Source organism: Cydia pomonella, chromosome 5, assembly GCF_033807575.1.
Source record: "Cydia pomonella isolate Wapato2018A chromosome 5, ilCydPomo1, whole genome shotgun sequence".
NCBI lineage: Eukaryota > Metazoa > Arthropoda > Insecta > Lepidoptera > Tortricidae > Cydia > Cydia pomonella.
In genome coordinates, this window is record NC_084707.1 from 21675503 (window position 1) to 21919295 (window position 243793).

A 243793-nucleotide genomic window follows, 5' to 3' on the forward strand; every position below is an offset into this window, starting at 1 on the left:
ATTTTTCAACAACAAAAATCCTTTTTTGGGTACAGTAAAAGTGATTACCGCCAACATTAAATAATGTCGATTCTTGTTTAAAAATTCGTTGTTTTTTTTTTGTGACTAGGTTTCCTAAAGTATTATACCATTTTGGAATCTTGGTTAGTTGCGCAACTTTTGAAAATAATTGCCATAGTAGTGTCGATACTATTTTTTTACACCATGATGATTGAAAGTGGACTGTAAGAAAAAATCTTTCAAAATTGTAGGGACAAAATGAATTTTGATTATTTTTTGTGTAAAAACTACATGTATTATGGTATTTTTAAGAACTGTGTTAGATAGCAGGGCTACTTAAGTTTCCAAAAACAAAAAAAAAACAGTAATATTTGAATATTTGTGACATGGTCGTTAAAAATACCATTAGGGATGTCGATTTTCGATGAATTTCATTTTTTTTCTGTAATTTCTAAAATAATTGAGATATATTTTTTTCCTTATTTTTTCTCGACTAATCATAAGCAGCTCCATCCTCTGGTGCTGGCTTATCGTTGAGTTTTGGGACACGTTGTATAAAGAGAAGAAAACGATCCTAGAGGGCGATTTTTGATTTGTAATTTCGAAGCGCTTGATTTCGTCACTCGGAAATATGTGGAAACGGCGATATTGCGATTTGCGATTTGAAATACAAGCGATAGAAATTGAGAATCTAGTGGTATTGATCACTCGTATTTAAATCTATTAGATCTCAAATGCCTAGTAAATAGTCGATATATTATTCAAAATTCAAAAATCGGCTTCCTGACCGAATAGTCATTGTTTTGCATTTTTATCGGGAACAAATAATTCGTGCTCTATATAGCACAACCGTATTTTGAACTCACAAGTTTTGACCACCACACATATAAAAGGTTAAGGTCATATCAAAATAAGGTGAAAGCTAAATAAATTCTTAAAACAGGATCGTACTCTAGAATGTAGGAGAAGCTTCGATGAATTCCGTATAACTAATTCGAGAGGATTTAGACTAGATTGAATTGTGTGAGAGACGAATGAGAAGGAAATAGCTGACGAGATTGCTGAAACAAAGGTTGATAATGAACAAATGTGACTTTCTATCAGAGAAGGATCCCTATGCTTCATGTGCAATAAGAACTTTTTTATCGGAATTTCTGTTGGAATTTGAAATAATTGCACTGTTCTGTGGAGACCTTGCCTATGAAGCCGATGATTCTAGGTTCGAATCCCGGTAAGGGAATTTTTGTTTGATTAGCACAGATATTTGTTCCTGCCACAACACAGGCCTACTTTAGTTTTTTTGTGGGCAAACACAAAAAATCGATTTGATAACCTCTTCCTTTTCCGAAGTCAGTTCAAAATAAATAAAGCTAGGTTTCTAATAAAACAGATTATGAGAAAAATTGTGAACTAATCCGATTCCAATATTATTTTACAGTTTTCAAACAGTACAAACTATCAATAAACTAAAACGTAAAAATAAAACTAAAACTCTAAGAGGTAACACGACACAGATAGAGGTGATTCTAAAGTTCAAAAACTTAAACATACGCTCAAATCTATTCCCAGTCCACTATAATTTGGATCTTTTTAAATCAAGAGTGAATAGACATCTTTTAGGTAAGCTTGTTCCATCTTAGACTGCATCGGCACTTCGGCGGGCGAGATTATAGTCAAATGCTTACCTTTAAAAAAATCCTATTGTTGACAGTTTTACCAAAGCTAAAGTTACTCTTAGGTTTCTCTGCTCCTAATACATGGGGTACTAAGATTAAGAGAATTGCAACTAGTATCTGTTGTTAGAGTCAGACCAAGCTAACTCTGCATTGTATTTCCAATAATAAAATGTGGTAGCGTCATCATTCATGTCAATTTGACTCTCCCACACTTCGTTCTTTTCAAGTTGGTAGTAACGGACTCTATTATTATTTAGAGAACATTCACCTTCATTGGGACTAAATTTCTTACTTACATGTACACTTACATTTTCCAGAGAATGAATACAAAACGAAACAAAGGCCCTTGTAACATTTAAATTAATCATTTGTTACAAATGCCAAATTGGACGTATTCATTCTCAAATTGTATGATGCAGTTAAAAAAATATATACTGTCTTCCTATAACAAGGCGTGTTCCTATTATTACTGGAATACAGAAAGACATATAGGAATATTCGTAAGTGTACATATAAGTAAGTGTACATATATACAGCTGAAACCGCTTCGTCTAGAGTTTTACCAAAGCTAAACTTTGTACATCTAGTCGTCTCTAATCCGCGACGGACTGACAACAGGAAATCGTGAGGACGCTTTGTGCGCTCAGCGCAGCTGTGTTTGATTGCAAGATTTCATTGTTGTGAGAAACGAAGCGATTTTGCATTTGTAAATGTAAACCTGTAGATATATTATGGTCAATGGTCATATTATGGTCAATGGTCATATTATGGTCAATGGTCATATTTTGACAGCGCGCATTAGATGAAGCCGCGCGCAATATGTGAATATGCTTAGGCCTTCTAAAATATGTAGATAAATTTTGCTAGCCGACTAAACAAACTCTTGAGACAAACATGTGCAAACTCAAAGACGGATAGTTTATATTATAACACTTTATATCGATAAGTGTGACCATAATATATAAGTCGTTCGGTTTGAAGCTGGCCCCGAGCGGCTAATCTTTTGTCTGTTGTTAACTAAAACCGCGCGTGCCACTACCTGCAAAAAAGGGTCGTATAATTCTAATAGCCACCTGAGTCCTAGTCCTAGTCCAACGCTCAAAAAACCAGTTTAGGTAGTTAGTCTTCGATAGCACGCCTTTGTTCCGCATATCGGGGACACATTTTAGACTGGTTCTTTTGCATTTGACTCGCCCGCACTCAGTAACCGTATAGGGACCACACAAGAAATCGCAAATTATTTTTCCATTTGTTCATTGTGAATCTTATTTCAATTACCATAGGAGTTATAATTAAATAACAGGTTAAAGTGACCAGACCCCTTTTTTGCAGGTAGTGGCACGCGCAGTTTTAGTTAACAATAGACAAAGGATTAGCCTCTCGGGGCCAGCAACAAATATAACGATTAAACAGTATGTATCTGAAGTATGTAACAATTACTTAAACCGGTTAATGATTTACTAAACTAAACGTTACTGGTTTAGAGTAATTGCTTTACGTTCACGTTCCGATACATACTAAATTATTATTTTTACGCTAAATTTTCATTAGTGAAAAACAATTGTGAAATACATGTTTCAATCACTTAAAACAACTTAATGCATTTGGAATTTAATATTGTACATAGATAATTTAGCAAAATATTAAGTGCAGCTGATTCTCTTGGATTGAAAGATATCCATGTAGTGTAAGACAGAAAAGCACCCAGTTATACCATATCACTACATATAGGTACTTTAATAGGTAGTTCATGTATGTGTTATACAAATGTTTACTCTAAAGCCGGTTTCAGACTGGCATATTTTTCTGCGCGTATACGGTCTTTCGGCGGTACGAGCATACACGCGCGTTACATATCCCTACAGTTGGTTTTTATGAGTTTACACGCGCGTACGCGTAGTATAGAAAATGTTGAAAATCAGAAAGGCAACTAGTTAAATAGCAATCTACCTGAACATTAATACATATAATATATGTTTGCAATTCATCTGTCAGTGTGATATTATTGTTTTATCAAATTAGTTTACTGAATAATGAAAGAAAACTATTGAATCAGTTTATGGTCTTAGTTCTCCAGAAAAATAATGTTTTTCAAACAATTGTCGACAATCGTCGATTAATTTCAAAAATATAAATGGACGACTCAAACTAATTTCTATGGGGGGGGGGGGGAGTTCTCCTCCCTGCAGCTGGCTGTACAAAAAAAATAGGTGCTTATAAATCCTTTCGATAACCATTACTTATAGCTATTAAGCTTCGTTATGAACTCGAACCTTAATGGTGTCACGAAATTTCGCTTTTATATTTCCTCATGACTGGACTTCAAGAATACTTTAAGGAAAATTGGCACGACTTAGCAATATATTTACCAAAACGTGTCTACTAATGTATTCCAAGAGCTGCCTTTGTAAAACGTTTAGAAGCCATTTTTTTTTACGTCAGACCTAACCTTAATGCGTTTAACTTACTGGATCTGATTTTCTCGTCGCTCCAACGTATAAGCGGGTTGTCCTTACAATATGCGCATAGCGTTGTCTCACTCAAACATCGGAGCGACGTGCGAATCGGATCCAGTGTACTAAGCGCCTAAGTAACGATTGCCACTGAATCCCACCCAATCTAAGTTCAATACTTCAAGCTGAACCCACCCTAATTCATTTTAACCTACGAACTAAAATCGCAAATTAAAGTTCTATAATCCTGGATGCTTATGTCGGGATAAATTTTAATCTCCCAGTTTCTAAAACCGAACTCGCTTTAAGATATCAAGTCACGTGCTTTGTTTAAGTGTGAAATAAATTGCGACATGTTCCATTTTGGTTCTACAAGTCTTAGATATAACAATTAGGTTTTGAAATAAATGTGCCTTTGATACCTTGTCAATGCTAAATAAATCATAGGACAGGTTATAATCAGGACAGGTCAGGTGAATAAGCCCAAATGTTTTTTTTTTTTTTTTTAATATACCTAGATAGATTTTAGAGTGGACCCTGGCGCTAGACCGGGAAAACGCTAGGTTGAAGAAGAATATACCTAGATAGATTTTAACTAGGTAGTTTTAAGTTTTATTTTCTTCGAATTCTAGTTTATTATTAAACTTAATATAGATTTTTCTCATTTTGATTCAGATTGATGATGATCCTCGTGACCGAATTCAGCCACAGCGACTGTGTCCTCTGGAGTACGCAGTATTAATTAATGTTATAAAAATGTTGGTGTTCCATTCTCTGGTGCGCCTTTAGATTATATTATTATAATATTTTCCAAGATTTGACAGAAAAAAGGTTACTTTTTTCAGCAAGAGATGGACGAGTATTTATAGACCAAAAATTTACTTTATATTTTTAGCTTCTTTTGAAGCATTTTTACTATGATATCGAGACAAAGGCAAAGACGGACAGGGACTACTCAGCTATTGTTAAGAGATTTTCTCTTGAGTATGTTTATTTACGTTCCCTCCACATCCCTCGGGATCGGTGCACTTTTCTATGATAAAAATAACCTACATCGAACACACCGGCCCAACTGTCAAAACTTAAATCAAGATTTTAGGCACGGAGGTCGAATCGAATTTAACATTTTGTAATGGGTTTAAACTGGCTTTGATACGCCCTTCACGATCGTCTTGGTGATCGACGTGCATCTAATGCACGACTTTCCCTTCTCATTTCGCATGCACCAATAAGAGAAATCGGTAATAAGTTGTGAAATAAACGACGTCCAAAAGAGAGGTATGGGCACTGTGAATGTCATTGTGCTTTCTATCGTAGGGCACAGCTCAGCGGATTTAGAGCAGAGCCCAACTGTGTAAGTGTAGTAGCCTTACTGAAAACTACAACCAAATAACACTAGACTCATAGTGTTGTGTTCCTGCCGGTGCGTAAAGTTGCCAGAGCTCAACGAGGGTGCGGAGTATTAAGGTCGACAACGCGCATGTAACACTTCTGGAGTTGCAGGCGTCCATAGGCTACGGAGACTGCTTACTATCAGGCAAGCTGTATGCTTGTTTACCGCCGACTTAGTATTTTAAAAAAAGTTTTCATCTTATTTTGATACGACCTTCAGTCGTGACATCACTGGATCACTCATGCACCAATAATTACGTGCGAGCCGTGTTTAGCGGCTTACGCTGACTGGTCCTCACGACATGCAATCAAGCATTCAAAAGGCATTTCACTCGCACGCATTAGTGCTCTTGAGATGCTTGATCAGTGATCACACAACTCAAGGTCATGTCAAAATAATACGGAAACCATATCAAATTGTAAAAGTACAATAGGCCTCCTGTTTGATTAGCGTAAAAGGAGAATAAACCATCAAACAAAGTTTGGCGTTAACTCCGTAAAATAATGATGGACTTTGCATTCTGAGATTAGATTTCACATAACTAATTTTACTGTACATAATCAGTCACTCTAAGCAGAACTGTCACTCTAAAACTTTTGACGACCAGTCCGGCCTAGTGGATAGTGAACCTGCCTATGAAGGCGATGGTCCCGGGTTCAAATCCTGCTAAGGGCATTTATTTGTGTGATTAGCACGGATATTTGTACCTGGGTCATGGATTTTTCTATGTATTTAAGTATTTATATTATATATTATATATGTCGTTGTCTAAGTACCTACAACACAAGCCTTATTGAGCTTACTGTGGGACTGGTCAATTTGTGTAATAATGCAATATATTGTTTAAAAAAATCTGATAATATTAAAATATTAATAACATGTAATAAAAACTGGTGATTGCGCGTGTAAGCCTAGGTTTTTCGAGAATACAAATGGTAATTTATTTTCACTAAAGGCAAACCTGGCAAACATTAAAAATCTGTATACATCTGCGAGGTTATTGAATGATGAATGTAAGAGACTTGCTTGCCCAAACCACAAGCGGCCTCCAGGTTATAGTGTGGAGCCTAGATTGTATAATAGACGGGTAATCTAGAAGAATTGAATTGATATTTATGACTATACTACTCTCTGTCAGATGAAAAAAGTAACCAACTTTGTGCCGCTTGAATGTTCCAAAATGGTTAGCGGACTGAAAAATATGAAAAACTATATTCAGGCTTTACGGTGGATGGTTATATCTTGGAATATACTGGCACAAAAACAAATAATTTAGACAACCAAAAACGGAATGATGTTAAGTGCCAAATATCAAAAGTGCGACCAAAATCGGAATGATGTTCAGTGGAGTGATGGTCTGGCCTAGTAAGTGACCTTGTGAAGCCGGTGGTCCTGGGTGCCAATCTCGGTAAGGGCATTTATTTGTTACTGAGTCATGGGCGTTTTATATGTATTTAACAAGCCTTCTTAAGCTTACCGTGAGACTTACCCAATTGTGTAAGAATGCCCCTATAATATTTATATATTTTAATTTACCAGGCAATCTCGTTTATATTCTAGACCAGTGGTTGAGTTACTGTTTTATCTTATGTGCGGCCGAGGCTCGCTGTCCGGGCACGAACTCACTCCTGCGACTCCTACCAGCTGTCTCAAGGGACGGTCGCAAACTCGGACAAGTTTAGTATAGAAACTTGTTCTTTAATCTCAAACAAACGGTTTCTATGTTATATTTATGTATTTAATACACATTCAACATTATTATTTACGAACTTTAGAAGCTCGTTTTGTTTAAGACTGATTTTCGAACAACATTTGTTTTCTTTAGACGTTGTCGTTAGCTGATTTACAAATAAACCCCCTTACTCATAAAACTTAGAAAACCTCTGTTAAATTTTGTCCCATTCTAAGATACACAAATGTCAAAATGACAGATAAAGAAAAACGATTATCAAAGGCTGTTGTGATAAATCAAAGTACTTGGTACCATCGATTACTTTTATTTTACTCAAAGTTCTTACTTCAACACAAATTAAATTAAAAAAATGCTTTTAAAATTGCTCGCCCGGGCAAACAATTTCCAGACAACCCAAAATCACAAAGCAGCTGGGATAATATTTACTATGATTTAACTTACAATACTCTTCTAAGCAACTGTACCTAGAGGTCCAGATCACGCGAGGCTTTTGGCGGTCGGAGCCCGGGAAGCCGGCTACTGGCTACATGCCCATCCTTCACCTAATACTGGTACTTTCTTGGATCCAATCTCCCCAAGACTGGCGACTGATTTGCGACTCGGGGTTTCGGTATGTACGCCACATATATGCTCTTGTGGCACGGACGTGGACCGACTGGGACACCATGGATAATCTTGTCAAAAAAGTGTAGTTCGTTTTTCAAGACATGCGTCGCTTAATGACATAATCCGTCGATCTCTTGCCACCATCAATGTGCCTGCTCTTCTTGAGCCGACTGGCATTGTCAGGGATGATGACAAGAGGCCTGATGGGGTGTCCTTAGTTCCTTGGAGCTTGGGACGGATGTTAGTGTGGGATGCTACCTGCGTAGACACACTGGCACCGTCCCACCTCCAACGGACTAATGAAATTTTGAAACGTAATAAATATACGGTAGAGAGCGGCCTCGGTAGAGAGTACCAAAAAAAAAGTTTTTTGGAGAAATCGCGAAACGTTTGGTTGACGTAACTGGCGACCGAAGAGCTGGCGGCTTCCTCGCACAACCTATCAGTATTGCGATACAACGAGGAAATACCAGCATCCTTGGTACAATGCCTCAAGGGCCTATTTTAGATATAAGCTAGTTATAGTAATCATCTGTATATGTCCATTCTGTATATTGTTACTGTAAATAAAGAGGTTTTTCCACACAAACAATCAGTTAAATCTTAACAAGCAGTAGCCTTCGTAAAAAATGTTACTGGTTCAAGCGCCATAGCGATAATGCCCTTCAACCCCATGGTACGTTATACTTATACCTTTTCATGATTATCATTGGCGGGTAGGAAAGAAGGGTCATTATTGCGAGATCAATTAACAAATATTCGGATTCAGGTAAACACAAACCACATTTTTAATCACTACTCACTGAATGCCATTACTTTAACATATCTCAACACGAAACAATTATAATCTACACTCGTTAGACTTAACAATTAACATGTGTTCATGAATAACACCAAAATTTTCAACCAAGGTAGCGGATGTAACAATCTAACTCAAAATACTCTGAAAAGGACCTCTGCTTATTTTAATCGGTTCTAGTACAGTCAAGGTATTAAACATCGACACGGACAAAGTTCCAAAAATATGTATACACGACCTTATTGCCAATGCATTAAAGTAGTGTGTACATGTTTTTGGCACTTTGTCCGTGTGGATATTTAATACCTCGACTGTACATTACTATATAGAGGCCGGGAAACGAAGGGTTGTAGGCCAAGTAGATAAGTATAGACCGGATAGGGATACGCGGCCGGCAACCCCGTTTCTCGCCGAGATTTGTATAGAGCTTTTCTCAAAGTTGCAAAGAAAAAAAACTGTAGTCAACTCCGTTTTATTCGCAGGTTTACACAGCTAAAAACAAATTACGACTACTATTTGATGTTTAAATGTCTTAACATTTGACAATTTGACGTTTAAAAACAAAAGAAGGTTGCTCTACAGGCCTAGGTGTGTAAGGTTCTATAAAATTCCTGTACATCATGTCATCTTCACTCATTGCACCGAATACGTAGTATTTCTTAAAGCATGTCAACATTTCGTTGCAAGTTTGAGAAAAAAATATTTATCGGCGCCTAAATTAAATGGGTAACGAAAAAAATAACAAGATAATTTCCGTAGGTACATTACTTAAGTTTCAATTGGCGTTTTCTATCAACAATTGTTATCTTGGCTAGGCCCCCAATTTAGATAAAGAAAAATCTCCAATGATTTACGGAACCAAATACGATACTTATCAATGAATAATCTGCGGTGGCAGCATGGCTGCATTTTTATCGCCTGTCACTTTCGCACTTACATACTTGTTAGAACGTGACAGGCATGGTGACAGGGGATAGAAATGCGAGCGTGCTACCTCCGCTGGAACTCAGTAAAGATGAGAAAGCAGTGCGAGTCAACTGGAACTGCTTTCCTCTAACAGAATAGGCCTTAATGTTATGTGTGAATTAAATAATAAACTTATAGGTTATTTATACTATACCCAGGGCCCTAGAGTTACTACAGTGGCGAGACGGCCTACAGCGAACAACGAAAATCGAAAGTTGAGTCCGGACTTATGCAAGTTTAAAGTTTAGTTGTTCTATAAATGCTACAGAATTTTCCATCTCCCGCACTTAGACTATGACACATTATCTACAAAGTAACATTATTGTCGTACTCGAAGGAACCTGCCAATAACAGTCCACGGGTTGGACGAACCGAATCCAATTTTAAAGTCTCTTTGAACGAATCAGGCGCACCGACTGCTACAAACTTATTTAATTAAAACGATTTATCTTCAATTCGTATGTATTTAAAGTAAATTGTATCCCGCTCTGTGTGCGTAAGGTCACGTTTCAATGGTGGCGATTGTTTGAGCGATTCATGATTATGGGAGGGTTTTATTATATAATGTTTCTACGTTTATGCATTTATACATGTAAGACATTACTTAATAATATGCAAACAGTATTAGAAGAACTTGAATCGCCACTCGTTGCGAATTTCCTACTTTTCGCTCTTGTATCATAATGTTCTAATGTAATGTATATATCCATTATGTATATTATTATTGTCAATAAATATGTTTTTTCATGTAATGTTATCCTTATTACGCATATGGATTAAAATACAGGTGTCTGATACATATCTCCGCAATCCGTATAAATTGACTCTAAAGCTTTACTGTCTAGTAAACATAGCAATATTAACTAGAAGAAAATCGTGTCATTTCCTGCTCGGGCTGTGGGTTCGAACCTCGACTTTCCGAAATACAATTTGTAAATATGTATCCGTAAACGTGATCAAAATATAGGTACAGTAGGCGTATTTTAAATGTAATAACAAGTTATTAATACGGTATGGATTTGTTATGGATATGATCTATCAGTGTCAAAATTGGTGCTTCTGGTTGAAAAAATGTCAACTTTTGACACTGACATCACATCTTTGTAGATGTAGAATCTAGATCAAATTCATAATATGATATAATCAAAATACGCCTCCTATGCCTTATTGCTCTCCGATACAAAAAGACAGCGCAATTCGGACTAATAGCAATAGCTTTCGTAAAAATAAGTGCCTGTGCAAGTTTTTCAAATCGGTTGTGGATCCACGAATTTTTTGATCGCTAATATTGGGTAGCTAGGCCCGTACCACTAGACCGTCGCCGCCACTGTCATCATTAACAGATTCATTCAAATTATTTAATTCTATCATACATTTTGATCGAGTCGCTCGGAGCCGTGCGTCGCAAGCGGTGGTTCGTATGACTCGGTCAAAATGTATAATGTGAATGAATCTGTTTGGAAAACAGCAGCGGGGATAGCGGTCGCCGTCAGCCGCCCCGCTTGCCGCGACGCCGGGCGCGTGCGTCCAGTCCCCGGCCTAACACATAGAAAACGAAGCCTTTGCAAGTAATCCGACTAAGCACTTAATTCTTAGTGAATACGTAATCCGAATCAGAATGTAAAGAATACAAATTGAATGAGTTAATTAAAATCGTCCCGACTTTATACTATCTGACGTAATAAGGGTTACATTAACTAACGTTATGATTTTTTTTTTGTACAGCTTTCACTCGTTTAAGCACAGGTACGGTTAAAAGCCTCCTTGTCATTTAGAAAAAGAATCAGTTACTTTTAGTAGCAGTAGTAAACTCTTTATTGTTCAAAAACACATAATAAAAGGAACTTGCAATTAGGAAAAGCTAAGTACAAAGGCAAACTTATCCCTTCAAGGGATCTCTTCCAGTTAACCTTTGAGTAGATGAGAGGAGAGAGTGAGAAGAGGGTGACAAATGCAGCAACATGTACAACAAGGTACCAGAAAGTAGAGGATACAAATACATACAAAATTTATAGGATAAACATACATAATATATATTACACAAAAAAGTAATAGGGAAATTAAACTAAAAAAAGAGGAATTAAAAAAGTAGAAAATAATTAGTAATTATACACTAGGAAATGAAAATTATTTAGCAGGCAGATAACCACAGCTTCTACTTTACTTACTTTTTTTAAATTAAAATATAACAATTTATTTATTTGCTAACATGTCCCCTCATTAGTTTAATTAAATTGTACTCGTAATTAGTTCGAAAGTTTTCTAAAACAATATTTTATTGTTAAATAAATCAATAAATGAAATTAATGAATGAAATTGACGGAGATTAGGTTATTGACGGAGCGAGGACTTTTATTTAGGGATAATATTTATTTCGCAAATTAAACTTAATATTGAGTCATTACATAAAAAACTTAAATAAAACACTACTATTACAAAAAAAAAACAAGCACCGCTATATAAACACAAACTTACAATTATTAATTGGTTTAGGAATTTAATTTTGTAATTTTATTATTGTTAAGTCATACATTTTATCAGTCTTAAGCTATGCAAAGACAGACTTGAAACGTCTACAGAGCTTACGAAGCCGTTAATTACACGTAGTTATTAATATAAATTTAAAAATCACCAAAAAAATTCAAGAATTTTATACAAGTCTACTGTCACAATAGGCTGCGTAGATGTGTATTAGGTATAAATGATTATTCCCCTCAAATGTGTAAGCTATGACAGGATACCTACGGTTTTCACGTTTTATTTAGTATTCTTCGGTAGAAAACACCAAAAATGATTATTACAAAAAAAAGGAAAATGACACTTTGTCTGTTACACCTATTGAAAGTCAAGAAGACTATCCCGTTCCGCCTTGGTATTATTATTACATTGTCCTGCCAATGCTATGCTTAGTGCGAGGAATAAATTGTTCCATTCATTTAAATTGTTCGTAGTACTATAATCCTTACAGATTACGATGTTCGTTATGATTTTGTATGAAATCAGAAATTTGAGTACAGCAGTTTAATTACACACACCTACATCTTTTTTATTTCAAATCTATTTTATAAATGTTCGAGTCACTTTGATAGCCACCTGGTATTTTTATTTCATGAATACAACATCGCTATATGCAAAGAAAATTTGTTTAAAATTTAAACGAAAAATCTTAGCGCCAAAAGGCCAACGGCATTCTTGTGACCTTGTGACGTCACAATAGCAGTGCAGTAACAAAGAAACGTCAAAGAAGTCCAATTTCAACACTTGTTTTTGCTATAGTGACGTATAACTCACGAGAAAAAAATGGTGGTCGGCGTATATGGTCACGTTATACGGATAATAATATTACGATTTAAATTTTGAAATAAAAAATAAATCTTATGATTTTATAACAAAATATTATTCAACTCGTACTTACTTATTGTGTTAAAACTATAAAAATAACATACTTTCATCATTTCATGTTGATATTCTTGATAGATGAAACTCCCCTATTGTAAGCTGTCACAAAATTTTTGTTATGTTCAATTTAGTACGAAATCGAAGATTATATCCTTATATTTCATACTAAAAAAAAGGCTTCTTTTCAACAAATTTCACATTGCAAAAAATTGTTGCATCAGCCTATTATTTTAATACCCTGTCCGTCCCAACTCCGACATGACGCAGCTCGTTTCGTACGAGTAATAAGGTACGTTGGGATAAATCGGGTCGAGTCAAAACCAGATATTTCAAATTACTATATTAGGCATTATTTTCTATTGTTAGAGACAGACGAAGAGAAGTTGGCAGCGATTTTGATAGCCCAGACTGTGCAAGTGTTAAGTAAACGTCATAATTTCATAGAAATTTAACGTTTAAGTTAACACTCAGAAGTCAAAATCGCTTTATTTGTCTTGGTGTGACTCTAGCAACATAATATTATGTTGACGTTATTTTTCGTGTCTCATTTCCCCAAGTAAAACAGCGACAGTTTAAGAGTAGTTGTCTGATAGCGTTTTTGATTAAATTGAGGTAGCCAGTACCGAATTTCCACAAAATCGATTGAACAGTAAAATTTGTGGAAACGAAAACTAAACTACGATATTTTAGTTAGGTTTACAAAAAAGCGGATGAAGATTCAGTGAAGTTGATTTTTAATCATACATATAAATCAATGTTACCCCACCTCTAGTACATACATATCATTAAGCATATGTTTAAAAACATATACATAATTATACATTTGCTAATTAATTTTTTTGTAACACAGTTACACGCCAATTCGAAAGTTGGTACACTAACATCATTTAGATATCATCTAGAGGTCAGTATACGTTCGTTGGCCGGTTAGTTACAAGAATTTTGCAAATAAAACACTCACCAACTTTTCGAAAAACAAGCCGCTGTTTTCCAACATGCCCTTTTAAAATTAAATTTTATAGGATAGCGAATAAATCTCTTAAATGCTTGAATGCGACATCAGTGAAATGCTTTGAAGATCCGGAGTTCTGGAAAATGATACTCAAACAAAAGGAGCACCAGGAAATGACCTTTAGAATTCTGATCAAGATAATCAATCGAATAATATGTAATATAATTGAAACAGTCCGTAAATGTAATCAAAAAATACACGCGCCATATTATACTATAACTACATAACTAAATACAACTATTTCATGAGAGCTCGTAACATTCATTAATGGCCAGTACCATATAGGGACCATAGATACGCGTTTGATTGATATTCTGTCACCCTTGAGACATAATAAATTGTAAAATTTACAACTTGATAATGTGACTTCACGCCAATACGAGGGCGCTCCCTTGTGCGTTATAGGGCTTGTAATCGTGTGACCTAAAACTTAAACTTGACCTTCACACTCCTGTGCTGCCCCCTACAGTTCAAACAGAAATAAAACGAAATCCTCCGCTGTCTGTCTGTCTGTCTATCTGTCCACAATTGTTATTACAAATCGTATTGTTTCAGTTAACCCTTATATTAGCAACATGCCTCTTGTGACTTAAACCTATATTCTGTGCCCAAGCTAGAGAACAGCGGTTTACATTATGGATCCATTGTATACCACTGTTCATGTACGAGAAATGCTCTCTAATTGGCTGATTTCAAGGTACTCTGTTATCGCTTACAAACTGCAGGCAAGCAAATTGGCCTGTTCAGACCTACATAATGAGCATTGCATTCGCCGCTCATATTTTCCGCTTGAGAAGTAAATCTAGAATTCAACGGGGATCCGATTGCGACGGAAGCTAGATACAGATTGGATTTTAGTGGCGAATTGTAGCAACAATTAGAAGTAGTGTGGTCAGCAACACGAGCAAATAACTTAACACGTTGAACGCCATGGGCCCCCCATGGCGTCAGCAACACGAGCAAATAACTTAAACATAGATTATACTCCTCAAAAGATCACACTTTTATTCAATAACTTTTGAAAATTATGAAGTCTTTATTCTTACTACGTTTCATACAAACTTAATATTACCTTCAATGTACGCTGCCATTTGTATAATTGATGTTGATTGTTACGCTTTCAACATAACAAAATTTGCAATACATTTCACCCTCCATTTTTTTTAAAAGTGTGCTCAAAATCAAAACAAGTTATTTTTAAAAGTCGCTGAACAAATGTTGGTCAGTTTGCGGAGTATAAGCCTACAGTTAAATTTTTTGCTCGTGTTACAGGCCACATCCGGTAGATAGGTAGGTATGTAGAATATGAGATTGATAATTGCTTGTAATTGAACGGAACGCTAAGAGCGATGGATTAGAAAAAGGTAGATGGAATCTAATGCTATAATGAATTTAAATAGTCTTAGGAGTTTTTTTTATTTCATGTTATAGGAAATAATAAAGAGCAGACGAGCCGCCTGATGGGAAGCAGTCATTGCCGCCCATGGACATAAGCAGCATCGGAGGAGCCACTTATGCGTTGCCAACCTTTGAGAACCCTAAATACCTGACTCTTGAAGAACCCCATGTCATAGCGCAAGGGAAACATCTCAGAAGGTAACTCATTCCACAGTTTGCACGTTCTGGGCAAAAACAAGCGATACGTCCGCTTGTTCTTGGTGAAATGAGAATGAACAGGGGAGATTGATTAGTTTCATACTTGAAGGAGATGTGTACACATCTGCGAAGCCAAAAACGCAGTTGTTTCAGGTTATTTCGATTTATTTTAAATAAATACATGAATTTAATGAAGACGTTCTTCTGATTTCTGCTCCCGCAATCCCACATATATTTTTACAATTTACAACTAAACGCCGACTGCACTGTTTTCATTAAACTTGCAGTTTATTCCACCATTACCTACCATGTCTACCATTTTTCGTGGATTTATACAAGTTTGAAAAGGCATAGGTGTTGTTGATAGGAGTACACTTATTATTGAATTAAATGGATCAGTATAAAGGGCGCCTCACTTTAGACCGGGCCGAGTCTGGGCCCGAGCTTCCAGCGTTTCGTTTTCTATGGAAAACATCACGTGATCACCGGAAAAAAAAGAAAAAAGAAAAAAGAAGAAGAATAAAGAAAAAAGAAAGAAGAAGAATGAAAAAGTAACCGCCGGAAGCTCCGGCTCGGACCCGGACCTGGCCTGTCTAACGTGACTAACGTGAGTCATCCTTTAGAATACATGATAGAATTTATTTTATACCTTCTAAACCAAGACTGACCCGATATGAAGGTAAGTGATAATCTGATAATACGATAACAAGCGTATATAAGGCTTCACGTGAACATGAACTAATTTAAATGGATATTGGAGCAGCGGCAAACCAAATAAGTGACTATGGGGATTTTGAAGATTTGAAAACATCCAATTTTAAACAGTACCTGGAACGTGTTTAACTTTATATCTCGCTATCTACGCTACAGAACAGTGTTGGCCGAACGTGATTTTGAATTGACCATGAACCATTACAAATTGAACCGTAAAATATAGCCGTCCGTAACGGATTACGGTTCAATTTTTAATGGTTAATGATCAATTCTAATTGTTCGGCTACAGAACAATCCAGAGGGCCTAGCCAAGATGACAACCGTACATCGGCAAACAGAAACTAAAAGAAAAAAATGCATCGGGATAACCGATGCTACGAAAAGATACGCCACTATTTCCATACATTTAAATTTTGATTGGCGTTTTCTATCAACGATTTTCATCTTGGCTAGGCCCCCAGAAGTCCCTGTAGCTAAATAAATTAATAAATGCAATATTAAACAAATTGACTAAATCCCACAGTAAGCTCAATAAGGCTTGTGTTGTAAGTACTTAGGCAAATATATATAAATACTAACCCCCTTATTCATAAACATGTACTAAAGTTACGATGCCGCTAATAATCGTTTGTCCCTTTCCATCATATCAATACGTCGGAAAGGGACAAACGATTATTAGCGGCATCGTAACTTTAGTACACGTTTATGAATAAGGGGGTTAGTAAACACCCATGACTCAGGAACCAATATCCGAGTTCATCACACAAATGCCCTTACCTGGATTAGAACCCGGGACGCCGAGGCTTCAAAGGCAGGGTCACTACCCGCTAGGCCAGACCGGTCGTCGACTGGTGCATTAACGCAGATTTTTAAGCAAGCAGGAGTGTCTTCTTTGACACACACTCTTAAACCTATGCGAGGTTTAAGAGTGTGTTACTTCCATAAATTTTGCGATCATCTATAAAATATCGTACTTGAAACCCTACATTAAATTACTAGGGTAGGTAAGTACCTAAACTTAAGTAAGTTTATGTGAAATAATATGTATCTGTCTCTAGATAGTGTTAAGTATCTAAATACGTAATCTTAACCTACGATAGTCACCTACTATTCAAGACCAAAGGGCAGGCAAGAGGGAAGGTTTTAGCCTAGAATTGCTACAGGCTACAAATACTGTAACAGACTTTGAAGAATGATCGATTATTTATCATCGGTTCAATTATCTTAAACGTGTAAATCCAACCCATCAGACGGGACACCTGATTCGACCCCAGAGGCAAGAGAAGGGATATTGTTAATCTTAAATAACCCCGATTTGTTCTTCTCATTGATTAATAAGCCGAAACCTCAAATAACCAGTTTAAGTTTGAACTAGATATCCAAAATATTTGTTCGCAGCCGGAGATCAGACGTATTGGTTGGCTAAAGGTTATGTGCGTTGTAACTTATTATAGAATGGCGCTGATAAAGGGTATTAATCCATAGACGTGCTTTGATTTAATTGACGGTCAGATTTACACTTGCTATGATAGCTAGAAATATTTCCCGTTCACTTTAAGTTCTATGGAACTTAAGTTCAAATCGAAAAGCCAACTTTAATATTTTTGGATTACTGCCGTGGCGTTGGAAAGTTCCTAAAACAGCGAATTTCCACATAGAATTTTGGAACCTCCTCATATTTTTATAAGAAATTAAAATGTTCATTTCCAAAACGAAAAATTTTCTTTTCTTTCGAATTTTTCCGCTGATTTCCAACGCAATGCGCAACAAGCGCTTATGTATTTTGGATGATATTTCGAATTGGTGCTTTTACAGAATTTGGCAGTCGACGACGCGAAGGCTAGCTCTCCAACGGCAATCGTCTGTGTAAACACGCCCTAAACCATCAGCAAAATACTTCAATGTTACATTTAAACGAGGCCACCAACCAAGGCGTCATAGAAAGAAAAACCCGCCGCCGGAGCCGCCATAATAATAAAAATATTTAAGAGAGCCCGGAGTAATGAGCTTGGCCAACACTTAGGAATTTAGTGCCGAGCATTAAGTGCGTTCTTTATGTTCTGGACAGATTGACGCTCTGTTCGGAATGGAAAAGGCACTAGCTTCTCCCTGCAACACTGTCTTGGTAAATATTACCCTAAATCGTACCACTTTATTGGATGATTTTTTTTGGATAAAAAGATATGTTGTGAGTTTATCCAACCTGGAAGTTGTTTAAATTAATATATAGTACCTGGGCGACCGAGCTTTGCTCGGATATAACTATTTATTGTAATATGGTGGTGTATAGGTGATAATCTTAACTACATTTTTTACTAAATTAAACTTGTCAAAAACAATAAAAATTAAAAAATTATATATAAAACTTGAACATATAAAAAAAACAAAAGCTAGTTACCGGGCGAGATTCGAACCCGTAACCAAAGAGCATATAATCACTACGTTTTAAGAGACGGGACTTCCATACTAGCGAGTGGACTCGGTTAGTTTCGCAAATCATTACCAAAATCTACGACAAAGAACTGTCAAGGAACATAATACCAACATAACCGATTTAAATAGTGTAGTACGCTACACGCTTGCGATTCTTATCGATATCGATAAAATGGGGAGGGTTGAAACATAGGCTCCAGTCTACAAATTTTGTACTCGAAATCAGGTTAGCATCGAGTCCACATTTAAGTTGTATGTTATATAGTGGATAGTTCTTTGAGTGGACTAATATCTGGTCGGGCTTAATGTGGACCCGAATTATTTTAATACAGTTTTTAAGTCGTGTTTTATTTTTTATTTAAAGCTTTATTTTCAAAATGTTCTGCACATACATGTTTCAATAAATGTTACTTTTCTATGGAAAGATGTATCGTCAGGTCTTCGTTCGCAACAAATTTGACCCACTGCCTGCATCTGAAAACATACAGCCTTGGACAAACATGACTTTATCTACAGTATATATTCCAAGTATTTGCTAATGAGATGATCAACTGATTATTTAGCGCTAATATGCATCTATAAATCATGTTTTTCAGCATCCAGTTATCAACAACCCATATGTCAAGATATGTCAAATAATGACCATTAATGCTTAGATGATAGATAATTTTCCACTGAAAATCTTCGACGAATTAATTTTGTGTCATATTGCATGCAAGTTCTCAGGAAATTTCACATATTTTATTCAATTACTTACACTGATATACAAATAAACATACAATTATCGATAGTTTTAGTACATCCCTAGTTCACAACTAAAAATAATATCAAATATCAAATTTTCGATGTGTTTAAAGCCTGCTGCACCAAAATAAGGTCAAAAGTATCTAAAGCAATACGTACCGGTCTTTATCCAAGGGAAATTTCGCCATAAAATCCCTTTTTTCGTGATTTTCTCGAGTGGCTCGCTTGCCACATATTTCACACTTAGTAAACCATTTTCTCGGTGGCATTATAACAAAGTCGCTCTTTACTCTGATCACGGTTCACTATTTTCGATATTTTCACTAAATAATAAAGAAATTGCACGAAATACCGGAACAAAACATTGAAGCCTTCATAACAAACAAAACAATTAGGCTGACAGTTGACTTGATGTAAACTTGACAGAACAAATAGCACTGACGTTTTATTTTTCTTCGTTGGCAAAGATTTGCGAAACAAGTTCCATACAAAACTGATTTTGTTCCTAGTTGCGTCAGCCTGCCCGTAACACTCGTTTAGCAGTCCGCGTCTTAACCCGCTGGACCAGAAGGACAGTGACCGGCAACACGAAATTAGTGACCATATTCTGCGTCGAAAGAAAAACGCATGAAAACTCGAAAACACGCGTTTTCCCAAACATAAGACTAATCTAGATAGATTGTATACACCCAAAAACCCCCATATACCAAATTTCAGCGAAATCGTTAGAGCCGTTTCCGAGATCACAGAAATATATTTATATATAAATATATATACAAGAATTGCTTGTTTAAAGGTATAAGATATCACCTACAATTTAGAAGGGATTTAAATCTCCTTGGATCATAGGTGTAGGGTTAGAGCCGGCGTAGGTTTATTTGACGTTCCTAAGCGCATTGTAAGATGCCTACTTGAATAATAAACTATATTTATCTTTATCTTTATAAACTTGTAAAAGGGACTTCCTCACTTGAACATTAAAGTAAAGTGCTTAAGTGCGGATTTGGAACAGCCAAACGCAAACACATTCGCTCCATAAATTTCATGTCAAATATTTTTTTCAACGCCACTTACATACAGTACGCTGTTGTTTAATGCGACAAACGCAGCGTCAAATGCGATTCGTTTGCCTCACACCCATTTTAAATTAGATAATCTAATGATCTTATATTGTTTTACAGTCCATATGGTGCTACTTTACCACACTAGTGCCAAAATTAGCATATTACGTTATTGTGTCGAACATTTAAAGGGCCATATGTACTGTAAAACGTTGTACGATACATGTGCGAATAGGTAATTCGCAACTCGTGTCAATTTAATTTATCGCCACTCGTTTGGGATTTCCTATTTTTCGCACTTGTATCGTAATGTACTATTGTGCGGAACCTATACGCATTTTTATTTTGCTTACATTCCGTGGTCGCAATGCGGTCAACGCTGCGTCTATCGCTTAAGTAAAAAAACCTCGCGCTAGATAAATTGCATTGTAAGTCGTTTAGAATACTATAGTACAAGTTTTTGTTGTATTTAGTCACCTGCAATAATTTGCGGACTGAATATTTAGGTTATAATGAGCAACTTTTACTATAGGGTCAAACCCGAAATCGCGATAAAAAAACTTTTATCTACACACATAATTATCATAAACCCTCTATGATGCCTTCAAAATCTGTAAATAATGGCCAACATTACGATAAACTGTTTTGTTACAACAAATGTCTTATCTGTGATGATGTTTTAATTGTTTCATAATTACATTAAAATCGATTTGGTTATGAGTTCAAATTTGGAACATCTCTGAGAAAAAAAAATCCATTTGACCTCTATTCTAATATCAGTCGAGATGCCTTTTTATTCAAAATGAAATGTCAGTTGCATACAATTTTGACATATCTCGCATGTTAGTTTATATAGAATGATACGAAAATAGGTCCCCGACTCTAGTTTGTCTCTGAATTTAAAAAAAACTACGAATGCGTGAAATGCGTGAAGAAAGTTGTCATTTGCCGCCATTTGATGTACAGTTTATCTTTAATTCGTTTTAAGTATTTAATGAAAATGTTCTTAAAGTAACTATAGCAAAAGTTTCGTGTAAAATGAGCCACAAAAATATTTCGTTGACGCCACCACATATCCGCGAGTTCCGCCAAGAGAGAAACGATGCCCTTTAATTTGGATTAGTGAATATATCATAGAAAGTTTATAATATGTGTGTAGATAAAATAGTGTATGTAACTGTAAATAATTAGGCATTAAAACACTCGTGTGATCCTATTACGAAACGAACGAACTCCCATAGAAAATGTCAAGGTCAGACAAATGTATGAAACAGCAATTTTTTTTGTGATTTGGGCCTTGGTCGCATAGTAAAAGTTACTCGGTATGACCTGTATATTCACCCCGTAAATTATTGCAGGTGCCTTAATAAACACCCTGCATACCATTGTTATCTGAATCCAAAAGCTCATCGATTAGCATTAGCACTAATTCATACCTACCGACAACTAACATCATAATCTTAGTTAGATCATTTTAAATCAATGAAACTGATTATATATCTACAAAGCTCTCATTGTTATACTATCACACTTTACAACATATTGATAGCACATTCTGCTCCTCAAGCCAGATAGAATGCAGTCGTAACAAAAGCCGTAAACATAAACATAGTACGCCAATGTTCTTGAATACTTTGTATCGTTACGATCTAATGTTGGTATCAGCTGGAGACTTTTCAGACTTTTGAAGAAATTCATTTTTACGATATTATAGGTACTTAAAATACTTTTTTACTAAAACGAAAAATCTCGAGTCGTTGAACAAAATATCCTATTTCAGTTTCGAAGTTTTGAATTAATTAAACGTCAAGAACTTTATGTAAGTTGAATTGTCAAGGCGTTAGAGTGTGTGTTTAGATATTTGTGAGCACCTTGGCTGCTCTGATCGATAGTACCTATATGCTAATAACTCTCTACACGTTTCTGTGGAAATTACGTAGAAAATTGAGACGAGTATCAAAACAAGTTTTAAATAACCACAGCTAATAACTCAATGATTAGCCTAACAAACTTAAGTAAGTCAGTCGGCCCAAAGACTTGAGTCCCTCGACTCGATTTAGGAGCCAGTCAAGTCTTAAAGAATGAAGGAAATGTTCTCGAAAAGAAGATAAGTAGGTTTAGTACTAATCTGACATTTAAGTAACTGGCTTGCGTCAGCCTTATTTTGTCGATTCTAAGACGATCTCTAACAATACTTCATACTACGATCAACAGTTACACACCCTTGAAGAAGTTTGACACAATATATACAAGAAAATGTGTTTGGTGCTATATGTTTTATAGTTTACTACCAACCATGTAATTGGTGAAGATATAAATAAAACTGTTTTCACTTAAAGCGATAGCGGAAAGAAGCGGCAGGAGGGGTTAATCGGATCGAATTTTTTTATGAAACAGTTACCAGAAGATTGTCTTAACTAACCTTTCAAGACCTTTCCTTGCATTGCTAACCACGGTAACCACCATTTAAGCATTCAATTGTACTCTAACATACTATATACAAAAGATACGTATGCTTAAAACCCTTATACCCACATTTATGTATATAAAATTATCTCATAAATAACATAAAACCTCGAAGCTATGAAATTATAAATCCCTTTTCCGATATCAAATAAAACACGCAACGGGTCTTCATTCAGCAATAACAAATCTAATATCAATCCAATCAACATAATTGTTATTGGCCAGAACATCTTGACATATGATTGTTGGAATGGAGACTTAGTTAAGGATGACTCACGCTAGAACTAACCGAACACTTACGACCTTATTCCTTATTCCAATACGTCAGAAAGGGACAAACGATCATTAGCGGCATCGTAACTTTAGTACACGTTTATGAATAAGGGGGTTAACTTTTTTTATACGCGGTGATCACGTGATTATTTCTATAGAAAGTGAAGTGTCGATCGCCTCGGTCCAGACTCCAGACCCGAACCATTGTAGCGTGAGTCTTTTTTTAATTTATAGTACCGGTACACCATCTTCGGTGGCTTAGTAATCTGATGGCAGCACATCTTTCGCCACATCTCAGGTCAAGGACAGATGTGGCAAAAGCTGCTGCGAGTGAGGAGGAGAAGCGCTGCATCGAACAATCCAATCAAACTCAGTCTATCAGTTCTTTAAGTGCGCACTTTAAAGCTGCCTCATTACGTATAACTGTTTTTACATTTAATTTGTTTTTATTGTCGATATGGTGCTACTTTACCGCACTAGTGCGGAAATGAGCACTTTCTGTGTATAATGTTATAAGAACAAATGTGAAGAAATATAAAAAAAAGATACTCACGAAGCTATACGATTCCAATTTAATAGTAAATCATTAGAGTTTCATGCGAGAATTAACTCCACAAACCATTACAACCGACATAAGAAGATACTCATTGGTAACTTTACAAACGTCATATCTAATTACATATTGTATCGAAAAACGGACTCATTACCAACGGACCACGGTCGTTTTTACAATCCAATGTTTCGGTAAAGTACAGTGATATGAAATTCAGCACCCTTTTCCGATTTGAAATATTTTTCTGAAATTGTTTTACTTAACCCTAATAACAGGTCGACCTTTAGGAGGCTTAAAGTAAATGTAGAGAATGTTATACGTATGATTAGGGTTCTGACATTCTTCAATACATAAGGTAAGGCTCCTATTGATTAATATTTATTTCGTTTTAATATTTTTGCTTTTAATTGCTGAATAAATTAACCTACTTAGATAAAATGCTTTAGTCTTAAGTAGCCTTAGTGATCCACAAGCTTTTGTATATCGAATGTCACAATGTTCCGGCGCTTTGTGTAAGCAAAGACTAGAATAACAAGGTATCGCGCCATTATTGTAGACCTGAAATCTTCCAGGTTAATATAGTTAATACATGACGCTGCCTGGCTACGGAGCAAAAAGAAAAAAAAACTTACTCCATTGGCTCAGCGACCCAAAGTGAGACTTCGCCTCCGACACAAGACAGCGCCACTTTTCCCGGTCCTGTGCGACTTCTCGCCAATTGTTGACACGAAGTTCGTGCAGATGCGCCTCCACCACGTTGATCCAACGATAGGACTAGCTAGGCGGCCCAGGTACGCGCTTTTCACGTTCCGATCTTCATCCATTCTCTCAAGATGGCCCAACCAACGGAGTCTGTGAGCTTTACTTTCTCCCATGATGTTAGCTTCAGCCACTAGGTTTTCAATCTCACGGTGCCTAAGGACTGTCCAGCTTCAATCAGGTCTTCGTTTGGGGCCCAGTATCTTACGGAGGATCTTTTTTAGAGAAAAAAGCAATCTAAGAATAAAAATATTTTCATTTACGGCCAATTATTTAACCTAAAAACAAGTAAATACAAACTATAAATTATTTAAACGAAGTGTCCGGAAAAAAGCTCCTCCTCAACATTGTGACAAAAACTGCCAAAAAGCCGTACGACACGAATACCTTCAAACCTATTTCTCAATATGCACTAGTATACTTACAAATGCATATCTCCACATAACTGCATACTTACTTACTTTCCCTTCGTAAAAGCTAGAGATGGATATTTACCTACTTTGCAATCTAGCAATCCGATTATAGGTTGATCCGGGCGGACAGAAACTTCGAGAGAAGTTCGCATCAAACCGTCGGAGCGATAAATCTTGTTAAAATCTACTGCATCCTGCAGTTGCTTGAGACTGACAGATTATGGCACAAACGGAACAATTTGTTATGTTATGAACTGGTTTATACACACCCTCACGATCGTCTTGGTCGCATCTTCATTAATTTTCATTCATTCATTCATTACACATCAACGATAGCGATCCTCAAGGTCGTATCGAAATTAGATCAAAACCGTAACAAGCTGTTAAATCAGAATCAGTCTCTCTGATTCGCGCTCCGAGCACTCCATACCATTATACACACAATTTTTACTCAGTATTTTCACGCTACTGTGATGGAACAAACGACACAAACATACCCACATACAAAAAGCATAAATATCATAATGCTTTCTGTAGTCGGGTGAAAATTGGGTTGGTGGAAAACGATGCATACAATTATTGAATCTTATAAGCAGGTAGAATAAGTATATAGATATAATATGTATATGTGAGCCAGCCTCAGCTTTGACAAAGCATGTGGTGGATTATTCTCGTACATTTTTGACGATGTCTATGGTTGAATTTTACTTTTGTGAAATATTGGACGAAGTTGTTAAGGATGCTCTTTGCACACTGGACGAAATCTGCATTGTGGATTTTGCTCCGGCCATTCATTGACCAAAATAGTTCGGGATTGTTTTAGTTTAAAAAGTAGTTATACTATTTTTAAACCTCTGTTTATCGACATTTTCACTCAAGTATATATCAATTCTTGTATCACTCTGTGATTACACCTACTTTAATCCTACAGAAAATCAGAAGAAAGTTCGCTAAAAGGTTGCAACCGTTTGAAATTAGGGTAAGATATCCACCTGAAAAAAAACGAAAAAAAAATCAAACTTTTAACTTTTTGTCTGCCAATGCTACGTGCATGCTTGGAAATAAAAACAAAGCGGGAAAAATTCACTATCTCGGACAAGACTCGAACTGAGATGTTTCTGTTTGATACACAATTAATTTAGAATGCATGCTAGCGCTTGTCCGACTTTCAATCCGAAGACCGCGGTTCAAACCCTGCTCGTACCAATGATTTGATATTTACCAGTCGCTTTTCGGTGAAGGAAAACATCGTAAGGAAACCGGACTAACAGGGCTAATTTACCCTCTAGGTTGTAGGTCGGATGACTGTCACTTTCGTAAAAACTAGTGCCTACGCCAGTTCTGGGGATTAGTTGGCAAGTGGATCCCAGGCTCCCATTAGCCGTGGCAAAAATACCGGGACAACGCGAGGAAGATGATGCATGCTGTTGCTGGGAAAGTATCAGTCAGCTGAATAGCAATAAGTCAAAATCGAGAAAAAAAAAATTACACAACAAAAACAAAAATTTGGATGTATGTGTATGTGACCGTACACATACATTGATCACCATACATACCACGATCATTTCCTTTGGCTGCATGTAGACGGTATAAAAAAGCGAGTTTTTAATTTTCATCTAATGCACTTCATGTTTCTCGCAACGCTCAATATTTTAAATTAAAATCAAGAGCGTAGCTAGGAGCTATTGTGTTGCTTTTCTTGTTGCTCAGGACTCAAAAGTAACACTAACAGCAAACCCAATTTTGCCGTCTTTTTTAAACATTTATTTATCGTGAATCTTATCCGACTGACGATAAGATATACACAATTTATTTATCATAACCAAATTTCCTTCAAAATACACTCAGTTATTTTAATGATATTTTTGGATACCTACACGCCAATTCGCACGTACACTGACATCATATCAAAATTATATCCGAATGATCTTATTTAGTTATCGTGCATCTCGCTCGCGCCTATACATATACGGACAAGTACTTACGGATATTTAGATGTCATTCTGATATCAGTATACTTTCGTATTGGCCTGTTAGTTGTTATACGATAATATTCTCTTTCCATTCCACTTATTTTCTAAGATATTTCTTTTGCAGTTATTTTTCCGCAAGAACAACTTTAAGATAGGTATAATATAATTTTTCACAAAATTTTATAAGACAGAGTATTACGCTGACAGGCTTTTAAGTGTAGCTAAGACTGGTATCGAGTTACCGGTTCAGGAAGATGTCAAAATAAAGTATCGAATTTCTCGATACCGTGAGATGGTATTTGGCGTGACAAGGTGACATTCAATTTATTCTTAAGATATGAGTTACCATAAACACTTGCTCATGCAGATTAGGGGTTGTAATTCGAGCACAAATTTAAATAGTAAATATGATCCAATTAGTAACTAGTGGCTCTGTAGTGTGACTCTTGTAAGGAAATAGCCTTGTAATAATGCATTACTGTTTTGTAGCTATAAAATACGTGTTTATTGAATAAAACCTTGGTCTTTAATCAGCATTCACTTGTTTAATTGCTCCTCCAACTTCCCTCTCCAAATGGCGACCCTGCCAATAAACACGTAATTTATAGCTACAAAACAGCAAGGTTACAGTATTACTTACATATGAACCAACTCCTTACACCCCATAGATCCACTATTTTGAAAAAAAATCAATGAAATGGAACGACTAAAAAAATATGTACTATAAGGTATATGTATCATTATCGAACCTGCTCACAACATCTCACGAGAAATACGACTCGGCTTTAGTCGAACAAATACTTTCAAGTGGTTTACCTAAACGTGGCGATGCTCAACAGACGCTAGTGAGGCCCTTAGGTTTTCAATTCTTTATCTATCAACATAATATCAAAAAAGTGTTCCGCTGAACTTCACACACTTCTTCTTTCATCGACCAAAAAAGTTGGTGCTACATAGATCGCATCCATGGATTCCTAGCGACCATTATGATATCGTCCATTCAACTTGTCGAGAGCCATCCTGCGCAGCGCATTTCGGTTTTAGGGACATTTTAATCCCTGACAAGTTTTATTTTTCACAACATTATAATTATGTTTTTTTATTAGATATAAGATATTATTTGTTCTTTTCTTTAAACTCCCCATCGGCGCACAAACCTCCTCACGGTTTTGCCTACGATGGGTCTTGTATTAAATTATAGACAGTAGCTTGTTTGTTTATCCACCAGTCGTATCGTTTTGGTCGACCAGTCTAGTGGCCTCTATATAGTGGGTAGTGACCCTGCCTATGAAGCCGATGGTCCCGGGTTCAAATGCTGGTAAGGGCATTTATTTGTGTGATGAGCACGGATATTTGTTCCTGAGTCTTGGGTGTTTTCTATGTATTTAAGTATTTATACATATTTATATATTATATATATCGCTGTCTGAGAACTCACAACACAAGCCTTCTTGAGCTTACTGTGGGGCTTAGTCAATTTGTGTAATAATGTCTTATACTTAATATTTAATATTAATCCAATAAATAAAACAAATAATGTTGCAAAAGTTATTCTTAAAATAGAAGTGCAACCAGAATAAAGCTAGCTCAAAGGGCATTTTAAGGTTAACAGACAGTAGGTAACAGGTAATAAATCCAATACCCGTCTTGGAGTCTCTAGCGATACGATCGAGCTCTAAGTCTAAACGCGCCTAGGGAGTTTGTATCGATTAGCTACAGTTAATTGTTTACACTTAGTTATAATTACAGATATTAATTACCATTCGTATTCTTGTACTATCACTGTAACTCAACTCGAGTCATTCCAACCAGCGTAATTATCTTACAGCCTTATCTGAAATCGTGGAGGCTCAGTGGATCTGATGTCCGACATTCGTCGCGGGTTCAAATCTTAGCTGGTACCAATGAGTTTTTTGGAACTTATGTATTCAAAATTTGTCGAACATCTCAGTGGGTCAAGCCTTGTTTCAATTTTTCTTATAGGTATGTAGCAACTTTCATGTTAATTCTGATATTGATATAATTTATTTTTTTAATTATGATCACATTTTTAAATTTAATTTTTTATTTTAATGTGTATTTTGATCTTGATTTTAATTTCTGATCTCAATTTTAATTTATTATATAACTGGCTTTGTTTTTAATTCTTATTTTTATTCTAAGTTAGATTTTAACCTTAATTTAGTAGTACTATCCACTGCTGGGCACAGGCCTTCTCTCATGCGCGAGAGGGCTTGGGCTCTAGTCCCCACGCTAGCCCAATGCGGGTTGAGGACTACACATACGCCTTTGAATTTCTTCGCAGATGTATGCAGGTTTTTCCCTTCACCGAAATGCTTGTGCTTGTGGTTTCACCGAAATGCATTTTGATATTTACCACAAATATTTCGGTGGGCGGTTTCATCCCCTAAATAATGGCCATGTGTATTTTAAAGAAATAAACATTTATTTATTTATATATTGTCAATCATACTGTCCAGGCCGGTTTCGACCACGGCGACTGTTGTAGTACTGATTAATGAGAGCGACGTTCGTGAGCTCTCAGGTGGCTGACATAAACGATTTCAGCAGCAAATCTTCGAACACATTCACTGCAGGTCAACACCCCTCCGACAACATTGTAATTGATGACCGCAGATGGTCGGGCCTTTAACTCGTCACGTTTCGCATAGAGTTCCACTCGCCTCTGCTCTTCGAAGGCTTGCACTTTAGTCCTCACTATATGCCTCCACTTTAGCCGATCTTGTACCAAAGTCTCCCAGTGCAGCGGTTCAATATCACATCTCTGCATGAGGCATTGACAGAGTAGCTAAGCGCATCTTTTGTATATTGTATTTTGTATATTTATATCGTCTCAATAAGAGTCATGAAAATTAAACCATCTTTAATTCATAAACTGTATAAGATTTATTCCATAACACTGTAATCATATGAAATTCTGAAAACTGGCAGTTATCTTTAATTTAATTATATGGTGCAGATTTCTAACGGGGTAACAACACAACTTATTCATAATTAATTCTGTCATTAAATGGTAAAAATTACTTCAAAATAACGACGTAGAAACCGCTCCGGTTTCAACTTTCGAGTCACGTGCGAACTTATCAAGACAAATTTCGGTCGTACGTCTAACTTTTATTTATTTCGCTGACACAACTCGGTGTTTTGGAAAACCGTTTATTTGTAGAACTCCACACAACTTAATTCTTATTCCGACATTTCCGACGTCTGGTGATAGACTTCGTACCTACTTGAGAAACAAAGTAAGTAGTAGTATAAGAAAATATTGCCACTTCCTACAGTAAAAATGCAGTGCTAGAAATACAAGGGCGTCGAAGAAGTATCAATAGCGAGAGACAGCTCCTTTATACCCACTTGGATCACCTTATTGAATCACCCAGGTCCAGGTTGTGTCGTGGGAAAAATCCCTTTTGTTATTCGATTGGCGTTGGATAAGACCGAGCATTGTAAATTTTGGCGACAGGCATCTTGATTTATCTCAACAATTACAAAACTTATGAAAGTATTGTTTGTTGAGCTGATTATTCATGCCATCGACTTCATTTCTGTAGTTGCCGTTAACTTTCTAGCAGAGAAAATCATATCAAAGATATCTCTTTTTTAACAAACATTTTTATTTTACTACCAAATGGGACTGCCTCTAAATATTCCACGTAGATTAGTCTAAATACACACTTTAATGCCTACTGTAGTTGTGATTTTTCGATTGATTCTTGTTTTTGTTTTTTTTTTTTACTTTAAACGGTAATAACCCGTTTTTCCGCATACGCCTTATAGACAAAAGCAAATTCACTATGCCCGAAGTATAAGCATGAGCGTGGGTTTCGGGAAGTAAGCAAGCAAGCGCCGCTTTTTAGATTTTATTGTTTAACGATGCGTCAACTTTAATACGATTCCTTGGTTATTCTGATCTCTGATCTGATCACAGCGGAATCGAAATAATCGTCAATTTTGACGTTTAGTTATCAATCTTTTAAAGATATTTCCAAGATCTTACACGTGTCTTAATCATTCTTCGAATCGGGCCGTGTGGTTAAATTAATATAAAATAGAAATAATAAGTTGGTTAGAGCAGCGGTAGGATAAGTCAAGTTTCGTTTGAATGGTACATTTCAACTATTTAAGCGACGATAAGCACTCGATTATAGGACATAAATTAAATAGTCAAAGTGACATTGGTTGCCCGAATCGAGCTGGTTCTGTCAATTATACGACATACAAACGATATCTAAATGAGAACGTATCGTTATCGTATCTCATTCTTCGAATCGGACCGACAGTCAAAGCTCATTTCATTTCATTTATATATTTCCTTGCTTTGTGTGTACAGTAGGTCTTAATTAATAATTAATAAATTATGTATCAACACAACTCTGAGAGGGCACTACAATTCACTTATAGATAGAATATATATAATACAGTCGTCATCAATTTATAATCCATTAACAAAGTATATACGTCACATATTAAATAGTTGTTGCATTACAATATTATAATTTTTATATGTCAAATTTACATCTACATAATATAAAAACGAATCAAAGGAAATAAAAGAATAGGAGTAGGAACGAAAGATAGAGAGATGAGAGAAGCTAGAAACGTAATGCGTCGAGATTGATTCTTAAGCAACATAGACGGCGCCCAGCTGCACTACGGTGTTGCATCGTAAATATACAATACCCGTATTCGTATTTTATTTTATCTCAATGTCTAGACTGAGAAATAATACTCATAAATTATTTGAACAGAACAATCTGCTTTAACCTTTTGACCGCCTAAGACGTCATATGACGCTCGCGGCTACAGCCCAATATCAACCTTCATGCCTTCAGTACCAACAAGGTTCACGATTACGCGCCGCGTACGGTAGGCTTGGCGTTCAAAAGGTTAACAAATGCACAAGGTAGAAAAAATATTCAAAGTTTGTTTCTTTTATCAGCCAATTTTGGACATTTTAACGAAGAAAACGAGAGGTTAGAGTTCACCTATTTAAACCAAATGGTTAACAGTACCCCTAGTGTAAATATTTTCGACAGCGAAACGTGACGTACGCGTTTGCGTTAAGTGTCATTTTGTATGAGATTTTTGACTTTCCAAAACGTCCCGCTTGGCGCGCTGTTTAAAAACCCATACAAAATGAGACTTAACGCAAACGCGTACGTCACGTTTAGCTATCGACTAAATTTACACTAGGGGTACTGATCTAATAGATATAAATACTAATTGGTGTTCAGTCGCGTCAAAATAACCTATTTTTTAATTTAAGCATTTCAATCAAAATTCTCAAGCACTTAGCAAATAACCTCTAAAATTAATAACTAGTTCCAACAAACAACCAGGCTTCATCTTTGTCCTAGAACAATATTGTCTCGACTATTGTCGTTACTGAGCCTGAGTTCATTACTGTTCGTAATTGTTTGTTTCATCCATCATACTGCCGAGACTTGGGATGTAATTGCAAAATTACATTGGCCCTAATTCACAGTCTAATTTCAAATTGATATAATTATTTACAGTACCTAAGGTGCTACTTTACCGCACTAGTGCGATAATTAGCACATTATGTGACTATGTCGAAAATTTAAAGAGCCACATGTACTGAAAAACGTTGAACGATACAGGTGCGAATAGGTAAGGACTCGTGTCGATTCAAAACTCTCCCTTCGATGGTGTTTTAATTTATCGCCACTAGTTGCGAATTTCCTATTTTTCGCACTTGTATCGTAATGTACTATTTCATTACACTTGCTCGTAAAATGTATTACACGTGTCTACGTGTGATGAGAGATCCGTAAATCCCAACTTTTGACCGAGGGCTGTAAGGTATTTTTTTCACACTTGCTAGGCAATGCGGTACCTAAATCCAAAGTTTTGAGACTGTGTGATTCCTAGGGCTGTAATGTACGTATGAAATTAGGCAGAAGTTTTATTTATTTCCCTTTTTTGCTCACAAGTGTTATGAAGATCAATGTGTGTGCCACGGGAGGTACAGTAATTTTTGAAGCTCTATTCACACTCGTTCGTAAGTTCTTGTTTACTGCCCTTAATACACCATGTACAGTAAGCTGCAGAGGGTAACTGATCCCTTCCATAAAAACTTGTTTGCAGGAGAGCCGTGATGGTGAGAGAGCCAGGCTTAACATGTAACGAACTGCTAAAACGGCCTATAACATTGCTACAATATCATTACTTTAATATTTACTTTTATGGATTATTTAAATTTTGAATCGTTATGTTTAATTTTTTCATGTCATTTATGACATAATCTCTAACACATGTTCGTTTATTTATATTTTTTAAAATTTATTTTCAGGTCATTGTTTTATTAGGTTATTCATGTATTAGTAAATGTACCTTATAAACACTTAGCATATCGTCAGAATACTGAATCTAAATCAACTTTAAACCTAATTGTAACGTATTCCGGCAAATAAATATTTATATTGCTATTTCTATTTCGGTGGGTTTCAGTCTTACCTTGAAAAGACCTGAATAGTATTTATTTAGGAATACACGAGAGAGAATTGGAAGATGATGAGAGTTAATTTCACAACACATTGGTCGCATGATTCGTTTGCCTGTCATTAATAATTTAAATTACGTTTGAAGTAACTAATAAATACTTGATGGTTCGCGAAATACATTATATAGATCTCCCAAGATTCGAAATAAATAAATAATTGAATTGAATAATTGAAATCTCCATTGTAGTACAATAGGCAAGTTTTCCTATGGATAAATTAATGCAACATATCAATGAAATGAAAATAATTATTAACAAGTACAATCAGATATATCGGAGCGGCGGAGATGCTCAAAAATATCTGAAAACGCACTCTAACGCCTTAACAATAAAGGCGTGTTTAGATATTTGTGAGTGCCTATGAAGCTCCGATATATTTGATGGCGACTGTATAACGCTATCCCGCTAAGATGGTGGCGAAATTGAATTGAAGGCATAAACCTTAAATACAATTAATACCTATTGCACCTTCCTGTCGAGTTACCCAACTTTCTTTCATACTATATAATATATTAGGTTCGTTGTTAGCTCTCGTTAAATAAATAAATAAACATTACAGGACAATTTTACACATATCGACGTAGTCCTACAGCAAAGATAATTTGAAATAGAGGTGGATTGTCAAAGAAAACTTCGTAGCCACAGTAAATTTACTGCCATCTTTCGACACATGATTTAAACTTTTAGAACATTTGACTTTGATCCTTATTCTTTCACTGATATGTGTTAAATATGTTAAATATCAAAAATTGGCGCCATAGTTTCGAGCGAGGCATAGGTTGTGACCGGTAAGATGGCGGAATTTACGTGGCTACAAAGTTTTCTTTCACAATACACCTCTATTTCAAATGTTCTTTGTCAGACAGTAAGCTCGATAAGTAGACGACGACCATACGATTATAATGTAATACACATAGGGTATATAGCTATATATGTATTGGTATAATATATTAAACATAGAAAACATACATAACTCAGGAACAAATGTTTGTCATAAACACACAAATAAATGCCTTCACTAGGATTCGAACCCGTGACCTGCTTTGAAGGCAGGGTCACTACCGACAAAGCAAGGAGGCCGTCAATAAATAATTACCTAAATATATTTAATATTTTACTCTTCTTGCAATTGAAAACACAGCCATAACTCTCCCATTTCCTCTCCGCAAACACAGTTTTATCTAGGCCATATTGACACAACATTTCGTATACTGTGTACTTGTTTTCGTAGCCCGCACTGAATACGAACCGGCTCGTTACTACTTATTCGTATTTACGGAGCTCTTCCAGGTGCATTTAGTGGCCGCAAAAAGGTGGAGGGCAAAAGGTGGAAAAGGGTAAGTTTCCGTGGGGTGTTAAACGAGATATTATAACTATGCTCGCACAGAATATTAAACGGGACAGCGTCAGACATTGTATCGAATAGACATCGCATGTCATTTATTATCACTATTTGAAAACTTAACATGAAAATTGAAGCATGTAAATTAGTTATGAAGTCCTAAATCACAAGAAAAATATGTTATTTATATTGAAATTGAAATTAAGTTTACCCGACATTTAGTAAATATTTTATTTTGATCCAATTTAATAACAATAACAAATCAATCTTGAAATTGAATATTAAATAGAATTGGTATTATTCATAAACGAGCTACAGAATTTATTTAGCCATTAATCTTTTATTTCGACATGTGAATTAAGAAAGGCATTTTTATATGCTGGTCTTACAAACAACCACATATTTGCGGCGTTCGCGGTAGAAACCCTGGGCCCGTGGAGCCATGGCGCCCATAAACTTTTCCAGAGCCTTAAATAAAGGCTGATACGGGTGACCCTAGGGCTGGCCTAGGAATAGGCCAAAAAATTGCCATAGCTATTCAGCGTGGGAAAGTGGCCAGCCTTATGGGCACCCTTCCGCAGGGGTCAGATCCAGGGGACTTAAGGTGAGTATAAGTTTTATTATTATTTTTGTTTTTATTCATACTTTTTCTAGTAGTAGTTTATAAGTTGTGTTATTGTACTTGTTTTTGTTTATAAATAAGTTAAATAACAATTTTATACATAAATTAACTATCTGAAGCTTGTATAGTTGTATGAAATTATGAATAAGGAGGTATGTAAGTAAGTACTATTCAGTCTCGATAATATTTCTATGAAGGACAACCAACTTTCAAAGCAAGACCATTCTTAGATTGCTAAAGTTACAATTTCATATAAATGCCAATGTTATGATATCTAGTCGGTCCACTTCCTCAATCATTAAGGAAAAAACTGAATTATGATTAGGTATCACCGGATACAAGAATTTACTGGGCCCTTTAGCAGAAGTACTTCAAAATTTTGAAATAATTCTTGGGAATTTCTTGTAAAAAATAAAAGAATTTATCCTCTTAGTAATTTGAGCTATTACTAAGATTTAATTCCTCATTATACACTGTATAAAGGTTAATAAAATATCAAAAATATGATTCTAATTACAAAACAATTAGTAAAGAAAAATTAATAGCCACGGAAGCAGGACTCGTCCAGCAATTTAATCTCCTAATCTGGCGCCCAATCCCCCAGGAATTTGTTTTTAATTTCCTCATCAAAGTTTTCACTTCACGGACCTCGTAACGAATCATTGTTGAAGACTTTCAACAATTTTTGGAATTGTTTTCATTAGGTAATTGAAAAATTTGCAAAGTATTTATGCAATGCACGTGTAAGAAAATACTTTAGGTAATGGAAGGTACCTTTTTACCTACTTGTATTTGAAAACCGGTTAGCCTGTAAGGTTAGCGGGTAAGTGAAAGAATGAAGAAGAATTATGGTATACAAGTAAGGAAGTAGACAAGGAAAAGCAGTACCTTAGTTACTAATGCTTAGTTGGTCAATATCCCATCTCTTTCTTACAAGGTACATCCTTACGGCCCATGTATTTAATATTGTCCCCGTTTTTTATAATCACCTTATTGTGACAACGGCAATAATTATTATTGAATATGATTATTAAACTATTTTTAGAATTATTCAGAATTTCTAGAAGTAGTATTTAGAAAGATATACCCTTACCAGGTACAGTCAAAACATTTAATTTGTGATCCATTTCGTACCTTGTCACAGTGACAAACAACGTCAAAGTCGCTAGAGACCTCATACTTGTCACTTTTACAAGGTATGAAATGGGTCACAAATTAATTCTTTTGACTGTACATATTCACAATATTTCTATGTCACGTCACTTCCTGTCTCTCCTTGCGCTGCTTTTCTCACATCGTCGATAAATGATGTGTCACTTATGCGCGCCTCTCTTAATCACGTGTCACCTGAAGGGTCACGACCGGTGCCAGCCGAACCGTTCCGTGCCGAGCCGTGGATTCGAGTACTACCAATGGATTAGTTATTCGGAACGTATTACCTATATCTACATGATGACCACATATAACTTTTCAGGGCAAAAACAAGTGCTAAACGATATATCGATAAATTTGTTATCGATAAGTATTAAAATTTTAGATTATCTAATAAATGAAAAAGCATATAATGTCCAACTTTCAAGTTCCGATAATGTAGATGAAAAATAAATATATACATATATACAAATCGATACATATTCTCCTTATCATATAATATTGAACAAAGTGCCAAAATCATAGAAGCATAGTACTAGACTTGTATATTGTGGTAGTTAGAATTTCTCTATACTTAACGTCAAGTTGCCTTACTATGAGTCACTCAGTGTCAAAACTCACTAACATATAGGCTAAAGGTATGGCGGCATTGCTTCGAGTGATGGCGCCAGCGCCATAACCTTTGGCCTATGCCCTATTACACGGCTCCACTTTTATATATTTAACAAATTTAACACATATCAGAGAAATAATAAGGATCAAAGTCAGGTGGCGTTCTAAAAGTTTTAATTATGTGTCGAAAGATGGCAATAATTTACTGTTGCTACAAAGTTTTATTTGACAATCCACCTCTATTTCAAATTCTCTTTGCGTTCTATACATTTCGCTCGCACTAGTATGTGTACAGAAAGTAAGTTGCGCACACGCTAATGAATATATCATTATTCATTATTGACACTGTCAGTGACTCGTGGTAAGGGTACACGTAACATCGATAACAGACATGTCGATATTTCATTTTGTCAATCACTCGTAGGTATTTTCCTGGAACAGTATCCTTCCCACGAGTTTGAAACGGGCATATTCGCCAGCAAATGCGTAAACTGAAAAATAAAAAATATATTTCTATTTTCATGTTCCGAAAGTGCGTCGTTGTTGTTTTTAAAAGTGTGCAGAAAATGATACGTTTATGGTTTCTGCTCTAGATAATTGTACTTTCTAAGTACGTTTTTTTCTCTTTTTTACGATAGGTAAGCAATTAAAATTTTGGTTTTTAATAGATTTGTTGCATAATACCCATTTAATCATCAGAAGTTATTCCATAACTAACGATACTTTACCTAAATTGTTAATTGAAAGTACCCTCAAGAAATACTACTGAAGTTTATACATGGTGGGCAAGTAAGAAGTATACATTTTGTTTTTAAATTTTAGCTAGTACCCGTATCATATAGGTATATTCAATTAAAAGATTATTAAGTATTTTTTTAAATACTATATTATTCAGGGTTGGCAAATACATGTGGAACATTAATTTCTGACATAAGTCCACCGCTAACAGCAGGCAAATGTGAGCCATTATTATCGAAATTGTCAGCATATTTTCGCACATTTTCAGCGTTATCTTACTAAATTTGTGTCGGATGGTCGGGTTTAACTGTTTAAATTTCATCAGCTTGTTAGCATAGACACCTAATTTTAGACAGCCTCACATAAATAAGCCAGGAGCTGCAAAATTTGGGGAATTTGGGTGCCAATCACTGTTACTGTTTCTGGAAATTAATCGAGCAAACAACGTGTTCTAAACAACACAAACATGTGAGAAAAAAATTCTTACTGCTAGAGGTAGACATTCGGCTGAAATTATTTTCCGTATACAATTGCCAACCCTGAATAAATATTAAATAATAATTTAATATTTATGAGAAAAATATGTAATGAATTTTGCACTTTAATAATATAATATCAATCTTATTTGCCCATCCTGTACTTAGCAGCGTTTTTTTAATGTACATGTATTTTACTTTCCTCTTCAAGCTCAGAGATAAACACTCTTTTTTCAATTCGAAATGAAAAGTAGAGTGTTTATAGCGGTTGGAAGGCATAATTTCAGTCTCGGGCCATTGGCTAAACTACCTCGCCAGGAATTTTATTTATTTATTTTATTTGTTTAAATTACATTTGCAACTTACGGCTAACACCATAGCGTCACAAACTCAGTTACTATCTAATAATGTGTGCCTTTCATCCCCTGGTTAATAATCTACTATAGCTACCAATCTACTATAATATTAATACATATTTCATAACATCATGTTTTATTGCATTCATGTTACGTCAGGGGTTGCGGAACATTTCATCACTGCACCGCTATCTATGCCAATTAAATGGAAATGGAATGGTCATTATTTTAATTGGCATAACTAGTGGCACAATGTGATTGGCATAGTTCAGTGACGTTTAAACGACAAATTTAGAGCTTATATGTGCGACTAATCGGCTTAATGTAATAAAAAAAGAGAAATACTAGGTATAATGAGAGAGGCTGGCTGACAGCTGACAAAAGTTAAACCAGCTAAATATAGCTCCAGACATAAGATTATTCACTTTTATATATATCTGAAGAATCTTAAATTTATTTGTATCTACAAACCAGAATTTTAACCTTTAGCCTCCGGATTAAAAGTCGGACGTCAAATCCACTCGGCCGCCACTGCTTCATCTTTCGTCCCGATTCGAACTTTAGAATACCTACGTCAAATATTAGGTCTAGATATGATTTGGATCGGACACGTCAGTGTCAAAAGTGACGTTTCTTCAAACAAAAACGTCACGTTTGACGCTGATATATCCGATCAAAATTGTATCTAGACCTAATATTTGAGGCATCTTAAAGTTCGAATTCTAATCGAGCCGTTATAAGAATAATTAAAATGTAATATACATTTCAAGGGGCGATTTTATGAAACTTTACAATTTGATGAAAGTTCGTCACTTGCCAACATCTGATATTGTCAGATATATAATTAAGGGATATGAATTCTATCTGGATTACATATTTATCGGTGACCTTTTTTTTAAGGAATATCACTTTTTACACTTACAGATCCGATCCACATCTAATCCAGATCGAATCATAATCTATAATTAAAATTAAAATACGCCTGTATGCGGTCCTGTGCTTCCCTTTCTCCATTAAAAAAAAATCCGTAACTCGTATAAGTATTATAAATTCTAAAGAACTTATTGGAAAGAGCCAGGATTCGAAGCTACGATCTGTCAGTTTAAAGCTTTGCCACAATCGCTCATAACTTAGCTTTATTGAATTCATGGATGTCGTCTGACGTCAGAGGCTGCGGCACGTTACCACTGCACCATTTCATTTTCATATAATTGGCATAACGGGCAAATGGCTGGACAACACGTTTGGCATACTTGAGACGGCGTTGCAACGAGTAATGACGGATAATAAGCTTTAGGCCGGCGCCCCACTGCTGCGCACGCTACATCCACGGCCCACGTTTTAATACAAACCGTGGGCAAGCCCACGAAATTTTGTATAGGAACGTGGGTCGTGTACATAGCGTGCGCTGCAGTGGGGCGCCGGCCTTAATGGAAATGGGACGCATTGCTTACTTATAGTTATATGACAAAAAATGAAAGAAGGACCATAATGTTCATATTCTGACTTTGATTGTTATTTGACCGAGCGTTAGCGAAGGTCTTAGTTTCAACTTGTGCAGAAAATGCTTTCATATTCTGGCTGTTCTCCTCTACAGGTCTCTTTTCCCAACTGATTAAAGGACTTAAGTGCCAGTAGGGTCAATGGCACTTAAGACCATTTTGAGTTCGATATAATAATAATAGTTCAACACTATAACCGGCCCTCTTCTCCACTTTATTTACAATAGCCCCTACACCAGCTGGGACCGATTTACGGGTATCTATTTGTACCCGTGAATGGGTTCTAGCTGGTGTATTACATAACATCAAATTTGTCTAAAAGGGCCTCTGTGCTGTTGGCTTCGGCCCCACGCATGCCTCCCAAAGGTCCGGGACCCCATGGTCCCGAGATATGGAAAGACATAATAATAATATTCTTTATTGTGCACAACGAAAACATGATTAATAAACATGATTGATTTGATATATATAGTTAATTAGTTTTACCGGGCATTTTCAGCAAATCGACGACCTTTTTTGCGGCAAAAACGAGGTAGCGCTACTCTAACCACCCCAGCTCCTCCACGAAACCTAGCAAGGTTTTCAGGTCGCTGTCTCCTTCAGTGTGCATGGAGACCTTCCCTCCGTCGGGTTTTGTTGTATTCTCTGTTTTTATGCACGCTCTGCACATGGGGCTGTTTTACCCTTTGTGTTTTAGAGTTTGATTATGTAAGCTGATGTTTATACTGTTATATTTCATGAGAATACCATTTTTTTTTCTGATTAAAAGATACTTTAATTTTCATGGTTTTACTCCAAGGGGAAAAGTATATTTTTACTAGGCTGTCTTATATTTTATCCGTCGTACATAAAGATTTATTACTATACTCTTTTCCATTGGGACCTTAATAGTTGTAAGTAAGTAAGTAAATATTATTTATTGCACCAACAATTATACATTTTACATACATGATAGTTGTTTGATTTACCAGGGGATCATGTTGTTGTTTAACCGCTCTTGCCAATATTGATACCCGAGCAAGCGAAAGACTCCAAAATTCAACCACGAGCATATCGAGCGTTTAGGCGGGCCCAGTCATATTCAGATTTCGCCAGTTAAGCCATAGGTCAAAATCTGATTAAGTACGATTCTAGGGTAGCCTGTTCTTATTTAATTCATATTCTAAATACGTATAATTCGGAATGAGGCATTTTCTAAGTTTTCCGAGTTCCTATAATGTTAGATTATCCATATAACAAATTCCTAGCACTTCAGATTCTCTCAATGCCGGATTCTGAGTAGGTCAGAAAATTACATTTCCAGAATCTCAGCATGTCGAAATGGGAGTACGACCGATTCTATGTTGCTTAAATTATGTTTAGGGTATATTCTTAGAAGGTCAGATAATATGGTAATCAATTTCTGGCCACGTTAGGCGACTGTACAGTCAAGACCAAGAAAAATGTTTTCAAAAATATACACTCATATAAGAACATACTACAAATAAGTAAGTACTTTTATGCCTTAATTTTATATTACCGTAAACCGGGGTTACTTTGATTCATGGGGTAACCTTGATCACCCATTTTGTTTCACTTTAAATTTAATCTCGAGTGACATGACAGTAGAGGTTCTATCTCAGAATACTTATTGATATGTGTGTTCCCAAATGAATGGGAGAAGGGAAAGCGAATGATGATGTGTGTTTGACGACGCGGTTGGCGTAGTTGGTAGTTACCCTGCCTACTAAGCGAGCGTCCTGGGTTCGATTACCGGTAAGTGCAAATATTTGTATGATGAGCACGAATATTTGTTTCCGAGTCTTGGTTGTTTTCTATGTATTTAAGTATTGATCTATTATGTATTTATGTATAAACTCACTCGCTAGTTTCATAAAACACACACTCGTATTTTAAGGTCCTTCATTATGCACCGGTTGAATAAACTACTATTACATAATTCTTAAAGAAATACTTACATTATTAAATCGACTACCGTAGGCTTAAAGGGCGGGCGTAAGGGACCAAATGGCGAAAAAGACTTATGAATGCAGAACTTAGAATGTATACTATCGTAATATTCGTAATGTAAAAGACTTATGAATGCAGAACTTAGAATGTATACTATCGTAATATTCGTAATGTAAAAGACTTATGAATGCAGAACTTAGAATGTATACTATCGTAATATTCGTAATGTAAAAGACTTATGAATGCAGAACTTAGAATGTATACTATCGTAATATTCGTAATGTAAAAGACTTATGAATGCAGAACTTAGAATGTATACTATCGTAATATTCGTAATGTAAAAGACTTATGAATGCAGAACTTAGAATGTATACTATCGTAATATTCGTAATGTAAAAGACTTATGAATGCAGAACTTAGAATGTATACTATCGTAATATTCGTAATGTAAAAGACTTATGAATGCAGAACTTAGAATATATACTATCGTAATATTCGTAATGTAAAAGACTTATGAATGCAGAACTTAGAATGTATACTATCGTAATATTCGTAATGTAAAATCGTGTTCTGTCTCTTACGCCCTTTGAGCCTATGGTAGTCGAAATACTAAAGCATAAATGTTTATAAGCAATTTTTATGTCATTTTATTAGGAGATGTGTCTCTAATACCTACATATGACGTAAAAATAGCTAATCAGTTTACCTCAAGAAACAAAGTAACCTCGGTTTACCATACTTTTGACAGTCTTATTGAAATACATAACATAAAAAGTATAATTTTATTGAGCTTGCTTATCTGCCATAACCACATGACGTTTATAATAAAACACAACATAAAAATTACACTTATTTCGCAAATAAAATAAAACTTAACATTATATATCTCATCCAACTCTATCACACTTATATACTTTTATTGCAGTTCGTCTATTGCTTTCAATATGTCGTTTGTTGTTGTTATCATTTCCGAGTCACTAGAAGAATCGCTCGAGGAATCACTGCAAGAACTATTTTCAGAACTCGAGTTGTCAGATTCTGGCTCATCATCATGGCTGCCAAATAACTGATTTTTGATATGTCTCTCAAAACTTAAGTAAGAAGCTTTTTCCAAAAATTCCATGACTTGTATAGTTTTGTTCTTCACGTCCGTTATTAAGTTTTTTACGTGCTGTTCACATGTCGACGACGACCGGTCTGGCCTAGTGGGTAGTGACCCTGCCTATGAAGCTGATGGTCCCGGGTTCAAATCCTGGTAAGAGCATATATTTGTGTGATGAACACGGATATTTGTTTCTGAGTCATGGGTGTTTTCTATGTATTTAAGTATTTATAATTATATATATCGTTGTCTAGGTACCTACAACACAAGCCTTATTGAGCTTACTGTGGGACTTAGTCAATTTGTGTAATAATGTCCTATACTATTTATTTATTTATTTATTATTTATGTGAAAATTGTGTAATCAGAATAAGCCACGCTTCTTCGATATACTCAACCGGGAGTAGAGGCACATACGTCAGAAACCTCACAAATTGTTTCCCATCATCCCTATAAATATCATTTTTTTTGGATTTTTTCCAAATTCCCTTGATGAAATGCAGGTAACAACCAGTTTTCTTCACTGCTGGGAAAACATGAGATACCGCATTTAAAGCAGCGAATTCAAAATCAGCTTTATAATGATGGATTTGTATATTAAGAACTGTTTTTAATTTTTGAAATAGTCTAATATATGTTGATTCTTGCTTGTCAGGTAATAGGGCGTAAATCACCGGCACGATCACGCGACTACTGTCCGATTCATAATTTATCATTGCATGAATCGTGTAAAGCTGATGAAAAGGTTTAGGGACTACTTTAAACGTACCGTCCCCTAGAAATCTGTACGTTTTTTTAAATATCTTCCTTGACGTATCGCTACAGAAAATAAACAGTTTATCATCATTATCACCATCTTCAGCGATCAGGAAGTTGTCACTTATTATTTTGGGTAATTTTACGTCTTTTGTACTGTCATATGATAAAGCGTCGATGCCTAAAGCTCGTTTTCTCCATGAATATATTGAGTCTTTTTTTGATGAAAATGTCGGCAGTAGTATTGAATAATGCAGATCTGGCGGCAGCTCCTGTATGCTCTCTTCAAAAATAGGCTGTATTGGTTCAAAACTTTCTGCTGCCTTTTCTTTACAGGAGAACATTGCCCATTCAATACTGTTTCGTTCATGATCCGGCAAGCATGTGTGTTCACTCACTCGACACACGCTAGTCATCTCTGAATTCGTTGTTAGGGACGCACTGCACATATTACGGTTGGCACATCTAAAATTCACTGTACCCGACTTATTTTTTAACTGATAGCAATATTTAAAGCCATTTAAAAGTATGCAAGGTCGATCTTTTGCAGTTTTTATTAATTTAAAGCTATCCGCTTCCATTTTACGAAAGTCTTCTTAGAACAAAACAATTAATATATATATGACATTGTCATTAAGAATAATATGATTTGTGCTTATCGTGTTTCTTTAGTGTATAAGTGGCCAGTATCTATTACATTTACTATTGAGTCATACTAAGTGAATATTCTCCATGGTCTTTTTTCTAGTGAATTATACCTTTTCTTTTCAGAATTAGACTTGTACATAAACTGACCTAATAAGAAATTGAATGCCTCAGAATTAGTTAATGTACGATTCGAATTAATTAAGAAAACTACGCGACACGAATCCGTCATAATAAGAAAATGCAATTTGCAGAAACAATCTTTTCGCTAATACGCCGTAATACTATTATGACAGCGATCTACCCAGAATCTGACCTAGTCAGAAATCAACTTAATTAGAAAGTGACTTCCACCTTATTAGTCGTATCCTGAAAGTATCTAATTCAGAAACAGACCTATAATGAATCTGGTATAACCAGAATCGTACTCAATCAGATTTTCACCTAAACCTAAACTGGCGGATCCTGAATATGACCGGGCCCGCCTAAACGATATCGAGTCTAGTGGTTCTATAAGTGTAATCTTGAGAATTGCGAGGGTTTCAAGGTTTCGAGAAACAAATTTTGTCACCGAGTGAAACCATCATACCAACGCGAGCAAAATACTAACTGTTAAATATCAAACAAAATCAAATCCAAATGAACGTTATTAAATATTCATCATTGATGATTTTGATGATTTTAAAAGGTAATTGTACCAGCTAGCACAAGGAAACAACTCAAAATTTGCATCACATTACTTTGCCCCACATGTGGATAAAATGCAACTTTCTCATCCCTTTTTGAACAATCAAGAGTGCCTTTACCAGCTGGTGTGGTGGAATAGTTATTTACGATACAAGTGCAGAAAATAGGAAATTCGCAACGAGTGGTAATGAATTCAAACACGACGAAAGGAGTGTTTTAAATCGACACGAGTTGCGAATTACCTATTCGCACGTGTATTGTACAACGTTTTACAGTACATATGGCTCTTTAAAGTTTCGACATATGCACAGAAAGTGCTTATTCCCGTACGCGTGCGGGAAAATAGCACCATATTTACTGTAAAATAATATAAACAAACAATATCGTGTCGTACGGTAGCTGAGGAAATTATATAATTTACAGATACATAAAATTGTATCTCATTAGCGGATTGATTGAGTCACGTGGTTTGGTTTGTTTACATTTTTTTTATAGTATTAAGGATTATTTGAATAACTGACTTTGCTATTATTTTTCATTGACATTTTCATATTTTTCACTAATTATTATATTATTCTTTATTCATGTTTGTATTGATTTATGATTTGATGCTAGAATAATATGTGCTCCTCTATAATCTTTGCATGTCTGCACGCAGACTGAATACACTGGAACTTTGTTTTTTTTTTGTACCAATATGATCTGCATGTATATACGTGTATTCTGTGTAAATAAATTCTTTGAATCTTTGAACGTGTTAATGGAATATACTATAAATACCCTCAAGCTTGAAAAATCACAGTGTAATTTAATATCCAATGACACGCCGAGCGCAAGATGCATCCATTACTTACCAGACAGTGTACTCAATAATATGAGACAATCTTGAGCTCCGAAGTGATTAAACGGATATCGAGAAATTTCCGTTGTTTTATTTATAGAACTCGCGAAACGCCAACGAAAACTTATCATTTCTTCACGATACTATTGTCGCTAGAAAGTCTTAAGTCGCACTTTAACTTGTGTTAGATGTGACCTTTTGGTTTTGGAATGAGCGTGGAGGAGCGTTAAGATTTTCCTAAGCAAGCGAGAATGAGTTAGATTACGGACAACAGACTCCGTTCTGTAAAGGTGCCTTCTGAATTCAGACTGCGTCAGCATTACTGCTGCAGTATTGTGGCGCGATGTTGCTGCCGGCTGCATTGCTCTCGCAAAAGTCAAAATCGTATTTCTTCGGCAGTAACTTTGCACTGCAATACTGCGTCAGTAATGCTGCCAACTGCATTAATACAAAACACGTCAAGAAGGTCAATATATAGTCATTTCGTTTCCTGCAGTATTGCAGTCAAAACTGAACTGATTTAACATTCAAATTCAAAAATTTAAATTGTAAGTTGGCCTCGAATGTTTTTTTACAACATTTATCATCTTTTGTTGTCAAGAAAATATATACTGCTTGTAAAATACTAGGCCGCTAGTAGCGCCACTAAAATTTTATTGTAGGATTGCTATAAAAGCCAATGTTTACTTACCTGATAGAGTAAACGCGAACGCAACTAATGTGGGCCAATACAATTAGAGAAAGACATTAGTATAAGCCATAAAGTGACTGGAATGAAACAAGATTATATGAAAATTAGAATAGAATAAATTAATGAAAACATGTTAAATGCATTATGACTGGTCTAGAACGCAAAAATTAGCGGTCGCGTTACTAGTACGACAGTGCCAATGAGCCTATGTGGTGACCTATAGCCGTCTTTTTTTAATTATATAGGAGACAAATTAGCAGAAGATCGCCTGATGGTTTTTTACCGTCACTCATGGACACCTGCAACACCAGAGGGGTTACAAGGGCAGCCAAAGGGTTAAAATGGGAGTTCGATCTTTTCTTAAAGGTTTATTGTCGTATCGGTCCGAAAATACCTAGGCTTGTCTTACTTGCTTCATCTAGTGAAGTGATCTGTGGATGATGGTTGACTTGACAAATGTGTCAGCAGCAGACGCGAGGCAAGAATGTCTTTTGTTTTTTAAGAGGCGGATAAACATTACTCAGTTTCAGGAGGCTCGGGTTTTGAAATGATAATTTTTGGTTGTATATTTGAATATTTGGGGGATCCACTGTATACGTGTCTATATATATACAATAAACATAGAATATATGTTGTTATATATGTATGCGTTTTTTAGGGTTCCGTAGCCAAATGGAAAAAAACGGAACCCTTATAGATTCGTCATGTCCGTCTGTCTGTCCGATTATGTCACAGCCACTTTTTTCCGAAACTATAAGAGCTATACTGTTCAAACTTGGTAAGTAGATGTATTCTATGAACCGCATTAATATGTTTACACAAAAATAGAAAAAAAAACAATAAATTTTGGGGGTTTCCCATACTTAGAACTGAAACTCAAAAAATCTTTTTTCATCAAACCCATACGTGTGGGGTATCTATGGATAGGTCTGTAAAAATGATATTGAGGTTTCTAATATAATTTTTTTCTAAACTGAATAGTTTGCGCGAGAGACACTTCCAAAGTGGAAAAATGTGTGTCACCCCCAACCCCCCCCCCCCCCCCGTAACTTCTAAAATAACAGAATGAAAAATCTAAAAAAAATATATGATATACATTGCCATGCAAACTTCCACCGAAAATTGGTTTGAACGAGATCCAGCAAGTAGTTTTTTTTAATACGTCATAAAATTTAAAAAAAAAAAAATTTTCATTAGAACCATACGTGTGGAGTATCTAGGGATAGGTCTTCAAAAATGATATTTAGGTTTCTAATATCATTTTTTTCTAAACTGAATAGTTTGCGCGAGAGATACTTCCAAAGTGAAAAAAAGTGTGTCCCCCCCCCCCCCCCTGCAACTTCTAAAATAACAGAATGAAAAATCTAAAAAAAATATATGATATACATTACTATGCAGACTTCTCGCACTTGGCCGCTTTTTATTCCTCTTTTCGTGAATATACAAGTAAAACGAATATTTCCAAGAATGTAACGTAGTTTGGGTTTTTTTTTTTTTTACTGATAGTATCGATTGGGAGAGCTCAATTACACAGTAATATATTTGGATTCCTTTAAATATTCGTCCATTTATACATATATAATAGGAACTCGTAGACATTATTTTTATTTTTATTTTCTTATTCTCTTTTTCTTTGTGTCTTAAAGATCTACAATTTCATTTATATTTACAATTCTTTTACAGCACAAGTCACAAGTCAACCCACAGATGATATTTTATTTTGTGTAAATTCCAGGGAGTTCTGTTATTGGCTATGCTTATAAGTACTCATGTTTTTTGTATATTATTCATTGTAAACGCTGTAGAACTTCTCAATAAATTAATTAAAATTAAAATTACACATTCAAAGCTATTTGTTAAGTATGTACAAATAATTAAATATGTATTTTTTTTGTGTAAGACCCTAGAACCGAGACTTTGATCTAGCTAGGTTTCTTTCTCGATAGAATTAATTTGTAGACACTTTTAATTAGCTTTACTGTGTATATTTGTATACTAACTACGCAAATAACCTAAATTTTAACCACTATCTGGTATCTATTTCAGTTGAAATTTCAAAATTACTTCAGTAATTCCGATACCAATTGTGTCAATTGTACCATTAATTGTGTCAAAATTATTTTCGTTGTCTTGTTTCTGACCACTCTGTTACGCTTGTACTTGTATATTTTATCAAATAAATAATAAAGTCAAGTGCTATATGATATCTATCTAGCTGTAAATTATAATTTACATGAGACAAATTAATAAAATTTCATCTCATACAAAAAGCTCCACTCCGCCACATTTTTTGGTGACAAAAAACAACACAACGAAAAGAATTTTCACTCAATTGCCTCCTCGTTAGCGCATTATTGCATTGTTTTCGGAATTCCAGAAATACTCAAAATTTCAACTGAATCATGGAGCTGATCTGATGATGCATTCGGAAGGTAGCCAATGGAATCTAACTTCATAAACTCAACCTTAGGCAAAATGTATATCGTGTCATTCACGAAGACGCGGCCTTGATTCGTATTGTCATGTTATTAATAGCTAAATTTGACAAATCTGCGCATTATCGTAGTTGACACGAACTATATCGATGGAAAAACACAAAAGGTTCTCTGCCTTTTCGCCGAAAATTACGAGTATATTGCCGAATTTCACTTGCCAACCAACTTTTCGCCGAAATTTAATTTGGGCGAATTTCATTTCCCAACTTTACATAATCTAACCTAACCTAACCCAACCTAGTAAGCAATTAAATGAAATGGTTGTGAAATAATTATTTGGTAAAAGTTATTATGCCAACTAAAACATCTGCGAAAAATTTGGTTGGTAAATAAGTGAAATTCGGCATTACAATTTTCGGCGAAAAGGCAGGATACCAACAAAAACACATCGAGTTTAAGATCATTAGAAAGGTCACGCAAAGCACACACACACGTATGGAATTTATAAGACAGTCTTAAAAAATAAAAATTCTGCACAATGGAAAATAACACAGTTATATAGGTATCAAAGTTATTTTAAATTCATTCAGATAGAAATCCAGAGACTGAGTAAATAGCAGGCCTTTTGTAACAGGAGTGATTTTAGTTACATACGACCTTATTGCCCCTAAAGGTAGTGTGTAAATATTATTGGCACTTTGTAAGTGTCGATATTTAAAAGGAAAGAGGACGATCGATTCTCCATACAAACGTAGTCCTCATTTTCCTCCCTGGATATTGACATTATTTATGGTAAATATTTTTACAGAATTTTATGTATTTTAGTCGGTCATAGCGACAGGAGCAAAAAACAGGTTTCATACAAATTTTTAAATGCGCCTAACTCTTATAATATTGAAACAATCGAAAAAATCAAACGGTCAGGCACGGCTATGATTAAAACACATCAAATTGTGTAAAAATATAGAGGAAAATGAGGACTATCGTTTGTATAGAAAGGCGGTTTCGGGGCGGTCGTCCCCTTTCGTTTTAATACCTTATTTGTACACTAGTTATCATGCACTGGAACAGAAAAAACGCCTGTAGTGTTCTAAAAGCAATTTCGATTTCACTGGTATTTGTCGGTCTATCACGTATTTTAAGCTTAAGCTAAGGAACCACTTGTCTATTCTAAGCCGATTTTGAAGTCAACGCTAAGCCGAGATTAAGCTGTTATAAACGTGTTCTACACCCACCTTATACCTGTATGAGTGTATGATATCGGTAACTCAATAAAAACACTGTGATAAAAGTAAGGTTTAGAAAAAAAAATTGATACAAGCTTTTATCGCACTATACTTTTCTTTCAACAGGCAGATAATACTATTCCACACTATTTAGGCGCCGTTTTGTCGCCTAAATAGTGTTTAGTTTTTATTTCATAAAATGTACGTATATTGGTATATGTAAGGTATTTGTAATATGGCCCTTGTTACATGATTCAAATGTAATAAGTTTTTGGCAAAAATTGCATTTTTGGTACAAGTTTTTATCGCTGACTGTACTTTTCTTTCCACAAGCAACTAATACTCATCGAGACAATTCTAACAACCCTAAATACAATTAGGGTGCTTTGTTTTATCACCGAGTTCCTATGGCTACCTCCTGTCTTCATCATCAGATAAGCTCGATGGCACCATAATATTGCATTGTCACCGTGCTTACATATGTATGTAAATTTTCGGCTTCATCGGAAACCAGGAAGTGGGTCAAATTTAAGTTGCAAGATTTGCATACATTGCAAGATAAAAAAACACAGGTACTCATCGAGACAATTCTTAAACACAAATTAGTTTACGTTGTTTTGAATATCACACAGTTTCTATAGCTTTAGCTACCTCCTGTGTCCATCATCAGATCGTCAAAAGTGACGTTTCTGGTTGAAGATCTAGATCAAATTCATAACATTTTGTTACAGTCAGAATACGCCTCAAGATATATTACAGTTTGTTTAACTTATACTTAGGTATTACATTCTTCAAGAGTTTATTACAAAAGTTTGGCGTGCGAGAAAAAGCTAAGATATATTTAACTCAATACTAACACTAGTCTGGAGGAATATCCCACTATAGTTCATTCGCGTTAAGAATTAGTAAAATCAGTATTGTACGCTAACCTAGTAACCCCTGTAACCAATCAAACCGTTCGTAATTAGAAAGTCAAGTTCAAAGTGACCAGTTGAAGGCATACTTTCTAATTAGGAAGGAAGTCCCCAATCCGCATTCGGCTAGCGTGGGGACTATAGCCCGAGCCCTCTCGCACATGAGAGGAGGCCTGTGCCCAGCAGTGGGACGTATATAGGCTGAATTATTATTATTATCGCAAACGAACTATATTTCTGTTTCGTTTCCTTGACCTATAAGAAATGAATGAAAACATACAGTGCATGCAGAAAGTATGTCACATGCATTGCAAATGGAGAATCATATGAAAAATATTAGAGAGGGAGCGTAAAGCCTGCAGAAAAAGACAAAAAATATGGCACACCGCGTGAAAGAAATGTCCATCACTTCAATTTTGAGACGCCTATAATCTGTCTGTAGTTTTAATATCATTGTTACTGTCAACAAGTAGTATTTCGCAGAAATAAAAAAATATAAATATTTTGACAATTAAGTTGAAACTGGATTTTTTTTAGTATTATTTAAATTTGTAAAAATACATCCTCGAATTTCATGTTTTTTTATAATTTTGTTTAACTCAGGTACTAACTTTATAATTATAAATAAGATAACATTAAGATCTATGACAAATTTCAATAAGAACCCAATCCATTACAATTTTAATCTCCAGAAGAGCTTCGTCTAAACTCTCCGTTTTCTGGAGTCGCGGGTTTTATAAAAAGGCCTGTTACTTTTAGAGATGGCAGACATTTTAGGCGGCCTAGGAGTATTGTACCCTGATTGAAAGTAACGTTTCAGTTAGGTGCAGTAGGATAACTTTGAATGCGAGGTTTAAAACATTTATAAGCATCTTAGCGATACCAAACTCAGAAGAGGCAAGGGAGATATATTTATTTGTATATATTATTCAATTTACTGTCAGGCCGTAAATAATTGTAATTTAGTATACGGTATGAGACTGACGTCATCTTTAGATTAAAAATCCCTGAATAAGGGCCGATTCACACCGGAATGGAAGCGGCCGGCAGCGACGCGGCGAGCACTTTTAGTGTGAAATAATTTTAAACTTTATCTACATAGTTAAAAAGACCAGTATCACTTGAATACCTCAAACAGGTCGCGCGGCTGCCCGCGGCGACGCGAGCGGCCGCGCGGCGCCGCGTTTCTTGGCGGCGGCGAAACTAGCTACGCCGCGCGGCCGTGCGGGGTGCCGCGAGGTTGCTCGCGTCGCCGCGGGCGGCCACGCGACCTGTTCGAGGTATTCAAGTGATACTGGTCTTTTTAAATATGTTGATAAAGTTTAAATTATTTAATAGGAGGTGGCGCGCGGCCGCCAGCGGCCGCCGGCGGCGACGAGAGCCCGCCGCTGCCATTCCGGTGTGAACCGGCCCTTAATAAATGAATTTAAGAAAAGTTAATATTTATCTACTCGTCAATAGGTAAATCATCCCTTAAGGTTGTGAAAAGAGAGGTGAAAGTTTGCATAGGGAATCAATAACCGCTGAACCGATTAGATCTACGTCTTCATCTTTAATTTTTTTTTTAATGATACCAATATTGACTTAAAACCTAAACTTAAACAGTAGGGATACTGACCCGTGTTGAATTTGACAACAAAGTCTAGTAAAATAGATAGCAAATGAGCAATTTATGATTATAATGTGAATACTAACATAATATACGGTGTTAACAAAGATAATTTGAAATAGAGGCGGATTGTCAAAGAAAACTATGTAGCCACAGTAAATTTACTGCCATCTTTCGACACATGATTAAAAGTTTTAGAACGCCATTTGACTTTGATCCTTATTTTTTTAACTGATATGTGTTAAATATGTTAAATATAAAAAAGTTGCGCTATCTAATAGTTCAAAGGCCAAAGGTATGGAAGCATCGTTTCGAGCGATGGCGCCACTTTTTGATATTTAACAAATTTAACACATATCAATGAAAGTATAAGAATCAAAGTCAAATAACGCTCTAAAAGTTTGAATCATGTGTCGAAAGATGGCAGTAAATTAACGTTACTACAAAGTTTTACCTACAGGACATGAACGTTTCAAAATTTAAGTTTTTTGTTTACTTTTAAAAAAGGAAATAAGTAATTGTAATATTCCATCCATCCTTAAATTTTATCAAAAAAAGATTTTACAACAATTATATACATGAACGCAATAATTTCAAAATCGCAATTTCACTAAAATGGGTTCTCAGTTGATCCGTGGCGTCACAATCACTTATCGTTTTGTTAGGAGCGTTTCACGAGTGAAGTACGACGACTGCCGGACTTTAATTATCATTTCTGACTTTTGTATTGCTTTTGTATTTTGTATTGTGAAAGGCACTTTTTAAAATGTTATACAATGAGAAATAGAGACAGATGATGGATGGTGGTGGTAGTGACATTTATCCAAAATATGCTGTGTACCTACTAGTATTAGTTGAATATGTACCTAACTCAAAATGACCTGTAAAACATTGACTTTTAGCAATAAATTTCTTGTATCATGTATCTTGGTACAGAAACCATATAACTATGTATGGATAGAATGATTACTGTATAATAATATCAAGATGTTTTAGGTCAAAAGAGACAGTAATTGTACAGTCAAATGTAAAAATATGGGTGTACACATCTTATTTAAAAATATACATCTTACCCAACTTATTCCAGTGTAATAAGAGCGTAGTACTATATTTATGAGATGACTCTCTCGATACATATTTTTGCAGCTGACTGTAACAGACGTTTACTTATAACTCAAAGAAATTTATGAAAAATATTGTACCTAATTCCAATACAAGTATTAAAACGCTAATTATCGGATTTCTAATTCATTGAAACGTACGTTTTAACTATCAGTCCTACTATAACGTAAGCATCTATTAGTTCCTATTTCGTCAATACCAGCCCTTGAGGTATCGTTAATATTAACTACATTATCGTTGTCTGAGTACCCACAACACAAGCCTTCCTGAGCTTACTGATTTATTCTAACTAACTCCGTTTCGGAGGGGACTCCCTCTGGTCGCATAACTATTGTCACATTTTTAATTGTCATAACATTTTATGCGTAAAATTGTAAGTCATAAAAAAATTTAGTCAGAATTATTCCTGAGCGTAACTGAGTTTTTGTGATAAATGAGTTATGTCATAATTGTTATCTTCATAAATTTAATTCGCATAAAATTTTAGGTTAGGTTCGTTAGGTATGCACAAAAAATGTATGACAACTACTATGTATGTCATCAAATATTATGGCTAAAAATGTATGACACGATATAATATGACTTTTCATTTGTATGCGCAATGATGATTATGACACAAGTTGTTATGCGTATCAAAGATATGACTTAAACTTTTATGCATTCCCTAGCCCCTACAAACGTGTACACTTGCTTTAAGGCCTGTTTACATATTGCATAGTGTTTAGTACTAGTTTATGCATTTTGCTGCTTAACGCAGGTTCTATCTAGAACGTACGAGGTTCGAAATGTCATTGATTTCTCATAGTATTCAATTGTTTGGTTGAGTTAAATAATAATGCCCGTATCAGAACAACGCTAATATCATTGAATTACTTTTCATGAAATATAAAAAATAAGTTATAAAAAATTCAAATTTTCGAAAACTAACTTCTTATTCCATTGAGTTTCCATAAACGTAACATAACGGTAAATATATAAAAGACAGGAAAATGGTCATAAAAAAATCCGATCTCGAAATTTCTTGCCGAACTTTTTTATAAATTGAAACCCATATGCCACTCGCTGTCAGCTATCATTTATTATTACTGTATCGTTTAAGGCGTTGTGAACATAAAGCTATATAGGAAAACTGTTTGATTTATACGGAAAACATCTAAATCTAAATGTAAAAAAAATACTTAAAGTAAGTAACAAAGTTCGCATGTGGAGTTTACCTTACACACCTCAATAAGGATACATGCATGCAATATATTATGTTAAGCATTGGTGTAAATACTAAATTAAATAATAATAATAAAAACATAAGAAAAACTTTGTTTAAGTAGCTCGTGATAACCTTGTTGTAGGTAAAGGTTGATTGATAAGAGCTAGCTCGAGATTTGCACTGAACTATCTATATACTTTTAATTGAACAACCTTTAAACATTTAATTCAGTTAATCGCAAACCAAGCGTAGGTTAAAAATACTTAAAAGTGCCTCTCTTGTACGCAGTTGGATTGAAAAAAAAAAAACAAAAATGGAACTTCAAAATCGAAATAAGTAAAACTTTTAAGTTCTCGATGTTTTTTTTTTTTTTTTAACGTAAATAGTTGAGTTATATACTGTTATACACTTCTAACATACTTAAAAATAGTTAATAGTACATATGGTGCTACTTTCCCGCAGTAGTGCGGGAATGAGCACTTTCCGTGCCTATGTATGTATACATACACGTGCGAATATCCTAATTTCTGCACTTGTATCATTAATAATTAATCTATAGCTGCATAGATGTCTTTGCCGCGCTGAGTGTACAAGACATCTAAAAGTTAATGGCTCCAAAAAAAAAAACACTTTACACTTTTTGCAGGAACCGCCTCCTAATGAGTTCTTTGAACAAGGCTCTCACAGAAGGAAAACTTTCTTATTTATCCACAACCAAGAGAAAACATTTTTACGTCGTTATTTTTTTATAATTGGTTAGTATGTTCTAACAAATAAAATATCCTACAGTTTTTTATATCACTTACCTGGAACGGTTACTTGGCGTCTCATTTTGAGGGTCGGCTGCAGAAGACTCAGGATCTGAAGATCATCAGCAAACCACCAGGACCTGAGGCACACACTTAACTCACTAAAACTTACACCAAACAAATATTAAAACCTGCAAAAACAAACTTTGTTAAAATTTAAAACAGACAAAGTGTAGGTAGATTTAAAGAGGAATATTTTAAAAACTAAACTTAAAACACTTTTTTTTTATACGTCGGGTTTTTAAAAGCCGTGCGTAACTTTGCACGTCCACGGTCGCGAATCTGAAGTTGAGCGGACCGTATCGCTAGCGGCCTTACTTGCTTCTGGGCGGGCGGAGGTTAGGGCGGCTGCGGCGCTGGGCGGCGGCGCGAAGCGGCCGCCCTAGGCGCGCCCGAGACCAGGGCGACATACCTCGCCAGGAGTTATACCGACACGTGCGTCGCGACGCTCTGCGCATGCCCGAGAAAAGCCCAAGAAAACTCATAAGTGCGAGCGGGAGCGAGCACGGGTTAAAAATAGGGGTGCGAGTGCAACGGAGCGAGCTATATCGGGAGCGTCAAGCAGTCTGAAAAGTTGGCGGGGTTCTGGACTGTTATTCTTGTTGACTATAAAATACTCACCTCAGACAAAACTAAATTAAGTATGAGCTGTTATAAACTACGAGTATCGTTATATCACGCTTAGATTGGTTGGTTTTAGATGATAGCTCGCTTGCGCTTTGGCAATCAATGGTTTTGATTTCCAGCGTATTTTGTTAGCGACCAGAATAATTTACTTAGTTCGTTAATTTGTTTAACTTCGGCGGTTACGTATGATCTTCATTCGGCCTGTTACCCCGAGGGCGCTTTGACGATGTTTTTATTTCACCTTAAGTGGGTACACACTCGTAAAAAATTAACATTAATACGGTTTCAAAGTGAAACGCCGGCTGATGAAAGTAAAATTCTTAATTAACATGTAAATGTGGAAATTCTTACAGATGGGCGTTCCAATTCCAACGTGATCAAAAATATCTAAAATTAATGAGAGAGTTTTCAGAAAATTGTTGTAGCCAATTAGCGTGAGTTGTTAAGTAAAGTTAATCACTGTCAGTATTGTAACGATAATTAAGCATTGAGTTTCAATAAAAAAATGGTTTTAGTGTTCATTTCATAAACTATAAGCGATATTCCAGTGTCAAAAAGGCATAAACTTGATTCCCATAAAGATTTAATTAAAAATAATAATTAATTACTTTTTTTTTTTTTGGTTAATTGTCGTTACAGAACTGTTGTTGTTGTTGTGTAGTTTATTCTAGGACGTAATGTATTGCAAATTTTCTTAAGTTTAAAGCATGACAAGCAACGTCTATTACACTGATAACGGCGTACATTGAAGATAATATTTAATTTGTATGAAAAATAGGAAGTCTAAAATCTTCATATTTTTTTAAAGTCACTGAACAAATGTTGGTCAGTTTGAGAAGTACAGTCCACAGTTTAATTTTTTGCTCATGTTACAGGCCACACCTCGGTATATTCATGCCAAATTGCAGCACTGCCGATTGCGGAGTAGAGCAGCAGATAGACAGGCAGACAGACAGACAGAGGGACATGGCGAAACTATAAATGTTCTTAGTTTATTGTTTATTTGTTGATTGCAGTCATGTACAATGTCTAGGACATATTACTATGGTACATGAACCGGGATAGGGCAAAGCAATTTATTACTTATATCTAACACGTAATTAACAATAAAAATAATCAAATCATAATACATTATTAAAATTACACAGTTCTTACATGCAACATAAAAGTAATTTTTATTTGCAATGTCAATATTTTTATTAATTTATTCATTTTTGTCAATATTTATGTCAAAATTAAGTAATATAGAGTACAATACATTTTATATAGAAATCATATTGGGTGTCGTTTAGGAATTCATTAACAGTATAGTAGCATTTTTCAATGAGCAGTTTCTTGATATTGTTTTTAAAGGCGATGGGATTTACCTCGGATTTAATTCGTTCGATAGTTGACTACGGAACCTTAAACATGCTAAAATATTCGGGTCAGGCATCATAAAGTTAATGGACTTAAGAAACCTACTTTTCTTGCTGGACCCTTATAGGCATATACAAATCAGAAGGCCTATTCAGATATTTATTTCTTGTCATGGTTGACGAAATGCCAATGTTGAAAGCTGACAGATCATATCCATAACCGTTTCATAACAAGATTATAAAGTTCGATTTACCTTCCTTCGGCCCGATTCGAACTTTACGATACGTTTAAAATTTCCTACAGATACAATATGGATTGGATACGAGTATGTGTCAAAAGTGTTTTTTTTTTCAAGAAACGTATCTTTAGCAAATGTTTGACGTATCTTAAAATTCGAATCGGGCCGCTATTTCTTACAAGCTCTTTGTATGATGAAAACAGGACCAAAATCATTTATATAAGTTAATGACCCGAACCATTACCTGCTATATTGTCCACGGGAAAGACGCCCGTTTTCCGGGTCGTTTTGACCCATTTATGTTAACGGCACCAATCATGTAACATTTAAGAGAAAATTTGGAGTATTTTTGATATCTCACCGACACCTGTAAAATTTCTACCGCTTTATGCATTCAAAAGTTGAAAGTCCTATTCGCCCTTTATGTTTTCTATGTATGTATTTCATCAAAGCTACTGCAGTTGGTTTCAATATTATTAACAAATTAAAACTATGTTTTTTTGGTCCAGTCCAATTTTGGTCCAATCAAACCTGCTTAAGTAACATCAAAGTATTTCAACGAAATTGGGTGTTGTCAGCCTCTTAATATTCAAACTATTAAATATCAATGAAAAAATCAACTTAAGCAGCTCTATTAGTCTTGTTCATGGTAAAATGTTGCCAAAGTTTAAATAGTGATGGTAACAGGATTTCACAGGATCATAGGATTACTCTATTTACAGGATTTCTCTACTGGTGCTAGTCCCATAATAGGGGTGTTTACTATAAGTATTAATTTATTTAAAATTTCTCACCGGATAAGCCCAAGATTCAATGCAATTTATTCTGATGCCAAAGAAATGTTTCGTTTTATTATTCATAGAGTTTACTTCCTTCATGGATTCAATTTCGCCTCGTCCCGGGATAATCATTTCCGCTAGAAGCGAGGATCTAAATTAGAATTGAAATACTCATTTGAAAATGTTTATGTGCTTAGCATGTTTTTGCAGTAATAATTACTTAAAATAGCTGCTGATGCATTTCGCTATAGAATTTAGTTAAACAATAGAAATATGACAGTCTGGCGATTCCATGGCGTATTCGATGTTGCCGTTTAGTTGTACAAAAAGAAAGAAAGAATAAGTTTTTATCAAAAAATATATTTTTGGTACAAGCTTTTGTCGCTAACTATACTTTTCCTACCACACAACTTTACTAATACTCATCGAGACAATTCTTAAAAACCCCATACACAATTAGGTTGCGTTGTTTCATCACAGAGTTCCTATGGCCACCTCCTGTCTCCATCATCAGATCAGCTCGATGGTACCATAATATTACATTGTCATCAGACTTACACATGTATGTAAATTTTCAGCTTAATCGGAAATCGGAAATTTAGTCAAATTCAGCTTCGAAGATGTGACACTAACATAATAACATACATACTTACAGGGAAAATTAAATAAAAGCTTGTAAAAATACTATTAAATTCTGTAAATTGGCCTTATTACTTTCACCTATTTTGTTTTTTAATGGTACCTATATAAATTGACTTTTAACATCATTTCAACTCCAGCACGCATAAAAGCCGTAATAGTAATTGGAAAACTTATCAAATCGTTAACCGTTATTTCTAGTAATAAATAATTATTCGATTCGGTCCGATTCGAATAATGATTAAGACGCGTTTAGGATCTTGGAAAGTTCGTACTACTACGACAAATAACTATTTCCATTTTCTACTTATTCTTGCTAAGCCATCACTTATCAAAGGATGGAAACATCGACAATTTACCCTATTTCCGTGCAACAGGTTACCCGGTTTTCATAGTCTTCATCATCATATCAACCGAAAAATGTCCATTGAACATACAATAGTGCTCAATATAATAGCAGTTTATTTATATTAGTCTTCTTTCTCCTCGCCACTTTACGCGGCTCGGCTTTCTTAATCTTGAGAGCCATTTTCTCCGCTGGTAAATGTCGTCGGGAGTTAGGCCGAGCTCCTTCATGTCTCTCTGGACATTCGTCATCCAGGTAGTCAGCGGCCTACCTCTCCCTCTTTCATGCGCAGCCGTGGAAAGACACTTTTTTTACGGCATGATATTCGGATCTTCGCATTACATGGCCGTACCGCCTTCGCCGTATTAATTTAGCTTAGCTTTGTTTATACTAGAGTAAGATGCGTAAATATTTTTTTATAAATAGGTATAGGTAGGTCAAATATAATAAGTCTACAATAGGTAGATAGGATCGAGAGTCACGGTTTGTGGGCGGTAAAACAAACCAAGTAGTCGTTAAAAAATCACCAACAATAATCCGAATTATGGACCATTAAGTACACCCTGCGAGGAAGTTGGTCTTGTAAAAAAGTTTCATTATTTCTGGATGCGATGGGTGTAGATGCGATAGGGAGTGCTCCCGGTACTGGTTTTCTAAACAAATTCAGTACCGGAACCGGGAATTCCCGGTTCTCGCCATACTCAGTACCGCATTCTCTAATGTATGTCTTTCCCATCACGGAACAATGGTGTTCCGGACCTTTGAGAGGCGTGCGCGGAGCCGAAGCCAACACGTAGATGCCCTTTTGACACTTTAATGAAATGTAAGGGGTACACCTAGCGGATGTTGCCCTTGCCCGTGACATGGGACGCACGCAGAGGCAGCACCCGCCAGGGAGTAAGGACTATTTGAGGGTTGATGGAATCTTGAATACATATTGCAAGTTAAATAAAAGCTTCTAAAAATGAACTGGGCTATTGGGTGAAAGCGATGGACTAAATACTGGGCTATGGGATAAAAAAACCGGACGCCTGCCTAATAAAACGGTATTCAATTTTATTTCCGGCAGACGGTGACTCGCCCCCACTAATGTATTATTATTAACATTCCCGCTTTAGTATCTTTTTAAATATTGATCCTAGCGAAAAGAGTTCTGGATGTTTCTTATAGAAAACTTTACGGTAATTATTTATGTGTCAGACATTTTTTTGATATCGGTCATACTTAACCAATTATTTACGAAAAACTAAAGAAAAGGAACCTTAGAATTGATGTTAATTAACTTTAACTTTTCGTTTTTTTAAAGCATTAAAAAAGTAATGGGCACTACATTGAATATATGTACACAATTTTTTATCAGGTGTTCCAGGCTTATAAAAATTTCTGATAATAAGTAAAAAAGTCTGATTTCATGATTATTATTTTTTTACTTCCAATATTATTTACGTAAAGTTTACAATTTATATTGAATTATTGTAAAGTAATGCAGAAAATACTAAAAAAGTTAAAATTTGATTGATTTAAATTTATGGTTTACCCTTAATTTTCTTATTGTTGACTGATATTACATTTCGGCTTCGAGGTTAAAATGAACATCACGTGTTTGTAAATTATTGTTTACCGCCTTTAATACCTATACACAATGTGCTATTTATCGTTTGTGTTTAAAAATATTTCATTTGATTAATTTAGTAGCCGTTTAAAATATTTTTAAAGAATTTTCAATCGTGGCTGAATAGGTCCGTGCCTTCGATGCCTAACCTGTCAAAGAATGACAATATGGCAGCCGAATGTTTTTTCTTCGCAAGTGTGATGAAAATCGTTGTGTGTAACTCCGGGGGTAATAATATTAACTCGAGTCTCTAATACACTCCAGCCTGCCTATCGTGCTTCTAAAGACCTCGTTTACAAAATTTCACTTACCCCCCTCGTTGCACAATGTACTATTAAAAACTACGTCTAAACAAAGTCGACAACATGTAAGTACCAAACTACAAAAGAATTACCCGAAACTTTATCTATTTCGCTTCAAACCATCGAAGTGTGATAGATAATAACAGGTGGATACACGCACACTGCCGAATTTCGACGGTTGCCATGGCAACCACGCACTTGTACCACCGATTTCTACTCCCCTGGTACTCCTAACCTTATTACTGAATTTCAAGGAAATTCGACGATCCGTTGCCAGGTTACGACAAATCAGCTTATTTTTTATTATTAATTTGAGTTAAAATTAGACGGTTTTTTAATCAACTTTTTATTGGTTAGGTTTTATATTAGAATAAAAATTAAGCTTGAATGAATGAATATACTCAGGATTAATCGATTCAGTAAATAACGCAATCTTGTATATTGATTATTGATACCATTAATAACATTGCTAATGGAATTTGCACAAAACTAAATTCAATTTAATTTACTTTTTCATGAAATTATATATTTTAATTATACAAAAAAGTATGAATTTCAGGTTATGAATATGTTTATATGTATTATAAAATTAGTAATTATAACTAAACATTTATTCAATTAAGTAATTAAATTACTCGTATGACTTATTTTTAAATTGTAACTTCAATGTCAAGACTGTACGATACAAAAACGCGAGTTCATCAGCATCACAATTAGCAACACCAATAAAATCACCTAAAATGAAAAATTAAAAAAAAATCGAACTCCTTCAAGTATTTCAGGCAGGTCAGACTGACACGTCAACGTCACGCGGTATTGACGGGCACCCGTCTACGTCACGGCAGTCACTTCCCGCCCCCGAAACACCAGGGCGACAGAACCAACCAGGAGTTCTCTCATAGAAAGTCAGGTGCGAAAATAGAATGTTCCCGTGATGTACGAGAATAGCGCCGGGACGCCCGGCGCATGTGCGAGGTAAGTTTTAATTTCAGCGCCATCTGTGTTATCGAGGGTGTACTAACTATGGGGGAATGAGCTTTTCTTGTAATAAGCGTGCAATCGGTTAGGTTAAGTAAGATTAAATGTATGTTACGACATCATAGATGGAGACATTTTCGATAGGTTAGGTAGGATAGTTTAGATTACATTCGAATTCTTTTCTAACACATAATTTATCAAAGAACTTAAAACGGTGTCTCTTTTTGTAATCGGTTAATGTAATAAGAATCTTGTCTCATATGTATTTAAAAAAGGAATAATAAGACATAAAATAGTGCAAAATATTGTAACTTGAATTTCGACCGCTGAAAATGATGGCGCTGTACATTAAGAGCAAAGAGAATTTGAATTTGAATTTCAAGAATTTGAATATCAAATTCTCTTTCATTAAGGGTAAATTTAAGCGCTTAAGAGATAATGTTTGTCATATTTTTAGTTAACTATTTCATATAATTTGGTATTTGACAAACACAATATGCAAACAATATGTATATTTTTAACTATAAAATACATGTTTGTTCTACAATATTCTAATACAATATATATATATATATATATATATATATATATATATATATATATATTGTATTTTTCGTACTTTATTTATATGTTGTATTGAAGAAATATGTTTTACTGTATTTATATTAAAAGCTTTGATACTTAGACTAACATAATATTTTCCTTGACATTTCCATAGACGATTTCAAAGTAATTAAATATTACAGACAGTATAAAATTTCATGAGATTAATTAGTAAGTAGGTATGTACTTGATAACATAAAAGATTTTTTAGTATCTGTTTTGCGATGTATGTTTAAAGTAATGGCGCTAATTAGGTACTGGTAGTGTTTTGCCCACAGTGGTTGAAATAAACATTGAAACTTTTAAAATTAAGGTCAATACGGAAAAGTCTGGACGTGGGATAAGAGCAGCTGGCCATCACATTGGGACCTGTTTACACATTGATTATTGTTTATTACAAGTTTATACATTTGCATTTGCCACCAAATGCAAGTAGCGGCAAACTTATGAAGTCGCAATAGACACTTATCAATGTGAAAACTGGCCTCAATGGAAAGGATAGCTACTCTTACCCGTATGCCACATTTATCAGAATTGGTCTTTTCTAAACTTAACCCAGTGAATACACCATTTTATTCTCTCGCTTCCTAGATAACTTCATAAATTCACTTTACACTAAAAATATTCATTCACTTAACTTTTTGCAGTATTTTTAAGATTATTGTACTCGTACAGACATTGATTAGTTTCTATTTTTGCTAGATGAAAAACTATTTTAATACGGTGAACCGGAAAAACTGAACTCTACAAGGTCAAATAATGAATAAAGATCAATATGAATCATTGAGCCTAGAATAGCTATTTATTAAGAAGTACTCAGTACATTTATTAAGTCTTTGTACGGTCACAGATTTTAATTGTTGAGCCATCTATGGTTTAAGCTAATTTGGTTGTCAATGCAATCCTTTGACGACCGGTTTGGCCTAGTGGGTAGTGACCCTACCTACGAAGCTGATGGTCCCGGGTTCAAATCCTGCTAAGGGCATTTATTCGTATGATGAGCATGGATATTTGTTCCTGAGTCATGGGTGTTTTCTATGTATTTAAGTATTTATAAATATTTATATATTATATATATATCGTTGTCTAAGTACCCTCAACACAAGCCTTATTGAGCTTACTGTGGGACCTAGTCAATTTGTGTAATAATGTCCTATAATATTTATTTATTATTTATTTATTTATCCTAATTATTTCACTGATATGTGTTAAATTTGTTGAATATCAAACTGACGCTATCTAATAGGTCAAAGGCCAAAGGTATAGCGACATCGTTTCGAGCGATGGCGCCATAACCTTTGGGTTATGCCCGGTAAGATGGCGCCACTTTTTGATATTTAACAAATTTAACACTGTCAGTGAAAGAATAAGGATCAAAGTCAAATAGCGTTCTTAAAGTTTTCTTTGACAATACACCTCTATTTCAAATTCTCTTTGATATTACTGTACATAGTTGTTTGTTGACTGAGAATTACTGTCGTCGATGACAGGCAACGAGAGCACGTATTTATTATAGTAACGTACGCGACGAAATGCCCTTTCTCTCGCGGAAGCTGGCAAGGTCGAGTCGCGGAGCGGTACACCTGCGTGTACGAACGTATTACTCGGTACAAGAACGAGAGCTTTGTCTTTAATACACATAAATAATTCCATGGAGAAATTATGAATGAATTCATTGCTAAGTCGCCATGCACTTTTACGGCTGATCGTACTGTGCCGTCGGCATGTGTTATAATTTTGTATGGGAATTATCCAAATTTAAAATTAAAGTTTATTTCCTGCGAACGATTCCTGATATTTATGAAAACTTTTCCTAGTTTTTGGAAACTTTCCGTAACTTGCACCTTTAAGTTCATAAGTAGGTACATAAAACATTTTATGAGACTGTTTCGTCTAAAATTTAATAAAAAAACTCTTTAGACTCTAGAATACAAATGAGCATTTGTAGAAATGATGTGTGTTTTTTCATGTTTTATGTTTCGTCTTATACAATAAAGTGTTTTACTAGGTACTACTACTACTAGAGTCTAAAGAGTAATTTGTGAGAAGAATTTTTAATTTTTAAGAGTCTCTCGTGACTCTTGAACCACATTCTTACTTCTTAGTGTTTTTTTTTGTAAAAAACGGGAATAGTACAAGTCATATACCGATGATAACTACCTCAATAGAATTAAGAAGTTTGCATGGTAGTAAAATTACCGCTTATAAATATTTGCATCTTATCATGCAAACATTCTTGATCGATGATGTTTTCAACTAGAATTAGTATTAGCCGTCAATATCTATGTAACGTTTATTTATATGTTGTGTTTAATTATTTAAATTGCCTGCAAATAGAAGTCTATATAGTAGGTACTTGCACAGATTCCACACATTATTTATTTCTCGTTCCATTTTGTCTTCAAAATTTATTTGCGATTTGTTTACCCACTTGTTATTTTATTTATTTATTTAAATATGAAACAAACGGTCATACAAAAAATATTGCTACTTTCTTATCTTAATCTAGACCTATAGTGTCCATTTTGATTAAAAATATCTTTATATATACACCGTGGACCATAACACCCAACAGATTTTAACCATCCCGCTTATGGGACATGCGCTCGCATCGACGGCCGGACGCAACTGAGGCGCGTGCAGGCGGCGCGCACGTATTTATGCAGCGGTTGGAGCGAGATGGAAGACAGGGCGTTCTACTCTCGCAAGCGACATTCTCTGCGGTAGTCCTGAATTGCTGTATTTTCTACTACCCACTTCATGCAACCGGCGATTGTGAGCGGGATAGAAGATATGCCATCGCACTCTAGAGAGGTGCGATTTACGTCAAAGGGTAGATTAGATTCTGTAGTTCTAAGATACCTATCTTTCTATTTTTTCGTACGTTTAGGAATTGTATATAAGACGACGATACGTTTCAATAAATGTTCATTATTTAACTGACTATACCGCTGTTTACACTTGACTCCTCCTACATGGACCCCCATATTTGGTGACCCCGACGTGATGTACAAGTACGCACAGTTCTTTCTGTCAACAACGAGTCATCGCTAGATATTCTCGCCGCCATGGCCGACAAGATGTTAGAGCACGCCGAGCCAGTCACCGTTGCTGCAGTCACACGAGCCCCAGATTTTCAAGCCCCGCAAAGCAGCGAAAACACATTTTTTGAGAAGTTATCCCAGAAGCTCGACAATTTAACACTCGAAATTGCAGTCCTTCGGTCCGGCGGCCGGCAACGCTATCGCCGTCCCTTTCGCTCTCGAAGCCGTTCCCGTTCGAGATCTATGTCGGCGCATGGAACTTCACGCAAGCCCGGTGATCCTGGATGGCTGTGCAGATATCACTTCAGATTCGGAGACAAAACACGAAGATGTGAATCGCCGTGTAGCAAGAAGACTAGCTCATCGGAAAACTAATGCCTACCTACACCGACTCTGGCGGGCCTCGGTGTACCTCCAGTCAGCAACCGCCTTTGTGTCATCGATCGCAACTCTCGAGAACGTTACCTCGTCGACACTGGCGCCGAAATATCAGTACTATCGTCGCATCACAAGAAGAACCAGTTATCAAGCACCTACAAGCTTTACGCCGCAAACGACACGCCGATTAAGACCTATAGAGAGAAAACAATCACTCTTAACTTGGGGCTACGGCGCGACTACCGTTGGACCTTTATCGTGGCTGCCATCAAGACCTCAATCCTCGGAGCTGATTTCCTTCGGCACTACAAGCTGCTACCTGACCTAGATCAAAAGAAGCTCATCGACAAAACCACTAAACTCCAAGTCAACGCATTAACAGTTCGAAGTACTCAAGAAACCGTCTATTTGATCAGCAGCAATCAAGCCTACTACGAGATTCTCAAACAGTATCCTAATGTACTACGACCAATGTCTTTGAAAACGCCGGCCAAGCATAACGTGCAGCATTTCATCGAGACTACGGGCCCCCCACTCTTCGCCAGGCCACGCCCACTGCCGCCCGACAAATATGCAGCGGCGAAGGCCGAATTCGAACGCTTGATGGAAATGGGCATCTGTCAACCCTCAAACAGCCCCTGGGCAAGTCCGCTGCACGTTGTCAAGAAAAAAGATGGTTCTCTACGTGTCTGCGGCGATTATAGACGTCTGAACGCCGTAACACAACCCGATCGCTATCCTTTACCTCGAATTCAAGATTTTACGTACCAGTTGCACAACAAGAAGATTTTTTCAAAATTAGACCTGAAGATGGCGTATTTTTGGATCCCCATGAACAAAGAAGACGCGCAGAAAACTTCAATAATCACACCGTTCGGGTTGTTCCAGTTTAACTCAATGACGTTCGGGCTCCGCAACTCAAGCCAAACATTCCAACGATTCATGCACGACGTTCTACGAGGCATAGATGGCTGTTTCTGTTACGTCGATGATCTTCTCCTGTCCTCTGAAAATGAAGAAGAACACAAAACACTGCTTCGACAAGTCCTGGAACACCTAGATAAATACGGCGTAACTCTCAATGTCGATAAATGCGAGTTCGGACGAAGAAAAATCAACTTCCTTGGCTATGAAGTATCACCCGACGGCATCAGTCCCACTCAAGAGCGGATCGAAGCAATATCGAATTACCCAAAGCCGAAGACAGTCTGTGAGCTGAGAAGATTTCTAGGCATGTTAAATTTTTACCGTGACTGCCTACCACATCAAGCGGAACTTCAGTCTCAACTCAACAAGTATCTGCACAACTCCAAGAAAAATGACAAGACTCCTATCGAATGGAACACCGAGTCAGATGAAGCTTTCAAGAAATGCCGCCAAAGCATATTGGAAGCAACTACGCTATCGTATCCAGTTCACGGCGCTCCTCTATGTATCATGAGTGATGCATCAGACCACAGCGTAGGAGGATTGGTCCAACAGAAAGTTGATAATGTTTGGAAACCGCTGGCATTTTTCTCGAAGGCACTGAGTCCGACGCAACGCCGCTACAGTGTGTATGATCGCGAACTCCTAGCGATTTACATGGCTGTAAAGCACTTCAGACGACTTATAGAAGGCAATGACGTCATCGTCTACACGGACCACAGACCACTTACGCACGCACTTACGCGAGCACCGAGCAGCAGCGACACTCCGAGACGCGGCCGCCAACTGCACTTCATTAGCCAATTTTGTTCGAGCATCCAGTATGTCCCAGGCGACAAAAACAACATCGCTGACGCCTTATCAAGAATCGAAGAAATACAATGTCCGTCCGCAATAGATTTCGACAAATTAGCCACCGACCAGCGCACCGATGAAGAACTAACAAAATTGAAAACTCAAGAAAATCTGAAGTTCACTGAAGTCACACTACCAGCCATCAATCGACCAATCACGTGTGAGCTCTCAACTGGCACACCGCGACCGTACCTACCTATCGCTTATCGTTATGCGGCCTACAAAGCGCAACACGATATAAGCCACTCAGGTGTACGCGCAACGAGGAGACTTATGGCATCTAAGTTCTTTTGGCCAGCAATGAACAGAGACGTCGCACTTTGGACTCGAGCATGCATTGGATGTCAACGAGCTAAAATACATCGTCACGTGATTCCACCTATCGGAGAGTTCCCGCCATCTCAGCGTTTCGAGCATCTGCATATCGATATCGTGGGACCCCTAAGAATATCAAATGATTATCGATATTGCGTCACAATGATCGACCGCTGCACGAAGTGGCCCGAGGCAATACCAGTACGCGACATAACAGCTGAAGTTGTCGCTAAAGTCCTGTACGAGCACTGGATTACGAGATTTGGATACCCGCTACGCATCACGTCAGATCAAGGTCGTACCTTCGAGTCAAACCTTTTCAACGCTCTCCTGAAGAAGCTTGGGACCACAAGAATACGTACCACTGCCTACCACCCTCAGGCGAATTCTCAAGTGGAGAGGCTACACCGCACTTTGAAAGCCGCTCTTATGGCAAGGGGCGAAAGTTCAAGATGGTCCGAAGAGCTGCCTACAGTTTTATTTGGATTACGAGTCGCATTACGCTGCGATAACAACCTAAGTCCTGCATTGATGACGTATGGATCCCCACTACGCATGCCAGCTGATTTCTTCGTACCTACAAAGTCGACGATTGAAGATGCAGAGTTTGTACGACGTTTGTCAGAGATAATGTCATCACTTGTTCCTGTAACCCGGACGCACGCCACGCAATGGAGACCTTTCGTGCATAAGGACCTTGCGTCGTTCACTCACGTATTCGTGCGTAATGACACCGTGCGACCCCCGCTCACACCACCATATGATGGCCCGTTCGAAGTCCTCAAACGCTACGACAAGTATTTCAAGATACAAATGCCACAACGAACTACTGTCGTCACTATAGAGCGTCTGAAGCCAGCCTACATCTACAATGAAGACGTCACAAGCGACAGCCAGACTCCTGCATCTAGCCCAAACACTCAGACGTATGTGACGAGATCGGGCAGAGTCACGAAACGTATTCGCTTCGCTTGAGAGGGAGTGCTATGGGACATGCGCTCGCATCGACGGCCGGACGCAACTGAGGCGCGTGCAGGCGGCGCGCGAGATGGAAGACAGGGCGTTCTACTCTCGCAAGCGACATTCTCTGCGGTAGTCCTGAATTGCTGTATTTTCTACTACCCACTTCATGCAACCGGCTATTGTGAGCGGGATAGAAGATATGCCATCGCACTCTAGAGAGGTGCGATTTACGTCAAAGGGTAGATTAGATTCTGTAGTTCTAAGATACCTATCTTTCTATTTTTTCGTACGTTTAGGAATTGTATATAAGACGACGATACGTTTCAATAAATGTTCATTATTTAACTGACTATACCGCTGTTTACACTTGACTCCTCCTACATGGACCCCCATACGCTCATCTCTGGTCTCATTATAATATGGGTTGTCACAATAATTATGTATTTTTTCATCACACGAAATTGTATCAAATTAAAATTGCATGGTTCTTTGTTATTCTACATCTAGTGTTTTTCACTATTTTTGTACCGCACAGCACCACATTAGCGGATAAATTACGTAGGTAGCAATGAAACCGGTAGGTAATTCAATAAAATTTGTTCTTAATATATTCTTAAACCTACCTGTCAATTCGATGTAGATTCGTCACTACATATATTATATACATCCCTCTTCAATGTAATGTATCGATTACCTACATTTATATTTCCGTAATTGTAAACGAAAGGTAAAATATATTTGATTCGCATATTGGACGGCTCACAAAACGAACACTATGACGATTCCATAGTGGTATTTTTGCCCCAGTGTTTATCTTACTCAATATCACTTTATGTGTGATGTAGTTGTTACATTCAATAATACTTAAACATCAATAACTTTAACAAGTCCTAATTTAAAAATAATGCGATTTTAATAGCGTACTTATGTACTTCCATTAGTTCGCTCTTCATCACCAGATCAGCTCTATGGGATTTAAATATTACCATCGGCATCGGACTTACATGAGTCATTATCATCATATCAACCGAAAGACGTTCTATATCCCCAAGAATCTTCACTAAGTTCTCCGTCCTTATCCAATGATTTTTAGATATATTCCAGTGTAACCTGTGTTTCCCCCATAAAATACGTCAATTCACGTGAATTTTCATTCAAGTTCTATTGCCGTGACTCCCATAATTTTTTTCCGATACGATACGGCAGTATCCTTAAGATTATCTTTATAAGTAGGTAGTTACGCCAATTTAAGACTCTGTAGGTACACGGTAACCACAAAATTCGACACTGACATTATTCTCTTAATGCGCCCGCCGCTTTGTGTAACACAGGAATCAAGAATCTTGGTATCCTAAAATTGTCCACAGCGGCAGCATGGTTGCATTTTTTATCACCTGTCTCTTTCGCACTTACATACTTGTTAGAACGTGACACGCATGGTGACAGGCGATAAAATGCGACCGTGCTTAGCCTGCTGCGGCTCTTACAGCTGTTGTTATATCTAATTTATAGTTAAAAGGGATAATAATCAAGTAGTAAAAATGGTTTAAAAAATTTCCATTAACTAGATACCGACTTACAAAACATTGTAAGGAATTATTTTCAATTAACAAAATGGCAGATCCGCTTTGCGATAAGTACCTAAACAATACGTCATGATACAATCATAAAACAGTGATTCAGGGAATAATTGTAAGGCAATGAATGGCGTGATAAATACATATTATAGGCTAAAGAATAATTTCACTATAAAGTCACACTATGCATAGTGAACAATTATGTGTTTATGACAAATATCATACTTGTCATATATTTATGTTAATAGTGACCTTTATGTTCACATATCCAAGTATTCAGTAGATTAATTGGTTTTGGTACCTACTATACATTATCGCCGTTATTAGTACCTATTGTGTACGAGTAAATATGAACTTATTAAATAAAGTAAATAGGTACGTACGTATTTCATGTCATCAGGTAATAATAGCGTTATTAAGTTTGCGCTGTCCTATTTTCTTTACATCTTTGATTTTAATGACTCATTTAATAATTAAAAGTAGAAGTACCTTCTTTTTATAAGACGTTTTCTGCCACTTTTGTGTTATATCTATAGTTATAGGTATAGAAAAAAAGGGTCCCAAAATTTCCATACATTTTTCAAGCTTTCCTTTTTGTTACCGCCTTACAAAGTATATAGAGAAATGGTTACACAATTGAAAAATACTCTGGGACATTTTTTTATCCCATTAGGATCGAAAGAGCTCGTGATTCTGAGGAGGCAAAACACAAAATTTATAAAACAATACAAAATTAATGAAAAAGGCATTTTTTTAACAAACGCTCACCCCAAGATACCTTTTTGGAATATGCCGAATCTCAACTTAAATTCATCTTTACGGCAAAAACAATTCACCAACGACAAGAATAATAAAATTTAAAGTTTTTTGTCTGTCCGCCGAGATCAAACGATATTAGATCAACTACGTTATTCGATAAGTCATGACAAGTAATTTACTGCTATAGTCATAGTCATGCCATTCCTTAATTTAACTATTGCTTAAATGTCACTTGTCCCATATAATTAACTTGTTTTATATGGTATAAAGCAAAAAGTAATGGAAAAATAACAAATTAAGTATACCATATTGATAAATGATTCAGACAAGTAGAATAAGAACAAGAAGAATAAACGTAGATAACGAAAGTAGTCATCATAAAATATTGTTTTCTGCCCTCCGGGCGGAAAGCGTAACTTTGCTCCCGCTGCGCTAAACGAAGTTGCCGCTTTCCGCCTCCGTCGAGCAGAAAAATAGTTAGCGCACCACGGAAGGAATCGTAGGATATTCCATCCCGCGTGTTTGCCGCCTTCGGCTCGGTTGACAATTTTACACGCGGCACGCACTTTCCTGTCCTACTTTTCCTCCCATGCGACACTCGGTAGTTTCGTGTACTTAGTACTAAACCTAAAATACGGAATGTGAGCAAAAAACGAACAAATGACAACCTAACACTCCCACACAAGACTCATCTAACATTGACTTTGAAAAGTTCTAAGTCGAACGTAAACAATAAACAAGTCACGACCGCGCCGTGTCACTGCGCATCTTTACTACGTCGTGACGTCACTTCATTCATCTCCGCCGAGTCAATGACCGGCAGATGATACGTGCTGATGATTGCATTAGGATGATGGACAACTTAATTGTGGAAGTAATTGTAAGTCACGTGTGAAATTACAATAAATAAATGGTGTTATGTAATGTAATACCGCATGCGTTTTAACTTGTGCACGTATAATTGAATTGTGTTTCTAGACTGGTATTTAGGACTTGTTTACGAGTTGATTGTCATCTTTGGAGTCTAAAAATTGTCAAGCATTTTGTCTGATGACAAAATAGTTAGGGCTGATGCCCTATCTGTCTGGCAGTAGCCAGCGGCTGTGGCACGATCGTATTTTTATCTCTTGTGTCTTATACTGTATGTATTTTATGCCTGTCACGTTCTAACAAGTATGTAAGTGCAAAAGGAACAGGCGTAGTGACAAGTGATAAAAATGTGACCGTGCTACCGCCCCTGTAGGGCTAAGATGGTCGGCTCTTTATCATTTGTCACCATGCCTGTCACGTTTTAACAAGTATGTAAGCGCGAAAATGACGGGTATAGTGACAAGTGATAAAAATGCAACAATGCTGCCACTGCTGGTCTTAGTCAATTGTTTAGTCCTGAATTAAATTGAATTAATTGACAGTTTTCAATCCAAAAGTCTGTCATGCCAGATATGTAAGTCAGTCGGCTCGACAAAAACAAGCTATGGGAACGTCGTTCGTTCGTTCTATTGTAACTGGCTTCAAAAATTACAAATTGCCAGAACATATCTGATTTGATACGGGAAATTTTTTGCGCTTTGCGGGAGACTTTTCGCAGTGTCCGAGTTAGTAACAAAACGACATCAGGAAATAGACACGAAATGCAAAAAAAATTGCTATTTTAAATATCTCATTACCTAATATCTCATTTTAAATACCTACCCAAAATAAAATGAGATGGCCGCTTAATGTGAGCTCAAGTTTTTTTTTGTATATCTCTAAATGTTTTACGCTCATCGCAAAACCCGCTTGATCGTCATAAAGGCGGTTACATAATGACGGTGATCGATGCGTCGGGGTCATTGTCAGAATTCGGCTCGGTTCAATGCCACGGCCGCTTGTGCAACTGCCTTAATGCGTATTGTGGCTACAGCTTAATAAGCCCGGTACAACAATAAATTTAGAATAACGGCCAAATAATAAATAAATAGATAACTAAACGAAATGTCAAAATTGACAGTTATTTCGATTCCGCTGTGATCCCAATAAGATCTATCTACTATGGAGTGTGGAATTAAGAGGAGTGAGGAGTGGCATCTCTTATGGTAGAACAGTTGCAAAAGTGTCCAGCTATCAGCTATAAATAATAGTTCCAAATCTCTCCAGAGTAGCGCTAGAGTAGCTAAGAACCTAGGCGGTATTGACGGAGTGAATTGCGCTGTCTATGATTTGATTTTTTTGTTCAAGTACTCTAGGTATTGTAGCGCCACCTATTTAAAGTTTTTGATAACACTTTTTGGTACATGGAGATTTCGTTCCTTATCTCCACCTTCCGTACCTACTATCTACGATATTTCTAACGATAAAGTGACATTGGATGCTCAAATCGAGCTGCTTCTGTCAATTATTTATTTATTTATTTATTTAATCTTTATTGCACAAAAGAAAACAATCTTATAGTACAAAAGGCGGACTCGAATCGGGCCGTAAGTCAGAGTAAAGTGGAGGTTTTTTTTTGTTTGACATATTTTTTCGTGAAAACATAAATACCGAGGTTTTCCCGAGGGTCTATAGCATGGGGATCTTCAAAAACGTAGTGTACAGGTTTTTAAAGGGTCGGCAAGGCGCATGTAACACCTCTGGAGTTGCAGGTGTCCATTTTTAGTTAGGTAGTTTTGGTATAAAAATAAGATAAAAAAAGAACGTTGGAGCCGTGAAAATAAAAGTAGATGCTAAGATAAGAGTATTCTACTCGACAGAATGACGGGCCGCTACCATAATGCCTCTACTTACAATAGGTACATAGTTATGACCACTATTCACTCTCGATACAGCCACGAGGGAAATTCTGGCGGGATCACGTTGGGGTCACTCGCCCTATGCGTTTAAGTCTCATTTTAAAATGTACCTTTTAAATAAACAAATTGCAGGAATACCGCACGGGTACTTGGTTGCAGATTACCGAATCTAGTCTGTATGTGTACAAACTCTTTATATTATGGTAGGCCATTTTATACTCGACATCTGTTATAATAAGGTACTATACACCAACACGCACCACACTTTTACATAATCCATACTACGACACTTATTATTATTTTATAGGCATGCTACTAAATATTTATGTATATATATATGTTTTTTTTGTTACATCGTGAATCGTTCGTGATCTGGGTTCTAGCAGAATTATCAGTGCTTCACCCGAAAGAGTGGAGCGTATTACTGAGCCAGAACCCTTTTGTTTTGCTGCAACGCACACAGCACACATTACCTTTTATTGATGCTTTTTGTTCTTTATTTAATTTTTATTTTGGTGTTGCTATTGTTTGTATTATTTTTTTGTTTAGTTGTGTGTATTGTGGCAAGCGAATAAATGGTTTATCTATCTATCTATCTATCTATCTATGCAAACAAAACTTTAAACATTTATTTATTTATGAACATTCTATGGTAATTCTATAAGTATGACAATTAAATTAGTAGATCACAAAAAACATGGTACATTCTGATCCAATTTTTTTTTTCTAACAAACTGTATCCTATTTTTTATGGCTAGCTGAAAATAAAAACCGAACAAGAAATGGTTGCTCAACCCAGCAAAGCGCTAGTGAACTGACTGTTTTGTTCTGTGCTGAGTGCATTACATTACAGTACCATAATTTCCTCCAAACTTGACCATTTGCATTGTGCAACATATAATTGGATTATGACTACGCTGTAATTAAATGTTTACGATCTTCCTGATTCTGACTGACGGGCTATTAGAGATGGAGGAGGAGGTTCAAAGTTTAAGTTAGCTAACTTAATATGAAAACTAAATCGAATTACTTCTTTAATTGCATAATCAATGTGGCCTTAACTTATCTACACTGCATTTGGAGTGTCGAAGGAATACACATAATTGAAATGACTATTTAAAGCAATGATTCTGAAAAACTAAACAATTTTTGACGACAGGAAAACCTACAATAGAAGGTCATCTTGCTCAAATTTGGAGAGGTCTAACTGAGAAAGCAGATGCCTTCTTATAGAAAACCACAGTTACAATAACACTGCTATACTCTGTAGCACACCATTTTCCAACCACTTCCTGATATCCGATTGAGCTCAAAATTTTCATATATATGTAAGTCGGGTGATAATGCAATATTATGGTACCGTCGAGCTGATCTGATGATGACAGGAGGTGGCTATCGGAAATCTGTGATGAAACCACGCAACCTAATTGTGTTTGAGGTTTTTAGTATTGTCTCTATAAGTATTAGTTGCCCGTGGTAAGGAAAGTACAGTCAGCGACAAAAGTTTTGCCAAAAACTCATTGCATGCACCAATCTAAAAAAACGGAAACACAGATACAATGAAAAGTCACCTGATATTTTTTTACGTGTTATTTCACTTTCCATTGGCGTTTTTTATCAACGATTTTTCATTTATAGATCGTCTCATTCACGAAGACGCGTGCCTTGCCTCCTAATGTCATGTTATTAAAGGTTAGGTTTGACAAATCTGCGCGTCATCGTGGATGACACGAACTACAATTAGGCTCTCAAAGGATATTCGTTGTGAGGCCTAACCTAAATACAGAGAATTCTATAAGCGATCGGCGACGCCTTCATACCACCGTTGGAGTCCCAAGCGTCGATAGATTGTATCGTCCTGTTTACGTCACATGGGCTGCTCGCTTATTAGCCACTGCCATAGTATCAATAAAGGCCTACAAAAGTGTTTTTCTTTAGGAACTAATTAAAATGCGAACGGAAACGGAACACCTGCAACCACAGGGCTCAAATCTCCGCCACCCGAGACTCTTGCGCAAGCAGGATTGTTTTTCACATCCTTCGGTATAAATCGAGACATAATTGAGCACTAATCATAGTTCACAGGACAGTCATCAAGCCAGCGCCATGATTCAAAAGGTACCTATTTAAATACCTAATTATTAAGTAAAGTAGATTATAGGTACTTTATGAAGTACAGTAGAGCTAAGTGGGATAATTTCAATCTCAATAATATTGAAGCACTTTAGGCAATAATAACATTATTTTATCAATTGCCCCGTTTTACACCTCATCAAGATTTATTGTGGAAATTAATATTTTTTAACTAGCTATTTTTATAAGTAAAATTAAACATTGACTAAGTCTTATGAAGCTCCAATTAAATTGTGTCTATGAAATTTTTCACCTGGTAAAAATTAAAGTTACGCGTCTTTTCTGTAGATATCCTAAAGTAAACGTATTTTAAATCGTAATTTTCTTAATTTTATCCTTATAGGCATGTTAAATTAAACCTTTTACTTCTTAAGAAGATAGGCCATGGCCACTTCTCCATATAAACGTAGTCTCCATTTTCCTCTCTGTATATTGTCATTATGGAAAGTGTTTTTACGTATTTAAAAGTACATTGAGCATAGTAATAAAACAAAGGGGTTGTTTGACTATTTTCGAATTTTTTATTTGTGTAAAAATTAGGAGCGAAATACATATTTCATACAAATTTAAAGCATCGTCCAGGAAAGCATCCATATTCTTTTAAAATTTGTTTGATAAAAGTCTTAGTAAAAACTGAATCTAAATCATTAACTTTTGTAATGACGATACGAAAGACACCGATATTCCCGAATGTTTCTGACCAATAAAGTATCAAAGAATTACAAAAATTTCTTAACCTTTATTACAGATTGTCATTAAAACTAAGATTAGCCGCTAAACTGTAGATTATGCATAAGAATTTGCTGCCACTTAAGTCGACAGTAATTAAGCTCAATATATCATCACATTTACTGGTGTCAGCTATAAATAGCGTTTGCTATTTCCTTGCCAAACTTGTCGCAGACAGAGTAATTATTTGTAATAAATCTGTACCTACTGACGATTCTGATATGCAAATAAAAAACATAGAATTCGAATAATTATAGGTACTAGTTGCTCTTTTTGTATGTCTACAAAACTAATCTAGGTATGTCTATGTCAAGATATTACTCAGGCTCTAAATTTTTGGGTACAGTCTTGATAGCTCAAATAGCAGAGCACTGTACTAGTTTTCCACTTTTAATTTATTTCTAAGCTTAATAGCATCGTCCGCTGACGTTTCTACTTGATACAAAATTAATTTATAGACTTTTATTTCTATAATGCTTTATTGTTTATTTACCCGTTTCAGTTGTAAGTTACTTAAATTATTTCTCTTTATTGTTACAGGTCGCAGTACTTTCAGCTTTAATCATCTCAGCCAGCTGCATGTACATCCACCAGTCTCCCTTACCTCTTACCATCGGTATCCAACACTCATACCCATCCCATGACTCTCCATCTTACGACTACTCCTACGCCGTCAACGACAGACACACGGGTGATGTAAAAAGCCAACATGAAAGCAGGAGAGCTGACACTGTCGTCGGACAGTACTCCCTCATCCAACCTGATGGGCTGAGAAGGACTGTTGACTATAGAGCTGATGATCATACCGGGTTTAACGCTGATGTTAGGACTGAAGTTGGCCATATTGGAAATCTAGCTACTGAGTTGCCAGCTGTTTCGAGGAGTTCTTTGGTGCTGCATGTTCCTAATCAGAACCACGGTCCTTCGTGGATGTAAATTGCTGAAGTGATCTGAACGAATACTGTATAGAAAGGGTCATCAAATGGCGGACTCCGGTCCGGATCCGATCACCGACCTATTTAATTTTTTTGCTCATTTATAAAACTCAAGTAGATCGGACCACGATGACCATTTTATTTTTAAAACCAGATCCCTGAAGACACTAATTGGTGACCCCCTGCTCTATAGCGACTACACTCATGATTAATGATTCGAAGGTTAGCACTGAAGCCTGAGATATGTATTTGTATCACTTTTTTGTACTTTTTTTTTCATGTATATGTTGCTACAAATAATGTATAGAAAACTTTCTTCGATTTTTTTTTATCATGCGAATGTACAGATGTATTTGTATGTAAAATCTAGACTATTTTATTTGCATTTAACGTAATACTGCCTTGAAAACAGACTTGTATTTAGTATGTAGATAGAATAACTAGAGATAATTGGTGACCGGTCCAGCTAACCTTGGTATCTAGGTACGAATAGTACGAGGGAAATTGCCTGAGTAATGCTTAAGAAATGCAATACCGGTACCATGACATAACTAAGGTTTTATAAGTCCTGTAATCAGTCATCACAATGTGTTAAGTAAATTATTGCAATTATTTCTGCGTTTTTCTGACCTGTTATTTCTATTGCGGATATTATTTATCACGTCTTAGCTCTATAATAACAAACACATGATAATAACCCAAATATTGATACCCTAGTCGACACTGGTACTAATTATGCGGAAAATTGGGTTGTAATTAAGACTTTTTGTTTGTGCACTACGGTACTAACTACAACATAATTGGCCCCGTAATTAGTACAAGTGTGAACTAGGGTATCGATATGGAACACATAATAGAACAACAATGTGAGCATCGGTTTATTTATCTTGACATCAGGATTTATAGGTAAGTACAACAGGATCCGGATATAATTAACGTACGGATCACGTACGTATCATATATTGAGCTCCGGACTTTATATAATTTGTTTATTAGGAGGCAAGCATAAACTTAGGTATAAGTAATAAACTTGATTAATTGGGACAACTTGTTTGAATGTTTATATTGGTAAGTAGATGATTACCTGTAATGTGGTAACCAAAATGTAAAAGCGGGCAACATTAGATAATTTTTAGGTCGTGGGTAGGATTATGGGTTTATAAAATTTTTACAACTTATAGAGAGGACGCCGTTAGCTGTCAATCGTGAGGTCTTATTAGAGCATTTGAGAATCGCTAAGACAAGAAGTAGGAGGATATCAAAGATCTAGATTAATTTTCAGACTAATAATTGTAATAGTGCTTAACTACCTACTTACCTATTAGATGTTATGTTTGAATCAATCAGTGTCACGTCGATTACGAATAAAATACTTGCCACATTCGAATATAATACAGTAAAAATAAATATTTGATCATTAAAACAGCAAAGGGCAAAATATTTGGATCCGTGAGAATACCTTTTACATTTCGCCACCATGAACCGGTCTTAAAATCGTATGGTGAAGAAAACAACCCATGATTCATGTACAAAGGGAAATTAAGATCGAAACATTTCATTAAACTTGTCTGAGACCTTTCCCGAACGTCGCCCCGTCGCTCTTGACTTTTAGGCGTTTCCTGATTGTTCGATACCAAAACAAGATCTCGAGCAAGTGGGATTTGAGTTGGATGATATAAAAAGCCGGTAAATCTTCGACAGAAGCATCAGATCTTCTGGACTTACCGACGTAGTCACAACTACCTATCCTCATTCAACATGGTTGCGAAGGTAAATATTAAAAATATATTACTCATTTTTCTAATTACTCATCTACGTTTAAATCTACTTTATAATAGATTTTTAGTGATGTTAGCAACAAAATGCTAACATTAGTTATCAATACAACTTTGACTAATTTTTTTTATAAAAAGTATCAAGTTACATCTGGATTCCTACTTTAGATACCTTAAAATTTAGCTTTAGTTATCAACATGCTCATATCTTGATATTAATTAGATCTTTAAATATTTTAATAGTAGTAAAATATGCCCTTTAATTAACCCATAAAACGCAGCCCTTGATAAAATCTTAGCCTTCACCAACTTCACCTTGTCTAATTACGAAACCCTTCATTCCAGTTCGTCGTCGTCCTCGCCTTCGTGGCAGTGGCCTCCGCCAGTTCCCTGTCCAGCTTCTCCTACGGCGTGGCTGACCCCTACACCGGCGACTTCAAGAACCAGGTCGAGACCCGCGCCGGAGACAACGTCCAGGGACAGTACTCCCTCCTCGAGTCGGATGGAACCCGCAGGACCGTCGACTATGCTGCCGGCGCTGGTGGCTTCAACGCCATTGTCAGGAAGGACCCTGCTCTGATCGCTGCCGCTCCCATCTCTTACGCTGCCCCCATCTCTTACGCCGCCCCCATCTCTTACGCCACTCCTTACGCCTATGGCGCGTATCCTTACGCCAGATTCGGATACCCCTACGGACGATTCTACTAAACTGTACTAGGCATCTCTAATTGGCACCGATTTTGTAAATAAACAGATTCTATTTCAATTTTCTTTGTTTCTTTGACCTGATGTAATCACTTATAATGTTGCAAACGTGGTAAACTCGACACGATTAGCTTCAATGCAAATGGGCTAATTAACACAGTTATTGGAGTACGCAACGTCTTGATACAAAACTTAATATTATCTAGCATCTGAAGGTCACCGCCTAATTTCTATGCATAATAAATATAATTGTTTCCTTTACGTCCAAGCGGACTAAGTACCTACAACTAAATGGTTGGTCGCGTGGTCCGAGCCGAGTTCCGCATACCGTAGACGAAAAGTGACGCTTAAAAAACCCTACTTCGGCCTAGAGCGTATACGTGTCTTTTACTTCCTATTATTAGCTGTCAGTGATTGTACAGGAGTGATATAAAAAGGCGGAGCAAAAACCAGGATTAATCATTCGCAATTCACTGTGCAACAAATAAACTTATCGAAATGGCAGCTAAGGTAATTATTCAAGCGTTTAAAGATTTGGTCTCCATCAATGAACCGAAATTATTTTAATTTAGTTACCAGTGAAAATCGAATATAAATTAAATATTGTTTTATTAATAATTACTTCGTACAAATGAAATTCTTCATCTAGTTCATTTTAAATTAATCGTAATCTATTCTTTTTTGAATATCATGTTATAGATTATCATAATAATAATTAAAATGCTAATGATAGAAATATAAAGTGAAAAGTACCTACCTAAAATATTTTTTTGTTACAAAGATAGCAATGAAATTCTACTCATCAAATATTTATAGCTCAACAGTTAATAGTGAAATAATGGAACTTATTTCTTTTGCAGTTCGTCGTTGTAGCTCTTTTGGTGGCAGCTGCCCAGGGCAGCGCCATCCATGGCGGTAACTACAACAGCTTCTCCTATGGAGTGTCGGACCCCCACACCGGCGATGTGAAGAGCCAGCACGAGACCCGCGTGGGCGACAGCGTGGTCGGTCAGTACTCGCTGCTGGACTCCGACGGCACAAAGCGCACCGTCGATTACGCCGCTGATGCCCACTCCGGATTCAACGCTGTCGTGCGCAAGGACCCTCTGCTGCACGCCGCTCCCGTCGCCATCGCCCACGCCGCTCCTCTGGCCGTCGCTGCTCACGCTGCTCCCCTGGCGTACGCCGCCCACGCCGCTCCTCTGGCCCATGCCGCTCCCCTAGCGTACGCTGCTCACGCAGCTCCTCTCGCTCACGTCGCCCACGCTGCCCCTCTCGCGTACTCCACCAGCGTCGCCCACGGTGCTCCTCTTGCCCACGCCGCGTACGCCGCTCCCCTGGCGCACACTGCATACGCTCACGGTGCCATCGCCGCTCCCCTCGCTCATGTCGCCCATGGCGCTCATGGACTCGGATATGCCGGCCATTTGGGATACTCCCACTATTAGAAACTAAATTATACTAGACAATAAATAATACTCAAATAAGCTATGGGTTTTTACCATGGCCACGAAACTGCTGTGATTACGTCAAATAAATTTTTTTTTTTTAATTTATTTCTTTATTTCAGGCTAATTTGCCCATAGATTGTTAGTTATATACAGACTTACAATACTAGTGTTAGTACATCTTAACCTAGGTCTCACGGCTTCATTTGGGGTCTTGGTACACAGGACATTAAATTAAAAGTTTTATTGTTTTTTTCCAACCCTTTAAATTACTTTCACTAAATGGGTATTACAATTATATACTCGATCGATGACAGATCGATGACCGTATTCAATATCTATCTAAAATCTCGTCTCACAGCATCATTTCAGTACTAAGATACGAGGTTTTTAAAAGTGACCGATTTTCAAAGTGTGAAACATGTAAACCATTTGATAAATTTCAATGCAATGATTAACTATTACCTACTGTATTGAAAATCCGAAACTGTAAATGACCAACAATTAAAAAAATTAGACAACAAAGCTGACCTCCAAAATAAAGGTGTGACTAGACACAAGTAATCAATGAAAATAATTAATGTAACATTTGACTAAATTGCAGCAATCGGCAGCTAGTTTTACCACGGATCTCAATGTACTCAATGACTCAACCAGGTACTCAATGACTTAATAACAGTGCGTGATATTCACAAAGTCCATTTTAATAAAACGACCTCCACTGACATCAATAAGCAATGTGTAAAATTAAAACGTTGGTAATTATATAACAACCATGAAATGCACGTTTTTAATTTAAAGTGCAGCTTCGATATTTATTGTATGCCCAAATTCATGCAGCTGTTGAGTGGTATTTCTGGTACCTATCTAAAAGGCTGCCCGAAATGACACAAATAATAATGACTACATTACGTACGAAGGTTTATCCCTCTGTAATGAGCACCACTAGATCCAGCACAATTAAATTAAATGGCGGGTCATGACATGTCGACAACATTATACTAGAGGCCGTTTTTCTGAAAAGATTCACCATTTATAGTATAAGTCATCGAATTTTATTAGCGGACATGGTTTTTTAATTCTGCTCCATAACGCATAACAGCTGTAACTGTCATTGAAAAATTCACTGAAAAATATTTATAACCAGAATTTATATCGTAATAAATCATGCTTATCCTCTCCTAGTGTCATTTTTGCAGTTTTGAATTTGGAACCTTCTTTTATTTCATAATAGTTAAAACTCGATTTGAATTTGTCCTTTTTGAAGTAACTCGGAACTTAGGAGGATATATTTATAGCATATAAATAGAATTTGCGTAGAATCAGATCATGATAAACACATTTATAGATAGTTGATTTGACTGTCTTAATAATTTAACTCTATTATCTTTATAAACATAGAGGAAGAAAAAGTTAGAAGAATATTTTAGAATGCCATCTGTGACATAATTCGGCAATATTTTCTAATAAGACTGTAGTATTTAAGCAGTTTCCCATTGAGCTTAAATTTAGCATACCTATAATCCTTCGGCAACCATTCAATGTTATGATAAAATCAAGCAACGGTCTTCTTCTTCGTCGCGTTGTCCCGGCATTTTACCACGGCTCATGGGAGCCTGGGGTCCGCTTGACAACTAATCCGAAGATGTGGCGTAGGCACTAGTTTTTACGAAAGCGACTGCCATCCAGGGATCGGAACCGGTTTTTTTGGAAAAACTTTGAAATAAACATATATTTCGGTTTATTTTATACTCCAAATATAGGACTCGGTTGTTTTTAGATAACGACTTCGTATTATTAGATTGTCCAATTAGAAATGAAATAATTAACAAAGAACGAAAAAATATCGTTTTCGTTCCCATACAAAAAATACCGGTTTCTGATCCCTGCTGCCATCTGACCTGTCAACGCAGAGGGTAAACTAGGCCTTGTTGGGATTAGTCGGGTTTCCTCACTATGTTTTCCTTCACCGAAAAGCGACTGGTAAATATCAATCGATATTTCGTACATAAGTTCCGAAAACCTCATTGGTACGAGCTGGACATTTGAACACGTGACCTCCGGATTGCAAGTCGCACGCTCTTACCGCTAGGCCACCAGCGCCAAAAAAAAAAAACAAAATCAAGCAACGGGATCTACACAATATCGGTGGTTTAGAATAATAATTGATGACTATACAGAACACAAGCTAGCACTACTTATGAAATGAAAGGGAGATAAACTTTTCTACATTTATGAATATGCCTTTTATAAAATATCTGTGACTATACAAAATATCCCTCCTGTCCCTTTTTCTCTTCGTATTTAAATACCATGGCATTCCTACGAGGGCTACGAGTATATAGACAATTAAATACTTAACCAGCATGTCAACAGTATCCGTGTGTATTATTAAACAAAAAACACATAGCGCCTAATCACTACACCTTACTAATAGCTGACCTTCAATTGGTCAAAGACAAATAGTTACCACCGAAGGTTCCGCTTTGACACGCACGAACCATAATTAATTGATGCGTTTTAGGTAATTTTTGCACATGGTTTCGTAACGATACCGAACAAACAAAACTAAACCTTATAACAATAGGTGGTGGTTCTACAAGTGAAGCGATAATTAAATCTAAAAATTTTATCTTTTTATACAAATTTTGACTGGCTGCTTTCGTTTCCCCAATGATGTTCGGCTCAGATACCAGATCTTCAATCTCCGGAGTTCTGCGGAATCTGCAGGTTCCATCCTCTCCACGTGTGGGTCGACGAGTGGGTGGCTCCGATGGCTCGGGCACGTAGTCCGAATGGGAGAAGATCGTGCAGTCTGGAGGACGTACTCTGGAGTCCCAAATGGCCGAAGATCGTCTGGATGGAAGAGGTACCGCTGGAGAGACGAAGTCCTAAAAGACCTTAGCGAACTCGGCGCTGCCGACGGGACAGAAACGGTTTTGGACAGAGAAGCATGGTGGTCTTTGGTGTCGGAGGCCAAGATCCACTTCGGGTCGCTGCACCACAGCAGTAAGTAAGTAAGTATACCACTTTTGAATTGAAATTAAATTAGTGTCGGTTGCACTACATCGTCTGTCATCGTTAAAACATTCGCAAAATGTTATTATATTTTATTTTTTCCCATAGTTGAAGTTTCATAGTTCATTGCTGAGTGTCGTAGATCAGTCCACTAATTGTAATTTGTACAATTGGTCGTCAGTCCAGGTTTCATTGATCACATTTATCAGACCAACCAAAGTTAAACATGAGGCTCGAACCGCTCGAAAACCAAAAGGTCGTTCAAATATTAATGATCAAAACAAGTTACTTAGGTAACTATTTATAAGACAAAACAAAGCCTAGATGTAATTTCCAACTTCGCATAATAAGTTAGTGAAATATATAGATATTATAGTGTCTGGAGGCTAATTGACTTAAAAATTATAAATTAAGCTGGGGTTAAAAATGACAAGTTTTGTCCCTTTGGGACCTTAAACTAAATGACTGCCATGCATTTATCGCCAAATACCAATCGAAAAGTGAAATTATATTGCGATGAGGGTGACAGATGTGCACGAAAAGTCACATGATCTGAACCCCTAGTGTAAATTTATTCGATAGCGAAACGTGACGTACGCGTTTGCGTTAAGTGTCATTTTGTATGGGATTTTGAGTTTCCAAAATGTCCCGCTTGGCGCGCTGTTTCTAAATCCCATACAAAATGACACTTAAGGCAAACTCGTACGTCACGTTTCGCTATCAAATAAATTTACACTAGAGTTACTGTACATACATTCGTTTCAATTGGAGTTTTGCGAGTGTAAATCTATAACTTATGTAATATTATTATAATATTTAACAAAAAAAAATAGCAAATAGTTTTTAAAATGTATTAAATTTATTCTCTAATCATCACAGTCTACTTTCAGTTTGGAGTTGTGTTATTGTTTAATATCCGTAATGCGCACCGTAGCCGAGACCATGTCCGTAACCAAGACCATGGCCGTAACCGAGACCGACTCCATGAGCGCCGTAAGCGATGGCGCCATGGGCGATGGGAGCGGCGTAGGCGGTGTGGGCCAGGGGAGCGGCGTACGCGGTGTGAGCCAGAGGAGCGGCGATCGCGGCATGGGCCAAGGGAGCGGCGTGAGCGACGTGGGAGGCGTACGCTACGGGAGCAGCGTGGGCGATCGGGGCAGCGTACGCGAGGGGAGCGGCGTGTGCGGCGATGGCGACGGGAGCGGCGTGCAGCAGAGGGTCCTTGCGCACGACAGCGTTGAATCCGGAGTGGGCATCAGCAGCGTAGTCGACGGTGCGCTTTGTGCCGTCGGAGTCCAACAGCGAGTACTGGCCGACCACGCTGTCGCCCACGCGGGTCTCGTGCTGGCTCTTCACGTCGCCGGTGTGGGGATCCGACACTCCATAGGAGAAGCTGTTGTAATTTCCACCGTGGATAGCGCTGCCCTGAGCAGCCGCCACCAAGAGAGCTACAACGACGAACTGAAACAAAAAGAAACATTCATTGTTAAACACGTCCGTTCGCTTAGTTTTTATTTATAAACCCATATAATGACGTATATACTTATACATATGTCTTTGTTTAAGACCAGCTGTATTTGAGATTAGCATTTCCTATATCTTGCATTAAATATCTCGCTAATTACAGAAAATTATTGATTGTCTTTTGTAGATTTTTTCTGGAATATTTTCTGCATAAATGTAAATTTTTATATAGCATAGCAATTTACCTTCGCAGCCATTGTGATAGGTGTGTATTGCTCGACTTCGACTTGCAACTGATTAAGTTCGGTCTGTAACAACTATTTATATCGTTGTCTGCACCATATTATTTCGGAGGTCAAGATCTGTCGTTGTCCGTATAGTTACGTCGATATTGTTTCTCAGGTGGATCGGAGACCTTGCCAAGTGATAGTAAAGCGGGCGTAACATTCCAATCACGTAATGATTAAGGGCAAGTTAACGACTCATGGTAGCCAGTGTAAGCACGTTCTCCAACGAAGTATGCATTGTTTTGGATCTCGGGGTCACGTTTACATTGGTCTGATTGTAAGCCGGTTTAGAGTACCTACACTCGTGTAGCCATTGAGAATTATAAGGCTTTGTATGAATTAAAAGTGACCAGGAGTTTGGTCGGTCGTTGACATCATAATTGCATTCGAATTACGAGTAAAGCGAACTCGGAAATTGAAACAGATCAGTCGTATTAGCATAGCTTCAATTGTATAAAATTACTAAGAAAAAGTAAGTTAAGTCAAAGCTACTTTAATATTAGAGACCATTAGAGAGTTTAAAGAGGTATATAATAGGTACCTATACATTTTTTGACAAAAAAAAATGACAACCTTTTATCGCTGACTGTACTTTTCTTTCAACAGGCAACTTATACACTAATCGAAACTATTCTAACAAACCCAAAAATAAGTAAATAGGTTGCGTTGTTTTTATCACAGAGTTCCTATCGCCAACTCCTGGGTTCACCAAAAGATCAGCTATGGTAACATATTTGAAGTTTCAACCCAATCGAATAACGGGAAATGGACCTAATTTTGCATGCAAGATTTGACCTGAACAAATGTATTTGATATTACAAATATAAACATTGCAAGTTAAATATAAGCTTGTAAAGGACCTATACCTCTTTAGACTTATTCTTCTTCTTCCTCCTGCCCTTATCCCACGTTATGTGGGGTTGACACAACATGTTCTTCTCTTCCATTCTCCTCTATCTTTCGTCACCTCACTCACTCCTTTCTTTCTCATATCCTCTTTCACACAATCCATCCATCGTTTTTTGGGTCTACCATCCGCTCTCCGTCCATCAACATTCATTCCTAACATTCTTTTTCCTATTTTTCTTTAGACTTATTATGTTAATTGAATTTATATGGGAGTTTGGAATTATCTCTTCACAGTTTTTTTTTCCTTAGTACTAGATTTATAAAACCATAGTACGTAAATGTTCTTGCACTGCCAAGTTTCAGGCGGCAGTGACGCGCCAAAAGTATGCTCCCCTGGGTTCATGGTATATTTTCGTCCCTTTTGCGGTGGAGACGGCGGACTGCTGCGATGCCAAACAACTGATTAACATTCCGCCGGACGGGATCGGCCTGTCAGTTGTTCGGAGCTGTCGAGTCGTTTCTGGTGCAAAGGCTGTCTATAGCCACCGTGCGTCGTAATTTTATGAGCATTATGGGCACTTTTGAACCGTAAGCGACAAGAAACAGGTTTGACTAGTTACAGTGTGTTAATAATTATTAGTAATCTATGAACTATGTCACATTAAATTATTCATTATGTTTAAATAAAAAAACATTTGGATCTACTTTCGAGAACAGATTAGATTATTAGGTACAATTTTACGTATCCGTGGTGTAACTCATTCGAACCGAATACGGAACATTCATATGTGACTCGCATACTCGTGACCACTTTTGTTTTGTCAACAATTGTATCTATTCAATCACAAATCAATCACTGTCATATTTATGCAAATAAATAAGAAAAGGTTCCGAGCATGTTCCGAGTCTATATTTTTGACAATTATTTCAAATGTGAACGAATTAAGTAGTCAAGACTTTCTTTAATAATTGTAAAAACGTAAGTAGTAATCATTGGATCGCTAATACAGAAAAATACACTTCAGAAAGACGTGTCCCGTGTCTGTGAAAGACCCATTCCCGCATCATAAAATGTACATACATGTATTTACAGGCCAATTCTTTTTTTTACATAATAGATATATTATATACAGAGGTATTATATAGACCTTAGAGGTTTACTATATATAAGGTTACCGGAGCTCAACGAGGGAGGGGGGGGGGGGGTTAGGGTATGTAACTCCTCTAGAGTTGCAGGCGTACATAGGCTACGGAGACTGCTTACCATCAGGCGGGCCGTATGATTGTTTTTTTTTGCCAAAACACAATTTATTTGCGTTGTTTGCACACGACCCGTTATTACTTTCTACATTTTGGCTAAAAAAAACAACACAACGAATAGGTAAAGAGTCTTTTTTTACAGACTACAATTACGAGTTTCCTTTAAAACTTAAATATCCTGTATGTGTATAAGGTATGTCTAAACCAAGTCAAAGACAAAGGCGTTTTTCACAAAGTTTTTACAGATTGTTTTTCACAAGTATTGTCATTATCTCTAAAAAAATGATTCCAAAAAACTTTGTAAGTATGACATTTTACTCTCTAAATGCGGTCAAGACCTTTAAAATCTATCGGGTTTTAACAACCCGCGGTGTAATATATTGTAGTAATTATTTATCTTAAGATTATTATAATGTAATGCATACTTGGTATTGGCTGTTCAACAGCCATCATTGTCACTGTAAATGTTTGAGGCCTACTTACTGGCAGAATTTTTTTTTGAATTTTAAATTATTATTCATGCTCACGTTCGTATTTCCCGAATGCAACTAACAAGGAAAGGTACCCAACTGTCCGGTTCCGATTTAATTTATATTTATATATGTTATAGAGTAGTCTAAAATAATGGCCACGTATTTTTTTTAGCTGCCCAAACTCAACCTATTGGGAGAAATTGTCCTCCAAAGTACTAAAAAGTTACTAAATCTTCTAACTCCTATAGAAAGTGATGCTCAAGCAACTTGCTAGTTAATGGCTTGTTTGAGTATATGTTTGAGAACAGGAAAAAATAATGTACACGTGTTTTGTTATATCTGCTTAAACTCAAGTTTTCCTAAAAAAACACCCGTCTTTATGTGTAACTTTAGCGATAAGATATTATAAAACTTCGAATGTCGATTTTTTTAGGAAAAAATGAGTTTTAGCCGATATAACAAAACACGTGCTCATTATTTTTTGCTGCTTTCAAACATATACTCAAACCAGCCATTAACTAGCAAGTTGCTTGAGCATCAATTTCTATAGGAGTTAGAAGATTTAGTAATTTTTTAGGACTTTGGAGGACAATTTCTCCCAATAGGTTGAGTTTGGGCAGCTAAAAAAAAATACGTGTCTGTTATTTTAGACTACTCTATAACATATAAAAATATAAATCAAATCAAAACCGGACAGTTGGGTATCTTTCCTTGTAAGTATTTAAACATCCTTTACTAAAATACTTTAACGAAACTGACATGAATAATAAGAACCCGCAAATACTGTAGCCGTATTACGAGCTGACAGTTGACGTTTACGTTAGCGAGTGCGTAAACTCTCGTAAATCCCGCTTGCACTTATGGATTGGTGCAATAGAGAGGGAATGTGATAGAGATCACACAATCGCTAACGTAAAAAATATCAAATGGCAAATCATGGTAGTTATGCTGAAGTACTCAGTAAGTCCTCAATCACGTGATTAAGTAATTAGAATACCACCACCGAAAAAGTAAATCTGAAAGAATGCCAAGTTCGTTAACAGTTTCGTTAATAAGAAGTGAAATCTGTAATTGAGGGGAAAGAAGATTATGTTTTGGGTTGGAGTCAAAAATCGTCCAAAATGGTTCGTCTAATATACTCACGGCCGTGTGTCGTCTTTTTTGCTTTGTAAACATGGCTGACACACTGCCAATAAGAGTAGAAAAAGCATTTGTGTAAAAAAAATACATACTGCGTATATTTTTTCATACGCAGACAACCGAGGTTAGTAATAGGTTTCCTTTTGTCACTTCTTAGGTATGGAACCCTAAAAAATTATATTTCATATCATCATCATATTTTCGAGTGGCATTCAAATTTTATTTTTATTAGTTCTCAAAGCATTCTTATTGCTCTAGGAATCAGGATCACAACAAAAGTCAGATTGATCCGAAACAAAACATAAAATATTCTATGTATGTAGAGCAACAACACCTAGGTTAATCATTGAGATTGTTAACGGGGTACCTAGGTAAAATTTTTCATATGGTATAAAATACACTTTTTTGTAATTTAATTTTTTTCGTTTATTTAACAACACAGCCGTTCTTCATTACCTAACCACATATTCTACATTTACCAGGCGAGTCCATGACCGTATCCAAGACCATGGCCGAGACCGAGTCCATGACCGGCGTAACCAAGACCGAGACCATGGGCACCGTAGCCGATGGCGCCATGGGCGATGGGAGCGGCGTAGGCGGTGTGGGCAATGGGGGCAGCGTGGGCGATGTGGGCCAGGGGAGCGGCATGGGCGATATGGGTAGAATAGGCAGAGTGAGCGAGAGGAGCGGCGTGGGCGGCATACGCCAGGGGAGCGCCGTGAGCAGCGACGGCCAGAGGAGCGGCGTGGGCGATGGCGACGGGAGCGGCGTGCAGCAGATGGTCCTTGCGCACGACAGCGTTGAATCCGGAGTGGGCATCAGCGGCGTAGTCGACGGTGCGCTTTGTGCCATCGGAGTCCAGCAGCGAGTACTGGCCGACCACGCTGTCACCCACGCGGGTCTCATGCTGACTCTTCACGTCGCCGGTGTGGGGGTCCGACACTCCGTAGGAGAAGCTGTTGTAGTTACCGCCGTGGATCGCGCTGCCATGGGCGGCCGCCACCAAGAGAGCTACAACGACGAACTGAAAAATAAAAACATACACGATTACAAAACTGATTTTTGTAATTTACATGCTCGGTATTGACCATGTATAAAAGACATAAGGTAAACATATTGTTACAAATGCAAATAGAAATCAAGACAGTTTTTACCTTCGCAGCCATTATGATAGGTGTGTATTGCTCGACTTCGAGTTGCAACTGATTAACTACGGTTTGTATCGACTATTTATATTGCTGTCGGTACTACGATAATATTTCGGAGGTCAAATTCTCAGGCATTATCCGTATATAACTTACGTATTAAATGACCAGGAATTGGGTTGGCAAGCCCGTTGACATCATAATAGTAAGTATATAAATATATTTCAACTAAACTCAGAAATCGAAACGGATTATTCGTATTATTTGCATATTCGTATACAGATACTTTGATGTATTTTTGTATACGTATTTTTATAAAAGTGACATATGTGGAAGCTGCACTGTGATTGTCAAATAGATAGTGACGGCCAATGTGGCCAAATATGTCATACAACTTTGTTACTCTAAAAATAAGGATGTTTATTTGTGTGCTCATAATATATTTAGCCACTTTGGCAATGATTTACCTTTTGAACGCTAAGAACACCTAAAGTCGTCGTTACTTATCGTACCCACAGCATCTGAGGTTCCCACGTAAGGTTTACATTAGCTTTCTTGCGACCGGGAGCTTGGCGTTTGAGTGATGTTTGTGTTTATTACATAATGCGTTCAAAAGGCTAAAGAAGGTCAGACCAAGTTAAGTTGGCACCGATTTTGATAGTCCAGCCTGTGCAAGTGTTAAGTAAACGTCATAATTTCATAGAATTTTTACGTTTAAAATAACACTTGCACTGTCTGGGCTATCAAAATCGTTGCCAACTTATCTTGGTCTGGCTCTATCTATTCGATATTGTTTTTATAAATAGTGTCCGACCGAAGTTTCGGTTTCGGTTTCGGCAGGTTTTGGCAAAAAAATCATGTTTCGGCCGAAGGTTCGGTTTCGGCACAAAAACTGCCGAACCTCTCGATCGCATCGAAACTTATGATCTTGTATAGAATAGAATGTGAAAAATTGGTGAAATTTTCGAAATAGACTCGGACGCGCCGCATATTATGAGAAGATTCGAGAATCTGCAAATTACATTCGTTTAAATTATTCTTCGGGTCTGTTTCACAATGTCCAAGTAAAGTATTGGATAGCTAATTAGCAAATAAATTAACTGTCAGATAAAACTTCCTAAATAAATTAGCACTTTATCTACGAGTTAAGCTTATTTGAAGATTGTGAAATGCCAACGATGACTTTATTCGTCAGATAAGTGGCAATTAGCTTATTCAGGATGTTTTAGCTTTTCGCCTATCATTTCTTAAGTTCACCTTGACAATGCCCCAGTACCTACCTACCACTCCTTTTTTAATTAAATAGGTCCACTGTCTGACCAGCATAGTGCGGCACTTGCCAAATCAGACCAAAACAAAGCAGGGATAGTATCCTTCTGATGGATGGTAACTATTAATCATTATTTTCTGTAAATTTGCTACCAATAAGTTCCTTTTGCAAAATAGAACGCAATTTTAGGGCACTGGCATAAACTGGCTATCAGGCAAGAACTTTCTTCCCGAATTTATCTGTTTTTATGGATTTCTCCTCATCGGGTACATGTTGTCCTATGACAGCAGTGTAATGTTGGGGTCTTGTTAAATTACTTTATTCATTACACACAGGTCGCGCATCTTAGTTAGCCAATTTATCGATAGATGGCTTGGCACAAATATGCTTAGTATACTTAAGGTCAAAAATCTTTCGTGTTTATTGTTAGATGAGATAATTGAAATTTTGTACGGAACCCTCGGTGCGCGAGTTCGGAGTCGCACTTGGTCGGTTTTTATTTACTTGAATAAGTTTTTTTCCTTAGTGGCAATAAATAAATAAATAAATATTATAGGGACATTCTTACACAAATTGACTAAGTCTCACGGTAAGCCAAGAAACCAAGGCTTGTGTTGTGGGTACTCAGACAACGATTTATATTCTATACAAATACTTAAATACATAGAAAACATCCATGACTCAGAAACAAATATCTGTGCTCATCACACAAATAAATGCCCTTACCGGTTTTCGAACCCAGGACCATCGGCTTCATAGGCAGGGTCACAACCGACCGGTACTGCTAGGCCAGACCGGTCGTCAGCAATAAAATTATTTTTCCCCAGGATATTTATAAAATGAATAGGTATTTCATTAAGTTTTGAAAATGCAGCCATATTAATAATTGTCACATGCAGAAAATCACTGTTTTCTTAAAAGGAGACCGAATAAAAAGGCAAATTAATTAATCCGTCCGAATGAAGTCTGTAAACTTTATATTTCACTTGCATAACCTACGTAAAAGTATGATATCATAAATTACATATCAGTCATACATAGTATCTCAATAATTATGAAATAATAAAAAGTGCCCCCTTTATTTAATATTTTAATTACTACCTACTTAATAGCGCCGAAAGTACAAAAATCTCTGGAAGTTTGTTTACTCTGTATAGCTACTCGTATTTTAAAGGGTTCTTTCGTCGGTGAAATGACTCATTTTGTGGACAGTCCGTTTACGACAAATAAGTTAAAATTAAAGAAAAATAAAGCGTAATTTAAATTAAACATTTCTTTTTATTTGTCAACACAGCCGTTCTTCATTAACTAACCACATATACTACATTCACCAAGCGAGTCCATGACCGTATCCAAGACCATGGCTGAGACCGAGTCCATGACCGGCGTAACCAAGACCGAGACCATGGGCACCGTAGCCGATGGCGCCATGGGCGATGGGAGCGGCGTAGGCGGTGTGGGCAATGGGGGCGGCGTAGGCGGTGTGGGCAACGGGGGCAGCGTGGGCGATGTGAGCCAGGGGAGCGGCATGGGCGATATGGGTAGAGTAGGCGGAGTGAGCGAGAGGAGCGGCGTGGGCGGCGTACGCCAGGGGAGCGGCGTGAGCAGCGACGGCCAGAGGAGCGGCGTGGGCGATGGCGACGGGAGCGGCGTGCAGCAGAGGGTCCTTGCGCACGACAGCGTTGAATCCGGAGTGGGCATCAGCGGCGTAGTCGACGGTGCGCTTCGTGCCGTCGGAATCCAGCAGCGAGTACTGACCGATCACGCTGTCGCCCACGCGGGTCTCGTGCTGACTCTTCACGTCGCCGGTATGGGGGTCCGACACTCCGTAGGAGAAGCTGTTGTAGTTACCGCCGTGGATCGCGCTGCCATGGGCGGCCGCCACCAAGAGAGCTACAACGACGAACTGAAAAATAAAAACACATGGTTACAAAACTGATGACGTGATTTACAGTACCTATTGGCCACTCCACGTAACCTTTATTAATAAGAATTCACAAGTACTTATGTTACCTATATTTTAAAGTATTTTTTTATTACTATGTCACAAAAAAAAACACAACTTTTCGTTATTATTACAATTTTATTCCACAGCGCACCTTTTTCTTGGCAAATTTCCTATACAGTGAAAACATTTTCTTTTATAAAATTAAGACAGTAAAATTACCTTCGCAGCCATTGTGATAGGTGTGTATTGCTCGACTTCGAGTTGCAACTGATTTACTGCAGTTTGTATCAACTATTTATATTACTGCCGGCACTACGATAATATTTCGGAGGTCAAATTCCCAGTCATTATCCGTGTAGAACTTACGTATTAAGTGACCAGGGGAGTATGGTTGGCCGGGCCGTTGACAGCATAGTAAGTATATAGGTACATACATTCCAGCTAAACTCGGAAATCGAAAAGGATTATTCGCATCAATTGCATATTCGTATATACAGATGCTTTGGTGTATTAGCTACTTTGACCATAACTATTTGATATTGTACCGTTATTATAAATAGATAAAATATAAATATTCGGCAACGTCAAGTGGAAAAAGTTCACTTGAAATTGATATCCTGGTGATTCTTATATCTTGGTATTTAGACGTTTGATGGTATTTGATAGCGGGCTGCAATAAGACTGCACCCAAGCGTGGCTCCAATTGGCTCCTCAAATTGCGGAGATATTTCTCTTTTACTTCAATGAAGGCGTAACTAGACTGACAGAGAAAGATGCCCGCAATTTGTGAACTTCGATTTTGGCATTTACAGCCTGTACCCAAGATTCAGACCTGTTTATTCTACAAAAAAATGCGTCCGGATTCTGCCTAATATAACAAGTTATGATAGTTGCAAACTGTTCGTCAAGAAATTAGGTCCATCTTTGTATATTTGAGAAGCACATTTTTCCGAAAGTTCCAACCCTATATTCAAAAGCCAAAGATCATTGCACCCATAACATGATCCTGCGTAGATTAGCTCTATCAAGTAATAACTTATAAATGAGTATAATTATAGTATTATTATTATAATAAAAGTAAGAACCCTTACATGACAACCATACTTGTATACAATAACCTACCTAAAGAGATAACCAAATCGATAAAATAAGGTAAATTAGTTATTAATTTGAAATAATTTATAATTGAGAATTGTTTCTATCATACAAGATTGTTTTGATTTATGGTAATCTGAAAACTAGTTCGATTATGTACTAAGTACCACTGGCGGATCGTTCAAAGAACTCGATTCCCACCGGCTTGTCTAATATCAGCCTGTTGAGTACTTTCACGATCGGTTCATGGAGAAATGGAAAGCAAAATTAGCTCCGGATTCCCTACGAATATTTGTGACGCGCCGCCACTGCTAAGTACTTAAAGTTTTTTTTTCTGTATATATTTTTAGATATAGTTTTTGCAACACGCTAACAAGGTTTCATGTTGTGCCTTAATTTTGTAAGCCTTACCAGTATTTGTACTAACGTGAACGCAATAAAGATATTATGATTATAAGTATATGACAAGTCTGTCAATGCTACAATAAATACGTTATCCCACCAATACATTGTTATGTAAAATGTTGCCAAGACGAAACCATAAGGCTCGAACTGTCAAAAAGTTATCACACCTGTAGAGCCAAGCTTCTAATTCTAAAAGCTCTAACATTATAAACTCTACACCTTAGTCAAAATAGTTCTTAGAAATTAGATAGGATTCAATTCATCATTGAGCACTCTTATAATTTTTACTGGAGCTTTATTACACATACGTAGGCAGTACAATTGTATCATAATATCATTGTTATGTGATTCAATCATCAATGCCTGTCGATAACTTAATTTTGCGTTTGCACCTCTTCAATCTCTTCTTATCCTAACCTATGAACAGCTACCAGGTACATCGTTGAGTCCCGAATAAAGAAAGTATGTAAAATTAACAATAGTGCCATCTATACATCTCTTATTTAGTGTTAAAATCTTACGCATTCCTCATTCCTCATGACTCAAGTGTTATTCCTTATCATGCTTAAAGACTAAAATGTCCTATAAACTTTCATGGAATTTGCCTAGTTTCAGAGTTAATACCAATTAAAAACAAAATATATTTTATTGTTATCACAGAACGCATTTATGAAGGTGACGTTACCACTATGCAACGTAAAAAGTGTCAGTTAACTCTTAACGGTTTTACGGTCAATTTTGCCAAAACCTTTAACCTTAAGACGGCCCTTGAGCTTTTGACATGCCCATCTCCTAACTAGTACAAATAAAGTCACGAAGTTAAAAATTGTCTTCCAAGCATTTCCCTCTATAACTTTTCGTTGCCTGATCTGTATGATTTCATAATTATACATCAGTCATACATAGTATCTCAATAATTATGCTTCCTTTATTTCAATATTCAATGACTACTTACCTAATAGCGCCGAAAGAACAAAAATCTTTAAAATGTTGTTTTACTCTGATTATTTGTAAAGGATTATATCGTCAATGAAATTATTCATTTCGTGGGCAGTCCGTTAACGACGAATAGGTTAAAATTAAAGAAAAATAAAGCGTCATTCAAATTAAATATTTCATTTTATTTGTCAACACAGCCGTTCTTCATTAACTAACCACATATTCTACATTTACCAGGCGAGTCCATGACCGTATCCTAGACCATGGCCGAGACCGAGTCCATGACCGGCGTAACCAAGACCGAGACCATGGGCACCGTAGCCGATGGCGCCATGGGCGATGGGAGCGGCGTATGCGGTGTGGGCAATAGGGGCAGCATAGGCGGTGTGAGCCAGGGGAGCGGCATGGGCGATATGGGTAGAGTAGGCGGAGTGAGCGAGAGGAGCAGCGTGGGCGGCGTACGCTAGGGGAGCGGCGTGAGCAGCGACGGCCAGAGGAGCGGCGTGGGCGATGGCAACGGGAGCGGCGTGCAGCAGAGGGTCCTTGCGCACGACAGCGTTGAATCCGGAGTGGGCATCAGCGGCGTAGTCGACGGTGCGCTTTGTGCCGTCGGAGTCCAGCAGCGAGTACTGGCCGACCACGCTGTCGCCCACGCGGGTCTCGTGCTGGCTCTTCACGTCGCCGGTGTGGGGGTCCGATACTCCATAGGAGAAGCTGTTGTAGTTACCGCCGTGGATCGCGCTGCCTTGGGCAGCCGCCACCAAAAGAGCTACAACGACGAACTGTAAACGAAAACATTTTTTTTAGATAGATAATATTTTTTGGCGCGTAAGTAGGCAAAGAAAGCAAATACCGTATGAAGGGTTTTTGAGGTTTATAAAAGATTAAGTATATTACTTTTCAACAACTTTATGAATATATTACGAGTACAGGCTTGGTAAGTCTACGTCTAGAAATTCTCCGCTCGAATCAATGGTGTTACTAATACATTATCTAGCTCGAAAAACCAATACATATTTCTTTAGAAATAAAGTAATCCGCACTATTAATATTATTGTATTTACCTTCGCAGCCATTATTGTAAGTGTAATTGCTCGACTTCGACTTGCAACTGATACACTTAGGGTTTCTACAACTATTTATATACACCCATAGCGGTGCATTTATGTTTCGGAGGTCAGTACCGCGTCCGCGTGCGTGCGTCATAATACGACACAATAGTTCAACCATTCGTGTACCTTATTAATATGAACATAAGGCATAATAAGGGTTAGCTTATTGTGTCTACCGTATAACACGGATTGGGTGCACGCTCTCAATCAAGGGCAGCAGGACATTGGGAAATTCGAGATATTTTGATAGTTTATGACTTTCGGAAGAGGTAACCACTTCATTAAACAATACCTTAAGGAATTCGTCGAGAAACCATGAGAAATTAACGACCCAGCGGTGGCAGCATGGTTCCATTTTTATCACTTGTCACTATGCCCGTCACTTTCGCGCTTACATACTTGTTAGAACGTGACAGGCATGGTGACAAATGACAAAGAGCCGACTATATTAGCCCTACAGCAGTGGCAGCTTGGTTCCATTTTTATCACTTGTCACTATGCCCGTCACTTTCGCGCTTACATACTTGTTAGAACGTGACAGGCATGGTGACAAATGACAAAGAGCCGACTATCTTAGCCCTACATGTACATATATATATTAAGTTTTTCTTATTTATAATTTTTGTCAGTACATGAGACTCAATCATGTACTGAAAAAAATATAACCCGCCTGTAAAAAAAATGCTTTAGATTCTCTTAACTTTGCAATCAAATTATTTGTGCTTTGGAAAGGACGTGGACGAGGCATACGATAAAATGTGTATGACCCGAGTGTATTTAAATAATTCAAACACAAGACACATTATGGTACTAAATTATGGCTATTTTACTCAGAGCTATGGATAGTTTCAAGAGTAAAGTAGCATATTTAATAAACGTTTAACGCTTGATTCCAACAATACTCTAATTATCACAAACAGAACATGACTCAGCAAGAACCCGCCTTGTCATAAGTAAACACACTCATTAACTTTTATTACTAGATATTATCATGACTCTCAGGTGCAAAAAACTTAAAGCTAGTAATAAAAATGCACACATACTTAATCGTTTTTGTTACGGTTTGTTTCGTGTAAAGGATGACTCACGCTACACAGTGCCCGGTCCGGGCCGGGGCGGACCGGAGCGAGCCGTCACACGGACTTTCAGGAGCGCCACCGTCGCCGGACCGTTCCGGGGCCGGGGCGACCGGGCCATCATCTCTATATTATAGTATCTCTATGCGTTGACACTATCGTTGAGTCTCCGAGCGCGAGACAGGCCGGGCCGGGCTGTCCGAGCTCACCGAGCCGTCCAAATAACGGACTGTTCATGACAAATGTCACAAATGTCAATCATATTGAAAAAATTGGTTCGATGGGAAGCAAGTCGATATAGAAATAAATAATAAAATCAAAATATTGGCCCTGGCTGCCATAATAGCTGATGAAGAGAATACTGCATACTCTGGGCAATTGTGCATTTGGACATTTCGCGGACACTTTCGGAAAAAGGAGAATTACACAACATTATGTGAAGAGCTTTATTTCCACATGACCCGAGACTCTTTCGAAGCCACCGTGTTCTCTGCTTAAGGTAATGGAAATACAATGCGTGTATATTGTCTCAAATAATCATGTGCCGAAGCATATTAAACTATTAAAAGGAAAAGGGATGACCGGTTCTCCATACAAACATAGTCGCCATTTTCCTCTCTGGATATGGATATTCCCTTCGTTCTACATCCAATTTTGTAATAGTACATTACGATACAAGTGCGAAAAATAGGAAATTCGAAACAAGTGGCGATAAATTAAGTTTTTTAATCGACACGAGTTGCGAATTACTTATTCGCACATGTATCGTACAACGTTTTACAGTACATGGCTCTTTAAATGTTCAACACAGTAACGTAATATGCTAATTTTCGCACTAGTGCGGTAAAGTAGCAACATATGTACTGTAAAAATATTATCCGTAATGGGGACTACGTTTGTATGGAAAAGCGGTCTCGTTTTGAGGTAGGTAACTAGGCAGATTACTTAGAGATTGACTCATCACAAGCTGCCCTAAGTGCTTCTTAGCGAGTAGACAGGCCTATTGTTTTTCAGTATTATTTTCTTCTATTGAGGTGTGCATTTGTGTTGTATTGCAAAAATATATCCGTTGGGGTTCAGTGATACCCCATAGATATTAACCCTGAATCACAAATGATCATTTCGCTTAATGCCGCGTTTTTGCATTATTTTCTCCCATCAATCCTATCATAGACTTGTTCCGTTTCAGGAATGCATGAAAAACTTAAGTTTAAAAGAGAATATATTTAAAATGGCTGTTAGGAATACCACAACATTTTAAAGTATCGATATAAGATAATCATCTACAAACATTCAGCTATAGAGAAATACGCGTACACCACTAAGAATGTCGGTGGTGCGCTCTCAAAGTAAAAAAAAATAACTGTTAAGTTCGGTACACTAAGATAGAATTGTCCAACAAGTACAAAAAATAAACTACTTACTGGCTTACTTACTTCTTGCGGAAAAGAAATTTTTGATCTATAATACGAGTGGGTTAGGTAGTTGAAATTTACAGTGTGCATTTTATGGTTCCGTAGCCAAAATGGCAAAAACCCTTACAGTTTTGCGTTTTGCCAGCGTGACTAAAATAAATATAAGTACTATTTTTTTATTGCTTTCCACAAAACCGGCAATATGTAGAATTGTGTAGCTTTATTTACAGAAATTTGGTTTCATATAGAGATTGGCAGTCATTGTTAATTAACTTCTCTCTGCGCCGAGTAAAATATAACCCGACCAAGTAATGTATTGGCTATACCATCCATATTTAACAAACAAATTTATGACGTTTTGTAACCTTCTTATTTTGGCAAATATATACCGACACATCCGAGCATGCACATTGCGAAGGGTGGTATTCTGGTTTTTCATCTTTCCAATATCTTGGTCCAATGTGTATTTGCGTCTGACATTTTGCTTAATGAGAGAGTGAGACGCAATGCACATTGGACAAAGATCTTAGACTAGTGGAATATCACCCGAAAGGAAGAATTGAGTCACCGGGTGGCCCGGAGGCTCCGGGAAGTCCGATTTTTGCTCATAGCATGACCGGCTAGTCTGCGGTCCGAGCCCGCACCGGGCCACTACAGAGCTCCGGTGATGACGTAATGCTTTCCATAGAAAACGAAGCGCCGGAAGCTCCGGCCCGGCCCTGCCCCTGTGTAGCGTGAGTCAACCTTAATTAGGTCCTTGGTATAATTATTCAGTAGGGCGGTACATTTCTTGAATTTACTCGTACGCTGTTCTTAGACATTTTTTAAAAAATTTAAAAGAACAGACGATAATAGGGCCAGTGCTTGTAAGATAGAAGTCCGAGGTCCGAGCGCTCAGTATTCTAGAAAATATTCTGTTCACAAAACGTTATTTCTCTTTAAAGTCTTTATTTAAAATAACTTAATGGATATATTATATACAGATGATTACTATAACTAGCTTATATCTAAAATAGGCCACCAGTTACGTCAACCAGACGTTTCGCGGTTTCTCCAAAAAACTTGTGCGCGCTGGGACCCCATGGACCTAGAGTTTCAACGCCAAATGGTACAAAATGGCACTCTCTACCGAGGCTCTTATATTTATTACGTTTAAAAATTTCGGCGCTTTCCGCCGCTGCGCCCACTTTTACATTAGTCCGTTGGAGGTGGGACGGTGCCAGTGTGTCTACGCAGGTAACATCCCACACTAACATTCGTCCAAAGCTCGAAGGAACTAAGGACACCCCATCAGGCCTCTTGCCGTCATCCCTGATAATGCCAGTCGGCTCAAGAAGAGCAGGCACATTGATGGTGGCAATTAAGAGATCGACGTATTATGTCATTAAGCGACGCATGTCTTGAAAAACGACCTGCACTTTTTTTACAAGATAATCCATGGTGTCCCAGTCAGTCCACGTTCGTGCCACAAGAGCATATTATAATGTGGCGTACATACCGAAACCCCGAGTCGCAAACCAGTTGCCAGTCTTAGGGAGGTCGGACCCAAGAAAGTACCAGTATTAGGTGATGGATGGGCATGTAGCCAGTAGCCGGCTTCTCGGGCTCCGACCGCCAAAAGCCTCGAATTTCTCAATTTCTCTTAATTTATCTTTAGCTGGCAAAAAGTCTCAAGTGTAAAATACCTTTTTAGGGTTCCGTAGCCAAATGGCAAAAAACGGAACCCTTATAGATTCGTCATGTCCGTCTGTCTGTCCGATTATGTCACAGCCACTTTTTTCCGAAACTATAAGAGCTACACTGTTCAAACTTGGTAAGTAGATGTATTCTATGAACCGCATTAAGATGTTTACACAAAAATAGAAAAAAAAAAACAATAAATTTTGGGGGTTCCCCATACTTAGAACTGAAACTCATAAAAATCTTTTTTCATCAAACTCATACGTGTGGGATATCTATGGATAGGTCTTTAAAAATGATATTGAGGTTTCTAATATCATTTTTTTCTAAAATAGTTTGCGCGAGAGACACTTCCAAAGTGGTAGAATGTGTCCCCCCCCCCGTAACTTCTAAAATGACAGAATGAAAAATCAAATAAAAAAAAAATATGACATACATTGCCATGCAAACTTCCACCGAAAATTGGTTTGAACGAGATCTAGTAAGTAGTTTTTTTTAATGTCATCAAATTAAAAAAAAAAAATTCATCAAATCCATACGTGTGGGGTATCTATGGATAGGTCTTCAAAAATGATATTTAGGTTCTTAATATCATTTTTTTCTAAACAGAATAGTTTGCGCGATAGACACTTCCAAAGTGAAAAAATGTGTGTCCCCCCCCCCCCTGTAACTTCTAAAATAACAGAATGAAAAATCTAAAAAAAATATATGATATACATTACCATGCAAACTTCCACCGAAAATTGGTTTGAACGAAATCTAGTAAGTAGTTTTTTTTTAAAACGTCATAAAATTAAAAAAAAATTTTTTTTTCATCAAACCCATTCGTGTGGGGTATCTATGGATAGGTCTTCAAAAATCATATTTAGGTTCCTAATATCATTTTTTTCTATACTGAATAGTTTGCGCGAGAGACACTTCCAAAGTGAAAAAATGTGTCCCCTCCCCCCCCCCCCCCTGTAACTTCTAAAATAACAGAATGAAAAATCTAAAAAAAATATATGATATACATTACCATGCAAACTTCCACCGAAAATTGGTTTGAACGAGATCTAGTAAGTAGTTTTTTTTAATACGTCATAAATGGTATGGAACCCTTCATGGGCGAGTCCGACTCGCACTTGGCCGCTTTTATTATTATGTTTTTATACAATTTTGATTAGGTTCACACACAGGTATACACTATAGTGTTCATATTACATTTATATGTTTTTTTAGTTTGTTTATCGAAATAAATATTGGGGTTATTAACTGTCAAGGTTTTTTTATACAGCGTCACCGTAGGTTTTCTGTTTCCAGATTGGTTCTATGAAACTTGGCTTCAAGGGGTAGCATGCGGGATATACAATTTTAAAAAATCAAGGATTTTTTTTGTTTTAATGCTTTCTCAAACAACGAAACTCTCCTCAGTAATTTTTAGGGTTCCGTAGCCAAATGGCAAAAAACGGAACCCTTATAGATTCGTCATGTCCGTCTGTCTGTCCGATTATGTCACAGCCACTTTTTTTTTCAGGTGGGCCTTACGAATATAGTGACTTGTTTGCCAGTTACCATTAGCCTACATGCATTGTAATTACTTACTGGAATATTTTAATGTTTTTGATATTAACTGGCTATTACCTATACTCAGTCTACATTTGAAATTTGTTGGTCCCATCCCATCGTAAAGATTTTCTGACGACCTTTATATACTATTTACTTCTTAGAGGTATGGTTAGATACAACAAAATCAGTCTGTACAAGTATACCTACAGCTTTGGACACCATCTAAATCTCACCCTCAAACATTTCTCAAACGCTCAAAATAAATATTCTAGTATGTTTCATGTCGTTTATTCATAAATACAATATTTATTTCCAGTATAAATCACAGTTTTTCATTTGAATATCACTTTTGGTTTGGTATTATCAAGGGACGGCTTTATCAAATCACCATCCTCCGTAGTGGGCGCCATAGCCAAGACCACGGCCGTATCCAAGCCCACCAGCGTATCCCAGACCAGCGGCGTATCCGAGACCGTTACCGTAGCCAAGACCGAGGCCGTGAGCGTCGTATCCGAGTCCAAGACCTTGGGCACCATAGCTCAGGCCGATTCCATGAGCACCATAGAGACTGTGACCCAGAGGAGCGCCGTGAGCGACTTGGGAAGAGTAGGCTACGGGAGCGACATGGCCGGCGTAAGCCAAGGGAGCGGCGTGGGCGAGAGGAGCAGCGTGCGCGGCGTACGCTAGAGGAGTAGCGTGAGCGCCATAGGCAGCACCATAACCGGCACCGTAACCATGTCCAATTAGAGGATCCTTGCGCACAACAGCGTTGAACCCAGTATGTGGGTCAGCAGCGTAGTCAACAGTGCGTTTCGTGCCATCAGACTCGAGGAGGGAGTACTGCCCGCGCACGCTGTCCCCCACGCGGGTCTCATGCTGGTTCTTGACATCACCGGTGTGGGGATCGGACACTCCATAGGAGAAGCTGTTGTAATTGCCACCGTGCACCGCGCTGCCTTGTGCAGCTGCCACTAGAAGGGCTACAACGACAAACTGCAAAAGAAAAGTTTTTTTACTACCAGTTTAAGTAAGAAAACCAGTGCTGTTGCTGAAATGAAAAGGCTTAATTTTAACTTGATAAATAAACCATCAAGGTAAATTCAAGAGCACCTAAAAACATTAAGTCTGTAATTTAAGTCAAACAATTTGGGAATTTTATTAAAAATTTACCTTCGCTGCCATTTTAGGATGTTTATTTGGTCGACTTCTACTTGCAACTGATTACTGCTGTAGTTTATAACTATTTATATTCGCGCAGCGGCTCAATATTAGCCGGCTGGAGGTCAGAGCTGAAGCATGACGGATACATCATAAGCTAACAATATTTTGTAATGAATTATGAGATATAACGTAACTTTTACTCGTCAAATATTGTATACCATATTTGCTAATTAGTGATAAGGCCTGCGCTCGATGATTAAATATATAAATAAGTAGGACTTATATGTACTGTCAACAACACCCACCGAGATAATTACTATAGTTTGACGTTATATCAGCAAAACTGTCATCGAACTGGTGGCCTAGCGGTAAGAGCGTGCGACTTGCAATCCGGAGGTTGCGGGTTCAAACCCGGCTCGTACCAATGAGTTTTTCGGAACTTACGTACGAAATATCATTTGATATTTACCAGTCGCTTCTTCAAAACATCGTGAGGAAACCGGACTAATCCCAACCAGGCCTAGTTTACCCTCTGAGTTTGGAGGTCAGATGGCAGTCGCTTTCGTAAAAACTAGTGCCTACGCCAAATCTTGGGATAAGATTCAAGCGGACCCCAGGCTCCTATGAGCCGTGGCAAATGCTGGGATAACGCGAGGAGTCCCCACTCTAGCCCAATGCGGAATGGGGACTCACATACACCTTTAAATTTCTTCGCAGATGTATGCAGGTTTCCTCACGTTGTTTTCCTTCACCGAAAAGCTAGTGGTAAATATCAAATGATATTTCTTTTTTTTTTTTATTTAGAAATCAACCAGTCGTATAAACATATCAACAATGCAAGACAAACGATGTACCACAACAAAAGGAAAATACAACAAAACGACCTGGAGGTTCATAAATTAAAATTTATGTTAACTGAAATAAATATAGTTATATAGCTAATGCAAATTTTTGAATCAGATAGAAAAATAACTGATATCTGTATTTATGTACTAAAACAACTTACGTTTAACTATATTTTTAGACTAGCCAACGAATTTTGAAAGCAATCTACTTCGAATAGATGTTTATTATAGTAACTAGGAACTCGTCTGAAAAAGGTATGCCTGGAATAGTTTTTGACGGAGAAACTAATATGAAACAGCGACCGAGGGCGTAAGGGGTGATGCAGACAACTGAAAGTAACTAATCTTAGTAGATTAGGACAATTAATAATATTTTTTAGAATTTTAAACAAAAACATAACGTTTAAGTATATCCTACGGTTAAAAAGTTACACATTTTGTACATAAGTTCCGAAAAACTCATTGGTACGAGCCAGGATTTGAACCCACGACCTCCGGATTGAAAGTCGGACGTCATATCTCCTCTGGGCGGCCACCGCTTATAAATATAATATAATTTAATATAGAATATTTTATTAAATTTGCTCGGATTAGCATTATTTATGAGCCAAAACTGAAAGGGGTTTCCGCGAGCGTAGGTCACTCTGAGTTTCGTACACTTCCTTTCGGCGCTCGGAATGCGTTACATATTCGTACATTTTAATTTCAATAACTCTACCATATAAATACATGCGTCCCCGTTACGTTATCATTCGTGGTGTAGACAACAAACAATACAAACATGTTCTCAAAGGTAAATATCGATGAAACAAGGCTGAGTCGAGTTAAATTAATTAAAATTCTCGTGTGTAACTTATTCGAATCAACGGACGTGAAATTGAGCTGTTAGTTTCGATTTAATCACGCGCTTTCAAAAGTTGATTATTTATGACCTGAATAATTACCTAATGCAAGATAACGTCCAGAACGAACGAACTTACAAACTTCTAAATTATTAGTGACGATTGATTTCCCATTTGTAGTTTTTTTATTCATAGGATTCGGTGTTGATACCCTGGCTGGCTCATTCCTTGGCCAAAGAATCAGCATTGCCATTCAGCGGGGGAATGTAGCCAGCATTACGGGCACTTTTTTTGTTCGTTTTTATTTCATTTCAATTTATTTTATATGTAAAATTTTAGATGTTAAGAACTTTTTGATATATTCTTAATATACTTATTTTATGAGAAAAATAGAAAAAAGAGAAATTAAGTAAAAACAAAAACTTTTAGTTTTGATTTCACTTACGAGTACATAGTTCAAATTTATTGATAAAAAATAAAAAATAATTATTTTATTCATCAGATTGCAGTCCTCGCTCTATTCGTGGCGGTAGCCCAAAGCAGCCCCTCCCACGGAGGCTACGAGTACTCGTACGGCGTGTCGGACCCCCACACCGGCGACGTGAAGAGTCAGCACGAGACCCGCGTGGGCGACAGCGTGCGCGGGCAGTACTCGCTGCTGGAGTCTGATGGCTCGAAGCGCATTGTTGACTACGCCGCTGACGCGCATACCGGGTTTAACGCTGTCGTGCGCAAGGATCCTGGTCTGCACCCAGCTCCGGTTGCTATTGCCGCTCACGCTGCTCCCGTCGCATACGCCGCTCCTCTCGCCCACGCCGCTCCCTTGGCGTACGCCGGCCACGCTGCACCCGTTTCCTACTCCTCCCACATCGCCCATGCCGCTCCGATAGCTCATGCGACCTATGCCGCTCCCATCGCTCATGGCGCTGTCGCCTATGGCGCCCACGGACTCGGCTTGGGCTATGGTGCTCATGGTTTGGATCTGGGTAACGGCCTGGGATACGCTGGACTAGGATTGGGCCACGGACTCGGCTATGGCGCGCACTATGGAGGATGGTAAACCTTTAAAAACCCACCGCCCTTGTTAAAACGAATCTGTGATGCTGTAGATAATATTCTATACCTATTTATAAACTGAACTCAAGTCAAATAATCCAGTATATTAAATATTGGTGAAACGATGTTTTATTTTGCTTTCATTAGAACATATTTATCTCATCATTTATTTTACCATGAGACGTTACCTAATTGATACAAGTCTAAGATGGCATCGTCAGATGATGCATTGCCATGGGTTAGCAAAATCTATGTCCTCCGAATTCGCGTTTATACAAGAAATCTTCAATCAGAACTCTACTACAAATGATGTCATTTTCTTGTATTTGGTAATTCAACATGTAGGATTTTAAATAAAAAGGACGATTTTGATAAGTTCAACCAGAGCAATTGCAACTATAGGGCAAAGCTAGAGCCACATTTATGACAAACTTTCGTCCGTCATAAAAGATAGTTCATCAATAGTATTAACTTTCAGACTCACTTTTTGTATTTTTAAATTATTTGCATATGGAGATGTAAGTGCCCTGACTACCCTGGCAAACCTTAATAAGAATTTACAAGTCGGCGAAGTTACCTATAGGTATATTTTTTGATTGCATGATTAAAAATTTTAGTACTACAATAATAACTAATAATTATAAATGAACTTGCTTTTATTTGGGCATAGTTAAGAATGTATATAAGAGGCGAAGTTAGGGTGAAATTAGAATATACATATATGTATGTATATATTATATTTGGTAACCTTATTCATCATCATCTTCCTCGCGTTGTCCCGGCATTTTGCCACGGCTCATGAGAGCCTGGGGTCCGCTTGGCAACTATTCCCAAGAATTGGCGTAGGCACTAGTTTTGATAACCTTAGTATTTAATGGATTGCAGCATTGATAAAGGAGTAATGATCATAACCCTTCTCGTCGTCGGGTGAAAATACCCTGAATGGAATTTCCTCAGTTCTTTATGGAACAAATAATTCAATGATAAATACGTACATTGTATCTGACTTACAAACTAGAGGCAACTAACTATGCAGTTAACGATACAAATAAAATGCCAATGAGATTCCAATGAATATCTTGATGAAGCAATTACTTAACGTTGTTATAACCAGAGACGAGTTAATAATGATGACTGGACGCCGCATGTTGTGGAACAATATGTCAACCACTTTATTGTATTATTAACGAAACTAAAAAAAAAAACAATAAAATAGTGGGTATAAATGGGACATACACATTTTTTTGCAAACTCGTTTGCGTCTTTCCTGTAGACATCGCAAAGTTAAGGGAACCTAAAGCTAATTTTTACGCGGCACCTTTATAGGCGGGATACAGGTTTTGACGACCGGTCTGGCCTAGTGGGTAGTGACCCTGCCTACGAAGCCGATGGTCCCGGGTTCAAATCCTGGTAAGGGCATTTATTCGTGTGATGAGCAATGGATATTTGTTTCTGAGTCATGGGTGTTTTCTATGTATTTATAAATATTTATATATTATATATATCGTTGTTTAAGTACCCTCAACACAAGCCTTATTGAGCTTACTGTATAATATTTATTTATAATTTTTTTTTCAGTACGCAAATAAGAAAAACGAAATATCTGTGTGCCAGAGTCGTTAACTTTTGTCCAAAGAAGTGACCTTTTTCTAAAATATATTTGACTCAAATGCTATCTAAAACTCCATTCTATACCAATAGTTAGTTATATAGTTTTCTAAACTACTAATAACTCCATATTGACAAAGTAGGATTTTCGTCTAAAAATTATATAATTATGTTATGTCTGAGCAGAACTCGTCAAAATGGCGCGTGAGAGCGCCGTCTGCCTAATAACAATCTGGTGCACGTGACTTTGTATGCAAACGTTACAGATTGAGAGTCTTTATTTTTAATTTGTCTTTTTAAAAGATCTAACAGATAAAATCGAGATCTGACTTAACCTTTTCCTTATCGTCTAAGTAGAACAAGCTACAATTATTCATTTGCGCGCCCAAAATTAAATTAGTAAGATTTGCTTCAAGTGACTTCCTGTTGAACTTGTTTTGACGACTTGCAAAAAATCACGCAGATATTACTTTTACGTATTTAAAATAGTCTAAAATAAACTACTTAGTTGTGTCCTTGGAAAAGGAACGTGTATCGTAAAATTATTCATTCATAGAACTCAACAGGATTTGCGCCGGACAGTAAACGTATACTCGTACCTATGTATCGGTATGACTCGAGATTATTTATCGTTTCATTATTCATTGTCTATTTTTGAAATGAACGCAAACTTAAAGTACACGTAGGTTTTAGTGCTATAAAATTATTCTGAAAGATTTTACTAAATCAGTCTTAACTACCGGAGCATAACTAATTGTAGATTTTTCTCGATCGGCAATGTATTCCGTACATCATAGTCACTTGTAATAGTTGTGATGTCGCGTCATAAAATGCGACGTTTTGAGTTAAAACAAAGTAGTAATACATTACTTGCTGAATTATTTTTTATGGAAAAATAAAAGTCGTCTGTTTTTTATAAAACTACGTTACGTTAGGAACGGCCAAAAAATACGTTGATAAAAACTGATAAAATAAAAACTGATGGTAAATACTTGTTTTACAGAATTTGTCTATACCATCCCATTACTGGTGCCTGTTCCATTAAAGGGGTGTTTACTATATGTAGTTTGAATTTTTAATGACATTATGTAAAAAAAGAAAAAGTATTTGTCATCGTGTTTTGAGTCACATCGACACAAATTTGACATCTTAATGTAAATATGTAGTTGGCAGTCCGTTCGATACGAGTAACACTGCTCTGTTCGCTTGGAATAATGCTTGAAGGTGCCAATTATTAGGGCAGTGTTAAGCACTGGGACATTTATCTTATGCTTATTTTATCTGCCAAAAAATGTAATATGTCGTAAAAACTAGATCATATTAGAAGACATGCCTTCCAAAATTCAACGTGGGCGGAAGAGTGACTGACATGACATTAATTTAATTAGTAGCTAAAAAACATTGATTAATATTCCATCGTACCATTTTAAGCTATTAACACGTAAAAATACGACATACGACAAAAAAACATTTGTTAATAAGTATCTCACCACAACACTCAAATCATGCAAACGAGTGCTCAATTTGACTCGAAAAACTAAAGCGATTAACTACCATATTAATAATTAAGGTAGCAAATGTGGCTTGTCAAATCGCAAGGTATGACAGAATCTGCTGTCAATTTATAGTTTAATTTTGCCTTAGGGAAGACCGGGTATGGTTGTCTCAGGGGTTTGTTGTGACAGCGGCCATAATAAACCACTAAAGGAACGAAAAAGTTCATCGACTCATTCATTACATAAATAAGGTGGCCTGTTGCGAACTTTCGACTCCGGTAGATGAACGGTCGTCCGTTTAATTGTTTCTTACGGCTGCTATGATAACCAACCTCTTAGACAACCTTACCCGGTCTCCCCTACGCCTAATTCAACACTCTTTCGTAAAATTGTTAATAAAAGAAACATTTTTAGAAGAGATAAATTAAAATCATTGTCAGATGCAACTGCCCTAAGTTTTTAGGGTTCCGTAGCCAAATGGCAAAAAACGGAACCCTTATGGATTCGTCATGTCCGTCTGTCTGTCCGTTTATGTCACATCCACTTTTTTCCGAAACTATAAGAACTATACTGTTGAAACTTGGTAAATAGATGGATTCTGTAAACCGCATTAAGATTTTCACACAAAAAAATAAAAATTTTTGGTGGTTCCCCATACTTAAAACTGAAACTCAAAAAATTTTTTTCATCAAACCCATACGTGTGGGGTATCTATGGATAGGTCTTCAAAAATGATATTGAGATTTCTAACATCATTTTTTTCTAAACTGAACAGTTTATGCGAGAGACACTTCCTAAGTGGTAAAATGTGTGTCTCCTGTCATTTCTAAAATAACAGAAAGATAAAACTAAAAAAAAATATATATGATGTACATTACCATGCAAACTTCCACCGAAAATTGGTTTGAACGAGATCTAGTAAGTAGTTTTTTTTAATACGTCATAAATGTTACGGAACCCTTCATGGGCGAGTCCGACTCGCACTTGGCCGCTTTTAATATCTTAACTATGTAAAGCAATCAGGCAGATAGCTTGATTGCGATTCAAAAGCCTTACATTGTAAAATGGAAATGTGCAAACATAAGCGTCAGTAGTAACTTTAAAATTATGATCTTGATTTGCCATTGATTTGACATCACTTTCAGTGTAGCTCGCTCGCACCGAGACTGTAGGAGATGACCAACATGCGTACTATTCAAAGGAATTAGTCCAAAAGAGCCTGATTCACTTACAGAAGTTTTCATAGAGGCATTTCTTTTTGTTAAGTTAGCATTATTGTTAAATAATGTCGTTGACCTCGTGATCGTAACGAGATGCAATTCTGTAGTTTGACGAGAAATCAGATAATCTCGATCACACTTTTTTGTCGTAGAGAACTTTTATCTTATCGGGATTATCTCGGCATCCGTGACTCGCATCAATTTATAGGCGCGTGAGATACACTGCGAGTCGATATCGAATCAATATCATTTTTTTAAAGATCGTATGCGTCTTCTACTTCATTCTATTATTATACTCACCGGTAAGGCTCTGATTGAATAAAATCGCAAACTTATCTTGAATCCTTAACAAGGCCCTACACAACATTCGCCGACAAATATTTTAATTTAAATTGCATTTATATTCAATGTGCGTCCCGTCCTTTTGGTTTGTATATATACACATTCAGTCTTGGAGCTAGTCCTATACATGTACCTACGTGTAAAGTGTGGATGTCGATTGTTTTTGCTTCAACGTTAAAAAGGTAGTTAAGATCGCAAGTGCAGTTGTACTGCGCATATTGCGACATTACAGCGGGTGCTGTATCGGCCTTTCCTTGATAAAATGAGTGACGCATTGAACATCATAATTGCGGCAGTAATGCGGCAGCGAAAGTTACTCATTTTATCTAATACAACAGCGGCCACGCCTCTGCAGTAAAATAAAAATTCTCATTCGAATTATTCCCGACCAACATAATTTGAATAATTTTGACGGGAATAAAATCGAGATGATTTTATGTTTACACATATTCTTATTCAAATAATGATTTTATGCTTTAATGCCCAACACTGTTTGGTAAATAGCTACTTCAATTTTGCTAGAAAAATCAAGACATTGTTTTGAATAAGTGCGTAGGTACATTCCACAACAGAATAAATTGAAAAAAAAAACATATATAACAATCCAACTATTGCGATTACCGCTAGGCTACCAGCTCTTAGCTCTGTGTATGGCAGGGTGTATAAGTGTATGGGTTATTTTATCCTCAAACTTTTTTTACACAGCCTGATATTTAAAACCAATTCACTGTGAAATGAATATAAAAGAGTATACAATAATGTAATGAATAAAACAAAGACATTAAAAATACAAATCTAATACATAAAAGATGACTCACGTTTATCCATCGCCTCCTTCGAGCAACACCGGCTTCCAACACGTCGATCGCCTCCCACAACTTCATACATTCACTACAAACAACAGACCAACCACTTCCAAATATATTACATTCCGGTGCTGATGCGAGGAGCGAGCGCAGTTGAAGAGCGTGGACCACAGGAGACTTTACACACTATGAGACACACGGCCCGATTCGAAGAATGCAATACGATAACGATAAGTTTTGGTTTAGATAAGGTCTCATTTAGATATCGTTTGTATGTCGTATAATTGAAAGGAGCAGCTCGATTCGGGCAACCAATGTGACTTTGACGTTAAAAATATCGTAGATAGATCTTATTGTGATCACAGCGGAATCGAAATAAAAGTCAATTTTGACATGTCGTTTAGTTTTCGATCTTTTAAAGATCTTTCCAAGATCTTAAACGTGTATTAATCATTCTTAGAATCGGGCCGACAGTGCGTGTTCTTGGTACAGCCATTAGCTGACCCATTTGTGGACATATCAAGGGGGAAGCTACCCCTATCGCAAAATGCTCGTCTAGAAAGTACCTACCTATTACATTACAGCCAAACTTTCCAACCTCTTGTAACGTGTATTGTACATCGTCACTTTTTTGTGCCCTTAAATTTTTTAAAGACTTATATTTAATATCCATTTTATGGAATTCCTCTGTTAAAACTCCTTGACCTTATTCATCTCTCTTATAGGTTCTGACAATTTGACATATTGTATTGTTTGTCATATCACCCTTGCCTTGACTAGTGCTCTTTATTTGCAACCCACAACTACTATTCACATAGTGCGATGGCAAAGAAATTGAAAATATGGTTCGCCTTGAGACTTATAAGGTACGACAGATGTAACGTCAGCTTAGCATGAAAATTAGATCGTTTGCGCAGAACTAGTTATTTGTTTAGCATTTTATTAAACTAATTGAGAGTTCTAAAACATTGCTCCAATATCCTTGCAAATTTGACAGAGATTACCTGTTTAGTCCAAGTTTGACCTGAATTTAATATAAATGTCAACGTTTTTGAAGACTAATTAATTAGGGAGTTATAAAACATACATATATAATAACATATCATATAGTATATAACATACTTATTTATAGGTTTAATGTAGGTACCTAGAGTCCGTCTAGACTAAGTTTGCATCGATTTGAACGGAATAAATTAAATGAGTCATTATAGATGTCATATTTTCATAAAAAGTTGACATTATAGAGGATGTAGATAAAGATAAAAATAGAGAGAAGTAGGCATATTACAATACGCTTATGAACGTCAAATAAAGCTACGCTCTCTCAATATGGGACACCGACAAGAAACTCAGCGGGACACATATTTTCAAAACATTACTTCTTATAACTAACATGCATTGAATAAAAAAATACAATTTAAATTAATATATTTTTTTATTATTGGTGATTTCAAATGCTATACAAACTTAGCTTGGGCCGACTTTAACATTTATGTAAATGTTCTATAGAGGGTAGAAGGGGATTGCTTTAAAAAATATCTCTCGCGTAACATATCAGTTTAGGTAAATGACGAAATTAAGACTTTTAAACATGAAGCTCCATTATCCTCATCATTATAACTAACCACAAATCTTTAATATCACTGATATCACTGCTTTTTTACTTTAGCGTCCTATATAATTAACTTACTCCGACCTATTTATTATTCAAAAGTCAACCATAAAATGTGATAATGATGCATTTTTCGCCTTCATACAAACTTAAACTTTACAGATAAGCTCTCGCACACAAATTCCACTATAATTAAGGGAAAAAAATGTAAACACGTCTTCTGCCAAGCAGACGGCATAAATTACTTGAAGAATGCACCAACCGACCAGCCATCCAGATCACAGCGACCTTGCGTTTCCGGATACATCATCGACAAACGCCCTGTTCATGCTACACACGCATGTCTTAAAAATATGCCTGTGACATATACATAAACCCTGAAAACCAAGGAAATGTCAACCTTAATACAAAGCGTTTAAGTCCACGGATGTCACCACGCACGGCTCTCGCACATGAGGTCCATACTCTTGTTACCACGCCCTCGTATTTGCTTCTTCGTATATAAGCTCGTCTCGTTCCTATGAGAATCATTCTTCGGTTGGAAGTACTCTAGTCCGTACGCAATGGCTGCTAAGGTGATCTACTTATAATTACTAGAGCTGTGATTAATGTGCTTTTTATTCATTAGTGTTGACATTGGAGTTATTTAGATCTTTAAAATAATTTTATAGAGTCTAGTGTGTTCGATCGTGAAAAGTAATGTTCCATACATTTCAAAGTGCAGCAATAGTTGCTCTTCTAATTCAACTAGTGTTTACAGTTTAACACGAAAGACGTTTTTTTTCGAGAATCTTTGTTTTAGATAAAAAGATGTGAATGCTCCTTTAAAATCTATTATTTATTTACTTTCGTTTGAGATTCAAAACTAAATTTATTGAAAGACCAACCTAAAGTGGCAATCTAAGAAAAATATATAAATGTACATTACATAGTTCAATCTCATTTTTACGTTACCCGCCGCGCATCTCACTCTCATAGACCTCTCATGACCATTAAAATTTGCTTCTAAATTGTATAGGATGTTTGAATAAAAGTACTTAATAAATAGTACAAGATTACTAAATGTTTAATAATTATAATCCAATAACAGTGGCCATAAAAGCAACATAAATACGTTGACAATTCGCAAACCTTACTGCCGCGAAATAAGTAAAAGCGTTGCTGTTAATACTATAACTTTTCGTTTATTTTATCTGTCACGTGATGTACAGTGAGCATCAAAAATAGCCGATCAAACAACGTGTCAAAAGCATTCTGTAACAGCTTGGCAAAAAGTGATATCTATATACGAGTATAGACTATAAAATATATACTTATGAACGTGAATTTAAAAATTTATCTATATTTGGAAAAGTTGTTACGAATGTCAGATACTAGTATTATATGATCTGTGCTTTAGGCGCGTTGGTTCATCCGCTACTATTGGTGCTTACTGTAGGTACCTATAACGTTATGCTTTTGTTCCAGTTCGTCGTAGTGCTCGCGCTGGCGGTGGCCGCCCAGGCGTCAGTGGTGCCCGTGGGAGTCGCGCGCGCAGACGACTACACCAGCTTCGCGTACGATGTGGCCGACCCCAACACCGGCGACTACAAGAGCCAGGTGGAGACCCGCGTCGGCGGTGTCGTGCAGGGCCAGTACTCGCTTCTGGACGCTGATGGCACCAAGCGTACCGTCGATTATGCCGCTGATGATGTCAATGGATTCAACGCTGTCGTGCGCAAGGACCCTGTTGCTGTCGCTGCGCCCGTTGTGAGCGCGCCGGTAGTCGAAGCCGCTCCCGCTGTGGTTGCCGCGCGCACCGTCGCCGCCCCTGCCGTGTATTCCGCTGCTCCCGTGGTTGCCGCGCGCACTTTCGCTGCTCCTGCCGTGTACTCCGCCGCTCCCGTGGTTGCCGCGCGTACTGTCGCTGCTCCTGCCGTTTACTCCGCTGCTCCCGTGGTCGCCGCGCGTACCGTTGCCGCTCCCGCTTTATACTCCGCCCCTGTAGTTGCCGCACGTACCGTTGCTGCTCCCGCCGTCTACTCGACCGGTGTGGTTGCTTCAGCGCCCGCTGTATATGCCGCTAGCGCCCCCGTGGTAGCCACCCGCACCGTTGGCGTCGCCGCCCCGGCCGTTTACTCCGCCCCTGTCGTCGCCCGCACCTACGCCGCACCCTCCGTATATAGCTCTTACTACGGCACCCCCTACACCTACGGCGCGTACGCTGCTCCGGTAGCTCAATGGTAACTTTAACGAAGCCTTGTGTCAAGGTTCCTTAGCGATAAACCACGACGTGTTCTTCATAATGTAAATAACTTATACGACTTTGTACATATGCAGTACGTATGCGAAATACAAACTTTTTATACTTAAAATTCGACATTTTTTGTAATAACCTATCCCGTTGTATATCCCTATCCTCCCCATCAATAGAATGTATCTAAAAATAGACTGATGTCACAAATTGAATATTGTAATGTAATGGATGTGGCAAACTGTTCCACTGTTTCTAGTTTTGTTCAACAAACAAGCAAGTTCAGATGAACTTGCTTACCTGAACCTGTAGATACAGGCCAGAAAATTCCTATAAAATTCAAAAAAATTACACATTCGTAGGACTGGTAATACCTTATGCGCTTAATGCCTTGTGCGCAATCGGTAAAATAAAGTATCTACTCTGACGGGCCAGCCCCATTGCATTGTGCGTCTTAGCTAACTCTCTACCGACTTGGTAGTTAGATATTTAAATCAGTACAACACATCTAATACAATCAGAACACCTATCAAATGAAACAGGCCCCAGAAAGTAACAGTGAGTCACTCACAATGCTTATTATTTTATAACATAACACCTTTAGCAAAATGTCAATGCAGCCAAGAACAAAGAAGATAGTAAGTACTGCGTAGGCTCCATGCCTCTAATATGCGTGTTGGTAGTCATAAATAATCGCAGTTATAGAAATGGAGCATAAAGTGAACCTTGATACCTTCCCACACTATAGACGGTTCCGTGCGCTTCCTTTAAGGGAAACTGTACCTGCTGTACCTGCTTGTGTGTCGCACTTGATAGGCATATTCCAATATATAAAATATGAATTCGACATCACAATTCAATATTCATTTAAAATGTATCTACATCGTACCTATTTTTGAAGTTAGAATATGCCTGATGAATTTAAGGATATCTTAAAATTGAAATATTGCGCTGATGAGTTGATCAGTTTGGTCACTGTTTTCCACTCACGTCATTGTAGTCCCTAAAAGCCTGTCTGTAAATCTCTGGTTTCCTAGGATAGCGGAAACCATAAAAGTATAGACGGAGTGAGTAAGTGTTGTGTTTTCCATTTCTGCTAATTATTACCATATTCAAAACTTTTGTAAGGTATTTAGAAAAGACAATACGATTTTATTCGTTACACGACTCACTTAATTATCATTTAAATGTATTTCACGAAAAATGTTTTGTATGGTACCAAATAGAAAAGAATATTCTGGGGACAATTTTTCCCAACACACATAAAAGCCGTAACAGCCATCGGTAAAATCATTGTTTACCTTATTTTTTCGCTATAGATTCCAAATTGAAGCTTTGGTATTAAGGCTTGTTTACACCGGTGGAGCCGAATTGTGCTGTCCAGTTTCGGCATTTCATTTCTATGAGGTACTCGGGCAAACAAGTTCTTATAAAAAAGAGTAAAATTATATAAAAAAAAGTATACTCGGAGGTATGGATATACAACGAATACAACACAGAGTACGAAATAAACAAACTGACTTTCTAGCTCACAATATTTTTGCGAGACTTAGCGTGGTATACTTAAGCCACGGATAGACTAGGGACAATTGTTCTACGACACGTGTCGCCAGCGACGTCGGGTGAAGTGCCGCGATGTTGCCGGACTTTGCTCGACATGTCGGGCGACATTAGTAGCTCAGTAAGGCGCGCAATGTTGTCCGACATGTCAAGCACACTCCGGCAACATCTCGGCACTTCGCTACCGACAAGCGGGACAATTGTCCCTAGTCTATCCGTGCCTTTATTTACAAGCAACATAACAAAAAACATACTTTATATGAAATATTTAGTCTTTTTCTTTGTTCCTAACTGTATATAAGTTGAAAACTGATATTGAGAATAATATTAAAATTTCGTTAAAAAGTAGAAGCCGAAGTATTAAATAACAGACGAATTAATTTTAAGCGTAACACAACACCATCAGGAAATGGCGGATTGAAACCTAAGCAATATGAAATAGGGACAGATACTTTCATTTGGTAGGTTCGTTGTACTAATTGTAGTTAATTTACAAGGTCCTTGAGTTATGTGCGACATACATACGCATGTAATAATAACTATATCCTATTACTGAAAATGCATACATACAAGAAGGAATTCAAATAATTATAATCTTTTTACGGTCTCATAGACGAAATCTAATGAAACAATTAAAATAAGATAGTTTCACTTTTTATTTTACATAAAATACAAATAATATCTATTTACAAAGATGACTTACAATTAGTATTGAACTCTTGAGTATTTTCGTCGAGGCCAGTTTGATGAAGTCAATAATAGGTAGAGTAAGGCGCAGGGTAGTAAGGGCTGGCAATCCTGGAGTAAGCAACAGGCGCTGAGTAGCCGGAGTATGCTACTGGGGCAGCGTAAGTGGCAGGAGCTGCAACTGTTCGGACAACGGGAGCGGCAGGATACCCGGCAGGAGCGGCAGAGTACAGGGAAGGAGCGGCAGAGTACACAACAGGAGCGGCGACAGTGCGCGCGGCAACCACAGCGGGAGCGGCTTCGACCACCGGCGCGCTCACAACGGGCGCAGCGACCGCAACAGGATCCTTGCGCACGACAGCGTTGAAACCATTGACATCATCAGCGGAATAATCGACGGTACGCTTCGTGCCATCAGCGTCCAGCAGCGAGTACTGGCCCTGCACGACGCCGCCGACGCGGGTCTCGACCTGGCTCTTGTAGTCACCAGTGTTGGGGTCGGCCACGTCGTACGCGAAGCTGCTGGTGTCGTCTGCGCGTGCCACGGGCACGGGCACCACTGACGCCTGGGCGGCCATAGCCAGCGCGAACACTACGACCAACTGGAACATGATCAAATTTATAGGTTACATACAGCTTAACTCAAAAAGAGTACTCCAAACTCTTGGACAAAAAATCTTTCATTTAAAGAATGTTGCAGCTAATAAACAATAGAGGCAAGAAAACATATTTTTTGGTGCATTTGTATCAATCATCAAACTTCTGGCCTACCTTGATAGTACACTTCATTAATACATAAAATGGTAGTTAGTAGGTGAGTAGGCTTCGCCAGATCTTCATACCTATTGGCATTGACATTCTTTGAGGAACGTGCTCTGAATTTGAATTCAAAAGCACGAACTGTATATTTATGCAACATGTCTGAGAAATAAATCGTTCTATATTTAGAGTCTGTGCGGAAAGAGAAGAGTCGTGGAATGTATGGGGCCCAATACATTTCACAACTCTTCTCTTTCCGAACAGACTACACATTTATTAGGTACTTACAGGTAGGTGTAACTTCAAAATTGCTATAAGTAAACTATTCAACTTTCTTTTTTCAATAAGTAATTCTAAACTAAAAATTCATTTCTTGAAATATAATCGCATAAGTTAGCTCTGAGTATACCCAACACAATAGTGCCTATTGTTATAACCAAAATGAGTTACCTTAGCAGCCATTGTGGATTGAGATAATGAACTGAATGATGCCCGCAGCCTCCGACCATCCGCTTATATATCCCCATGATATGAGCCACTGGTCAGACTTGAAATAGGCCAGATTCGCGCATAAGATTAATTGTTCAGGATTGATTTTTGTATGCAAATTTCATCAAAATTGTATTAACTTCTGGTTTTTAATGGACTAGTTTTATTACCGTGGTACTGATTGATTTCATATTAAGATTTAGCATTTTGTTTTACGAGTTTGCTAATGAAGTAATTCACCATAAAGAATCTAATTTTATTGCTTCTATTACCATTACCAACGACCACACTTAAGTCGTAATGATAACAAGTATTAGCGTCGTCTATATTAAGTGAAAAGTAGCACTGAAAACTATCTGCAAAATCTTCGCTGGTCTCAGGTGTTGTCGAGGTGATAACCCCAGACCACCATAAAGTTTAACACAAACACGCATATAAACTTTATGTGGGTCTGGGGAATGGTTGGGCCCCTCCAATTGGTGTGGCTACTTACAAAAAAAAATTAATAGTTCCCTGAGTATCATGTATAAAAATCAAGAGTGAGAATATAAGTAAAGTTACAATATTTTTTGACAGCTTTAAAGTGTCTGGTAAAAGTTACCGCCAGCGGAAATGGTCTAGCAATGTTGATTATCAATTTTTAATAAAGTATGAGTATGAGTATGAGTACATTTTATTCATGACAAAATAAGTAAGGTCTGGTGGCTCTGGGATCTCGGAACCAAGACAACCAATATTATAGTGGAATGAGATTCAAATCTAGTATTTGTACAAACATAATCCCACCAAAAATATTTTCATGTAAAATGTTGCCAAGCCGAAACCATAAGGCACATCCAACAACCATCACACTGCCAAAAAGTAAAAAAAATAAAATAAAAAATTGTTAGACCTCATGTAGCCTCATTATCCAAACTTCTAACTACAAGCCCTAACTTCACAAACACTACATCTTAGTCAATATATGTGGCTTGGCCGTTTCGTTACTACAATAACTATTGTATAACAGAAAAGTAACGAACAGTGAATACATTTTTCACGTGTGTGATGTGTATGGTGTGTGCCATGTGCATGTAATGGGATGGTAGTAGTGTGTGTTCTGAGAGAGTTAGGTTTACCCTTTACAAACTTGACAACTTACACGTGATATCGCCACCATCTCGAGGCAAATGGAGCCCAAGAAAGCCAAGGACAATTTAGTGGTCATATGGAACCCTCAAATGTCGTGCTCACCAAAAATGTCAGTTGCTTGATACTTACTCAGCATTGGCATTAAAAAGTATTTGCCAGTACCGAATCTGGCTAAGCCGGTTCGTCCATACATTACAAATGTTAGCAAGTGATTTAGTACTACTTACGTCTCCTTATCGCATGACTACTGATCTAACTTTAAAGAGCTATTAGATTCATTACGGTCTTTGAATTAATTCAATTATACTGATCCTAAAAAGTCTGGCAAATCAATTTCTCAGTTGAGGCGCTGAATAAAATTTTTTGACGACCGGTTTGGCCTAGTGGTTAGTGACCTTTCCTATGAAGCCGATGGTCCCGGATTCAAATCCTGGTAAGGGCATTTATTCGTGCGATGAGCACGGATATTTGTTCCTGAGTCATGGGTGTTTTTATATGTATTTTAATTACCTATTTACAAATATTTATTATTGCTAGCTGTTGCCCGCGACGATTCGTACGCGTGGATTTATATGTTAATGATTATATACATGAGCATAGAACATTATGCAGCAAAAGGGACGGTTAAACACTTGTTAATACAACGCATGAGATTTGTCTGACACAACCTACAAAGCCCCAAAAAGTTTCAAGCCCCTAAGTGAAAAAAAAAATCTTCTCGATATAATCCATCTCAATCCCTTAAGAAGGTTTTCAAGTCCACTATTCCAATCGAATGCAAACTTTAAACCCCTTTTTCACCAATTTAGAGGATTAATACAAACTTTCAATGAACGCCACTTTAACTCCCTTGGGGAATTAAATTCTAAAAACGCTGAAATCACTTTTCTTGTTTCCTATTATTGTGTCTTTTAAGACATTTCAAGATCACTATTTACAAAAAATTTCGGTCCCGATGCAAACTCACAACTTACAACCCTTTTTTCACTAACTTACGGAATGAATTTCCAAAAAAGATTATATGTATCAGTTTTCGTCTATTTGAGTATAGATGTAATGCCCGTTTACGTGTAAAATGAATATTTTATGAATAAAAAATTGAAATTGAAATACCAAGTTTATATATAAACTTCTATCCCTTTTTTAACCCCCTTAGGGGTTGAGTTATCAAGCACGTTAAAATAACTTTTTAAATATTACATTATGTTTTTCTATGAACTTTTAAAGCATTTGTAATGGATTCAAACTTTCAACCCCTAATTAAACCTTTTAGGAAAATATTTTTTAAAAACGCTGATATAGTTTTTGTTTTATTCTAATAATATGCCCATAAAAATATGTTTGACTTCCATACAAACTTTCAACCCCTTTTTCACTAACTTCCTCATAGGGGTTGAATTTTCAAAAACGTTGAAATAACTTTTATTTGTAATTGGCTATTATGCCTTTATAAGAAGTTTCAAAACATTGGTAATGGATTCAAACTTTCAACCAGTTTTAACCCCTTTAGGAGATAAATTTAAAAAAATGATGAAATTACTTTTCTTGTGTTTTAATAATATGCCTACGTACAAAGTATCAAATACGACACTCAAAAAAATATTTGATCTCCATACAATTTTTCAACTCCTTTTTCACCACCTTAGGGGATGAATTTCTCAAAATCATCATTTCCTACACCCTCTGTGGTCTAATACAAACATTTCAATGCTAAAATTAGCTAAATCGGTGCAGCGGTTCTCGAGTTTATGCGCGACTAACAAACGCATTTCATTTTTATTTATATAGATGGATAGAATATAGATAGACAGAAGAAGATAGATAGAAGTTAGATAGATAAATAGATATATGTCGTCCAATCTTAGCTTCTTTTTCATTGAAAAAGTTAAAACACTTTCTATTAGTTCATAATAATTATTAAGTCACCGCATTGCATTGACAAGAGCATACCAGATCGAATATCTTAATCATAAAAAAAATCAGCCAAGTAAGCGTCTAGTCAAACGCATCCTATTACAGACGTATTTTTTATTTTATTTATGACTACAGATTTTTTTTTTTTAAATTACCACTTACTACTTAATCTTATTTTAAGTGACTATTATGATTTTTAGATAATTCCTATTATACCTGACTAAGCTATTTGAAACAGTGTAGGTAACTAAAAACCGCTAAAAATAAAGAAAAAGCACGCAAATATTTAACAACTAACGTATCAACGCGATTACAGGTAGCAGCTGTTATTGTCATTTTACGCTAATTATACATTTTTGAAATGTATCCTTCTGTTTGCTAGTGTGACCTAATTTTAACAATAGAATAGAAGTTATTTAAGTAGGTAGATACTGAAAATTGTTACTCAAGGGTAATTATTTCTATTTTATCATAATATAACAATGAGTTTGGAGTTTGGACAATGAATTATTTCGTATGAATGAGGGCTACCGACCGCGTTTAATTTCGCCGCTAGGGGCGCTAGTGTAGACGGAGGTTTCAAAATGTCGAATGCATAGAATTTTTGGGAACAGCAAGCTTTTTTATCGCGAATTTCACTCTATATTTATAGCTGAAAAATATTTCCATATTTGATTAATCATGGTAAACATAAGATATAGTTCAATAAATGTTAGTGGTTTAAAAAAAGTGTCAACTAAAATATATGTAAAATTTAATTTAGACGTTAAAATACCTATGCGCATATTATAAGGTTTTTTTTTTTTAAATAAGCATAGCCAAATTTTGAGTTCTGTTTTTCTGGACCTACATTTACAGTGGCGCCAACAACAAAAACAGTAGCCCTCATTTTGTTTATGATTGCCTACAGTAACATAATAGCAAAAATTCCTAGATTCCTTGTATTTCATATCCTAATGAATAAAACTATAACAATATTGAGTATTTTTTATATATTTTTAAAACATATCAAAGCAAAGCAAAGGCTGCGGTGGCTCGGTCATCTAGAACGAATGGGAGCCGATCGGGTGGTGAAGAGAGCGTTTGAGGGAAAACCGACAGCACGCCGCCCGGCCGGTCGACCTAGGTATCGATGGGCGGATGTGGTGGACACAGATCTACGCGAGCTCCAGGTTGAAGCCTGGCGAGAAACTGCACAGGACCGGGATCAGTGGCGAGCAGTAGTGTTGGAGGCCAAGACACACTTTGGGTCGCTGCGCCAGAGGTGTAAGTAAGTTTAAAACATATAGTTAATAACTTTAACACGAGGTGAAATAAACAACAAGACATATTTTAGCAACAATTTTTTATTAAGAATTCCACAGTGGATCAAATTTTTCTTCCATGTAATAACTATTATCTAAATCAGGTTGTAGGTTCGTGATGTGACGGCCGAAGCCTCTATGCATTGCCGCTGTGTTCGTGGACAAATATAATTCTGTACCTGTATTCTCCACAGACTCCACAGGTCACATATACTTAGCTTAATGTCCGAATACACGCTCACATGTAACACCAATATATTATAATGAGATACGCCCGACGGACGCAGGATTCAGTCAAGCAGAATGGACATTTATGGACTATTTATACCCATAACGTGTATCCGAACGAAGCAAACATAACACCGACGTCCAAACTAACGTAACACAACGTAATCCGCCAAATCATCATTAAGATACTAAAAAATTCGCTAGAACCATTTAAATTATTAAAGATACATTTATCATTCAATAAATCATTTCGCTAATATGAAAGCGAACCGCGCATACTTCCGACAGTATTTCTGTAAGGTCAATCGCTTCGTCCAATGGTTAATACATGCAGTGCCAAGTACCCTAATTTCTATACAGAGTGAGTCCTTGACAGCAAAAGTGTTTTGTATTCTAAGTATTTGAATTTACGTGGATTTTTTCGAAGAAAGTAGACACTTCTTCGAATACTCTCTAGCAGCTTTACAACACTCTTGAATATTCGAAAGATAGAGGGGTAGATAAAGAAATATTGATTTTCAGTTTTCGTGGTAGCTCCTATGGCCCTTATTTCTCCCTCTTATGCGTGTGAAAACGTGAAACCCAGAAAGAGTAGGGCTGATATTTTATTAAATTGGTACTTATACCTACTAACGCGCAAGTAAAGCAGAAGTACAATGACGATATTAATTATTGTTTAATTTCAAAAGAAAATATGTCAGAAGTACTCGCGATTCGAACACAATACTCAACGCGTGTGGTCAAACCATTTGCCAAACATCAACCGATTCCATATCAGCTTGTATGTAAATACTTATTTAGACAGCTATACATATGTTATGCACATCCAACCCGCTTCACCACTACACCACAGCTACGTTCCTATCGTATAGTACAAAAAAAGAAGTCAACTAATAAATACCTAATTTAAAATCACAAGTAGTGCTATTCTTACTGTTAAGGTTTTTTTTCCTTTATATAAAAAAGTCGCATAAAAATCACAGACAATCACTTTCCCTTTTACAGACATAGACCACCGATGACCGCATTTTTACTAAGCATTAACTTGCTAAGATACAAAACCCTACTTAGTTTTACAACCATGCTGGTTTACAAAATGTACATACCTTACTCGATCCTAACTCACCTTGCTTTACTCATACCTACTACCGCTCGAATATTATGTCCCCTACCAACTCATCAGAACAACGAAACGAAACCTAGGAGCCGCAGCTAGCCCTCACGGAACCCGCACTGACCTGAGTTAAACACGAATCATTTTGTACTCTCCTCACTTACACTAAAATTATAATTTATCTGCCGAAAAAATACAATTTTGGCAACATTTACATAAAATCCGATACCATAATTTGTACTGGCATTAACTTTAAGACTTCAGAATTTGTACTTTAGTTGTTGTACAAAGATTGCTCGTTGTTTTTTTGCCCTTTTTACTTTTTTGTGTAGATACACACTTACATAAACTTGACACCAAGAACGTAGTAAAGACATCGAGACTTAGCCCACCCGAACTTAATGTTAACGGTAAACATGTACTAGAGTAATGCTGTATTTACAGTCTTGGATGACTTTAGGTATAAATCGTGCCACATGCTGGCTGAGCTAGCTATTATAAAACATCAATATATTCATTCTATTGTAGATACAGTTTGTTTATAGTCATCTTAATTACGATTATTTAACACCGATGCCACTGTACGGCGGCGTGGGGCCGCGCCATTCTTAACTCTATTGTCAGGTTCGTGTCTCGTGAATTACTCTAGTGAATTCGAAAGTGATTGTTATAACATTAACATTTTAATTTAATACTTACATTAAATGCGACAGAACATTAATATTTCTTCATTATAAAATTCGTAGAGGTGAATCCCCGAGATACGCCCGAGATCGATTCAATGTAAGTGCACCCTTAAAATATAAAAACATCGAATGATTACTTAAATAATTCCTGTCCAGTTAAGTGCAACTATTTTATGAATATTACTTAAACGTCAATTCCTTAAATAATGTACTTAAATTTATTACAATAAATACTAAACACGATGGACGGGTGTAACTTGTTAAAGAGAAATAAAAAAATAAATCATAAACGGAAGGGAGAAAAAGGGAACAAAAATAACAAACAAAAAATAATTTTGTTACAATTTTTTTAATTCGCTGAAACCTAACAAACAATAATTTTTCATTTTTCATCTCCTTAAAACATAGTAACATCTATGTAACACAAAAATTAACTGGGAAAAAGTAATAATAATAAAAATTACGAATAAAAATGTTTTATACTCCGGAGAGTGAAGGAAGGTACAATTAGATTACGAGTAGGTACTGCGACTGCGGCCGACTCCCCGACAAATTTTTGCTTAAGAAATGAGGTAGAATAGTGTCTATGAGATTATTAAAACTAGCCTAATTAACAACTTAGCCTAGGGTTAGGAGCGACACCTCAGCGGCCCGGAGCCGCCCGACCCGCGTGGCGGGCTGACTGAACACCGACCCGCGTGGCGGGCTGACTGAACACCGACCCGCGTGGCGGGCTGACTGAACACCGACCCGCGCCGCGGGCCGACGCGGCGGACACCGAGATTCACGTCTGTGCTAGCCTCGGATCTGAACGCATATGAGCATTATTTACAACAGCTTTAACAATATTTGTTCCACTAACGTTCAGTCCATATTATTTAAGTATTAAAACGTCTCGCGATGAGTATAGAAATCTAAAGTTTGTAAATACTCTTAAATACATCTGGAGATGTTTATAGAATTTCAAGTCGTTAAAGTGTTGAATCCTGAGGTAGCATAGTTTGTACTTTAATTTTTTTTTTAATTTTCGCAACACGCTTACACACTAAATTTATACCGTTTGCATATAAAAATCTATTTAAAAGCTTATTTATTACTATGTTATATTTCTCGAGGTAGATTAACTTATCAGCTAGAGTGGCTGTACAGTGGGGCACATTCAACGACTTTTCAAAATGTTCTTTATTCAAATTCGTCTTTTTTTTAAAAGACGGAGGTCGAATGTGTTGTCACTGTACAGCCAGTGTGACGGCAGAGGGTCACCATACCCGTAACAATCTTTGGCTTTACCATCACGACATATCGCGATCTAACATTAAAAACTTAAACTAAACGTAAACTTATCATAGAGAACTCAAAGTGGAGCCGTTAGATAAGCAAATAAAATGCAAAGGCAGTTTTGTTCCAGCAAAACAATCAGGCTCCTACAACGTAAGGAGAAAACAGGTAGAAGTTTAAACAATTTCGCTCGTAAAATTGGTAGACCAGTCTGACTTTCATGGTCTAAACTAAACAAACTGTTCGAACTTCAAATCACTGTTGCCTCCAAATCACTAATCCAAACAAAATGGTAACAGATTCCTTAAATTTCGAATTTCCTTAAATAATGAAATGGCAAACTTATCAGGGACGACTTTTTCAGATGTCATAACAAACTCGTAGCTAGATCAAGTACTTTCAAGTCGATACCGTACCGCGTATTTGACTGGAAAGTGTTTAAAGTTTTAGTGAAATCTTCCCTGATTAAGTTGAAAGCATTTTGTATTAATTTAGTATTCAATCACTGATACCGAGCGCGCCCGTGCGCGGCAGGCGGGCGCGCGAGTACTGTTCGCACACCGTTGCCATCTTCGCAGAGTTACAGCCATTCTGGGGAGTTCGGCCTAGTCTTAGTGCAGGGATTGCAGACACCGACTAAATTTGTATTCACCTATCACATCAAATACAACATTATAACTATATAGGGACCCTCTAGTAATTTGTCCGCTAATAGCTTTAACAATTCAACTTAATTTAGACGTGTTATCCATTATCCCATGCAAGTATACTGAATATTGTACTTCGAAAACATCCAATAATTCTAAAAATAAACGGTTATTAATAAAATTGACGTTCGATTTGTAATCTAAAATTTGTACCTTAGTTTTTTAAGAAAGAAGTAAATCCAATAATGATTTCGACGAACCTCTAGTCACAATCGAGGCATCGCTCGCGACCTGCCTTACGACTAAACCCATCATTCGACTTAAAAGAAACGACAAAAGCTAAAAAACGTGATGCATTTATGCAGCTCTCTTTATGTATCACAAAAACATTAAATGTCGAAAAGAAAATAATCACAACTATGAATTTTGAATTCACATGAAAAACGAAAAGACAAAAATATAACTATAATTTTTCCTTAATTTTTTCGAAATCACTTTACAAATAATAACGTAATTTTAACAATTTATAAGCGAAATAGCAAAATATTTCTGTCTTAACATTAAAATCGAAGTAATGCCACAAAATCAATGAACATTTTATCATTAACTAAATCAAAACGACCGTTTTGAGAAACGATCAAAATGATGATAATTTTTGAAACGATGCCAACTTAAACAACGTGAAACACCCTACCGTACCCAGGAAGAGATCTCAGACAAATACGATAAGTAGACAAAATATTATTCTGTGCGATAATTATTATAAAACTTATTATAATAAAGTTTGTATTGTCGGGAGACAGGACAGTTAGCCTGCGATCTCTTGCCACGATTAAATACCCATCCAAAACCAATTCAACCTTTGAAATCAAAACTGAGTTACTTATCGAAGACTACAGAGAAACTGGACTTAAACGTCAATATTAGTATAGAAAATAGAAACCTGTTTTTATAAATCTGAATGAGGTAAATCTTTTATAGTCATATATATTGGTAACTACAAAAATATCAAAATGGAGATGAATAATTGGGCCAAATCATACCGTGTTATTCTGCAATTTCGTTCTATTCATAATCATTGTAAGGCATTAGTCAAATGACATTATAACCGATGGACTACGACTACTCTATTTTCGTTTGATTCAGTCATAAATTAAGTCATTATCGTAACGTGAACATTGTTAATGACGAAACTGTTTCACAAGCGGACGGATCCGGCCCCAAACTCTGAACTTAACTACTTCTTGAAAACAATAATATCCCGAAACCATTAAAAGAGAACTAAAACGCTGTCTTCCCATGGTAACCTAACAGAAACTAGAATCACTAAAATAAAATCACTGAGCCTTTGGAAGGCGTTGTCTCTTCATAAATATTTAATAGTGTATCCTAAATATAAATATAATAAATATGAATGCAGCGTATTCCTAAATATCAGGAATATAACACAGTCGCTACACCCACACTTAACAAAGTAAAAGAATAATATAAAATAAATAAATTGATGTGAACTTAAATTGATGATATTTGGCACTGTCCCATCTGAGTTACGAAAACTAAAGAGCATGTATTGCAGAGGAAAGCTACTTCTCAAGTACAGAGCGAGGCACGGGTCCACACAACATATAATACAATGACCCGAAACTCGCCCCTAAATTATCATTAATTAATAAAAAAAAACCTCAAGTGGTTGCACTGAAATGACTAGGAATATTAAAGGTATGTAAGTGGCCTTCACCTAAATGCACTACGATAAAAGAAAAAATAAAAACTTCAAAACGGAATGTTAAAATCGATACCATCCCCTTGAAACATATAATTATTTTGGTCTCAATAGTAACACCCGTGCAGCGAGCCGGCGGCGGCGATGTAACAACTAAGTTTACTAATATTTTATGCGTCAAAGTAATTAAAAATAGATTTAATAACTTATTATTATCAAGTTCGATAAAAACTGGCATAATTTAATCGTTATAAACGGACTCCTTCCGTTTAAAAACAATCAAATTAGAAACAATCGTCGCGGAGTAGGTCGGTTTGAGAATTGTTACAAGGCAACCAGCTCGGATCGAAAGAACGACAGATACTATGGGCTGTAAACACATTCATGCATCTCTCACGTGCATTATTTTTAAAAACACCATTTTATTTTTTTACCTAACTACTTACGTCGCTATCGGCAAATTGTACTTCGTACAAACTAAAACCGTCAAGTTCACTGTACAGTACAAAACTGCTAAAAATCTACAGCTCTATAACCCTTAGAGAGGACAATGTGGCAAAACTAGAAGCGAAAATAAATGCCCGTCTATTATCGTATCACAGATGCGTTACAGAAACTTAACCCGGCGGACTACGATTAAAATATTATCTATCAGTAACTATATGTATAAAAATGCTCCGTAAACGGTGTAGAAAATAAAATTGTAGAGATTTTGCCACATCGAACCTAAAACGCGTGTCTCAACCTAGGCCAAGGCGTCCCACAATATTCTCCTATTATTTACATACACTTAGCCTATGACCATCAGTCTCAACATCATTTCTAAGATCCTCGACCGGGCGTCCGCCCCCGGCGACCGGCCCGGCCGAGCAAGGTAACTTCGTCCACAGTCGACCGGACACACTCCGAGGCTCCGACCGAGGCGGCGCGGCGCCGGCGCCGGCCGCCGCGACCGGGCCGGCAATGAATTAAGTAACAATTATCGCACGATTAAAATTAACCTTAAGATCAATTTTTGAGGTAGATTACCGGTTACAATAATATGCTTCGACGAGGTATATCGGGATGGCCTACTGCGCGTGGTTGGGCAGGCCGCCGGCGGGCGCGGGCAGCGCGGCGTGGTGGCGGTGCTCGCGCGCGATGTGGCGCCGCACCGTGTTGTTGCGCGTGAAGGTGCGCGAGCAGTGCGGGCACGGCACGCGGATGCCCTGGTGCCGCTGCCGGATGTGCGCGCGCAGGTTCGTCTCGTAGCCGTACAGCCGCTCGCAGTACGGGCACTTCAGCTTCTTGCCTGCAACGCCACGACACGCTCACGTCAGTGCCACCTGCCACGGCTCATTGCGTACATACTAAAACCAAAGTTGCAGCCCGCCGCGCGGGACGCAACACGATACTATTGCTCCGTGATATTTCGCTACTAGATTAGCGTAATCGACCGCTCCGGAGGCAGTGAAAATTGTAAACACAAAAATCCTTATTACTTCTACTGAATCTCATCAATAATCAATTTTGCGAGTGCGAGTCGATGGATATTTTTTCACATATTTTTTACCGGTTAACTAATGAAATATGAAATTCAAATGCGACACGGTTCCCGATGCGTACGGCCTTGACCGGGCATTTGAATACACAGTATTTTTGGCCATTGAATATGAATTATTTATTCTATGATACTGTATGACAATTTAAAAGGCAGGACCATTAACCGATTATAGATACTTTTATTATAAATATTTCATTCGTACCTTTGAATTATTAATCACGAAATATAAGAAACGAAATTGAACTTTCACTGTTAATTAACTAGTGTAAAATAGAAAATTGTATCTAGAGTTAGTGTTAAACTCGGACTGTATATATGTACTAATATGTACATGTACTAATAGCAGACTACAGTCATAATTCGCTTCTTCTTTTCTTATTCCCTTGAGGTGGCACTCATTCTATGATCTGAGGGGTAGCAGCATGTCTTTTTCCTCCATACCTCTCTGTCGTTCGTCATCTTATAATTCACCTGCTTTCTTTCCATATAATCCCTCACACAGCCCATCCACCTTTACCTTTGTTTTCCTTTTTTCTTGGGCAGCGGACTGGACGCAAACGGCGCGCGCCGCAGCGAGCGTAAAATTATGGCCATTACATATTATATTGCAATAGACTAAATGTTCATACATTCTGTATTTATTTTGCCGCTCAACGCGCCGCGCGCCGCTTGCGTCCAGTCCGCGACCTTACATTCATTTCTAATACCTTTCGCGCCACACGTTAGCTTGGTCTGACGTTATAGTGGTATTCACAAACTCACCGTCAGGGGTGGCTATGCCGCCGGATTTGCTCGTGATCATCTTCGTGGGCCACGTCATGTCGGCGGTGGGCTTGGGCACGGGCGAGGTGGCGAGTGGCTTGTCGTGGTAGTTGGGCGGCATGGTCGCGGCCGGCGGCGACGCGTTGTTGTAGCCGCTGGTGTGGTAGTCATTCTCGTTTTTAACCCGTAAATCTGCAACATAAAAGATTATCCAAGGGTTGCACCAAACCGTTTGTCACCGTAGGTGTAAGGCCCGTGTGGACACTCGAAGCGGAGCGTTCAGCGGGGCGTGCAGCGTAGTGTCGGGCTCACAAGTGATTAGAGCGGCGTGCACTAAGGCCGTTCCTATACGTTTGCTTTTGTTTAACATGCACGTCGCACGCCCCGCCCCGCTACACGCCCAAGTCAAGCATCCACTCAGGCCTTACACTTAAGAAGTTAATGGTTAGTGGACGACCGATTCTCCGTACAAATGACATATATACACACGGAAATATTTTTACACAATTTATTGTATATTAACCACTTATAATCAAAATATCGTAAAAAGCCCAACAGGCTCTTAGTCTAGTCTTCTGTCTGGTATTGATCTTTACATTATTTGACGGCTAATCATTTTAGGCGATATACATATTATATTTAAGGAAATATTTAGAGACGATATAATACATTGAGAAGCGGTTTTATTTGATCAGTTGGCTTATTTTAATTATTGTAGTATTGTATACGTTTTTGTGACTGGGGATTTATAGGTAAGTTTAGTTTTATATATTTTTACTTCATGTTTGTTTATTACCATTAATTTTATTTCTAGGTTTAATTTAAGACTTAACTTCATAATATATCAACATAATATTGTATGTTCAGTTTGAGTTTTACGATCTAAATAGTGTTCGATTTAAACTTTTTAGACTTGACTGTTCATAGTAATGTACCTTGACGAGTGAAATAACAGTCAATTGTGATCTGATCAATGATAGATACTTTATAAAGTTTCTATAAAAGCACAGATATTGATGCTTTTAAGAACTTCCGTCCATCCGTTACTGCAGTCTGTTATGTGACAGAGTTTGAACAAAAAAGGAAGTGAAGTGATTGTATATGAAACAAATGCTTTTCCCGGTCCCTGTTTACCTACGTGAGGTTATCCGCCATACGTCATTAGCTATTGTCCTTAACGATGATGCCGCAGTACGGCGTCTCTCGGTTTCTAAAAGAAGTGTAATTGCACAGATACCTTCAGCCCCCTGGTCGGTGTCCCGCCGCTCCATGAGGTCGTCGGTGCGCTCGTAGCCGTTGTTCTTGACGGCGTTGAGCTGCGCGCAGTCCGGCGGCTCGTCGTAGCGCGCGCCGCCCGCGCCCGCGCCCGCGCCCGCGCCCGGCGACGAGCGCGTGTCCGGCTCCTCCGCCACGCTGCCGCAGTGCGACGATGATGAGCTTTGTCTGGAAACATACATATATATTATTAAATACTAAATTGCACATGTCTCCCGATGATATTCAAGTATCTCGGCAAATCCAAAAAGAAAAAAGAAAGAAAGAAAATAAATTTATTCAGGACGCTTACAATATTGCTTAAATCTATTAAATCTCTCCCCTCAGCTTGATGTCAAGTTACCTTTCAGGTATCTTGACGCTGGTCTTCCCGTGGAGACCTGTAGAAATGTGCGAGCCTTTGACTAAAACTGCATAAAAAAAGAATATCGAAAATGTATTTCTTATTGTTAGTGTATTGAAAAATATTTAAGTTAGCGTTGTCCGACAAATTAGATACTTCTTTAAGGATAGTCGAGAACGTATAGAAAACTTTAATTTTTGTAGGTATACGATGCCATAGACCTTGCTCTGTTAAGATCGTAAAAGGAGGGAATGCTCATATTTAACACTGTAAATAGAATCGGACCAAGTTAACTTTGAGTGAGGTAACTCTAAATAAAGGGGGAAGATGGCAAATGTCCATAAAAATACTTACGTTTATTGTGGCACTCCACACTTTATGAAGACGATGCTAAATTAGCTTAGACGGACTACGTGTATTTACCTATAATTCCTAGCATGTGGACTCTGAGATGGCGATGCTTTGGGCGGCGCAGGTCTTCGATGCGGCGTCGGGTGTAGGGGCACGTGCGCGGGCGGCGCGTAGCGTCCCATCCCCGCACTGCCGCCGTGGATCGGCAGCCCGTAGCCCGGGATTATCGGCGCGAACGACGTGTGCGACTGCTGGGCCTCGGGCCCGTCGCAGTTCCCCGTGTTGGACACTGGGCTCGTTTTTATGCGAGTCTGGTGGCGTTCTGAGGATTGTTGCGTCTGCTGTTTTACCCATGCGTCCTGTGACATCTCCATTGAGAGACCTTTGACCTGAAAGTATTTGACGAAGGTTGTTATTTAAGGTTCCTTTCTGGAATCAAATTCTGTAATACGCTTGTATTAGAGAACTTTTGATTCCAGAAAGAAACCACACGCACACAAGCTTTTGTAGCCGCCCATATGAAAACACTTTGGAAATGTCCAAATGTTAAGATCTATTCCTTGAGGGTCACCTAATAAAAAAAAAAGTGTAGGTTTCATTAACTATGTATAACACGATACTTAATCGCTTATACCCACCTAAGTTTTAAAATTTACTCATTTTTGTAATTATACGCGATTAAGTTTAGTCCTGTATTATAGTTAATAATGAAAATAGATTTCCCGTTATTCCGGTTAGAGTATTAACTGAAAGTTTATGAGCATTAAAATTTTCGTTTGTCGCAACATCTAGCAAAAACTTTGCCAAGTAGCAGTACTAATAATTCCGCTACTCGATGCCAGAGGTCGACTACGAAATAATAAGAATTTTGGTACCAAAACTGATCTATGGAGTGAGCACTCCAAGCTTACTTCTTATTTCTCTATGATAATGTGTAAAAATCGTAAAAGTCTAATAAAGCGTACTTTAGTTAGCCTGTCACAGGAGCAAAAAAAAAGTACTAAACAGGGTCCTAGATTGGATTATGAGGCCACAGTCATTAGATTATGTAGAGCGCATCTGCGGAGCGTTCGCGAAAAACCGTTTGCATTGCTAATTGGTAGCTCAGACTGTTTACAAAGCCGTGTCGGGGAATGTTAGCTTTCAATGTCTGAATTGGCATTTGAACAATGGGAAAAAACTGGTATCTGGAAAGCTTGAACGTTCAATATTGATTTACTTGTCGGCTTTTTAAAGCAAGTTTTAATTGACAGTTGAAATGCAAAATTTGCTGATCTAAGTAAATAATGTTAGTGCTTGTTTTCGGTCTATGGATAGAGTTCAATCACATCCTAACAGAAGTAAAATAATCGAAAGACAGAAGTCATCTTGTAGCAACGCGATATACCTTTATCAATAAGCGTAAGGTCTGAGTGGACGCTCGAAGCGGAACGTTCGGCGGGGCGTGCAGCGTGGCGTCGGGCTCACAAGCGATTTGAGCAGCGTGCACTAAGGCCGCCTCTATACGTTTGCATTTGTTTAACATGCACGCCGCAAGTCCCGCTCCGCTGCACGCCCATCTCGATCGTCCACTCAGGCCTTACACTAATAGGTTTGACACTATTGTAAAAATGACGCTTAAGTCACACGTTATATCCGTAAGAGTCATCATCATGCAAGCCGAGAATTAACAGAATTATCGGCGCTGTGCGGCCGTGACAAGCACTTCACCCTTAACTGGACTGTCAATTAGGTACATACCCCGGTGTATGTGGCCTGTCACAGGACCAATAACTTAAACTGTATATTGTACTCCTCAAGCTAACCAACATTATTCAGCGACTTTAAAGTTTATTCTTAGACGCAATGTATTGCGAATTTTGTTCTGTTTAAGGCGTGACAAGAAACGTCAATTACAATGATAATGGTGTACATTGGAGATAATATTTAATTTGTATCGAAAATAAGAAATCTAAAGACTTTTTTAAAGTTATTGTACAAGTGTCACCGTTTGAGGAGTACAATCTATGTTTTAATTATTTGCTCATATTACAGTCCACACCCGGTATAGTCTTAAGAAATAATACCTTTCCCTTGTATACGAACTTCAAGCAGCTCATGCGCATCGTCCGTCTCAAATATACACGCACAGCCGGAAGTCATCTACTACCAAACATAATTTAAGCATCCCAAAATTCACCACAATTATATATATAATATTTCCGAAAACTACAGCGGGTTTTTCCAAATTATAATGGCATCCATGTGCGGTTTAAGAGGAATTTCCTCTCGCGAACGCTTCGGCTGTGGAACGAGCTTCCTGCCGAGGTTTTCCCGAGGGGCTACAGTATGAGGTTCTTCAAAAAAGGAGTGTACAGGTTTTTAAAGGGTCGGCAACGCGCATGTAATGCCTCTGGTGTTGCAGGCGTCCATAGGCTACGGTGACTGCTTACCATCAGGCGGGCCGTATGCTTGTTTGCCACCGTCGTGGTATAAAAAAAAAACCAACCGTTGCGCTTTTCGTTACCATTCTACTAGCAGGTAAGTTCTCTTCACTTTCAAGCGCATCCTGACTGACGTGACGTAAAGCTATTAGCTTAGCACCTCTACATATAAAAAAGTGTACGCAAGGCTGCTAATTCAATAGCATTGCTGACTGTACTTAGACTCCGCAGCGCTTACATGCTGTCTGCCGCAGTGGCTTTAGGGCTGCAGTAGTAGCTGAACGCCTCCGACAAGGATCGCCCCAAGACAATTGCAGCTTTCACACGTCAGTCCAGAATATAAACGCCTACCGACACTTGTCGCTACTATCTTACTAACCTGTAAGTTCTCTCCACTTTTAAGAAAGCTGGAGAGCGCATCTTGACTGACGTGGACTTCGCCCTTGTACATGAACTCCAGCAACGCCTGCATGTTGTCCGCCGTGGTGGCCTCGAGTATGACGTAGCAGGCCCCTGCATGGCTGGGCGGTGCGGTGTCGAAGAGTTCTTGGAAATGCTTGCTGCACGCCGCTAGGATTACTTTGTGAGCCTTGAACTGGCGGCCTGGAAATATAAAGAGATGTTTTATAGAACACTTACTTAAACAGACGTTTTAGACCTAGGTAAATGTATACGCTAAAAGACGTTCAATGCCTTTTTAGAATCTCTTGAGGATTGTCAAAACAATCAGTCTTGTTTTATTTTAATAATGATCGAAGGCGAAGAAGGCGTAGTTTTCTTGTTAAAGATAATCTCAGTGGGTCCTAAAGTAAGATTTAAAATATTCCTAAATAGATCAATCTTCATCGCAAATCACCTTAAATAATTTTTAATATTCGCATGGCGTCATCACAAAATCCCTATCTGCAATTTGAAGAAGACTCAAGAACCGTTGAGATCTGAATTCCCTGTAGTATCTACCTAGTCATATAAACGGCCTATGACGGCAGCTCATGACTATCATCAATGAATTTATTGCTCGTACGTTTAAGGACTGAACGACGCCTATTGAGTTGGAAATGTGCAGTTAAAAATAAAACATATACATATTCATTATGGAATTTTCGAAGGTTCTGAACACTAAGATGTACATTTTAGATTATTATCCACTGAAGCGTGCGATGTCCTTAATCTGAACCGCTTCCTATTCGAATATTCAAATTTTATAATCTCCATAATAATTATTCACTGATCTAACGCCGCCCCAAAGAGTGTAGTATCATCATTATTATAGTATCATATTAATTTCACATGCATTATATTGAAACATATTGTTATTTATGTTAAACACATGTAACATTTATAATCAGGGTCAAAAACAAATGAATAATTTTTTTGCGGTGTTAAAAAAAGTATCGTTAACTTACAACTGTGACATATATTGCAACAAAGAGAAGTCAATTATCAAGGTTAAAGTTTATTCATAGCAAAGGTAATGGAAGTACTAATAGAAGATGAAAGGCTTCCATTTAATAATAATAATAGTAGCCATAGTATGTCTTGTATTGACTAAACTTCTATAAATACTACATTGTCGTTGTATACATCTCGGACGCGAGTAGGTACTACGTAGTAAAAGTAAGGTGGTCCGTCCGTGCATTCTGCGAACACGAGATCCAAGCTATATTATGTCGTTCTATATGAGTTATATGACACTGGGTCGACGCTTTGTTACGTTCTTCTAATGGGTAAACAATGTGTGCGGCTTCTAGTGCATTCAGATGAATATCTCCTTATATACTCGTAGGATAGGTTAAATATGATCCTTGAGATCTTATCAGACAACCGTTCTCTCAGTTTTAGGGCTTGCCCACTAGCGGCGTAAGTTTTTGTCACGTGTATCTATCATGTTCCTCATGAGACTTTGACAAGGGCCCGACTTCCACTATGCCTGGCTGTGATAAATTTTTTGAATGTAGTCAAGTTACGGTGTAAGCTTACTAACGAGATTATAGTTATGGTCAACCAAATGAGAGATGGCAAAGTAACGTGTTACACAGTAAGAATTGTTTTATAATGCATTTGTCAATTTTATTTGGGATATGCATAGGTAGAACCATTTTTCGATATTACTTATTCCTTTTTAATAAGACACAGTTGAGCAGCATAAGAGTACAAAGTTTTTACTACAAGTACTACAACCGTCAGGAATCATTTACATTGCTCTCAATTAGAAATAGATGACACTGATGACCACAAAATGAAATGATCGCAAGTGTAATGACGTTGATGGGGTTATTACCTTAATGTGTTTGTTATTTTACTAACCTACGAGTACTATGACAAACTGACTCTCAAGGTAACACATTAAATCATGGTGCGCATCAAATGTATACATTTAAATTCTTCGTGTTTCCTATTCATACGTCAGATTTCCTTGAATTTTACTTGTCAGGTACTGTCTCCTGTTGCATCTTTTACTAAAAGACATGTGACATATGAATTGAATAAAAATAAAACAAGATACTCATACATCATGAATTAGATATCATTCAATAAGTATACTTTAAAGTAGTCATGACTCAATCGACACTTGACACTGAAGTCATTACGTCAATGATGCAGGAGGAAAAAGAGCGGAAACAACATGATGATTGATGTCACTTTCATCCTAAAACATCCGATACTAGGTACTAGGTTTAGTTGACGTTAATATAAAGTAATTTTACCCAAAGTGCCGTTAATTCAAACCTATTATAGTAAGGGTATCTTCCTCGTTGATAACAGCAGGGATGTATTCCCATTTCTTATGCAGAGAAGCATTCGCCTCAAACAAACCAATACAAGTTTGATCTCCAACCACGCAAAGTTATTACGGATTTAGATAACATAGTTGGACTGGTTCGTTTGACCCTAACTCGGTAAGCGATAAGTGTAATAAGCCAGAAGTACATCTGGACGGTGACGTCAGTCGAGTCGCGCGGAACAAAATACGGTTAGCCTTGAGCGACTGCGCCAGAACAAACTGCGCTGTGTAGTTATGCCTCTATTAGTGGCGTTGTTTTGATAACAGCGTAAGCGCCCTACACGCCCTTAAAGGCCACTAGCACCAAAACAATACCTACTGCACTATATACAGGACCGGGATTAATGGCATACTAAAATAAAGGCCTAGCCTAGAGAGAGCAGTGGGCGATGAAAGGCTGATATGACGATGATATACATTGGATAATACCTAGAGGTATTTGAATTGCAAATTTGCAAATTTATGAAGGAAGACAAACGCACGTCCTAATTCTCGAAAACTGGTCATAATTTTTGCTGACTATATTTACCTACTTAAAAAACTTTATCTGACTTTAGATTAATTTTTCAAGCGGCAAATACCTCGCATATTGTCCCTTATTTTTAACGCTAAGCAAGTCAATCAGCCCCAAATCACGTATAATAATCGTAAATCAGCGGGCAGCCTAATCCGCTGCGCTGCACGGCCGAGCACCGCCTACGGAATAACTGCAAACACTTCCTCGTTCGTGATCGCTGCTTCGTTCTGCACTTGTCTCATTATTTACCTCACCAATGAAATTACAACTCTAAAACCTCGTAATAAGGTTGTATTTTGATAGCGACGGGAAGTTTTTAGAATTTGTTTATACTTTGATTATGTTACTTACATGTTTATTAGTTAGTGGCAAAGTCCATTTTCGACTGATGCTTTTTCGCGTTAAATTGGACGTAATTTCATATTAGATCGACAATACGTGACACTACGCTGATTTTAAAGTCATTCATTTAATATTTGATTATGCGCCAAGTGTTTAGTATAACAGGTTTAAGTGTCTTGTTTGACGTAAATGCAGATGCACTAATAGTTAATTAGAATAAAACTAGTAGGTAGGTAGTAACCTACCTACTAGTTTTATATGTGTAAATAAACTACTTATTTGTTGTAATGTTTGTCTTTCGCCAAGATGTAAGAAGAAAAAAAAAGTTGTATGCAGAAAACGCATATTTTAAACCAAAATTCATATAACATTTTTTGCCCCTTATGAGCTCAGGAATGCGTGATTAAAATCTGTCGGGTTTTACCAATCTACGGTGTATAGAAAATCTAAAAGAAAGAAAATGTCAAAAGTTTATGCACCAATATCAAAGTTTAAAGGGTTCTTTACAATACCTATGTTTTCAATTTCAATTACATCAAAAATTATGGTCCATATCTGACTAAATATAATATACCTATATGCATTGAAGTTTTATTTTCGTTTATCAGTGTGGAAATAGTTCAGACGGACGATCTATGGGTAATCTCTACTCGTATCTGCCGCTTCACCTTCGGGCCCTCTGTGCATCTGATAGTGCTATCGCCTACATTGCCGCCTAGATATCGCCGAATTTGATAATGTGTTAGAAACTGTGCTAGTAAAAATAACATATCACGGTTTTATTCGATAAGGTTCAGGATAATTCTACAAATTGTGACTAAATTGGTAAGGTGGTAGCGAAAGACCGCTGAGTAAGGGCGGCAAGGGTAGACCGTGGATATTTTCTAGTGTCTGAGTCTGACAAAAACCAAAGGTTGCGTTTTGCTCTAGTTTCGGCTAAAATCGAACCTTCAGCGAAACGATGATTTATGCCGAAACCGATTCCGAAACTCTGGTCGGACTCTACCGAAGATACAGTTCGGCAGTTTTTTTGGCCAAAGTCCAAATTACATTAAATTAAGGTCAATTTATAAGAATCTATATTGTGATCGTCAGAATAGCAAGATAATGCAAATAAATTCATTTCATTAACTATTCACCTGAAAAGGATCGTCAAATAATATCAATAATAAACAAAGACAATGTCGAATAGGTATGCGATTATAAATTATACAGTTATGTCCAAAAAATCACTTATTGAATATAATGGGTTATCCAGTAAAAAGTTTATAACGCTTGACTTCTTTACATTTCTGTTCAAAGAACTGTAGTTACTTTTCTTTTAATTATTTATAAGTTACTCGTAGGTTTTCTCTTTCCGCGTCTTAAATAAATAAATAAATATTATAGGACATTAGTACACAAATTGACTAAGTCCCACAGTAAGTTCAATAAGGCTTGTGTTGAGGGTACTTAGTCAACGATATATATAATATATAAATATTTATAAATACTTAAATACATAGAAAACACCCATGACTCAGGAACAAATATCCATGCTCATCACACGAATAAATGCCCTTACCAGGATTTGAACCCGGGACCATCGGCTTCGTAGGCAGGGTCACTACCCACTAGGCCAAACTGGTCGTCAACAAATACACAGAATAAATACAAACTCAAAACATTAGCGTCCTGACCTTATCAGTATACCAAAGTTAAAGAAAGAAAAACTTCCAACAACATAAAAGAATATCCACAAAAACACTAAATAGAACTTCGAGAGTTGGTCAGTTATCAATCTTATCACAATATCTCGGAGCTACCCCGGGCTCGAGGAGATCCACTTGGGATAGGCCATGGTACGTTGACAAATGACCGGCTTAACGATAATCCTCCACTTACAGGGTTGTTGTGACAATTTATGACAGTAATGTTTCTAAATAAACATAAAGGGCGTATTGTATTTTTAATTACGGCGGTTTAGGAGGTAAAAGCAAGAATTATACGTCTGAATTTGATTTTAACATGTCGGATATTAAATATTCCAGCCGAATAGATCGTGGAGTAAAATTGGATAATTACCGAGCGTCAGTCATAAACTGAAAAAAAGACAATTGCATCACGGCGATGGGAAATTAACAGTTTGACGACCTGTCTTGCCTAGTGGGTGACCCTGCCTATGAGCCGATGGTCTCGGGTTCAAATACTGATAAGGGCGTTTATTCGTGTGATGAGCATGGATATTTGTTACTGAGTCGTGGATGTCTTCTATGCATTTAAATATTTATAGGATGGACGCCTGCAGCTCCAGAGGTGTTACATGCGCGTTGCCGACCCTAACCCTTCGCAGCCTCGTTGAGCTCTGACAACCTTGCTCACCGGCAGGAACACAACACTATGAATAGGGTGTAGTGTTATCGGTTTTCTGCAAGGTGGAGGTACGTCCCCAGTTGTGCTCTAATCTAGATCTGGAATGACATCCGCTGTGCTGTGCTCTACTACACAAAGCGAGATGACATTTACAGTGACATTTATCTTTTAGACGTCGTTTCAGTCATAGATACTCATATAAATATAATTATAAGTACATCTAGGGATATTTTTAGTAACAGCACATACAGTCAAATTCCTATGTAAATATTACGTTTTTAGTGGCGCTGTCACACTTTGTCCCTGTAGAGTCGACGCAGAGTTAGCTTAGCATAAACGGACTCTACGAAGATTAAACTAAGGGTCTATTTAAACATTGATTAGTGTTTTGTGCGAGTGCGAGATTAGAAGATCAATGTGTAAACGGGACCCTAAATATATACCTAAATACTATAATTATAAATTTAAATAATACTCCTCCTCTTTAATTCCTCCTTCATTTTTGTTTACACAGATTTAAAACAGAAAACATTGGTACACAGTACACACCAAACGAATTCGGTAGTTGGGCCGTTTCATTATGTTTATGTTAATTTTGTGGAACGCGTATCGGTTGCGGCAACTAATATGGTCGTATTTCAGTAAGGTATTGTGGCATCATGTCATACAAATCCTACAAGTGTATTTATGCTTTTCCTTGAGAACCAGGAAGACATATGTCTGTTTATTATTACTATTATTTAGCAGTAAAGGTCCTAAAATATTGTAATAATACCCGAAAATCGGTGTTTATTACATTCGAAATAAAAAAAACAGGGAAGCCCTGCATATGTACCTACTTATTGGAGTATCGTAGCAATTATTTTAGCATTTTTAAGAATTGATAAAAGAAAGTTCCAAATTCAAAAGCGCAAAAAATGGCCCGGGTCTTACGAAGATAAACATCCAATAAGAAAGGATAAGGAAAAAAACCTCAGATAAAAAATCTACGGAAATAATCCAAAATACTTGTAGAAGACACAACCGTACTTAGGGCCAGTTGCACCATCGACACTTGACGGGCTGATTATCGTCACACAGCCGTGAAGTATGAAACATTACATACAAAAATATTTAGCGAACGCTCTAACGGTGACAGACAGTTAGGTGCAACCGACCCTTCGTTTACTTCCATTCTCATATTATATTATTTAAAAATACCAATGAATACAATTTGAAAGTAATATAAACGCATCATTGCAGTAGTAGGAAATTAAACGACAACGACATTGGGTGCGCGGGCGCTTGCAACACTGACATTGGCCTCGTTCCGAGACCTACTAACGCTATCTGTGCGTCACTGATGCGCTACGGATTGTGGGCTTGTTAGTTGAAAATGCGTTTTCGGTGTTGGGACATGGTTTAAAAATAACGTGTATTAGCTTAGCACTTTTGCATACAAACTTCGATGCAGGGTGGATTCCTTTTCTCTGCAACTGTACATAAAATAATGAGCCAAAATAATAGGGTGACAACAAACAAGAGTACAGCGGCGGTATCATGGTGCCATTTTTATAACTTGCCACTATGCCCGTCACTTTCGCGCTTACATACTTGTTAGAACGTGACAGGCATGGTGACAAATGATAAACAGCTGACCATCTTAGCCCTACTGTATAAGTTAATCAATTAATCATATAGGCTCTAATGAATTAATTTATAAAAAATATGTGTAATAAAAAGTAGATTTTGACTTTTATTTTTACTTGCAAAATATTTAAGCATAACACTAATAAAAACATTCAAAACTTAACTACGCACTTTTATTTAAGTAGTAGTATCTGAAGTACGTTACTTCGGGAGTGGTGGGGCGTGCGGTGTGGAGCAAAGAGAAACACGGCTTTATAACATAAGCCAGTATATACTAACAATTACAAACTAAACTGCCTAAGGGCCAACACACATACCCACGACGTCGTATCGTGGGTATATGTGTTGGCCCCGCCATACACCGCCGTAACGTTGCACGACGCCGCAACGTGAGACCGCGTCGTATCGTGGGTATGTGTGTTGGCCCCGCCATACACCGCCGTAATGTTGCACGACGCCGCAACGTGAGACCGCGTCGTATCGTGGGTATGTGTTGGCCCCGCCATACACCGCCGTAACGTTGCACGACGCCGCAACGTGAGACCGCGTCGTATCGTGGGTATGTGTGTTGGCCCTAAAGCCGAGCAGCGTCCTAAGCGGATATATATCGAGCGCAAAGAGGAGGATTTACTAAATATCAAGATGGTCCAGAATGGTCCCTGGCGGTACACAAGTCCATACACAAAATATCTCCTAACTTATTCTCAACTTTTACAATTATCAGTGTATCGGGTCCTTATGCTAAGAAAAACCTTAACACCGCCATGTAGGATTACTATGTACAGTGACATCTAGCGTGGAATTGGGTAAACTCTTTAGTAATCGTAACATGCATTATAATTACATAGTAATCCTAACATTATTCTTTGAGAAAACGCTTCATAGCACTACTACTTGCCTCTCGTTTATTTTGCAGTTGTATTAAAAATTAACACTGTATTGGGAAAACACGCCACCAGATATAGCTAGAGCTAGATCTCAATCTAACATCATGATTTATGATTCATGATCATAAATAGTTCAAAACTGATTTTATGTCATTGTAATGCACTAATTTCAAAACATTTTAACGCTATCTGTGCGTCACTGATTTTTTGGGCTTGTTCGTTGTAATACGTTTTCGTTGTTGAGACATTTTAAGTGGTAACAACAAATATAGGTACATAAAATAATGAGCCAGAACGACAGAAACAACAAACGGCATTTTAGTTGCAACTTATGCGTGCCCATTACGGACTATTGAGGTTACATCCAATTCCGCCCACCGATCAAATACAGCAATGTAATGAAACTCGCAGGCAATTCTCGCACCATCCAAATGAGCTTTTATGCTACTACAGAGTAGCATTGTAAAGAACACCGGTCCATATAAAACAAAAGGAAGCCTTCGCCAAAGGTGCTTCCCGTTTCAAACACCGTTTTACTATAGCAATTCTTATCGCTTTTCACAAAAGTGGGCAAAGCAGGATAGAACAGAGGGGAAGAGACAAAGGAACAGAGATCCCGAGTGCCCAAAATAATGACGATAACGCTGCCCGGGCCCCTAGACTTGCATTCATAGACTAAATACCGCAGACTCTGCAGCAGGATACAGGGGTCATACTACAGTAGGGTATAAAGCATTCATAAAATGCTAAGCTAAAAAGCAGCTTTTTAAATAAAATAAAAATATGCAAACAGGTACCTATTTTTTTAGGTATCTGAAAATCTTAATCTAGAATTTCCATTTTTAAGTTCATTTGATTTTACTGCCTTTTACCGTTTACCGTCTTGCGTTCACGCCGCATCAAACTTAGAAATGCATAAATGGCAGAGAAACTGAGAGTGTTTGTCATCAGAGAAGTTATCAGATTTGTATAGTTTAAATTCTGCACATTAGCATTCTTATACTTTAAAATAACAATACCACGGGTTGAACACTAGTGCTGCTAAAGAACCAACATTGGGCAAGTGGAGTAGTTATACCTTAATAAGTTTACACTGGGCCAGCACTGAAAGAAATGTTTACATAACAATAACAAAATATTTTGTTACTACTTACACATTAATTCGGACTATTATTGTTAAGGGGCCCACTGATTACCAGTTCCCCGGACGATATCGGCCTGTCAGTTATTCGCGATTGTCAGCTTTTGCGGACCCTTTACACCAGTCAACAGGTCAGATTGTAGCAACAAAATCCGTTATAGGATATGGATTAAATTTTATTTCATTGTTACTTAAGTTATTGTTCAAATTACGCAATGATTTCGGTAATTTTTTTTTCAGTAAGGGTATATTATGTCCCGTCTAATGGGCAAGTGATCTGTGCTTGCATTGCCTAAATGGGTCACCGCGCAACTAACTAGGTCGGCACGGGGAGGATGCAGGCGAGATTCGTTAAATACAAACTTTGCGAACACGAGGCTTATTCAAATTGTAATAAACAAGGTTATGCATTTGATCTGTTGTTTTGTCTTCGACCAGAATGTCACTTTTACAAGTACGACACTGACAGATCATATCAAAAACAAATACAGATCAAATTCTTAACCTGTTATTGCAATTAGAATGAGCCTCAAGGAAAATGGAAAATTATTGCGTGAATGTCAAATGAATTCATATTAAACTGTCTTGGGTTGGGTTTGTAATCAGTAAGTACCTAGTTAGTTTGCGTTGTGTTTTTTCAAGAAATTAATCGCTTGTTGTGTTTATTCAATTAATTTTACTGTAAGAGCGACTGTTATAGTCAAATAATGTCTTGTGTATTTTTTTGACATAACCTGTAAGTTTCATTAGTCCTTGCACTTTTTAAACGTAAAACCAAATTGCACTTGTTCATAGGGGGTATTGTTGTCACATACAGTCACGTCTGAACCTTAATATATGGCAATAAAGTCGTGTATACAAATTTTTGGCACTTTTTCCGTATCGATATTTTCAGACATGACCGTACCTTTATGACAACCACGATCACTAAACGTGCAATTACAGCCCTTTCTTTAAAATATTGTCACAACAACATCAAGTGATAAATCGCATAGTTCACAAGAACCTTTATGTAGTGTGACGAATCGCCGGGCCCTTCACGCACATTTATTTTCCCAAACAAAGCGAGCAGTGTAATGCAAAATAGCGCGACCGTACACTGCCGACTAACGTCTTTATGTCGCCGTTTATGTGGTGTCGTAGTTTTACATAATTACTTGCCGTTTATTTTGGAATTATGTTCAGATATCGGACTTTAGGGGGCGAAATTTAATGTCAGGTAAGGAGTTCATATACAGAATGGTTTTTTAACAACGTGCAATATATTACAATGTGAATATAATTAGTCATACTGAGCATATTTACTAAAGGGCTTACCCCGAATACGCGAAAAATAAAATTGACTCTCCCATAGAAATTATCAAGATCAGACCAGCCAAAATATATGAAACAGACAATTTTCTTCGTGACTTCGTTGTTGGTCCCATTGCTCAGTATGACCTATATAATTAGTATAATTACATCGTAAAATATTGCAGGTTATTTGTACGTACAAAGTCAATTGTCAGTGTTTTTCTTTTCCCCATAAACTAGTGGTCGCTCCATGTTTAGTTTTTCAGGTAGGGCTGTTATTAAAATTTGCCTCGTAAAACCCGATGTCTGCTTATGTTTATCAGTACTTATTAAATATGTATTTGATTCTTAGCGAGTTGATTAGGTAGGTATGCTGAACTACTTTTACTATAGATGAATCCCAACATCGCGAGTTATGTTGGTGTTTTTAATTTATTTTGGCTGCTGTTTATTCGTGTAGTTAATGTAAATGTTTTTTTCGTATTTCAGAGTTGGTAAAAGTATTTCAGTATGATCTACATAATCACTGAAAACTGCCTAATCCCCAATATGATAATGAATTTTTATCGCCTGTATACTTCCGATTTAAAATTTGGCCTTATCGTAGATTATACCTACTATACTAACGTATCATTGTATATGACTAGTAATAGAAAAATTAATTCCCTTGGGAAACATAAAACATATTTCTACCTGGATGAGAAAAAGTCGAAATACATATATGACTTTAATACAATTTACGTTGGCGGTATATAATGAGACTCGAGAGACGTAATAGTAAAGTCGAGGCGTAATAGTACTAAATAAAGCTATAATAAAAACAACGAAAAAACCCAAAACTATTAAGGCCATTAAACTTTATGAGGTCGAGTTATGATCCAAGAAACAGGTGCATTGAATACGCTATAAGTCATAAAATGGAATTAATATAACAAAAGATAAAGAGAATACTGTGTAAATAAATATCAAGCGTCAAAAACAGCTGTTTGCTCGGTGGCGCTACGCGAAGTCACAGCGTGAAACGTAAATTTCAAATGAATGCAAAACATCGTTAAGCAATTTCCTAAAGCTATGTAACTAATAAACATACTCAAACACTAAAAACAAAAAATAGTGTTAGGCTTAAAGCCGTTACGCAGACACGTAACAACCATCAAAACTAAATTGCACATAGCACAGCCACCCGCCCCGAAATGAAAGGGAAAATTCGTTGCCGGTACCATAATCAGATCGAAAATCGGGTCCCTTACATACGCATAGGCATAGGTATAGCCGGCGCCCGGATGCAAGTGAAAACGACATCAGTGGGGTGGGGAGCACGACTAACCCCGTTTCCAGGCTCCACACAACCCCACTGCGTGTAGACGACAACGCATCCCTTGCCAGACGTCTGTGTGCGCGCGCCCCGTTTCAAGGTCGACCGGGCCACGCTAGAGAGGGAGAGATACACACCCCCACTGAAAGTGCAAGCGAAATGTGCGAGAGAAAATCAATCTTGCACGGAGGGGGAAAGTGGGGGTACTGAAAAACTAGGTGAAGCGTTTCGGACGCCCGGGCTACGTTGGTCTTACGTCTGGCTCCGCTAAAATTGCAATCACGGACAGCCGGGTTATTCTTTAAAAAAAACGGACTTCTCCCCGCCACTATTTATAGGTTTTGAAATGTACCTCGTCTATTCAGAGAGGTGTTTTGATCTTAAACGGGTAAAAATTATTAGATATGCGATAAATGTAGTATGGACATTTTTAGAGAACTTTTATTTCCTGTCATGATTAAAACGAATCACAAATCTAAAAACAATAGTACATTGTGCAACGAGAGGAGTAAGTGAAATTTTGGATACGAGGGTGGTAATTCCAGACAGCCGCAGGCTGGAGGGAATTAAAGACCCGAATTTGCAATATTCTTATGCCCGGAGTTACACACAATATTTTTCAACACACTTGCGAAGAAAAAACTAAATTTTAAGCGAAATAATTCTTAAATACGGTGACATCTAAGATTCATCTACCATCTTGTAATTTCTTGACAGGATAGGCATCGAAGGCAAAGACCTAATCGGCATTCAGCCACGATGGAAAATTATGTACAAATATTTTAAACGGTTAAATTATAAACGTCAGTATTTTAAAAGTAAAACTCATTAGGTAATGGTCCTTAGTTTGTATGAATAAGTGACATAATAAAAAAAACTATAACTCCCCAGAGAGTAATAGCTTTTTTTTCACAAACCATAACTCCCGCGGGAACAATTTAGATGTAGATGAAAAGAAAATAAAATATCCATATTTTAATAAAGTGGGGAAAGTAGCTAGTTTATTAGTAAGTTCGAGCCAGAAACTCCCTTCGCCCTTTATAACGATACCTTCTAAAGTATTTTTTTGTGCAAAAACGTGGACCTAGTCTGGGTTTTGATAGACAAATAAATTCTAGCCACGCTCATCTTTTATACAAGCTTGCAGCCTTCTCTTACATAATACATCGTCTATTATACCCTGTATTAGCGTAGCAACATATTATGTGGAACTGTAAGTCGATTCGTATTCGTACAACATGAACCTTTGGACTATTACTTATTCTGTGCCTTTGTTTAGGAATTGATATTGACAACGCATCACAATTTCTCAACGTGTAATTCTTTCCACGTGTAAATCTAACTAATATTTTATTGCTCTCACGCGTTTGATTACTATGAAAAGCTATTTGTCACTTAATGCAAAATAATTAAAGCGGTTTTCGTGAAGTGTTCGTTTAAAATAGAAACAACATTAATAAGAAACACGCACGCGACCCACGCCAACCTAATAAACATTGTAAATTGGAGTTAAAAACTTAGTAATTTTTCTTGATTCTCAACAGATTAGTCAGTTTATTGCGTAGCATTTCGTGAACTTGCTTTAGACACTCAACAAGTCAGAAGTCGAAGCAACTTTGTCGTTTTATGTTTATGAGGACATCACAGACGTCGTACAGCCGGGCATTTAACGACGGAAGTAATAACTTACGGAGAAGCTTACCCTTAAACAAAAGGGTGGAAATAAAACAACTTGTAAAATCTAAGCTTAAAGCAATCAAGTAATTAAAAAGTTAAAACAATAACCTATAACGAGTGTGTACCCTATCCGCGATTATCTGTTTCGTTAAGGTAACTCAACCCTTACGCACATCGCACATCCCTAAATGCAATTAACGGCCACGACCCTGCAACCCCCTAAAGGGTTAAAAATTTGTGCCTCCAGTCACCATGCAACGCACATTACTCCTGGGAGTTATGGGGTGGCTTTGTTTTACGTATAATGCACTCAAGTATAGCTAAAGGGGGAAGCGTCGGTGCGGTATCAACTCCCCCTAACCCCCCTTTTCCCATCGTTTGGCCAACCGCACCAACACCTTGATTTTTGACGTTAACCTAAAACCAACCATGTGATAAACGCCATTTTAATGTGCGGTGAAGTATGAAGAAATACCTCTAATTCACGTCAGTCCCGAAGGAAATGTCAGTATTAAAAACTTTTCTAGTAAGTATGGTTTTAGTGATCCGTTAAGATTCCGAGTTTTAGACACAGTAAAATCTGCTTATTAATAGTTTGCTAAGTATTTTTAGAACGAACCAACAATTCATGATGATGACGATACCTAAACACTATAATAATGTAAACATCGTAAATTCGAAACTTATAAATATATTTCATCGAACAGGGAACTCTGAAGTCTCCTTACGTTACGTGTTATGAGTTTGCAAATAGATTTGATTGATTGTGATCGATCATACTAAATGCACCAATAAAAATCATTGCTCTGGATAATTTGTCCAATCTGAAACACATTATTGATCTAAACACCGAAATTGAGCTATAAATAGGATGTAAACCCCCTTTTATTGAACGTAAAACCGAAATCGCCTCTCCTCATTAAGTATTCAAGATTTGGCGACGAACTATTCGATGCCTGTTTAAATCTTTAAGCCTCGAAGCCCTTGGCAGCTGTTTAATCTATTTGTGTATTATCGTAGCATTCGTAGCTACGTTTTGTTATCATTTCAACTACGATAACTTGAGTTTATCTAATGATCAATGTGCACTTTTTTGATTCGAAATCGATTGGCTTATGACGAAAATAAAGGAATTACTGTACGAAAATGTATATTTTAAACAATCTAGTTCAGTGCCTACTATTTATACAATCATAGATTATGAGATTTTCTATTGAACGAGCACACTTCAAACCAAATATTGTATCAACGTATACCAGCAGCAGACGCTGCATATTGGAACATATTGTCGCAAGGTATCGCCCGACTCGCACGTAGTTGCCGAGAATAAACAATCCAATATTTGCCACCTAAACCTCCGCCCGCCCCACATTTGAATAAATGCACGCACGAAATTCACACCAGAAAGTGAAACCGTAAAAATGATGCAAAAGGACCGAGTCTTTCCAACTGGCCCTCGGTTTGACACAGTGTGGGTAATCAATTCTGTGGAGCGGAATTTTCGAGAGCCGTATTAGACTGTGTTAAGCGTTATGTGACTCCGTGCAATCCGTGTCGGCAGCTGGAATACGGCCAAGTCGAGAGTGGGGGGGTTTGGGAGGTTTTCGGGTAGGCTGGAGGGTCGGTTGCCTCGCGACACATATAGCGGCTCGGTCGATAAGGGAAGCGAGCCGCGCCGATGCGTTCGCCGCCGTTGTCGAAACGCATATAATGCGGTATTTCGAAATTTAAAACTGAAAATTGCATTCTCCCAAAGACGCAAAGAAACGAAGAAAATATATACTTAACAGAGGTACTTTATTAGAGTGTCGCCTAAGCCGAGTTTTAGTTTAACACCGTTAAATGTTTAAGCCAAGGCATTTAATTTTATCGTAGCGTTCGTAAACAACAATCTGGTAGAATGCTGCACCACGCATCCTAGTGCATGATAAACAAATCATTATGGACAGTTTCTAAAGCATCATTATGCGGGAGCAATTTTAACACGAGTAGAAACTCAATAGACACGTGTTGGAGCAAAGAGCGAGTGACTGTATAGACCTTAGTAAAGGAGCATTATAACGAGAATTCGAACCGGCCATGCAGAATAACGAGATTCACCCCAACCTCAGAGGTAAGTGCCAGAAGAGATACAGCGAATATCCGACGTGAGGTAGATATGGAAGTTTCTAATATCTAATTAGATATTTGGAAAATTGGTGCATAGCGTAATAAGCTAAAACCATGAATTTCATGTTTTTTTTTATATATACTACGTCGGTGGCAAACAAGCATACGGCCCGCCTGATGGTAATCAGCCTCCGTAGCCTATGTACGCCTGCAACTCCAGAGGAGTTACATGCGCGTTGCCAACCCTAAACCCCCCCCCCCCCTCTCGTTGAGCTCTGGCAACCTTACTCACCGGCAGGAACACAACACTATGAGTAGGGTCTAGTGTTATTCGGCTGCTGTTTTCTGTAAGGTGGAGGTACTTCTCCAGTTGGGCTCTGCTCTAGATCTGGAATGACATCCACTGGCTGTGCCCTACCACACAAAGCGAGACGACATTCACAAAGCCCATACATCTCTTTAAATGTCTTATTTTATAGATGATTTAAAATTACAAGTTTAATAAAACAATTTTCCAATATTTTTTAAATCTTAATCGATAAGACACAATACCAATTTCACTTTTTTTTTTCATGTTTCTAAATAGTAGCGGCATCATTGCATGAGTTAAGTTGGAATTGAGTATCGACAAGATTCTCTAAGAAGACTACCATAAAGTATTGTCACAATTTGAAAATAAATTTCAATTCCCAAAAGCCATCTCCACATTAACAGCAAACATTTCTACAACCCAGTCCTCGGCGGGTGGCTCCCCCCATCCTCGCCCTCCCATTGCGTCTAGCGCACTTGTTCGGCTCGACCTCGAAAAGTTACGACTGGAAACCTTACAGGAAAAACTCCTATAAAATCCATTGAAACAGTCCTGCAAATTAACTGCAATTAAATCTTCATTGTGAAGTAGGGTCAAACAGTCGTCGAAAAAATTCTCAACTTTGTTAGCTTTCCGTTGTTGAACAGTGGCATTGTGGGGAATTCCTTGACGTTCGTTAAATATGAGCTGTTCAAATATTTCAATTTCTTTATTGAACTTGTTAACATTCGTAACGTTTTCTTTTAAAACCCTAATGACATTGAATTCAAATTTATATTTCTTGTTATTATCATTGTAAGTCATTTCTATGTGTTCTTTAAACGTGAGTTCTTGAAAAATATTTCATTTTCTTCACGCAACTTTTCAAGAGCCCACAGCGTTTACTTTGAAATAAAACTTCAGTAAGTTCAAGTTCATGTTTCTTGTTATTCAACACGAAGTGTATTAAAGGGGCTGCCATCAAAGTCGGCAATGTTTGCGGGAGATGACAACAACTATCTCGGCTATTCCTCGGCAACGCATTCATGGGAGACGTGACGTGCTTTAATTAACACCCGAATTTGAATAGAAATGCCTACCCGCATACTATATGCACAAAGCTTAGCAGTGTAAGTTTACAGCGTTATTAAAGGAAGCCCCCAGGTGAAATTTAATACCTGAACGTTTTACACCCGCGGATTTATGCCGATGAAATATTACGGCGATGTTTTTGCGACACCAACTGATTTGAAAATGCGGTTTAGTAGGAAAATATTACGAATTTTGCAACTTAACGGTTACAATCTTTGAGTCATTTACACGTGTCTGTTTAAGGAAAACGCAATAACATGATAACCAGTGCATTCAACGACCTGACATTTCAAGGCCATGTTTTTTTTTGAGATACCGGACAAGCAAACAAAATTAAATGACAATATCTGCAATAGGCACATATACTGTTATCAAATTTAATACACACACCGTAAAAGTGTTGCATGCCAACGTCAAGGCCAATTGGGAAAAAAGTGCCAAATTTATCGCAAACGATGTCAACGACCTTTTTATCAATTTAGCAAGATTTCGTGGACATGCACGTAGATACGCACAACGTTCGTACTGACATCGTGTTATGAATGTTGTGATAATATAATTTACAACTTTTACGACGGAAGAAAATATACAGACACGTCTAGATCTAACTATTCCTAAAATAGTGTATAATGTACAATTTCCACCGACCGGGCCCGGTCAAATCGGCTGCTGCCGCGTCGCAACGAACGCTCGAGCACCCGGCGGCATTCGACCGCGTCGGGCTGATTCGGCTGCCGCCACGTTGCGGCGGATGCTCGAGCACCTGCCGGTAGCCGACAGCGTCCGTCCGAGTGCTCATCAAATCTACCAGAGTAACCTCTGAGCGAATGGAGCCGACGACAGAAAGACGCTGCCGTCCGCGTACTCGAGGAGTCGCGCGCCGCTGTACGCGTGCGCGAGGACTCGACCAGTCGGAAGTGGTGCCAATAACATTCAAAATATAGGATTTGACTACTGAGCAGACACTATAATTCCTTTGGCAACTAGTAAAGTGCGCTTGGGCGCGATTCGACTCGGCCGAAAGATCGCTGTAGAGGTAGTAAACAAATAATAATAATAAAATTATACAAGTTAAAACCTAATCATTGAGGAAAATAGGAGACAAAGGACACGCAAGCTTTTAGAATTCAGATTGACGGTTCTGAAGTCTCGGAAACGTCTGTCGCCAAACGAGAATTCAAACTTTGTGGATTTCTCAAATATTTTCCATTGTTCTCCTTGTTCTACTCAATTTGAACAATTTGACTAAAAAAGGAAATGGATGTATTTAAAATTAACCATGTCTCGACTATTATCATATATTTATATATGACCTCCAGGACCTTCAAATGTTCTATGGGTGAGGACATGGAATACCGTTCGCGTCAAATTTTTTTAAATTTTCCGCCTTCTTCTACTAAAAAACGGGATGTACCAGAGTATACATTTTTGCAGGCCTACGTACCAACCATGAAACAAAATGATTATAGCCTTCATTCAAACGTTGTAGCTATTTATAAAAATACTAGTACATTACTATCCCTATCATTAAGTATATTTTTTTTATAAACTTCCCTCATTTACATTAAGGGCTGTCAGAAACTCTGCCGCATCCCTTGAGTCTCTTGAACCATGCCCGCGCGCATTTTGAGACGGACGAGTTCTCTCAAGTCATTCTGACTCGTCAGTCCTGCCTACATTACGTGAAGGAAAATAAAAGAAATAGAACACTTAAACCGTACTAGGTTCTTAAATATTAAAAACAATGTATGGCATTACCTACAAAATCTTTCGGGGAAGTAGAAGATATTTTGCTTTTTTGACATTTATTTAGCTTGAAATTCCATAGTACTATTACCTATCGAGATAGGTATCTATTGAGATATGGCCCATTATAATCGGATTTTTTATAGTTAACATGAATAAATAGTCTATATTATCTCCCATAAAACAAAGTGCTATGATGTATTATTTAGTATACTCCCATATGAGGCCGATAGCCGGTGTGTCCGAAAAACATCAATTCAAATATATGAGAAAAATCTATTTATTGACAATAACAATATACATAATGGATATATACAGATGATTACTATAACTAGCTTATATCAAATATATTAAGTGTAGGTTAAGATTCGAGTCTTTTGAGTCCTATCTGCTTTAAGACTCGACTCCGTTTTTAAGACTCTAATAATTAAGTCGAAACTTGAGTTATTTTCAACGCGTTAGGCACCCAAATCTTTTGTATAAATTTGAGATCTAATGAGAGAGAAGTCTCGTTAAAAAATTAGACTTAAACTCAAAATACGAATTTCTACCAACACTGTGTATATACCGATGTCCCGCTCGGACACAAAAGCGGCGTGCTGACAGGCATAAAAGACCGCCATAGACAAAGTGACTTACCTTCGCAGTACAGTGTGACGTCGGCGAGACTCTCCGAGTTCCAGAGGTTCGCGAATGACGTGGCCAAGTTTGAACCGAAGCTGTTCCATTTGAGGCAGTACTGCTGCTGCTGAGAGTCCATGCCCGGGCCGCCTCGGTTACCTTCCCTGTAACCAAAATACTATTTTCAAAGAGTGCCCGATAATGAAAACTATAAACCACCCACAACTATGGTCCATAGGTTCAATAGGTGCATATAGTCTGTCAAGCCATTTCCGTCAATAGATAAAAGCGGCAAATTTAAAACATGTAGGCGCGAAGAGTTATTGTCCCATAGAAAATTTGAATTTCGCGCCTTTTTCTACTAACAAACTTTTTTGACCGACTATAGTTAAGCTTTTAGTTTGATCTGGGTTTTTTCTTCTCAGAACTGCGTCATTCGAATAGGAATCGCACCTAAACGAAGATATTCGAGTTAGTTTTGGACTATAGGTTAGGTTGACGTATCTTTAGAAAAAATAAGTCACGGCAAATATGGAACAATTATAAATCATATTATTATTTACATTCTTTTGCTTTCATTAAGTCATATAAATGAATGTTTAGATTCGGTTAATATCGAGACTGTTTACCTTTTTATAAAATAAATGCTAAAAAAACAAACTGTATAATCGGGTGGATTTCACGGGCATTAGTATGTTTTATTCAAGGGCCTAAAGCGTCTCACTCCTGCAAAAGGTCCTGTCTTATTTCTCCACGTATATCTTTAGCAGTTATCCACGAGTATTCAGCATCAAAGGCGTTAAGTTCGTCCCGCTATCTCCGACAAAATTTCTCGTAACGCTGGTTTAAAATAAAATGCATATAAACATAGGTTTCTATATATTTTAATCCGAAGTTACCATATAATGATCTCATATACAAAATGTATACATGCGTTGCGACGCGAAACATTTAGAAACGGGGCACGAACGGGCACAAACGTGCTCTGTATTTACTCATACCACGACTTACATTCTTCTAAATATCTGGTTCAAAGCGCGATGGGGTACCGGTAGCTTTTAAAAATCATAAACGACACTGTCTCGATTTTCATAACCCCCTATTTGTAAATAAATTGGAGTGTTGTTAAATCCGTTACGTAACTATTATACATATCCCCATTTACTTCAAGAAAGTTCCGTATTAGATAAGGGAAGTTTAACTAGAGTCTAGACAAAACCTCTCACAAGTGCCAGGGATGACACTTTGTTGGCTGTCGTACAAGTGCTCTCCAAACTATAGCCCCAACTGAAAATTGAAGGCCTCGGCTTTTAGTTTTTCACGTAATTATAGTTAACATGAGATTATAAGTCTTGTATTTTTTACCATATCTCGGGACCATGGGGTTTCGGACCTTTAAGAGGCGAGCGTGAGGCCAAAGCCAAAAAGTGCAGAGGCCCTTTAAGACAAAATTGATGTTATGTGATACACCAGCTAGAACCCATTCATGGATACAAATAGTTAACCCGTAAATCAGTATCAGCGGGCGCTGGGGCTATTACAAATACAGGGGAGAAGCGTGCCGGTTATGCCGTTGAAGTTTGGCTGATCAAAAGATTCAGCTATTGCTGAAGAGGTCCGGACACCTCCCATAACAAAGTTTATACACGTTATCGAGACAGGCGACTAGCCGCTGACGAGATGGGCCCCTGAAACTGCCGTCGTAATGACGACCAGGAGCATCATCGGTGTGAGCAACTCAAGGTGACGAGAGGTGTGCGCCACTTTCTTTCCAGCAGCCACTTTGCCAACTCGCGTCTTTCATGTCTACCCCATCCAATAGATCTAACGATTCCTCTTTGGACGGGCAATGAAGACAAGCTAGAGCTGAGAGTCCTGCGGGTCCCCTCCGATCGACGAAGATACGCCAGAGACGGAGACCCTGACCGACTCTCGGGAGCACTCGGGTCCTTATTAGGGTCGTTATTCTCCAACAGTTCGCGAAAACCTGCCCTGCGGGCGTATTGTATTTATTATTAATCCTTTATTAACAAGTTAGGCACCAACTTAAAACCTAACGACACTCAGATTAGAAAGTCTTGTTTTGTAAAATGTAAATATTAAAGCCTCCGGAGGCTAATCTGGAATTACCAGGAGGATAATTTTGTCGGTTAGACTTTAATCTGGCAAAGTGTTTCAATTATGCTATCTTTCACGGGACTGCCTAAAAGATGGGATGACATAATAGTTACGAGACGTCGAGACACAGATTATCAAATGTATCTTTTGTAATAAATTTATAATCTCATCAAGGGACAAAGGTATGGACTAAGTAAATTGTTGTGCTACTTAAGTATTTTCAGCTGTTCTAGCAATCCACTAGATGATGTAAATGTTACATTTAGCGTCCACAACTATACTACAAAAATAAATCAATTCTACCTTTCTCCTGAACCACAAAAAAACCCTTTACGCAAAGATAAAAAGCAGCAGTAAATCCATTATTAAAACAGCCTACCGGCTTTGCATATGAAATCCCTTAAAAATAAAATCAATGTACCAGGTAGGCCTTCGGGCGCAGGGCGGAAGGTGGCTCGGCCCAAGGTCGCAGGGTGAACAACCGGTGCATGATCGATACGGGGCCAGGCTACCATGAATATGTAATGACGGTGACCGCTAGTTCCCACGGTTCAGCTCCGGTGCGTGGAGTTCAAATTGGTGTCGACGCGATTTGGCTACGAGGAGGTGGAAAGGGAAACTAACTCAGTGACAGGACTGAGAAGCAGTATTGAGGATACTGATGCAGTTTGATCCTAAAGCAACACGTATCTAACATGCAGCCCGATTCGAAGAATGAGATACGATAACGATAAGTTCTGGTTTAGATAAGTTCTCATTTAGATATCGTTTGTATGTCGTATAATTGACAGAAGCAGCTCGATTCGGGCAACCAATGTCACTTTGACGTTAGAAATATCGTAGATAGATCTTATTGGGATCACAGCGGAATCAAAATAAACGTCAATTTTGACATGTCGTTTAGTTATTGATCTTTCCAAGATCTTAAACGTGTCTTAATCATTCTTCGAATCAAAGGGTCCCTGTCACTAAGCCTCCGCTGACCAGGCGTCTGTAAACAGGCTGTATTGTATCTCATAAATAGGTAAAAAGTTGTAGTTTTCATATATATTGCCTCTATGCTAGTACATAATAACAATTGATAAAAATAATATTAAATTAAAATGAAGGGCTTACGGAAAACACCTTTTAATGAAGTGGAACTACTAAAGAAGACCATAAGATGATAGGATTTTAAACTATTTGTGAAGTCAGTAATTTTCTTAGTTGAGGATATAGTTATATATTTATTGTTTTTCTAGAATGATAAAACGTATAAATAAAAATAACTATCGAACTGGTGTGGTAAAACCAAAATTATATAAATGGATCAAGTGTAAGCTTAAAACAAAAACTAGTTGTTATCACAGATTTTTAAAAGTGATATTATGATTAGACGGTAACAATGTTTTAGGCATGCCTAGACCATACTTCAGTATCAATAATATGACCGTCTCAGGTCCAAGGGTATACAAGGTCTCTCGTCTCCTGTCTAATAGAATAATAGGCTAAACACGTGTAACAAAAGCTGTATTAATAAACGATGTTATTCCGAATATTAGGCACGAGACGACCGCCCATAATCTGTCACGAAACAATAGTTTGAGGGATCCCAAAGGTCACCAAATAGCCTTTATATAGAAAATATTTAGGCCTCATGCTTTTAGGTGAAGTTTTACCAATAAGGTGGTCCTTAACATATTGTATTACTGTCCTTCAGGGGTGACACAGTAACGCTCATGAGATTCTATAAGATATATGTATGTACGTAGTTTCGGGATAAGCAGAACGGTACAGTTTTTCAACTGCGAGAATACTATTGGTTTGACTTTCAGGCAACAAGCTCCTTAGTGAAGCATCATTTTCAACAGGTCTATCTTTTTAGTATGTGTCTAAAAGCCTAATGTCATTCATAATTCATGAGCATGGAGTGGACATTATTAGGTCGTCTCCTGCCATGTCGGGAATTGTTACTACTTTAGGAAAATTAGATAAGTATCATTTGGATTCTCTCATGGACCGAATTAGGCACCTGAAATGGACTCGCGCTAAATTCCATGGGAAAATCATCGAAAGTCATAAAATATTTAATTAGGGAACCTTTGAACCAACATTCTTGACCCTGCACGAGCCATTTATCCCTATGCTTAGAACTTGTAGTACTTAACAAATGAATGAAACTTCTCGAACCCAAAACCACTTTCTATTATTTAACTTATTACAAAAATTTAACTACCCTAATAAGTTGATTTATCCCATTTTTTTTTTACAAAAACATAACGGAGAATTGCAGATTAATAGCTAATCATATAATAAGATTAAAATGAATAAGATGAAATTCTTAAAAAGGCATGCACTAGTGCTTGTTTTTCCATCATTATCTATCCCTAGAACCATACCAGTTATTTAATACCAATCAATCTTACTGAATGCGTTACCTCACGGGGAACCTACGAGTAGTTTCCCTCGCCCCCAAGCGATCATTAGTACTTATTACACCCCACCGCATCAAAGTTTCCTCCCTACCACCCTCAATTTTTACAGTTGTGCAAGGGTTTAAGTATCAAATCTGGCAGGTATCTGAAATTAAATTGTTACCCCCTCTATTTTAAAATGTAATTACTTGAGCGACTAAGAGTCGTAAACAAATAACGACCAATCTTTGTTTACGAGGCCAATTCGAACTTAGAAATAGATGTCAATTGGACTCCTTTTTCTTATTACTCGCCCTTGCATCTCGTTCTAAAGATGTGTATAGTCGCCATCAGATATATCCGAGCGGCGAAAGTGCTCACAAATATCTGAGCACGCCTTCATTGTCAGGGCGCTAGAGTGCGTGTTCAGATATGCACCTAGATGGCGACTGTACAAGCTAGATGAGCTGTAAATAACACCATTTTAATAGAAGATTTTATACGTTTGAATGTCACAATAGGTATTTTTCTTTGACGCTAGCGAAACTGGTTGAAGAGTCTGTGAAAAAAGGCAGGTTTACTGGAAAATACAAGATTAAAAATTCCAATCCTACTTTGTAAAATGAAGTTGTGGCAGTAATGAGCAGTCGGTCGTTCGCGTTGCTTTTTCAATACGAGTTTTCTGCCCCCACATCGTTTTCTGAGGATTTTCCTTATCTCTCCCTATGGCGATTAACGTTTGAAATGTCCGACCCCGTTTCGTGAATTTTGGGAGTACTTGAGATTATCAAGGATACTGGCTGTGGGCGATGGTTTAAAACAAATTGCTGCTATGCAATGTTGTATGCAATGTTTATGAGACTTTTCGCTAGGATAATTTCAGGCAGTAAGTTTAAGAGAACTATTTTCAAGAAGTAATGATGTTGAAGACTTTAAAATAGCACTTATGAAAATAAATATAGCTAATACACTTTTAGTTACAACGCATACATATACTTCTTTATTGCTATTTTTATGAATATAATTGGATCTAATTAGACGAGCCTGTAAGTACTAAGAGACATGAAAATCAAACGAGTACGCAAACTTATCGAAGAAACCATGTTCTGAATGAATTAATAAGATAAACAAATACTTAAACTATCTACTCACTTCCCACGCCTACGTTCGTTGGAATATTTCATTTCGGAAAACGTCTGATAAAGATATTTCTGCACCTGTTACCAAAAGCGTCACTGTAATAATTTACGTACAGGCTTCGTAGGCCGAATGCAGTCGATACTGTATCGATTAGATACTCAGTTAACTGTACATTGGACGTGAATATTTGCACCTTACTCCGTTATAATAAGGGCGATACGTGTATACATGTTTGGGCGCACATTTGCATGCGTGCACGTATAGGTGTCCAGTGTAAGCTGGTCTTTCATGTGAGACGGTAGGTATTGATAGTGAGGTAGTTATCAGGGAGGGGGGGACCTGGTTGAGCTGGACGTTGAATTTCGGCTACGACCCGGTTCCGGCATGCAGCACACGCGCAAGCGTGGTGTGCGGGGCGCGGGGGACGTTGCACCGAGTTGCGCAAAGTATCGTCGTTGCAACGCCTCGATGTTGCCTGAGGGCCTACCACGAAAAACGAAAACCGAGTTTTCGTTGGCTGCCTCTCTATCGCCCTTACATATTCGAGCGATAGTGGCAGATACAGAAATTTCGGTCTCTGTTATCTACTGCACTTCAAATTGACGAAACATTTTATGTGTGTGCTTCAATTTTCCCCTCGAAGTTATGCTTGGGTATTCTGTACAACTATACAGTTGGAGCTTGCATATGTAGGCCTAAATTAGTCGAGAAACTCCCTCCCTAAAAAATACTTTGATATGTTTTCTTGTCACGTAGAATCATTCTAAAATTAACATTAATTGTATCTAATGATAATTATATGACAATGACATCACAGCTAGTCAATGAAGAAAATACGCTAAGTTTATTGATTGTAGATATAAGTATAAATATGATAATAGTAGAATCAGTAGATTCTATTAAAGTGTATATCGTCAATTTGGCATATGTTTTTTATAATGGTATTAATATTAACATTAAATAAAATCACGTGCTATTTATGAAATGATACAAGTAATATGTACTGGCAACATCATATTATAATTGGAATAGAGGATAGGAAAGCGGCAATTACGTGACGCCGGAACCACAAACAAAGGAAGAAGCATAAACTTTAGAACACGTACATGATCCCTGAAAATAATAAATCAAAAAACAAAAAAAGGCAGTCGTGTAAAAAGGGAAACGCATGATAATTTGAAAAAATTGAATGCTAAATCTAAGAGAACAGAATCCTATGAAACTTTTGGCGCGTAATAACATTTCGGAGTGAGAATTCTCTACACACCGCAACTTATAAAAATAACCCAATTGCGTGCAATTTCGCCCTTATATGTATAGTTTCAGTACATTTTAAAAAAGAAGCGATATCAAAACCTACACGGATAAGCTAGGGTTGGGTTTTTTGGTATTTGATAAGGTGGCAACTCCCGGAGAGCCGAATGATCAGAGACCCATTTTGCACAGTACGCATTTACGCACGTCTCATAGGAAAAACCAGAAAGATTAATTCTATTTAAGGTTACGAAAAACAGGAAGATCGCAATAGGAAAAACGTGGTACCTATTGCAAAATCAGAAGCTACACAAAGGACCTTAATTGGTCACAACTATTTGGGATATTACTTGCTAACATTAATGACAAAACGCTTATGTAGAAAAGTCTGAAACAATTTTAATTAAAACTAAAAGTATTTTATTAAGGTGCAAACTGTACTACAAATTAAGCATTACGAATGAAATCTACGTTCTTTCTTCTATCAATATACGTAATAAGCAAGTACATACGTATAACGGTTTCTAAACAAAGGCTTGCATTACGGACAGCCTCTACTATCATCTTTATTCTGCGAATCAACGCACAATAATTTGTAAACTGCAAGAGAATTGTTATAAAAATATTGGTATAAGCAGTCTCGTTACAGTTTTATCCGAGTTTCGTAAGCGGAATCTACGTACTGCACACTTATTCCCTGTTCCCCCTCGCTCGTATATCTTACGGCTACTCTTGAAGGATGTAAATTTGTGTCTTATCACGTTGCGGTAAGGTGGATAGTGTGAATTTACGTTTCATCTTTTATTATGGTAGCAATAGATTGTCTTTGTAACTAGAGTCGTATACGTAGTCGAATTTAACGATGCTCTAAGAAGTGTTCATTGTTTGTTTCGTACTGGTACTGTGCTTTGTTCACATTTGTGGAATTGCTACTTAAACGGCGTTTACGCGCCGTGGGAGCTTTGGTCTAATTGCATTAGGTACTTACATTTGTGAGATTACTGACTAAGCTGTATAAAAATTTCCGAAAACAATTTAATTTTTTCCTTTTACATTTTTAAGTGATGGGTTTTCGCATCAATAGTTTATAAATTCAGTGATAATGACGTACGTACACATTGTTTTGTCTCGAAAACATCGATATATGGCAAAAACGGGGTTTATTATGCTTTTTGTTTTTGTAGCTTGCGCAATAAATAATGCAAAAGTTTCTATGGTAATGTTAAAAACTTATTTTTTAAAGGTGAATCTCTACTAAACTACCTAATCTACCTAAACCGTCAACAATTATCTGTCACGAAATCATATTCTTCAAACCGAGCATGGACAAAAAGCATTCTAAAACAAAAGAAAGCGCATACTTCCATCCCTAACCGCAATAGCTACCATATCTATCAAAAAGTCATAACTCATTATGGGACTCGTGTAGAGATACGACCTTTTGATAAAGCATCGTAGAGTGGGTCACCGCGTCACTACGTCATCATGACGGAGAAATGCATTCGGCGGTTGTGAAAGAGAGGCGCGGCACTCCGGATGACCGACGATGCGTACACGCATCCGTTTTAAAACTAACCTTTTTACCTAAGAACCACGATACTAGATGAAGCTCTGTGATATCTGGTCGGGTATTCGATGCGTCCTGTGTTACTTGAGCCCTTTTTCCTTAACAGTCCCATGCGTGTAAAGTTTTATTGTCACTGGACGCTTTAGTACTTGCGCTTGGTGCCGTTTGCTCTGAGATTATGTAAACTAGTGGGTTTCGACATAGACGCTCTCATACAAAACGAGTTTTCTAATTATTAATTTGAATTGGGCTTGCATCCGCATGTTCATACGATTTTTTATGACTAGTGTTTAACTTGTAAGGTTAATTGGTCGTTTTATCAAGTATAACTGTTAATTGAGACAGTTGGATAATGTACTTGGGTGTTATCGCATACAGTTGATATGATTTTTCGACAAATAAGTATACATTTTTTATAATTTCCGATACGCAGATTATTGTAAGTCCGTTGACGTTTGTAAGTCCAACTATACCTACTACCTTTACTGAAATTCATGAATTTCGCTAAGCAGTTTAAATGATTGTGATTATGTCATTGTGAATGTGTCTCATCGAGGGGGGGCGGGTTTAGGGTCGGCAACGCGCATGTAACTCCTCTGGAGTTGCAGGCGTACATAGGCTACGGAGACTGCTTACCATCAGGCGGACCGTATGCTTGTTTGCCACCGACGTAGTATAAAAAAAAAATGTTTATAACAATAATGTAATATTTCTTTTATCATAAATATGCCTGGGTTTTTTCATTACAATTAAATTATCAATCCGCTTTGAAACAGCGTGGGAACTACAGCCGCGTAAACTACTCAAAAATACTAAAACATGGGAATGTACCAACGTCATTGGATCATTACCCCCGTTATATTTTCGATATCTAAATTAACTAAACGGGACACGTACGCCAATGTGTAACGTACGGTATTTATGTCTATTTAAAAAGCAGGTAACTGCATATGTAACAATTGCAAACAAAACTTTCTATGACGCTTTTCCTGCAGTACGTGCAGGGTCCGACAACGCCGTCAAAATAGAAAGTTGCACGCAGCCACGCACATTGCATCGCGTCCATAGACTACCTCAAACAGGCTGCATTATGAAGCGCTTACAATGATTAGCCACCAACCGCAGGCGCTATTTTAGTTGTTGTTGTGTTGCACGGTGATTACACCATGTATTGTACACTCGTTTGTATCCACAATATTACAATAACTCATAATGACTACCTCTAGGACTAAATTGTTGGCATGTTTTAACCATGGCATGGCCTAACCAAGATGATAATCGTTGATAAAAAAACGCCAATTGAAACTTAAATGTGTCCACGGCTGACAAAATATCCCACTTTGTCGCTTACCATAAGGACGAGATTTTGTTGTATCTTTATACGAATCAAACCTGTCCAGGCGTCCTTATGGCAAGCGGCAAAGTGGGGCGTTTAGCCGGCTACGGTCACAAATAACGTATGAAAATAGTCACTTGACTTTTCGTAGCATCTGTCATCCCGATACATTTTTTATGCGTTTGTCGTTATCTGATTGTCATCTTGGCTGCCCCAACCCTGTTACGAAACAGCGTACATTAGGTATTCCAAGTATCCTATTTTGTCGTAACAGGGCAGAATTTTACCAGATTACAAGTCGTCACTTAAGTAAACAGTATCTTGTACTAAATTAACATTGGAGCTTATATATTATGTGTTGATCGTTAATCGTCATATATGCTCCGTCTAATAGCAAGTGATCAGTGATCGCATTGTACCCGCTGCGTTCGGTGCGCGAGCGCATGGTATCGCGCAGTACTATTCGACCTAAGTGACGCTTGGTTCCCATTAACATAAGCTTTTTGAAAGTAGGATCACATACAATACATATTCAAAGATGCCGCGGGGAACTATAGAAGATTATAATATATGTAGGTATACGTAAGTCGAAGTGAATCTTAAACGCTTGCGTAGTTTTATGGTGCAAAAATTAAGAAACTTTTTCCGTGCTAAGTATTTCCGTTTTTAACTCAATAAATTCAATTAATATCTGAAATGTATGATCTTAAGGTTTACAATTGAATGAGTTTTCCAATAATACTACACTTGAACAGTGCGACAGCTTTCGAAAGGGAAAATTCGGCGGGAAAAACTTTTTTTAATCACAACTGCAAGTGTCAACCATAAAACCAACCATTACGAAACCGTTTAACGGCTATGATCGAAGATAATTAACGCAACAGATACGGTAATCAATAGAAGAGTCATAAAAATGCACATTAAGAACTAGTTCCACGCAACGCAGGTTGCAATTCATGGATGACAACTTTCATTTTTTAAATTGAAGCGTTGCGTAATAATTAATTAGAACATTTTACGCTTATAAAGGAAGAAGATGAATTTGTATATTTAATAATGTAATCAATTAAAAAACGACTTTAAATTATTATACCAAGAGCTTTTCCTAATGAGTACTATTTTTTGCTAAAATGTATGTCCAAGTATAAGTAATTATTCATAAATAATTATGGCATGACTCATTGGGATTTTAATGAAGTATATTACGGTTAATAGTAGTACTTAAACAACGGTTACTTATCACTATGATACAAATCATATTCAATAAGATTCGGAACGCGTTAAATATACTTTACAATCACGCCTCGAAGCCACTTCAATGTAAAAAAAGCCCGAATGAAAAAGCTAACCAATAACAAAATAATAGGTATGATTGGCTATACTCAATTTAAATACATAATAACAGATCATAAGCATCGCTCCTCTACAACAAAACTACTATTTAACTGAGTGATCGATACGAGCGTACCTACCTAAACATTTCATGCGTGCCCCAATGAAGTCACAATGGATGTACTCTCACTGTTCCGGGTGGGGTGACCAGAAACCGGGTGTCTTTATAAAGACGTAATCCTTGACCTAATTTCCAAAATGCAAACTCCGGTTTTGGAGAACAACAATCCCACACAGGTCATATTACTTATTGTTTGCATCGAAAGCGATGGGAGAGTTTGCCGAAATTATTTCTTTGAAAATGATCTTAATCACCGCTTTCTCGATTTTTACCACAATATTAGGCCCTACGATTATTTCATACGATGACACGTAAACAGGTTTTTGGAGAACAAAATACTATAATAGGTGAAGGAAACATCAACACGGCTTACTCTTCAAGTTCTTTTATTTAAAAGCACTTTTGATCGATTTTTCATATCGCTAATAAACACTAAAGTAGGAATGCAATTTATAATATGACTAATTGACCAGAACAGCTCGACACACTAAACGTTAGTTATAGTATTTTCGTAAATGGACAATACCTTTCTACGGTCACAATACCTTTTATCATCATTTAGTTTACAACTAGCCTATTATGTTTTCCTGTAACACATTTATTCAATTCGTTTTGGGAAACCCCTGTAGAAAGAACTCTATTATTAAATTGATAGTGTGGTTTAACTGCGTATTGAAAACCACGTCAGTGTGGTTTTAAGGGACGAATTTAGAAAAACCACTAATGTTACACGTACTTGTGTCACTCATGCGAAGAAAAGCAAAAGGGTGGGTTATATTATTAGTCATATTTCAGTCAAAAATAGTAACATTATCCAATGTGCTGAGCAATCCCTACTAATGCTATAAACAAAAATGACTGTAACCGCTTCACGCTTGACCGGTTAGATAAAATTTAGTATAGAGATAGTTTGAGGGCCGAGAAAGGATATAGGGTATATTTTTAAACTACGTCCAAAAGAGAGGTATGGGCTTTGTGAATGTCATCTCACGTTGTGTGGTAGGACACAGCACAGCGGATGTCATTCCAGATCTAAAGCAGAGCCCAACTGGGGAAGTACCTCTACTCGTACCTTACAGAAAACAGCAGCCAAATAACACTAGACCCTACTCAAAGTGTTGTGTTCCTGCCGGTGAGTAAGGTTGCCAGAGCTGCGAGGGTGTGGAGTGATAGGGTCGGCAATGCGCTTGTAACTCCTCTGGAGTTGCAGGCTTCCATAGGCTACGGAGACTGCTTACCATCAGGCGGGCCGTATGCTTGTTCGCCGCCGACATAGTATAAAAAAATAAATAGGATAGTTCTTGTCAATAATTATGCTTGCAGACAACGTTTCGGGCAGAACCTAGTTCTAAAAGAGTGAGTACACTTATTCCTAAGGATCCTTACCCTTACGTTATTTTGCGAAAAGAGGCTTTGAAAACACATCTTCTTCTTCTTCTTCTTTGCCATGTCCCGTTATTTGGGGTCGGCCCTCCTCGTTCGAAGGCGCCAGAAACACATCCATTTGTCATTTGATTTATCGTCAGCCCAAGTGCGTGCGCAGTAACTTATACGATTCTCAAATAATTTATTTTCAAACTGACATCAAGGTGCAAAGGCGTTACAAACAAATGTTAATTATTATTTTAATTTAATGATTTTAAAATAACGGTCCGATTCGAAGAATGAGATACGATAACGATAAGTTTAGATAAGTTCTCATTCAGATATCGTTTGTATTTCGTATAATTGACAGAAGCAGCTCGATTCGGGCAACCAATGTCACTTTGAAGTTAGAAATATCGTAAATAGATCTTATAGGGATCACAGCGGAATCGAAATAAACGCCAATTTTGACATGTCGTTTAGTTATCGATCTTTCCAAGATTCCGTGTCTTAATCATTCTTCGAATCGGGCCGTAACTACGTTTATTTACAATTATTGTTTCGAGGCCAACTTTTTATAAATTCCTGAAGAACCTTTTTTAAGATTAAAAGTTAGTCTTTCTATTTTTATCTTTATCTTAAAGTCTAATGACGAAGGACAAAGTAAAATAACGGCCCGATTCTAATTTTAAGATACCTACGTCAAAGGTTCCCTAAAGATACGATATGTTGATTGCACGCATAGTTTAGGCTATAATTAACACACTTTCAGAGGTTTTATAAAAAACCGGGCAAGTGCGAGTCGGACTCGCGCACGAAGGGTTCCATGCCATTATTTATAAAAACAGCCAAAAAATTATGTTTGTTGTATGAGAGCCCCCCTGATATATTTATTTTATTCTGTTTTTAGTACATCATCTGTGAAAATTTCAACTGTGTAGCTATCACGGTTCATGAGATACAGCCTGGTGACAGACGGACGGACGGACAGCGAAGTCTCAGTAATAGGGTCCCGTTTGACCCTTTAGGTACGGAACCCTAAAAACAGACGACTTTTCAATGCTGCAATGAAGCAATGTATCACTACTTTGTTTTAACTCAAAACGTGGCATTTATTGACGCGACGTCACAACTGACTATGATGTACGAAATACATTACCGATTTTCAAAAAAATATTATGCTCTGGTAGTTAACTAGTTAAGACTAAATCTTTCAGAATCTTTTTATAGCACTAAAACCTACGTCTGGTTTAAGTTTGCGGTTATATAAAAAATACGCACTGTATACACTCCAAGGCAAATTAAGTACAAAATAAACGTACCTAACCTACTACAACTTGGTACCGCTCTAAAAGTAATTGGTTACCGTTTTCCTATTAAATAATAATTATAGTACATAGTCAAATAGTACGCTATTGTTTAATCATCAATTTTCCTTGACACATGACATAGTGATTTACATATATTATTCTAAATTGCGTGTTGGTGTGCACGCACCGCAATGGGGAGGTATTTAGGTACAGTCGCGGGCTTAAATCTGAAATCTTGAAACTAAGACAGATCAACACGTCGTCGTCAGATCGTACTTACTTCAAAATGACAGTAAAAAACATACGCAAAAAGTTTTTTTGGTTTTAACAATGCCATACGGTCCGATTCGAAGAATAACTTAGACACGTTTAAGATCTTGGAAAGATCTTTAGATCGATAACTAAACGACATGTCAAAATTGACGTTTATTTCGATCCCGCTGTGATCCCAATAAGAAACTAGATATTTCTAACGTCAACGTCTGACGTGACATTGGTTGCCCGAATCGAGCTGCTTCTGTCAATTGTACGACATACAAACGATATCTAAATGAGAACTTATCTAAACCAGAACTTATCGTTATCGTATCGAATCGGGCCGATTGACCGTTTTAGGGTTCCGTACCCAAAGGGTATTACTGAGACTCCACTGTCCATTTGTCTGTTTGTCTGTCACCAGGCTGTATTCCGTGATAGCTAGTATTATGTGATACAGTTGAAATTTTGACAGATGATGTATTTATGTTGCCGCTATAACAACAAATACTAAAAGCGATGTTGATGTTGATCGCTTCACGAATATATTCTAGATTCATAGGTTTGACATTTCTTAAAAAAAAATTGTTTTGCAAATTTAAAAAAAAAAGAAAACTTAAAAACCTAGTTTTTCATTGTGTCAATGACATACAAAAAAATCATGGAGAATGGAAAATATTTAGAAGTGGAAATACATTTTCTATTTTTGTTTGGGCGATCACGTACGTGCTATTATACCTCCCTCTTATGCTCCCACACAACAAACGTGATTTTTTTTGCCGTTTTTTGCGTAATAGTACGGAACCCTTCGTGCGCGAGTCCCATTCGCACTTGACCGATCTTTTTTCTATTGAGTGCTTACATTGAACATTAAATAAATAAATAAAATAAATAAATAAATATTATAAGACATTATTACACAAATTGACTAAGCCCCACAGTAAGCTCAAGAAGGCTTGTGTTGTGGGTACTCAGACAACGATATATATAATATATAAATATGTATAAATACTTAAATACATAGAAAACACCCAAGACTCAGGAACAAATATCCGTGCTCATCACACAAATAAATGCCCTTACCAGGATTTGAACCCGGGACCATCGGCTTCATAGGCAGGGTCACTACCCACTAGGCCAGACTGGTCGTCAAATCAGACTGGTCACATTGGAGATGGAGATTCCATTTTTGTTTTCAGAAAGTGGTAAATACAATATAAAATACTTATAAGTAAGTATAGCATTAACTTAATTATTTTTTTATTTCAAGGCAAAGTAATTCAATTTTTTGCGATAAAATAAGGCGCAATGGATATCAATACAATTTTTTAATTCAAATACTCAAGGTTTTATCATATTATACTTATGTTAAGAGCAATCTGTCCAAATAATAATACGTTTTATTGAAACATTGTTGAAACTGTTGCATTTAATTACGATTTCGTAATGATTCATACAGTGCAGTGAATCATTTCTTTTGTTACTATATATTAATACAAATTTTACTGTAATTTATTTATTTTCTTAAACAAATTTAAGCTGTCATCAGACAAACTAACATTAAGCTAATTTTACGGATTATACTCACGTGTTTTTAATCACTCGCGCGACATGTTTCGGAGAGCCTAGGTCTCCTTTCTCATGAAGCACGGCCGTCGTGAACGCTGCTCGTACTGTTCAGGGCAAAAGCTGACAATCGTGAATAACTAACAGGCCGATATCGTCCGGCGAACTGGTGATCAGTGGATCCCTTTAGTGCTTCGAAAGGAGATCTAGGCTCTCTGAGACATGTCGCGCGAGTGACTAACGCACGTGAGTGTAAACCGTAAAATTGGTTAAGAGTAAGCGCATAATGTGCTCAAAGTCCAAGGTTAGTTTCTGTATTATTGAATGGCAAAAACATACTCGTTTCTTTATTAGTCGCATGCCTAACTAGGCAGTTGCAGTTGCTATAGTTTTTTTTCAAACAGTTTGGGTATCTACGGTGACCGGTGTCATCTCAATACAATTTTGCGAGATTTAGCGTTTTATTTTTTGAATGAATTTAATTTGTCACCGTACCCAAGCTGTTTATAAATACTGTAAGTAAGCCTGGTTTCTTGCGCGAACATCGATCTTTTGTATGGAATTAGCTTCCTACCAAGATTTTAGGAGAAATTATCTACAGTATGAATTATCTAACAAATGTAAGAACACCAAGAATCAGTATATTTCTAAGTATTTTATTTTATTAAGAGCTAGTTGTTTACTAAACTGTTTACAATAAACTCATCCACTAATCCCTTATTAGTATTTTCCATCTCCTCCTAATAAATTCAGACTTATAAACAGCTTTCTGAAGCGTACTTAGATGAAATATACTACATAAAAAGTAACAGAAATCAAAGAATTTTAATAGGAACAATTTAATTTGTCCATAATTGTTTGGAGTTTAATTATGACACACGCACCAATAAAATCCCATTAAACATCGACAAACACCGGCCACGCAACACGCACACTAACGTCCATTGCACACAGACGCGCGACGGCCTCGGTTGCGTAAACGTCGCGCCTCGAAGGTCCTCGGCGTGTCCTTGGCCCTCCCCAGCCCTCGGGCTCCCGAGGTCCCAGAGGCCGTGAGGAAATCAGGAATGATTACAAAATCAGTTAGCGGACGGTGACAAACGTCGCCCACGACGCCAACGTGGGACGATGAAGATAAGATTGCTGCAGAAATGGAGTTATGCAGATAACTGTGACAGTGATTGGTTTTGAAGTTTAATTAAATTGAAAAGTACGCAGTTACCAAAACGTACATTTTATAACAAACGGTTGTTTGGACATTTTAAAAAGTAACCCAAAAGTGCGGTGCGTAAAGAGGGGCGTAGGGACTATAGGGAGGTGTAATATGCCTTACTAATACACAGGAGGCAGGAGGGAGGGAGTAAGGAGAGATGGAAATTTGCTTTGTCGACGCGATAAGGTTGCAGCATACAGTTTTACAAATTAATATTTAATTCAGTGCAATTTGTCATGGTAACAAATATTTGTTAAAATTCTTCTTAGTTGGACCTTTCATTCAGTGGTCGTGGTCCTAGTTATAGATTATATCTGAGACTATGTGCTACTCTAGAGATTTTTACCTACTCTTCTCTTTCTGGTATAGGATATTGTCAGACTAGTCCAAAAATAACGTAAATAGGTATTTGGAAAACACGAAAACAAAAAACAGTTAAGTCGTTAACTGTTTTATCAATTATAAAACATGTCATTACATTTCGCCTGCAACTCGCTAGAACCACGTCTTGTCTAATCACGCTGTTATCAAGCAAATGACGAGTGCGGTAGGCCTACCAATTGGAAGGTTATCTCGCGAAGATAAAACACGTGCCCGCATTTTGGCCCGGTTTCTAAGAAGCGCATATCATAGCAACAAACTTCGTTCATATTCTATTACGTGGAATAATAGAAAAAAAATACGAAAAGATGACTGGACATCAGCAGGAAACATAAGTCATTGATTATACTCGTATGACTATGATTAGATTAACCTAACACATTAATATGATAAAGACTTTTAACGTTCTAAAGAAATGAGAAGTGTTCAGAAACCAGAAACACTGCACACAAAGACTACACTAAAGTGGTTCGTAGATGACACTTAACCTATCCTCACATCTGCGCGTCATCGAATCTTTGATAAAATAATTGAGCTCGAATTTTAAAAGTATGTTCGCGGTATGCGCTACGCTCGTCTCTGATTGGCTACTAGGATTCGGTAGTCACGAGTACGGAAACGCAGAGTATAACAGAAAGATTGTACTATAAATTGTAGAGCCGACCTTCATACCTACGCGGTGCCATACAATGATGGTTGTGAGATATAACGAAGCGTTCCAATAAAAATACACGTAAAGTTTATGTTAGAGTTGGTATAGTTTTTGCTAGGTTTTTTTCAAATGCACGCCTATTATATTAAAATTCAAGGTGAAATACTTAAAAACAAATGAATAGAAATCAAAGTGCAAAATAACAATGTGCATGGTCATTACAAATGACGTGGACGAAATTAGGAGTTTAGTACCTAGCTTTTTACGCACACTTGAACCTGCATTTTTTAAGCCGAATCTAATTTTGATTCTGGATTAATTTATCAGTACAATTTGAATCTGATTAGAGTCTGTGCGGAAAGAGAGGAATCGTAGAATGTATGGGTTCCCTTACATTTCACGACTCTTCTCTTTCCGCACAGACTCTAAGTTAGATTGTATACAAAAATCGATGTTTTCACATCTCATGCATAAGAATGATTATTGCGTGCATGTCAAGTATCAACATCTGAAGTTAAAAAGTCTCACATTTTAAATGGCACCGGTTAGCTTTGCTCACAAAACTGGCGATGAATATCAAACTCATCTGAAAGTACGTCGTTAATGAGTTTAAGTTACATACAACCCTCCTTAAATTGAAATGTAAACGCCCTAAGACATCCTCAGCGGCCTGCAGCGGAGGCGCGCGCGCTAGGTGCTAATCGTTCGCCACGGCCCGCGCGGGGCCACGACAGTTTCTATGCAAATGCTAATGCGTTACGCGACCAGTTTTGCCGAGTTCCGGGCCTACTAGCCATCTATTCACGCCCAATTCACTAAACTGGATTTTATGGAATTCATTAAAAACCCTCCTTGGAAGGGATTCGATTGATGTTCAATTCATAGATAAAAACGTCTTCATGAATGATGTCAGACCGTGAACCGGTCGTGGGAGATCTTGAAAAGAGAATTAATGATGCAATATCGGTTAACAAAAAAAGTGTAGATACGAATGTCTCATTATCAAGTTCAATAGCCTCAAAACGACAGCACGTGTATGCAAACCCGAGACACCGGCGCAGCAGTGTGCAAAAATGTCCTCTGTAAGAGGCATTTTAAGGTGCATTCTGCCAGAATCTCGCGCTCTTGAAATTTATCGTATGCTGTTTATCGATACAAATTTGTCAATGCCAAATCGCAGTAGGCACTCATTAAATCTGTTTGGATGGGATGACTCCTTGTTTTGGGGCCTTTCTACTACACTTACGCACTTCCTGGTCCAAATATTTTTCTAACGCACAAACATGCCTACAACAATCTCGCTGCGTGGATCTTGATGACAATAGAAAAGGACAATACTTTCCTCGTATCCATGTTTCCAATTCCAGAGTCCTTGAATCGTTAATAGAAAACCATCAGAGCTCAATAGAGCCGTGCACTCATAGTACGTATCACTGCAGAGTTTTGTTTTGTTCACTGGTGTTTCGTATCACTGTGGCTTAACACTTTACGTTGGCACCGTGTATTCACTTCCGCATATTGCCGCGCGCCGCGCCCGCGCCACCGTGGTTGCCGCTGAGAGCCGAGCTCGCGAATGCGACCGCGCGACCGCCGAAAAGTCTTCGCGCCGAACGAATGCAGAAAATTCGGACGCGTCGAGTGGGGGGCGCTCTACGACTAGCCGAAACGCGTACGTGCAACGCTTCGCTATGAAAAAGTCCAAGGTTAACTCGCGCTGCCAAAAAAAGACGCACGCAAAATAAAAAATGATGGTTAGAGGCGCCCTCGCGGTGGTGCAGGCGTGCAGGCGTCTGCCGCGCCCGTCTGTGCTGCGTGCTACACCGAAATAAACCCACTCTACACGCTTGTTATTATAACAACAACCGCAATACTTTCCTTGTTAAGCTATATTAGGCTAATGCAGGAATTTCCATCCACATCCAATGGTATGCAGCGAAATCGTAAAATAAACTCAGAATAATTTTGAAGTAAAACGATTATGATTTACATAGTTATCACGAAGTTAAATGACGGTATTAAGATTATAATTACCCGGAGCGCTCCGCACAAATAATAAAAAGCCTAATTAAATCGACAGCGAAGTGTCTTGCAGAACTGAATCGCAGATGGCGAAACGAATTTGACGTTTTTTTTTATGGAGACATGTTGCATATTGCTCAAGATAAAAGGTAATCTTTGCCCAGAAGTGTAAAATAGTTTGTAACTCAAACTCATACTGTGTTGCCATTTAGATTTCATTTTCATAAAATGTCGAGGAAAGTAAGCAAGTCAGCAGCAGAGAGCAATCTTGGTGACAGGCCGTTTTCCGAGATTGAACGACAGCCCGCATCGAAAAGGCAGACGCGGCGTGACCATAAGGACTGATGATGAGGCATTACCCCGCATCAAACTAAGATTTGTGATTTCTCCTTTTTGGGGACTATTCGGGACCTTTTTGGGATTTCTGGATAGTTTATGCCGCTTTAAACACTTCGTAGGACGTTGCAATATTTGCAACAAATGTTTTGTTCTAAATCGTAGGTACGTTAACACCAAAATAGGATAATAAGTTTAAGGCAAAATTTTCATTTTAGGTATAAGCTTTTATCGCTGACTTTTCTTTCCACAGACATCTTATACTCAACACAATTAGTCTGCGTTGTTTTATCACTGAGTTCCCATGGCCACCTCCTGTATCTGTATTGTCATTCGATTAATATATGTATGCAAATTTCAGCTTGATCGGAAGTCGGGAAGTAGGTCAAATTTATCTTCTAAGATATGACCCACACTAATAAATTAACATACATACATTACAAACTAACAGGGCAAGTTCCATGAAAGTTTGTAAAAAAATAAAAGATATAGGTTAGGTTAAGAATAATCCAAAATCATGAATGAAAAATACAGAATAAGTTGCACGACAGCATCAAATAGATAAAGACAGCTGAATCTTGATTTGAATGTTTTTTCTGTGCGTTTTTTTTTTTTTGGCAACTAATAGACCCATACCTATTAAAATTTTACCTTATATCAAATAAACGTATTAATGTTTACGACCTTGACTGTACATGAAAACGCGTTTAAAAATGCCTATGAAGCCCAATCACATGATACATTTTTTTTACTCACCCACATCTATTATGGAACTTATATACAGGAGACAAAGTCCAAAATTGCCTGCATGGGCGAACCGAGCCGGCCCTTTTTCAGTGACCTCGCATTCTGGTTCCGTATTTTTATGTATACATAATTATTAAATGCAGTAAAATACAAAGAATAACAAAATTTATTCAACGTTGTCCCCTTATCAATAATAGCAAGGCCACGTGAATTATGATAACGTACGAATTAGAAATAGGATGTTGTTTTTTTTTCATGTAGGGAATTTCAAAAGGTGATCAAATAGAGATAACAGACCTACCTTTGATTTAAAAGTGCAATAATTTTTTGTTCATCATACTTATCGCAAGCATTTTTGTCTTATATAAAAAAAATATTACTGTACAATAATTAATTCATGATATTTGTTTGTAATATTTTTATTTGCGTTTTATAGCAAGGTATCTATGATTACCTGCTTTTTCTAATATCTATTATTTACAATTACTGTTTGAGTACATGATCCAAACTTTTTTATTTATTTTATAAACAAGCGTACAACTCGTCCTGATTGCTGATTATATGAATTAAAGGCCGAAACACACCTGCTTCATAACTGCAAGGCTTCAATATCGCACAGCCATGCAACATAGCAACATAAATCTGACCTAAAATTCCACTTAGAATCGGCGGCGTCTACACGCACGTGTCGTCGCAAGGATTCAGTACCCCTAGTGTAAATTTATTCGATGGCGTAGCGTGACGTACGCGTTTGCGTTAAGTCATATTTTGTATGGGATTTTGAGTTTCCAAAACGTTCCGCTGTGTCTAAATCCCATAGTAAATGAGACTTAAAGCAAACGCGTACGTCACGTTTAGAAATCGAATAAATTTACACTATGGGGCTCAGAACCATGCTGGATACGCATCTGGTTTGTATTAGCCTTAAACTGTAAAGATTTGCGTGAGTCCCGAGCGGTAGTGCACGTAATGAGATTAATTGGAACTCATTGACGTGACCGAAATCGCAACCATTACTGGGTTAATGGGGTGGTTGACTGTAAAAAATAGTTTCATAGTAAGGGTTTACCAAAGCGAACGGAACAAGCATTTAATCTGCAATTGGCTACTTGACAGTTTCTTGTAAATAATGTCAATCAATCTAGATTTTCCTGAGGATCAGATGTCTATATATGACTCATGGCATTTAAGCAACACAAAGGTCAGAAATGAGAGTTAAAGCCTGACACTCGCACTCCAAGATTGAAACGCCTCTACCAAAATGCTAATGTAACGTGACGTCACATTACATTAGTCTGTCCTAAATGTATGGAAGTTCAAAAAAAGAGCTATTTTGACCCTGAAATATTACGTTTATGTATATAGTTGTCACACAATTTATGTTTCAATAAAATTGTAAGGAATTGAATGGTACCAAATTATTTTTTCTTTTTGAAAGTTAAAAAAAAAAATTAACTTTGGAGCTTTGTATTTTTTTTTAAATCCACTTTTTTATAATGGATGGCTCATTTTCTATCCATTTAGATAAATTTTGTTATAATATTCAACATGTGTCAAGTACCCAATTTATATAAGGTGCGTTAGGGTAACTTCGAAAATATGTTCAACACTAGGCACATTATATATACTGTAAATAGCAACAGTAACCAAGATGCCTTGGTAAGCGTACATTAGCAATCAGCATCATATATCAGCCCTTTATCACCCACTGCTGAGTATTGGTCTCTCTTCTAGTAGGCCACTTGTCGCGATCCTGAGCTAATCTCATCCAAAAGTGACGCGCAAGGTTAGTGTGGGAAGCGACGCAGTACCGTAAGTGTTACTAAAGTATAATGAAGTTGATGAAGTGCTTTTGGTTTTATATATATATTCGAAGAGGGGAAACGAATCATACTACCATAGCTTTCGCGTGGAAACCGCCGGACGGAAGCCGTGGCTCCGGGCGTCCTGTACACTCTTGGCAACGGTCCGTCCTAAGAGAGCTACGAGCGGTCGGGTTGAGCTGGAGCGAGGCCAGAAGGCGAGCTGAAGATGGGAAGGCGTGGCGCGAGCTTGTGAAGGCCCTTTGCACCTCTGGGGTGCTTTAGGACAACAACATATATATGGTATTTTAGAGCGCTGGTGGCCTAGCGGTAAGAGCATGCGACTTGCATTCCGGAAGTCGCGGGTTCAAATCCCGGCTCGTACCAATGAGTTTTTCGGAACTTATGTACGAAACATCATTTGATATTTACCAGTCGCTTTCCGGTGAAGAAAAACATCGTGAGGAAACTGGACTAATGGGTTGGAAGGTCGGATGGCAGTCACTTTCGTAAAAACTATTCCCTACGACAATTCTCGGGATTAGTTGCCAAGCGGACCCCAGGCTCCCATGAGCTGTGACAAAATGTCAAGACAACGAAGAAGAAGGAGATATATATGCCATTCGTATTCGAAGTTACCTAATGCACCTTAGATATAGTTCGTGTCATGCACGATGACGCGCAGATTTGTCAAATCTAACCTTTAATAACATGACATTACGAGTCAAGGCACGCGTCGTCGTGAATGATACGATCTATAGCATTAAATATTTCATTTTAAAACTGCGACAAAAATACAGTATTAAACCATACCAGAATCTTCAATCTACACAAAATGCAGCTTAGTTGCTGGCATCGCAATTGCAATTTCTCTGTAAAATTAAGGTTCACATTCAATCTGACTGTTATATCCTAAGTGCTTTTGAAACATGGCTGAACAAGTTTGTTCTTTGAAGTTTTGATATTTTATTTTATTGACAGTTGTTTGCCTTGACGTCACCATTTTCTTTGGAAACTTAAACTTTTGTTTGATTTAAAAATATTACATTTTGTTTTATTTTCAGACGAATGTAAAATTTGTGACTATGTTAGAGAAAAGTGTTCCTTAGAGAAAAGTGTAACTTAGTCGATTAACACTGCTCGAAAATGGAATCCACACGAGTGTTCAAAGTTTTGTATGATTATGTATTACAAAAAAAAAACCTTGTAGTACAGCGTTGTCTTTTTTTTTTAATACTACGTCGGTGGCAAACAAGCATACGGCCCGCCTGATGGTAAGCAGCCTCCGTAGCCAATGTACGCCTGCAACTCCAAAGGAGTTACATGCGCGTTAGCGACCCTAAACCCGCCCCCCCCCTCATTGAGCTCTGGCAACCTTACTCACCGGCAGGAACACAACACTATGAGTAGGGTCTAGTGTTATTTGGCTGCGGTTTTCTGTAAGGTGGAGGTACTTTTCCAGTTGGGCTCTGCTCTAGATCTGGAATGACATCCACTGGCTGTGCCCTACCACACAAAGCGAGATGACATTCACAATGCCCATACCTCTCTTTTGGACGTAGTTTAAGGACGTACCCGGGTCCGGGTTTCTTAGTCACAGAAATCATAATCATAATGTTGACAGGCGTTTATCAAGTAATAACTTGGTAAAAGAAAACAATTTTTCGTTCATGAAATACCTACGCGAAGTTTATACCCAAAAGTTTCATTACTGTCCCCTCTCAATGAATCCCCTTGCACAATCAGAAACGAACCCGAAGACAGAATTTTCCGGAAACAGGGTAAAGATTAAATTGAAGATGAATGTTTGTATGTAAAACGACGATTCCAGACAGGAAACGTAGGAGTTCAAGTACTTTTTTTCCTCACGTATTTGTAGTTATTACGCGCGACATATTTCGAAAAGCTTAGTTTTCCATTTCGAAGCGTTGAGAATGTTTAGGCTAGTGAACGTTGATTCATTATTAGTGTTAAACTAAATACACCGATCATCGTCAAATAAAGGATTTAATACAATAGGGAGCGTGCATGAACTGTAGGAGGCAGCACAGGAGCCGTCAGATTTTTGGCGCGCGGCGTAAATGTGATGTTTATTGTTCCGATGTTGTAGCCCACAAGATGGCAGAATCTACTATGCACAAGAAAACACGTGACGTGTAAATGTACATGTTTATGGTTCCGATTCAGGCCACAAGATGGCAGACCCTCCAACGCGCACGGTCGCGCGCGCACCCTATAAAATCAGACTCCACTACGACGCCGCCATTGCAGCAAATGCTCATCTGTCAGTCCTTGCCGCGCTAGTGATATGACCATATCCAGTTCATATTGTAGTCCTGCACTCGGTTATCATTGGTGTTAATATAATTCACGTTTAAGCTTTGGTAGCCTAGCGGTAAGGGCGTGCGACTTTCAATCCGGAGGTCTTTCAAAGTGGCTCATACCAATGAGATTTGCGGAACTTGGCTATGTACGATATATCATTTGATTTACCAGTCGCTTTTCGGTGAAGGAAAACATCGTGAGGAAACCGGACTAACTCCAATAAGGCCTAGTTTCCACTCTGGATTTGTGAGGGTCAGATGGCAGTCGCTTTCGTAAAAACTAGTGTCTACTCCAATTCTTGGGATGAGTTGCCAAACTCCAGGCTCGGCAAAAAGCCGGGATAACACCAGGAAAATGATGATGATGATACACGTCAAAATGTATTACGTAAGAACAAACCGTTTTATACCGCCTATATGTATAAAACAAAGGGCTTACAAAACTCATGCAGAGCTATCTAATCAGCTACGACACACACAAGTGCAAGGTTTATCAGTGGGCGTAAGAATAATAGTTTCTTGGATTGACACTGAGCCCTTTATAAAATTATGTATGCAGTCTTTATACAATAGAAAAGGAAAATATCTATTTATCATTTTTATAAAAAAAAATGTACCTTTTCACATCACCTATTCGGAAAAGTGCTTCGTCTTCTTTGCTAGGCGGGATCAAAGTGACACTTTCTGTTCTAAGACACTTTTTTTGCATACTGTTATTAGCTTAAATAATAATTTCCTCATAGGTGGTTAACACTTGAATCCCTCACTATGCTCAGGATCTATTTTAGAATCCCTCGTTACTGTCGGGGTTCCATTATAGAATCCTTGGCTTCGTTCAGGATTCAATTTAAATATGTCATTTTGCTTCCTTGTGATACAATCTACTACTGCTTGGCTTTTCCACTAGGAAAGCGACGCGAAGTGGATTAGGGTCAAACCGAGACAAAGACGGTGCACATGTTATATTAAACGTCAAACTTCTATATCATAAAGAGTATAATTTGTTACCTGGTGTCGTTTGTTACCTGTGTGTGGTTTACATTCCTCCTGGTGCTACAGACGATAAGTACATGTGCTGGTTCCAAACTGTAGAACAAATGTTTGACAAGCTAAATGGTGTGGTGATCATATTCGGAGACCTAAACTTAAATCCACTTTATACGTCGCAAAGTATTCAATGTTATTACTCGTATTTTTTAGCAACGTGTTGTTTGTATGAGATGAATGAAGTGATGAATGCGTATGGCGGAAAATTAGACGTTGTGCTGGTGTCAGAGCGTATCCGTAATGTTAGTGTCTCTGAAATTGCGGGCGGTGGATTGGTACCTAATCGGGATGCATATCACCCGCCGTTGGAGATATTAGTCCCTTTAAGTGTAGTTACGCTGCGGCCGACTTCGGAGCGTATTAATGCTAGTAATTTGGACTCCCGGCAAGACTGGGATTTTAAAAAAGGAAACTATGAATCGTTGTATGAATTAGTGTCTGCAGAAAGTTGGCAAGAAGTTCTTCAGGCTAAAGATGTTGATACTGCAGTAGAGGTCTTTTATGGGATAATTTATAGTTTTTTTGACATATGTATACCTAGAAAGGTTCGCGCAAACAAGACTGGTAGACGCTACCCAGTATGGTACACAGCTGACCTGATTGCTGACATAGCGCGGAAAGCCAGTGTACACCGGTCCTGGAAGGCTACCAATAATTTAGATACATATAACGAGTTTGCCCAGCTTAGGAAAGATATTAAACATAGAATTGCCTCGGCGTATGATAGCTACGTGGACCAAGTTCAGAGTAAGGTGAAAAGTGACCCTCGCTCGTTCTGGCGGCATGTTAATACTCTTAAGTCCAGGGGTGGATTTGCTAATGAAGTCATGTTCGAAGGGCAACGATTTACTGGTGTCGAAGCAGCTGAAGCTTTCTCTAAGTTTTTTTCTAGCGTATTTTTGTCTGATTACCCTCGACTTGATGTAAACTCGCCTCAAAACTGTAGCCAGACCGGCTCAGCACAATGTATTAATATTAGAAACATATCTATTCAGGAGGTGATTGCTGGTATAAAGAGGCTGAAAGCTAGTAGTTCAATTGGACCTGACAATATTCCAGCGTATATAGTCAAAGGATGCTTAGACCAGCTAAAAGTTCCTATCCATTTTATGTATAATTTAGCACTCTCGACTGGAACATATCCGAAGCTGTGGAAGACAACAAGGGTTACGCCTATCCCGAAGACTAGTGACATTGCCAGTGTTGACAATTATAGACCTATAGCTGTACTCTCAACATTGGCGAAGTTGTTTGAGTCTATCGTCCATAAAATATTAGCAGTTCAGTTAAAACCCTTTTTGTCCAACTCCCAGCACGGTTTCAGAGCAAATCGCTCTGTTAACACCAACCTCTTAATATTGACAGAAACTATCTCTGAGTATCTCGACAGGGGTAATCAGGTGGATGTCGTGTATTTCGATTTTAAGAAGGCTTTCGATCGCGTAGACAATGACGTGTTGATGAGCAAGCTGAATGCTTTGGGCTTCTCGCCAAAGTTATTGGTTTTTTTCGCCAGTTATCTACGCGATCGACAGCAGTACGTTCAACATGGGTGTTTTATTTCAGCTCCGTACCATACCAGATCCGGCGTAAGTCAGGGCTCGATACTGGGTCCCTTCTTATTTGGGATAATGATTAACGACTTGGAATCGGTCGTCAAGTATGCAAAATGTTTACTATATGCCGACGACCTGAAACTTATTTATGATGTTAAGAGTAGCGTAGACTGTGCCTCCTTACAAGACGATATTGCTTCGGTGGTCAACTGGAGTATTGCAAACAAGCTTCTTTTTAACACAGCGAAGTGTTGTGTATGTACATATAGTCGTTCCTCTACCCCTCTTCTTGCTCAGTACACACTGGGGACCGAAACTATTGATAGAGTTTTCTCTGTCAAAGATCTTGGAGTGGTTTTTGATGAGCGCCTCACTTTTCATGAGCATATGCAGACACTCGCCAAAGATTGTTTTCGAAAACTAGGGTTCGTGATCCGCAATGTCAAGGATTTTCGTGACACTGGGGCTATTGCGATGGTTTTCAACGCCTTAGTGAGGAGCAAGCTTGAGGCCTCATCTATTATATGGAATCCGTACGAGTCTTCATACGCCTTACTTCTGGAGAGAATCCAAAAGGCCTTTTTGAGATTTCTGTACAAAAAAAGGTATGGGTACTTCCCATTCTTGTACCCAACAAAATTCTTATTAGGCTGCCTTGGATATAATTCTCTAGAGGTGAGGCGCAACAACATCTTGCTGACTACAGCTTGTCGCATATTGCGCGGTGACTCGGACTGCCCGGAACTGGTAGATCGAGTCTTGAGGTTGTACGTCCCGGATATTCCTCGAGTCTTCTTGAGGCCGCGAACGCGTCCACTGTTGGCCGTACCAGCGGCGCGCACAGTATCGCGCAGGAACTCGCCACTCCTCCGCGCGTTATCGCTGCTCAATGCACTCTTGACATCAGCACCAGAGTGTGACTTGTTTGCGGGGAGATGGGCGAATGTGTGCCAGGCGTGTCTGAGGTTCTGTGAGATGATGGATGATAGGCTTTCCAGCACTTGCATGTGATTATTAATGAATATCTGTTTTTTATTTTATATATGTTTTGTATTTGTATAGTCTAATTATTCGGTGTATTGGCATATGCTGTAATGCCGTGTAAATATTTGAAAAAATAAATAAATAAATAAATAATATGACGTTTACTTGATACCTGCATCGTCTGGGCTATCAAATAGCTGCCAACTTGGTCTGACTCTAAATTGTTTCATAAGTTTACTGATAAAACAATTGACAAGTTCATCGTCATAATATTATAGTGATCACTTTCCACGTCTCGCTGGGTAGCACATCGGTCAGAAGATTGCCTTTATGTATTGCTCCAGATCGCTTTCTACCCAAATACACATTATGCATTTAATCTCTAATTCAGTTCAAACATTGACCAAAATGTGGCATATGTTTCCTCAAAACTTTTCTCCAATATTATCATGTATAAATGACATCAATTTTACGCTTATCACTTACAAAGCATAAAAACTGCATGTTTATATTTAAATAAAAGATAAACCGCATATTTCCCCGATGATGATTAATATGAAGTTTGTACCAAATATGCGAAACCGCAAATATCCCATACGCATGGGTAAATCCGTAAGTAGCATGTACTACGCAGCAGTTGCATATATAATATAACTAGGTAATTAACAACATAAATAAAATATATTCCTTTAAAGCTACCTGTTAGTTAATAGTAGTTTATGTAACTGATACATAATGAAAGGCAAAAACGAGTGTGGGTTTATGAAACGAATGAAATGAGTTTCGTAAAAGGATCACACGAGTATTTTAATGCCTAATTATTTGCAGTTACATACACTGCTTTATCTACATCAATATCATGCTTCAACAAAACCAAGTGATTTTATACTTACAAACGAACAAAACGTCAAAATGGCGGTAATTCTAACTTGTCACGCATCCGTTGTTTTTATTTATTTAGAGAAAAACTAGAGTCTGGGCCGTCTGCCATATCGTTCGATTTCAAGTAACATGCGCAATTTGTCAAAATTGTTTGCAACTGACACTAAATTTCGAATAAAACGTCATCTTGACTAAAGAATAAAGGCCAATTCAAATTTCAGTACAATTTGACACTAAGTTAATAGTTTTACCGGTTAGTGGAAATAGCTTGTATTTTATTATGCAATCCGGCCCAGATCTAGCGAATGCGCCACGAGTGCGGATCTATGTTTGCTTTAGGTAAAAATGCTGTAAATTTCCTAAACAAGGGACTTTGTCACTGAAACTGTAGTATAAAAAGCGTATTTTTCCTCGTTCCAAAACTTTCGTCATGAGATTAAATGTTAAGTAATCGTGATCTTTCCCAATTTTTCCCCTTATTCCTTTCTTCCTGAGACAATTTTGATAAACTACCAAACCATTTTAATACAGCAATTACAAAATGTTTCCCTAAATACTTCTCAGTAGTAACAAAACATACACAGATCAGTCGAAATTAAACCTTAAGTCAAAGTCAGAAAGACTACTTGTATCATGTTATTGTTTTTCTTACATCATCTATAGCTACGCATATTGTTCACATATCATAAATCGCCATCAATATTCATCTTATTCCATTGCATTCGTACCGAAAGCTATTTAGGTGTTACATAGTCCGATTTCTCCTTTCCTCCATACCGTTCTCAGGGGTGACTACGCCGTTGTATTCTCATTTCTCATCGATTCGCGATCGCTCTGGCGATTCGAACGCACCAGTGTAACCGAAAAATCGAGAGCCATAATAACTATTTGATATCGGAGAGAACGTTTATACTGGTTTGATAAGTATTCGCCTCTGTATGCGATTAGAATGAGCCCAGAAGCGCAATAACGATGCTCATAGAATACGAACAACTTATTTTCCTTTCCTACTGCAATAAGCCACCTTTTCCACATTTCGACAATAGATATTCATTTTATATTTGAGTTCCCTTTCATAAAAAATGATTTTGTTTAATGGTAGAAAGCAAAACACAAAAAGAAATGGGTATTATCTATCCACAGCAGGATTGTTTACCATTACTAAAAAGAAATAGTACATTACGATACAAGTGCGAAAAATAGGAAATTCGTAACGAGTGGCGATAAATTAAAACACGACCGAAGGGAGTGTTTTAAATCGACACGAGTTGCGAATTACCTCTTCGCACATTTATCGTACAATGTTTTACAGTACATATGGCCCTTTAAATTTTCGACATAGTAACGTAATATCCTAATTTTCGCACTAGTGCGGTAAAGTAGCACCATATGTACTGTAAACGATATTTTCCCTTAATGATGTTCGAAGCAACTAGTGTTGCTTTATTAACCGGTGAGGCAACCTACGCTCGTCGTCTTATAATGGCCACACATCTCCCAAATAATTTGTTCTTTTATTTTTATTTTCTTTAGTAATTAACATAGATTTTAAGTTTGTACTAATAACGTAACACGTGGATCAATGATCTGAATTAAACGGCGGAATTTTTATTTTTAACTCTGAAATGAATCATTTTTATTTTATTTATTTATCATCGATGACGTCGATTTTTCCATTTTCTAAGCTATTTACTGAAGATGACATAAAATAAAGATAATATTATTGAAGGACTGGCAATGAAGTGGCGCCAGCTAACGACATAACGCGACAATATAACCTGAACTGCGGTGGCAGCATGGTTCCATTTTTATCACTTGTCACTATGCCCGTCACTTTTTTGCTTACATACTTGTTAGAATGTGACAGGCATGGTGACAAATGATAAAGAGCCGACCATCTTAGCCCTACTGAAAGCGTTGCCGAGTACTTTGGTCATAGAGTCTATGCGTAAAAGTCTGCTCCGAAACGGAAGACTAGTAATTTTATGAAATATAGACCTTACTGCCGGGGCTTAAGGTTCACATCGGGATACGAGGCTTAACTTTTGACAGCATTTTGTTTTAAACTATTTTTATATGTATTCCATTCGGCATAGAAACAAATGTCCAACTTTCGATGCAAATAGTTCAGACACACATTACATGCTTTAACATTATATGGCAAAAACTGAAATTTCACAAAATTATGATATTCATTATTCAGATATTATTGATTATTACAAACATCATTCCTTGTTATGATTGAAACATTATGTAAGTACATTACAAGAATTTCAGCAATATACAACTTGAATAAGTACATAAACTAGTACGACTACTGAAAATCATATAAAACTGGAAAAGTAAAACAATGAAAAGTGCGTTCGAAATTCAAACGGTCGGTTCGTTGACAATTTTTTCACGAAGGCATTTCATGGCAGTTATTCCGATTGCCTGTCAAGCATCCAACTCAAACCAGCCAGTATTCGAATGATCTTTGATAACGCACAGTTGTTACGGACATCTTATACTGGTTTGTGTACAGTCAATGCTCGTTCACGTTCAGTAATCGTTAGGAATACAGGCAGCGCTACTAGCACTTCCACATCTGGACAAATATTAGCGCATGCGTACATACAAGCGTTCAATGTCAAACTCTTGCATCTGACTTGATAAATAGGTACCCGACAGTGGCACCTGGCATATTAACTATGTTATTACTTGAAATACGTTGCGTATATGAACAATGAATTCACTTCCTTAATAGGCTTATAAGATTAAAAAAATACTCGTACAGAGTAACGGCTAAAATATACATCGACTTCGTGCTGTTTTTACAGAACTTTTTTTATTACTTTATGAGACATTTTCATATAATACCAGACACGTTGGTTAAATACTTTAGACTCCTTGTTTGTTAGGAAAAGCTCTGGTTACTTCTACGTTATTCTATTAAAGATTTTTACTCTAATATTCCTACATGCAGGTTTTCCATTTTAGCACATTTATAAACAAAATGATGGGAAAAATAATGTACATAATACACTCCTTCTAAGATAACAATGACGGATTTAGACTACGGGTGTTTAAAATTAACTTAATTTAATAGGATTACCTATTAGATTACGCGTTCATAATGACCACAATATTTCCGGTTCACAACATAAATACTAGCGCGTACTATGTTTTCCGGTGTTACGAAACACAGGTAATAACTATATTTTATTTATTACCTTGAATTCAATAGTATATAGTAGTAGTTATTATATTTATATTTTGTATTACAAAAAGAACACGACAAGCATAAGTTACTAACTGATTTAACGCGGGTGTTAAGTTAGAAGCGTTTGTTTAATTTTATATTAAAACCATGCATTTAAGTAATAAAAATTATCAAAAAATCAAACCTTATTGTACCAAATGGCCATGAATAGAAATCAGCGGACAAAGGAAATGCACGTATCCGCTCATATACTGCAAACTGTAAAACGGCGATAACACGCCGGATGCCGTGACAGTAGTAGCGCCGCACCGAAACCGCAAACACAGAAATATGCGGTACTCACGTTGAGTTGTCACTCCGCCATCGGCGGGCAAGCGAGCGAGTCTGGGCCGAAGGCCAGGTGGGCAGAACTCGGCCTGAAGCTGCGACGCCGCGGACGCGCGGTATCGAGGAAGTAAGTCCGGGCAAACTGTCAACGCTCGTGCGGAAATCGGGCGGCGTCCGCAGCGCGCACGCGCCGAGCACCCGTCAACAGCCGCCCTGCAGCCCGCCCGGGGGCCACCCCCTACGCACCTACCCTTTAAATCGAACGTCATATCCCGCCACACCGTTCGCCCCACCGCCCGCCGTAATTTCTGAAAAGCGCTGACTGCCCCCCTCGACCCTAAAAAATGCATTGCGTAACGGTTTTATAAATTCCCAAAGTCTTTGTTTGTCCAATCAATTATCCACCTGTATCGGAGGGGCATCGGAGCGGAGACAATACTGTGTAATCAGTCGCTGTTGCTGTTTTTGTTTTTTAGTCTATTTTAAACTAGACGGTGATCCTAACCACTCACGTTCTTTTGGTAACTGAAGTTACTAGCTGTCACCCTTGTTTTATTATAATAATAGAAGTCACTGAAAAATATAAATCACGCGATTGGCTAAAAGTTTTACTCGTTTTTTATTAACGTTTCGGTGGATTACTGTCCTTAAATCTTTGGTGGTTTTATAGCCCCGTGGACGGAGTGGCGAGGAGAAATGAAATATGCGGGGACTGAGGAGATATAAATATTGCCGCAAATTTCTCTTTATTGAATTCTGACAATTTTCGGTCGAACTAAAGGCGTTCGCAATTTCCTGGAAATATCTCTTAACGGTGGGGAGGACTACGTAAATTTAAAAAAATAAATGTAGTATAGAGCAATAAGAGCATAAAAATTACATTTTACAAATTCTCGTTTTCATATCCCTCGAGTGTTATGACTTAATAAAATTACAATGTAAGTACTGAAAGGGTTTGATATTAATATTTGAGCTATTTTCGAATCCTATAGGAATTGAAGAAACATTTTTACCGTAATTCCTACAAGTGCTTCCACGTGAATCAAGCCCTTTTGTTTACTTTGACGACGATACTTCTAGCTTTTATAAACCGAAGTAGGAGGAGTGGAAGTCAGCCGAGTGCATTAAGTTATTACTACTATAGAGAAGCCATACCAAACAATGAAATTTTCGCAATCGCAATCTTGTACCACGCGACCAAAACGTCGTAACCGCCGCAAAATACATGGCGCTTACACGTTTAGGTCACGAGATTCACGCTCTTCTTCTATAGTTTGTTGTCAAAACAACAACGCATGGCACAAAATTCTCTGGGCCGGTACTATACTTAGTAATAATATTTCAATCGCCAAGTGCATGTCTTTGCAAATTTGCGACTGTCAATAGAGCCGACCCAAAGTGGGGCAATGTCATCATAAACGTGAAATTTCTATGAAAACCTAACGTTTATATTGGACACCCTCTAGCTTTATTCTGTTCCTGTCAGTGCATAGTGTTTATGTGTATTATGTAGCATAGACGGACTTTAACAGATTTCAGGAAGCGAATTCTGATCATAATAAAAGGTTATGAATTTGATCCGGATTTGTCATGGATATGATCTGTCAGTGTCAGTAGTGACGTTTCTGGTTGCAGAAATGTCACTTCTAACACTAGATCATAACCTATTAATACTACAATCAGATACGAAAAACCAGATATGTTCAAATATGATTTCATTCCGATGGTAAATATTATTATTTTACAGTACATAGGTATGGTGCTACTTTCCCGCACTAGTGTGGGAATGAGCACTTTCCGTGCCTATGTCGAAAATTTAAAGGGCCATATGTAATGTAAAACGCTGTATAATACACGTGCGAATAGGTAATTCGCAACTCGTGTCGAATTAAATTCAAAGGGAGTGTCTTTGGTCGTGGTTTAATTTATCACCACTCGTTGCGGAATTTCTACTTTCCGCACTTGTATCGTAAATAACGAAACGTGTTACGAAAATACCATACGTTTTCGTAACTCAGTAAAAGATTTAGTAGAACATACGGTAAAATAGCGCTTTGCAATATAAGCACAATAGACAACTCTATCTATATACCTTTTTTTTATCCGAAAAAATAAGGAAATCTACTACATCAAAAAACTGGTCCATTTAATGATAGAGAACGAGACTAAATGAAATTAAATAGACAAAATGTAATGTAATGTTTTGAATAGAGAATGTAAAATGATCCAACAATACATTACAAATACATAAAGTGGACATAACACTTCAACACAAGAAAATGATACCAAACGTAATAACCATTTATACAGAAAGGCAGTCTGCGCCATGTTTTATGACCACTGAATTGTCTAAAGTTAACTTTTGATAGTCAAAGTTACCTTGTAATTTACGGAGCCATACAGCTCCATCTGATGTAGCTGTCAAATTTGAAGCACAAAATTGTCTTAGACTTTACAGAATCAATAAAAAAAACAATAAATAAATCCCTGCTTGATATCAATTTGTCACCTTTGAATGACGCTCCTAAATTAAATTAAAGGCTTGCCATTTGTACCTTCGTGTATTGTGCAATAAAGATTAAATAAACAAATAAATTTGTACTTTCACGTATTGTGCAATGATGTTCAACTAAATAAATTAATACCCTGCCTATGAAGCTTTAGGTCCCGGGTGCATTTCTCGGGTGTGTGTTTTTACGAATAATGTTCCAGAGTTATGTATGTGCCATTAAATTTTTTATCTATATCTATCTATTATATACGATAATATCGTCATCTACTACCTATAACACAAGCCTTATTGAGCTTATTGTGAGACTAGTTCGATTTATGTAAGAATGTCCCATAATACTTATTTATTTATTTAATTTTTTTATAAATAATCATACGCCACTTCGATAGCATTTACTGAGTAAATCTTATTACTGTATTGTGAGTAAGTTCCTAAAATTCTCAAGATACACAATACCTAATCTTTATCTGAAAAGCAATTAGGTTACATTAAAATACGCACAAAACTAGTTGTGACATTCGAATATCCTTCATTTGGCAAATCATTGGCCCTGACATTTAGATAAAACTGAATGCCTAAATCCTTAGGCTTGATGTCATGTAACAAATTTAATTTGTAGACTTCTCGTAAAACCAGCTCGAGGAGTCATTTCGATTGACTACGTTTTTAAAGCCACCTAGGCGTTTTAGCACCTAACAACTCGGGTTTTTAAATAACTCAGCATAATTTAAATATTTAATAAATACTTTAAATACCAAATCAGACTGTTGAAGGAATGCCCCTAGCCTATTAACGGTTCTGATATTTTTCAATAAATGGCCTGATTTTTGTGATGAAACGTGTTTTTTTAAGTAGTTAGACAAAATGAAGACCGTGAAAATTCTGTAGTAGCAGATTATTTTACTTAACTAGGGCAACAAATTTTTATAAGAAAGTACCTACTCTATGTTATTTTATGTTTTTTTTTCATTCCATAATTTAAATTGTATATTTCATTTATTTAATGCATGTTAGTCATAAGATATACAACCGCGATATACAACCGCCTCCCAGAAAATATAAGAGATGCAACATCTCACCAATCTTTTAAAACAAAATTGGAATCGTGGCTACTCACAAAAAACTTTTATACTTTTAACGAAATGATGGAATTGCCACTGACTATATAATATTTTTATTTTATTAAGGATAACTGACATTACTAATATTTCGTACGAAATAAGTATTCTGTAATGTGGGATTTGTATGTTTGTTGTACAAAATTGTATTTTGACTTGTACCAGTACGCTACCAATAGAGATATATCTTATCTTATCTTAAGATGTAATGTTTTAAAAAGATGTGACCCGCTGAGTTTCTTGCCTGTCCCATACCTACAATTTAGGAGGAATTCAAATCTTCTCGGGTCAGAGGTGTAGGGTTAGAGCCGGCGTAGCTTTATTTGACGTTCATAAGCGCATTGTAAAATGCCTACATGAAAAATTAAATATCTTTACATTTACCTACTATTTAAAATTATCTAAATATACCTAGGAGGTCGGTTCGAACGTACATGTTTACATCAAAAGGATATCTAAATGATATGATTTACTTATAACTCGTGCATGCATTTCGGTCTACTTGTATTAACGCGAGCAAGACGCATTCATTTTGACCTCAAAATGTAAAGTTTGAGTTAGCCTGCAAGTCATTTATTCAACGAAAATTTGACGTAAGTAAATCATCATCTTTCTCGCGTTGTCCCGGCGTTTTGCCACGGCTAATGGGAGCCTGGGGTCCGCTTGGCAACTAATTCCAAGAATTGACGTACGCTCTAGTTTTTACGAAAGCGACTGCTATCTAACCTTCCAACAATTGGTATAACGTAACGTAACATATAGACGTAAGTAAATATTGAAAAATTATTTCATTTCTGGTACAATCTTTTATCTCAGACTGTGCTTTTCTTTCCACTGGCAACTAATACTCGTCGAGACAATTCTAAAAACCCCAAACACAAATAGGTTGCGTTCTTTCATCACAGAGTCCCTGAGAAGTCACAGAGTCCCCAGTGGCCACCTACTGTCTCCATCATCAAATAAGCTCGATGGTAGCATAATATTGCATTGTCACCCTACTTACAAATGTATGCAAATTTTCAACTCAATTGGAAATCGGGAAGTTGGACAAATTTAGCTTCCAAGATTTGAGCCACACTTATTTATTTACACTAACATACATACACATAAACACACACAAATAATTTTTTAGATTTTTTTTTTAAACTACACATTATACGTTTTTTCAGTCATGTGTGCGATGTGCGACCGCTAGATGGGTAACAATTGTAAATCAACGCACAACTACTATACAGAGTGTATTTTTGATACTAACACATAATCAAAGGGCAGTTCGTTTAGACTGTAATTAACACACTTTCATAGGTTTTATAAACAAAACAAAATAATTCAGCAAGCAATGTATCACTACTTTGTTTTAACTCAAAACGTCTCATTAATGACGCGACGTCACAACTGTCACAAGTCATCATGATGTACGAAATACATTGCCGCTTGAAAAAAATGCAAAAATTAATTATGCTCTGGTAGTGAAGACTAAACTAAAAAAAACTTTCAGAATTCTTTTATAGCACTAAATCCTACGTCTAGTTTAAGTTTGAGGTTATATCAAAAATACACACTGTATACCACCTAAGTTATCATTAGAAATCAATTTTGACACATAGACGTTGTATGTGAATCAAGAGTAATTAATTAAAAGTAAATTAAAATAATAAAAGAGCCTCTTTCACAATGTCCAAATAAACTACTTAATTGCCACTTATCTGACGAATAGTCATCATTGGCGTTTCACAATCTTCAAATAAGCTTAACTGGTAGACAAAGTGCAAGTTTTGCAGGAAGTTTTTATCTGGCAGTTAATTTATTTGTTAATTAGCTAAACATTGTAAAATAGGCCCTAAAGGACAATAACTATATGTCCTTACAGATTCAAGAGCAATGAAACACCAAGGTGACGAAATTTCACAAATGCTCTTTGGTTTACATAAGTTGCGGAAATTGTAGTATATTCATGAGTACGTGTTTTATTGCAACTACATTTTCATGTATGCACAGCTTTTTTAACCTAAAGATAGACAAAGGATCAGGGCTGGCGCGCACTCACAAAAACCGGGTCACTATGGCTGCCCAAAAAATAATGCAGCTGCTCTCTATTCCGAAATAGACCGATATCTGGGTCACACGATGCGATGTTTAATTTTGCTACTTTATGCCGTGCGCAGGTTAGTGATGACCCTAAGTCGGAGAAGCGTAAAAAAGTGACAAAGCGGTACATTTATGCCGATCTAGTCTAGACAATCAGGACAATCTAACGTACACTGACATCAGAATGATATTTGAATCATGTTCATTAGTTAGCGTGTGTCTCAGCCGCGCCAATACATGTACAGACAAGTATGAGCGATATGCACGATAACTAAATGACATCAGTTAGATGTCAAAGCGATGGTTAAATAATTTCTCTAGGCGTGCGCAGGTATGACCCTTAGTCTTACCATCTTACTTAAGCTGATGCATACAGATAGCGAAATGATAAGACGTGAGGTTTCTAAAGCAGACGAATTCAAGTTCGTATCAATGAGTGTCTTGATACTTATGTACGAAGTATTATTTGATATCTACTTGTTGCCCTCAATGTTGACAACACAGTTTATCTCATATGATAGCTCATAAAACGGTAGGGAGATGTATCGCGAACACTCATGCACGTCAGCTGCCACACCATTGGAGGGTTGAGAAACGGCGGCTACCAAAATACGTAGAAATATAAATAGTACGTCAGTTAGATAATAAATACCTGTCGGTTCAGAATATAGCAAACACAACAACTCACATTTAAAAAAATAATGATGAGAGAACTTATGATGGGAGAGATATGAGAAAGCTAGTATGTAGATCGTGTCATTCACGAAGACGCGTCCCTTGAGTCGTATTGTCATGTCTTTAAAGATTAGATTTGACAAATCTGCGCGTCATCGTGGATGACACGAACTATAAATCTAGGTATTTGCATAAAGACACTTGCATCGATTTTTAGTGCAGTACAGTACCTACATTTTTTAGTTTATAAATACGAATATCGTTATTAAAAATAGACTCCGCAGTAGAACTAAAAAATGGGCCAGATCAAATCCCTACTACTCACAACCCACGCACTAATATTTATAGGTTTCATGTCACTATTTTATGCACCAAATATATTTAAAAATATTCATAGGAGCACCCATTTTTCTTAGAAATCCAACGTTAATTGAACATGGTCATTTCCGTGAAACTTTTGGTGTTTTCTGCGACATATGTAAATCCGTTATTTATATTTGTAGAATAGCAAAAACCTGAAAATAACCATGACACGTATTATTGTATGTACTGTTTATGCATACCTATAGTTTATTTACTTATAGAATCTGTTCACAAGGTAAAATGGTACACCATTTTTAATTACGAAACTTTAGATCGGCCGTTTTTTCTGTTTTTAAGAATGTCAATTGTAAATTCGCATAATGACAGTTCAAAATGAGTTAAAATCAATTAAAAAAAGACATTTATTTTCCAGGCCGCGAACTTTTCAATCATCCCTCATAACTACGGTATTTACTTATAGAATATGTTCACAAGGTAAAATGGGAAACCATCTTTAATTACTACTATATTCAACAAGTAGCCGTGTTGTAATTAAGCAGTGTATTGTGTAAATATTGGAACTAGCTTAAATGTTTTTGTATACATATAGATTTAATGCATTCTTGGTACTTATTTTATTTATTTATTTTATGTAATTTTATTCGGGATTGCTTACTGCCTAAAATACATATGTCTAGTAGATGCAAATTACAAGCTTCTACATATATAATGCTAAATAACACAAATATGAACAGGTTGCAGTTAAATCCCTTAAAATTGCCAAACGATGAGGCAATCTGATAATCAGGAATTGTATTAATTTTAGTTTAATTGTAAACATCGAGTTTGTCAATGTGCGATGTGCGAATAACATCCACTCTTATAACCGCCTTCTTCCGGAGAGGATAACTCTGTATTAAGCTAAGCAAAAAGTTAGTTAGCTAACATTGTTTTACCTCAGGGTGAAGAGTAATAGGACCGAATCTGTCCGGTCGACCCTGTTTTCCATGCCAAAAAAAACTATTATTGATTTTTCATTCATATGTATAAACGCAGTGCATTTTGGTTACACCGAAATATACCTACAAGTTCAAGCAAGATGTGCGGGCGAATGATAACATAACATAATATCAAACTAACATAATTTTGCTAATCCCAATCGGCCTCCAAGGAGGTGCTTTAATTGCCGTTGAGGGCGGTCAGGGTGGACCAGTTAAATGTGATCTGAGTTAGATCGCTCTTTAGCGATAAGTCCGCCTGTTGTCTGCCTCTGCCATCAATCAATTGCTTCTTTTCTTGAATCTTGTTACTGAGGTGTGCCAATTAAGAGTATTCTATCTATCTATCTGGCCCCCGATTGTCGTTTCTTAGGTAGGTAATAGGAACTTAGGAACTAGTGTTAATGAGTGACAGGTCGTATCTACTACCAATACTGATTCAAATTAGAATCAATGCTAAATGTTTTATGGTTAAAAAATCTGGTACGAACAGAATAGTCTTGTCATCATGTTCTTCGGGGGTCCGCTTAGCACTAATCCCAAGAATTGGGCACTAGTTTTTACGAAAGCAACTCCCATCTGACCTTCCAACCCAGAGGGTAAACTAGCCTTTATTAGTCCGGTTTCCTCACGATGTTTTCCTTCACCGAACAGTCTTGTATCAAAATAAAATTATTTTTGGCCCTAGGTTAAAATCACCAAACGACGACACACTTTCAAATGCAAAAACATTGTTTAATTTTTTGTTCATTACATTTTATGTTTATGTATTATATGTAAATTTTTATGCGTATATTTCGCAAGTAGGCTCGCAAAAGTATCGTTAGCATAAAAGTTGACCTCCGGTAACGCAGCGCACGCATAAATCTAACTAGTAATTAAAAATTAAGGTCACAATGCAGAAAAAGTATGTCAATTGACTAAACTTATCTAGAAGTAGCGCCAGCAATATAAATTAACTAAAACTTGACATATTATAATTTAAAAGTTTGTAGATTAGAATACTAAATACCAGTCTTTATTTATGGTACTTTAATTTCTTTGACACAACTAGACTACGACTATAACTGATCACAAATCTAAGTAATTATATGCTTACTGTCTCAAAGTCACAAAATTTAAAAAGATTTCTAAATGCTGCATTAAATAAGCCAATTTAAAAATGAACCAACTTTTTCGACTTTAAATGTCGTCTTTATTTTTAATACCATCCCATTATTTTAAATTGTTAATGATATATCAATAAATAAGTACATACTCGTACAAGCGCGATGCTCTCTACCCCTAGTGTAAATTTATACGATAACGTGACGTGACGTACGCGTTTGCGTTGTCTCATTTTGTACGGGATTTTGAGTTACCAAAACGTCCCGCTCGGCGCACTGTTTCTAAATCCCATACAAAATCAGACTTAACGCGAACGCGTACGTCACGTCACGCTATCGAATAAATTTACACTAGGGATTCTGGCGAGCGATGTCAAAATGGCGACAATTACGAAATTGTAAGTTCGAAGCGTATTGATCGTAATCAACTCCACCATCTGCAATATGTAAACACTGTTTGATAATCTTGAAATAAAACTATTCAAACAGATTATATTGTGTGTAATGAATTTAAAATACATCCCGAATGAATAACTATTGCGGTAACCGAATAAATTTTAAGTTTGATAATCCTTGACTGTTGTCATCACCAATCAACATTCCTTGGCAATCAGGCCAATACATTTTCTCTATGAATAGTGCGGCTGATGAACGGGTGAAGAATCCTCGACAAAGAATGCATCTGCGAAACATCCGCGTCGGAAATAACCCTAGAGCAAAGTGGGCCGATCGCGATTTTTCAGATGTGCCGTAAGGTGCGTACTTCCCGGCGCTCAATTTTAAAATTACTATTTGACAGATTTATATTGAATTGTATAATATTCCAAAAGTTATTTAAGGCAGCAGAATCCGATTGTTTTTGGACGAAAAATAAATATTATGCTTTTATAATATCGTATATATCGTGAAAAGTAAATATTATTAAAACTTGAATTAGTTACAGCGAACAAAATGTTTTTCACACAGGGAATTTTCAGTTGGGGCCTAATGTTCCACGAGCTAGGTAAAAATGCTGTCAATCATGACCTCTCGGGCGATTACCGGGATTCTGAAGGTTGTATCATGAAACATTGTGCCTGAAGGACAGCTGGTAAATCCGTTAGTAAATGTACCGGGCGTTTCAAACTTATAGAACAATAAAGATATTATGTTGTTGGTTATTCCTTCCTGAATATTCCTGATTGAGAATTTGGCAAGAATACAAATACTCTTTATTTCACACTTCAATACAGAAACAATACAAATAATACAGCACATTGACAAACTTTTTTGTGTATTCTTTCATTATTAGATTACATATTAGACATACTTTTCTCTTACTTAAGTTAACCAGTTCTTAATTAACCTTATCTTTGGCTGTATGTTACCGGAGTAACTAGCTTCATATGTAACTACTTTTTTTCAAACTGAATCCGGCTGTCACGTGACAGGCATAGCCTAGTGTAGGGTCGCAGGATAAAATAAATAAATAAATATTATAAGTCCCACATTAAACTCAATAAGGCTTGTGTTGAGGGTACTTAGACAACGATATATATAATATATAAATATTTATAAATACTTAAATACATAGAAAACACCCATGACTCAGGAACAAAAATCCATGCTCATCACACGAATAAATGCCCTTACCAGGATTTGAACCCGGGACCATCAGCTTCGTAGGCAGGGTCACTACCGACTAGGCCAAACCGGTCGTAAAGGATATCTATTAAATGTTAATAAGGGTTTTTCTTTTTAAATTCTTATTCTTACATTAAGAAGAGGTAAACAACAGGAGGTCTTCAAGAATCAGTTTCTTTCTTGAAAAGGTCCACAGTGGGCAATTTACTGACAACAGTTCTCAGGCCAGTTGTCCTATCATGATGTCGATATGTTCAAGGCTACCAATTTAGGTCATGTGACACATTGGTTACAATTATGTGTGATCCTGTTATTTTCCTTAAAACAATGAGTAATTTAGGTAGTACCTACCTATCGTATTGCGCTTCAGTTTTATAGGCCGTTAATTTCTATACGATTATTTTTGTCATTAATTGAAACAAATTTACTTTTTTTATACAATAGGAACAAAAATAAATATTAACTGCTAAACCTTTCAAATATTCCTTTAATAAAACAAACTTATAAATATTTGTATATTTTAGCGAATTTTATAGATACGTAAATAAAATACATGGCAGTTTGCTTATTCATCCAAAATGACAAACAAATTAGATTTAGATTTAGATTTAGATTTATTTATTACACAACATACGATTGCATTACACATTACATTCATGTCAATTTATATGAATCTATATTGTGATTGTCAAAAATAAATTCTAATAATGACAAAAAATAACATCATAATCCAGATAGCAACAATTAATAAATGGAAATGTTCACCTGAAAAGGATCGTCAAGTCAGAATTTATTGAAAAACAATAATAAAATAAAAATAAAATAGAATCAAGAAACAAAAACAATGTCAAATATGCAAAAATAAGTTATGTAGTAATTATATTAGAATGTGATGATCAGATGCATGTCTATCTTTATTTTACCTCAAAATTCCAAAGGGAGATTCTCAATTTGGTTGTATGTTTTTTTTATATGGTTGGCTACCTCAGAACTCTAAAAATTTTCCACCGATAAAAAAAAAACTTGATAGTATATTCTTACAGATTGGTCCCATCTTTCTCAAAATCTAGTTCTGATGATGGAATCTATGATGAATCGAGAGAACTTTTCAAATTTTATAGACATAATATATGTACAGTAATTTTCGTATTCTCATCAACAAATCAAGCATTTACATCCAGATAAGGGACATTTTATGAAAACTGCTGATGAAAACCAGAAGAGAATAGATTTGCACGAAGTACCCTCCTATCTCAAAGAACACCTTTTTCCGCTGCAGCACTATTAAAATTATTAAACTAGCAATTAATAGAAAGTGATATACCATAATACCAAGATGTTTGCATTGCACGGACAAGGAGACACACTTGCGTTCCCATTAGGGCGTAATGTAGGGCATTGTCGTAGTAGTCAAGAAAAGTTTACTTTATGTGTTTTATTCGGCGCATGTTTCCGCAACGGCAGACGATGCGGTGGAATATGTTCGTAAGGAGACCCGTCACGAGCTGAGGCTGTTCCAGCTCCGATCGCACCATTACGTGCACTTCAGCTCGTTCGTGGTGCGTGTACCACGGCCGCTGCTGGACACCATTGCAAGTGCGGACTTTGTCGCCGAAGGAATTCCGTGGGAATCTGCCGAATACTACACTGAAACAGGTGACGCAGCGGAAACTGTATCGCTAAAATTATTTTAAGCTTTTTAGATTTTTTTTTTTATACTACGTCGGTGGCAAACAAGCATACGGCCCGCCTGATGGTAAGCAGTCTCCGTAGCCTATGTACGCCTGCAACTCCAGAGGAGTTACATGCGCGTTGCCGACCCTAAACCCGCCCCCCCTCGTTGAGCTCTGGCAACCTTACTCACCGGCAGGAACACAACACTATGAGTAGGGTCTAGTGTTATTTGGCTGCTGTTTTCTGTAAGGTGGAGGTACTTCCCCAGTTGGGCTCTGCTCTAGATCTGGAATGACATCCACTGGCTGTGCCCTACCACACAAAGCGAGATGACATTCACAATGCCCATAGCTCTCTTATGGACGTAGTTTAAGGACGTACCTGGGTCCGAGGAGATTATTACGTATTATTGTATGTATGTTAGTTTGTGGCGGTATCATGGTCGCATTTTTATCACTTGTCATTTCAAGCGTCACTTTCACACTTACCCATTTGTTAGAACGTGACAGGCATGATGACAGATGATAAAAAACCGGCTTTATTTGCCTGAAGATGTAAAATCGATTGAATAAAATTGGTGGGATTTCGGGATGTTTAAACCGTCGTCGGAAGAATTGAATCTGTGAAATATTCATGGATTTTATACGTATTAAAAGTTTAAAAGATGACATCGATAATAATATAATATTTATAATTTATTAAATTAATAACCAATCTAAAGCAATGAAGGGTAATTCCACGAGACTGTAACGTCAGGTACCAATTCTTTCGTGTGTTCTTACATTAATTAAGCAAATTTATGTCTGTATGTCTCACGTAGCTGTATGTCCTACGTAATATTTAAGAACCATCGCTAGGAAACCTACTTTTAAATAAAAACAGCCGCATCCAAATCGTTTCACCCGTTTAAGTGCTACGGTGCCACAGACAGACACGTAGCGACCAAACTTACAACACCCCTGTTTTCGCACCAAAGGTTAACAAATAAAAAAAACATCGTCCAAAATTCTGAAGACGAAAAAAATAACTTCCCGTAACGCTAACAGTTACCCCTTAACCTGACACAAATTGCTTAAAACAACAAATTTACCGAACGCGGACACTTGTTGATTGAGACAAACCCCCTTAATCATTAAACTTAGCAAACCGTTGTTATTTTTTTGTCCCTTTCCAAGAAACTCAAATGCCTAAATGACAGATAAAGACAAATGATTACCAAGGGTTTGTTAGACTTGACGGGCATTTGAAAATTGAGAATAACCCCAAAAATCCCTATCAGAGGACTTACCGCGATCACCGAAGTTCATAAATTTCGGGCATCGTTCTCTGTCACTTTAATTGGAGTAAAAGAGAAAGATGCCCACAATTTGCGAACTTCGGTGTTCGCGGTATGCCCTCAGATATATATATATCGCAGCTGCAAAAATGCTTACAAATAAATATCTGAACACATCCTTTGTAAAATAAAAACGTTGTGCATGTTCAGATATTTTTGCGCACCTTACCCTATTTGTTATTTGATGGCAATAGTACAAAAGTAACAATACCCGTCGCAGTTTACGTGTCATTAGTGCGCGTTATTTTTTCGGTTTTGCATCACGCTTAAAAACATTCTATTGCTAAAACGCGGAACCGCAAGTAGGTAAAGGTTGGCGTTAGAATGAAAAAGTATCGTCTTTCGCGTCGATACCCAGCTGGCCGTACATTTTACAATAATAATAATAAATAATAATTCAGCTCTATATACGTTTCACTGCTGGGCACACTGGGCTCAGGCCTCCTCTCATGCGTAAGAGGGCTTGGGCTATAGTCCCCACGCTGGCCCAATGCGGGTTGGGTACTTCACATACACCTTTGAATTCCTTCGCGGGTGTATGCAGGATTTTACAAATTAAAGCAAAAACCAATTAAATAGGTTTTATCAAATTAATTTTATAACGTATATCTGAATAGAAATGTAGTCAAGTCATATTGCTAAACATATCTGCTCCAGCACACTTCACTTTAGTAAAATAGATACAAGAGAAATTTCAGAAATTCCTAAACTCTCTTCAAACCGACATAATTTTGTTATTTTGGTTTTTAAAACAATTTAAAGCTTTATAATCGTACTAATTAATAATTTGGAAAATATTACAGAGCTAGAAACAATTGATAAGTTAATCTAAATACACAAATTGCGAAAAAAAATTCCTCATAAAGGCTTTACGTCAAATATTTTGCCGATCTAATTGCAACAATTGTTTTCGATTGAGTCATGCACAAAATTAGGTACTTTTTAATGCATTTTGGTTCTACGCCGTAGCATTCCGTAGCTGTTGACGTGTTGCAATATTGGTTGCACGAAGACCGCGGTGCTCTTATCAGCGATAAGAAAATAAACTTGTTTTTCCGAAACTGTTCCAAATTCGTTTTAAACACCTAATTGCGATAATTCAATAAAAAATATTTCATATAAACGGTCGGATTCGAAGAATGATTAAAACACGTTTAAGATCTTTAAAAGATCGATAGCTAAACGACATGTCAAAATTGACGTTTGTTTCGATTCCACTGTGATCCCAAAAAGATCTGTCTACGATATTTCTAACGTCAAAGTGACATTGGTTGTCCGAATCGAGCTGCTTCTGTCGATTATACGACATACAAACGATATCTAAATGAGAACTTATCTAAACCAGAACTTATCGTTATCGTATTTCATTCTTCGAATCGGGCCGAAAATTCGATAAAACATGTAGCATGAATGTCCAAAAATACATATATATTGTGAGGTAAGCTTGTTTGTAAAAATTGATGTTTATTTGGCATTTTAATTACAATAATTACAGGTTTCGAACTACAACAACTATTAAAACAGTTTAAAAATATTATCACGACATGCAATACAATAAATCACAGAGATAACACGACCGCCAATTCAAACCAACCAACATATTATCTAAAAACTAATCAATTGACATCCAACCTTTGCGTAAATGCGTGCATGTGTTTAAATTCAAATCGAACGCGGGCGGCGGCTGGCGGGCCGCGGGGAGCGGGGGCTGCGCAAACACGATGCATACAATGCCTGCCAAAGATCGCATCCAACATGCCAACGACAAAATCGCGGCACGTGTAAGACCGGGTACGAATTCGACCACCCAATCTTATAATGCACTTCAACAAAAACAATCGCCAAAATCCACGCAAAACGATTATTTAGTGATAACTTTCTGTTTAGAAATCTGTATTATTATTATTAAAAATGTTATAAACATACTTTTATCACAAAATACTGAAGCATTTCTTTGTTTACACTCAATGCACGCAGTTTGTATTTCAGCGAGTGAGTCCGCACCCAGTGCGGCCCTGTAATCGCATTGTGCGATAACGTCATTCACGCACACAAACAACGCATAGCCGAAATTCGTGGATGTATTTTTCTAGTCTGTTTCAATGTGTGCACCGCAACGCCGGTGGCGGCGCGACGGGTTTACGTGTAGCTACGCGCGAGCGAGTAGGAAGGAACTAGCGTTATATAACGCATTATTTTTATAATTAACAAGCAAAAATTGAGAGATACGACCGTGCGACCCTGGGCGCGGGCAAAGACCTGAGCGAACAAAATTTGCACAGATCAGATGTGGCCGATGTGGGCGACCTCGGCCGAGCTAGTTGCACAGCAAACGCACACATCCGCGCATGCACACATAGATGACAGGGAAAATTCTCGAGTTCCGCATAGAGCCTACCTGGTAAACTATTATAGGTATATGTGCAACCTCTATCGATTTTATGCGCTCTGTCGAATTTAAATCCCTTGCGAACTTCTCTAATTAAGTAGTTGGGGGAAATGGCGCCGAAGATATGACGTAGCGATTTTAAATGCGTAGTCATTTGTTTTTAAACTGCACATTTCAAAGATAAGATAAAGATATCGTTAGAATGAGTATAAACGATGCTAGAACGTTTCATTGTGTATATTTCCAATCAACGCCGATAGAAACGAGTTTTGTAGGTACGTTCATGCAGCTAAAGTAGGTACCTATTCGACTGGGTGTGTCGACTTTTTTGCCATACACTTTTGGATGGTAAAAACTTTGTTTCTAGACACACAAGCAACATTGATTAAATTATATTATATCATGCATATTAAATATTGTTATTACGGACTCCTTTTTCGTATTTACGTGTAGGTATACCTATACTTGTAAAATTTTATATGATATTTAATGTATGGTCGATTTACTATTTCTTTAATTGTTTTGTACTAATTATACTTAGGATTATAGTAACTTTATCTACGCCTAAACTTTTTATGATATTAAGTTCTCCTTATGTATAACCCAACTAACAGCTACCACGACTTGGAATTCGACATAATCGCTAGCGTGAGCGTAACTTACTTTCTATGCATCTCGCTCGTACTGGCATATTAATGCGAGCAAGATGTATAGAAAGTAACTTACGCACACGTTAGCGAAAATGACAGGTTTACACTGATAAGACAGACGTTGTAATTCTACCGTATAGTTTTACTGTGCGATACATTTTAATGACTAGTTAACTAAATATCAGTACCCCTAGTGTAAATAAATTCGATTTCGAAACGTGACGTACGCGTTTGCGTTTAGTCTCATTTTGTATTGGATTTAGAAAGAGCGCGCCAAGCGGGACGTTTTGGAAACTCAAAATCCTATACAAAATGAGACTTAACGCAAACGCGTTCGTCACGTTATGATGTCGATCAAATTTACACTAGGGGTACTGAACTAAAAAAGTAATTACAAAATAAAACTATTTTAGGCCTTTTTAGTTCAATGGATCAAATGTCTTTAGCGAACATTTGAAAAATGTTAAGCAATTATAATATTTTGCTAAGTATTGATTTAATGTTACGATGTGCTACGCGCGGCGTAGCGCTGGCTCGTAGACCCTAGACTTGAAGAATGGAACCTAGATTTTACTAAGTTACGAAAACAATATTATGCATGGTCTACATCACTTGGTTAACTTGTATATAAATATAAAGTCCGTTTATTTTAAGTATGTTTTAGAGAGCGTTTAAGAAAGTGTTCATCTCAATAATATAAATGTACCTAACTATGTAACCTATTATCCTGTCGCATTCTCGAATAAAAATAAAATAAAACGAAAGTGGAGTGGTAATCGCCTTTTCATACAAATGTAGTCCTCATTTTCCTATCGTGAGATTAACATTATTGAATATATGTTGACACAGTTTGTTGTATATCAACCACAGATATGCCCCGACGTTTTTTTTTTCGATTTTTTTTAATAATTATAAGAGTTAGGAGCATTTAAAAATGAGTATGAAGTCGGTTTTTTGTTCCTAATTTTAGCAATAATAAAAAAATCTAATAAAGTCAAACGTAGGGGCATAGCTATGGTTAATAACTTAATATGCATCAAATGTTTTTATTATATTTGTTTGACATTTAGAATTTATTCTAGAAACAATCTAGACTAGTATTTTTTATACATTTTTTTTTGTATGACTGTATTTTGTGAAAGTTTTAGTATTAAATTTGATCTATGAATTATATTCATTAGTATTATATATGGAATAATATTTACAACATCAATAAATTGCTCTGATAATTAGATTAAGATAATTATATGTAATACTGTCTTACTATTCATAAGTGCTTGTTGCTAGGCCTACATGAATAAAGTATTTGAATAAAGTACAAACTGTGTCAAAATATTTTCAATAATTTAAATAACTAAAGAGGAAAATGACTTTTATACAAATTTCAATTCTTTGACATGTTTAACAATTTCATATAATTTTTTTTGACATTTAATGTATCCCAATAATGTTTTTCTTGCTAGCTTTTTACATTTACCACAGATAACTAGATGAAGATAACGATAGCCGTATTTTCGTTTTAGTTTTGTTTCGACATGTTTTAATTTCAATTTTAATTTATTTGTATATCTGTAAATATGGTTGGACAATGTAAATATGTTTTATATTTTCTGATTTGCGTGCCTTCTGGCTGAATGCGCTGCGCTGATACCAATATCGATTATACGTATAACAATAACATCTATTATGTACGTGCATTTTTTTAGAAGCGCTGGTGGCCTAGCGGTAAGAGCGTGCGACTTGCAATCCGGAGGTCGCGGGTTCGAACCCCGACTCGTGCCAATGAGTTTTTCGGAATTTATGTAGGAAATATCATTTGATATTTACCAGTCGCTTTTCGGTGAAGGAAAACATCGTGAGGAAACCGTACTAATCCGAACAAGGCCTAGTTTACCCTCTGGGTTGGAAGGTCAGATGGCAGTCGCTTTCGCAAAAACTAGTGCCTACGCCAAATCTTGGGATTAGTTGTCAAGCGGACCCCAGGCTCCCATGAGCCGTGGCAAAATGCCGGGATAACGCGAGGAAAAAAATTTACGTGCATTTATAGCGAATAAAATTTGAAGTTGAATCTCTTCTATTATTTCTTTTCTTGTTTAGTATCAAGTGCGTAAACTAAAACATGTGTTTTTATTGACGAGTCTCTAAAAATATTTTTTATCTGAACCCGTTTTTTGGACCGGCGAAGAATAAAGCATTTTATTTACCATTATTATCTACTTTTAGTGGGTAAAGGTTTCGACATTTTACGTAACAATAAATTCTGAAAATCCTCAACGCGTTTATACACATATCTATATATATATTGTAATACGCTTTATACGCGATATAATCCATTAAAATTGTTCTATATTAACTTTTATTATTATTTATCAAGTAAAATTTAGAACAAAGTAGAAAAGTTATTTCATACTAAACAATAGTTACGACTTACAACATTCCTTAACTCGACTTTGACTTTGATAAGTCCATTGCTTACGTAAAACATACTAGAATTTGTATACAACTAAATTGTATACAAATTCCAGGTTATTGAACTTTAGGTAAAGTTTCAGCATAAATAATCCTCATAAAAGGAAGCCGGTTGAATACAAATAATTCGTCAAGTACTAAAATAAATTGCAATATTTTACCTACATATTTGGTACCAGGCAATACATGCACGATGTACCTACTCTTTATACAGGATGTTTATTTAGTCACCAGCAGTAATTCACAGGCTAAATATATAATATTGAGCAATTTTTAACATCGGACCAACCTCGAAATCATGAAAAAAATGGCTGTTTCATAGATTTTACCTGTCTGACCTTGACATTTTCTATGGGGGAGTAATTTTTTTTCGCGATTTCGAGACTGGCACTATAGTAAAAGTTGCTCAATATGACCTATACATTCAGCCCGTAAATTATTGCAGGTGACTAAATACGGCCCGATTCGAAGAATGATTAAGACACGTTTAAGATCTAGGAAAGATCGATAACTAAATGACATGTCAAAATGGACGTTTATTTCGATTATTCCCAAATTAAAAATGTGTTATAGATCGTGTCATTCACGAAGACGCGTGCCTTGACTCGTATTGACATGTCAGTAAAGGTTAAATTTGACAAATCTGCGCGTCATCGTGGATGACACGAAATTGTATAGCACAGATGTATTACCTATAAATAGGTGCCTAAAAAGTTATCAACATATACTATCGGCCCGATTCGAAGAATGATTAAGACACGTTTAAGATCTTAGAAAGATGTTTAAAAGATCTATAGCTAAACGACATGTCAAAATTGACGTTTATTTAGATTCCGCTGTGATCCCAGTAAGATCTATCTACGATATTTCTAACGTCAAAATGGCATTGGTTGCCCGAATCGAGCTGCTTCTGTCAATTATACGACATACAAACGATATCTAAATGAGAATTTATCGTTATCGTATCTCATTCTTCGAATCGGGCCGTAAATAAACATACTATAGTATACTATGCGGTCTGTATATTATCAGTAAGAAGAAATGAATCATATTATTTCTTCGCTACAAAATAAATTCCAATCGCTAATCGGGTCCATAAAAGTTATTTTATCTACACACATAAACCCTCTATGATGCGTTTAAAAACTGCCTGCATAACAATATTGTTAGAATAAAAATATTACCTGAAAATGCTATTATTGTGTAAAAATAGCGTCAATATCTATTTAATATTGGCAATCAAATATTGAACAAACAAAGGTATTTGATTGGAGCCAATTACTAGCATCAGTCGAGATGCCATTTTATTCGAAATTACTAAATGCCTCAAGATTATCAAGAGCTTATAATAATTACATGTCTTGATAAAGCAATTTATGTAACTGTACATAATTAGGCATCAAAACTCTCGTGTGATGTTTTTTTCAAAACGCGCTTTCGGTTCGTTTCAGAAACCCACCCTCGTAGTTTAATGGTTTTTATTATGCATCAGTCACATAAATTACTATAAGATAATGACACTATTAGTGCAATTAAATTTGCGTTGTATCTTACATACAAGACGTTTCAAAACATTTAAAAGAATGACTCGCTGAATCTATAATAACAGGGTAACCTGCCCTAACGTCGATCGTCAGCCATATCGGCTACTACAAAAACTACAAAAATAAGTGATCGACACAAGGAGCACTTGCCGATGTTAAGGCAGGTTACATTATTAGGTTTATTCTTTTTGTATTTCAGTTGAGCCCAGGATAGCCATAGGTAGTATGTGACAATCGGAAGTCATTCAAGCGATGTATATAAATTGAGCCTTTCATAGCATTTTTACATCAGCACCGATACGTACTGCGATTTTTTTTTTTTTTAATAAGATCAGTTTTGTGATCCCTTATAGGAATAAATTATCCTTTGTACCTAAGGTTCTGTTTTGTATTGTAACCTGTAATGCGTATAATAAAGAGCTTTGAACTTACTACTACTATGACCACAGTCATTATCATTAGTTAGTTACCGTAACTGAGCAGGCGATTCGTTCAAAATGATCTGAACACAAATTTACTGCTAAGGGAGAAAAAGCGTGCGCAGATTGTTTTGAATAAGCTACTTCTGCTGCTATACTATTCAAATTCCGCTCCTTAACCTGGTAAAACAAAGCTTAAGAAACATTTTAAAGGATTAATTTGCTTTCACCATTCGCCTTCTCTTCAAACCATCTCTTCAAAACTGCTCATTCGGGCGAACAAGTTTGTTTGACCCTTTCTAGTACCTATAATTAATCACCTTAGTCCTTTTAGTTCCAATTATTTGACAGAAACCTGGATTAGTCACTAAGTCTCTCAATATAAAGAGCCAGACTTCCCTTAGCCATTCAATTATCTACTTTGTTAGCGAGTGAATAGCGTTCAGAATGGTAAGTGAGAAGTTTAGGCGCATTTTTACAGACGGTTGTATTAAAAGTCCAGCTTATCTTAAACGTGCCAAAACAAGTGTTTATAAAGATAACATTATCTATGTGCAAGTGCGTCGCATTTTTGTCGATAAAAAAAGAAAACAACTGAATACGGAAACTAGGTGAAAACCGTGATTACCTAATTACATAGAAAGGGGCCTAAATACTCCGTAATTCAAAACAAAAAAAAAATATAGTAGGAGAAGAAAGTTCCCAATTCTACCCAACGGATGCGAACCGTAGACATTGACACTCAAGGAAGAAAATATGCTGCTAATTTTCGAGAGGAAGATCTTCCGTAAGATACTGGGCCCCAAACGAAGACCAAATGGAAGCTGGACAATCCTTAGGAATCGTGAGATTGAAAACCTAGTGCCTGAACCTAATATCATGGGTGAGACTAAAGCTCACAGACTCCGTTGGTTTAGGCCTTATTGAGAGAATGGATGAAGATTGTGTGAAGATCGTAATGTGAAAATAACATACCTGGGTCGACTAGCAAGAGGACGTCATATCGGACGCCGGACATGATGGGGGTGCATCTGTGCGAACTTCATGTCAACAATTGGCGAGAATTAGCGCAGGACCGAGAAAAGTGGCGCTGTCTTGTGTCGGAGGCCAAGTCTCATTTTGGGTCCCTGAGCCAACAGAGTATGCGCTTCTGTCTCAGGCTATGCCGCTTGGCACGATTGTTCCTAGGATCAGATTAAGCTAATTAAAAGATTTACTCTTGGCTAGCTCCCAAAAAGAGAGGGGCAGGGAGGGGGAAAGGCAGCACAGGCGGTCTAGCTTGCGCTCTGTTTCTACCAACCTGTAGCACTCAGGTCAAGTTTGGTATCATTTTAATTTCTACGACACTGTACATCTGACTACATAAGTTATACTCGTATTAATAATAACTAAATGTTCCTTCGAATAGGCGCTTTGGCTTAACGCTAACCAATCGAACTTAAACCACATAGTAAACGAAATAAAAAATTTGGAAGGTGCTCATCATTGGAGCAAAAAGAACATGAAATAAAAGCTCGACTGATTTAAATTTGCTCGTAATTTTGTCAATTTTATCATACACACGAATGTAACTTAACTAAGTAATTAGCAGAAAAAAAACACCTTAAATCCCAAAACATTTTTTAGCAAATAACTTCTTAAATATTATGAGTAACAATAACAACTTTTATGAGTTACATCATATCTGTAGGTATAATGCGCGCAACAAACAAACAACTATATTTGTTTGCAATTCTCGGAAACTTCTGTAAAGTTTCGATAAAATTGCGATATATAATTTTAAAGGGGGCAAAGTGTTAGTGATTAACTTTTTCCACGTGGACGAATTCGCGGGCGGCTGGTGTATACAGATTTTTAATTACCACAGTCCCAATGAGTTAAGAATAATCTACAAGAAATAAAGGAACACTCCATTTTAGAAATGGTAATTCACAAGAAAATAAAACTTAAGGAACGGGAATATTTCCATGTGGGATTAAAACTATATCTAATAATCCTAATATGTTAGATAACAATGGCAGGGATTTTCGTACTATAACTAAGTACTAAGAGAATCATTCATGCTTCAAATCGCCGATAAATGCCATTAATACGATAACGAAGTCGCAATAGAAGCATTGCTTGCTCTTGTTCATTGTCTCAGAAAACTTCTTAGAAAAGTCATATTACATTATCGCGTCCCACAATATGTAGCCACTGTAACTTATGTCGTTTTAACAAGGTTGAAATTTGCACGTTTAATTCTAGGTTTAACAATAGAAACCCACGGAGTACGTTTTAGAAGTAGCATAGGTACCTATGAACTTGGCGTACGGCCGTGAACTTGGATGACGTCACCAACTGACTGCTTGCATTACATTAGCAACACTTCCTAGTAGACTAGGTTTTATTTGCATTTTAAATGCCATTTGTTGTTTGTTAGCTATGCAGATTTTGAAGCCGCAGTTCTACCCGAAAACGAATGTGCTATATGTCCGATTAAGTAACATCTCGACGTTATCATGATTAGATCATTACATTTATTACCTATACATATACAGGATGAGCAAGGAGGCAGAGAAGGGAAATTAAAAACTATTAGATATAAGGAAATTTGTTTTCCAAATCCTTGAAATTTGGCTTTGAGACCAATTTCGGAGATTAATAAAACTACATCATTCATAAATTTTCAGAAAACGAAGATTTATATTTTATGTAATAATGTAGACACTTTTTAGTAAAAAACCCACCAAAACCAGCTTTTTTTCACACATAGATTAAACATACTACTCATATTTTAAGGTAAATCTATTAAGAAATATATTTTGGGGCCAATCATTTAGAACGCCAAATCAGATAAAGTGGTAGTTCATACGATACGCCACGTCACGATGACATTATACTTATGAGTAGATTACGCATATGAATTACACATGCCGAGAAAGGTATATGATATGAAACATAAAATGTACATAATACCTATTAAATTTTTGTTACACTTAATAGCGAGTTTGACATATCATTCAAATACTTTTTTACCACCAGCCTTCGAAAAATAATTAATTTAAGTCAAATGTGCTGGCAAAAACGATTATTTTTCTACGTAGCTAATTATGACACTCCTAGAGTTGCAAGCGTCCATAAGCTACGGTAACCTGCACTGCTACTTACCATGAGGTGCAGCACATGTTTGTTTGCCTGCCGACCAATAAATGATGAGTATTCAATGTAAATCTTGTCAAATTAAAACATTTAATCAGTACAAATGAGAACTAAATAATGTATGTGTTGACTGCTTGATTCAAGATGAATGGAATTTTTAATGAATATATGTTCAGCTTTTCTCTCGAAATGTGGATCTAATGTTTTTTTTTCGTTCTAGATAAGAACGCAGGTGACATTTCAAAAGTAAAACTTCTTGTGCCGACCACGAAGTTACCGGTCTTGCAACCTTGTGGGATCAATTCTGACATGACGTAATGGCCCTAACTCGTATGAAGTTGTCGACGTTCTTACTTATCATAATATGATGTAGACAACTCAAACATATACAACACGTCATAGGCGGTTAAATACTGAATGAAGGTTGGTCGTTAGAGATATAAACACAAAAGTTAGTTTGAAGACTTAACTACGATTTTTATTTAATTATAATTGTATCATATCAGCCAACCTACAAAAACTAAGCAGGTAATCGATTGACACATAATTCATCAAATTTGGCTGAGTAGTTTTGACGGTACCACTGTACTACTAAACACAAGATAGACACCCACATATACATACTAATAAAAGGATTTTCCTTTCCGTAGTGGAGTAAACCAATTCAAACTTTTCACTTTACACATGAGGACTGAACGCTTGACGATAATGATTTTCGGGATAAAATCATCTCATGTCAGAAGTATGAGTATTTATCCAGTTGTAAACTATACGTATGTATTTTCTGTATGATTGAATAATGAACCGCCAAAATCCAAATTAGAAATCACATTTTTCTTAAGTACTTAATTTAGTGTACATGAATTCATTTTCCTCTGCCTAGTTAATCATTTGATCTATGGCTTATCTTGTTGCGTATGTCAGGAGAAAGAGAAAAAAAGAGAAGACTATCCGATTTTAAGATAAAAATTTGACAGCTTAATTGACAAAATTTACATAGGTACTGACAATTCAAAGACTGTAAGGTACTTTAGCGTTCAAACAGATCGAGATTTATTGAAAAATAGTGTAACACTTACGTGACTTGTATGTGAATTCTTCTATGATTTATATTTTATTTCCCCGTGCGTTTTAATTGAATTCACTTGAACACGTGACCACCGCCATCTTAGATACAATCTTTGGGACTTGACCTTTTAAGTAAACCATGACCGTGAACATCGATTCAAGTTCGTTACGTAATGCTTCTATGCGCTCAGCGCTTTACGTATTGACACTTACTCGTCTACGTTTAGAGGCCATAATCGCACGCGGAAGTACAGTCACGTCTAAAAATATCGATACGGACAAAGTGCCAAAAATATGTATACACTACCTTAATAGTTATGTGGGCAATAAGGTCGTGTATATATATTTTCGGCACTTTATCCGTATCTATATTTTCAGAAGAACAATAGTAACTCCTTTAGGTGGTTATCACACTGGATGCGATTCGCACGTCGCTCGGATGTGCGAGCGGGATGTCACTATAATATGCGCATAGCGTTGTCTCGCTCACACATCACAGGGACGTGCGAATCGCATCCAGTGTGATAACCGCTATTTATTAAGTTACATGTTTTTCACGCAGTTTATAACTATTGTTAACAATGTTTTGGTTGGTAAAATTTTAGTTTTCTAGACGGATGTAAGCGAAAGCAAAATATTTATCACGTGGAAGGTCATTGGTTCTAGTTATAGAATAGAATGCTGATTTGAGGCCTGAATTGGGGTATCCGGTTTAGAATTATGCAACAAGACAAGATCTTGATTTTGAAAGAAATCGATGACATAAACTCTGGTCCTTCCGATCAGGCCTAGTGGGTAGTGACCCTGCCTATGAGGCCGACGGTACCGGGTTCGAATCCCGGTAGGGAAATTTAATTGTGTAATGAACACAGATATTTGTTTCTGAGTCATAGGTGTTTTCTATGTATGTATTTACGTACGTATGTGTATCGTCGCCTAGTCTCCTACATGCTTTGCTTAGCTTGGGAATAGGTCGATCTGTGCGTGTCCCCAAATATTAAAAAAACAATGTTTATTCTATCTCAATTATTAAACATTAAACACTAATTAATCTACGTTGGAGAAACATCTAAATTATAATTTTTAATGACTCGGTAATTTATCATCAAAAATAAGTGTTAATTGCTTCAACTTTAACATTTAGATTCTAAACGATTCGTTCAATAAAGTGTAAATAAAAATATTTATCTACCATAGAAAGTTAATCAATTAACCTTTTAACCGCCGTAGTCCAATATATAAGACATGTAATATCCAGCTCATTTCGCCGATAAGACAAAACTTCGTACCGGCAGTGACACAAGCACACTCAATTAAAAATTGTAAGCGGTTAAAAGGTTAAGACAGTAATTTATTATGTTCAGGTTTACCATATCAGGGTTAAAGAGAATTGACAAACAAAGAGTGCAAACACCAGGAAACCAAACTGACTCAAAGATTCAAGATTCAAAATTATTATTTATTCAAGTAGGCACAGTTTGAATGGACTAACTTATAAAAATATATCATCTTAAGCTAATTATCAGAGCAATTTATTGGTGTTATATTCTATAAAAAATACCCGCGGACCTCTTGCCGTACCTTTTATTAAAATTATACATTAAAAACCCAAGTAGCATTGCTAGCTGTATAAGAGCTGTATATCAGTTTATTTGAATACTATAAGCTGTACATTTAGGCTGTACTACAGCTGTATAAGCGCTTATACAGCCCTTATAAGTTAAAAAAGGGCCCCAATTATACAGCTTTTCGCGTTATTAGAGCTGTACAGTAGCTGTACAGTAGCTGTACAAGCAATAGATAAGCTGTATAATAGCTGTAATTTGGTGTAAATGGAAACCTTAGCACTACAGATTATCTCTTATAAATATGATTTAAGAATATCAGTTTTAAATAGGTTTTTAAGAAGAATTACAATAGAATAAAAAATATTCAAGTCTAAAAATGTCTTCTGTTCATTCGTTATATTTGTAATGGCGACAAATGACAAATATAAGTGGAAAGTAATAAAGTGCAGTTAAGATACAGGATCTTGAGAGCAGTTATATTACTATTGGTAAGTGCCGATTATTATTTATTGTGAACATGAGTATCTTTTCTGGCAAAATATTCACGCCCCTGCTTAATAATCAAGAAAAACATAACAAAAATATCTAAAAGTGGTACATAAGTTTAGTTTTTGTTTTTAAGGTTAAGGTTTTTTTTTCTTTTAATGTTAATTCTAAGGTTAAAGTCAATTTATTTTAGCTGGTTATCATAATATGACAAGTTTTTGTTAAATATTTGCAAGTTTATCTTTAATTATATTTTCAAATATATTTTTATTCATAGTAAAATGGCGACAGTATTTAAACAGCCTATAGGATAGTTGGAGAGCATCATAATCTTAGTAGCTGTACTATGTAATTAATGGAGTCACTTCTACAGCTTTTGGATTTAAATCAGCTTTGTAATAGAATATTTTTATACATTTGACTGTATTTCGGCTTTCTGTACATAAGTTATAATTCCCGTTAGAGATCCGTATTATAAATAAAAAAACTAAAGCTGTAATATGACTGCCATTTATTCATTTAGTTTTATAATACACTCCTTGTCAGAAATCATAAAACTACTATACTTATATGAGTGCAAAATTACGCCAAAAAATTACTTTAAGCGACTTTGGTCAGAAATACAGACAAAAACTGTACTACAGCTGTCATTTATTCTTTTAGTTCTATAATAACCTTACAGACAGAAGTTATAACACCATTATACTTATAATAGTGTAAAATTACGCCATAAGAATTAGTTTTAAATCGGAGTTGACAAATACTTTTATACAGCAACAAGTGCCAGGTGATCCTACACTACAGCCTCTATACAGCTTAAATGATAGAATAAGCTTGTAGCGTCACACAACACTTAAAGTTTTATAACGGAGTTTACAGATACTTTTTTACAGCAACAAGTGCCAATTGATACTACAATACAGCCTGTATACAGCTTTAACGATAGAATTAGGTCGAAGTGTCACACAACACTTAAAGTTTTATAGTAGATTTTTTATTTTCTGATATAACACCCCATGCGTACGCAGATTCCTTTATAATGATTTTATACAGCTTGAGCTCAGGTTAGTTTTCTCTGACACTCTTATAAGTCCCTTAAACCACCCTAAGTTCTAAATTGGCTGGTATATTGATTTTACCGACACTTAAATGCTACTTGGGAATCCACAGTTAATAAAAACGATACTGTACTCGTAAGGTTAGGTAGGATAGGTAGGGGAGTGAATATAGTAATTGTGAGGTTAGTTTTGAATTTACAAAAGATATGTTCCGAGCGTTTAGTAATAAGTATCTTGTAATGCATTTCTACCCACTATGAATTTAATAACATGTTTTTTGTGTACACTGTATGCTTAGACTTAGTTTTAACATGTGAATTTTCTCATGTAAGTGAATTATATAATTCTTTATGAGAATAAAGTTCTTTAAACCTAAACCTAAACCTAACATATACCTATAAGTATAGGCAATTTATTATAGGACTGTAGATTCATCATTTGGGGTTCAAGCAGTGCCATATTTTCATAGGAATTTGACATTGGTGGAAGCGTTTCCACACTCTGTTGCTTAACAAATTTAAATAATTAGCTTAGACGGATTCTATTTCCATCAAGTTCGCAATTATCCGCCTTGTATTTTCTCCGTCAGAAGTCAAACTGACGGAAAAAGTACGATAAAGATTGACATAAGCGAAGTATTACCATAATATAAATTAGAAAAAAAATCTTGGAAGTGTAGGTATGTTAAACGCACAGTGGATCATAACTTTAAAGGCAAAACGAAGGCACGTATCAACTATTTTTTAACTAAAACATAAGTGATTTTGCAAAGAAAACTGTGCCATTAGTCCTGGGTCGTTGTCCGAGTTCGAGGCTAGAAAAAGTCGTTTAAGTTATGAATGGACAAAGACGTTCAAATCCATACGCGAAAACAATAATTACGACAAGGTCGTAACAGAAAGCACTTATGTCATTTTATTTAGTGACTTTGGAATATATAGGTAATGATAGTTCCAAAAAACTGAAGATGTTTTAATTAAGCTCTGTAAAGGATTGGGCCGAGCGGAAGAAAGCCGCCTCTATAACTGAAGTGCTTTACTGGTTGCTCCTTAAAGGAGCCTTTGGTCCTCTTTCTTTGGGAACTTCATTCCAAGAATTCATCCCTGGAACTGGTTTTTAAGAAACCGACTGCCATCTCATTTTTTAACCTGGGGAAGCCAGGCCTTAACGAGATAGGTTAGGTTTTTACACAATGTTTTCCAGCATAGAAAAGCGACTGGTAAATATCAAAATTAAATTTCGTGCTTAAGAAAACGCCGGGGGGCGTGGGGACACAACTTCCGCACTACTATAACGGGTTAACATCACCGTCTTCACCAAGAGACAGCTGAGGCCTACGGAGGCTACAAAGTGTTCGTCCCTTCAGATCGTATTACGAGGACCTGTCTCAAACCCATTGCCGAACTTTGTGGTTACCTAGGATTCCTGTGTTTACAAGATACAAATACTGGCCCCTCACGGGAAGTTTCTAGGTGCCCACATAGGGGACTTAACTATCTAAGATTATCCTGTCATTGTGGGAGGCTCTGCGACGGAAATAGCTTCATAAGCTCTTGAGCCAGAGATAGAGACGCAAACGCCAATAAAGATGATTTGACACCTTTTCTACTATTAACACTGTGTATCCATTTTCTTCGTACTATGGGTACTAGGCGACGATATACTTGCGTATACATATATATAAATACGTATATAGATAACATCCATAACTCAAGAACGAATATTCATGATTAAACATACAAATAAATCTCCTTACCGGGATTCAAACCCTGGACCTCCTGCCCTGCTTCGTAGAAAATGGACACTACCGACGAGACTATGAACGCGTCAAATATGAAGGAAGTTTTCGAATAAATAGTTGGGGTTACGTTATAAGGATTATCTACCCTCATCTGTTATTTATTTGTGATAAGAAATAATTGATAGATAATATTCATATTGACATATTGCAAATAGGTGGCCTAGTAAAATTGCGTACGGATAGCTTTTTTTTATATATTTTCTTATTTTGTTATTAAAACGTAATAATCGTATATTTTATATCAAATGAAAGCTTATTATATATATAATATATTCACATTATGCGAATTATTGGCAGTTATTTAATAGTACATTAGGATACAAGTGCGAAAAATAGGAAATTCGAAACGAGTTGCGATAAATTAAAACACGACCGAAGGGAGTGTTTTAAATCGACACGAGTTGCGAATTACCTATTCGTACATGTATCGTACAACGTTTTACAGTACATATGGCCCTTTAAATGTTCGAAACAGTAACGTAATATGCTAATTTTCGCACTAGTGCTATAAAGTAGCACCATATAAAAAAAATAAAAAACAATATGTATGAGTCCCGAGAAAACGGTACAACTACCTACCGTTTGTAAAACCAACCCACCAGCCCACCACCTCCGGTTTGAAAATCGTACTCCATACCGATCGCCTACCAGCGCAGCGTTTGTATTTGCTCTGACAGCTATGGGACAGCTAGCAACTGTCAAATTGTATGAATATTTTCAAAAGTGAATACTCTGCATGTGATAAGTTGATAACATAATACACAACGACTGATTTCTTAAACCATGTTCCAGAAAACATCCCTAATTGTCACTCCCTAAATAATCAAGTTATCCGTACACAATCGTACCGATAAGGAAATTAATTATTTATCGCCTCGAGTTCGCATTTTGATGGCAGCTTAAATTCGGGTAGCAAGAATCCGTCTCCATGGCAACGATCCCTTTGATGGATTTCCAGGCCCGCTCTAGTTCGCACACTAATTTAAACATCCACAATCATACCGGCTGTAGGGCTTTTTGGAGCGTAGTTGTTTGCGATTAGGCTTGATTATCTATAATAGTTATCTAGAAATCAGTAATAGGAAGGTATTCTTGAACATGTTGAGCATTCTCCTTAGGATCAAGAGTACCTAATTAGTAGCTAATTGTGTTTGTGTCGATATCAATTTGTTGTTCGCCCGTGCGTCTCGAATAGAGATGGGTTGTGAGTAAATATTCACGGGTAAATAAATAAAAAAATATCGTGATATTAGCCGTCGAACAGACTACTAAAAATGAATACTTTGATCATGATCGATTGAGCCATTTTTGAGTTTTCTTTAAAATACCCTTAATAAAAGGTCCGCGTAAACACGCACTTTTGCACGACATGCAGTTATCTGGAACATCGATACAACTTAAGTCCTATCTCTCTAAAGTAAATACCTTATTATTTAAAATAAAATTGTTAACAACGCATTATCACAAATTTCCTCTCACTGATGATTACTTTTTTTTAGGATTCCGTACTCAAAGGGTCAAACGGGACCCTATTACTGAGACTTCGCTGTCCGTCCGTCCGTCTGTCACCAGGCTGTATCTCATGAACCGTGATGGCTAGACAGTTGAAATTTTTACAGATGATGTATTTCTGTTATGCAGAAGCGTGCCGTCCGTATTATGACCGGTAAACCATCAGATGCCCCAGCAAGAGACCTCTTCCGGGATCTCAACATATTGCCCCTTCCTTGCCTTTACCTTTACCAAGTAGCGGTGTTTACACACGAAAATCTGAACAAGTTCAAACTCAAGGGAACGAATGATAACTACCATCTCCGTAGCAATGCGCATAAAAACAGACTGATCGCTGATCCGCACACTCGCTAAGTCCCAGCGATCTGTATACTGCGCAGGACCGTCTGTTTACAACCGCTTACCTGATAGTATCAGAAACGCAGCTACCACCGCGGGCTTTAAGTATAAATTAAAAATGTGGTTCATGAGCGAAGTGTTCTACGATTACGCAGAATACTTTAACCTACCTATTATAATTTAAAGTAAATAATATTATTGTTTCTGATTATATAAATAATATTGTTGTTACTATTATAATTTGAACTTTTATACATTGATTTTATAATGAATAATTAATTAATTCAACACTGTGATTTTATAATGGTAATTACAAGGTATAAAGTACAGAAGGTACTCACTATCAAGAAAGGACTTGTAACTTTTTGTTATTAATAAAATATTTGTATTTGTATTTGTTGCCGCTATAACAACAAATACTAAAAACTAAGGGGGGCTCCCATACAACAAACGTATTTTTTTTTTGCTGCTTTTATAAATAATGGTACGGAACCCTTCGTGCGCGAGTCCGACTCGCACTTGCCCGGTTTTTTATTTTATTAAGTGTCCTATATGCTTTTTATTATGCAAATATTGTTGACACGTTAACACTCTTCAATAAAAAGAAAACTTAAATCTCACTTTTGTAATATTTCATTAGCAATCGTTTTTACCCACCTAAATGGGTAAGTACGGATATTTATCGGGTGTAAATACTTAGTATTTACTCACCCCTGCCCATCTTTAGTCTCTAATGTCTATATTATTGCAAAGAAAATCGTTAATTACCTCTTTTCTTAATGTTCAACCTGTCTGGCCGCGTTAGGCATAGAGTTTGTCAGGTGTCATGATTGACTGATACGACATTGACTTTCGTGATTGTAAAAATATGAAAAGATTTTTATTAAATGCTATAAAACATAATTCCTGTAAAAGAAATTACAAAACCTGAAGTAAAGGCTTTAAATGTTGTTTCTTTTGCAATTTCGCCTTTATTTTATTCGCTATACAAGTGTGATATTATTATATTAGTAGGTACATACCAAAAATATACTATAAAATCCGAAATGCCGCTTCATACTCTTACACATATAACATCCCCTTTGGCGAAATCAAAATTAACGCGTTACAATTTAATTGACGACGCGTTATCTAATCAACCAGAGTAAGTTGGACTGAGCATGTCACACCTCCAACAAAAATTACAGACTATTCACTATTTTATCGTGCAAGAAAATTTACGTACACATCCCGATTCCGAATATATATTCGTAGACATGTATGATATATTAATCGTCTATCACTGACTGTCCACTAAGCTAGCGAGAACTTTTTCTAAGCGCAAGTACCAAAGAAAAACCTCACTCATTGTTATTCGTTCCTATGTAATCATCGGCAGAGAGGCTGCCTTAAGGTCAATGTCAAGATGAATTCATCTTACATTAGCAGGACGGTATAAATATTGAATAGATTTTAGTTTACCCTATTATAGTCATAGACAACACCTGTGATCGATGGAGCTATCACTCATCGCTGAACAATCACGCTGACAGACTAACTAGACGGTTATTATAACTTGGAAAGTACAACACAACTTTATAATGGTAGTTTGAAAGTTTTTGCAGACATACGAATTGTAACATACTGACGATCGACATAATACATACATAGTAGGTATTATTTATAGACATGACAAGACAACCGTTGTTTTGGATGGCCCACCCAAGCGCCCATAAAAGAGGTATTTCAATAAAATATTATAATGTTTGCTACGCTTGTTTTTAAACCAGAAATAACAAATTTTTGTATTAGAAATCGATAATTTTAAACAAATAACCGTATGGTCCTTTTGCCCGTATTTAAAAGCAACAGTAGTTCCTTTTCAATCGCTGGATAATATGGGCCAATGACTGTACTTTAACGAACCAATCATAGGGTACCTAAATTTATCCTATCGTCAAATCAAATATGATTATGAAGTATGAATATCAATATGTCATCAGCACACATATGTACGTGGACTAATTTTAGTTAGAGCGATACTGCTCAAGCAACGAATTAATACTCGACCATGCCAAATTCGGACAATTTATAGAGACTTTCGTAGGCCTATGGTGGAAGTGCGATCATGGTTTTTGGAAGACGCGTCTTCATATAGTCTTCGTATAGCTAGTATAAGAATGCTTTTCAATTTGCACTTTATTAACTACGAACGAAGGTTGAAAACAGTATGAAATCGGCATGAAATTAGTGCAAGTTAGTTCTTAGGTTTGTTATATCAATAAAATTGTTACTTGATGCATGACGTATCAATCTTGATTTCAAAGGAAAAGATGCTGTGATTCGGACCATTTAGAGGCTGGTTCAGCAGATAAGTTGCGGTGCTAGTAGCAATTTTGAATATGATTAAGTCATAGATCAAGTTTAAAGCGAGGGTTATGTAAGAATTGTGTTGTGGATCGTGACTCCACGAGGCAGTACGGTGACAATGACATTTTTCCTGTTTACATCCAGGCGCGAAATCGTATTTGAATACCTAAATAAAACATTTATTCGCGGTTAGATTTAGTTTCAGTAAGAGTGTGTAAAATTGTGGAAATCCAAAAAAATCTGCATACATAATATGGACTTTATTTAGGAACACACATATTTTAATTATTTTTTTTTTAAATCTGCATTACTCACATATAAATCCTAGTTGAAATTACAAGGCTGGAGCCGGTATCGCTACCAACTAAGGCATACAGGCGTTAGGAAGATAATAAGGGTACGGATCCCCATTAACCGTTTCATGAATGCAGACCCTAAGAGATAATAACATGAACGATGCGAAAGATAGACAAAAAATACAACGAAGTCTCCCCTATTTTCCCGGGCTTGTGAATTTTCTTAACAAAAAATTACGCCTTCCGGCAAAAACTGCATTTAAAATGCTCGCTCACCCGTATTAGAACAGTGCCCCGTCTAACTAGCATTGTCTATGGTCGAAGGGCGTGGGGCGCGGGCGCGGGGCGGAGTAGTTCGGAGGCCCGACGCGCACAAATAGCAAACTGCGACTTGGCATACAGCGAACATCCCATGCAGGGCCGCACTTGGCACGCTAGAGCAAACAAAGATAAAAATCTTTTTGTGTAAGAGAATCTTTTTTTATTTGAGGATTTTTAGAACCCGTTTATGCATTCGTTTTTGTATAGTAGCGATTACACATTGTGTGGAGGAGTTTTATAGAATTCAATCGCATTAGCAAAACACTTCCTTGTGGATTGATGGTGACATTTCTAAAACAATGTTAATTAATTTTTTTAAAGATATATTTGAACAGGACGTATATAAAAATTGAAGCTAACACTGGACATTATACCCGTAAGGTATTTTTATCACAAATATTATGCCAACAAATCTATCCTCGTTTACATAACGCTCGAAACATTGTTCAATTTAGTTTGGGTTTATATATTGATTTTCGTATCCTAAGTAAACTGACCTAGATCATGGTACTAGACATAACAGGTAATACATAGTTACAGCATTTCAACAAATGTGTACAATAGTTTTATCAATAAAAATACCCAGCTATTTACTAAACCGTCACCTTCATTTACTAACCTATAGTCTACTCGACAACTTCAAAACGGTGAAAAATAGAGATACTACTCCTAAAAATATGTTTAGATACCTCAAACTTATACGTATGTTTAAGTTTATGTAAATAGTATAGGACATTATTACACAAATTGACTAAGTCCCACAGCACAGTAAGCTCAATAAGGCACAGTAAGCTGCTTGCAGAACTATATCTCCATTAGTTATACTTTTTATTCAACGCTGAACACAGCCCTGCGCGCCAATTTTCGGGATACGCGCGCGGCGTGCAAAAGCAAGTACGTTACATTAAAAATTCATGTTAAAATATGGTGTATTTTAAACATGTCAACGAATGTTATAATGTTAGAACTTTATTATAAAGTCATTTTATCAACAAATTAGGCAATTATTAATCAACAAATTATTCTCGAATTTTCATCTTTATGTTTAAAAAAATGGGCGTAAAAATATTTTGCCTCGTGGAGTCCTTCCTATAAACATACTTAACAAAATCACTTCATATTTTTTTTAATAAAGTTAATATTTTTCTTAAACTAAGTTTTAGAATAGAAATGAAAGTTTTAAGTTTTAAAATAGAAATGAAAGTGAAATTCAACCAAAAACGAGAAATCAAAGTAAAATTATAAAATATAAAACAATATTACAACCAAAGTATAATTTTTTCAGAACTATTATAACGTGGTGTTATTTAGCATGTATATGAGGAAGGGCTCTACGGTGCGAAAAAAATTTAAGATAATTATTTAAAAAAAAAATTAGTATACAATAAAGAAGGAAGTTCAAGATATTTTATTTAGATTTCTTCAATATTAAACTTTTTGAGATATTGGCGAAAAATAAAATATTTCCTTATATCTGCCTTTTATTGTCTATAACTTCTAAATGTATTTCGAATCCTATGAGGTATCACGCGTATTTTCAGTAATTTCTCTATTTTTCACCGTTTTGAACTTGTCGAGTAGACTACTACTCGTAGTACGGGAAAACACGAAAACACAAAAAAGTTGGCCAAAGTCTTAGTTAGGCAAGTAAGTACATTTAATTCGTTGCCATATTTTCACTAACTTTCGTTCCAGTCGTTTTTAGTATTTGTAGTAATTAAATAGGTAGTAATAATCTCAAATAAGACTTGTAATTGTGAATAACTTATCTACGTAGCCGTAGCGTAGATTTTCCAAATTAAACGGTTACTTTATAATTAAAACAAAAGACTACAGTATGTTAATGGGATTTTAACTGCTTCTTGTGACAGTTTAAATTGTAGGTACAGAACATTTTAACTTACGCGATCATTTTGTCATTCACGACGACACGTGCCTTGACTCGTAATGTCATGTCATTAAAGGTTAGATTTGAGAAATCTGCGCGTCATCGTGGATGACACGAACTATAATTTCATAAGTCACTTTACTACTTATTTCAAAGTAACTTAGATTTTGCTGCGTAAGATAAAGTTTTAAAACTGTAACAGGCGCGACCGCGGTTTTTAGCAGTTCTAAGAAGTCTGAAATAAAGTTTCTAGAACCTTAACTTAAATATTTGTGAAGCCTCTAGTCAATACCTATTCTACACCATTTTCCATGGCTGTCTAAGACACGTTACCGACAGATACATTATCAACTCGCTTGTCGGAAATCAGACGTACACAACGAGGATCCCGTGGGCGAGCCACTGAGCCTCTGATCTTCTTCACATACTTCATATTTATCAAGACATTCGTATACATTATTCGATATTTTTCTTGAATTACGGTAATCCCGAAACAAAATGTACATAAAGATACATTACCTAAACACACATAAAAGGCACTAATGTAAATAGAACGCGTACTGACAGGTCAAATCAGCTATGTTTTATTAAATACGAAAAGGTAGAAAAACGGTAGGCAAGACGTCTATTTTTAGTTTTCTATATTTTTATTTAAGGGAAATTAATGTAGGTACTTTGTATTTTCTCGATGCTGATTTTTTTGAAAAAAAAGCATAGCCTTAATCAGCGTCTAGACAGTCTTCGAATTTATCGGCTCTAAAAAGTTGTAATAAACTAATCCCTTTTTAATTACAAACGGTTAAATTAAATTATCGTCAGATGCCGACCTTTCTCTGTATTAAATTAGCTGTTAATCCTTTACATTTACACAAAATGCGATCGGTAATAGTTCTAACAGAAACTTGTTAAAAGCGGTTCCAAAAACTGGGAGCTCGTATATTTGACCTTCGGAAATCCAGGTATAAATTCGGGACATATTGAGGGAAGTTGTTGAAAAGAGCTTGAAATAAGCGGCGCGGGGCGCGGGCGGGCGGGGAGAGCTAGTCACTATCGCAACGAGCTCATCGCCATGACTACGAGGCTCCGAATCCGGCCCTGGGTGGCCTTGCAATGGAATGGGGAGGGCAATAGCCCCGTCTACTTGCAAGTCGCTATCAATTCGCGCTTGCCAACGTCTCTGACGACGTACCAAGCGCTTTCCACGCTCCAGCAATGAATTTTCAAGGTCGTTAGCGAGTCTACTTGCAGTGCGAACAAATGTTCCGTATCTACGTGACTAAATCGACATTTTTTAGGCGCCTCGCTATCGGTTTCTATGTCAATTTGTCTCGCTCCGACCTGACCGATTCAATATCAAATTCGCGTACCAAACAGATGTGTAAATATAAACCAATCTATCGAGCGTTAATAACCAAACTTGAAAAGCTTACTAAACTAGTTTTGCCGGCTGAAATCCTAATATTTGGCATACTAAAACAAAAGCCGTTTGCGTGTCGGCAAACAAAACCTTAGCTCCAATGTGCGCCGATGAAATCCTTCATAGCCAGGAAACCTTATAACAAGCACTTTATCCGTGATAAAGTTCACGTGATTCCGGCCTTTATTGCTTCATCGTAGGTCGTATTATCGGTGGTAGGTTAGTACGCGCAGCAGAGTCGCGGGGTTATTGCAGATATGCAATAAAGCAGTGGTGAGGCGTACGACTATACATTGCGGGTTATGTCGGTTATTGCGTGAAGTCATTGCATGCTGGGGCTGAAATATGGAAGGATGTCAGCGATGGTATCGGTTTTAGTGCGCGATAAGGCGTCATGTAGTACGAAAACTGGACTTGCGTGCGTTTTCTCGCGTGTTCCCAGCCAGTTTCCTATGAAAGACTGGCCTCGATTTCAGAACTTATACTGTTATAAGTTATTCCACCCTGCACACAATGTAGAATTTAGTTATATCCATAAATTGTCTACGGTAAAGCTGGGAATATTAAAAAGATATAGCAACGCTTTGATCGCCTTCGAGGATGGTCATAAATAGGTGTTTGAAGTAATTTATGTTAATAGTTAATTTTAAGGTTGAGTGGGATAATTGAGTACTTTTTGGGCCTAAATTATTTATTTATTCTTGTAGCATGTTTATTTATATAACAGACAGAGCCGCTTATTAACTACTTATTATAAGAATGTCTAAGTCTATCAGATAACATTATTACAAGCATAATAATAATATACATGTCTCGCTGTTGGACACAGGCTTCTGCTTATTATAAAAGAGGGCAATTTTTTTTTGCATATTTCTTCAGGACATGTCCGTCCACCTAAAAGCATTGGTATGTCTTAAGGCGCCGTGAGTTCGGGTCCTTCTCTGAGATCGTAGAAATGATGGTTTTTGAATTGTTCGTTTTAGTTTTATCAAATAAAGTTATCAATCAATTCGATCAAAAATAAAATAACGCATTTTCCGAAGCAATTATCATGTTAATAGCTTTTGTGCAAAAATACTTAGGTAATACAAATTTTGGTGCGTATCAGACCTACGTTTGTGTTTTTTACAAGCCTTTATTTAACTTGCCGTTAGTATGTTAGTTGGTTTGTTAGTTAGTGTGGGTCAAATCTTATAAGTCAAATTTGACCCACTTCCCGATTTCCGGTTGAGGTGAAAATTTGCATACATATTAGTCGGGTGACAATGCAATATTATGGCACCATATGTAGAACTGATCTCATGACGGAGACAGGAGGTGGCCATAGGAAGTATGTGATGAAATAATGCAACCTAATTGTGTTTGGGGATTTTAGAATTGTCTCGATGAGTATTAATAGCCTGTGGAAAAAAAGTATAGTCAGCAATAAAAGCTTGTACCAAAAATGATACTTTTGGCAAAAACTTTTTTATATCGAGCAAAAGTTGTTTATAAGGTTTCTATTTAAATAGTTTACTAGACAAAAGCCTAAAGATTGCTATTCATATTTATTTTGGCAACCGTATTATTATCTAAAAAAAAGAGCTACGGTTTTTCAAATACTCTGCTGGCTGCCCTCACTGCACGTTAATTCCTAGCTGCTCGCGATTCACCTAAAAAGTCAGTCATGCTAGCCCCTCTTGCGATGGTGCCACTCATGCTAGGGACTTTCTGTATACCTAAATTAAAGAGCCAAGTCTACGCTATATGCGCGTTCAACATTTCTAATGACTGACAAAAAACCTTATCACTAGTTCAACTTTTCCACGAAAACGCCAGCCCAAAAAGTGAAAATAAAGTTGATACTTTTGTCGAGCGGTTTATCCGGGCGGAGGAAATGTGTTAACATGTCGACAATGTCGCTGTCCTTTTCCCACATAGGTAGTTGAAAATGGGTACAATGATGAACAGAACATCCAAATTCTGAATTGTCGAATAGTCGAGAACCGCCTACGCCTCCTCGCCTGCCTCCCATAGACTCCACAATCCAAAAATCTGTTAGACGTCTGAGTCTGAGAGGAACATACTGCTTTCTGAATTCGAGCAAAAAGTGCCCTAAATACAGAGCTAGCCCAGCAACATAACATTTTAAGGTTCCGGCCAAAGTTTGCCAAAATTCGGGGGTGATTTTATGTTTTAATTGTAACTTCACATAGAAAATCAGGTCAGAATTCCTTTTACTCACAAAGTATAAAATTATATGATTTTTGAGCAAATTCCCTGCATTCAGCACAAACACAAAGCAAACAGGTGAATTTGACCTTTAAGAAATTTAAGTCCTCCCCAGGTCTGCTGTATAAAGAGTATAATACTTGTAAATCTTGTGATAGATTATAAAAACCAAAAATATTAGTTATTCACTTTTTTTCTACTGAAGCCCACTAACCCAACTACATATATATTATATTAAATATTATATAACTTATTTTTTTTTAGGTAGTTCACTTTATTGCACACAAACAGGTTAACATTTAATTTGTAAATACATACTTCTATTATAGTTAAATTGCAGATATATTTGTACATTAAAAAAAAGTTTATATGTAAGAAATGCGCAACGCAGGCTTCGTCAGATGGCTATAAATATAACATGTTACGTCCCAAATATACCAAGGATGATATCCGCATCAGCGCTCGTCAGTTAATATTTTATTTATTTTAAAGTTGAAATGCAATATATCAGGCCGAAAACATAATAGTGGCGCCCAACGTTGAGATATGTGTTATGTGCATTTTATTTGTTCGACGTCGTTTGACGGTTTTTTGTGGCTTTACAAGTTAGACAAAGTAGTTTTATACAGTTTTCAGCGTCGTAGTAAACTTTTCAACACTTGCAACATTATATTGCCGTAAGTAAGACGAAAAAAATAAAGGCAAAAAATTTACGCAATATTCACAACTGTCTGACTTCGCCCTGTCCCAGGGCTACCCCGCCGCGTCTGGAGGTCTGAATAAAGCATCAAAGACATTGAGATTCAGATATCTAGAGGGAAAGCGCTCTAACGGCCGTCTGATCTCATAATGCTTACGACTATTTTGACTTGAGACGAATCGAATAAAGACGAAAGGCGCTAATTTTTCACCTTTAATTCTGTCGCAAATTGAAATGCTGCCTAAGGACTCTTATTTGGGTCACTTTAAGTAGCGCATTGAAATTATATTGGAATTGTTTTGGTTGGTGTGTCTTGTTTCCTCTTACACGGGATAGTGTCAAGCACATACATTTTCTAGATTGGAATTATATTATTCTGTTTAAATCACCTGGGAAGATTCTAAATGGGAGGGAGACTGTTGACTCAGAGTCGAAACAGGTGTTTACTGTCTAGAATGCCTACGACTTGAATTTCAAAGGGCTTGCGTTGGATTTTCAGCTGAACAGCCCGTGTAAATAGATCATGCCTAAATTATTGGAAATGTTAACGTAGCATTAATTTAAGTACTATTGAGTGATCGGAAGCTGAACGATCCTTTCAACTCTGTTGGTACAAAATTCATGTTGAATTTTGCGGTATAGGGCAACTTTATCAAAATATATTATAGGACATTCTTACCCAACTTGACTAAACCTTACAGTAAGCTCAAGAAGGTTTGTGTTGTGAGTACTCATATATATAACATACAATACTTAGAAAACACCCATAACTCAGGAACACATATCTGTGCTCATCACACAAATAAATGCCCTTGCCGAGATTCGAATCAAGGACCATCTATAGGCAAGATCGCTCCCGACTAGGCTAGACCTGTCACCATAGTAAATCGCTATTACGACTGATTGACTAACTTCCCCTTTATCCATTGTCCATTATGATTTCATCATAATTAATCAAACTTTTATCTTATAGTAAATCTAGATATAAAAAATACATAGGTATGTATATAACTAATAAACCATAAAAACCCGATGACAACAAGCCTTAGTCTTAACCTTTGGTATGCTTAAGAGCAGATCTCTTCCATATATATTCAACCAAACTCAACTTAAACATGAAGAAGTCATGGTTGCTAAATAAATGGCAAACTTTTGACATGCGCATACGAAAGGTTAAAACATATGCACTGCGGCTTCACTACATATTCACCGGATGTCACAAAATCACTATACCCTCACCATGCGTTTTACGCGATCTTAAACGCTGCGTCAACTCAAACGCAGTGCATCTCTCTTGCACCAATGTTAGTAGGTACCTATATTCTTACTTTACTATTTGGTTAGTACAATGGAGTAGGAGTAAAATGCCAATGGCACTCGTTGTAATTATATCAAACATTATTTAAAAAATACTAGAGATCGAAAACCATCAAAAATTAAACAATTAGGTAAGCATTTAGAAACCGATACTAAAAATAACTAGAATTAACAATGTCGACTATGTGTATATCTATAGCTTTGTTAACTTAACACAGAACCTCTACTAAAGGAACAGATATAATAACTAATTAGCTTCATTTATTAAATTAGGTACAAGAGAAGTTTCGGCGTTCACCTCCGGAACAAACACAGACGCAATTGTGTTAGCATAAATATGATTTTATTACAAACAAAGTAGTCATTACGATTGTCTGACGTACTAGTCAATGGATGCGTGAAACCTAAGTCACATCTTACAAAAGAATCTTACAGATATGACCCGGAAACACTTCTTATTTATATGTTGTCGCAAATAAGTCATATGGATTCCATATATCTATTATCCAATAGACGTCTGAATCCTAAGATATCCCTAACAAAAGAAACACAATAACCCTCAAATGTAACCCAGAATCTTTATTTCGCTCAATTCATAAATTGACTGGACCCCTTAAAGGGTTGAGGTGAGGAACCGTCTAGACGACCCTAAAGGACGGGTTTTGATAAGGGTGTTGTCGACGACCTTGAACTTTACAACGACTTAAACAAATGAGGCCTCGCACGGGCACGCTTCACTCTTATTCCATAAATCATGCAAAATATGTACCACCCCTGAGAAAACGTCGCCTTCAATTTTCGTTCACAACAAAAGCTCCCAGACTAGCGCTTGTTACTCGTCCTCTAAGAAACTCAAACGCGAAATCACTACTATGATCATGTCTAATTGCCCAAGAACTCGCTTAATGAACCCCGGCGCAGGCACTGTCGATACCTCGACACAAAACAACTAGACCTGGCCCGGTAGACGTACCAAAATAAGCTGAGCCAGTTCCTAAACAAAAAGAAACTGAAATAAACAAGGTCGGGGAATCGACGCCGCCGTCGCCGCCGCCATAAAGACCGACGTCCGTCCTTGAAAATGGGGGGTTCTTACAAATTGGGTTATTACAGTGCGTGGGGGCGTGGGGGTCACGACGGGACGTGCAAGCGAGAAGCGACTAGCATAGTCTATGCGTGTTTCGCATGCGGAAACGGGACGGAAGTGCGTGGGCGTACCTCCGCTGCGCCACCCCATCGCCCGGCACGCCTCTCCAGGAAGGAGTCCCGGCCCAGACTAGGGCTCCGGCGCCGATCATTATAATTACTCTCCAAGGTGAGCTGGGAGCCTGCAACCCCACCGGCGGCCTAATCCGGCGCGCCTCCGGGACTCGACAGCTATTCCCAACATAATATTACCAGCACCAAACACTTCTACTGTAATTAAAAGCACTCGAACATCATCCGCCTGTCCGAACGACGGCAATTATGAGCCAAATTAAAAGGCTTCTTGATTTCGAGTGTAGTTTGCTGAAGATTTCTATACGTAACTGACGAAAACGTATCAGTCCTCCAGACTAGCAATATTATGTACAGTGCTCAAAAATCAACGTTCAGGATGTTTCTCGGAATCGTAACGAGAATTGTCATAAATTCCTAATAGAATTTTTAATTGTAAAATTCCATAATTGTCATTGTTACTTATATTATAATAAATACCTAACATTTTCAATAATCAAGCATTTAAAACATTAGGTAATGCCTGAACCGAATTATTTCAGAAACTAGAAAATAGAAAATAGAAGCTTTTAAATAAATCAGGCGTCAATTGCTCGTCGTATAGCGTTGAAAGTATCTGAAAGTCGGGTTAAGAAAAGTTAGTGGAAATGCTGCAAATTATGCACAGCTTATAAAAAAACTTAGCTACATATTACAACTGTCAAAAACTTATAAGTGCGTACTTCCTAACCTCAGCTAATTTTCCTAAGCTTCTCCCTTTAAAAACTTACACAATCCAGCCGTCAATTAGGCAAAGCGCCGACAGTTTCTGAAAGTCGTGCTAATCACCGCCCGAGGAAAGTTGGCCCAAGTTCGCAAGTTCGTGTCTTTGTGCAGTCGACGGCGAAGTGTTCAGGTGTCAGGCAGCTGTGGATGAAGTCCCCATTGACTGCTGACGGCTAACAAATGTCATTTAAGCCAGCAGGGCTTAGTTTTGTAAACTTTAAATCGAAACGCCTTAAGGGTTATTATATTTCGTCGATAATCAAGAATGGTAAAAACCCAGAATGGAGTCTACAACGCGCATGTGACAGCCCTGGAATTACAAGAGTCTATTATTCGAGCCGTACACTTCTTTGCCCCTAAATTTATATAATAAAATGAGTTTCCCTGGGTAGAATTCATAACTTCTTGGAATTACTCGGAAACTGTTTTATATTATATATTTTTGTAACATGGCACACAAAGAATACCAACTTTTCGATACTAATGGCCCGGCAAAAAAAGTCTCATTGTCATTAACATTTCATTTAAGTATGTGTGGTGGTCAAAAATCGTGGCCCCAAACCTCGTTTGTGCTGCATAGAGCAAAAAAAAATCGTTATCGAAACAAATACTAAAGAGGTCAACCAAATAATTTCACCTTCTATAAATTTCCAAAAACCATTTTTCAGCCACAAACAACATCTTTTTTTAACTCCGAGTGATTATTTTTCTATAGAAGAACTTTCTCTAACCTATCCAACTAAAAACTCACAACTTATGCGAAACTGAACATACGTAATTCGTCTACAAAACTTACGTTTACAGCCTTACATTTCCGAAAATGTGCCCGCAATCTCCAACTTAACAAAACAACTTTTCCGATCATAAACAACCTTTTTTCTCAACCCTATTGGCTCGGGCCGCACGGGTTATGTGTTTAGAATCGGGCTAAACGGATTGCGACTTAGGATCAGGGGGCCTACCCCGAAAGCCGAAATCCGCAAAATGCGGGGATCTTTCTCTTTTACTCTCTCTAAGACGTAATTAGAGTGAAAGAGAAAAATGCTCGCAACTTCGATTTTCACGGTTATAGCCCAGACACTCGCGCTTTATACAGAACTAGCTTTTGCCCGCAACATCGTCTGCGTGGAATTAGTCATTTGCGTAGCTTCTTTTTTATTTAATCTGCTTTTTATTGATTATAAAGGCAATCATTCAATTTGAGCGTAATGCTTAAATCAATTATCAGGCGATGCATCAATCAATCCACCCTGAAAGTGAGATAATTTTCACCCGCTTCGGGATGATTTTTCGCGATACAAACTATTCTTTGTTCTTCCCCGGGATTCAAACTCGGATCCCGTTGTTTGGCATAATTATTGAAAGTCATAATGTAATGATTTTCATATAATCATTAGTCATAACCGTTAACTTTTCAGGAATTTCATTGGGTTATCCTATAGATACGGCCTGATTCGAATAATGAGATTCGATAACGATAAGTTCTGGTTTAGATTACTTATCATTTTTTTTTTTTTATTCTGTTTTATTTATTTAATATAATTAACATATATAATTGTTTGAATGGTGTGATTATTACAATTAATAACGTAAACTAAAACTAAAATATGACTAAATTAAATCTAAAATAAAACTAAAATAAATCTAAAAATGGCCCCTGCGGCATAGTACCGAAGACGCTGGCAGCATTTCCTCGCTGGATCGTCAGACTGATGCGTTAAGCGAGGAAGCTGCCAGCAGACAGATCTTTGAAGATATCGTTTGTGTGTCGTATAATTGACAGAAGCAGCTCGATTCAGGCAACCAATGTCACTTCTTCTTATTTTTGGAATTACAGCGGAATCGAAATAAACATCAATTTTGACATTTCGTTTAGTTATTGATCTTTTAGAGATCTTTCCAAGATCTTTAACGTGTTTAAATCATTCTTCGAATCGGGCCGATAGGTTAGGTTAGGTTTGTTTTTATGACAATCCTGAAAAGTTACGCGTTTCTGAGAAAAACCAAATTATGGCTAGCGAAAATGCCGACAAACAATACATTATGACTCAAAACAATAGAGACCCATTCAAACTATCTCTATACCAAATTTTAACTACGAGTAAATCGGTTCAGACATTTAAGCGTGAAGAGGTATCAAACAGATAGACACACTTTCGCATTTATAATATTAGTATTGAAAGAATAACTTTAATGTTTGTTACCTACAACGAGTCAAATCATTCGAACGAAATGGAGACAACCAATAATTATCACTGTTGTTATGATATTGAGATAATATTTTTATTTACCTCCTCTGGTTTGATTACAAAGATTATTTAATCACATAGAGAAATAACCTTTTTCTGTCTCAAGGCTCAAAAACCTGTCAAAAACTTATTTTTTTTTATCTAGCCCCGCTAACCCGAAGCACACGTCATGTTTATCAAAGACTGAATGGCGCGCGCCTTCGCCCCTACGCTACTCGTTTCTTAGAATTAGCACTAGGCTGGATTACCTTTTTATAGCCGCTTAACTTTTTTATATGATTACAATGCAGAGCTTTGTTGTGAGAATACTGAACCGTGAACTGAATGAAGTCGGATTTAAATGCTTATAGTGGTAGAACTTCTAGACTTTAGGTTTTGGAAAATGAAATGCAAATGGACTGACACACTTTATCTTTCATTCTTATATTACGTGCAGATTGAACATTCTTACACAAATTGACTAAGCCCCACAGTAAGCTCAAGAAGGCTTGCGTTGTGGGTAACTCAGACAGCGATAAAAAAAATACATAGATAGAATACACCCATGACTCAGGAACAAATATACGTGCTCATCACACGAATAAATGCCCTTACCGGGATTCGAACCCAGGACCATCGGCTTCATAGGCAGGGTCACTACCCACTAGGCTAGACCGGTCGTCAAAAATATAAATATTTGCAAAAAACCGGCTCTAACAACAATTTCGTTAAGTCTAACAAGGTGAACCAACGCAGGGCAGCGTACAACCTGTAGTTGTGGAGATCCTCGCGGGAGACTGGGGATACCTATGCCCAGCAGTGGACATGATTCGACTAATATGATGATGATGAATTAAAAATGATATTAAACATTGGTATTTAGGCAAAAATTAAATTAGGAGAGAAAAATGAAACTGTTAACTATAATTTACAAAACGATTATAACCTAAAACCTCACCAAGTTAAACTTATACAAAAATTATTAACCAAGTTTCCCAGCAATTAAATACTGTAATTTGTCTATTTAACCTATTCGCCGAGCCACATTCCAAACGCACAATGCGATAACGATGACGTAATGCTGCGATCGGCCGGGGGCCAATTATGCGAGGAATATCCCCCTAACAACAAACTGCGTCGCCAAACGTAATACAAAACGACCAGCGTTACTCTACCCCTGGCTTACTACGCTCATGCTCCGCTTTGACCTGCTTTCGGCGTGCTAATGCGGGGAAAGGAAGGCCACGCTTAGCTGGCGGTTTATCGCTTCTCAGTAATTTGTTACTAGTTAAAAATTCACTCACTTGCAGCTTCTTTGTACGTGATCAAAATTCAAATAGTTCAGTGACCTTAACATGTGTTGAAGACATGTGGGGAGCGCAGTGGGTAATTAGCGGCAATACACACCTCGTAAGGGAGAGGACGAATGTAAATTTTTTCACTATAATTGAAATCAAGAGAGACTAAAAGAATATAGTAAAATTAAATTACCACTAATAGACCTGTTTTGTGTACATTGTAATAATAATAAAAACAACAAATAATTCCCATGACGGTCTTTGCTAATTTCATTTCATTTTGATTTTCGTAAATCCCTGCCGCAGCCAAATAACACTAGACCCTACTCATAGTGTTGTGTTTCTGCCGGTGAGTAAGATTGCCAGAGCTCAACGACGGGAGGGAGGGGTGTTAGGGTCGGCAACGCGCATGTAACTCCTCTGGAGTTGCAGTGTGGAGTGTGGAGTCTTTCTATGTGTGTCATCATGTCACACCCTAGCTACTAGTCAGCCCGCAGCCTAGAGTAGAGCCCCTTTATTATCCAGCATCATTCTAGTAGGTAAACTGTTTAGGTAAATTCGAGGTTTTTAATCGGCTGTTTAAGGGGTTTTCAGTGATGGAAAACATCGTGAGGATTACACAATCTCAATAAATCAATAATAATAGGTAAACACACGCCACGCCAAAAACACTATTGATTATTGGTAATTATATATCAGAAATAGAATATCAGTAATTAACCAGTCATTGCACGGAAACTCACGTAATAAAGTAAACACTTTATTAATAAAAGGTCAATTAACTGCAGAGGTACATACATTTTCATCAGAGTGGAAAATCTGTCCCAAAAAGACCAATTTTTTTAGATACACTTGAATAATGTCAAGTCCAAGTCAGAAACAATCGATTTTATAGGTTGGTTATATGATAAACCTTTGGTTTAGGTAAAAGTTAAGATACTATATAAAATAATGTACTCACCTGTTATTTAAACTGCCATCTTGAAGTCCAAGCTGAAAAGGAAAAAACACTTATTTTGATAAAAGCAATGTTTTAGGCAATGGTTCCACATTACACTTAATTTTATATATTAATGAAAACCATACGTATTAAAAATACAATAATAAATACATGTTACATTTAAAACCTTCGTCGTTCATATAACCCTAGGGTACCATACATACCTTACTGAATAAACTTCGTTCGAACGTACCTACATAACGTGATTAAGAGAAATACTAGTATTTACATCAAAGTAATACATATAACATAGTAATACACATACATATCATAATAATATATACAATATAATATAACATATAATGAATATTTAAATTCTCATTTCTTTATTCATTTTATTTTCTTTTCCTTTTGTAAGAATTCGATATGTTTTCAAAGAGCTTGTACGTATTTGTATGATTTTATATGACATATATATTTTTTTACCAAATTTCTATAAAGAAAAGTAGCTACTGCCTGCAATTGCATGATTTCTATAGTAATCTAAATTGTATGTTTCTTGTTTAATGCATGTTAATTATAAGATGTCATGTTTTGAAAAGATGAGTCCCGCCGAGTTTCTTGCTGGTCCATATTGGGATACCCTCCTCCAATTGAGGGGGGATTTAAATTTTCTCGGATCAGAGGTTTAGGGTTAGAGCCGGTGTAGCTTTACGAGTATTTGACGTTCATAAGCGCATTGTAACATGCCTACTTGAATAATAAACTATGTGTGTGGAATGGAATTAGTATTGTAAAGTTCGAATTCAGACTTGCATTACTGCTGGCATTACCTACTATTGACATTATTGTTGCCGCAAATCGCAAATGTCAAAAATCCGGGCAGCACAGTGTTGCCAGACGTACAATTATTATCGTACATGTACGATAATTTGGGTTCCGGTACGATGTACGTTCCAAAGAGCATTAATCGTACGCGAAAGTGCGATAATTTCAGCCCTTGGACGATGCAACCCAAAAAGTCTAGTATTTGTAGCAAAATATGACACTTTCCCTCAGAAATAGACTAAAATTACCACCTTTTGGAGATTCGACTCCTTGGTGTAAGTTAAAATTGTCGAAATTTTCTGTAAACCGTTCGGATCTGTCACAAAAATACACAAATATAAAACTTATTTTTGCTCAATTTAGACAAAAATAGTGTTTTCTTTGATTATATATTGCGTCCATAGGCTACGGCGACTGCTTACCATCAGGCGGGCCGTATGCTTGTTTGCCACCGACGTAGTATTAAAAAAATAAGCTTATTTTGCAAGCGATTTTTGGGGTACTGTCTTTTTGACAGACGTAAGATTTTTTTTTTTAATAGTACGATAATTTGGACACTCAAATACGATAATTCTCTTCCGCACACCTGGCAACACCTGGCAGCAAGTGTGATAATCCTGTAAAAGTAAAAGCCCTTGTTCGTAAAGCGGAGGCTATAAAGGTATCAGTCGTTTAAAGTACCCACCGATTACTGATTACACTTAAAATTACTTCCTTGTTAATTAAATTTATTAATTTATTGATAGTCATCATTGTTTACTAACCATTTTTCTACATGTGTAACTACTAACAAATATATGGATTTAAAAAAGTCTGAAATAAAATAAATTCATTCATTCATTCAGTAACATGGTTTAGTCACAGGATAAACTTTTCCCGAGTCGAAGAATGAGATACGATAACGATAAGTTCTGGTTTAGATAAGTTCTCATTTAGATAACGTTTGTATGTCGTATAATTGACAGAAGCAGCTCGATTCGTGCAACCAATGTCACTTTGACGTTAGAAATATCGTAGATAGATCTTATTGGGATCACAGCGGAATCTAAATAAACGTCAATTTTGATATGTCGTTTAGCTATAGATCTTTTAAACATCTTTCCAAGATCTTAAACGTGTCTTAATCATTCTTCGAATCGGGCCGATAGTATATGTTGATAACTTTTTAGGCACCTATTTATAGGTAATACATCTGTGCTATACAATTTCGTGTCATCCACGAAGACGCGCAGATTTGTCAAATTTAACCTTTACTGACATGTCAATACGAGTCAAGGCACGCGTCTTCGTGAATGACACGATCTATAATACATTTTTAATTTGGGAACGAAAACCACTAACGTATTACTGAAGGCCTACCGCGAACCACGTTCGACGTGCTGCCTCTCTGTTGCACTTGTAGATTCGTACGTAAGTGTGACAGTGTTCGCGGTAAGCCCTCTGAATGTATTTTGATATAACCACAAACTTAACGAGACGTAGGTTTTAGTGGTATGACATGATTTAGTAAGAAAATTTTAATTTACTCTTAATAAAAACAGCATAATTTTTAGCATAGCATAAGTTTTGTCAATTGTGACAGTTGTGACGTCGCGTTATTAATGCGACGTTTTGAGTAAAAGTGATACATTGCGTGCTGAATTGTTTTGTATGGAAAATTAAAAGCCATCCATTTTTTTATAAAACCTATGAAAGTGTGTTCATTAAAGCCTTTGATTATGTGGTCGTATGTAAAATACACGCTGTATATTAACCTCATATCGATCGAATGTCTGTACTCAAAGCCAGTAATTTCATATTTGTCTGTCATAAAATAATCGTTAAGCCGTAAAATACAATAGAATTGACTTTTCTTTCATTTCGTTGCAAGTACATACAATTTCAAGGCCAGATGATGCTCCTTTCGTAATAGCGTTTTTTATCGTGTAATATTAGTTCACTATACTACATGTAATAAATACATAGACAAAAAAATGAAGTGAATCACCCATACGGAAATAAACTCGCCGAAGGTTGCGCTCCCCTGGTCACGATGCAGTAGTTTGCAACCATTGGTCATTGAAAAATAGAAATTAACAGAGCCTTAAATTTGTAACATTTCGTTTGTCATATTTCTAGCGATGTCCCGGCTTTTTTGCCACGGCTCATGGGAGCCTGGGGTCCGCTTTGGCAAATAATTCCAAGGCGTACTAGCTTTTATGAAAGTGACTCCCACCTGATGTTCCAACCCAGAGGGGAAACTAGCCCTTATAGAATTAGTCCGGTTAACCTTCGATATTTCCCTTCACCGAACAGCGACTATATATAGTATCTTACATAAGTTCCAAAAGTTCATTGGTACGAGCTGGGCTGAATTTATTGTGCAGGATTCTGTTCTTTTGTTTTGGTACAGAAGTCAATAATGTCATTCCAGATCTAGAGCAGATCCCAACTGGAAAGTACC

At 37.2% G+C, this 243793-nt stretch overlaps 12 protein-coding genes across 14 annotated transcripts; 5 read left to right on the top strand and 7 right to left on the bottom strand.

The window, feature by feature from the left end:
• Positions 1 to 77209: 77209 nt before the first annotated feature.
• LOC133518094 (larval cuticle protein A2B-like) lies at positions 77210 to 79795 on the top strand. Its single transcript, XM_061851671.1, has 2 exons — positions 77210 to 77504; positions 78789 to 79795. Exons 1-2 carry the CDS (start codon positions 77493 to 77495, stop codon positions 79182 to 79184), a joined length of 408 nt encoding a protein of 135 aa, XP_061707655.1. The 5' UTR covers positions 77210 to 77492; the 3' UTR covers positions 79185 to 79795.
• A 1070-nt stretch (positions 79796 to 80865) lies between these two features.
• LOC133518095 (larval/pupal rigid cuticle protein 66-like) lies at positions 80866 to 81724 on the top strand. Its single transcript, XM_061851672.1, has 2 exons — positions 80866 to 80953; positions 81304 to 81724. The coding sequence occupies exons 1-2, from the start codon at positions 80942 to 80944 to the stop codon at positions 81664 to 81666; spliced, it is 375 nt and encodes a 124-aa protein (XP_061707656.1). The 5' UTR covers positions 80866 to 80941; the 3' UTR covers positions 81667 to 81724.
• A 300-nt stretch (positions 81725 to 82024) lies between these two features.
• LOC133518088 (larval/pupal rigid cuticle protein 66-like) lies at positions 82025 to 83202 on the top strand. Its single transcript, XM_061851664.1, has 2 exons — positions 82025 to 82173; positions 82524 to 83202. The coding sequence occupies exons 1-2, from the start codon at positions 82162 to 82164 to the stop codon at positions 83109 to 83111; spliced, it is 600 nt and encodes a 199-aa protein (XP_061707648.1). The 5' UTR covers positions 82025 to 82161; the 3' UTR covers positions 83112 to 83202.
• Positions 83203 to 86966: 3764 nt separating this feature from the next.
• Positions 86967 to 87997, bottom strand: LOC133518091 (cuticle protein 8-like). The gene is made up of 2 exons (XM_061851668.1): positions 87839 to 87997; positions 86967 to 87590 (listed from the first exon to the last, which is right to left on the bottom strand). The coding sequence occupies exons 1-2, from the start codon at positions 87848 to 87850 to the stop codon at positions 87039 to 87041; spliced, it is 564 nt and encodes a 187-aa protein (XP_061707652.1). The 5' UTR covers positions 87851 to 87997; the 3' UTR covers positions 86967 to 87038.
• Positions 87998 to 92036: 4039 nt separating this feature from the next.
• Positions 92037 to 92804, bottom strand: LOC133518093 (larval/pupal rigid cuticle protein 66-like). Its single transcript, XM_061851670.1, has 2 exons — positions 92760 to 92804; positions 92037 to 92629 (listed from the first exon to the last, which is right to left on the bottom strand). The coding sequence occupies exons 1-2, from the start codon at positions 92769 to 92771 to the stop codon at positions 92078 to 92080; spliced, it is 564 nt and encodes a 187-aa protein (XP_061707654.1). The 5' UTR covers positions 92772 to 92804; the 3' UTR covers positions 92037 to 92077.
• Positions 92805 to 95278: 2474 nt separating this feature from the next.
• LOC133518089 (larval/pupal rigid cuticle protein 66-like) lies at positions 95279 to 96340 on the bottom strand. Its single transcript, XM_061851665.1, has 2 exons — positions 96188 to 96340; positions 95279 to 95926 (listed from the first exon to the last, which is right to left on the bottom strand). Exons 1-2 carry the CDS (start codon positions 96197 to 96199, stop codon positions 95348 to 95350), a joined length of 591 nt encoding a protein of 196 aa, XP_061707649.1. The 5' UTR covers positions 96200 to 96340; the 3' UTR covers positions 95279 to 95347.
• Positions 96341 to 98568: 2228 nt separating this feature from the next.
• On the bottom strand, positions 98569 to 99558 carry LOC133518092 (larval/pupal rigid cuticle protein 66-like). The gene is made up of 2 exons (XM_061851669.1): positions 99472 to 99558; positions 98569 to 99189 (listed from the first exon to the last, which is right to left on the bottom strand). The coding sequence occupies exons 1-2, from the start codon at positions 99481 to 99483 to the stop codon at positions 98638 to 98640; spliced, it is 564 nt and encodes a 187-aa protein (XP_061707653.1). The 5' UTR covers positions 99484 to 99558; the 3' UTR covers positions 98569 to 98637.
• A 5949-nt stretch (positions 99559 to 105507) lies between these two features.
• On the bottom strand, positions 105508 to 106490 carry LOC133518087 (larval/pupal rigid cuticle protein 66-like). Its single transcript, XM_061851663.1, has 2 exons — positions 106406 to 106490; positions 105508 to 106228 (listed from the first exon to the last, which is right to left on the bottom strand). Exons 1-2 carry the CDS (start codon positions 106415 to 106417, stop codon positions 105620 to 105622), a joined length of 621 nt encoding a protein of 206 aa, XP_061707647.1. The 5' UTR covers positions 106418 to 106490; the 3' UTR covers positions 105508 to 105619.
• Positions 106491 to 107415: 925 nt separating this feature from the next.
• On the top strand, positions 107416 to 109264 carry LOC133518090 (larval/pupal rigid cuticle protein 66-like). The gene is made up of 2 exons (XM_061851666.1): positions 107416 to 108034; positions 108586 to 109264. The coding sequence occupies exons 1-2, from the start codon at positions 108023 to 108025 to the stop codon at positions 109141 to 109143; spliced, it is 570 nt and encodes a 189-aa protein (XP_061707650.1). The 5' UTR covers positions 107416 to 108022; the 3' UTR covers positions 109144 to 109264.
• Positions 109265 to 116646: 7382 nt separating this feature from the next.
• On the top strand, positions 116647 to 118577 carry LOC133518086 (cuticle protein 21-like). The gene is made up of 2 exons (XM_061851662.1): positions 116647 to 116798; positions 117691 to 118577. Exons 1-2 carry the CDS (start codon positions 116787 to 116789, stop codon positions 118447 to 118449), a joined length of 771 nt encoding a protein of 256 aa, XP_061707646.1. The 5' UTR covers positions 116647 to 116786; the 3' UTR covers positions 118450 to 118577.
• A 2077-nt stretch (positions 118578 to 120654) lies between these two features.
• LOC133518097 (larval/pupal rigid cuticle protein 66-like) lies at positions 120655 to 124080 on the bottom strand. Its single transcript, XM_061851677.1, has 2 exons — positions 121913 to 124080; positions 120655 to 121305 (listed from the first exon to the last, which is right to left on the bottom strand). Exons 1-2 carry the CDS (start codon positions 121922 to 121924, stop codon positions 120769 to 120771), a joined length of 549 nt encoding a protein of 182 aa, XP_061707661.1. The 5' UTR covers positions 121925 to 124080; the 3' UTR covers positions 120655 to 120768.
• Positions 124081 to 128658: 4578 nt separating this feature from the next.
• Positions 128659 to 240563, bottom strand: LOC133518096 (zinc finger protein chinmo). Of its 3 annotated transcripts, none has more exons than XM_061851676.1 (7): positions 240544 to 240563; positions 158487 to 158632; positions 139053 to 139276; positions 136323 to 136639; positions 135519 to 135724; positions 134282 to 134473; positions 128659 to 133267 (listed from the first exon to the last, which is right to left on the bottom strand). In XM_061851676.1, exons 2-7 carry the CDS (start codon positions 158605 to 158607, stop codon positions 133047 to 133049), a joined length of 1281 nt encoding a protein of 426 aa, XP_061707660.1. In that variant the 5' UTR covers positions 158608 to 158632; positions 240544 to 240563; the 3' UTR covers positions 128659 to 133046. The 3 variants fall into 3 exon arrangements, with proteins under 3 accessions (XP_061707660.1, XP_061707658.1, XP_061707657.1); XM_061851674.1 differs by lacking the exon at positions 240544 to 240563 and adding an exon at positions 191714 to 192859; XM_061851673.1 differs by lacking the exon at positions 240544 to 240563 and adding an exon at positions 164132 to 164231.
• Positions 240564 to 243793: the final 3230 nt, after the last annotated feature.

Coding starts and splice junctions, on each gene's coding strand:
- LOC133518096 (XM_061851673.1), bottom strand. CDS start 164,163: ATGAAATATTCCAACGAACGTAGGCGTGGGAA. Junction 158,633..164,131: donor AACGAACGTAGGCGTGGGAA/GTGAGTAGATAG, acceptor TTTTGGTTACAG/GGAAGGTAACCGAGGCGGCC. Junction 133,268..134,281: donor CGGCATAGCCACCCCTGACG/GTGAGTTTGTGA, acceptor GTGGCGTTGCAG/GCAAGAAGCTGAAGTGCCCG.